Source organism: Rhineura floridana, chromosome 1, assembly GCF_030035675.1.
Source record: "Rhineura floridana isolate rRhiFlo1 chromosome 1, rRhiFlo1.hap2, whole genome shotgun sequence".
In the NCBI taxonomy this organism is placed as follows: domain Eukaryota; kingdom Metazoa; phylum Chordata; class Lepidosauria; order Squamata; family Rhineuridae; genus Rhineura; species Rhineura floridana.
Genome location: NC_084480.1, coordinates 221,893,690 through 222,182,047, shown reverse-complemented (window position 1 = coordinate 222,182,047; position 288,358 = coordinate 221,893,690). Strand labels below are relative to the sequence as shown.

Genomic DNA, 288,358 nt, shown 5'->3' with positions numbered 1-288,358 from the left:
TCTTTTACTCTAAACGTTAAATAACTCATTAAACCAAGTGAAATTAAATCCAATAAGCAAATATAAAAGGCTTCTGGAATGGATCTAAAATGTGACAGGAGATTTCAAATTTTTTCAGGTGATGGAGGAAATGATGTCAGTATGATCCAGGCAGCAGACTGTGGAATTGGAATTGAAGGAAAGGTACAATGATTACAGATTTTATTAAATGTGTACTTTATAATATGTTCAAATCCACTATTTTAAATAGTAAACATGTCTGATATATGTATATCTTATTCATGTTTTGTTATAATAGGATTTTATACTTTTTTGGTAACTCGTAACAGGAGGGAGATGATAGTAAAAGAGTATGCTGTGTAAAAAATACCCATTGCTCATATCTGGAGGCATGCATTGTTAAACATGTTAACAGACTGTATTTTTCCAAGATGGCGCTTATCATAATTTTTTTAATATGTGATTTTATTTTCAATTTAGGAGGGAAAACAAGCTTCCTTGGCTGCTGATTTTTCCATTACACAGTTTAAACACATTGGCAGGCTGCTAATGGTACATGGTCGAAATAGTTACAAAAGATCAGCAGCGCTTGGTCAGTTTGTCATGCACAGAGGCCTCATTATTTCAACTATGCAGGTATTTAATTCTTTTTGCTCTTGTGAGGAATAGTGTTTGGAATTTTTTGTTCTAATTATTTAAATTATTAAATAATGCAAATTCTGTATTATCTGTAATATTCCTTATATAAATACACTGTGTTCTTTCTCTAGGCTGTGTTTTCTTCAGTCTTCTATTTTGCATCTGTTCCTTTGTACCAGGGTTTCCTAATGGTAGGGTAAGTAGGAGATAAAATCCTTTGAAAACTTTATTTCAGAGGTGTTCTGGTTTTTTGTTTCAAAGATGATCATTATGATAATAGCCATTAGTCATAATGAACAGTAACGTTCACTAGATGGCCGCTAGAGTCTTTTTCTTGGTGCTTCTAGGGCAGTACTAATTCTAGACAGGAACCAGTGAATTGAAACACATGCTCCTAATGGGTGTTTCACACAAGTCAAATTTATTACACAAGTGAGGTCTGTGCAGAAAGTACATGAATTCTTTAGTTTATCTCATGCTCACTGGATCCACGTGATGCAGTAAGCCCCAATTTTCAGTGGGTTCCCAGAACTTCCCTCTAAGTAAACACGAGGTAAAGCAAATACAAAGCAAGGTCAACATAAACCTTAGCTTCCATGAACACCAAGATATTAGGGAAGGGAGAGACAGTTCATGTAAAGGATATGCTTTTAAATATTTTTCAAATACTTTCTCCCTAAGGTATGCAACCATATACACAATGTTTCCAGTCTTCTCCTTAGTGTTGGATCAGGATGTGAAACCAGAAATGGCACTGCTTTATCCAGAACTTTATAAAGACCTTACTAAGGTAAGAGTTTTCAAAACAGGTACATGTGGGTGACATTCTTTCTGTTGATGCAAACTACATAGGTGAAAGCAAGAAACATTCCTGAAAAGAGCACAATTCTTGGCATTTATCTGAACTTGTGTCCTATTTGAAATCAATGCAACAAATTAGTTATGGCTTGACTTAGTGTCCATTGAACTCAAATGTTCATGGATTCAACCCCATGCTACTTCTGGTGTGCCCAAGAGCTTGCTAGTACTAAGTAGAACTTTTTTTTTTTCATTTTAACAGCAGACTCCATGTTGCAAAGTACAACCTGTTTCTTAATTCCCCTTAGTTTTAAAAGCAGTTTGCTGTGGTGTGTGTTGTTTGATGGTTGGGTGTTTTACAATACAAGTTTAAAGCCACCGTGCCCGCTACAGTTTTATTTTATTCATTTATTTAAAAATCTATATCCCAGTTTTTACTGTTGAGGTCTCAGAATCGCTTACAATGATAAAAATATACAGTATACAAAATTTAAAACAAATTAAACCTCAAAAATTTAAAATCTCAGATTTAAAACATAAAACAAAAACAAACAAAACAAACAAAATTTAAAAATCAGAAAACATCATAGAAGCATTCATCATGCAAAGGCCTCCCAAAATAAATCAGTTTTAACTAAGTGTCTGAAGCTCAGCAGGACAGTTGCAGTCTAACTAAGAGGGAGTTTCATAGAGTTGGGCCCATAACACTAAAGGCACAACTCTTCATTGACATGAATCATGATTCAGCGCATGGGGGACCACTTACAGTGCTCCCCTAGGTGTTCTCATTGATTAACTTGAAATGTACAGGGTAAGGTGGTCCTTAAGGTATCCTGGGCCTAAGTTATTCAGGACTTTGTACACCAGTACAATAACCTTGAACCTGGCCTGGTAACAGATGGGAAGTCAGTGCAGGTCTCTTAAAACCGGTATTGTCCCTTGGTAGTAATCCATTCCCATCTCTCGTCCAACTGCAGCATTCTGCCCTAACTTAAGATTTCAAACGAGACCCGAGGGCAGCCCCACGTAAAGTGTGTTGCAGTAAACCAATCTTGACATGAACTACAGTTGTCAGATTATCCTTATCCAGGAACGACCATAGCTGACATACCAGCCAAAGCTGATAAAAAGCATTACTAGCCACTGAGATGACCTGTGCCTCAAGTGGCAACGATGGTTCAAGGAGTACTCCCAAACTACGTGCCAGCCCCTTCAGAGGGAGTGAGATGCCATCCAAGATAGACAATTGCCCTGTCTCCCAGATCTAAGAACCACTCCCCTGTAAAACCTCTGTCTTCCTAGGGTTCAAACTCAGCTTATTGGCCCTCATCCAGTCCTCCACTGCACCCAGGCACCGGTCCTGGTCTTTCACAGCCTCTCCTGAATTGGATGTAATGGGGAAATCATCAGCATACTGATGACACCTTGTTCCCAAACTCCTAATGACCTCTCCTAATGGCTTCATATAGCTGTTGAATCACACTGGAGACAAAATAGTGCAGTGCCCCTGATTCGCATCCCACAGAGCCCGTCCAGCAAGATACCATGGTCAATATTATCAAAAGCCACCAAGACATTAAGCCAGAGAAGCTGTGTTGTACTCCCCTCTTTCCTGATAAAAGTCATCAAGCAAGGCTGATTCAGTCCCAAACCAAGGCCTGAACTTAGACTGAAATGGATCTCCTCCAGAAACTCCTGTAGTTGTTCCACCATGACCCTCTCCATCACCTTATCCAAAAATGGAGTGTTCGCAATTGGTCAATAGTTGGTGCATTCCATTTGGGCATGGTTTGGCTTTTTAAGGAGTGGATGCACTCTTCTTTCAGGACAGTAAGCACCACCCCATCCCACAATGAAGTGTTTACCGTACCCTGAACCCAACTAGTCACACATCCCCAGCTGGCTTTCACCAGCAAAGGTGGGCAGTAATTAATTAATTATTTAAATTTTTATCCCGACCTTCCCAGAAGAAGTGTAGGATGGCAAACATGTGACGGAACACTTACAAACATCTCAAAAATAGATTAAAAATAAAACATCTTAAAAACATCTTTTTAAAAAAAAATCTTTAAGAAGCAATTCCAACACAGACAAAGACTGGGTTAAGGTCTCTACTTAAAAGGCTTGTTGAAAGAGGAAGGTCTGCAGTTGGCACATAAAAGATAACAGAGAAGGTACCTATCTAATATTTAAGGGGAGGAAATTCCAAAGGGTAGGTGCGACAACACTAAAGGCCTGCTTCTTATGTTGTGCAGAATGGACTTCCTGATAAGATGGTATCTGCAGGAGGCCCTCACCTGCAGGGCACAGTGATCAACTGGGTATATAAGGGGTAAGATGATCTTTCAGATACCCTGGTCCCAAGGTACCCTTTCGGGTACCCTTTGTACCCCAAAACCAGCACCTTGAACGTAGCCCAGTAGCTAATAGGCAGCCAGTGCAATTCTTTCAGCCGTGTGGTGACATGTTGGTGATACCCTTCCCCAGTGAGCAGTCTCGCCACCACATTTTGCACCAGCTGGAGCTTCCAGATCAAACTCAAAGACAGCTCCACATAAAGCGCATTACAGTAATCCAGCCTGGAGGTTACCATTGCATGGACAACAGTGGTCATGCTATCCTGGTCTAGAAACAGCTGCAGCTTGCTTACCAGCCAAAGCTGGTAAAAGGCACTTCTAGCAACTGAGGTCATCTGGGCCTCCAGCGACATAGATGTATCAGGAGCAGCCCCAGATTACAAACCTGCTCTTTCAGAGGGAGTACAATCCCATCCAATGCAGGCAACTGACCAATTATCCAGACTCGGGAACCGCCTACCCACAGCACCACTGTCTTGCTGGACTTCAGAGTCAATTTACTGGCCTGCATCCACCCCACCACTGAGTCCAGGCACTGGTCCAGGGCTTGCATGGTCTCTCCCAGTTCAGATGTTACAGAGAAATAGAGCTGGATTTCATCAGCGTACCTTGCCCCAAATCTCCTAATGATCACTCCCAGTGGCTTCATATAGATGTGAAACTGCACTGGGGACAAGATGGTGCCCTGTGGCACCCCAGAACATAACTGCCAGAGGGGGGAAAGACAATCACCAATGCTATTCTCTGAAACCAACCCCAGATAGGATCAAAAATGCTGTAAAACAGTGCTTCTGAAAGCTATCTCACCAAGTCAGCTCAGAAGGATACCATGGTCAGTGGTATCAAAAGCCTCTGAGAGATCAAGTAAGAATAACAGGGTCAAACTCATCCTTCCCCCGACAAAGGGCAACCAAGGCTGATTCAATCCCATATCTAGGCCTGAATCCAGATTGGAATGGGTCAAGATAATATGTTTCATCCAAGAGTATTTACAATTGCTGTGTTACAACCAACTCAATCACTTCCCCTAAAAAGGGGTATTTGTGACCAGACAGTAGTTGTCACAAACCAATGGGTCCAGGGTGGGCTTTCTCAGGAACAGTCTGATCACCACTTCTTTCAGGGCGGCTGGCACCACTTCCTCCTGCAAAGACACATTGATCACACCCTGGATCCAGTTGGACATACCCTCTTGGCAAGCTTTAATAAGCCAAGAAGGGCAAGGGTTGAAAGGACAAGTTGCTGACTACATCAATGCAAGCACCTTGTTTGTGTCATCAGTCTGCATAAGCTGAAACTGATCCCAAGAATTGCAGCAGATGTTGCCCTGGCCACCTCAATGGGGACTTTAGTATATGTAGATGGAGCATCAAGATTGCTATGGAGGCAAACAACTTTACCGTTGAAGTGTCCTACAAACAATTCATGTTGGGCTTCTGAAGGGTCTAAAACTCTGTTTCATGGAGTTGATGTTAACAGACCCTGGAAAATATGAAAAAGCTCCACTGGATGGCTACTTGAAGATATGATTGAGGCAGAGTAGTCCAGATCCAAAGGGCATGTAGTCAGATACAAAACCACGAGTATCCTGTCATCTGATCAGGCTGCATAAACCAAAAATGATCCCACATGTGCCTCAAGTGAGGAATTGGGCAACTCAACCAGAATTGCCATAGCTGAGGCGTTTTAAGTCACTACAGAGTCAAGCGACTTTATCCTCAAAGTGTTGAACAAATCGTTCACAGTTGGCCTCCATGCGCTCCAGAGACTCATTCTCCATGTTTGGATTGACAAGTCTCTGGACCACATTAAAAGCTCAGCTGGGTGACTTTGAGGATGCAGTGGAGGCAGCAAAGAACCTCTTCTACTAGATAGGCACAATTATATGCCCTAGCAAGTGCTCTATCAACTTCAGAACATGTCTTATGCCACTTATGCTCTCTCTTGACTTGTTTCATCACCCGCAACTCCTCAGTAAACAGAGGGGCTGCCTGGGCTCCACCGTGCCAAAGAGGAACACCAGAAGTGATTGTGTTGAAGGCCTTCCTCATCTCTCCATTCCACATCAAGACAAGAGCCTCAGCAGAATCACAGGCTCTGTCACTGGAAATTACCTCAGAGCATTCAGGGATCCTTCAGCTTCCTTTACTCTCTGGGGGCAAACCATCTTAACTGGTCCCACACCCCTGCAAGGCCAGGTTTGCTGCTACAAGTCAACACTTGTAGCCTGGAAGTAGTGCATTTGCAGGCCACCCCTCTTGGGGCAAAGACTAAATCAAAGGTATGCCCTGCTCTGTGTGTTGTGCCATTAACAATTTGAGACAGTGCCATGGTTGTCTTGGAGGCCATGAACTCCCAAGCCTGTCCCAAGGCATCTAAGGCATGGATATTGAAATCACCTAGAACTATCATCTTGGGATTCTCCAGCACCACACTGGAGACCAGTTCTCTGGATTTTAATCACGAGCCACAATTCAGAGCTCTGTGACACTTCAGGTATACACAAATATATTCCTTTTCACTTGGGGGAATGCTTTTCCTGTACTGTGAAAAGTCATGATCCATGGATACCATTCAGCATATTATAACTTCATGTGGTGATTTTAAGGGGGTAAGTGAAACTGTTTGTTAGAAGCCTGTATCAGTAATGAAAAACAAACACTCCTGTCAAGAAGATATAGCTGGGTTTTCTTCAGATGTGATTTTAACAATTGCACAATGAAACCACAGCATCAAACATTCAGTTGGAAAGTTGAATCTTTGCAAAAGTTTAAAATAAATATTTGAGGTTTCAGTTCCAAATGCAGTTGCTGGAATATACCCCGTATCCTCTTAAAAAACAGGGTAGTTGTAGTCTTGGAAATATTCATCCCAAAATATACTTCTTTTCTGGATAAATTCCAGTCCAATAGAGCTAGTCTCAAACATAGATTGTTCAGTAAACTACAGATAGTTCAGTGACAGCAGGTTTGTTGAACCTGTCTCATTTTCTGTGCTTAGGTACATATTTATAGGTTCACACTTTTACGATTAATTTCTAAATCCCAAAACCAACAAAAATCTTGCAGCAACAATGGATATGGATTTTGCTAATTTAATTAGTAGAATTATATACTTTGCCTTGTTAAAGTTGTTAGCAAATGTGTCTTCATTGCTTCTTCTAGGGAAGATCCTTGTCATTTAAGACTTTCCTCATCTGGGTTTTAATCAGTATTTATCAAGGTAAGAGAGCTGTCTAATTTTTTCTTGACTGCAGATTTTTTTGTCCTGTAACAAAACTTTTTCAGCTTCACTATTAAATTCCCAAAGCTTAACCTTTTTTTCACCTGGTTTTTTTCATTGCTGTATATTAACCTGAAATACAATATTCAAGTAGTGTGCAACATAATTTGTAGTTAAACATAGATTGTTACTTTTAATGCATGTCTCTATCCCAGCCCCTTTCCTGTCTTCCCCTCCATGCAATTCCTGAATGCATGAATTCATGTACAGATCATCAGTATTCGTATTATTGTACGCCCTTCACCAGTAAGTCCCTGGGTGGGTTACAAAAATTTAAAATACAGTATTAAAAACAATTAAAACACATTACATTCACAGGAATAGGGTGGGTCCTGAAAACATACATCACAAGTGCCAAAGGTCAGGGTAAAGAGGTGTGTCTTTAGCATTCACTGAAAACTGTACAGCACAGGTACCAAACGCACCTCTGCAGGGAAGGAATTCCACAACTTAGGGGCTCCCACCGAGAATGCCCTCTCCAAGACCACCATCCCTCAAACTTCTGAGGGTGGCAGAACTACCAATAAGGTCCCCTTTGCTGATCTTAACACCTGAGAGGGTCTGTAAAGAAGGAGACAGTCTTTCAGATATTGGGGGCCAAATAATTTAGGGTTTTAAACACTAATGCGAGCATCTTGAATTAGGCCTGGAAACAAATGGAGAAGTGCTCCGATGAGACATACATTAAGAAAATGAGCTATACAGTGAATCTGTTATTAAAGGTCTTGTATGTCTTTCTCAGGTGGCATTCTGATGTACGGAGCTCTTTTGCTTTTTGAATCTGAATTTGTCCATGTTGTTGCCATTTCTTTCACGGCACTAATCCTGACTGAGCTCTTGATGGTTGCACTTACTATACGAACATGGCACTGGTTAATGGTGGTGGCTGAAATCTTCAGTCTTTGCTGCTATGTGGCCTCTCTTGCATTTCTAAATGAGTATTTTGGTGAGTAGCTATCATTTGCATAATATATAGTCTCTATTCTGTTTTAAGATGTCATATGTTTACACGACTGAGGGCAAAATGACTATAGTTTTTGTCTAAAATCTATTCAGCTGTATTAATTTGGCCAAGATATGAGGACTGTTGCCATAGTTGACACCAAGCAAGTTATTGAGAAGAAATGTCTTTCGTTGCAAATAGAAATCTGACCTTTATCACAAGGGCTTTCATTAGGATTCCTCTCTCCCACAGCATCCAAATTAAAAATCCTATTGGAGGCACAGAGCTAGTGGCCTCTGCCTTTTATGTATTTAATGTAGATTTTAAAAACAGTGTTTACTTTTGGAATATACTCCAGAATGTATAATAGTTTAGTCTTTAGGAGAGCAATCTTCAGATATTACTAACCACTTTCACACCTTTCAGAGCTCTCTTAACACGTTCCTTTTTATTATATATTGGATCTTCTCTTATTTCCTTGATTTTCTATAAATCTGTCCTTTCTTCTTCTACCTTATCGGAGCAGGTATAGGCAGAGTGTCTTTTGGAGCTTTCTTAGGTAGGTATAATTGCTATTTTCTTAAAAATAAAGTGCCCCATAGAGTACTAGGACAAACTCACCAAAAAATAGTAAGCTTAATTTTTCTAGCAGTGAAAAACAAAGTGCTCTTTTCATGTTCTACAACTCTGTAAATGGTTGGGATCTTAATGGATTTGAATTTAAAAGGGCTGATTAAGTTATTGACTGTTTCACTGAGTATATTTTTAAATTTACATATTCAACTCTTAAAGTGTGCCTTTTTTGGACAAGCTTGAAAGAAAAGCAGGATAGCTGAAGTATGAGAGATTGCCATTTTATAAAGACGTTATCAGAAATTGTTCTTCATCAAATCTGGGAATCTAGGTTATCCTCTGTTACAATATGAAGTCACGGTGAAAATGCCTGTCAGTGCTGTGAAAAGTACATGTTTTGTGATTGAATAAAAGTATAGCTCTGATAAATGCATAGTAATGTAGTTGCTGCTATATGATGAGAATTTTGAATAATAGCTACAAATATTGCTATGTCTTCTCTGGCATTTTTACAATGAAAGGTGACAGATTTTAACAACTTGTCTTTGTTCTTGCCATGATTGCCTTTGAGCAATAACCTGGCATTTTCAAGCAATAGCCGGGTGTCATTCAGGCCATTTTCAGGAGATGCTGATTTTAAAAAGAAATTTTAGAAGAAACATAAGACATTGTACAACTGTGTCCTAAAATTAGCCAGATCCTAACATCTTACTATCTTTTTAAAATAACCTGTGACAATAGTTTGGTGATATTTATTGATCTTGGGCAATGGACATTCCCACCCCCATCCAATTTCCTGCTTTTATAACTTATTTTCCCTTTTTTATGTCTATAGATCTTGCCTTTATCACAACTGTGACCTTCCTGTGGAAAGTGTCAGCCATCACTGTAGTAAGCTGTCTTCCACTTTATATTCTGAAGTACTTAAAACGTAAATTTTCTCCTCCAAGTTACTCCAAACTTACCTCATAAAAGTGACTGCACACCTGTGTTTTTCCACCAATGTGACTATAGCTAGAAATTGCTTCAAGCATTCTCATTCTACTTCAGTATGTAATAGGTTAGAGAGGAAAAATAACAAGAACATGGAGCAAACACAAAAAAGTGGGAGCCTCTTTGAGATGTTACAGTGAACTTTATTAGCAAAACTGTTCAGAACAATAAATTTCCTTTTGTTCACAGCTTTTAAAATTAAATTTCTGAGTTAACAGAGCTTCTAGATTATTTAATTGCTACTGTAAAGGATTTATTCCTACTGCACTACTTTTCTGCACATGAAACTGAAAACATTTTTTCTGTAAGCTTATAATTTGCTGGTCATCACTTTCTTTCATAGGAATATTCATTCATTGCCACATAAATAAAGTGTAACAAGCCTAGAAACTGTAAATGCCATTGTCTGTATTTGCTGCTATATGTAACTGATATATGCACTACATGAATTACATACAGCTGCCTGCATAGCACAGTATTTGTTTGGGATCTGTGGTCCTCTTTTTTCCTGTACACTCCATTGCTAGCTGCATTAAGAAATCTGAGTATCTGAGTTGCTAACAGCAGCCTTTCAATTGCAAATGGAGGCTACTTTGAACAAATGTGATGAAAATAAATTTATGTACATAATTCCATTATGCCTACTGATCTGTACAGATTGAACTAGACTTTACTGTTAAGTAAATATTTTATAAATTCCTACCCACTTTGTATTTGTAAAACTGTATTCAAGAAGTGTCAGCACACTACTGGACACTTCATGTATAGAAATTAACCTTGAATGGAAAAAAATCCACCAACAGTCTTTTTGTGCAGCTTTCATCATTTTAGTGGGGATTCTGCTGAAGCCGCATTGAAATGGTTATGTAGCAGACATGTTTAATGTATCATGCCCAAACATGCAATCAGTGATCTGTTCTGGGTGCAGGGGTTCCAGTGCCCATGCACAAGTCTTGTGCCTGGAATGTTTTCCCCATTAATTTCAATAGAGGAAACTGATCCACACACATGTTCATCTTGTGGATTGACTCTCTCAGTTTAAATTAATGAGGTTCTGTGTACACACTTTCTGTGAGCATAGGCTGCACATGGAACTCTTGAGTCAGGCAAGTACATGCACATTGTAATCTGTTTTCTTAAGGTTACTCAGGTAAAAAGGATAAAATTGACATCTTAACAATAGCAGAAAATCCATCATCTTCCAAAACATAATTTCTGAGTTAATAACTACAAAGAAAAGAAGGTGACACACTGGTGAAATCTTGATGGATAGTTGTCTGAATCTTAAGTACTGTATTATTATGCAGGATATATATTTTCCACAGTGCTGTTTCCTTTTTCAAGAAATAGATGTACCAGGTTATTCAGCATAGCCAAGTACCGGCTGAAAGAATAGATAATTTAACCATGCTTCTTTACCTAAAAAAAAAAAAGAATTTATTTGTACACTTTAAGCAATTAGTAATTGTATTTTATATCACATTGTTTTGTTAGACAACTCCTTTTGTAGTTACTTAGAACTATCGTCTTCTGCCCTTGTTATTTTATAACAATGCTAATCTTGAACACTTCCAGAAAAAGACTGTTGCCAAACTATTTGAGCTACAATCCACTCCATTTGTTTTAAAGACGTTTAACAGCAGCTGATCCTTGCTTCTTCTTTAAAAAAAAAATTTCATTATAAAAGCAATAAAACCTCATTTCTACCAAATATTATTATTGAAGGTTTGTAAAATAAATATGTTTGATGGTTTTTCTTTTATGCATTGCTAATTAATTTGTTTTCTGTGACTTTATGGAACAATCAGTTAATCACAGTGCCCACTAGATGTCACCAGGGGGTGGGGATGATGTGTTGGCACACGGCTCTGCTCATGATGTGTGAAATCTGCTAAGCTTTTCTCTATGTTGTGCTGTAATTGTTGTAACTGAAAACAGAAAGCTAAAATACGTCCAGTTATTTTGGAATACTTATAAATAAACAATTACAAATAATCAGAAGCTAATGAACAGAGCAGTCAGCAATATTGTAGCCAATGTCCATTTTTATTGCGGTGATTTATCCATATGTTCCAAGTAGACAAAGCTCACAGTGTTTAAATTTGATACATGAACAAAAGCTTAAAGATGATTGGTCATCTTTTGATATAAAATAACTTTATTGTGAGCTAAATTAATAAGAAAAAAACAGACCTGGTTTAACAAATGCAAGTAGTTTTACCTGAGCATATCTGTGTACAAGAACTCCAATATATACATAAGTGTATTGTGTATCTCATGTATATAAATATGTACATATGTATATTAAAAACTGACTGACAATGACATGGTTAGTGTGAGAGCACTGTGTGAAAACAACACATTTAACCAATATTTGTGACTTGCAGTTCGTGGCTTACTGTGCCTAATCCAAATAGGAAAGAAAAGCATTACCATTTCACCTTTGCTGTACTGTCAATGTGAGTTTTTTGGTGGGAGTGAACATACGGCATCTGTCACAAAACCTTTCCGTTTCCAGCACTGATTCCCATGTGAGGGCACAAAGTATTAAGATGTGTCAACCTACTCTTCCTTTGTATAACAGAACATTCTAGAACAAGTGTAGATGGAGTGTAAATATCTAACACATTGTTGGCATGTCCTGCGTAAAAGCCAACAATCAAGCCTAACCCATGAAACAGGAAGACTGGGGAGAAGATAGAGCAGGTTAACACCTTTTCTCTTTGTTTATACTGGTGTCCTACTTTGTCAGAATGAGCTATGTTTTCATATTGCAGATTAACTCCAGATATATTTCATCTTGTAAGCATCTTGAATTGCATGTGTTTTTTCATAGATAAAATTATATGACATGCACATTTGCAATTCAGAGTACTGTCCAGTAGGTGGGCTGCAGGGGCCAGTTGTATGACATATAAAATCCTTGAACGCATCAAGGTATGGTAATCACAAGAGTAACTTTCCTGTCAGAATAAAACTAATTTATCTAGTTGTCCACAACCCAATTGATTGATTGCCTTATGTTTATGCATCACCCAATTATCTCTGGAGTGCTTGTGGACAAATTCAGAACCACTATTTGCCATGTAAAAGTGCTCTTCACACTTCATTAGCCATTCAAACCAAATATTGCAGATATTGAAGAAGAGTTGTATCTCAGTTCCTTAGGTGTGTGAAAATGTTAAGACTAAGAAGAATCCAGGTGGCTCTTGATTTCCTTTTAGTCATATTAGCTAAAACCAAAAATCATAGAGGTGGAGAGAACTTCCTGGGTCATAGGGTCTTACCATCTACAATAAGGATCTGTCAGAAGGAAGTGAAATACACTTCCTGAATTGATCCACTTCTAATTTTAAAGGCAAACTTTATTTTATTAGATTTATATCCCACCCTTCCTCCCAACAGGAGCCCAGGGCAACAAACTTTCACCCCGCCAATAATTAGAAACCACCTCTTTCAATGTCCATTTTGTTGTTATGTGCCTTCAAGTCAACTATGGCTTATGGCAACCCTATGAATCAGCAACCTCCAAGAGCATCTGTTGTGAACCACTCTGTTCAGATCTTGTAAGTTCAGGTCTGTGGCTTCCTTTATGGAATCAATCCATCGCTTGTTTGGCCTTCCTCTTTTTCTACTCCCTTTTGTTTTTCCCACCACTATTGTCTTTTCTAGTGAATCAGGTCTTCTCATGATGTGTCCAAAGTATGATAACCTCAGTTTCATCATTTTAGCTTCTACTGATAGTTCTGGTTTAATTTGTTCTAACACCCAATTATTTGTCTTTTTCTCAGTCCATGGTATGCACAAAGCTCTCCTCTAACACCACATTTCAAATGAGTTGATTTTTCTCTTACCTGCTTTTTTCACTGTCCAACTTTCACATCCATACATAGAGATCAGGAATGCCATGGTCTGAATGATCCTGACTTTAGTGTTCAGTGATACATCTTTGCATCTGAGGACCTTTTCTAGTTCTCTCACAGCTGCCCTTGCCAGTCCTAGCTTTCTTATGATTTCGTGACTATTGTCTCCATTTTGGTTAATGACTGTGCCAAGGTATGGATAATCTTTGACAAGTTCAATGTCCTCATTGTCAACTTTAAAGTTACATAAATCTCCTGTTGTCATTACTTTAGTCTTTTTGACGTTCAGCATAGTCTTGCTTTTGTGCTTTCCTCTTTAACTTTCATCAGCTTTTGTTTTAAATCATTACTGGTTTCTGCTAGTAGTGTGGTATCGTCTGCATATCTTAAATTATTGATATTTCTCCCTCCAATTTTCACAGCTCCTTCATCTTAATCCAGTCCTGCTTTCTGTATGATAAGTTCTGCATATAGATTAAATAAATAGGGTAACAAAATACACCGCAGTCTCACACCCTTTCCAATGGGGAACCAATCGGTTTCTCCATATTCTGTCCTTACAGTAGCCTCTTGTCCAGAGTATAGGCTGCGCATCAGGAGAATCAGATGCTGTAGCACCCCCATTTCTTTTAAAGCATTCCATAGTTTTTCATGATCTACACAGTCAAAGGCTTTGCTGTAATCTATAAAGCACAGGGTGATTTTCTTCTGAAATTCCTTGCTCCGTTCCATTATCCAACGTATGTTTGCGATATGATCTGGTACTGAGATTCAGTCTCAGTAGCTTGTAGCAACTCTATTGGTATGCCATCTGTTCCTGGTGATTTGTTTCTTCCAAGCATTTTAAGAGCAGCTTTCACCTCACATTCTAGAATTTCTGGTTCTTCATCATATGGTTCCTCCATGAATGAGTCTGTCATCCTGGCATCTCTTTTATAGAGTTCTTCAGTGTATTGCTTCCATCTTCCTTTTATTTCATCTCGGTCATTCCGTCTGTTCCCCTGTTGATTATTCAACATCCCTCCTCTTGGTTTAAATTTCCCTTTCATTTCTTTAATCTTTTAGAATAGGGCTTTAGTTCTTCCCTTTTTGTTGTCCTCTTCTATTTCTATACAGTAACTATTGTAATAGTTCTCTTTGTCCCTATGTATTAGTCGCTGTATTGTTGAGTTTAGGGTTCTGACCATATTTCTGTCTCCTTTTGCTGTTGCTTTCCTTCTCTCTGTAACCATTTTAAGAGTTTCTTCAGTCATCCATTGAGGTATTTCTTTCTTTTTAACTAGAGGTATTTTCTTTTTGCATTCTTCCCTGTCCATTTTACAACATATTATATATAGCATTGTAGGCTTTACACATTGTTCAGATGCTCAGTAGGGGGAGCTTTTTTGTATTATTGTAATGACAGCATACCCGCTACATGTATCTTATACAACAATTAACTGCACAGGAGAGATCTGCTCTGTACAAAATCGGGTAGTCCAGAGATGCCCTGTAAATAACACATAATGACTGCGTTGAATGTTTCAAAAAGCAAATCTGATCAGGTCTGAACAGTACTGCAACTAGTAACGTGCCAGTTCATTTTTGAGAGATCACTGAACCAGTTAACCAAGTGTGTGTTTCAAGGCTCTCAGTCATTGGGAGTGGTTGAGCATGCTGTGATTCCACTGGAGCACAGAATGTAGAATTCAACTTCTTAAATATTTCCATTTCAGCAGCCACAGAAATAGTTTTTTTTAGGCAGAGTACGTAAAGCCCTTACCGCTGCATGTACAAGATCACAGCTTAACTTAGAGGAACTTGCTATTGTCCTCCTTACTACCGGAATTCCTATTGTTTCTGCGAGACATTTTGCTTCCCACCCATTTCCTAAAATTGTCACTGCTTGTGCTAAGGCTGGAAATCATATCATGATTCTACCTGCAAGGCCTCATTTTGCTTTTCTCAAATGCCATAGTTGACGTTTCTCCCTACAGATGTTGGTGTAAGAAAAGCAAGAGAATCAGGCCCCAGCTCCCTGCAACGCACTTTGTTTTAACAGCACATTTGTACATTGAGGCTGGTATTATTATTAGTAGTATAACTCAGTTAAAATGAAAATAATAAAAAAGCCCTTCAATATGCTAGCCCCCCTGCAGGGAAGAAAATCAGCAGTAGGGAACAGACAACACAGTCCCCACATTATATGTAAACAAACAGGAGGTACAATATCTTTTAACGCTGTTGAAAAGCATAGGAATTTCTCTAGTAAACAAAACACAGTCAGAGCTATATGATTCCCAAGCAGTATTAACAACCCAACAGATGCCCTCAGCAGGATTCACAGCTGTTATTGTGTGAGAAGGATTTTGCTCAGCCAATTGCCGGTGAAAATCTTCTCTTTCTGATACGGAACTACAGTCAAAGGCCTATTTGCCACTCCATCAGCTGAAAGCCATAGTTTTGATGAGTGCATTCTGCAGCAGAGTCAGCACAGTCAGATGCCTGGAACAGAAAACTTTCATGAACTGTTTTGTAATCACATGTCTCTCCCTTCTGCTGTTACTTTTATTGCAAATTAGGGTTCAGACTAATATTCAGCAGCCTTCATTTGCTTATCAGACAGCCACAAGAGTGGCTGTATACTATAGCCAGCGGGGATTTTTCACATTCCACAATGTTAAATTGAAAATACCCCCATGCCATTCTGAGGCTTCCCATAAGCTCATTTCAAAACATACGGTCCTGAACTCAGAACCGCTTGCTTAACAACTCTGTCAATTTTCATGGTGATACACAAAACAGTCACAGAGAATAGACAGTTCAAAGTGTAAAAAGAGGGGGGGAAACCTCAGAGTCCTTTTGGACTTTTTTCTCTGAGAGTTCTCATAATCTGTTGAAATTCATTACAAATCAGCCATATTCACAGAGTACCTGTAATCCTAATACTGACCTTGCCACATACTCTGACCTTCATGTTCTGCAGTTTAAAAGTTAAAAAAATGCCTGGCTGATTTTTAATTAATAAATTTTGGCTGGAACCCAATGATAATGCTGAGCATGCTCAGTAAGAACCAACTGTCAGAGTTCTAAAAGCCTCACAGCTGCTGAGCTTAGCTAATCAACGGGCCACACCCACACCAGACTTTGATTTCACTTGAGACAGTCATGGCTTCCCTTAAAGAATCCTGGGAAGTGTAGTTTGTGAAGGGTGCTAAGAGACTCCTATTCCCCTGAGAGAATGGTTTTATAGTCAGCCACTCTGATTGAAGGTTTGTGAGGGGAACAGGGTATCTCCTAGCAACTCTCAGCACCCTTCACTAACTACACTTCCCAGGATTCTTTCAGAGAAGCCATGACTGTCCAAAGTGAAATAAAGGCCTGGTGTGGATGTGGCCAGGGAAAGCTTTGGCTTAAATTTGGTAGGAGGCTACATGTGTCTGCTGTAGAATAAAATGGTGGGGGAAAGCCTGAAAAAGAACGATTCTGTTTACAATGTTTTCCTTTTGGAAAGGAAAGGGGCTTCCCTTCTGCCAAGTGCCCGTCCACCCAATCTCCCCTCTCACTCCCTGCCCCTTCCCTGGGTCAGTGTTGGACTATGACAACAGAGACCAGGGTTCGAATCCCCACACAGCAGTGAAGCTGACTGGGTGACCTTGGGCCAGTCACTGCCTGTCAGCCTCAGAGGAAGGCAGTGGTGAAATCACCTCTGAATACCGTTTACCATGAAAACCCTATTCAAAGGGTCGTCATAGGTGGGGATTGGCTTGAAGGCAGTCCATTTCCATTTTCAAACATGATTGCATAGAAATAAATCCCACTGAACACAAAAAATATGCAAATGATCAAACCCACCCTCCCTTCTCCCTCCTATCCCCTCCTCTTGCCCCCTCCCTCCCCATCCTTTGTCCCTCCATCCCCTTCCAATCCCCTCTTTCCCCTTCCCCCTCCTCCCCATGATCAGTTTTACCTATCTTAAGCATGATTGCACGGAAGTAAATACCATTGAACTCTATAAGCATGCAAATGATCAAACCTGCCCTCCCCTCCACCTTCCTTTGCCCCCCTCCAATATGCTCCTTCCCACTCTCCCTCCTCCTCTCCCATGGTCAGTTTTTCCTATCCTAACCAAGACTGCATAGGAGTAAATCCCATTGAAAATAAGCACGCAAATGATCAGACCTGCTTTTCCCCTCTCTTCTGTCCCTTCCTCCTCCCCTGCCCACTCCAGTCCTCCCTCCCTCCCCCCCCCCGGTCAGTTTTACCTATCCTAAGCATGACTGCACGGGAGTAAATCGCACTGAATTTAATAAACATGCAAATGATCAAACCTGTCCTTCTCCCCTCCCCATCCTGCCTGCTCCCCTCCCAGTCCTCCCCTCTGCATCTCTTCCCCTTCCTCCTCCTCCTCCCCTCCCCATCCTCTGTGGTCAGTTTCACCTATCCTAAGCATGATTGCAGGGGAGTAAATCCCATTGAACTCAATAAGCATGCAAATGATCCATCCATTCTCAGCAAACTTGGAGAGGATCCCATTTCTTACCTCCCGGATTAAAAAGCAGAGAAATTCACTAACAGGCAAAGAACCTTGCGGTTTACCAACGTACCTATAGACCACAGCTATTCTATCAAACTTTTAAAAAGCAGGGAAATTGGGCAGCTATAGTGAATGCACCAGGGGAGCAGGAGACCTGAACTCCTCTCTGAGATATTGTACTGCCCTACAAATTAGTCAAAATGCAAACACCATTTGGGTTGGTCTTTCACAGTCCAATCCACTTCCTGTATAGCTTGGAAGAATTTGGTAAAATGTGCCTCTGAGCATATGGTGAGTGGTGGCAACACCTGCAATCAGCCCAAATAATAGAAAGAAGACATGTGCTGTGCTGATCTTGTTTTAGCAGGGAGGAAGCAACATTATTAAGACAGTTGATACAGTTCAGATGGTCACTTTGAATATGTCTGATTTCCTTTGCAATTTTAGTGAAGTTTCCTATAGGAAATCATTTTCTTTTGTTTCTATTTCTGTGAATATGTGAAGTACAGCAACTCTTTGCAAAATTTATACTAAAAAAACTCCAAACTTAATTGTGGAATAATGGCATTGACTTCTGCAGAATAGTCTCCAGTGGACCTCAGGAGTGTCTCAGTTTGCACAAGATAAAACAGTGGGAGGTGAAATATATTCTAGCAAAATGCTAGGTGTGCTCTATGTTTTTAATTGACTGTGTCCACCTTGCCTTAAATGAAGTGGTTTAAACGTAGCAGGCTGAAAACATGCATCCTCTTTTTTCCAACAGCTAGAGTCATTGCTGAAGTAGCAACATATTGGAATCAGTCTTTTTCATCAAACTGCGGGTCCAGATTCCACTGTTAATGCACCCAAAATAGAAATAGAACATAACCTCAATTTGAAACACATAAGGCTGTCTTCACCATCATGACACTGACCAATAAAAAGGTTTTGAAATTAATAAAAATAAATTAGACACAGATTTCTGGGATGAATAATGAGGGAAATAAAATTTTCTAGTGTAGATTCTCTGTTGAAACATTAATAACACAGGAAAGAAGCAAAGTAAGAAGAACACCAGCAAACATACAAAAATATAATTATCTTTGGAGATGGCAAGTGATGCCACTACTCACCATATGCTCAGAGGCTCATGTTACCAAATTCTTCCAAGCTACACAGGAAGTGGATTGGACTGTGAAAGACCAACTGAAATGGTGTTTGCATTTTGCCCAATTTGTAGGGCAGTCCAATATCTCAGACAGGAGTTCGGGTCTCCTGCTCCCCTGGTGTTATAGCAGGTAAATCAAGCGAGGTATCCAGAGCACAGCCTTGTCCAGATTTCTTGGATGAGTTTCAGTTGGTGCAGCTTGAGGACGTTGACAAGGTGCTTGGACAGGTTCGTGCAACCATTTCTGTGCTGGATCCTTGCCCTTCTTGGCTAATAAAAGCTAGCAGGGATGGAACAGCCGGCTGGGCCAGGGAGGTGATTAATGCCTCTCTGCGAGAGGGGGTGGTCCCTGGCTGCCTAAAAAAGGCAGTAGTGCAACTACTCCTGAAGAGACCCTCCCTGGACCCAGTAAATCTTAATAACTATAGGCCGGTAGCAAATGTTCCATTCCTGGGCAAGGTCCTGGAACGAGTGGTTGCAGGCCAGCTCCAGACACTCTTGGATGAGACCAATTATCTGGATCCATTTCAGTCGGGTTTCAGGCCTGGTTTTGGCATGGAAACAGCCTTGGTCGCCCCCAGTGGCGTCACTAGGGTTGGTGTCACCCAGTGCGGTAACTCATGGTGTCACCCCCATGGACCTCCTCCCGTACCAGACCATACAGAATCCTTAGTAATGTTTTTTGTACTAATGTTACTCGTAAATCGTAATTCCCATATATCACTGAATGTAGTAGCAATAGCAATACCTTATGCATGCAAAAGAAATACTACCACTGAACTACAGCTCTTCCCCATCATGCTTTTGTACTGTCTGTGATTATTCCATGTGGATTAAAGGTATCTGTAAAAACAAGATTGTAAATTTACTGCCATCCTTGGTAAGTATGATGACATGTGTGATCATGTCTATCAATTTCATGGGAATGTAGCCATCTGGTTTTTTTTGTATGTATATTTCTCTTATACGTATTCCATCACATACTCAGGAAGCCTCTGGTTTGAATCTTACCTTTGACATACATCTGGATGAAATAGAAATGGATTGCCTTTAAGTTGATCCCGACTTACGTGGTAAGCGGTATTCAGAGGGGGTTTACCATTGCCTCCCTCTGAGTTCTCCTCAGCTGGCTAGGGCCTGCTCAGCTTGCCACAGCTGCACAAGTCAGCCCCTTCCTTGTCCACAACTGCCAGCTGGGGGGCAACTGGGCTCCTTGGGACTATACAGCTTGCCCATGACTGCACAGGTGGCGGGCCACGTAACCCCTGAGCTACTCACTGTGGGGGTGATCTTTAGCTGGCCCTTGATACCCAGGAGACACGAGCAGGAATTTGAACTCACAGACTCTGGATTCTCAGCCAGGCTCTCCACCCCACTGTGCTATACCAGCACTACATCTGGATAATGTGTGTTAAATTTGAAAGTGCTATAAAGATGTTAACTACTACTACTCTTTGGTGTTGGTTTTCACTCTCGGTTCTTTCACATGCATGCACATCATCAGCTTGCAACATGCATAAATTATGCATTTACAAGACCACTAAACATAGATTAATCACCTGTCAGATTTAATGTATGGGTACAAAGATAGCTATTTTCTCCTCTTGGACCACATGGTTATGGATGAAGTTGGGATTGTAACACACACAACAAATTGCAGAGCTAACACATACTATACAGATTGTGACACAAGTTTCCATAAACTAGAGCCCACTCATCTTACCCACAAAAGCTCATGCCACAACCAGTTCTATAAACAATTATTGTATAACATTATTATTATTGCTTCGAAAGTTTGTATAGGACAAGAGAAGTTTCTAAATAAAAATAGGATTGTACACACATCTGCTTTTTAAAGGACCACAAGCCTCTTGTACATTTGTTGAGCCAGAACAGGGGTTATGACAGCAGAAACAGGGTCAAGTAATTCCTCACATTACTTAATATGTTGTATGAATTTAGGATTTTATACACCACAGCAGTTACCCATTCTCCCAGTCCCAGATCAGTCACACCCATACACTATTATTTTTAGCATTAACAGCATGTACACCTTTTTTAAAAAAGCAGTGTGTGTGTGTTATTCAGTAGGACTTACTTCCAAGTTGGCATGGTTAGAAGTCCTTGCACCTACGTGTCTAGGTTCACTTTCCAGAGAGTCAGTCATTTGAATTGTTGGAGTTAAAAGTGGTGGGATTTGGCTGGATTTCGAGTCCCCCCGCCGCTGCCACTGTATAATCCCAAAATTGGTGCTACCTGATGGTGTAAGGGTTTGGGGCTTCTCTCAAACTAAACTCAACAGAAGGCTGAGGACGCTACCCAGATGTTTGCAAAATCTTTGAAATGTTAAACGCATATAAGGATGTTTTTTTATTTAAAATTGCCATGGAAAGTGGCATACCTTAAAACAGGGGTTCTCAACCTGGGTCCAATGATCGGCTTCAGAGGTCAGTGAACATGGGTCAAAAATATCTCTTTTCTTTGATTTGCATGCAATGTTTTTTGAGTTTGGGCATTTACACATAAGGGGTCCATAACTTTCATCAGATTCTAGAAGGAAACCGTGAGCCAAAAGGTTTTACCACTGACTTAAAAGGTACCGGGCTTTGATCTGTTGTCCATCTAATTACCAATTGCATAGTAGCCTCATCCAAGGCACTTTACAGCTTTCTTTAGGCCAGCAAGGCAAAGATAATGTCTTCTTGAACTGAGTTGTTGGTGAACTATGGAATAATGTAAGCCTCTCTTTAAAAGGAAAAAAAAATATCCGTTTAAAATCTCTTATTGTGTGTTGTGTGCCAAAGCAGGGTATACAGAGTCACGGTGGTGCAGGGTAGGACTGTAGCTTTTCTGCAACGGTGGGGGGGCACTCCTGATTATTATTTTATTTTGGTGCGGCGCACATTCGTGGTTTACCTTCAGTTGTTACTCGTGTATTGCCTCAGTAGCGGCAGCGTCTCTCCTGCTGTGGCACAGTGTCTTTTCTCCTTGTTCAGAGAGACGTCGCAACCGGCCCCCTCCCCGGACTGGGCTGCCGCAGCAGCAGCCTCGGTTTCCCGCACGGACTGACTGCCAGGTGCCACCTCCCTCGTTTTCCCTCGTGCCCGGTTGCCATGGTTTCTCTTTGGCGTCACAAGGGTTCCCTCCTCATAAGAACATAAGAACATAAGAAGAGCCTGCTGGATCAGGCCAGTGGCCCATCTAGTCCAGCATCCTGTTCTCACAGTGGCCAACCAGGTGCCTGGGGGAAGCCCGCAAGCAGGACCCGAGTGCAAAAACACTCTCCCCTCCTGAGGCTTCTGGCAACTGGTTTTCAGAAGCATGCTGCCTCTGACTAGGGTGGCACAGCACAGCCATCATAGCTAGTAGCCATTGATAGCCCTGTCCTCCATGAATTTGTCTAATCTTCTTTTAAAGCCATCCAAGCTGGTGGCCATTACTGCATCTTGTGGGAGCAAATTCCATAGTTTAACTATGCGCTGAGTAAAGAAGTACTTCCTTTTGTCTGTCCTGAATCTTCCAACATTCAGCTTCTTTGAATGTCCACGAGTTCTAGTATTATGAGAGAGGGAGAAGAACTTTTCTCTATCCACTTTCTCAATGCCATGCATAATTTTATACACTTCTATCATGTCTCCTCTGACCCGCCTTTTCTCTAAACTAAAAAGCCCCAAATGCTGCAACCTTTCCTCGTAAGGGAGTCGCTCCATCCCCTTGATCATTCTGGTTGCCCTCTTCTGAACCTTTTCCAACTCTATAATATCCTTTTTGAGATGAGGCGACCAGAACAGTACACAGTATTCCAAATGCGGCCGCACCATAGATTTATACAACGGCATTATGATATCGGCTGTTTTATTTTCAATACCTTTCCTAATTATCGCTAGCATGGAATTTGCCTTTTTCACAGCTGCCGCACACTGTGTCGACATTTTCATTGTGCTGTCCACTACAACCCCGAGGTCTCTCTCCTGGTCGGTCACCGCCAGTTCAGACCCCATGAGTGTATATGTGAAATTAAGATTTTTTGCTCCAATATGCATAATTTTACACTTGTTTATATTGAATTGCATTTGCCATTTTTCCGCCCATTCACTCAGTTTGGAGAGGTCTTTTTGGAGCTCTTCGCAATCCCGTTTTGTTTTAAAAACCCTGAACAATTTAGTGTCGTCAGCAAACTTGGCCACTTCACTGCTCACTCCTAATTCTAGGTCATTTATGAACAAGTTGAAAAGTACAGGTCCCAATACCGATCTTTGAGGGACTCCACTTTCTACAGCCCTCCATTGGGAGAACTGTCTGTTTATTCCTACTCTCTGCTTTCTGCTTCTTAACCAATTTCTTATCCACAAAAGGACCTCTCCTCTTATTCCATGACTGCTAAGCTTCCTCAGAAGCCTTTGGTGAGGTACCTTGTCAAACGCTTTTTGAAAGTCTAAGTACACTATGTCCACTGGATCACCTCCATCTATATGCTTGTTGACACTCTCAAAGAATTCTAATAGGTTACTGAGACAGGACTTTCCCTTGCAGAAGCCATGCTGGCTCTGCTTCAGCAAGGAAGCGGCACAGCCTCGCCTTGGTCTTTCCCCCCTGTTCTGTGAATGCCTGTGTCTTGGCCGCTTGGGCGCTGTCTCCTAGCAACCGCGCCTGGCCCCGCCCACTCCCGAGATGGCACCCAAACGGCCTGGGAGCCTTAGCAGGAGGCGTGAAGAGGCGGTGCGGAGGCCAGGCAAGGCCGGGCCAGCTCCTCCTTAGCCCCGGACACCCCCCGGGCCCCCGGAGCTGGAACACATATTTTGCTTGGAAAGTAGGGACAGTAGTCAACTAACGCAGCCCATCAGCGCAAGGATTTACGCTTGTGCAACAAGACTCCACACACAAACACGCCTTGCACCCTCCTCAAATCTGCTCCAGAGGATTTGGAAAACCTCTGGAACGGATCTAGGGGGCATGGGGCGGAGGAGAGGGGGAGAACATTCTGTTGCGCAAGCAAAAATCCTTGCACTGATGCAACACTCATGTAGTGCTATCTTAGATACAACTCAGTGTCCCAGATTGGTAACAGGGACCAGACGGTCCGAACATATAAAACCAATTCTGGCCCGCTTGCATTGGCTGCCTGTATGTTTCCGAGCTCGATTCAAGGTGCTGGTTTTGACCTATAAAGCCTTACATGGCTTGGGACCACAATACCTGATGGAACGCCTCTCCTGATACGAACCCACCCGTACACTACAGTCAAGATCAAAGGCCCCTCTCCGGGTGCCTACTCCAAGGGAAGCTGGGAGGGTGGCAACAAGGGAGAGGGCCTTCTCAGTGGTGGCCCCCAAATTATGGAATGATCTTCCTGACGAGGTGCGCCTGACGCCAACACTGTTATCTTTTCAGCGCCAAGTCAAGACTTTCCTCTTCTCCCAAGCAGTTTAGCATGTGTTTTTAAATTGTTTTTATATTGTTTTAAATTTTAAAATTGTGTTTTAAATTGTTTTTAAAATATGTGTTTTAAATTGTATATTCTTTTAATGTTTTTGATTGCTGTAAACCGCCCAGAGAGCTTCGGCTATGGAGCGGTATACAAGTGCAATAAATAATTAAATAAATAAATAAAATAATGGGGGAAATGGGGAGTAATAAACCAAATCTTAAAAATGATTGTTTGCTAGACATCTCAGCATTAATTATGACCCCATATTATGTGCAAAGAAGGGCTTTGTGGTTGCTCAAATACATCTCCATGTGATCCTGTATAGTACTACCCCAGCTTCCACATCCTAAACCCATGCAGTTTAGGCACTGGAAGCCATAAAATAGCAAATCCAGATTGAGAGGAAGTGCAAGCCCTGAACGGATGGACAAGATGGGAAAGTACTTGATGGCTTTGGAGATAACTCAGCCAGACACAAATAAAAGATAGCACTCTGTAGATTTGCTAAAAAACAGTGTTGTACCTGGGGGGGGGGAGGAATTGCCACTAGAGGGGTTTCTGAAGAGCCATCTTTGCCTTAAGGTGAGTGGGAAAGAAGCAGATAATGGTGCTTCAGGACTTTTTTGTGTTTTCTGATTTATTGTATACTTTTTATTTATGCTTTAATAATTTTACATAAATTGTTTTGTGAGGTTCCACCTAAAAAAAATAGCAATAAGCAAATCCCTGACCAAATGTGTAAAACAAAGTGCCCCGCAATACAGCCTACCAGATAGCTGTACACAATCTTCTAAAGCACCACCTGTGAGATGTCCTCTGCAACATCTGTACTGCTTTGATATCAATGTTTTGGGAGGAAAATTTTGTTCTTAGCCTAGGGTCAGCAAGAGCTGTGGGCTGTTGGTGGTACAGTGCCCTTGGCTTCCTTGGGAGTGCTTCATCATGGAAAATCAAGCATCCTGTCCTTTCCTGAAAAGTGTGTTAATATGTGGAGGATGTGTGTTGTTGGTAGGATGGAGAGTGCAAACACAAGTAGGGAAGAATTTAGAAGTGAGGATACAATCCTGAACACATTTACTAATATAACCTTTCCCAACCTGATGCCCTCTAGATGTTTTTGTCTACAACTCCCATCAGCCCCTGCCAGCACAGCTATCTTGGGAGGTACAGAGGACCTGGTTACTCTTAGAAGGCAGTTGGCAGAATGCAAGGAAATATGCAGTTGTAGGGAAATCAGATTGTTAAGAGAATGTGGAGTAAATGGTAGATTTCCTGTATCTATGGGCTTGAATGGAACTCACGTCAAGGCGTCAACACATTGGAGAAGGAAAGTAAAGGAGTGTCCTGGTTTGTGAATACAGCAAAGCATTTCCATTAGTCACACCTGGAGGGAACAGGTTGATCTGCCAATCAGCTGAGAAATCCTTTGAAGCTGAATTTTTTAAAAAAGCACTCAAGTGGCTCCCACCAGGTTTTACCATAAAAAGGGGCAGGGTTTGACTAGCATTGTGTTGTGTGCCTCCGTTTTCAGAAGAGAGAGATGGAGACGCACTGGAACCAGCAGAAGCATGAGTGTGTTTCTATGCTTAGTTGAGAAGATACTGTACTAAAGAGAGAAAGTAGAAACATGAGTAGTATCCAAAGAAAGGAATATTTGAGGGAGAGGTAAAAATAGTGCTCCTGGGACATGAGTTGTGGTTGTAGGTAAAGATTACAGGATAAGAAAGAGGGTACCTAAGGAAGAAAATGGACTAGTGGGGAACTTCAGCAATAATTAGAGGAGGAAAGATGGATGGAAAGAGAAATTAGAAGAGTGGAGGCTGGTGGGGAAAATTCATCAGACTGAGAAAGACAGTTCTAAGATAAAATGAAAGGAAAGGGGTGGATGAAAAAAGACAACAGACACAATGAGCTAGTTAGAGAGTAAATTATTTTGGAGACAATTAGATGTCAGTACAGTTACCAACAGTACAAGCAATAAATTCATTGATTTTAGGTAATGCTACTCAAGATACAGGATGCACTATATGTGACGGAACTTCAGAGGGGACAGTCAGGGACAGAGCAGTGCTGGCAAGATGCTTTAGGAGGATCAGGATTTTTTTTTATTTCTTTGCTATTGCCACCTCTTTTTATATAATTGTGTATAATTTTGCAACCTTTGAGCCTTTGGATAGAGAAAGCTATAAATCAAAATTAATGACTAAAAGTTATTCTTTGGTTTGTTCCCATTTAAACAGATGAAGAATGGAGACTTATTATCCAGAATTTGTAGACACCTTTAGCTACACCAGCACACAAGTTGGCTTCCACGGCTCCGCATATTTTGCTTGGAAAGTAGGGGCAGTAGTCAACTAACGCAGCCCATCAGCGCAAGGATTTACGCTTGTGCAACAAGACTCCACACACAAACACGCCTTGCACCCTCCTCAGATCTGCTCCAGAGGATTTGGAAAACCTCTGGAACAGATCTAGGGGGCATGGGGGGGAAGAGAGGGGGAGAACATTCTGTTGCGCAAGCAAAAATCCTTGCACTGATGCAACACTCATGTAGTGCTATCTTAGATACAACTCAGTGTCCCAGCTTGTCCTGCTGTGCTCTCTGCCAGTTAAGACATCATAAAAGTCTGCCACCAGCGATCTAGCCAGTTCCATGGCAGTAGCCAAAATCCCTTTAGAATGCCATAGATGTGTGATGTCCCCCACAGCAATGCCCCATTTCGCATTGCCATGCAGGTACACTGATAATCTAGATCAGCCTTCTCCAGCTAGAAGCCCTCTACATGTTTTGGACTACAATGGCTGTGCTAGCTGGAGCTGATGGGAGCCATAGACCAAAACATCTGTAAGACACCAGGCTGGGGAAGTCAGACCTCAGTAACCCCACCATTAAGACATTGCGCCCAACACAGCTGACGTATATCACATTCCGAACACTTATTTGCCAAGACAGTCACTCTGCATTGCATTCATGGAGTACAGTTTACACAGAACTAATAAAGGATGCGTTTTCACAGAATGGTGACCCCTGCAAAGCAGTTTGATCATATGTCCTTCCGTGAGAACAGTGGCCATCTGGGATTATTTGCAGACTGCTTCCAGTGAAGGACTTGTCACTGGGGAAACATCCAGTGTAAAATGTCTGTGTTGAGATGAAGGGAGGGAGTAATCCCACAATGCTTTGCAAAGTACAGCTTTTTGGATCTCCTGCACCCAGAGAGGTAGGTGACGCCTTCATCCTAAACTGGCAAGCATTCTTGTGGTCATGACTAATCACTCACTAAAGCAAAGGTCACCAATATGGTGCCCACATACCCACAAAGGCCTGCCCTGGCATCCACAGGGTTCCCTCCTCCCCCTCCCCCATGCAGCTTGAAAGAAGCTTTCTCATGCCAGCTTTTCCCAACCGGTGTGCCTCCAGATGTTGTTGGACCACAACTCCCATCAGCCTCAGCCATTGGCAATGCTGGCTGAGGCTGATGGGAGTTGTGGTCCAACAACGTCTGGAGGCACACTGGTTGGGAAAGGCTGATGTAGCCACTAGTTGAGTGTGTGTAGTGCCCACAATAATTGATCCAGTTTGCCAATGAACCACCAAACATTAGTGACCCCTGGAATAAAGGAAAATCAGTGCATTAACTCTGATTCTGCAGTGATCTGGCAAGCGGGCAAATGGGAGGAAAGGTATTTGCAGCCAAGTCTCACCGATGCAGGCATCTCAGATGTAAGGAACATGAGCTCAAACTTTAGAAATACCAAGTCTACTGTCTCACAGTGAAGTGAATTCAGGTGCAGGGATTTTGCAGCCGAGAGAGTGAAATCTAGCTGCACTAGCTTGTAAGTGACTCTCTTTGTCAAGGAGTTTGGAAAAGGTAAACAGTCACCATGGCACCCTGTTCACCTGCCATCTGTCCAAAAGCAATTACTTCCAAATGGCAGAAGAGCCTGGAAAGAAGTTATACCTCGTCGGTAGCAGACTGCAAGCCCTGGTCACTGACCTACTGCTCAGTAGTACAAACGTCTCTCTTCTTGACACAAAGCTAACTCATTCTGCCATTAAGAGACATGAGCACAATCAGCTGTGGAGTTCTTTGGGGAAGGAAAGAAAGGAAGGTAGGGTTTTTTTTAAAAAAAAAAAACAGATTTTCTTGACAAGCAGCTGAGAGGTGTGCAGGCTTTTTTTTTAGCAGAATATTTGGGCACAGGCAAGGAAACTATAACCACTAGGGATTCCCATACATGGTGCTCCCTTACCCAGGCACAGGCACAATCAAAAAGCAGTACAAGAGCATTTGCGTGTTTGCTCAATAATCACGCCAAGAACTTCTGCAATGTTTCCACTGATCCTTGCCCTTGCTTCACTTTTCCCAAATGTTTTCAGAAGGTGTACAAACTTTTACACTTTGAAGATGATAGTTTTATAAATACACATTTTCACTGAGATGGGATTTCGCAGTTGTGGTTTCCAACCACCTCTATTGTTTATCTGGTTCACTGAATTGGCCTGGCCTCCAACAAGCTCATTTCTAACCTCACAATAACTTGGAGGCGGGTGGGGAGTTAGGGTAGAATTTGCCCCACTGCCATCCATTGAGCTTCATAGCTGAGCATGAATTTGAACTTGGGTTTCCTACAACTAAGCCCCATGCTCTAGCCTGCCCAGCTTTATCTTGAATTATGTGACCACTTCTGTAGTATCGCAAGATGGGCTCTTGGCTCATCATAGATATTCTGATAAATAATAGGGAGAAGGCAGTTCCTAAGGTACAGAGTTTATAAGTCATTCATCAGTTTATAGATGAAAATGAGTTATAGATGAAAACCTTGCATCATGGCCAGTGAATAGGGAAGAAAGAAGGGAGAGGGACACTAAGGGACTAAGCCATTGACCTTATACTTTATGTGGCTTTTAAAAAGCCTTCTTATAATTTTATTCATTTTCACAACAGTGCTGTGATAGTAATTTAGCCATGGCCACTCAGTAAGTCCATGGATGAGCGTCCAACTTAAGGCCTGGTCTTCCAGGAAGGGAAATGGAGATGGCTTTCACTCTACCGGAGCAGTCCCCACGCATTCCAGCGTAAATCAAGAGCAGGCAACAAAGGCCAGCTGCCTGTACAGCTTCTGCTAAGGGTTTATTCTCAGCCCACAGTTCAGCCATGTGGCAACTAGCCTGTGAGTGAATCAACTCAGGGAAGATGGTTTTCAAGGGGAAAGTGGGCCCACCAGCCTTAATTTCCCAATCCCAGACTCCATCCACAAACCTCACCTATCGTAAGGAAGCCATTTGAAAGCCTTTCTCCCCCCCCCCGCTTCCATTTTTTGAGGGAGGCTTTGCTTCTTTGTTGCCTTTAGAAACTTGGGTGGGGCAGGGGAGAAAGCCAGTACCTTGATGGGTTTTGGTATGTGGGAGCAAAGTGATGTCAGTACTGAGGGGCATCCCCCAAAATTGTACGCCCAAGACATTCCTTATAGTCTCTCAACATAGCTTTTCCCAACACATCACTATTTTCAATTAGTGCCCATGTTGGGGAAAGTGTATAAAATGTAACAGCTGAGTAAATATCAATTTTCCTCTGGATTATAGGTGGCAGAGAAATGCACAGAAACATGTTTCCTGAAAACATTTCTGTCTTTGCCTCTTCCAGTCCTGATGTAGTCTCTATTAGTTACCCCAGTTCAACTATTTTGGCTGAAAATCGCACCAACTTTTCCCACAGGATTCCCTTTCAAGTCAAAAACATTGGAAAAGGATAGAAGCTGACCTATGAGGAAGGGGCGCTGGTAGATGGAAGCTATGGAGCAGGGGGTTCACCACCACCACCTCTGGTGCTGTTTTCCTGATCTAAATTGCCACCTTGGGGGGGGGAGGAGCTACTGCTTGCCCTGTGGAAGAAAACATGCAGTTACCATTGGTCTTGTTTTCTTTTCAAAACCTATTCTGATCACTTCTCCTATGTCCACTAGATGGTGCTCTAACTCCCTAGATTAGGACAGCACACTTCACCAACTAAGAGCTCAAGTCTCATACTTCATGCAGAATTGTGAAAGAGGCACATGCTGCAAAATGGGAACCGTAGGACTTTTGAATATCTAAAGGGAGCAAAAGAACCATCACAGCGAATTGGAACAATAAAGCACCACTGCAAGGCATGCATGAACCAGCGCAGATCACGATGGGGAGTGGGAAATAGTTATGTTGTAAAAGGCTCCCTGACCCAAAGCAAGCATCCTCTTCCTCTTTCCTTTGCTTTTCTGGGCTACTATGAGTCAGCTGGCTGCCTGTTGTCTTTTTGGCAGAGTGGCCTGATGATCTTGTACACTGCTTGACTCAAGCCAAGTCTCAGCCTCAGGAGAATCAGCATCAGGGACTGTACCCTTTTCAAAAGGAGGAACAAGCAATTTCCATTAGAAGCAGAGTCACCAGGACATCATGTGGCAAGAGTGACTGAGCCACAACTGGTGGAGAGCAGCAAATAAATTCTCATCAGTGTCTTGGTCCCAGAGGAACGTTGCATCCTATGGTCTCTGGGAGGGCATCCCAGCAGCCATAGGATAGATCAGAACTTCCACTCTGTCATCAGAGGAAGAGACCCAATGTCAGAGCCTACCTTCCTGAACCACTGGCACTTCCAAAACCCTGGCCCAATCAACATTAGACTTCTAAAATTGGAAGAAGCAAAAAGGGGACATGCCAGGGGCTGTACTGGGAAGTGGCTAGGATCCAAATAATGCCTTCCTAGTCTCTTGCCACATCCCCAAATCTGGAGGGGGGATTTAGACATGTTTCTGAGTGTGCTTTAACCTCTCTCCCCCTTTTTGTTGTTAAAAAGACTTGCAGCCTAAAGAAAAGAGTTTTGGATAGCAGGGCAAATCCAGGAAAAGTGTCCTTTGAAAATTACGTAGCAAAAAGAATTGAAGCTAACGATCTGGTCCACCGATCCCTGTACATCTCTTGATTTCTCTGTCTTTGTTTCCCAAGCACTCTGTGACTGGTACCAATGGTGTGCAATGTCTCACTGCTTCACTATTGCCTGATGTGGGGAGGCAAATGAAAGCTCTGTCTACAGTACTAAAGCCGTGATGGTCCATGCACACGTGCAAGAGATCACCTGCTGTTGCAATCTTCGAGTGGTAAACGTGTGTGTGCCAGCTCAAAAATTTGCTTTCAGGTTTGGTGATAGTCTTCATCTAGATAGCTTCTATGGCTGTTTGGCATTTTCTGTTTCAACAATTGGGTTTAGGTTGGGAGCACTTTAAATGTTACCCTAGCCACTTCCCTGCAAGCAGCTTCCATGCAACCAGGTAATTTATGTGACCCAACCACTTGGGCAGGAGCTGATCCTGGGGGAGTCTTTACATCCTGCTGGGAGATGCCAGTTCCATGGGAAAGACCCACAGATAGGTTCCTGTCCATTTAGCTGTATCCTTTAGCCCAGCCTGGTGCCCTCCAGACATTTGGGGCTATAACCCCCATCAGCCTCAGCCACTATGGCCATGCTGGCCGGGGCTAATGGGAGTTGTAGTCCAACAACATCTGGAGTGCAACAGTTGGAGGGGGGCTGGGTTAACCATTTTCCTAGCTGCATGGGAGGTTGCCTGCAGGAAAGAGTTCCCCATATGTTGGCTAACACTTCAAGTGTCTCGTTATGAACAGTGTTTCATCAGCTAAGAGAGTGAGAAGACAGATGTAGCCCAAACTTGTTATGTCTCCGCTCATTTGCTCGGAGGGCAGATGAACAGGCAGCAACACAAGGAGCAGCAGCAATTGGGTCAGGGGGGATGCGGGGTTGGAAGTGGGTCCCTTGCTGGGGTTTGGACCTTGGCAGGTGCCTGATGGTACTGATACCTCATGCTGGCCAGCAGGGGAGGAATGGACAGAGAACAAAAGTATGCGTAGAAAAAGATGTATTCAGGTGCTTGGGCATGAACATTTCCACTGCCCCAAGAGTCTCTATCCTGTGTACAACACCCTCACCTTCCCAAGCTGAGTGGGACGTCCTGAAGTGTGCTAGGATCCCTTATAACATAGGGCTGCTGGATGCAGTTAAAAAATCCCTTTCAGATCTTTGTGTTCAATGTACAAAGCCCCCCTGTGAGGACAGGGGTGTTGGGGACATAGTCCCACTACTAACCTCTTCTCACATTCACTCTGCTGGACGAAGAGGTCTTCTGTGAGTTACTGCTCTGAGTAACTGTGTAGTGTGTGTGCGTGTGGGTGCACCTTGAGCAGTGTTCCTTCCTTCTCTCACACTTACAAAGCTCTCCAGCTGAGGAAAATTCCTCAAACTCTTGCTCCAGTACTGTTGAAAAATGGAAATGGACTGCCTTCAAGTCAATTCCGATTTATGGCGACCCTATGAATAGGGTTTTCATGGTAAGCGGTATTCAGAGGGGGTTTACCATTGCCTTCCTCTGAGGCTGAGAGGCAGTGACTGGCCCAAGGTCACCCAGTGAGCTTCATGGCTGTGTGGGGATTCAAACCTGGTTTTCTAGGTCGTAGTCCAATACCTTAACCACTACACCAAACTTCTCAGATTAGTTTTATATTGCCAGTACACTCTGGGCAGTCATCTCTATGGTAGTTTTGTAAACTCATAAATATACCTGAAACAAAAAGAGTTGCTCCTCCTCTATCAGTGCCAGGCCAGTCTGCAACAGTCTCTCATCTAAGGTAGACTATAATCTTGTCATGGGCCATTTCATTTAGCTCTGTGCCAAAGATTTCCTATGCATTTTCCCCAACCGTTCTCATCTTTTAATGGGAAAAGAAATGGCATTTTAAAATTATCAAAGGGAAGAGAAAAGTTAGGTGAAATTACCAGGGTTCAGGGGCTTTGTCATGCATACCTTACTTTTGAGGTGCTGAGGAGTTTGTCAGTGGCCTTTCTTTCATTCTACAGATCACCTCAGCAATGGCATGCATTCTGCAGCCTTTCTGAATGACTGTGTTTCAATTAAAGCCCAGGGGAAGACATAATGAGGTAACTCCCATAGGGATTTTTTCCAGTCAGGAAGTGTGGGCAGCTAGGGAGGCTGCAGAGTGCTTGCAAAATGTTTACTGTAAAGAAAAACACACGTACCACTCTTGACACCTTGCTATAAAGGTAAGCTTGAAACTCTGCATCCACAAACATTCTAAAGAATTTCTAAAGTGTCCTGAGAATGGAGCAGAAAAAAATTGAAGGCTCCTTTGCATGGAAAGAAAACTTTCAAGAGGACAGGTTTAGCATAACACTAATTTTACTAGTGTATTCTCCAAAAAGTATCCAAATAACTTAAATATATGGGTACTACTAATCATATAATAGGTATGTCTTTACAAACGTCTGTATGTGTTGGAGTCACAATGCAAACTTACATAGAATTCTCTGGCAAAATGGGGAAAAAGCACACCTAAACTTTGGAACTCTCTGACCATTGATATTAGGCAGGCACCTTCACTGTTTTCGGTGCCTGCTAGAAACTTTATTACTGGGTTTATTTTATATTTTAATTGTTTTATTTTTATTTATTTTTAATGTTTGTTTTTATTAGTACTATAAAATGAATACTTCAGTCTGTCTTGTAAATCACTTAGAGGTCTTTTATTCAAGAGGTATATAAATTTTGTTAAATAAAAAATAAATATACTAATCAGCTTCATATTAAAGATAACTACCATCTATTCAAGTTTACAGAAATTTTTGTATCTTTGCTTAAAACAGATGATTAAATTCATTGTGTGAAAGAATGTTTTGCAATGCAAAAGTTGATGTTGATTGGCAATATCTGATGTTGGTCAATAAAGATGTGGCCTTGCCTGCTTTTTATCTATTATATTGGACTAAAGGTTCACACACAGTAGGTTGCAAAAAAAAATGTAGCTGCATTTCTAGGCTTCTTCACAGTGTGTAACAATTAAAATGCAGGGAAAAGGCTGACTTCTTGGTAAGCATGTATCCTACTCACGATCAAAGTTGCCCCATAATTGAAGAGGGCATTGTATGCTCAGCCATGTTGCATCTTCCTGTGTGAAAATTCCACCGCTTTCATTTTGCTACAAGCATTTATTTATTTATTTGACTCTATTTATGAGTCGCTTTCCATAAATATCTCAAAGCAATTTCGCAGTAAAAACATCACCAATTTAAACCATTAAAGACAATTGTATGACGAAAAACAATTAACAGGTAAAAACCATTTCAGATTCAATACAGATACAGAGTGGGATAAATATCTCCACTGAAAAGACTTGTTGAAAAAGGAAAGTCTTCAACAGGCACAAAAAATTACACGTGGCTTCTAAAGCGGCCTGTGGAAACCAAACGGGTAAAAATGGAAAATTAGACATGTGATTTGTGATGCCCTTTACACAGCAATCCACACACACACTCATATATGTGAAGCAGCTCCTTAGCCTGCTTTGTATCTTCATTGTAGTCATAAGACATTATCCAAATTTTTCGATCATTTTTTCCCCTCTTTTTATCTACTGTACGCCAGAAGGGGGAGCTATATACTAATAAATAAATTGCAATAGACATTTTAAAAACGATCAGATACTGTACTCTTAAAGGTTTTGAAATTACACATATACCACCTTATAGGACTAATCGACTTAGGGTCTAATCTTACGCACATTTACCTGGAAGAAAGCCTTACTGAACACATTGGAACTTCTGCGTAAATGTGCATAGGATTACACTGAATCATGGAATGTTACTCACATTGTATGTCTGTAATTAGCTTTTACTTTAATAATTAAAAAATATGTCTGGGGATGAGTCTCACCAAAACAGTGGTCTGCAAATTGGAGCCAGTATCAGTTTTTTCTGTGTACGAGGAAGCATGTCCTGTTCATACAAATGGAGCTTTTGCAGGAGGTGGATCGTGACTGATAGTTATTTTTTTAAAAAATGATAGAGAAGTCAAATCTGTGTCATTTCAGCACAACCCTCTGACTGTCTTGTTGATCCTTACTCACCGCAGTGACCCTTTTGGCCATAGTGTCACACTGCCAAATCTTTTAGACTTTTGGAACAACTGGTGAAACAGCCTTCTGCCAGCTTCCCAATGGTCATGGATTCCTATTGGGATCATTCCTCTATCACCAAGATGATTTGAAATTGTGCATCTGCCAAGACAACTCAAGTATGAGTGCAGAATTTATACTATTGATCCACATAATGTAGTCGTGTGGGCTTGGTTTGCATAAGAATGATAAATTTGCAAGGTTTATTCTGTATCCAACAGTTGAATGGTAACCAGATCTTTTTATATAGGCAACTATCAGTTTCCTTCACCATGAGCAGCAGCCTAGGCTTTGGTTCTTACCCTGTCCTAGATGAGGAGGGGCCTGTCAGGTCTCTTGGGTCAGTGGCACTGGAGGCAGAGGTGCTGGAAACTGACCCAGGCCCCCAGCAACATGAACAGGCTTGAGGCAGAGTCCATTGTATCAGGGGCCCTTGAACCACCAGGTAGTCCTAAACTGCGGACCTCCAGAGTCCATACCCTGAGAGTCTAGCTCTCCCCCACCCCCCAAGAATTGGCCCCTCCATGTCAGGGGCCCACTTCCCCACGTCAGGTCATCGGTGCAGAAAACAAGCCTGGAGGAAACTATCTGAGAGGAGTGCAAGACTCCAAGTATGGGTCCTGCCCTTTTAAGGCCTTCTGCTGCTCCTCAAGGAAGAGGTGCAGGTTGGGAGGGGTGATCAGGCCCTGGAGGCACAAAAAGACTTCAGTACAGCCAGGGAGACAGACTAGGAATACTGTTGGTGTACCGTCCACCTTGCTGCCCAACAGCTTCCTTAGCTGAGCTGACGGAGATAGTCTCGGAGGTACTATTGAGATCCCCTAGACTTTTGGTACTGGGGGATTTCAATGTCCATGCCGAGGCTGTCTTATCTGGTGCAGCTCAGGACTTCATTGCCTCCATGACAACAATGGGGCTGTCTCAATTTTCTACTTTTTTCCCAACGCATGTGTCGGGACATACTCTTGATTTGATCTTCGCCACTGGTCACGGAGATGGTGATCTGGAGGTGGGATGTTTTCATCTACCCCATTGTCATGGACAGATCACTGCTTGTTGAGATTTAGGCTTACAGTAGCTCTTCCCCTCTGCAAAGGTGGAGGACCTATTAGGTTGGTCCGCTCCCGCAGTCTGATGGATCCTCTTGGTTTTCAGAGGGCTCTGGGAGATTTTCCGGCTGATAAGACTGGTGCTCCTGTGGAGGCCCTGGTCGCACTGTGGAATACGGAGATGACTCGGGCTGTTGACACGATCACTCCTGCGCGCCCCCTCCGATGTAGAGCTCATACAGCTCCGTGGTATACCCCGGAGCTGAGAGTGATGAAGCAAGAGAGGAGGAGGCTGGAGTGCAGATGGAGGCGAACTCCCAACGATTGTAACCATGCTTTGGTAAGTGCCACCAATAAGTTGTATATGAAAGCGGTAAGGACAGCGAAGAAACTTTACTTCGCTGCCTCTATTAGGTCATCTTTATGCCGCCCAGTGGAGCTTTTTAAAGTTGTGCGGGGGCTTTTACATTCTGGCCCACCTGATACTATAGAAACATCTGAAGCCCGCTGCAACTAAATTGCTGGGCACTGTCAAAGCAAGATTGCTTGCATTCGCAGGGACTTAGACTCTGATGTTGTGACAGATGAATCCAGTGAATTGTCCGGAGCACGGCCTTGTTCTTTATTATTGGATGAGTTTCAGTTGGTGCAGCTTGAGGAAGTGGACAAGGTGCTTGGAATGGTCCGGGCAACCACGTCTGTTCTGGACCCTTGCCCATCTTGGCTAGTGAAAGCTAGCAGGGCTGGAACCACCGGCTGGGCCAGGGAAGTGGTTAATGCCTCCTTGAGAGAGGGAGTAGTCCCAAGTAGCATCAAGGAGGCAATAGTGAGACCTCTATTAAAGAAACCTTCCCTGGACCTGGATAATTTGAACAACTACAGACCGGTGGCGAATGTCCCCTTTTTGGGCAAGGTTTTGGAGCGGGTGGTTGCTAGCCAACTCCAGGTGCTCTTGGATGAAACCGATTATCTGGATCCGTTTCAATCTGGTTTTAGGCCCGGTTTTGGCACTGAAACAGCCTTGGTCGCCCTGTATGATGACCTTTGTCGGGAGAGGGACAGGGGGAGTGTGACTTTGTTGATTCTCCTTGATCTCTCAGCGGCGTTTGATACCATCGACCATGGTATCCTTCTGGGGAGACTCGCAGAGTTGGGAGTTGGGGGTACTGCTTGGCAGTGGTTCCGCTCCTACTTTGCGGATCGTCGCCAGAAGGTACTGCTTGGGGAACATTACTCGACACCCTGGACTCTCCATTGTGGAGTCCCTCAGGGGTCGGTTTTGTCCCCCATGCTTTTTAACATTTACATGCAGCCTCTGGGTGCGGTCATCAGGAGTTTTGGAGTGCGTTGTCATCAGTATGCTGATGACACGCAACTCTATTTCTCCTTTTCATCTTCTTCAGGTGAGTCTGTTGATGTGCTGAACCGTTGCCTGACCGCGATAATGGACTGGATGAGAGCTAATAAACTGAGACTCAATCCAGACAAGACTGAGACACTGTTGGTGAACGCCTTCCCCGCTCAGATGGTGGATGTGCATCCTGTTCTGGATGGGGTTACACTCCCCCTGAAAGAACAGGTCCGTAGTCTGGGGGTTCTTTTTGACCCTTCCTTGTCTCTTGAGGCTCAAGTGGCCTCGGTGGCATGGAATGCGTTTTACCATCTCTGTTTGGTAGCCCAACTACGCCCCTATCTGGACGGCGATGACCTCGCCTCAGTTGTCCATGCTCTGGTAACTTCGAGATTGGATTACTGTAATGCACTCTACATTGGGCTGCCCTTGAAGACAGTTCGGAAGCTTCAGCTAGTGCAGAATGCGGCAGCTAGATTATTGACGAGGACCAGTCGGTCTTCGCATATAACTCCTGTTCTGGCTCGCCTGCACTGGCTACCTATTTGCTTCCGGGCGAGATTCAAGGTGTTGGTTATGACCTATAAAGCCTTACATGGCGTGGGACCGCAATACCGGGTGGAACGCCTTTCCCACTATGAACCTACCCGTTCGCTTCGTTCGTCATCGAAGGCCCTCCTCCAGGTACCAACTCATTGTGAAGCCCAGAGGGTGGTTACTAGATCTAGGGCCTTTTCCGTGGTGTCCCCCGAGTTGTGGAATAGCCTCCCCGAAGAGGTACGCCTGGCGCCTACACTATTATCTTTTCGGCGCCAGGTAAAGACCTTTTTATGCTCCCAGGCATTTTAATCACTCTAATCTTTTTAGCTTTTTAATCTTGTATACTAAGTCTTTATTTTTATTTTCTATTTAACTGTATTTGTTTTTATGTCATATATGTTTTTGTGATTTTATTATTGCCATGTATTTTACCCTATGCTGTTTACCGCCCTGAGAGCTATTTGCTAAGGGCGGTATATAAATGTAACCAAATAAATAAATAAATAAATAGACTGGATTAGAAAGCGTTGCTCGCTTGGAGATTTTTGTGATACACTATTTTGCCAAGGTTTGGACAACAGCAGCCAGAGGAAAGTTTGGAGTGAGAGGACACGCACCCCTGTCCAAATTCCCCATGACTCAGAGGTCTTGTATCCAGGACCTTGGAAAGATCAGCCTCTGGCAGTGGTGGGTCATAATCTCACGCAGTAGAAATGGATGCTTTTACGTGGTGCTGAAGTCTATGGGCAGCAAGAGGTCAAAGCCAGAGAGACAGGCAGTCCGTGAGTAACTAACAGGGCACAGCAGAGCAAGGTAGCCCAAGCTGAGAAGCAGCCCTGGAGCGAGGCAGGAAACCTAGACAGGCAGAGGAGAACGAGAGTCCTTCCCCGAGGCGATGAGTTGAGTTGCTCAGACTAAAAAACAGTAGCAGCTGTCTTGCCAGATTATTAATTTGGAATGCACCCAGCAGAGCGTCAAAATAGTCTGGTTTTGCTCAGAACTCCCAGATGAGATGGGGAGGGGAGGAAAAACTCCCTTCTTAACTCCTTCTTGCAACCCCACTCCTCCCCATACTTCCACAGCACCTTTAAGTCATGTTGCCTAGCACAAGCCCTTTCACAGAGCACATCTGCCGTATTCCACAATGATCCCCCCCCAACCTCCGGGAATGGTTGCCCTGGGTGTACCTGTTGTTTCTAACACCTAACCTACCTTAATGGGGTGTGTGCTTCTCCCCCCCCCACTATGATCTGCTCTCCTGCATGAAAAAAACCCTCACCCTTCCTGGCATAGCTCAAGAAAAAAAGGTCACAGTTCACCTAAAGTCACAAACTGGGATGGAAAGGAGCCTTCTTCACCGCCAGACTTTGCTGCTGTTTCTGCAGCCGCGGTTGCAGTGGCAAAGGATGCACAGCAAATCACCCCTGGCAGCCAGTTGCATCAGTCTGGGGCGGGGGAGAGAGTTTCCCCTTCCAGACATCTAGTCTACAGTTTCAAACACTCTTAGAGGGGCAATCAGAAAAGGTATCCATAATAGGTTGAGAAGCTGGCAGAGAGCAGATTCTGGCATGCCCCAGTTTATGCTTTTCCTTGAGATGCGTCGGCTACATTGGGAACTGCTCCCCTGCTGCTTGAGTTAGTACTGAATTCTCACACTAACTCAAATGGAATTAGCAATTATTAATTTAGCTTCTGGAGCTAATAGCAGTTTAAGGGAGGGATTTTTGGCAGGACCTGAAGGGGGGTGATTAAATCCCCCTCCCCATGAGCTGTACTTTCAATCTTGATCATGGATCTCTCAGCCGTTAAAGGGGTGGCAAACCCAGCCACATTAAATACATACACACAATGAGCGTAACGCCTGTTTTGGCCTGAGCAACCTTGAATTTTCATATCTTAACATACAGCAGCACAAAGGTATTGCATTGCAGACACACACCCACACCAAAGAGTCTTTGCATATCTGGCAATCTTGAATAGCAGCTCTAAAAGGTCTTACAAGGGGGAGTGGGAGATAGTTGGCTCCCTACGGTCACAGCCAGTAGTGGCAGGTGCCCATTGGGACTGGTAGGGTGGAAGGCAGAGGCCAACAGTAGGTGGAGCCAGAGCCAATGACAGGCAAAGCCAATTCATTCTAATTCGCCCCCCATCCGCCTCCCTGCTGACTTCTGCAAGGGCAACAGTGAGACTAAGGAACAGGAGGCTGACAGGAACTGCTGCCTCCTGGACTGGATGTAAGAAAGAAGGCAGGCAGGTGAGGGCTGGCGGAGAGCAGATTGAGGTTGGTGGGGCTGTGCCCCATTCACCCTAATGGACTAGCCTCCACTGGTGACAGGACTCTGACCAGATGTTTCTGCTGGCTGCCCCAAAGTGCTTCCAGTTCTCATTTCTGACCCTCTGTCTAGGTGGTGATGCATTGAGTAAGGACCTGGCCCTTAGGAATCTCAGTTCATAGTGTAGGGCTGTGGGGCACAAGTCCAGGGTCCCACTCGGCAGAATGAGCAGGAGAACCCCTGAGCAAAGCAGAGCTGGCTTCCCACATTTTGAAGTTTTGAAGAAAGACGCATTACGTACAGACTAACACAGTACGTAGCAGTTTCCTGTGTTCCTAACCATTCATGTATGTGGTCCATCAAGTCTTCTATGAAACCCCTGATATTGTTGTCTATTTGGACTACAAAAACAGTGGGGTTGTAAAGATCTTGATAAGCGACAGAACGTGTCTGGTGGGCCATTTTCAGCTTGGAGGGTCACAAGTTGTGTAGTCCTGCTGCAGTTCAAGGCCAAATATCAGGACCTGCAGAGCAGTGAAGAAGCAGTGATATCACTCATGGTGGCGGGGGAACATACCCACATATGGAGCTGATAAATTGAGAGCAGGTGGGGTGGGGAGAATCTCTCATGGCTGAATGCTGAGATTTGCTCTGTTTAAAGCTTATAATGTGAACTGCTGGTCCAGACACACCAATGGCATTATAATAGGATGGGGATGGTTGATAAATTTCAGGAATGCTCCAGACTGTGAAAGGATTTGGATACGCTCAGGAAATTGGCCAGTGTGCTGGAATTCACAGTTACACAATGGAAGGTTATGTATTAAAAGGAAACTGATAGCACATTTAAATGAAAAGTTAATGAAACTTATAGACTGATGGGGGAATAAGAGTGAGCAATAATTAAACAGAAGTGAAGTGATAGAAGGAGGAGCTAAAATGATATGCAACGGTATAAACAAAGAAGCCAATTCTTAAACAGGGAGAAGGCTGAGATTATGTGGAATCTATGCTAAACTATCGTTCAAAATAAGAGTAAATTGAAAGAGAGAGCAGCCTTTCAGAGAGCAATGAATCCAGCTGAAAAATTAGCGATATATTCCTGAGAGATTTTTCTGGAGATTACTAACCTCGGCCATTAATAGTAACTTAAAAAACAAGAGGACTAAAAAGCATAATTTAAGATGAAACATAAATGTTGGATTATTGTTACCCTGTGTCTGGCACTTGGGTGTAGCTGGGCCTCATTTTCAAGATTCCCCACAATTACAAGGGCTATGGGGACAGTATCAGGAAATACATGGCTCTTATAGCAGGGCTTTCAAGTGAAGTATCCAACAGATTCAAGAGCCTGCTCTTGGGCTAGCTGAGAAGGTAGAAATTTTGGCTGAGCAACTGTAGGGAAGGGCTCCTCTCTTCATGCCTTGCTTGTGAGCTTTCCCGATGTAGCTGGGAAGGTGTGAGGGCCTTTTAGGCACATCAGAAGCTGCCTTATATTGAGTCCAGACCATTGGTTTGTCATGCTCCGTAAAGTCTGCAATGCCTGGCAGTGGCTTGCCAGGATTTCAAACAGGGAGCCTATTCCAGAGCTACTGCGAAATGCCAGGGAACTGAACCTGGGATATTTGCATGCCAAGCAGATGCTCTGTCACTGAGCCACAGCCCTTCCCTGCAGCCCCTCACTGCTCCTGGGGAAACTCTCCTGGCACCTACCCAAATGCCTTTTAGGCAAAGTTCTTTTTATTTTTCCAGGCTTTTCACCATCTGTCAGATTTTTTCACCTGCCATGATAGTGTTTTTAAGCTTGCCTTTCTGGTTTTTTTAATTGTGTTTTTATTGGTAATTGTAAAGGCTCCCAGAAATGTTTAATTGAAGGGGGGGTATAAAAATGTTTTAAATATATCTTTTGAAAAGAAACAACATTACATATCTTCCAACATTTTATGGATAAAAACAGGAACATACTCGGAATATGTCCAGTCTAGGCATGTCAAAGATCCAGAGCTTGGAAGTAACTCGTTATTTTTAACGAGTTATTTGTAATTCATTACAATTTTAAATAACGAGTGGGTAATTCCATTACATTTGGCAAGTAACGGAACAACTAGTAATTTCCCTACTTTTCAGCTGCAACTTTAACGTTTCCACGTTAGGTTGCACATTACTTGGGGGCGGGAACAAGGGGAAGACAGCTCCTGGCTGTGATTGGTTAACGCAAGACATGTGCCTCACACTGATTGGACCTCTGCGCAGACTCTCTCTTCCCTCGTGATCTGTGTTAGGATGCACGAGGGAAGAGGTGAATAGGCAGGGCCTGCTAGCGTCTGAGAGGACAAAATGGACGCCGGAAGAAAAAGCCAGGGCAAGGACAATGGAGGAGAAGGCAGCAGCAGAATGGCGAAGAGCTGTGGAGGTGAGTGACGATGATTTGTGTGTGTGTGTGTGTGTGCCCCCCTGCGGCACCGTTCTGCCCCCCTGCCCCCCCGTGGCACCGTTCTGTCCCCCCCCACTGCCTCTCCTTGCCTCTGCCGCCCCCTCCATCAATCACAAGGCACTTCCGAAACTTCGGCCTACACTTCTCTTCCTTCCCCCCCTTTTTGAACTCTCCCCCTTGTTCCTATGCATACCTGTGTGCTGTATTTATCCAGACAGAGCACTCCTGCCTTTTAAAATGCCGGCTAGCTTTTTATTGTATATTTATTTGAGCTCCATCTTTCTTTTTATTTGTATTTTTGTCCTGTTTAATCACAAGACTGAATTGTATGTGGGACAAAAACTGTCTCAGTAATAATAATAATAAAAATAAAAAATCATTAGGCATATAATAAATGGCTTAAGGCTGATTTTTTTGTTCTTGGCAGAGATGAGGTGAGAAGTAGGGTCCTTGCAGCTCCTCCTCTCAGTCCCCCAACTCTCAAACTCATGTTCTGTGAGAAAGAGAGAGATTCCCAGTCCCAGAGAGAGATAGACTGTTGACAATCTCTGCTAATATCTATACAAATGTACATAACATGCATCACCTGAACTCACATGATCTAGAGTTACCTTAGATCTTGCAAGATTTGCAAATGAGAAGCAATAGGGTTTTATATTAGTTCTGATTGTCTATTGGGCTATCATAGGTTATATTTTTTTTCATTTTCTATGGCAAAAACTCCAACTTCAGTGGAATTTATGTGATGTGTTCTAATCATTTGAATTTGGCTAATGAATGCTTTATTCTTTCATCAGAACTTTAGCAGTAGTACTAAAATATTAATAAAAAAGAAAAGGGAAAGAAAAAATACTTTACATACATCATTCAGCTGTATTGCTAATTATAGATATAGATATAAAAGATAAACGGCATTTTGTCAAAAGTATTTTTGTCTACATTTTATACCTCATCCTTGGTTTTCCAAGCTTGGCATGGAATGCTTCTCATACAGAATTCATTTGAAATGCTGCATATTTATTATCATAATCATCATATTCAAAATAAAAAATATATGTACTGCCTTCAAGTTGATTCCAACTTATGGTGACCCTACGAATAGGGTTTTCATGAGGCTGAGAGGCAGTGACTGGCCCAAGGTCACCCAGTGAGCTTCATGGCTATGTGGGGATTTGAACCCTAGTCTCATTTTGTTCTCACAACAACCCTGTGAGATAGTAGGTTAGACTGGCCCAGGCAGGGTTATTCAGTGAGCAAAAATGATGCAAATAGGATCTCTTTTAATTGTGCTATCGACCTGCTTACTTCCACTCTGACTGGGGCATCTTGCAGCATGGGGAAGAGATGGCGGCACATCACAGCTGAAGTTCACCCATATAGGAGCATTATCTCTTGTTTATTACAGAGACGCCTGTTGCAGGTTTTGCTGCTGAGAGCAGCAGTCAGTTAGTGCGGCCACTTGAGTCACAGTTTGTTGATCCTGAGGAGGCAAAACTAGAAAGTGAGGTTCAGAAAGGAGGCCCTGTGCACGAGGAGGAGGAGGGCATGAAGCAGTGCCAGTTGCCCACAGCCACATCTGCAGAACAGCAAGTACCATGGTTTGGCTTTGAGAAAGCTTGTACATTTGTGAGCCAGAGTGGGAAAAATGTTGTTGTACGATGCAATTACTGCCTTCCAAGGATCAAAAATCTGAGATCAGCTGTTTCCTCCTCATCCAATGTGAAGAAACATTTTGAGGTAAGCCTTTGTCATGCTGGTCCTCAAAGAGTGTCCATTGTCTATTTATGTTTAAATTGTGAAGTTCCTCTTCCATTTTTTCTTGGATTCATGCTTTGTTCTTCTTCCTCAGAGGGCACACCCTGAGAAGCTGAGAGCAATTGAAGAAGCAATAAAGGCAAGGAGACGTGGCCTTCCTGAACCAATGCATGACACCCCTCCTCCCAAAATGCTGAAGCAGCAGCAGACAACCCTTGAGAGGTGGGGATCTGGCAGGGAGCCTGTCACCCAGAGCAATCTCGACAGGAGAATCATTGATTTCATTGTAGAGGAGACATTACCACTTCAGACTGTGGACAAACCATCATTCATTAATCTGGTTCGCATTGGACTCCCCAAAGATCTCACCATCATATGTGCCAAGACTCTGAGAGACAGAATTGAGAAGAGAGCATGCCACATGAGAGAAACTCTTGCAAACCGAATGGGTGCTGTGGCATATATAGCAACCACTGAAGATTGTTGGACCAATGGCAAGAAGAGTTACTTTGGGGTAACAGCCCACTGGATCAACCCAACTACCCTGAAACGTGAGGTCGGGGCCTTGGCTTGTAAGCGTCTGAAGGGGCGCCATACATACGATGTCCTTTCAAAAGCACTGCATGATGTACATGTGCAGTACAGGATCCACAACAAAGTTATGTGCACTACTACAGACAATGGCTCCAACTTTGTGAAAGCGTTCAGAGTTTTCATGGCCAAAGAACCAGTGGAAGCTGCAGGCACCAGTGACGATGATGGTGATAACCAGGAGGAGGAGGAGGCTGAGGTGGAGTTTGTGCCTATCTGTGAGATCCTGGACACAGGACCTGAGGCAGAGGAAGAAGCTGCAGACTCAGGAGAGGATTTTGTTTTACCACCACACCAGAGATGTGCTAGCCACACCCTCAACCTTGTGGCAACACAAGACATAGAGGCCATGCTTTCTGACTCCTCCAAAAGTAGTCTTCTTGGTCCTTTCAAGAAACAGTTTCGTTCCTTGATGGGAAAGTGCAGCAAGTTGTGGTCCAAGCAGAACCAGTCAGCACAGATTGCTGAGTATATCTATGCGCAATATGGTGTGTATCTGAAGGTACCGAATAAGACCAGGTGGAATTCCACCTTTGATGCGTTGAAGCAACTACATGAGCTCCTGTCAACTGTACCACTAAAAATCCATGCCATAATGGACCGCTGCTCCTTGTCCAGGATCACAGCTGCTGAGATTGAAGTGGTACAGGAATACACAGAGATTATGGAGCCACTAGCCCAGTCCCTAGATATCCTGCAACGGGAGAACGGCATGTTCATGGGGTATTTGCTACCAACGCTCTGCAATCTGGACCGCAAGTTAGAAGGACTGGAAAACAAACCTGAGAGGTACACATACTGTTTTCAGCTGCTGAGAGGTGTGCGTGAAGCCCTAAGAAAGCGGTTTGCAGCTATCTGGGAGGACAAGAGGCTTCTTCTGGCAGCCTGCCTACACCCTCGCTTCAAACTAGATTGGCTGGAATCGTGTCAGGCCGCCACCCATACCAACAAGTAAGAACATTAGGGAAGCCCTTTGGGTGGATTACTCCAAGGGAAATGTTGTCTCAAGGGAGGCATCAGAAGGCTTAAGGTGGTAGGCAGGGGCTGGGCCTTTTCTTCCTGGGGCTCCTCATCACAACCTTGGGTTGCTGCAGGTAATCCTTAAGGGTCTGCTGTGCTGCCCCATGAGTGTGGTGACTTGGTCATCTTCCTACCTTCCATGTCATCATCCACAGGCTCAGGCTGGACCCTGAACCAGGGGACATGACAAGCATCAGGAAATGAAGAGCAGATGATGGTTTCCTAACATATATGTGTTAACATATCCTCTCTCTTTCTTAAATACACAATGGAAGTCTTGTTGAAAGCTGAAATAAAGATGGGTGTACTTAATGAGGACAGTGATCAGTCTTCAGATAAAGACCAGGAAGGAGATGACTTAGAAGATGACTTCTTTAACTTTCTGCCCCAGGGCAAGAAGTCAGCAGTGGACACTGCTGAGGAGGAACTGGTGAGGTACCTGAGGTCTCCCAGCAGGGAAGTGTCATCACTCCATGGCTTCCACGTGTGCTGCGGTGTTTTTTGCAGCACAACACAGGCATGCCTTCAAGCGCTGCAGTAGAATGCCTGTTCAGTACTGGTGGCAACGTAATGACTGTAAAAAGACATTCCTTGTCTGACATGCTCTTTGAGCATCTTGTTCTTTTGAGACATAACAGAAACATATTATAAAAGCATTTCAAGTGTAAAATTTGATTTCAAGAGTTGGGGTATCTTCATTGCTTGGGGGGATGTGAGATTCTGTTATGCCATTATGTTAATCTTATGGATAAATTTTTTTATTCTACTACCCCCTGTGTGTGTGTGTTTATTTTTAATATTGTTTTAGGCTTCTTAGATGTGCAGCAGCCAAGGCCAGCACCTTGTAGGAGTTTTTTTAAAAAAAGTAACTGAAATGTAATTGTAGTGATTACTTCTGAGAAAAAGTAAAGTAATCAGTTACTTTCAGAGCAATTGTAATTGTAACGGTGATTACTACTTTTTTGGGCCAAGTAATTGTAACTGTAATTTATTACTTTTTAAAAGTAATCTTCCAAGCTCTGCAAAGATCACTCCTCACAGCTTACTGGCACAACTGTTACCCAATGCCAATTGTCCTCTTCTGCCTTCTGTATGCTGCATTCATTATACAGCCACGAGAGTGACTGTATACTATAGCCAACATGGTTTTTTCACATTCCGCAGTGTTAAATTGAAAATACTCCCATGCCATTCTGGTGCTTCCTATAAGCTCATTTCAAAACAAAACCTTATAAAACTTATAGTTCTGAACTCAGAAACGCTTGCTTAACAACCCTCTCAATTTTCATGGCAATACACAAAACAGTCAGAGAGAACAGAGAGTTCAAAGTCTTGAAAGAAAAGAAAAAAAACCCAGAGCCCTTTTGGTCTTTTTTCTCTCAGAGTTCTCATAATCTGTTGAAATTCATTAAAAATCAGCCATATTCACAGAGTAACTGTAACCCTAATACTGACCTTGCCCCATACTCTGACCTTCATCTTTTGCAGTTTAAGTTAAAAAAATGCCTGTCTGATTTATAATTAATGTAATAAATTTTGGCTGGCAGCCTATGATAACTTGGGGCATGCTCAGTAAGAACCAACTGTCAGAGTTCTAAAAGCCTCACAGCTGCTGGGCTTGCCTAATCAGGGGGCAACACCCACACCAGACTTTGATTTCACTTGAGACAGTCATGGCTCCCTCAGAGAATCCTGGGAAGTGTAGTTTGTGAAGAGTGCTGAGAGAAGACTCCTGTTCCACTGAGAGAGCTCCAGTGGCCAGACTGGTTTAACAGTCAGCCACTCTGATTGAAGGTCTGTGAGGGGAACAAGGCATCTCCTAGCAACTCTCAGCACCCTTCACTAACTACACTTCCCAGGATTCTTTGAGAGAAGCCATGACTGTCCAAAGTGAAATAAAGGCCTGGTGTGGATGTGGCCAGGGAAAGCTTTGGTTTAAATTTGGGTGGGAGGCTACATGTGCCGGCTATAGAATAAAAGGTGGGGGGAAGCCTGAAAAAGAATGATACTGTTCACAATGTTTTCCTTTTGGAAAGGAAAGGGGCTTCCCTTATGCCCAGTGCTCACCCGCCCAATCTCCTCCCCCTCCCCTCCCTGCCCCTTCCCTGGGTCAATACCATTGAACTCTATAAGCATGCAAATAATCAAACCTGCCCTCCCCTCCCCCTTCCTCCTCCCCCCTCCAATATGCTCCTTCCCCTTCCCACTCTCACTCCTCCTCCCCCATGGTCAGTTTTCCTATCCGAACCAAGATTGCATAGGAGTAAATTCCACTGAACTCAATAAGCATGCACATGATCAGACCTGCTTTCCCCCTCCTTCCCGTCTCCTCTCCCTTCCTCCTCCCCTCCCCTCCCCTCTTCCTTCTTCCTCCTCCCCTGCCCACTCCAGCCCTCCCTCCCCCCAGTCAGTTTTACCTATCCTAAGCATGATTGCAGGGGAGTAAATCCCATTGAACACAATAAGCATGCAAATGATCCATTCATTCTCAGCAAACTTGGACAGGATCCCATTTCTTACCTCCCGGATTAAAAAGTAGGGAAATTCACTAACAGGCAAAAAACACTGCTGTTTACGAACGTACCTATAGACCACAGCTATTCTATCAAACTTTTAAAAAGCAGGGAAATTGGGCAGCTATAGTGAATGCACCAGGGGAGCAGGAGACCTGAACTCCTCTCTGAGATATTGTACTGCCCTACAAATTGGTCAAAATGCAAACACCATTTGGGTTGGTCTTTCACAGTCCAATCCACTTCCTGTATAGCTTGGAAGAATTTGGTAAAATGTGCCTCTGAGCATATGGTGAGCGGTGGCAACACCTGCAATCAGCCCCAATAATAGAAAGAAGACATGTGCTGTGCTGATCTTGTTTTAGCAGGGAGGAAGCAACATTATTAAGACAGTTGATATAGTTCAGATGGTCACTTTGAATATGTCTGATTTCCTTTGCAATTTTAGTGAAGTTTCCTATAGGAAATCATTTTCTTTTGTTTCTATTTCTGTGAATATGTGAAGTACAGCAACTCTTTGCAAAATTTATACTAAAAAAACTCAAAACACAATTGTGGAATAATGGCACTGACTTCTGCAGAATAGTCTCCAGTGGGCCTCAGGAGTGTCTCAATTTGCACAAGATAAAACAGTGGGAGGTGAAATATATGCTAGCAAAATACTAGGTGTGCTCTATGTTTTTAATTGACTGTGCCCACCTTGCCTTAAATGAAGTGGTTTAAACATAGCAGGCTGAAAACATGCATCCTCTTTTTTCCAAAAGCTAGAGTCATTGCTGAAGTAGCAACATATTGGAATCAGTCTGATTGTACATCAAACTGCAGTTTCAGATTCCACTGTTAATGCACCCAAAATACAAATAGAACATAACCTCCAATTTGAAACCCAAAAAATGCTGTCTTCACCATCATGACACTGACCAATAAAAAGGCTCTGAAATTAATAAAAATAAATTTGACACAGATTTCTAGGATGAATAATGAGGGAAATAAACCTTTCTAGTTTAGATTCTCTGTAGAAATATTAGTAACACAGGAAAGAAGCAAAGTAAGAAGAACACCAACAAACATACAAAAATATAATTATCATTGGAGATGGCAGGTGTTGCCACCACTCACCATATGCTCAGAGGCACATGTTACCAAATTCTTCCAAGCTATACAGGAAGTGTATTGGACTGTGAAAGACCAACCCAAATGGTGTTTGCATTTTGACCAATTTGTAGGGCAGTACAATATCTCAGAGAGGAGTTCATGTCTCCTGCTCCCCTGGTGCATTCACTATAGCCAGTGGCATCACTAGCGGGGTGCGGGGAGTGCGGACTGCACCCGGGTGACACCATGAGGGGGGTGACACCCAGAGCCGCCCCATCGCGGGGCAGGGCACCCGTGCTGTTCCCGGCAAAGGAGCCAAGAAGCGCTCTGGGTTGGCATCGGAGCAGCCAACTCCTCCTTGGAGGCAGGCAGGCAGGCGGGCGAGACCAGGAGCAGCGTCGGCGGGGCGAGGGAGGCGCGCCAGCATTCCCAGGCCTGCTTCTCCGGCTGGGTGCCCCTCCGGCATGCGCCCTCCCAGGGCCATGGATGGCTGGCCTTGTGCGCGTGTGCGCGCTCAGCAGGACATTTGGGGGCTCGCCAAGGAGTTACCGCACTGGGTGACACCAACCCTAGTGATGCCACTGACTATAGCTGACCAATTTCCTGCTTTTTAAAGTTTTATAGAAATAGCTGTGGGCTACAGATACGTTCTTAAACCGCAAGGTTTTTGCCTATTAGTGAATTTATTCTGCAATCATCACCTGTCTCTCGCCAATCTAAAATCCAAGAGGATGTTTGTGCCAAAGCAGGGGTGGACAACCATTTGCTATAAAGAGCCACATTTTCTCTGGGGTAATCTGTCAAGGACCGCATGCCAACCGTGAACAGGATTTGAAACCAGCTATAAGTGGGGCGAGAGCCAAAAGCAGACAGGTCCACCTCTTCTCTCTCTTGCAGACAGCCCCTTGTCTGCCGAGGCATATTACTCTTGCCAAGGAACTCTGAACGGATTGCTTGCAGAGGACTTCTAGAATTAGCCCAAAGTCTGCTTTAAATCAGGCTTAAGGCAACATGCAGCTCAGGGGCCACAAACTGCTTACCCCACCATTAAAGCTATGCTAGAAAAATATATTTTTCCTCTGATGGGTTATCCGAAGTTCACAATATATCTCAACAGTTGCAGTATGTGAAATGGCAGGCTATGTACAGGTTTGGGCCTCATGTTCATGCACATACATGGGGCCGGTCCAAGGCATTTTGCTGCCCGAGGCAGACCAGAAAAAGGCATGCCCACCCAAGTCAAGGTACATCGTACCCAAGGCCAATCAAGTTATTTTGTCACCTGAAGCAAAAAATCCCCAAAGTGCCCCTCCCTGGCAGTCAAAATGCAACAATAATGCATTCTCAATAGCCTCTTGTGTACTCTTTCATGGCACCCAAAATGAGCTGTTGAGGCAACCACTTCCCTCTGCCTAATGGTAGGGCGAAGCCGGGTTGCATTTACACCGCACTCTTATTCAACATCCAGAAACCTTGAAGAATGACAAAGCTGGCAACCTACTCTAGCAAGGGAACCCCCAAAGGCAAAAAAAAGGGGACAAAATAAGGGCAGTGACAGAAACAGTACCAGAAACAGGTGTCAGAGAAAATACTTGCATCTGTGTTAGAATTGCTTGTTAATATGGGTTTTTTAATATGGTTGTTTTTAACCCTTTTTAAAAAGATGTTTTTAAAGCTTTTATTTTTAAATGTTTTTAACGTTGTTTTGTTTTAATGTATTTTAAGGTCTGTTTTTATGATGTTTTAAAGTGTTTTTAGTGCTTCTGTTTGCCGCCCTGGGCTTCTGCTGGGAGGAAGGGTGGGGTATAAATCAAATAATAAAATAAATAAATAAATAAAGATGAAATAAAATAAACCCTATGAGAGGCATGAACCTTATGAGAGACAGGAGCTTCTCCCAGATGGGAGCTTCTCTAGCAACCAACAGAGGAAGTTGAGTTAGGAAGTTCTTAAAAGGAGAGGCACTGCTGCCTAATCTGGGGATTTTGCCCTACAGTGGCTGTTTTGATGCTGTTGCTGTTCTGCTGGTGTTGCTGAAATTTCTAGTCTGTTTGACAGAGCTCAGCACAGGAATCTCTAGCTTAGGGGTGGAATACCTTTGTCCTTCCAGTTGTAGTAATACAACTCCCATCAGTCTTGACCATTGGCCATGTCTGAGGTTGATGAAAATTGTAGTTCAACAACTTCTGGTCCCTTTGTCCTCCTGTGGGTGTGGCTGTGTGTATAAAATGATCCCATATATTACTTCAATGCACTGCCATCTTTGTTTAAGGATTGGATTGCCTAATGTCTGTCTTCACTTTATGTGATTGTATGACTGAAAGGGTGATTATTGTTGCCCCCTTTACTCTTTAAAAAAAAAAGAGAGAGATGTTTTTAACGTATTTTTCTTCAGATTCTGGCTATGTTCCTAAATGTTCTGTTTCAAAGGTCCACTGAACTGAGCCAGGTAAATCAAGCAACTGTTCTGCATTGTAAAGAGAGTTGCTTTAAAATAAATTGCAACATTATTCCAGCATACCTAATTCCTCCTCTGGTATCAGTCTGCCCAAGCATAATGCACCTTAAAAGCCATGAAATGGCTCTTGGCAGCAGCTGAAGAAGGCTCTGAATATGAAGAGGGTACGGGGGGGATGTTGAGAGGCTGCTTGAATGACATTGAAGCTGATGTGTGAGCTGTATGTTGATGAACAACCTGTACTGATCAAAATCCTAGATCAGGGATGGGGAACTGTGCCCCACCCGCTGACACCAAATATTGTTTGACTATAGCTCCTGTTTAGGGGATGAAGAGGATGACTTGGAGCCAGAAAGGGAACTGCACACAAGACCAATCCCAGAAACACCCCCACATGATGTGCCTGTGGTGCCAGAGCCCCTCCAGCCCAAGGTTGTCAAATTGCCATCCTCTGACTTCTCCATCACAGAAGCCCCAGTGCAACTGAAGTCTCCATTGCTCTGTAAAAGTAAAATGGGCTTGGACCCTTTAACTGAAGAGGCACTTTTCAGTGAAGGCAGAGCTTGCGATTAGTACAGATTTGCCTCTGCGGGTGTCAACACTTGTAAAAGAACACTACCGTCCCTGACAATTGGTCACGCTAGCTGTGGATCATGGGACGTGGAATCCAACAACTTCTACACAGGTTCCCCAACCCTACCATAAATGTTAATTCCCCAACTGCAGAAAAGGATTAGGTTAGATGATAACAGGTTTAGATGTGAACTACTGGAAGATTGATCTAGTCATGATAACCTAAATGGAGCTTCCGTTTAGTGTACCTTTAGTTGTGGGATGATATGGGGGCATATGGTATTATGAAAAAAATGTATATATATGCAGAGATACTCAGCAGTATGAGCTGCATGTGTCAGTGTGTGTATTTACCTTAGAAGCAGGCTTTTACCCTGCATTTAGATCACTGAAACTTAAGACTTGGTAAAATAAGAAAAACTACTTTATTTATAGAAATACATAGTAGATAGGGAAGGCATACCTAGTACTAACTAACTAAGTTGGGGTGCAATGCCCAGACTTGCGTATCGCCCTCATGGCTCAGAGGAGAGAGCAAAGACAAAGATGTCTCCTCTCTCCTCAGACAGTTGAAGAAGACAAAGAAAGGAGGGACACGTCAGCTTCCCTGAGTCTATCAGTTTACAATGGAAGAAAGTTAGGTAGAGAACAGCACAGGTAAAAGTAGGCAAGCCTAGCCAGCTGGAGGACCCTAACTCTATCTTACTTCTGGACTACAAACAAAAGAACCCAAACAGGAGTTGCTCTCGCCCCCACTTCCAACATATGGTCTGACCCAGCAAAGAAATGTGTGTGTTTTTCTCATGCACCTTGAGTTTACAGTGAAACCTGTTATTTATTTATTTTTCAAAACAAGAGGCTAAAATATCCTCAAATGGAGAAATGGATATTAAGGGCCAAACTTGATGTGACATTAATTGTGTTAATGCAATTAACGTGTATTTTTATGTAAATAGCAGCCCCTGAGACATCTAAGCAGACATGAGACCATGGGGGGGCAGGGAAATATTAACTCTCTCTCTCCCTGCTTTGATCTCAGCAACTGCTTCTCTAAAGCTTCTATTTGCATTTCAAATGAAACTCCCATTTGCGCCAATAGAGGCTTCCCATGAAATGTGAATAGCAGCTGCAGGGAGATGATTTTAGTCGGAATAGTGGCAAAAAGTGAGAGCATTAAACTCTCCCCTCTCTACTCTGCTCAGGCTTCCCTGCTATTGCTATTTATATAACAAAATAGTGCACATTTATTACATTCATGCAATTAACAGCAGGTCTAATTTGATCCTGAGATATGGAAAAATGAATTTCACATGTTCTCCCAAACTTTGGCTTGTCAGATCTCCCCACCGCTACCTCATAAGGTTGAGCCCCCCTTTTTCAACTTCTTAAATTAAAAAGAAGACCCTTAGGGGGAGGTGACATTATTCTCTTGAATATACTCTCAACCAGATTAGTGATGCTGCCCTAAGGTTAAACAAGGTTGAACCACCACCAGTCACCTTTTTCTCACCCTTGTCTGCCCTCTGGAGGGAGACTTGCTTCATGTGCTTGGCCTCCAAGTAGAGGCTGTCAATGAGCTTGTAGAAACAAAATGGGATCACATAGAAATATTAAACTGGCAGGAAAGTTGGATCATATAAAAAGATTAAACCAGCAGGGAAGGAGTTGATATTTATATGCTAACAATAACACAACCCCCAAAGCCACGATGGGTGAATTAGTTAGACAACTAGGAACTTTAAAAAAAACATGTAAAAAGTGGATGTACTGCAGGCATATGAGAAACATGGTGAAACAGTGCAAATCAATGGGAGACACTGATGTCTGGCTAAACATTTTATAAAGGACAGAGTACGTCATACTACATGCAGTGTTACTCTAAATGTTGAAGAAAGCATAGAGCAGATTATATAAAAAATCCAAAGAATCACCACAGACAGAAATTTCAGGCGAAAAATACAATATGATCAAATAGAGACATACAGTACCTGCTCTCAATCGAAATTATGATGGCAATCCTACTATACAAAAAGCAATCAAGGTAAATCAGAAAACTCATTATTTGAGTTGGATCCAGACTTGCTTTTCTGCAAATGGAAGGGATCCTTCCATTTGTAAAATGGGCTGAAATTCTGGGGAGGCTTCCCTGGTTCTCCCTTCCATCTGTAGTTTCCTATGACAATTCTCACACTGCTTCAGAGGATCCCTCAACCCTCCAGATTTTCAGGAATCACAGGGGGTGCAGGTGGAAGAAGGAATCACCTTCCCACTTCCTTTGGTGGAAGTGCCCTGCGAGTGGACTTCCACTCATAGTAACTCTGAAACCAAGCCAATGTGTTATTTTAATTCCTTTTGAATGGTCTGGGTAAATAAATACAAGTGTGAGGTATTATAAAGAGATAACACTTTCATAAATGATTGCATCTTGAAACAGGGAGAACAAAAACCTATGCATGTTTACTGAGAAGAAAGTCCCCATATATTCAGTGGGGCTTACTTATAGGTAAATGTGCACACTATTGCACTGTTAAATCATGGAACTGACAAGAGCAGAGGTAATTATTGATTTAATTCTAAATAGTGTTCAGGATCAAGTAGAAGATTTTAAACATTTTAAATGTTTTGGAAACAGTGATCACAAAGACAAATATATGTGACTGGAAACTATTTTTATGTACAGCGCTTAGAGATGATAATGACTAAGTTGTACATAAATGTCTTATATAAATAAATAATTTGCCTAGAACATAGCCATCTTGAATTTGAAAAGGGGAAATTTATCAGAAATAAGATAATAATATAAAAGGAAGCAAAAAGGTTCAGTTAAGAGTGTCATATCCCTTCAGGAAACATGGAGGTTGTTTAAAACCACAATGAGAAAGACTCAGATAAATTGTACGTCTCATTCTTATATCTCATTCTGAAACAGATACCAACAAATGCAAGAGGATACCAGCATTGTTAAACAGCAAAGTCAAGGTGACCCTAAAAAGCAGAAATCTTATCCAAATTTAGAAAAAGAGCATATTTATATACCATCAGAAGCACCTAGAAAACTAGGAAGATTATTAGATGACCAAGATGTAAAATAAATTTTGAAAGACAGAGAAGCTTCATAGAAATTAACTCCCTTTAGTAAAAAAAAAAAGTGCACTTTTTAATAATCCAGATTTTAATTAGGCAGACTGGAAAGTGGTTACTTTGTTCCTATCCTTAAACTACATTGTGGCCTACTTTGTTCTGTCAACATGCTACCCAATGTAATAACCTCCAGAATGCTGTACATTCTATTTAAAGTTACACATTGGCTGGAACATGCTCTCCTGAATCACACTTGCACGCCTTTCATTCAAAACCATCTTTAGAATAGACAATGTCTCATTTCAACTTTAATATTGTATTCATTTATTTTTTCTCTTTGTATGCTGCTTTTCCACATAAATACAGTGGAAGCTCAATATAATGTGCTTCAGTGTACCACAGAATCAGATATGTGCATTTGACCATATCCCCCATGCAAAATATACAGTACAGCAGTTCACACATCTTTCAACTTACAAGATTGAAAAATGCAGTAGGATCCTATCCTTCCAATTTTCCTCACTTCAGTGCCTGTCTAGGAATCAGTACAGTTCTCGCTGGCTTTAACCCTTCAGGGTAAGCCTGAGCTGAAATGCAACCAGGGAAGGTTTCTTTCCAGTTTACTCTTACAGCAGCCTCACCTTCTGCTTTATTTTTTTTTCGTGGTGGTTCTACCCTGTTCTTCATCTTCAGTGTTCCTTTCCCTGGTGAGTCCTTCCGTTTGCTTCCATGGGTGTTTTTGAGCCATTTTTTCCTGTCATCATTCTTTTAATTTTTCTCCTGATGCCCCCTCCCTCGGTTCTTGCCATTTTCCCTTTCCTTCTAGGGGTATTTTATCACTCTCAAATCTTCTCCTTAGTTTTGGTTACTTCTCAAGCCCTTTCATTATTGTCTGTGGAGTTTAATTTGTTAAATTATTCTTCCCTCAGTGTCACCCTTCCCGCTGCTTTCCTTCCCATTCCATTTGTCTGCTGCAGTGGCGGTGGTTTTGCCTCTGCCTCAACCATGGTGACAGTCTTTTTCAGGCATGTTTTCCTCTCTTTTTTCCTCCACTGCCCTATATCTGTTACTGTTTTTATTCACTTTGGTTGCTTCTTCTGCTTCTGCCCTGATCCTCTCATCCATTTTCTTTAAAAAAAACATTCTAAGTGCAGTTTTCATTATAATGTGGAAGCCCAGGTGCATCTTTTGTCTCCTGACCCCCGTGGTATAACACGCTTCTGTTGTAATTATAATATCCAGCACTTATTTCATGTTGAATGTTCAAAGCACTACACATATGTAATCGTCAGAGCAATCCCGTAAACTAGGCTATCACTTAACTATGTATTTTTATTACTGTTGCATTATTGTTGTTAGCTGCCCTCAGCTTGGTAAAAGGAATAAAATTATTACTATTACCACCACATTGTAATTTCTATATTGTTATGTAATAATAATAATTCCTACATTGTAGTATCCATATGATTATTTTTATTTATTTATTTATTTATTATTTGATTTATATCCCACCCTTCCTCCCAGCAGGGATGATCATTCCCATATTGCAGATGGGGGACTGTGGGGTTGAAAGACTATGTTAGCTTTGGTCCATCTCCTTGAGATATTGCTGAGGAAAGATTTAAATTTTTTCCTGGCTCATTGTATGCTACACTTTTAGGTGACAGTAACACTAGGACCTTGCACACACATCCAGTGGAATTAGTTACTTTTTCCTCCTTTTTAATTCTCCTGATTTTCCAGGGCCCTTTATCATGCAGCAAAGTGAAGTGCTTTGGGGAAAATACATGTCCAAATTCCCACTGGACAAATAGAACTAAACCCTCAATTTCCTTAGATGCAGCCTACAATGCTGCCAACTCCTGGCTTGTGTTAGGTTCCCCATCCTTTGACAACTGTGTGACCAAGTGTAGTTCTCCCAATAGAGTGTCACAGAGAGATGCCATCTTTTCTCTCCTGTGCTTTAAGGCTCAGGATACACACACACCTACCTTCTCTGGGGTCAGGCATTGACAACCTTATTTGCATTGCCCTGTCTATTGCACACTCCTCTGGAATCCATTGGATGAAGGGTGGTGAATAGATGGTTTAAATCAATCAATCAATAACATACTTTGGAAGGTAAAGGACAAATCCTGGATGAATGCAAGGCATTAATTCCTGAAGGGGAGAAAGCTCCAGAATCAGGGCTTGGCTGTCCCAGTGTGAGAGGTCACAGAAAGTGCACCTGACACTCGGGTTGCCTTGGGCCTGTGTCCTGGAAACGCCAAATTAAATTAAAACCTATTGTCTCCGTAACAAAGATATGTGGGACTCTGCAGGTTGATTTAGGGAGGTTATTCATTTTTTAATGACTACATGCCTGCTGGTGCAAAACTTGGAACAAGCCTCTCTCTGTGTGTTGTTCTTTCGGTGCAGCTCGCAGCCAGAAGTAGCTGGCATCTGGAAGCAGCGTAGGGGTGAAATTGCTACAGTCCAGCCACTGGAACAACAGCCCGACTAAAAATAGGGTTGTTTTTCGGGACGAAAAGCTCCCTTGTAACTTTGTTAGTCATCACCAATCCCTAAAATAAAGTCAGGTTCGCAGTCTCTCCTGGTAGCGCCTGTAAACAAACTTCAGGAGAAGCGAGAAGGCGGGAAGGAGAGGGGGGGAGGTTCCTCAGCTTGGTGGCGGCTACCGCAGCAGCGGCGGCGCGGCGGCGGCGAGAGAAGCCAGAGCTGGGGGCCGCCGGGGCCCAGCGAGCAAGCAGGAACATCTGGCAGTGGGGCCAGCGGCGCGCCGCAGCCCAGGCGGCCAAGGTTAGCTGGCTGCACATGCCGCTGCTCCTGCCGCCCTCCTCCCTCGAAAACTCCCTCGGATTTGGAGGCAAGCCACGGTGGTCCAGGCAACGGCATTAAACAGGAGGCAACAGACTGGGGATTCCGTCATTTCAGCGCAGAAGGAGCGAGCGAGAGCGAGCGAGGGAGCAGGAGAGAGCGAAAGCACTGAAAGCAGACAGGAAAGGAGGCAGGCGGGAGACAGGGAGGGAGCCGCTTTCATCCTCACTCGGCAGCCTGCTCAGGCTCAAGCAAGGAGCCTTCCCGCCCCTCCAGCCCTCAATCACAGTCCTAACCTCAGAGCCAGCCCTGGGCTTTGGGGAGGCAGCGAGGAGGGAAGCGAGAAGGCGGAGACAGGGAGAGGGCTTGCGGTGGTTCTTTGGGATGGCCGCGCGGGTGGGGGGAGGTGATGGAATTGGGAGGGAGGCCGTTCGCCTGGCCCTACACGTTTGGCCGGCCTTCGGCTTCACCAGGAATACACTGCGGGGACTGCGTGGAACTCTGTTTCCTTGTACAGTTGCTGGCGATGTGTGTATGCTGCGGTTTGCGTGTGGCGGGGTGGGGGGAAGGAACATAAGTAGCTGCCTTATACTGAAACATACATCAGTCCATCTGGTTCAGGATCCTCCACACTGACTGGCAGCGGCTCTCCAGGGTTTCAGAGAGGGTCTTTCTTAGTCCTACCTCAAGATACCAGATATTGAACCTGGGATCTTTTGCGGGCAGTGTATGTGCTCCGCCGCTGAGCTATGGCCCCGCCCCCAAAAGATTTCCCCTCCCCTTAAAAAAGTGCGCTCCTGTTTCCGTTCAAACTGATGGCAGTTTTGGCACGGACTTCAGAAGGATGTGCCTAGCACCCAAGGGATAGTTAGTGGGAAGGGGGGGGAGGCGCGCGCGCGCCCGTCCGTCCGTCCACCTGCCCGCAGACGCTCGACTTCCCCTCAACGAAGACTTTGCACGGGACAATACACTTACCGTGTCGAGTGATCATTGTGTAATTGTGTCCCTGGACGCCCGAGTTCTTACCTTTGTGGACTGGCCGCTGAATGTGTGAACGTAGCCCCATGGAAATGGAAGTTCTGTTTGGGGTATTAGACGTGCGATGGCTCATTCACACATACAAATCAAATGCTTTGTTGCTGGGACAGTTAATGTCACGCGTGGATGCCTTTTCTGGCCAGTTATGGAGAAAAAGATAGGGAAATAAAATACACAAGCACCATCCTCGGACTCCCCTCAAATATAGCCTAAAAATGGGCTCCCATTGTCTTAAAAAACCGTAACTAAAGGATTTCCTCTGACCCCCATGTAATTCCAGCACGGTTTCCTGCCTAGGTAAAGTACAGTCAATTTTCGAGACCTGGAGTAAAACACTTCCGTAGACTGGGGATCTGCTTCAAAGTGTGCACACGATACTGTGAGAATGTGGTACACCCAGGCCCGCGGTGTAAAGGCTAGGGTACACACTGTTTACTACAAGCGCTTGTTGCATACGATGGACATGTACTTGGCTGAGATTTTGTATGCGCACGTGCCGTTTTGTCTGCGTAGAGAAGATGGAGGGCAACTATGTTTTTAAATGCTTTGCCTTTCTGGGTTTGAAGTTCGGCGCATTCCGCTGTGCTCGGACCCTCCTCACGTTTATTTGGACTAAATTTTTACGCTGGGCATGTGTGAATGTATTCCTTTGTGCTAGGAAGGGTCGCGGCTGCTAACTGGCAGGCACTGTCAACAAATCTTATTTTCTTGCCAAAGGATCTCCACCGCTCTGTCTTGACAAGTCCCCTGGTTACTAACTTGCGAGTTTAATGCCCAGAGGAGCGGAGTCATTGCAGAGGCAGGAGGTCAGATCCGTGCATGCACCTTGAGCGCACTTAACCCTAACCCTTCGCCCACCACCACCCTGTTCCCTATCTGGAGAAAATGGAAATGGACTGCCTTCAAGTCGATCCCGACTTATAGTAACCCTATGAATAGGGTTTTTATGGTAAGCGGTATTCAGAGGGGTTTTTCCATTGCCTTCCTCTGAGCTGAGAGGCGGTGACTGGCCCAAGGTCACCCAGTGAGCTTCATGGCTGTGTGGGGATTCGAATCCTGGTCTCCCAGGTCGTAGTCCAACACTCTAACCACTTAGCGCTGGATATTGCATCTGGAAAGGGAACTCCCCAAACAAACCCCAAACGCAAATGAAAACTAAAACTGAGGAAAGGGCCATTTAGCTCGGCGCTAGAGCACACGCTTTGCATGTAAAAGGTCCGCGGGTCAATCCCGGGCACCTCCAGAAAGGGCTGGGAAAGATTCTCTGCCTGAAATGCTGGAGAACCTCCGTCAGGCAGTGCTGGTCCAGATGGCATAAGGCAGCTTCCTCGCATGAATTATCTCCACGAGGTTTTTCTTAGTCCTTTCTCCCGCAGGTCCCCTCCTTCCCACAAGGGGAAAAACACTGGAAAATGCAAAGCCACCCCTGGCCGGTGATCACAAAAAGAGAACCGACAACCTAGTAAATGGAAAAACTTGAAATAGTAGTTGGGTAGTACGGATGTGCCCCTAGCAGAGCGAACCAGATCCCCTCTCCTTGCTCCGTCACCATCTGCTGAAAAGAATGCACCAGTGGGTTATTAACTGACATATTAACAGTATGAAAATTAGATGGGTTAATGGAGGTTCTGCTGGATGTTCATTTTAGGGATCCTCACATATTACTTGGGTTTCAAAGTAGCTGGTACTTGTTGCCCACTCAAGTATTAATTCAGGATGGAGTAGCAAAAACGAGATTAATCAGGAGGGCCTGTTGGGACGCTTCAACACTCAAAGGGCAACATACAGGACAATAAGAGAAGTCAATCTCATTAGCACTCCAAGACATGATAAAAGTGACATGATGAAAATCCTGTGCATATTGTTTAGGGAATAAACCTCATAGACTTCAGTGGGGGTTCCGCCTCCATAAATCTGAAGAAGCGCGTCGCGGTGAGTCTCTTACTTCACAATCCATTTTGGGGCCAATCAAGCCTCTCTACGCGCGCACTCCGCTCACGCGCTCGCCTTTCTTCTCCTTCCGGTCTTAACTCTGCAAGGAACTCCTGCGGGAACGTCAAACTGTGTGCGCTAGAAATGGGCCTCCGCGCACGTGGTCAGCTGTGGCCCATTCTTTTAGATGTCTCACGCTAACTCCGTCCGCTAGAAGAAAAGCCAGAATTTCACTGATGTTACGAATCTGCCCTATTCTCTTTAGAAGCCTCAGTCTTGTTTGGGGGAGGAAACCCAAAAAAGTTCGCTAAGTTTTGTCTGAAGTCAGTGCCAAATGTAACATGTTTTCAGCAGTGTCAGAATGCAACCAAATAACCGGCTTCTCCTTCATTGGATCAGCTTTAGATTCCTCTCCTCCAGACAAATGGGCGTTGTGAAGTGGATTTGATGGGTTGCTGTTATTATTTATTGTTATTATTAATCAAGGGCTGGAGATGTTAACCGCCCTGATCTTACTTTTGCCAACTCCGGCAAGAAACCATGCCACCCCCTCCCGAAAGTCGCGGGCAAACGAAGAGAATGAGCGGTGATGTGATGTAACGCACGCTCGGGAAAAATGATTGAATTAACAGAAGGCTTGAATGATTACCAAAGTCCAGCATGCTGTTTGGGGCCTTCCGAAAAAGTTATCGCAGCCTCTACTATCAAGTGCCACTGTGCATGATTGGGAGGGTGTGTGTGCCGCTTTGCAGAGGGAGGAGCTGTAATTTAAAACTCCTAATAAACTCGCTGGCTCCCTATTCCAGGCCAGGGCTGGTTTTGTCTCTTTAAAATAGCGTTTGCTGAGATATTTACGGAATAATAACCATTTCAATAAATCTCAGTTATCGCAACTAATTCTTCGGAGTCTGTTAGTAATTTAGCAGAATGGGATTTTCCTTTGTTACTTGCCAGTTGATGCTTTCTTCCAAATTTCCACAGCGGGGGAAGCCTGAGGTTTTTTTTTAAGCCTAATGATTTCAGCATGAGTCCCCCCCCATTCTGTCTTCTTCCCTCCCTCCTTTATTTGCTGCTCACATTTTAAAAACCAGGACCCCCATGCACACCACCAGCTGCCCCACTTCGGGACTAGAAGGAGTCGGCTGAGTGCTGTGGTTTGCTACGAGTCCCGCCGCTCGCTAAGATCTGCCTCTTCAGCAGAATCAGCGGGAGGGGGGCCCTCTTGGACTTCTCTTCCAGCTTGAGCGCTTCTCGCCGCTGGCTGGCTCCTCGGCAAGGCAGCTGAGAGTAGCTCGCAGGACCCGTGACATCACGGGGCTCTGGGCGGGGAGAGAGGCAGGGAGGGGAAAGGAGGGAGGGGGGGTGTTTTCCAGCTTTAAAAAGGCAGCAGTCACAGAGCAGCCGTGCGTCAGAGAGAGACTTAGAGACTCTTCAAACTTTCCTGATCAAAATAAACCCCGGCCCCGAATAAGACACCACGAGAAGGGAGGGAGAGCGCGTGTGAGTAACTTCCCAAGCGCCCGCTCTCTCCCTTCTCAGTTTGGAGCAGGATCTCTCGCGCCTGCCCCACAACCCCTCCCTCTCTTCTCCCTCCCCGCACCGGTCCCACTCAGCGCTCGTTTCAATGACGTCTCCCTGAGGACAACTGTTTAAGATCCAGCATTATTCTGTCAAAGCAAACAAAAACAACAACAGACAGCCCCGCGTCTGGCTCTCCACATTTCGTGGTGGGGGGAAACGTCAACTTCGACTCTGCGTTTTAATATATTTAGAGACACGCGGTGTGGTGCGGGAGCGGAGCGAGCGAGCGTGGACCTGCCTCCTTTCCTCTGCCTTCACCTCACTTTCTCGTTGCTGAGCGGATGCCAAGAGGCGATCCTCCTCGTCAAATCCTCTTTGCACCTCGAGATCCAGCCAAGTGGTGAAAGGGAAACTTTTGGTGCGATTCCAGCCATCGCCGCAGCATGAAATCAGCAGAGGAAGGTAAAGTAACCAGCTTGGCTATTCTCGCTGTCTCTTTCCCGTCCCCGTCCCCTCCCGCGGTTCCCCTTCCTCCGGTGCAGACTCCTTTGCTTTTGACATTTGCTTGCCCTGCTTCTGGAGAGCGCCTCGCCAGGGGAAGCCCGGGCAGACGCCGGGCTGTGCGTGCGTGCGCGCGCGCGTGGCTGTGTGTGTGCAACGGCGGGAGGGCCTGACTGGCCCGCTCTTGGCGCTGGCGGCTGTGATTGGGAGGAGGGAAGCGGTGTCCCCCTGGTGTTTCCCCAAAGCAGCCTTGAGGTTTTTTTGCCTGCTGCGACTTCTTGCCAATAGGTGTCTCCTCTTCCTCTCTGAACTTGGCCTTGGGCGCTTAGAGATCCTTGAGCTCAAGGCGGAGAGAGGCTTGGTTTTTACTCTTTTTTTTTAAAGGGACATCGGAGTCCCTTTGGGGTGGGCTAACTATCTGCTGTGCCGGCAGGCGCCTTGGTTACGTTGGATGTGCAACAGAGCAATGCTTATGGGAGCCGGTGAAAAGGGATCAGAGGGGTGGAGCAACCTCATTCTGAAACCAAAGGAATCCCAGGACACAGTGGAGTTCTCAGAGTGTGTGGCTGCCTCTGTGCATTGTACGTGTCAATGTTTTAGACTTAACAGTGTGCAGAACTAATCCAGCCCATCAAATTACTTTTAACCACTAAATGCTAACATTCAATAGCGTCGACTGAAGTATGATGAAATGGAGCTCTGACAGAGCACACCCTTCTATAATTAAAACCGCTTACTGTATACTTTTTTTTAAAGTTCTCAATTTTTAAAGGCAAGGAATAGTCTTAAACCTCAAAAAATAACTCTAGCCCGCCACAGCTTCTTTCAAAGATAGTCTGTTTGTTTTGTTGGTTAGGGCGGCTACCTTACTCTCCCACCACCGCCACTACCAGCGCTTTTGCAGTTCCATTTGTAAATCAAATGATTCTGTTGTGAGGATTTTAAAACGTTGATTTGGCCTCTGGATAATTGTGTTGCAGAACAGCAAAGCCTGGTTCCAGAGCAGTTTCACGGACTTCCTTAAGACGATTCTGAAGCAACTGGTTTCATGGGCTTCATAGGCTGCTGCTTTGTACCAAGCCAAGTACCAAGTATTGTCTAGTACTGGCAGACATTCTCTACAGTTGCAGGAAGGGCTTTTCCCAGTCCTACCTGGAGATGCCAGGAATTGAACCTGAGACCTTTTGCATGCAAAGCACATGGTCTAAGTACAGTCCTTCTCGGAGAGCAACAGTCTAATCCATGTACACACCAGTTAAACTAGAGTAGTTGGATTTCAGCAGATGGGCAGCCCAGTCCAATGCATATTCACTCAGACGTCAGTATCACTGTGGTCAGCAGTTCATAGGATTGTGGCCTTCAGTTGCACTCCACTTTTTATAACATTTTCATTGAAGTCATCAGGTAAGAAAGAGCTTGCTGCACTGTGGTCCTGAACAACTGGCACCCTGATGACCCTAAGTAATATGATTTACTTTAAAGGAAATTGCATTCATTTCAGTGGAATGTACTTTTGAAGAAAATATTGTAGTCTTACTTGCAAGTGATTCCTGATGATCTCAATAGAAATTAACTCCAAGTAAAGCTGCAAATCAAAGGGAAAGTTACCCGAAAGTCATTCCAGTTGATCTCATTACTTCTGAGCAAATATGTTTAGGACTGAGATCCTACTGAAATGGATGGAACTCACTTCATGGTTATGATTGGGAAATAAATTAGTTTACATTAAAGTGCTTCAATTTTTAACTAGTCTGTAGAATGACAATTTAGTGTACTGTTGCAGTGACAGTCAATTACAGCGACCTACTATTTTAAAAGGAGGGGGGAAAGGCCGCCTCTAAATTGCTTAAAACAATAGCAAATTGAGATGATTCTTTTCATACCATGACATTCAAAAATTCAGTATCATTTGATATAATAGTATGTAAACTATGTAATTAAAGCAATGCAAGTAAAGTATTATACGGTAATACATTGCATAGGTAGATGACTATGCATAGCATTAAATTGTATAGAAATGCATAGCATTACATTGTATAGAAATGGCTAGCACTGCTTTTTATTTTGAATGAGATCCTCCTTTGAGCTGCAACTTAGATCTTATTTTTATAATGTCTTCTCTTATCATTTAACAACACAATCCTATTCATATCTATTCAGGTCCCATTTAGTTCATTGGTACTCCTGCAAGTGTAGGATTGCAGCCTCAGTCTTTTTGGCAAATGAAGTGAACTTGTCAGCTTCTTGTATGGAACTTACATCTTTGTATTATTTCAAGATTTAATTTTTCAAATAATACTTTTGGTTTGAAAGAACCTTTGCTTGATAGTATAATAGTGTGTTTATTCAGAAATTAATGGTGTTATGACTCAAGACCAGTCTTCGACAACCTGGTACCCTCCAGGTGTATTGGACTACAACTCCTACCAGCCCTCTGTATTATTTCAAGATTTAATTTTTCAGATAATACTTCTGGTTTGAAAGAACCTTTGCTTGATAGTATAATAGTGTGTTTATTCAGAAATTAATGGTGTTATGACTCAAGACCAGTCTTCGACAACCTGGTACCCTCCAGGTGTATTGGACTACAACTCCTACCAGCCCTCTGTATTATTTCACGATTTAATTTTTCAGATAATACTTCTGGTTTGAAAGAACCTTTGCTTGATAGTATAATAGTGTGTTTATTCAGAAATTAATGGTGTTATGACTCAAGACCAGTCTTCGACAACCTGGTACCCTCCAGGTGTATTGGACTACAACTCCTACCAGCCCTCTGTATTATTTCACGGTTTAATTTTTCAGATAATACTTCTGGTTTGAAAGAACCTTTGCTTAATAGTATAATAGTGTGTTTATTCAGAAATTAATGGTGTTATGACTCAAGACCAGTCTTCGACAACCTGGTACCCTCCAGGTGTATTGGACTACAACTCCCACCAGCCCTTACCATTGGGAAATGCTGACTGGGGCTGATGGAAGTTGGAGTCCAAAACATCTCGAAGCTACTAGGTTGAGGAGGGCTGATTTACACAGTCATGTCATCTGTCCTTCATGATTTTAAATGGAGAATTAGTGTACTCGGAACATAACTGAGAACCAGACCGATGGTCAACTAACAGCACAATCCCATATATGTTTACTCAGAAGTAAATCCCATTAAGTTAAATGGGGCTTATTCCCAGGTAAGTAGGTATAGGCTGCAATCCTGAACAGACTTTCCTGAGAGTAAGCACCCTTTAATGTAATAGGTCTTACTTCTGAGCAAACATCTATAGGATTGCTCTGTAAGTCACCGTTCACTGAGAATGGTACTATCAGCAGCAGAGGCTGCTCCATTAGGGCCAATGGACACTACCACATCAATCCCAGTCTGCCCTCAAGTCAGCCCCCCCGGCCTGCCTTCTTACTTGCAACTAATCCAGGGGGGAAGGGCTGCATATCACCTTCCTCTTCCGTAGTCTCATTCCTGCCCTGGTAAAACTCAATAGGGAGTAGAATTAGTTGGCTCTGCCTGCTGTTGGCTCTGGCTCTACCTATTGTTAGTCTTCCTGCCTTCCACCCTACCATTCCCAGTGGGCACTAGCCACCACTGACTGTCAACCATATTGCTTCACAGAATCTCTGTTTCCTGCATAGATATTTTCATTATCTGGAATATTATATTCATCATTAGATGGGTTCATTCTATAGAACAAATCTCGGAAGAGCACAGTTGACTACATGTATTGTTTAGTGATTGGACTCTGAATCTGAAAACATTCCAATTTCTTATTTTCAGATTAAATTGTAACTCAGATTTCAACCTGATAGCAACTTTAATGGTTGTGTCTTTTTAATGCCTGAAGAAGAAGAAAAGCAAAATAATCTGACTTCAGCAGTTTCATCAACATTTGTAGGCAGCCCTTAAACAAATGGAAGGCTACCCCAAGTGAAGCACTCAAAAGAAGAAAAGTAGCTAAGGGAAGAGATTGGGGTGTGAGATGGGCCTCCTGGAAGAAGGGAAACATATGCCACAAGGCATCTGTGAGGTACGAAAGGGAAGAGCTCTTTTGAGCTGCCCTTCATCAGATGGAGAAGCAGGTCCCATAACCTTCACTTCTTGAAAACAATTGGGGAGACTGTATTACAACTTTTGATAACTGTTGACAGGAGTCTCCTGTTATCCATTATCAAAAGTTGTAATACAGATTTTTTTCTAACGCACTTTAAATCAGGTTTGGGGAATCTGTGCCCTCCAGATATTGCTGGACTATAACTCCCATAATCCATCAGCTCAGCTATGCTGGTGGAGGCTGATGGAAGTTAAGACTCCAGCACCATCTGGAGGACCTCAGGTTACCAACTCATGCTTTAAATCATTCTGTTGGCTCCTGTTGCTCTGCTCTTCTCCCTTTCTTCTTCACACACACGGGCACAGGAAGTGAAGTTTTAAAAAGAGTAAAGACTACATTATTAATATATCTCTGTTTTGTTTTGGTTACACTTACACCACTTCACACATGATCAAATACTACAAGCGGCTTCCATATAGAAATCCATCTTGTGTGAGAATCATGCAGACATTGTCATCCTGAGATGCCCTTTCTCAAGATGTCTGCTTTTGTAGGAGAGGCAGGCAGTGACCAAAGAGAGGGCCTTTTCTGTTGTAGTACCCTGACTTTGGAATGGTCTCCCCAGGGATGTTCACCTAGCTCCTGTTTTGAAGTATTTTTTGTGCCAAATGAAGAACTTTTAGTTTGCCCAGGCTTTTAAAGAAGTTTTCGTGTTTTTTGTTTTAGCCTAGCTATCACTGACATATTCTAAATGCTGCTGTGATTTTTAATTTTAGTTTGCTGTCGTTTCATTTTTTAATATTGATTTTATTGATAGCTCTTGGCTAAAAAGCAGTGTGTCTTCAGAAGCTTCTTTCAAAGCATTGCAAAAAAGGTTTGTTCTTGACTTACAACTCATGGTTTGTCTGGGGGACGCAAACCAAAAGCCTGGGTTCAGATGTAACACTTAGTCAAACCATGGCTTACCCCTGACCAGAAGAAGACTGCAGCGGCCACAATCTTCTCTTCAGGAACCTGTACATTTGCTCCTTCATGCTACGCCATGGTTTGGCTTAGCATTATGTGTGAACCAGGCCATTGTGTCCTGCCAACAAATAATTCCTTCAGTGTTGTGTTGGTGCTAAGCCACACATTCATATTTGCATCTGAAATGGCAATTGTACTTAAATTTTTAAAGGAATTTTGTAGGCTCTCTTCAGAGTTCATCAGCAGTAACAGCAGAAAAACTTCTAGTGAAAATAAGTCGCAATCAGGTCTCCTGAACTTCTATTATAATTAAAAACAGAGAAGGCAGACAAAAAGATTAGTTCACTGAAAAATTTAGTTTATTTGTATTTTACTTGAATAATAAAGTAGAAGATCAAATTAATCCATATCTTTTATTTGGAGACATATAGATGCAGTGGCGTCACTAGCGGGAGTGCGGGGGGGGTGCGGACCTCCGGTGCGCGCCCTCCCAGGGGCATGGATGAGGTGGCTGGGCTTGCGTGCGCTTGAGGCCAGCCACCCCATCCATGCCCCTGGGAGGGCGCCCGCTGGAGGGGCACCCAGCCGGAGAAGGCCTGGGAACGGGCCTCCCTCGCCCCACCGATGCTGCTCCCGCGCTCGCCCGCCAGCCTGCCAGCCCGCCTCCGAGGAGTTGGAGCAGCCTTGCCAGGCAATGGCACAGGGTGGGGTGGCTCTGGGTGTCACCCCCCTCATGGTGACACCCGGGTGCGGGCCACACCCTCCGCACCCCGGTAGTGACGCCCCTGTATAGATGATGCAGCTACAGTAGGACAGAGCAATTCAAACTTACCACTGCTGTAGCTCTGCAGAGCAAGAGAGGCACTGCCACATCTGCAGCCTGGCCACTCACAGTGTCAGAAGTGGGGAGGCAGATCAGGCCCAATCCCTGCACCAGCTCCAGGGTGGTGCAGCAATCAGGCCCAGATCAGGCCCCATGCTGGCCTGCACCATCTATAAGGGTGGCTCGGCATCCAGTGGGTCCGCTTAGCCCTGCACTTGAAATGCCCTGTTTCTAGGCCTTTCACTGGGCCCCGCTTGTTGGAATACTGCCAGCAGGCCTTCTGTTCACCTGCACATTTGGCAGATGGTAGGGACATGGTCTGTACCACTTGCGGCTGATGGGAGGCTAGCTGGGCTGGCAGAATTGGCAGAGGGATGCCTCCACTCACAAGCCAGGGTTATAAGAAGGTATTTAACCCATATTCATCACATGCAGTGCTGTTTCCATTCTACTGCAGTTCGACTTCTGACAAAAACTAAGTTATTCATCTTGCTGTTGGCTGTAGTGAAATTTCACATAATTATGTAATTTATTTCGATGCGCTATTTATTTTAATGCAAAGGCAATTCATTTCAGTGCAAAGGAAAAACAATGCAAATAGGGAAGAAATATCAATTACAGATCATCTGAGGACTGAAAACAACAACAGTGAATACTGATTATATTCACTGGATTCTGGCCATAATAAGCATACATCAGCAATATCCATTTCTGCCAGAATTCTCCGACATCTCTAATTCAACCTCTCTCCCATATCCAGGCATGGGGGGGTGGTGGATTGCAACTAAACATATATAATATGATAAAAATACTATTGTAAAATCTTTCTATAAAGTTTTAGTGATTGAAATATAAATATAATTATTTTTTCCTGAGTCAGTTTGTAGTGACAAGAGTAGAACAATCAAAGTATTCTATATAAATTAACATGAACTATTAGACTGTTCTAATAGATTGTTAGATTGTTGTTGTATGTGGTTTTGTAAGTATATATGATTATCTGTTATATATTTGTGTTTATAATAAGATTTATCATATGTCTGTTACAATATTTTGTGCTAATAATAATAATAATTGAAAAGCTGTGAGTTGCAGATCTTTGCTTGAAATGATTTCTGGATCACAATTAATGTTATTTAAATTGTTTGCAGGTAACAGGCAACACATTTCCAATTGCTTTCTGGAGTTCCCCACTGGTTATTTTCTTAAGTTATAAATGCATGCAATGAAACATCAACAGAAGCAAACCCATGTGAACCAAATGCAGTTCTGAACTTTTTATTATCTATCTACCCCAGTCAAATGTCATTAGAGTAATAGACATTTGGGTGGTGTAAATGGACTGAAGGTTCCGGCTGTTGACAAAAGTTCTGAAGCAATTTGCTGTGGGAAGGCCACTTTTGTTTATTTCTTTATTGAATTTCATTAGATTCTGTGGCCCAATGCAGGTATGACGCTGCTCAGGCTCTCTTCCTCTCATATGCAAGTTCTCCCCTACCTTCATTTTTCGAGCCCATTATGGTATGGCATTAAGTTTGCACTGGCATTTCCCCAAAATGTGGTTAGTGTCAAAGAATAATTTGCAGCTAAGGCTAACATTGTTTTTCAAATTGTGGTTCAAGCTAACCATGGTTGTCATTAGCTTTGGAGCAGGAATAACACTGTTATGGAAATGGTGGAGGGAATTATGTGGGGGTGAGGAGGAAGTGTGCTCACATGTGAACATGCTGGATGCGTACGATTTGGTAACCATGATTTAAATAACAGGCAGCATTACATCTACACCATCATTACCATAGCATTTTACAGTTCATAGAGGAAAGGTCCAAATACATAACAAATAGCTTTTTTGTATCTCTGGACTATGTTCTGCCCTGTGTACAGTTAATTCCATTTGGTGACTTCCCAGACCACGTTTAGCTAGTCTTCACATACTAAGGTCATTTTTCACTGTCCAGTTTTGACAGCAACCAATATAACCACACTCATAAAATAATTGCATATTAACTGAGGAAGTTGCAGAACCATAGAGTGCCTTAGTGGAGTGTTTTGCCTATTCATAAATGATGCTCTGGGATGACATCAGATAAAACAGGAGGCAGGGAAAGGATTGGTCTCTTCAGTGCAAATGCTTATTCTCCATAACCAGTTGATAAAGACTTGCCACTATCCACAGATTTAAAAACTTCAGGGTAGAAATGGACAACTGTTTTCCAAATGGAACTTATCACATTCAAACATTTAGATGGGTGGATGGTTGAGGACTGTTTTTTGGTAGTGTTTGTCTGTGCGGTAAGAATAATTTTGTCACCACCCCTACATCCTCAGGTTTCTGATCTAGTGCAGATTTGTGGTAAAATCTACATCATCGTGTGTATGGGTAATATGGGTGACCAGTGCCAGAGCTTGGAAAAGTTACATTTTTGAACTACAACTCCCATCAGTCCAATCCAGTGGCCATACCAGTTACCCTTATGGCTGTATAGTCTCTGTTGTAAATTACTACTTGGTGTATGGACATCTGTATTCTCCTTCAGAAGGCCTGTACAATTTTGAATGTAACCATCTAACCATGTTGGTCCACCAGGAGCTCAATACACGTCCTGTGTTGTTCCTGTATGCCTAGGACTGCAAATCTGGGGTGGGTGAGTGCTGGGGATGTAAGGATCTGTCAATTTTGGTTCTCTCAGTTTCTAATTTTTCCAAACTTAAATTCAGTTCTCCAAATTTCTGCAGCAATTTGCAGTTTTTTAAAATCCTCATGAAAATTCTTCACAATATTAGCGCAAATTTCTCTATTAGTTTTGACTAATATACCCATTTTGGAAGCAATTTCTCTAAATATAATTTTTTGTATGTTATTTTCACTAATATATTCATTTTATGCAAATTTTCCCCTAATATATGCAGTTTTGTAAACATTGGTTGGGTGTGCGAACTGCATCACAAAGTTTGAATAAGTGCAAATTTGAAGGATGGCTGTGTTTTGGTTCTCATATTGTTTTGGAAAGTACAGATTTGGCCTTAAATGCTGACTGAATCAAATTTCTCCCCATCATCCCTAGTACGTGCTGCTGTAAAGTACTTCTTAGTTTGACAGCCTGGCTGGTAGACTGTCTGTGGTTTGGCTGGTCACAAGTTGTACAGGCCTCTCCTTCAGAAGGAGCCATTAAATCCAGCAAAATGTGACAACTGATCCGTATATTTGCATGTTGGCTGACAGAGGTTCAAAGGCTACCATGGACTTGTTAGGAAAGAACAAAGACAATGGCTTTTAGGGCAGTCAAAAAGGCTGGGCACAAACTAGATAGAAAGATAAACATAAAATATTATGCAAATGAGTCTATTTGCATCACATGCTGAGCACGTAATTTCTGCTTGGGATGTAGCTCTTAAAGGCAAAAGCTCCTTGCTGGAGACAGAACTATGTGATGCCTAGTTCTTGGGTATACAATAATTTTGACCCACTGACTTCAACTGTTTCAAGGCCCTGGTGCTCCTGGATCCATCTTTGTCGCTAGAAGCCCATCTCAGTGGCTAGTAGTGCCTCTCACCAGCTTCGGCTGGTAAGACAGCTGTGGCCATTTCTGGACTGGAATAGCCTGACCACTGTTGTCCACGCACTGGTAACCTCCAGGCAGGATTACTGTAATGTACTCTATGTGGGGCTGCCCTTGGGGTTGGTCTGGAAGTTGCAGCTGGTGCAAAATGTGGTGGTGAGACTGCTCACTAGGGTATCGTCAACATGTCACCCCACTGCTGAAAGAATTGCACTGGCTGTCCATTTGCTACCGGGCCAAGTTCAAGGTTCTAGTTTTGGTGTACAAACCCCTATACAGCTTGGGACCAGGATACCTGAAAGACCGTCTTATCTCTTATACTCGACTCACCCAGTCAATCACTGCGCTCTGCAGATACCATCTTATCAGGAGGTCCTTTCTGCACAACATAGGAAACAGACCTTTAGTGTGGCGGCATCTACCCTTTGAAAATCCCTCCCCTTAAATATTAGACAGGCGCCATCTCTGTTATCTTTTCGGCACCTATTGAAGACCTTCCTCTTTCAATAAGCCTTTTAAGTTGAGATCTATCCCAAACTGTATCTGTGTTGGAATTGCTTTTTAATATGTTCTTAAAGCTTCTTTTAAAAAATGTTTTTAATCTTAGATGATGTTTTGAAAGCTTTTTTTTTAAGATGTAAGGATGTTTTGTTTTAATGTGTTTTAAAGTTTGTTTTTATGATGTTTTAAAGTTTTTAGTGCTTTTGTTTGCTGCCCTCCTGCTGAGAGGAAGGGCGGGATATAAATCAAATAATAAATAAATAAGACCCACTGCAATATTTCAAGTAATATTTGCTGAAGTAAACCTTGTAAAGCGACACTACAGTTGTCTGGAATGGCACTACAAACCTAATCCTATGCCCCATGTTCCAGTTCTTTGCTAGCATTCTCCGGAATGTTTTGCTTCGTGCACCCACTCACTGAACAACTCTGGTTTCTACTGTCATTTCTCTCTTTTTAACACAACAGCACCATAATCCAGCCCTTCCCAATGTTTGAGTCTCTAGATGTTGTTGGACTACAACTCTCGTCAGCCCCAGCCAGCATGGCCAATGGTCAGGAATGATGGGAATTGTAGTCCAGCAACATCTGGGGAACCAAAGCTTGGGGAAAGGCTGCATGAATCTAATAAGAAATCCAGTAGTGTTTTCTGTAATCACTTTGGTTCTTGATGAAGCAATATTATTGTATAATATTATTTGAGGCACATCTATCCCATTCTTTATTACATTAAATAATAAACATAATAAAACCACATTATATATAAAACTAATATAACTTTAAAACGAGAACAAATCAGCAGGTCTAGCAGGGCCTATCTCCGACAATAACAATTTAGCCAAAGGCCTAGGTGAATAAAAATCATTTCAACTGGCATCCAAAACCTATCAGGGTTGATACCAGTCAAACCTGGAGGGAACAGCATTTTACAATTAGGTGCCAGTATTAAGAACACCCTCTCATGCATTGCTCCACAGCAGCTGATCGGCACATACGGCACAGTTAGGACTGCACCCTTCCACTTAACATAATTCTCTTCCTTGTTCCATATGTGTGCTGGATATGTGTGGGGTTATTGGGGGAGAGAGTGTGGCTCAGTAGCAGAGTGCATGCTTTGTTGCAACAGTCGCACAGAAAGAGGATTTTAATGCTGTATTTTCTGTTGTGATTTACAATTGTCCATATTTATTTATTAATGTAGTATATTTATTTTATTTATTTATTTATTACATTTATATACTGCCCCATAGCCAAAACTCTCTGGGCAGTTTACAGCAATTAAAAACATTAAAAACAAATATACAAATTTTAAAACACAAAAAAACAATTTAAAAATACAATTTAAAATTTAAAAATAAATAAAAAACATATGCTAAAATGCCTGGGAGAAGAGGAAAGTCTTGACCTGGTGCTGAAAAGATAACAGTGTTGGCGCCAGACACACCTCGTCAAGGAGATCATTCCATAATTTGGGGACCACCACTGAGAAGGCCCTCTTCCTTGTTGCCAGCCTCCAAGCTTCCCTCAGAATAGGCACCTGGAGGAGGACCTTGGATAGGGTTGCCATATTGCCCAGTTAGCTGGGTTTTACCTGGATTCTTTGCATGCCACCCGGTGCCCGGTTAGCCTCTTAGGTGGCCCGGATTCTCAGATTTAATTAAAAAAAATTAAGTTTCTAGGTGGTCCAGTTCTTGAGATATACATAAAAACATCAGCCGCCCCCCCGAATGTTAAATCTTTCTTTAAACAGTACTGTGTAGCACTTCGTAGCTTTAACCCCACCCGTTCATGATTGCAGCCAATCAGTGAAGCCAGGGTTGTGTTTCAGTTTGAGGCAGTGTCTAGGAAACCTCATTGCAATGCCAGAAAATGGTGGTCCCCCCCCCCATTTATCTGAAAATCTCATAAATTGGGTGAGTATATACATTTCAGGGTTTTTTCCTCTTGTGTGCCGGAGTCAGATCCTAGGCAGTGTTTTGAAAATCTTCCCAATACTTGCTTTTGTAACAGCAATGCCAATCAGCCTCACAAAACCTTCTCTCGGTCCCACCAGTCAAAACAGCTAGGCTGGTGCGGACCAGAGAGAGGGCATATTCGATTGTGGCCCCCACCCTCTGGAATTCACTTCCTTTTGACCTTTGACATGCCTCCTCCCTAATGGGTTTTCGCCGAGCCTTAAAGACCTGGCTTTTCAGGCAGGCCTATAGGATTTCTGGGGTAGATTAGTTTTTTTTGTGTTTTTTTTTTTTATGTATTAATGGAAGAATGGTTTTAGCTTAATTGCTGATTGTGGCCTTGATTTGTATATTGTATTTTATATTGTTGTATGTTGCCTAGAGTGTCCGTTAGTTCGGACAGATAGGCAACTAACAAATAAAATTTTATTATTTTATTATTATTATTTAAAATCCAATAACCATAAAAACAAGTATAAACAGTTGCAAAACAGCATAAAGTGGTATGATTCGGAATTTTGGGTTGTGTGAATGAAGTTGCTTATCACTTGAGGTTGCATTTCTGTCCCTGTTTGAGTAAGACCCACTGAATACACTGGGACTTGCTTCTGAATAAATAAACCTAGGATTACACTATAAATATCTTTACAGTTTGTGTAAATAATAAATATATTTGATAGTCATGCTTATATAAATATTTCTTCATTTATCATATTTTTGGTTTTTGGTTAGGAATCCTGACTGGTTGTGAAATGCTTAGTTTTCTGCCTTACTCATAGGAATCTAGTTGTAGTTGGTATGGTATTGCATTTAAGGAATCATGGTACGAAATGGCCTGAATCAGTATAAGGCAGATTCCTTGGTTCCTAAAAGTGGGAAGAGACTCAAGGGCCACAGTGACTCCAACATTTATTTGTTTTTATTTACAACATTTATATACCACTTTATTGTAAAAAATCTCAAAGTGGTTTACAGAAATAATTAAAACAATAAAATTATTGGCAAAATTGTTAAGGACAGATACTTAAAAACATTCAAAATAATAAAACCAACAATGAGTTAAAAACAGATTTTAAAACACAATAGCTTCCACATGCCTGGAGAGGCTTGCCTCAAGAAAACTGATTTTAGCAGGTGCTGAAAAGAGGCATCTGCCTAATGTCAATAGGCAAGGAGTTCCAAAGCGTAGGTGCTGCCACTTTACAGGACTGATTTCTTACAAGAGCAGAACAAGTACTATGTGGCACCCATAACATGGAAAGCACAGCTTGAACTTGGCCTGGTAGCAAATCAGCAACCAATGCAGATTTCAGAGCAGAGGTGTAATGTGCTGATAGGATCTCACTCATGTTAGCAATTGTGCTGCAGCATTCTGCATTAACTGCAGTCCCCAGGTCAGGTTGTGCTGCATGGGGATTTCTGTGACCTTGGCTGACTGGCTGCTAGGATTTTTGTAGTTTGGGTTTTTGGTTATGAATCCTGATTGGTTGTGGGATGCTGAGTTTTCTGCCTTACTCATAGGAATCTTGTTGTGGTTGGTATGGTATTACATTTAGGAAAGTGTTACTGCCTTTTGTGTTTTTTTTTCCTATTTGCATTTCACTTATCTTTAACCTCACTCCGTTACAGCCATAGAAGCAACAGCAGCATATGCAAGATGATTAACTCCCATTAGTGATAAGAGCAAGAATTTATAATTATTATTTTAATTAAAACAAGAGGCTTATGAGTACTTTGAAGAGGACCAGATATTTATTTTCTTTCTGAGCCCAGGACTGGGTCTTTCATGATGCCCGGGGGGGGGGAGCAGGAGAGTAGTTGATAAGACAGACATCCTGGCATTGGTAATCTAATTAGCAAGGTATGTGCGGGGTTGTTGCACACTTCCAGGGCCAGTTTCATTTTGAGTATGGAGGTGGAACCTGTGTAGATGTGGTTGATCAAAGGGAGAAGAAATTTTGAGTTAAGCAAAGCTCTGCTTTTATAAAACCTAAGAAACATACAGATACTTTGAATGTCTGAGTGCCTGCACCAGTGGAATACTTGAGGAACTTGTAAAACTTGCTGCAACAGTATTTAGAACTGAGCATGTGGTGTGAAAGACTCCTTTTCCTAACATTTTAGCTCCATTTTTTTCTCCACCCACCACGTTTTTCTCCACCCACCACATCTCTGAAATGTATTGTGTATGTAACGGTTAACCGTACTGCTGCCCTGGCTTACTTTATGTTTGTTGCTATTTTGTGTTTTTATTATGTTTTTATATTGATTGTGTATTTTTATTGTTTTTATTATATTTGTAAGCTGTGCTGAGCTCTGTTTTTAACAGCAGAAGGGCAGGATATAAATCCTCTTAATCAATCAATCAATATTCCATAGTGTTGGAAACTAGAGTCTAGGCATTTAAGGCTGAAAATGTTGCTTTTTAAAAAAAGATTTCTCACATCTTTCCCCAGTTTTTGGTGGTAATTCCTAGGCACAAAAGCAAAACAACTGGAAATAATATGCAAATAATTTGCATAATATGTAAACAATTTGCATAACATGCAAATTAGCCTGCCCGGATTTGTGGAACTGGAATATGGCAACCCTAACCTTGGATGTTGAGCATAGTGTACAGGTGGGTTCATGTCGGGAGAGGCGTTCCATCAGATATTGTAGTCGTAAGCCATGTAAGGCTTTATAGGTTAAAACCAGCACCTTGAATCTAGCTCAGAAACATACAGGCAGCCAATGCAAGTGGGCCAGAATCGGTTTTATATGTTCAAACCGTCTGGTCCCTGTTAGCAATCTGGCCGCTTCCGAACTGTCTTCAAGGGCAGCTCCACGTAGAGTGCATTGCAGTAATCTTCTTTATAGCCCCTGATGAAGGCCCAGTATACTAGAGGTTGAAACGTGTTAGGCTTTCCCAAGAAATATATTTTCTCTCAACATTTTGGGAATTTTTTTCTCTTTCTTTGTGGTGTTTTGGATGCTGACCATTTCTTGTTTCCAGTTCTTTGTTGCAAAGGGTGTCAGGCCCCTCCCTGGGAAAGACTGCTGACTGAAATCCTGGAGAGGTAGTGTAGACAACACAAGCTAGATTGACCAATGACTCCTTATAAGACAGTTTCCTATGTTCCCTGAGTAGACATCAGCCATTATTATTAACTGTTTTCCTGTTCTACACAACTGCTACTTGTTGCTGATATTTCTATAGTGTTACTGGGCATACTTGGATTCTAAGATGTACTTTATGAAAATAAATTGCTTCCAATAATTTGTGGTCTGTTTCTACAGTTGCTTCCTTCCCTAGATGAATTGGTGGAATCTTGTTCGTCTGCACACTGTTGCTAATATTTCTTTTTTTATCTGAGCACACTTATGTTGGGTCCTTGCCAGTGCTTTGAAAGCATATGTCACAGGAGAAGATTTCTCTAACAAAACAGCAGCACCTGATCCTGTAAAACAGGCCTCTAGTGACAGAGTTACTGGTTCTTTCACATTGGTGGCAGGCACATATGAATGTTAGCCATGGTTTGTTTTAGACATTGTTTGTTCAACAAGCCACAAGTTGTCTCACGGTTGAGTAAGCAAGCAAGCCACAGCTTGTTTCTCCAAATCTTGGTTTGTTTTCCAACTGCTTGCTTCCATCATGCCACTGTAACTTAGTGAGCATCTGGGGTGGGGTGGTTAAACAAACCATGGCTAAGCTAGATGGTTTTGTTCAGAGATAACACCAAATCATAGTTACAACAAGCTATGGGTTGTGAAACCATTACTTATTTTTTAGCTTACATAATGATTTGTTGCTGGAAAGCTGGCTTTTATCTTAAAGTATTTTTGCACTGTAGGACATCTATTCGTTTTCCTATCACCCACAGCCCTATCAACTGATTTGTAGGCACTTCCCCTATGCATAAAACTACTACACACTCCAGGGTTGAATCTGTAATCTGGCCACACGCTATGCAATCTTTAATAAGAGATCATTCTGCACAACTTCATAAATGAAAGACCACCTCCTTCCCTACAGACTCTCTTGGGTGTTAAGATCAGCAGGAGGAGCCCTCTTGGTAATTCCATTTTTCTCAGAAGCTCAAGGGATTGTGACCTGGGACTGGGCATTCTCTGTGGCAGCCCCTAAGCTGTGGAATCCCTCCCCACAGAGGTGTGTCCAGCACTTTCATTATACAGCTTTTGTTCCATACTGAAGATACACCTCTTTACCCTTTGACACTTGAGAGATATATTTTTAGGGCCTATTCTAGTTATGAATTGTTTTAAACTGTTTGTGATATTGTATTTTATGTTGTGACCTGCCCTGGGACCTTGTGGTGATGGACAGGTAATAAATGTAATGATAAAAATGTACAAGTTTGTGCTGTCAGCTTTAAACTAGTCACATAACAGCTGTATGCTTTCTCTGGCACTCTGAAATCTGGGTTTGTACCTTTTAGATCTAGATCTAATTTCTCCTGGTGCTCAGTATGCTTCAAATTTATTAATCAAAACTTTATTTTTTTTCTTATCTGCATTGTCATCAAATTGAAAAATATTAAATACTTTTCTTGTTGTGTCTTCACCTACCACATGAAGAAATATTGCTTGCTGTAGTGTAGTTCAGGGGTGGGGAACTTGTGACCCTCCAGATGTTGCTGAACTACAACTCCCATCAACCCTAGCCAGCATGGCCAATGGCCAAGACGAACTATAGTTCAATAACATCTGGAGGGCCAAATGTTTCCCACCCCTGCTAATAGTTTCTCATCTTTCTTTTCTGCTGTAATGCCAACTCTTGCCAGCTTCTCCAGTTCTCAATACCATGTCTTCAGGCACCAGGTTTCTTTGAGGTCTTCGGCTGTTTTACTTTCAGTTTCTCTTCTGAAACCATTTAATATGGGGATTCCCAAACTGTGGTCCATGGACCAGCAGTGGTCCTTGAGCTTTATTCAGGTGGTCTGCAGTATACAATTAAAAATCATATAGCTTCTAACACAGTGCACTACAATTGCTTCAACGGGCAGAAAAATCATTATGTGGTCTGCCAAGGCCTTTTGCAGTTTTCAGGTGGTCCATGGGAAAAAAGGGTTGGAGACACTGATCTAACATTTTTCTGCTGTTTAAAATGCCACAGAAGAATAAAGTATAGAATAAGTAAGCTTTACTTAACATTGTGGAACACCTACCATAGCTGATCTCAAAAATGGCTGATAAAGGCTGCTGCCCTGGGTTTCAAGCTGTCTGCCTACTATACCATCGCCCTCATTGTGCCCCCACCTGGCATTGTCATCGGGCTTCCTACCATGATGCTGCTGCCACTCTCTCCTCCCAGATGTGCTTTCCTGGCAGGTGGCAGTGGCACTTTACATCAGAGCTAAGCTACTTAGCTCCAGTCTTTGATGGGCAATTGCCATCTTAGATCCCCCAGAATGCAATACCTGATGTGGCAGGTACATGGGACATTGCATGGGAGATCTAAAAGTGCTGCCTGCTGAGTAATCATATTTGGGGATGAGGTGAGAGACTGGGGGAAGTGGGGATAGGAAAAGTCCAATGGCAGCAAGGGTAGCAGTAAGGCTGGGTAGGGTTCCATGTTGGCATTGGGGGGTGGCATCAATGGCATCATGCGGAGGGTTCACTAAAGCCTGGCACTAGATATAACTTCCTCTCACTTTGGCTCCTACAATCCTTACATTTCAGTTTAAGCAGTTTGTGGATCAGGCTGCACCTGTGCTCAAGGCTGCATGTGTCAAGAAACATCCTCTGGAATAGTCCAGTTGATATAAATAAGGCTTTAAATAAGTTGCCTGTTTCTCTAGTTGTGGGGATTTTCCCATAATGCTAAAGGTAACTGTTTGAAAACAAGAGACCACACTCACAATCCAAGACACAATTAGATCTATTTAAGCCCATTGATTTGGATTCTTCTTCGATTGTGGACTGTGCTTTAGATTTCAGGTATAGGTGCACAGATTGTTGAGAGGCTTCTCCAGTTAAAGGGAGCCATTAGCAATTTTCTATTAGTTATTGTGGTGTGCCCTAGCTCACCCAAAAGACAAGAAATTCATTTAAATAAAAATAAAACAAAACAAGAAAATGGGGACAAAGATAAGCTTGCCATGGGACAAAGGCATTTTATTCCCGCACCATTTATGTATTTATTTACTTTAGTTCCTCTCCTACCCCCTCAAATTCCTGTTAAAAAATTACCCATGATGATTCTGCTGTTCAGGATGATGGTTTTAAAGTTGATGCCAAAGACTTTTCTTTTTTCTTTTTACATGTCCTGGTGATTCAGCCGTGCAAACAGCTGGGAGCAAAGAAGTAATTGAAAGCCAGCAAAGGAAGGCAGGGATGGCTGGTACATTTCACAATGTAACCGTAGTTTGTCTTGCCAGTCGACTGGGCAGATGTGCCTCTTGAATCAATAACAACAACCTCTTTCACTCAAAGCCAGTTTTCTCTCTTGCCTGTGCATGCTCTTTCTCTCCATCTCCCACACACACACACACACCCTTGGCCAACATCAGAGCATCCAGCTAGTTCCTTGTCAAGAAGCCTGGGTAGCATCTCTGTTAGGAACCTTTGAAGCAGCGGTGTTAAGGGGCTGGCCAGTGATTGCCACCAGTTCAGTATCTGATTCTGTAAATTGCCTGAAGGGAAATCAAGAGCAGATGTTTGCCAGAGCAGTGTAAACTATAATAGAAAATGTGTAAGGCAATATAGCACTTTGTTATGGAAAGTAGGGGGAGGGGAAGAAGCATAATGGATCTCACAGAAAAAAATGTTTTTTTTCCTGGCACTCTTTGATGGACTTTTCAACCATCAGCCTGGAAAATGGGATTCCCAGATTCTATAGAGGAATACCATTTCCATAACTGCTTTTAAAAACTATTCCTTTGAAATATACACTTGAAGATCCGGGAGCTCCACAGTCCTGGCTTCTGGGATGGTGAGGTCATTTGCATTTTGCTGACTTTAAAACCATCTTGGCTAATGTGAAAGTACTGTATTTTCAAGCAGACAATTAAAGCCTTGTTTATAACCAACACCTTTTTTTTTTAATGATAATCAAAACAATGCAGAGAACTGCTTGTTGTTAAGTGGAAAAAAGCAACCACTTTAGATTGTAGTTCTAAAGCCACTTACTGTGGGGCAGTCCCACTAAACTACTGGATAATTCTGGAATTACTCCGGGCTAAGTGTAAGTACTGTTTGTGAGTGCCAGGAACTAAAATTATTGATGGCAAGGCATATTGCTCCAGTATACTTAGTTGGAGTATATGGTCATCAGGTCAATCCTAGTCCTTTTGTTTAATTATTCTGGACATTATACAGCCACAAGAGTGGCTGTATACTATAGCCAGCATGGATTTTTCACTTCTGCACTGTTAAATTGAAAATACCCCCATGCCATTCTGATGCTTACCATAAGCTCATTTCAAAACAAATCCTTACAAAACATACAGTCCTGAACTCAGAAACACTTGCTTAACAACCCTCTAAATTTTCATGGCGATATACAAAATAGTCAGAGAGAACAGAGAGTTCAAAGTATAAAAAGAGAGAAAAAAACTCCAAAGCCCTTTTGGACTTTTTTCTGTCAGAGTTCTCATAATCTGTTGAAATTCATTAAAAATCAGCCATGTTCACAGAGTACCGGTATTCCTATTACTGACCTTCCCCCATGCTCTGACCATCATCTTCTGCAGCTTAAAAGTTGAAAAGATGCCTGGCTGATTTTTAATTAATTTAAGAAATTTTGGCTTGAACTCAACAATAGTGCCGGACATGCTCAGTAAGAACCAGCTATCAGTGTTCTAAAAGCCAGACTCACAGCTGCTGGACTTGGCTAATCAGGGGGCCACACCCACACCAGACCTTTTTTTTCACTTGAGACAGTCATGGCTTCCCCCAAAGAATCCTGGGAAGTGTAGTTTGTGAAGGGTGCTGAGAGGAGAATCCTATTCCACTGACAGAGCTCCAGTGGCCAGAGTGGTTTAACAATCAGCCACTCTGATTGAAGGTCTGTGAGGGGAACAGGGCATCTCCTAACAACTCTCAGCACCCTTCACTAACTACACTTCTGTTCTAGATTAGATTCTCTGTAGAAACATTAGTAACACAGGAATGAAGCAAAGTAAGAACACCAACAAACATACAAAAATGTAATTCTCCATCTTTGGAGATGGCAGGTTTGCCACCACTCACCATATGCTCAGAGGCACATGTTACCGTTTTCTTCCAAGCTACACAGCAAGTGAATTGGACTGTGAAAGACCAACCTAAATGGTGTTTGCATTTTGAGAAATTTGTAGGGCAGTACGATATCTGGGAGAAGAATTCAGGTCTCCTGCTCCCCTGGTGCATTCACTATAGCCGCCCAATTTCCCTGCTTTTTAAAGTTTGATAGAAATATCTGTGGGCTATAGGTACATCCTTAAACCGCAAGGTTTTTTGGCTATTAGTGAATTAATTAAAGATAGCACATTCTGTAATATGAAGAAGACAGCATTTTGGGACATATGTTTTAATTAGTGCATAGCACATATATTTGTTATTATTAAAATTCTCTTTTCTCATGTGATTTTTTTAACATTTGGCACTAGTGGGTGCTGCAGCTAAATAATATGTGGTAATACCAGTTAAGTGCTAATGCTGCTCACCCTCCCTCCCAGAAGACTGGTAGTCCTTAGGGAGTGGGGGTAGTTCAAAGTAGCTATAAGTTTAGCTTGAACAACAAATCAATTCAAGTACTTAGACTGAATGAAGTCAATAGCTTCAGTTTAACTGTTTTGTGGATTGTAACCTAGAAGCCCATTCCTAAAACTTGCTGTGCTGTTATATTGATAATTCCAATGCCATTGTGCAATGCCAGGTTGCACAGTGCCACAAAAGCAAATACACCATTACACATTGTAAGGACTGAGACTAAATACGTTGCACTTGTGGAGCTTAAAATATTTAGCAGTTGGGGAGCTGAAATCTATGTTCAGTTGACCTTGTTTGTAACATAGCACACTTGCTGTTATTTCATAACATATGAAAGCAACACTTCTCTGCAAATAATTCCCCTCCCTTTCACATACGATCTTGTCGGTTGAAATCATTTGTGGATCAGTTGCAGGCAACATGATTAGTACCATATAATGTATAATACATGTGTATATATTATGTAAATATATACATATCATATCATACACACTTATAGAATGATCTATTTTTTTGTACCGTCTGGGTTAGCAGTTCTCAAAATTGCCAGCCCACATAGATGGGCATTCTCCATTGATTCCGAAGGCTTCATCATGTGTCAGTCAGCCAAGAAGATACAAGTGTTTCTTAATCAGCGTGCTCTGGGAAACTGGAAACCTTTAGCAATTAGAACGTTGTCTGCCAGTGGACTGAAATACAAACCTTATCATTAGCCAGGTTTCCTGGTGGCTGTATCATGCTCTTCAGCTGAACCCCCCTTTCCTCATGCCTCTCAAAAGGATGTGTTGATTATGGCATAAAATCTATCGTTTTTCACTTTGTAGGAGATTAGGCTCCTCCACTGCAGAAGTGGTGGGGAAATGTAAAGAAAAAAAATGTGAGAGATACAAGTATTCCCCAAAACAGTGTGTGTGTGTATGCATGTGAAACCACAGTAAGATTAAGATGCCATCTATAACTGGAACAGCCCTAATTCTTTGGAACACCAAGCCCTACCAAGGAACTATTCACACCACTTTTTGTAAAACAAGAGGTCGAGTTTTTAGTAAATTTGTTGTGTTGAATTTGTGAACACCCCAGAATAAAGAGAAGACAAAACTGATAGATGCGAGACATTTTTTTTACAAGCTGGTTCCTAATTTTCTCTGGTGCATTTCAAACAGAAATGTTCTCCAGTGAAAGCTTTTCAAAATATATTGATAAAATTAAGTCGTGTTCTGCCTGCTCCAGACAGAATTCTTCTGTCCAGACAGAATTCTTTGGTTCATGCTCATAGAAAAGTTGTTCTCTACACATTGTGGGTGCCTGTTGATGGCATTTGTACATATGGTTGAATGTGACAAAAATACTACAAAGTTCAACCCAGGCTGACTTCAAAGCATTAAAAACTGGTCATGTGGTGGACCTTGAGGCCAAAGGTGTTCACACCAAAAGAAACAAAAGCATACAATAAGTACTCAAATGTCTAGGTCTGGTGGTTTATCACAAGGTTGTTTGGAGCAATGACCAATTACTGAGCAAGAATAAAAGGGGTATTTGCATTAGCTTTTTACTATACTTAAAATACTTAAGGGCTGTTTCTCATGTCATGAGTTTCATACCCAAGAATGCTTCTGCAAGAGATTACCACAACAGAATTCATCGCATGGGAGAAACACAGAATAGCAATCTAGGTGCCTATGCATAGGCCGTACATAGATATGCCAGAGTTCCTGGATTCTCTCTATATTCATATCAAAGTGGCAAGTGAACATGCTCCAAAAATGACAATACACTAACCCCACCCACCCCTGAGAAGGCACTGGCACATCAAAGCTCCTGGAGCAGATTTGGAGTCCACAGAACTCTCTGAGTTAGAACATGTATTACAATTCTGAAACATTGCCTTTAGACACAGGCATGGTTCACAAATGTATACTCATCTCTTAAGGTCATTTCATATGGACCAGTTGTTGGATCCCTATAACAGGGCTTCCCAAAACAGTGTAAATCATCTTTCAAAACACATAGGAAGGTATTCAACACAATAATTGCGCTGGCCCAAGGATTAGCACTAGTGCAAGGGGATTTCCCCCCCTTCTTCTGTCCATGCACACCCCATGCCATCCCCAAATCTGCTCCAGAGGGTTGGGGAAAACCCAGAACAGATTTAGGGGGCATACTGGGAAGGGGGGAGGAGAGGGGTTGTGCAAGGAAAAATCCTTGTCTTGATGAAACATTCACCTTAGTGCTATGTTGAAAACATTCCATACTTGTTCCTCTCGCAATTTAGTTTTAACTTGTGCATTGTATGTACATAACTTGTAAAGCAACCCTAATTACATGTGCAGATATAATGTTGGAAGACAGGTCTGACCTTCACAATGCAGGTTGCTTCAGGTGGGGGCATTTGATGTGTAAGTGGTGCACTGAAACATTTTGAACTATTGGCTCTAGCATGCTGTGGGAAGGCACTTTTTGGTGCTTCACTTCAGTCGGCAAAATGTCTCAGGCCGGTACTTTCAAAAGTTAAAAAGCCCTGTTTAACTTTGCATTCTCATGATCAGTTTTAGGGAAATTTGCAGAATGTTCATCTTTCCTGAGACAGAAGACAGACACACACATATTCCTTCTCTCCCTCCCTGATTCTGGTCACAACAGAAGCAACACTCAGGCAATTTACATGATCAGGCTGAGACTGTAGTTGAATGGATCCATTTGGATCCAAAGTATGAATTTGCAATTTGGTTGATATTACCACCATCACAAAGGCCTGTGAAGTTAAATGGTGGCACTAACACAGTACATGTGGGTTTAGATAAATGGTGTACTCCCAGGACTGCCATTGCTAGAGATACAGAGTTGTGGTAGGGACTACCCTACCATTAGACAGGATGATGTGGTCTGCTTCAGGCAGCAGATTTTGAGATTTAATATATTTTTACCACCAGATCTTGAGGTAGCCATTTGGATGTTTTTTGCCCCAGACACCAACAAGATTGCCAAGCAATGAGGCGGAAAAAGAGGTTTTACTCATTTTTGTTTTACTTTCAACCTAGTTGCTAGAAAAGCATAGGGGTAAGACTATTCTACTCCTCAGTTGTTGTTTTATTTATATGTTTTGAGTGCCTGGTTATCTGTAACAGCTTTAGTTCCACCCCTTGCCTTGCCTAAGAGGGCTGGATGCTGCCCCTAGCTCTAACCCCACCTCTACCTTCTCTGGCCCTGGGCACCAGATACCAGTCCTTTTTGTTTTAAGAGTTGGTAACTTCTGGCACCAGCATGTCTTATGGCTCATCCAGACGACTGTAAAATGTGTGACATGATCGCTTTGTGTTTTCATTATTTTTCGGTCGTCTATATGATGCCGCGCGCTTTTGCACATTTTCGCGTGGTTAAATCCGCTCCTGCAATACTGCAAATCATACGATTTGCTTTTTTAAACCGGGAATCATCCGCTGTACCTTCAGGCGCTCAGATGCAATACTGCGGACTTTACAGCTGTGGGCGTTTGATGGGCGGTTCTTGGGTGGTTCCCCATATCCCTTCCCTCATTCTCAGCCAATCACGTATTTCCACTGTTGCACATGTGTGCGAAAGTCTGGGGAAAGCCCGGGGAAAAAGAAACCTATCAGAGCAAACTGGGCAGCCGCTCAGGGTGAGATCTGCAATTGTGGTTGTTTCTAAACTTTTTCAAGGGAGAAAATATTTATCTTTGCCTGACCTCCACCTCCCACCCCTCACCCCCGCATCAAATGTCCTTCTTGAAGTATTGGTCTTTGCTTCCAGGCATCCAGAGTCGAGGGAGGGTGGGGGAGAAGAGAAATAGCTGCTTTTCTCTTGGATTACAGACACTCAGGCACCTTTAGTCAATTTCGCTTTCCTGCCTGCAAGGCTACTCTCTTTGAATGTTGTCAATTTCAACCACAGCCTGCAGGTTCCCCCTAGCCCAGCTGAGCTAAAAAACATACCCTGCTTTTGCAAAATATCACAAATACAAGCAAAAAACCCACAGGAATTATTGGCATATAAGTGGTTTGCTAGAGTGTCTCAGCCACCCGCAACCATAGAGACTGGTAGTCTACTTTCCAAGACATGACACATGGTTACTTGCTGTTCTGTTGAAATAAGTGGAATTGCAATCATGAGTATCTCCAGAAACGTTAAAGGTAGAAAAGCATACAGTCAGTTTTGCGAAATATCGCAAATACAAACAAACAAAAATACAGGAATTATAGGCATATAAGTGGTTTGCATGTTTCTTTTATCAGAGGGAACACTGCAAAGCCTGTGCTGGTTGCTTCAGCGCAGATTGACACAGCAGCACGCGGGGCTGTTTGCCCGCATTCCCTGCCCAAGCCAAGAGCGGCTACCCGTGGGGGGGGCTGTTTGCTTCCCACAGGGGCATCATTCCTGCCGCCAAGCTGCATAACGGTCCGGGGCTGAACCCTGCAGTGAATGAGCCCAAGGGTTACGGGGGGATTCGCCCGGCGATTACAAGCTCTGATCCCTTGCACTGCCCACAGTACCCCTGGATGGTCAGGGGCACCTGGAGACACCCCCCCGGCCGGCGCTGCTCCATAGTGGTGAGCGACAAGGAACTCCATTACCATCAGGAAATTCAAACTTTCGTGCTCGTACGTTCAAGCGCATGCGCCTTGTTGTGCTTCGTTGCAAAGGGGGAGAGGAGCATACGTCATATTTTTGCAGACCAATTAGCTGATAGGGGGAGTCTTATGGTCGGAGCTGGGAAAAAGCATGAAGAAGTACGGGTCCTCTCGCTGCGTGTGTGGGCGCAAAAAAAGCGGGTTTTTTTAATTGGGAAAGAGCGAACAAACAGGCAAAGTGAGGACTGTCAGATGACGAACCAGATATGGAAAACGTGGATTATCCCGCTCCGTTTGGATGAGCCCTTATAGAGACTGTTGACTGGTGTCTCAGGGCTATGACTGATCCTTTTTTCCTTGGAATAACTTGTATTTTTGTATTTTGTATTTTTGTATTGTATGTTTTGTTCTGAAAGAATATTCTCTCTCTTTTGGACAAGTTGTGATCTGGGTTGCAGAGGTGGTCGGATGATCCTACTCTTCTGGGGCTTTGATTAGATGTACTCTGTCACCTTGTATCTTTGTGATATATTCTTCATGGATCCACTTCATACTTTAGGTTGCTGCCATGCTTGCTGCAGCTAAATGGTGTTGCACCAATGTTTCTTCAATGAACTCGAAGAACAAAGGCACGGGCCCCAGAAAAGAGAGGCAGAGGAAGAAAGGGCATTTGGAGGGGCCTGTAGTCAACATTAAAGTATAAAGAAGAGGGAGAATGTAGGTCTGTGTCCCAGGACCCAACATCTGACACTCATTGTCTTGCTAGCTGTGGAAAGAACTACAGTGGGTGGGGAAAGACTGAACTCTGCAGAGTGAGCTTCTAGTTCAGGGCAAGCCAACGTGCCTTCAAGCTATTGTTGGACTCTGATTCCCATCAGCCTCAGCTGGCATGGCCAGTGTTGGCTAGGTATGAGGGGAGTTGTAGTCCAACAACATGCGGATGAAACACATTGGCTACCCCTGTTCTAGTTCTTCTACCATTCTAGAATGATCATGAACCTTTCAGTACAATTGGTTCCCTTTTGAATTTATGTTTTGATTTCATACTGAACCATCTTGAGCACTTCCCCACTTAAAAGCACTTCTGGGGCCCCAGCAACGACAGATTCTTAACACAGGGGAACATGCTGGGGCCCATGGTCAGTCACCAGGTATTTCCAGTGTGTACTGCCTTCAAGTTGATTCTGACTTATGGTGACCCTATGAATACGGTTTTCATGGTAAGCGGTATTCAGAAGTGGTTTACCAAGCCCTCCTCTGAGGCTGAGAGGCAGTGACTGGCCCAAGGTCACCCAGTGAGCTTCATGGCTGTGTGGGGATTGGAACCCTGGTCTCCCAGGTCGCAGTCCAACACCTTAACCACTACACCAGTGTATGTACTCATTTTTTGGGGGGGGGATCTGTCTTTTAGTAGCTCATAATTGCTTAAATGTGAGGCAGCTTTCCAATCACATCAGCAGTGCCATTGGGTTGTGGAAAAGAAATAATCACCAAGACACATGTACACAATGAAGGGGTGAGAAGCGGAAGTAAATATTTCCGTTTTACTTCTGCGAGCAACTTTAATGGGAAACAGAGAAGGTAGACCACGTTCCAGTCTGGACTCTCTCCCCCCCCCCCAGCATATACAGGAGCCTCACAGGGACAGGTGGTCACGCCAGGGGAGAAGAGAGGACAGTGTCACTCAAATACATACAACCCCTTGGGCTGTAACTTGAGCTGAGAGGGTTTATTTTAAAATGAGGAACCAGAGAGAGAGAGGCAGGCAGAGCAACTAGATTGTTGATGTTTCCGGGTGTAGATAAACAAAGGGAGGGGGAGGATCTCACAGACAGGCAGCGATAGAGAGATAAGGGAGCGAGCGGTGTTCACCAAAGGGTCACATTACACCAACCCTGGAGGGGCTGGGTAGTTGGCTCGGCGTCCTGGGACCTGTAGCGAGCGGCGCGCCCCGGTCGCTTGCCTAAGGAGAAGGTCAGCACGACCCCAGACTCTGTAGGGTGCAGCTCGGTTGCTCAGCTAGCTGCCGATCGCCTGCAGCAGCAGCAGCAGCAGCAGCAGGTGCCTCGGGACTACATAGAACTGCTGCAACTTTCCTAGCCTCGCTGAAGAGGTAGCTGCTGTTCCTGCTCCCCCGGCTCCCTATAAAGCCATGACCGGCCTGGAGGAAGATCCAGAGTTTGACTTCGATTTCCTCTTCGAGTTTAACCAGAGCGATGAGGGTGCCAGCAGCAAAGGTTGGTGACGAGGCAACGTCATTCATCCTCCTGAGACGGGACTGGAAGGGGGGGGGAGGAGAGGTTAGTTAGGAGCGTTTATTCGCAGCGCGTTAAATATAGCGGTTCTTCTGGGACAGGAGAAGAGCGGTCTCCACAATAGGCTGAGCCGAGGGAGCAGAGGGAGGGAGCATGAAGCGCCGCCTGTTACTGGGATTAAGGCGTCTCTCTCCCATTAGCCTCCTTCGCTTCCCCCCCCCCCCGGGACGGGTCAATTCAGATCAAGCCAAGAAAGTATCCTGTAGGAGAGCTCTTAAAGCACGTTGGGGGTGCCAGATCAAAATGGCTCATAAGGCAAGAGCCGTCGTCTCATCTAATATTTGATCGCTGTCTCTCAGTCTAATACTGGTTTGACATGTGGCCGTTTCGCCCATTTCCCGCCCGTGTAACTTTTTTTAAAGTATAATTCAGCTGCTTGGGCTCGACAATACCTTTTTTCCACGTTCTGACTCGCGTTGATAAGCGTTTACACATGAGCGCGTCTAGAGCGAGAAAAGCTCAAAGGCAGGGCGAGGGTCTTTTTGTAAAAATGCCACCTCTCAGGGTATGTAGCTGGCTGAGATCAGTGGGATTAATCTGACTGTATCACACTGCCCACTAGCTGTGTTCTGTACTGGAGAGTCAGCGGGCTTGACAGATAGGAGGGCCAAATGGGCAGAAGAAAAGGGGAATTGAAATGGAGGGCCCAAGCAGTCTGTGGTATTAGGACTGGGTTTAGACCAGAAGAAAACTGGATTTTATATATATGATTAGAAGTAATATTTTTGTCTCCTTGTCACTCGTTTTTCAAACCACAGTGTCACAGAAGGTTTTGGGGCATAACAGTTAAACAAATGTCGTGTGGTTTGTAGACACTTACCTGTGTATTCATTTGTGCACTTTGAGCATGCTCAGTAGGAACCTTTGCCCAAGAGTTCAGTGGAGAAGAATGGGTAATTGTGGAAAATAAAAGACTTGGGTGCGGGGCAACATAAATACCACAGCTCTGGGGAACTTGAGGTGGTCCTTGCATCAGGCCAGGAGCAGAAGAGTCCTTAAAGACAGTTCCTGATTAAAGGTTCCTGGCAATACCACTTCCAACCTAGCATGTGCAGGAAACCTCTGGAGCAACCTTCTTCCTGATTCTTCAGCTTGAGAAGCTGGGGAGGGGGAGGTCGGCTGCTTTCCCATGCTACTTGAAGGGAAAGTTAGCCATCATTTTTCTATGTAAATTTGTGGATATGTAGTACAGTTCTTAGACTTAAGAGGTGTCTGGGTTCCACTCCAGAGGCCCCATCTGAACTTTACATTTAAAGCTGTATTATACCACTTAGAACAGTCATGGCTTTTTCAACAATTTCCTGGGAAGAGGGATTCATTGTTAAACCACTCTGCAATTGTAGCTATATGAGGGAATCGGGGTCTTCTAACAACTCTCAGCACCCTTAACAAACTATGGTTCCCAGGATTCTTCAGGGAAGCCATGACTGCTTAAAGTGGTAAATCTGCTCTAAATGTATAGTGCAGATGGGCTTTACAGTACAGCCATTTTCAGTGCAAACATGTATGTACCCAGAAAAAAAATGCAATTTATGGTTATGAGGAGGTCTGAGAGCAGCCTGTTAAAATTAGTTTTCTTTCTCTTTTATTAGATAATAGCTGCTCCTGGTGGCTAGAAAGTGCTGCTGCTGTATACATGGGAAATGGGGCTATAAATGCCCCTGGGAGTTACAGGATGTGACGATACTCTGTTCCTCCCAGGGACACGATACAGAAAAAAATACGGTTGCCAACATGGGTCCATGGGGGCAGACTTCCTTCTTTCATTACAACATCCCTGGGAGCTTCCCAGGAGCATTGTATAGAACAGCCTCCCCCCCCCCATAAAATGCCTCCAGGAGGGACGGGACATCACTCATGGCCCTATTTTTCAACGTGTTTGTCAGGAGCAGTCATGTTTGGTGACTGCTTGGAGCAGCTATTACCTGTTGTTGTTTTAAAAAGAGAGAAGGCACTATTCACAATTTTTAGTAATTTAGAGACAGTCCATGCAAATATTATGTGCATGCACCAGTATGTTGTTTTTTCCAATGCAGATTACATCATGCATATGGAGAATATGTTGAATTGTTTGTCATGAATATAGAATTTGCATGTCACTGTGCAACTGATATCATGAAGGATTGCAATTGTATAGCAAGTAGCAGTATGCCATCGACATGATTCCGGCAACTCATTCAGTATAGTTTTTCTGGATGATAGTTATGCCTGGATGATAGTTATGCATTTATATACTTTGGAGTGCTTGAGTTTTAGAGTTTGGTTTCTGCTCACTGTGAATAAGTTTGTGGGAATTGGTGGATATGAGTTTTTATTTACAATCCTTTCAAATTAAGCTAACCCAGTAATGCAGGGTTTATTCCTTGCTAGAGTTTTGTTTCCTCATAGGGCTTATCCAAACGGAGCGGGATAATCCACACTTTCCATATTCGGTTTGTCATCTGATAGTCCTCACTTTGCCTTTTAGTTCGCTCTTTCCCAATTAAAAAAAATGCTTTTTTGCACCCGCACACACAGCAGTAAGACCCCTACATTCTTTTCACTTTTTCCAAGCTCCGCCTCTAAAACCTCCCCCTATCAACGAATTGGTCAGCAAAAAAATTACGTATGCTCCTCTCCCCCTTTGCAACGAAGCACAATATGGCTGTAAAGGAGTTCTCGCCTCAGAAGGCAAGGCTGCTGGGCGGTTTCACGCTTGCCTTGTTTGTATTTGCGATATTATGCTTAAATGAATGTATGCTTTTCTGCCTTTATTGATATTTAAGGAGATACACACGCTGGCAGTTGCACTTATTTCTCCAAAAAAGCAAGAAACATGTCACACACACCCCTCCTTCTCCCTTTCCTTCCCACTGGGAATGAAATTGACAAAGCTTTCTGGAGCAGGCTTGAAACCTAACACAAGCCCTTTTCTAAGTTTGTATTTGCGATATTACACTTAAAGGAATGTATGCGTTTATGATTTGAAGCAAAAATCCCAGCAAGTACAATAAAATTGACAAAGCTTTCCAGAGGCAGGCTGAAACCGACCCCCCCCCCTTTCTCACCTGCTGTGCATAGTAGTTCTCACCCAGAGCGGCCACCCAGTTTGCAGGCTGGCAAAAAATAAAATGCATCTGCGCAGTAGTTGGAGACCCCCCCCAAACACCCCACCATTGCAATGATTGGTTCAATTTTCCCGGGCTTATTCTCGCACATGCGCAAAAGTGCAGATACGTGATTGGCTGGAATAAGGAGAAGGGGCAAGGGGAAACGCCCAAGACCTTCCCATCAGCTGTAAAGTCTGTGGTATTGCATCCTAACTCCTGAAGGCACAACAGATGATTCCTGATTTTAAACAGCAAATTGCATTTTTGCCGGTATTGCAAGGAGTGGATTTAACCCGTGAAAATGTGTAACAGCACGAGATGTCATTTGGACGACCAAAAAATAATGAACACACATAGCGGGCGTATCACACATTTTGCAGTCGTGTGGATGAGCCCATATTCTGTCTGGCTGTGGATGGCATTGGCCCAGTACATAAACAACAAATCATGCCTTTATCATAGATTTATGTTCTCAGAGCAGACAGGATATAATATTAAATATACTAAAAAGATAGCACATGCAAAAACTAAAACAATACGGTAGTCCATTTAGATAACTATAAAACAAAACTACCCAAAAGTTTAAAAGCACTATCATTATTAAATAATGTTAAAGCATGGGAAACTAAACTCATTTAGTCTGGTGCCTACATGATAGTAAAAGTAGGTGCCAGGTGGACCTCCCTTGGGAGGACACTCAAAAGATGAGGAGCCACCACTGAAAAGGCTCTCTCTGGTTGCCACCTGCCATACTTCGATCAGGGCTAGTGCCAAAGAAGGGCCCCTCTTTAGGGTGGGAGAGTAGTACTCCCATTCTGCGATCTACTGCAGGGTCCCTGCTTTGGATTGCAGGGATGGAGCTTCCAGGCTGCCCGCCTGTTCACTCTCTCCACCTACCTCTCTCCTGTGTTCCGCTGCTGTGCACGCAGGGATGCCATCAACCAAGATGGCGGTGGAAGCTTCTTTAAGGGGCTGATGCCCCTACCACCATATTAGTTGATGGCAGTGTGTGTGCATGTAGAGTACTGCGCATATGTGCCATCAACTAAGATGGCGGCAGGGGCATCAGCCCCTTACAGAAGCCTACACTGCCATCTTGGCTGATGGCAGTTCTGTGCACGCAGCGGCAGAACACAGGAGAGAGGTAGGTGGAACAGGTAGAAACCACATGCCCAGGACGGGCTGGCGCCCAAGGGCCCAGTCATGCCTGGCGTCGGCCCTGCTTCAGATGGTGGGAGTACCTGGAGAAAGGCCTCAGATGATAATCTCAGTGACAAGTGGTTTGACCCCAAAGAAGGTACCATGATCTGAGAGAAGGTACTCAGATCTGAAGAAGTATCTGGTTCCTAAACAGAGTAGGACCCAGTTCAAAACACAACTTTGAATTGAGCTTAAAACAGTGGTATCACCATTATCTCTCTGAGAGAAGACTGACAGATACATGTGGTAGAGGCCTTAAAGGAGAGGTTGAACCATGCAGGCACCCTACACATTATTTTTTATTTTTTTATTGGATTTATATCCCATCCTTTATCCCAGGGTGGCATTCCAGATCCAAGTAACCACAGAAATACTATGTCTGACTCTGAACTGAGCCATTGTACCTCTTTTGGGGGAATAAATATTTACCCCAGGTGCTCCCAAACTATGGTCCATGGGTCACCAGTGGTCACTGAATTTCATTCAAGTGGACTGTAGCATGTCTGCATTAACTATTCTTATTAATTTTCACTGTATTTTATTGCTTCTTTTATTTCTTATATTGCACTTTATTGTATTACAATCTGAATTCCATGGAATGCAAATTGTAATACAATAAAATACAACATAAAAAATAAAAGAAGCAATAAATATACAGTTAAAAGCCACACAGCATCTAGCATGGTGCATTGCAATTGCTACAACAGGTAGAAAAATCATTAAGTGGTCCACCAAGAACCTCAGCAATTTTCAAGTGGTCCATGGGGAAAAAGTTTGAGAACCACTGGTTTACACCATGTGGCTAGCTATTCCAATCCATAATTTTTCCTTATGCATGTTCATTTGAGATCTTAAATGTTCATTCATGTAATTAATGCTCTTGGAGCATCTTTTGAATTGTTTTTGGTAAACTAGTATTCTGTATTTTCAGACCCAGACTGCAACATGGAACCCTCTTAAATTTTCTAGTGTATTATGTGTCTGTTGGTCTATTCCCAGAGAGATTGAGGTGATGCTGCTGGTTTTATCTATGTTAGATTGGGAACAATTTTTTTAAAACTGTATACAACATGACCCAGTAAAATTGTTTTCCTTGGATGTTTATTAGTCTGACTGTCATCTCCGTGATTGTGGCTTCTGGAAAAAAGTGTAGCTGCAATCTCTGAGATAGCTCCTAGCCTTCTACATGCACAGACCAGTTCATAGTAACCATTTCTTCAGGCAGTTGCATACCCACACACACTATTGGGTAGAGAAATTCACCAGTGTGAATCGGCCCAGAGGCATACAGCAAGACATTTATATGGCTCAAGTTCCACAGGAAATGCCAGTCCTTCCCATGTCTGCTGTGCATATGACAGGGGGTTGGGGACAGGTGTATACTCGGCCTGTTGATCCAGTTAAGGAACAGAGAAACACAAATGGCAAAGGAGAAGTGCATGCCTTTCCTAAAGCCTGTTCTGATGCTCTTCCTTTCCTCTTGTCAGTATTCTTCCTGGAAGAGACCAGGAGTGCTTCTCCAGTTTGAGTACTCTTTTCCCCTCCTCACATCTTCTTAGTACAGGGAGATGTGAACAAGCAGACTAAGAAATCTCATTACTGTTATTTGAACCTGAAATTTCCTCTGATTCTGGAAGATTAAATGCTAGGAGAGATCCTGCATTCAATACTTTTTTTAAAAAACTGATTTGTATATTGTATTTTTATAATGTTGTAACTTGCCCTAGGACTTTATGGTGAAGTGCAGAAAAGAAATCCAATAAATAATAACAATTCAAATAGTCATGGGATTCCACATTGATGGGAGCAGAGGAAATGTGGCCCGTGGTGGGCATGTATGTGAGCTCAAGGTTCTCACCTGGTCTGTTCCTGGAGACAATCTCAGAGGACACAAGGGTGTGGACAGGGGGAGGCAAGGACTGATGTTAACACCCTATTTTAAGAACCTGATTCTGTTTATTCTTGTCAAGACTGGTGTACAGCATTTTCAGTGGATTGAGCATAGTTGATGACTTGTTGCTATTTTACTTTCATATCATGTGGAAAACTGGGGAAATTTGTCCAGCCCAAGGGCTGCACTACCTTCTGGACAACCATCCAGGGGCTATATGCCAGTGGTGGGCGGAGTCAGAAGCAATGAGCTTGGAAAAGTTACTTTTTTGAACTACAACTCCCATCAGCCCCAGCCAGCATGGCCACTGGATTGGGCTGATGGGAGTTGTAGTTCAAAAAAGTAACTTTTCCAAGCAACAAATGTAGGCTAATTTCTACACAGAGTTTTACACACCAGACAAGCAAAAGTCATTCTTGGAGTTCAGGGACACGTTCCGGACAGGCAGAAACACTTGAGGAGGGTGCAAAGCTCAAGCAGGAGTGTGGCGTGAGGAGAGTTCCAAGGTCTAAACAGAGAAGCTTGGAGTGATGCATTTGCCCCTTGGGCCTGAGGTTCTATTGTATAGTTTGTATGATATAAATGTCACTTACCTGAATTGTTATTGCCTATTGTTATTGTTATAGGATGAGAGAGACATAGCCTTGTTTTATTTCTGCTGCTCAACCCTGAAATTTGATGAACATCTGTTGTTAGAACGCCAAGATTTCCTTAGGCATCTGGTAGAAAGATTTGCATAGGTGTTGAACATATTAATGGTGCCAGACATGATATATTTCAGCCTAATATATCTCTGAGCTGCTTATGGAGCAACTGGGAGGGGGTGTTGTGTGTCCTTTGTCAATATGGTCGCACTTTGAATCGTTAATCAAATCTGAATCCTTGGTGGCACTGAGTATATTCGTAGTAAACAGAACAAAATAAGCAGCAACTGTGCAGAAGCAACAAGCTCAGGGTTTCCTCTTTACATGCAATGCTAGAGGGGATTGAGCTGTGTTGGGAATAGAGCCACGAACAGAGCTCTTCCGGATCTCAGTGTGTAAACAGGGAAGAGTCTTTGCCTGGGGCATTTGTCTCCTGGGAAGGAAGGAAACAAACATTGTATGTGGAGGAAGTGAGGAAGCCTTGACATGTTTGTTTCAATCATTCAGGAATACAGAATTCTTAAAGAGAACCTGAAGCTTAAAAAGACGTGTGAAAAACTATGAGTCACTTCAATACAGAAACATAGATATGGCAGGCAGAATAATCTGAATGGTAAAAAATATAATTTTCTTTTGTACTGGGGTCAAAGCTGCTAGTTGTTGTAAGTGTAAGGGATTTTAATGCCACTGAGTCAAGTTGAATGCCATTATTTTTAAAAAAGCAAAACAACAACAACAACTTTTAGTTCTTATGATGAGGAGGACTAGGTAGAAAATATGACTTCACTAGAATCTCAAAAATGCAAACCCTTTAGGTCAAAAAACTAGCCAGCAAATGAAGTGGCCAGGAGAAATTCACTATTCTCAAAAGACTCTGCTGCTGCTCAGAGTGTGAATGTAAGGTAAGGAGCTCTTCAGCAGATTCTTCTACCTCTTCAGATCAAAAATGGAAAACTGCTTGTGCATGATAAAGGGTGAGTTTATGGCTCAGAGCAGCACCATGTCATGTCAAGTCCTCTTCCTGCTGTAATGTTTAGGGACACTTACCTATGGCGTAGTGTTAATTTCTCCACCAGCAGCAGGCAGAGATATGGAGCAGTAGTGGGGAAACTCACTACATGAATACATTTGCCTAGATGTTATGGGAATAGGGGTGGGGAGAGAACTTGACATGAAGTTGCCTTTTGGGGTAGAATTAAATGATTCCCTGGATTAAGCATATCATGTAGTTCCGCTCTGAGTGAAAGGGTAGCAAGACTGGTGAGATCTGGCGGATATAGGAAGCTCAACTGATAGACCACCTTATAAATATTTGTAAGCAACCCACATTTCTATTTTTGTAAATTGGAAGTGCTGCTTCATGGTTAATAGCACATAAGCACGACTGGATTTGTTTTCAGTGTTTGCTTTAGGAAAAGGACTAACTTGTACTGATCAGAAGTTGGAGAGTGTTTTAGAGCTGATATTGCCGTTTTGCTCAAAGTTGAATATCAAAAGGAGGAAAACAAGGAAGGGTTGCTTGTGCGCTGTGGCTGGCCAGCTGTGGTGGTTTGTGTGGAAGAGGAAGCTCTTTTTTCTTTTGTGCAACATGTGTCCGTGTATCTAGTACAGTTTCATATGTTTACTGTGCATAAGTGCACTCTCCCTTTATCTCAAAACATTTGTGATAAATATCAACAATATGACACAAATTACGTATTCTTTTAAATCTGTACCAGTTGTAGCTGGAAACTGATTTTATGAAATCAACTGTGACAGAGAGAGCAAATGAAAGCTTGTATTCCAGTGCTGTTTCACTCCAGAGGATCAATAACCCCAGAAAATAGAGTTGCCCAATAGGTACTCCGTCCTCTAGTTGGTAACAAGATCAAAATAAAAGTTTTTTCCACTGCGAATTTCTGCTTCCGTAAGAGATTATGGTTGAACATATTTTCCAGATAACATTTTTCTCCATATTAGTTTTGTGTGTGTGTGTGTGTTTTGTCCTCAGCCATTTATTTTTGTTCATTCACTTTCTTTTCTGTGGAGTCAGTGTTAAAATCACCAGTATAGGCCTTTGCCCCTCATTGATTTCCTCTAAAGTGCAGTTTAGGAAGAGATAATCAGGACAGCGCCCAGATTTGAAGGGGCTTTCTGCAAAGTGTCTCCTGGTGGTCCCCCTTCTATGTGGATGAGCGTTGGCAGGCTTATATGGTTGTAGTGGCAGGCAGCAAGAGTATTTAGATCAACACTGGACAGCAGAGAACTGCCTTTTAAATTTCCCACAGTGCCCTGATGCAATGCTGCATGGGGGTCACTGTGGGAAATTAAAATATTGGCTTTGGGAGTCAGCTGCCCAGTTTTTGTTTTTGTTTTAAGTTTTAAAGATATCCCCAGGATAGGTGGGCTGTGGGCTCTGACAGAGGGCTGGGCCTGGAAATAATATTCAGCAAATCTACTAGGAAGGCTAGAATTTTCATTTCCCCATAGCAGTGTTCTCAAGCATTGAAACATGGCATTTTCAAAATCACCATTCATGGTCAGAAGCTACACTGAAATAAAGTCCTTATACAGTGCATTGCATAATTCCTAATGCACATTATGCAAATTACATGTGTGGCCAACCTACAGGTGCCACAATTCTCACAGGTAGCAGGCATGTCTGGACAGAAGCATAGGGACTCATGGGCCCAGTTATGTCATAGAGTCAGGCCTGCGCTCCTGCCTTCCTCTCCTGTGCTGCACTGTTCTGCTCTCAGGCTCTGTAGATTAGGAGCAGAACCACACCAGGGCGCAGCAGGGTACATATTTGTATGCCACAGTGGCACTACGTCATATTTTGTTTCACCCCCTCTGACACAGAATGGCCACTAATGCTCCATACATACCACATAATGGTAGTGAAGTTTTAAGGCAGCTTTACATATGTATGAGAAGTACTGAGAGAGGATTATTGAGTGACTTCCATTCTCTTCATGTGATTCCAGTGTAATGCCCAGAGCAGCAGCAACTCCATACTCCTGTGAGGAGATGTTGGAGTTCAAGATGCACATCAAATTCTTGCATCTTGCTGATGGGGAGCTTTGTGAGTATCTGCATTGTCCATAACACCAGGAATGGACAAGAAAAAAGAAAAAATGCACAGATTGCTAACATTTTGTTTCTTGGTAGCCCCAGCAGCATCCAAAGATGCCTCCAGTGTGCAATCCATTGTTCATTCACTCTCAGAAACATTCCGTAAAGTGGGGGTGTGGGGCGGAACCCATGGCCCTCCAGATGTTGCTGGATTACAACGCCCATCATCCCTAATTGTTGGTCATGCTGGCTGGGACTATAGGAATTGTGACCCTCCAGATTTTGCAGGACAACAAGTTCTTGCTATAAAGGCTATCATTAAAATCCCTGCTTCACAACATGGTGACAAAGAGCAAATGCCTGCTCATAGAATAAACAGCTGAAACAGGTTCTGAACCCAGGGGAAACTCCCAACATATCCACTGGATCACATTTGGGATGTAGTTTGCTAATGAATTAGTTTGTGTGTGCCACATCTCATGTCATTCTTTTTGTTTTTGTTCTATCTTTTTTTTTTTTACAGAACATTATAACTATGCATCTTCAAATATAAATTCAAGCTTGCCTCTAAGCGTGGCACATTCTTCATTGTCAGCTCCATGTCATGGCCTTCAGACATCTAATCCAGTCATTTCGATTGTCCCATCAACTAATCATCCTTCAGGATATGGAGGGCATACTGACAGTGGCACCGCTGGATATTATCTGTCTCCAAATGTCAGACCTAATGGAGTGCCTACATTAGAAAGCCCTAGAATTGAAATAACCTCTTATTTGGGACTGCATCATAACAACAGTCAGTTTTTCCATGATGCCGAGGTTGAGGAGCCCATCCCAAATGCAAAGAGATCACCTACGACTGCAACGTTGAACTTACCAAATATTGAGGCTTATAGAGACCCATCTTGCCTGAGTCCAGCAAGTAGCCTGTCTTCTAGAAGTTGCAATTCAGAAGCATCTTCCTATGAATCTAATTACTCTTATCCTTATACTTCACCTCAGACATCTCCTTGGCAATCTCCATGTGTATCACCTAAGACCACTGACACTGAGGAAGCGTATCAGCGAAGCATGGTAGCCTGCACATTATTGAATTCCCCTAGACATTCTCCTTCAGCATCTCCCAGAACAAGTATTACTGAGGAAAACTGGCTGAGTACTCGCAGCTCTAGGCCATCTTCTCCCTGTAACAAGAGAAAATACAGCTTGAATGGCAGGCAGACATCCTACTCGCCACACCACTCTCCAACACCCTCTCCCCAGAATTCTCCAAGGGTAAGCGTGACTGATGAGACGTGGCTGGGAAACACTAACCAATACACCAGTTCAGCCATTGTCGCAGCTATCAACGCCCTCACCACTGACAGCACAATAGACATGAATGATGGGATCCCTATCAAGTCTAGGAAAACTGCAATAGATCACACCCCATCCATGACGCTCAAAACTGAACCGAGCGGTGAGGATCATGGGACCATATCACCAACAGCCGACTTATCACCAGAAGAGTTTCCTGGGTTTCAGCACATCAGGAAAGGAAACTTCTGTGATCAGTACCTTTCGGTGCCACAGCATCCTTATCAGTGGGCCAAATCTACGCCATTGTCACCATCGTCATACATGAGGTACAATTTTGTGGAATATATATTTAGCTGATATGTATGTATATATTACTTTTCCTAATTCCTTGGTCCTCTTCCTGCTCACTCCTCTGTTTTGCTATTTCACATGGTTAAAGAATCAAAGACAAAATTTCTGGGCACTCCTACTAAAACCAATGCGTCATTTTTCTTTTGTGGTGTACCCTGATTAATTTCATATTCATCAATAAAAACGCAATGTCAAGTCATTGTGTGTAGGTTATAGGACTGCTGTATGTCTGTTTCTGGGTTGCTTTTAAAAAAAATGTTTTTGCAGCCTTGAAAATACAGAATTAATGCATTAATTCTGCAGCACTTATTTTATTAAGTACCAGAACAGTAGTGTTGTATAACAATAGTATAATTATACAGATGTAATAGAACAACAAAAGAATTAAAAAAAACAGTGGGGAAACAGTAAAGTTCCATGCCCTGATCTTACACTGTATTTTATGGCTTTTGACTGGTTTGAGACAAAACAAAGTGAAGGGCATTCAAAAGCTCGCAAAAAAAGGGGGGAAAAACCCCAAAATGCCACACAAGATCAGGGAGATAATTTTTTTTTTCAAAATGGTTTTTATTGTATAAATCTGTATTGGAACTTGCCCAATGCGTTTCAGCCCAACCAGGGCTTTCATCAGGGGATGTTTGTAAATCTAAAGAAATTATTTAGCCTATGGTACTTTTGAGAAAAGCTGTAGTTACTTTGCTTTTACACAAAGAAATTTCTTTAGATTTACAAACATCCCCTGATGAAAGCCCTGGTTGGGCTGAAACGTGTTGGGCAAGTTCCAATACAGATTTATACAATAAAAACCATTTTGAAAAATTCTTTTTATCTCCCTGATCTTGTGTGGCATTTTGGGGTTTTGACTGGTTTGGCCTTTTGACTGGTTTGACTGGTTTTTAATGTCCAGGTCCTTTTTATATATATTAATGGCCTATTTATATAGGGCACAGGTTGGCCGTCTGCAGTCCAGGAGCTGCATACAACTGCAACCTCATTTTATGTGGCCTGTGATGCTTTCTGTAGCAACCTTATTCTTCTGTCCTATCAGAGTTCCTCCTTTCCTGATCATTTCCTCCTTGTTTTACCTTGATTTTAAAAATGTTCCATTCCCTATTTATGTGTAGCTTCAGAACAATTGGTAGGAACAGTATTTTTATTTGATAAAAATGAATTGATTTTTTTTTTTTTAAATGCTGATTGTATGGCTTAGGAGGAAAATATGTCTGTATAACACACTAAAATCAGAAAGAAATTTCTTTTACGTCCTTTCCAGAATGCTAGTTATATTGGTCTGTTGTGCTAAAAAAAGTCCTGTTTATTTGAGAATAACCGCAGCATCAGTGGGGTTTACATCTGAGTAGATTGACATAGGACTAGAAAGTCTAATCTGAAGTAGCCATGATGAAATTGAAGCAGGACAGTCTTTACTCCACATTAGTTCATTGAGAACAATTTGTCTTTGGATCTGCTTGTTGTCAGCTCTGCATACTGCCAGCATGTTTTCCCTGATAGACTACCAGAAAGACAGGAAAAAGGTTCCCCACTTTTACCATAGGGACACACATACACATGCACACACACAGAGGCTGGTGACTTCTGTAGGCTGTCTTGCTCAGTTAATCTCTCATCTAAAATCTGTCATAAGAGGCAGCTTTGTCCTTCTGGTTTTGATACAGGAATACCCCGCATTAACGTAGGCAATGGGTCCAGAGCGAGTACGTAAACCGAAAATGTACTTAAAGCGAAGCACTACCTTTTTTCACTTATCGATGGATATACTGCACTGCAATCGTCATATACGGGCATAACTGATGTAAATAACGCATTTATAACTAAAATAAACACAGTAGGCCTTATTTTAAGAAAACGTTTGTAGTTGGAAACTGATCGGGCGTCATGCCGTTAAGTGTCTGTTCTTGCGAAGCGAACATACGTAAATGGGAATGGCGCTACTGTAAATATGTCTGTACTCGCGAGTGTCCGTAAAGTGAAGGTCCGTATAGCAGGGTATTCCTGTATTGGAGAGGCTAGTAGTGTCCTAAACGTCTCCACTGGTAGAAATATGGCTGGCCCCTACTTTGTCATATGAGAAGTTTCACTTTCCACATGGAAGTGTCCCCAGATGGAATCTTATTAGGCAGCTGGGATTCTGTTTTGCAGCCCAGCTTAACTGGGGTGCATAGGCCTAACTACACATTGTGGGAGTAAGCTGCCTTATACTAAATCAGACCATTGGTCTGTCTAGTATTGTCTACAGTGACTGGGAACATCTCTCCAGGATTTCAGCCAGGGACATTCCCAGCCCTGTCTGGAGATGCCAGTGATTGAATCTGGGATCTTCAGCATGCAAAGCAGATACTCAGCCACTGAGCTGCTCCCCCCTTATGTAAAATGTGGGCAGTGCAGCATTATCAGTGAGATTAAAAAAATGATAATGCTGAATATTGGGGCCCCTGATTTGCTTGAAGACTACAGAGCACAAGGAAAGGAGATTTAACTCTATCGCCCCCCCCCCGGCCAGATTTAATTCCTATGAAAATTGCTCTGTGCATGACAATTATCCTTGGGAGGAAAAACGCTCCCATTGGCTTCAATAGAAGGTTTTTTTCTTAAGGGCAATTGCCACATGGCAAGGTTAACCTTTCCCTCTGTGTGTGCTATGGTTTGATGAAAATGGGTCCTCTGCGCTCAGTATTTAAAAAAAACAAAAAACTGCTGATGATCACATGCTGTCCATTAACATGTAGTTAGGTCTTTTAACGTGATGTTTAAGCCAACTCATTTAGTCCTTCTGGTACCAGCAAATGAAAAGATGTTAGCTCCTATGTGCCCTGGGCAACAACAGTAGGTTAGTAAAACTACTTTTTCTCGGGGTGGTGGTGGTGGTGAAGCAGCTGTGCCATGTGTGTGTAAGGTTTTCAGCCAAAAGACTGCACAACAAGGAAGAAAAAGAAGCCTCTATTCTCATGCTTTTTCTGATTCAAATTTTAACTCAGCGGCTGCTTTATATTAAAAAAAAAAAAGCAAAAAAGTACCAGTGTCACAGCTGGCACCTTCTGTTCTGAAAACTTTCCTATGTCGCCAGGCTTATACAGGCAGTTGAAAACATACAGTATCTATCTTTCTGCAATATTTAGTTAATGATTTCTGATTTTAATTTTGATATGGTTTTATTGTGTGTTTATATATGTTGTAAGCTGCTTTGGTTTATTTTATGAATAGTGGTATATAAATATTTCTATAAATAAAAAAAATAAAAAATATATAGTACAGCCAAAAGACATCTGCCTCTCTCCTTCCTCTGATTGTGTGACACCCTTAATCCCTACATTGGCTTTCTGTCCACTCCCAGATCCAAAACAAGCTCCTTGGTCTTACCTTCAAGGCCCTCCATGGCGTTCCCGCCCCACCCTTATCTTTCTGCCTTTATATCCCAGTATGTCGCTGCCCATGATATTCATTCCTCTAGCTCCACCACGCGCTGCTGTCTGGTCTCCACTTCCTTCAGATGATTCCATCTCTTTTCCCTTGCTGCCCTGTATGCCTAAAATTGCCTCCCAAAAGTTCTTGTGATGCCACCTCTTGCTCCCTTCAAAGGGAGCACACTGCAAACTGCTTCCTGTTTATACCTGCCTCGTCCTAGTCTCCTGGTTATCCTGTGTTTAATTTTAGATTGTAAGCTGCTCAGAGAAGGGACCTGTCTGCTTGTACTCTGTAAAGTGCCATGCACGATAATGGCTCTATATAAATAAATTATTGTTGGGTCGTGCTTTGTGCTTGGCACATAACTTTATAGCTGTATTCATGTAGCAGATACAGCTGAGCTGTCTCTTGCTCAGCTTCTGAGCAAGTTTGTGTAAGTAAAAGAAGCATAGTCCCAAATTTCTCTTAAATAGGAATGCATGTGCCTTCTTTGAGGGTGTGGGTGCACACATTCAGACTATTCAATTCCTGCATACCTCACAGCACCCATGCATAGCCATGCCCAATCCTCTGGGACTCTTTAGGTTCAAGTGGATGGCATATGGAGAAAATGTAAGCCAGGGGTGGTTCATGGGTGGCCCTTCAGATATTGTTGGGACTTCAGTTCCCATCTGCCCCCTCCAGTAGTCAGGGATAGTGGAAGTTGGAGTCCAGCAACATCTGGAGGGCCACAGATTTCTCACCTCTAATGTAAACCCCCATATAACATGGGGCCTTCTCACAGTGAGGTGAGGAGGTATGATGCCAGCACCCAGGGTTGGGGGTTGTTAACCCCTTACTTTTTTGAGAGCAGGGTCCCAATGAGGTCCATATATATGAGGGGCGTATGTTAGCCACTAGGAAGAGTCCTTGTCCTTTTGTGCTGATTGGAGCCAATCAGAGTAAAAGGAGGTGAGTCAGCCACTGAGAAGACTCTTTTCAGTAGCTAACTCACAGCTTCTCCTTTCATGCTTATTGGCTCCTAGGGATGTCTGTTATAGTGGAGTGTGGACTTGGAGATTACATGGAAAGCAAGGGAGATGAGGGAAAGTGGAAAAGGGGTGTGTGGCTATGAGGGGGTGTGGTGTGACTATCATGAAGGGACCCTGCACTTCTGAATTTGCCACTACTGTTTGCCACACCAGGAAGGAAGAAAATGTGTACCAGTTATCTACAACTTCTGTTTGGGAATTAACGTTCTAAACTGCATGCATGGAAAACTCATAGGCAGATGTAGACACCTGCTAGCCACTAAACTGGTTTAGGAGAGTGGGTTGTGTTAGTGAAATCCAGAATGGCAACATAATTTTCAAGGAGAAAACCAATCTTGCATTAAAAAAAGTATCTTGCGTTATTTCCCCAAAAGTTTACATTAGCTGAGAAAACTGTAGTTAGACTAATACCCTGCATATGTGTGTTTAACATCAAGAAAAAATCATGTGGGATTAGACCACCATAATCGTCATCATTCAGTAGCTTACAGAGGTTTTGTTTTTTAAAAAGGGGAAGGGAAACATTTTATCACTTGCAGTTAAAATGAACACAGCATTCCCTAGTGTGTTAATGAAAGTGAAATGCATTCCAGAATTATGTGTATAATATTTTTCCACTGTTTTGCTTTTGTGTAAAAAAAAGTTTCCTGGTTTTCAATTTGTTTCCATGTGATCTCATTAACTTGTGCTCCAGGACAGCTAGAACGTACTGTAAAATTGAGATTTAAGTTATTTTACCAATCAAATGCCCTGACTGAACTTCCTTTAACCCATAAATACTTTTCATTTTATATGTATGAAATAGTCCTGAACAACTGAACACAAATACAGTCATGGGACTACACAATTAAAATTGTTATTTAGCTCTTATGCGACTACCCCTCCCATCTACTGCTCATTGGTGGTGATTTTAATGCCAGAATGGGCACTAGTTATCCCTGCATAGAAAACCATCAGGGGGCCCTCTCGAGCGGCATGGCCACTCTACCACGGGCGTCCCGGGATAAGACCGTTAACAAAAATGGGCACGCTCTTTTCCATTGGATTGTTAGATTCCAATTAATTTGTTTTAATGGATCGTATTTGGACATCTCTAATGGTTACTACACCTCCATCACAGGAAAGGGAGTAAGTGTAGTGGATTATATCCTGGGGTCGCCTTCATTAGTGGACTATGCCAAGGAATTTTCCGTTGAAACCAGGCCAGACAGCGATCACCTTCCTTTAAGACTAACCTTCTGCGCCCTCCCCCGTGTCTTTCAGTCTTTCATATCTGCCCCATGGCTGGATAGTGTACAAGGGTCAAGGCGCCTGAAATGGTTCATAGTCATCGGGTCTGCAATAAACCGACTACTAGAGTCAAGTACCTGACAGAGCTTCGCCAGGCGGCCTCAGATACCCTGGAGGACATCCTTAGGGTATATGAGGACACTATTAAGGCTCTTAAACCGCTAGTGTCTTCAACAGCACCATGTAGGAGCTCAAATGGCCCCCCATCATGGTTTGACAGGGACTGTAGAACCAAGAAAAGAGAACTATGCACCCAAATCAGAACCACCAGGCGAGATAATACTGGCGAAGCTATCTCCCAACTTCTCTTATTAAAAAAGGCATATAAAAGATTACTCAAAGAGAAAAAACAGGCATTTTACTCTAATAATTGGCAGGCCCTGGGCCTAGCGGTATGCCACGGAAACTATTCTGAATTCTGGAAGTTAATTCAGGGGGGGCTCACACAAAATTACTTTGTGCCGGTCCCCCCCATCCTCCCAGAAACATGGGTTGCATATTATCGTGCTACCTTCGGGAGCACGGTATCTGTGTGGCTGTCCCCTCTTGATGACCTGGCCTCACTCCCAGCATGGCTTCCCATTACCAGTGCGGACATCAGGGACCTAATCATCACCCTCCGTGCCGGCAAAGCCCCGGGGGAAGACATGCTCCCTCCAGAATTATTCCTCACTGAAATCACCTGGTGGGGTCCTCTCTTAGCAATACTCTTCACATACATTAATTCCACGGGCTCCATCCCCACAGGTTGGCGCACCAGCATACTGGTGCCCATATTTAAGAAAGGTGACCCCTCGGACCCCCGCAACTACAGACCCATACGTTTGTTAGACGTGACATATAAAATGTATGGACGTTACTTGCTAAACAAACTGCTTGATTGGGACTCTAAATATAACATCATTCACCAAGAACAGGCTGGTTTCAGGAAAGACAGGAGCACAATAGACCAGGCCTTTGTTATCCATCATTTAATAAAAAAGTCCATATCTGGGCCCAGCAGGTCTCTATACGTGGCATTCGTGGATTTTGGCTCCGGTTTTGACTCAATTGATAGAGACCTGCTATGGCACAAATTAAGCCAATCGAATATCGATAAAATATTATTATGGCTTATACGGTCTCTCCACCAGGCAAATCTTGTACGGGTCCGACTGAGGAGAAATGGAACCCTTTCGCGACCAATTCCAGTTGAGAGAGGTGTCAAACAAGGGTGCATACTGGCACCTTTCCTTTTCAATTTTTTCATAAATGATATCATTACAGCACTGGCTTCTCCGTCTTTTTTTCCTCCAGCGGTAGGGCCCAGGAAAATATCATCTTTACTATATGCGGACGACCTGGCCTTGCTTTCCTTAAATAAAATCGGTTTAAAAAGAATGCTGGCCCGCCTAGAGGAATATTGCAAAGCCCACTGGTTGCAAGTCAATCATTCCAAAACTAAAATAATGATTTGCGGGAAGCATAAGAAAGCAAAATCAACCTGGACCCTAAATGGGCAACCACTAGACCAGGTCCACACCTTTAAATATTTAGTTATACATTTCAGTGACCAACTCTCATGGAGACCACAGTTGGAGGCTACCAAAGTATTGGGCGCCAGAGTGACTGGCCAAATAAGGAGGTTTTTTCATACCCATGGGGGCCAGCTGATTGACCTGATGTTGAAAATCTATAGGGCCAAAGCCCTACCAAAAATCCTGTATGGGTCAGAGCTTTGGGGTAGTTCACTTAAATCCAGGCTTGAGTCACTACAAAATGTATTCATGAAACAGATTTTGGGGCTCCCTCGAGGTACACCTGCTGCCCACTTAAGAGCCGAACTAGGCCTCCCCTCATTGTCAGCCAAAATTGATCTGGCCCATTTAAGGTATTGGAGGAAAATCTCTATCATGGAGGACACCTCCCTCACAAAGCTGTGCTGGCAAGAGCAACTTCGGATTGGGGGCTGGGCTCAAGAGGTCAGGCAATACTGGAAACCTATGACCTCCCCCAAAAGAAACTCATGGGCTTCAACTTATCTGAGCTCCGTAACTGGGTGTTCGATTATGATGCGAACCAAGATAAGGCAATGATAGCTGTGGCCCGTTTCTCATCCTGGTTCCCTTGCTTTAAACCCAACCACTCTAAATCACGGTACTTCGACACCCTGACATGCCCCTCTCTACGAAGAGCATTCATGGAACTCAGATTCCAAACAATGCCCACGGCCTATTTGGAAGGCAGGTATCTGGGGACCCCGATCGAGGAGCGCTACTGTGTCTTTGGTTGTAATGTGCCGGAAGACTTAGTGCATTATATGTTTACCTGTCCCTTATATTCAAACCCCAGACACAAATTCTTAGCGCCTCTGATTAGCCCCAGAGTAAGGACACCTGGCGACCTGGTGGCTGAGCTCCTGGCTGACAACCATATACAGGTCACTATGGCGGTGGCAAACTTTGCTCTAGCCGCAAAAAAGCTAAGAGCAAACTACGTACAAGCCCAGCGAGCATAAATTTGACATGAGCGTGTGTTTGAAGTTGTTTTAAGCTGTATGGTTTTAATTGTTTGTTTTACACTGTGCAATGGCCTATGGCTAAAAGCAAATAAAGTGATTTGACAAATTGTTATTTTAAAAACCTCCTTTTTAAAAAAAATGGTTAGGATTGATCTGGATTTCCTACCCTATGTTATTTTACAAATCTGCTCTGTTTCAAAGTCCAGGTTAGGTTCCAGCAAATTACAGTTTGCAAGATCCATCCTGTTGTATAGTTTGTGTGCCAAAACTATTGTGTTACCTTCTGTAATAAGAGGGAAAAAATTCTAAAACAAAAGGGTGATTGGAAAATTCCTAAATGAATAGCTGTTTTTCACATAGCTGTGATAATATGGATGGCCACATCTGCCTCTGTTTGTCAACAAGGGCCCTTCATCCTAAAAGAAAGTTCTTATTTGGACATAACGATTTGCATCCTTTTAATTTTAAATTTGCTATAACATTTTTATAGCACTTTAAAATGTATATACAACAACCTTGTATTTTTATTTTCATTTTACAGTTGGGGATGTGAAATGGTGAGATGGGGAAAAGCTTAGAGCCATCCACTATGTATATGAGTGCTGAGTTTTCCAAGATAAAATGATGTTCAAATTTCACACAAACTCTCAGTGGTGTTTCAAGTAGCCCACGTGATTAATCTGAACAATGAAATGTTTTTTAGATACTAATTCCAACCCCTGATTTGAAAACACTCTGGGGTTTGAGAGATGAGGAGAGGACAACCTGATATGAAAGTGGCTTCAATATTATGACCATAGATTTCAATGGGAAGAATACTTGTCATGGCCAATCAATCCAAGAATTGCGGAAGTCGCTGGCATTTAATTCTTTAGACCCATAATAATCTGTGGATCCTCATTGCATGCTTCACATTGAGATTCTGGTTCTGGATTAATCCCAAACATCTGGGTGCCATTTTTGCACAAAGGCTCACATTGAGAGCGTTGTGTGTAGATGTATTTGTGTGCATTGTAAGGTTCTGCTCTGTTTGCAATCAGGTAGCCTTTAATCTAGTATGCCAAGTTATAGCATGTAGAAAATGTTTACAACAGAACCAGGAGTTCATAAGGGAAGTATTGATACAAGCAGATTAATAGACTTGTGAATCATACTGCTTCCAGCAAAATGGAATAACTTATCTAAACTTCTCCATCTATGATGGAAATACTCTTGAGGCAAATGATTACAGTTTAGTGAAGCTGAAATAGTTCAATAATCCCTTCTTAGCTTTTGTTTAAGTGTCTTTGACATGGTATTGTTTAGCAATGTAATAGAAAAGGTATACTGTGGTTTTAAACACTTTACTGTTCAGTGTTAAAGATACAATATATAAGTATAGTTACAATCTTGAAACAATTTTACTTGTGAGAAAGGGTCACCATAGAATACAAAAGGGCTGATACTGCTCTATGGCTGGGCTGAGGACACTTGTGAGCATCCCCTCATTCTAAGAGGAGACCAGAGCCTCAGCAGGACTGCTGGTTCAACCTACAGAAAAAGTCCCCAACAACCTAAGAAAACAATTCAGGTTCATCAGTCTCTGGAGGCTGACCATCACATTCAGTCCTCCACCCCTGTAGAAGTTGCAAACAGTTTGTAGGTCAATCTTGACCAGGTAATAATAATGACAAAGGAGTCAAACATTGCTCCTCCACCTAAAGATAATTTTATCCTGGACTACGACCTGGGAGACCAGGGTTCAAATCCCCACATAGCCGTGAAGCTCACTGGGTGACCTTGGGCCAGTCACTAACTCTCAGCCTCATGAAACCCTATTCATAGGGTCGCCATAAGTCAGAATTGACTTGAAGGCAGTACATTTACGTTTAGTACAGAACACTAGATCCAAGTGCAGTCTTGCCACATTTTTTGGACCAGATATAATTTGAGACAGGCCTGTGATTGTCATGGAAGCATGAAATCCTCAGCCATCCCTGATAAGGTAGACCTGGCATGAATGTTGAAGATCCCTAGGCTGATGCATCTTGGGAGACTTTAACACCATACTTGAAACTACATCCATCAGCTCCGGGCAGGAAGGCTTTTGTGCAGTTGAATGAGCGCTACGCCAACAGAATCCTTATCCTGTCTTGGAGCCCCAACATCAGGTACAGACACTCAAAGCTGGTTGACTGCTCGACAGAGTACCTGACTGTGGAGATGGAATCCCTAAATATCAAAGGTACTCTCTCCCCTCAAAAAGAGCTTGGGACAAGTTAACACCACTGTCTTCATCAAACTAGGTTTGAGTGACACAGGCCAGGTATTAATAGATACTCCTCTGTCAGTATATTACTATGAGATTAGATGACCAAGTATATGATATCCATATTACCATGCCAGAAAGAACTGCGCCATTATGTCTTTTACAAAAGTCTTCTAATATGTTACAGCTCTTTCTTTTCTAATTATAGAAAGCCAAATGTTTTATTTATAAAACAATTATACTCCTCAATACAGTATAATAAACAGATTTAAGCAGTTTACTTACATTTAATACATTTCCTAAAAACTATATAAAATTAAATAAAAACTGTATAAAAATTAGATAAAAACCTAAGTGCAGCTGTATATCACAAGTAAAACTGAGCAATATACAAAAGATTAAAATTATTTAAAATGTTGGATATTCTACCTAAAATATATATAATGGCATGTACCCTCTGAAATTAATGTTGGGTTATTACAGTATACTGATGCTTAATCAACATACTATTTCTAGAATGTACTGTACAGGCTTTTTGTGATGCAATATATTGGGGTTTCCTGGGTCACGTCTTCTATTTCTTCCCTGTTTTCAGTGCATGGAAGAGTACACAATTAGGGCTTCAGTCTTAAGGACAACACAGATAGCCGCTGCCAAAGCACCTTGGCTCAAAATCAGGAGACAGTAGATGTATTATTCTGTCATATTTCCATATAGGAAATTCCATATACCTTTTATAGATGACTTAGAAACTTTAATTGATCAAGAATGCAGCAACCCATATGCTTATAGGGTCCAAGCAGATCATACAACCACTTACCAGTTGCATTGGCTGCCTATTTTCTTCTGGGCCCAATTTAAAGTGCTGGTGTTGATTAATTTAATTAACTCAAAATAATTTGCCACCAGGTTTGCCTGCCCAGGCCTTAGGATCAACCTTAGAAACCTGCTCATAGGCCCATCCATCAAGATTTGCATGCTTGGAAAATTGGATTTCTGTTTATTCTGATACATTTACTTGATCTGTGCCTATTTTATCAGAATGTAATTATCCTCTGAATTTTACACTTCTCTGAATTTTGCAATGCAGTTCTTGGCTCAAAAAATGTACCAAAATGTGTGTTTTAGGATAAAATATGTTAAAATATTTATATTGAAAAAATACTATTTAAATGCATGTTTGGTTCTTAAAATCTGCACAAAAGCATATATATAAATAAGTTTTAGGTGCGGATTTTAAAAAACCCAAAATACACAGATTAATCAGAAGATGGGATGGAACAGACTTATGAATGAACAAATGCAAAACTGACATAGACCCAAAATAGAGTGATCCCTCCATCCTTCCATCAAGGCCTTTTAGATTGGCAGGAACTGGAGACAGGGACTTTTGGGTGGTGGCCTGTATTTGCGGAACTCCTTCCCGAGGGAGATACATGTGGCCTTCTCTGTATCAGTTTCTAACTGGACCTTAAAGGCATGCCTGTTTCAATCTGTTTTTAACTGGAAACTTGCTGTAAGTTGAATTTTACATAATTTAACCTGCTTCTGTTTTTAATATTCAAAGTATTTTAATTTTATTGGAATAATGTATGTGTGTACATATAAACATACACATATTGTGTTTTAATTGTTTATGTGAGCCACCTTAGGCATTGCCCTAAAAGGCAGCATATAAATAGGATGGAATGAATGATCAGCAGAGCTGTCTGATTCCACAGGACACAATATATGCCTCATCTGCCAAGAAGGTTGTAGCAGTGAGAACAACAACTTTGTGCCTGAAATAACCACAGCTATGTGCATTTTACTGCTTGACACTGCATCTGAGGAATCATTAGTAGCTTTCATATTTCCATGTTTTATATATATACCATCTAGTTAATGTTTATTGTTCTGCTATTATTGTGTTATTGTTCCTTTTGGCTGCTGTAGCAGATTTTATTCTGCTTTTCTTTCATTTGTTTTTTTTAAAATTGTAATATTGTGTGTGTGTCTCCCCGCCCCAGTTTACATAACCAGAAAAAGTGGAACAGGTTTGCTTTAAAATGCTTGCAGTGAGATAATCAATGGAGTATTACCAATCTGCTCTATGTCAAAGACCAGGTTGAGGGTACGCCCAGCAACGTACGTTGGGCCATTGATGTGCTGAGGCAGCCCCATGGTTTTTGTGGAGGCCATGAAGTCCTGAGCTGGCCAGTTTGTGGCAGAATCAGTGTGGATATTGAAGTCCCCCAGCACCACCATGAAAGGGCTCTCCAACACCACATCTGAGATTACCTCTGCCAGCTTGGTTAGGGAGGGCGTAGCGCAGCGAGGTGGACCTTGCACTAACAACATCCCTATTCTGTCTCTCTGGCCAAACACCACAAACAATCCCTTGAACCCAAACACAGTATGGATTGGTCTCCTGGTGAGGGAGATGAATTTTTTATGGATGATTGCAACTCCACCTCCCCATCCCTCTGACCTGCAATGGTGCTGGACCAAGAACCCAGGCAGGCACAGCTGGGTTAGCACTGGGCCACTGAGCTCATCTGCTGAGGTCTCAGTTGTACATGGCAAGTCTGCTGCTTCAACCATGATCAAATTATAGATTACTGACGTTTGATTTTGGGCAGACCTAGCTTTTAACACCACCACAAAGTCAGGGGGGGTCAGCTGACCAGCATCCCCAAATTCTGTACAAAGCAGGTAAAGCAGAGAGGGCAAAGGCTTTGATGTAATTAGCCCTCCTTCTCCCCCACTGTATACTTTTGCCCAACACCATATCTCCCCCTACATACCATCACAGGGATGGCAGTCGAACTCTCATCCCTTCTCTGTTCCTGACTCGCCTGTAGTAAAACAAAGGATTACAGCAGAGGTTAGTGGCAGGGAACATCAAACTAGGAGACAGTCAAACACAGAAAACTATTGGATGCGACTCACATTCCAGCTCTCATGTGAGATAGCAACTCTCCATTCCCCCCCCCCGTCTCCCATTCAGGAAGGGCTCAGTTTTAGATAGACACAAAACAGCTATATAGGAGCTTTTGTCCTCATTAAATGTCTGTCCATGTATTTTTTCATATATTCTTCATTGATGATATTCCATTTGTGGTGTGGTTGGACTCTTTTTGGTTCCTTTGTCCCACAAAATAACTTTTAAAATCTAAATATATGCTTGATATCTCTTCCTTTTAAGTATGTTGTGCTGCAGGAAATTAAGTGCAAAAGATAACCTATAATAGGAAATTGCATTAGTAAACCACAACCCATGAAATTGGCATCATGCCTTTTCCTTTATCAGGAAAACTATATTTAATTCTCAATATTATTATTATTATTATTGTCAGCATTTATAATGGGATTTTAATTATGGGGCATATAATTACATGGCTGCCTTATAATGGAATCAGCTGCTGTCTTCAATTGGTATTTCAGGTGCCACTCTGAGATCTTAAACAGAGAAAAGAAAGTTGGGTGTGTTTTTAATTGAGCCAGCTTTCTATTGCTTTTTTCTATTCCCCTTTAAAAGTTAGAGATCTGAATTTTGTGATTGATAGATAGATGCTTTTAAGAAAGACATACCCTGAAAATGTCATAGTCTTATAGATATTTTGTTCTCAAGGGGAAAAAGAGAGAGGGAGAAATTCATCATATAAACTGGCTTAAAAACAGAAGCATCTGTTCTATAATGTGCAGCAATCATCAGCAGGAGGTTATGCAGATGCTCTATATTATATAAATTATTATTGCAGTCAAGCAGAGTCTCTTCAGATAATTATCCAAGAACGTTTTTAAAAGATAGCATATATAGACACCATACATGAAACAGGATGAGCCTTATGAACTTGCCCACTGAACTTGAGCAAAAACTTTATGCCAATCATCTCAGGTTGCTGAATACAGTGTAGCATGGTAACCCTGAAATCATAACAACCTTAACTTTCACTTTAAAAGTTTCTGTCTCTTATAGTTGTAGATAAGGATTTGATCATTGATTGTACCCTAGGCTCCATTCACACTAGCCATTTAGTCTAGAATGCACTTCTTTTGGGAGGAAGGGCAGGATATAAATTTAATAATAACAATTCACTCCTATTTGAGTTTCAGTGGCATAGATAACAGGAGTTTGTGCTTCCCCCCCCCCACATATACTCTAAACATATGCAGCTCGTCTGAGCCAATTCTCCCTCACAGGGTTGTTGAAAAGAGTCCATATGCACACACTGGAGATATAAAAATGCATACACTCCACGTAATAGGTTTTTATTATTTATTTAAAATATTTCTGTCCTGCCCTTCTGTCCTGCAATAGGGCACTCAGGGCGGCTACAATAAAATCGCACACATATATGATAAAATACATAATAAAAACACAAAACATTACAGTAAATTAAAATGCATAAAATACAATTAAAATACATAAAATGCATTATGCATACACACACACACACACAAACATACATACATGTATATATGTGCATACACATATAAGAAAGTGAGAATAAAAGAACTTAAAAGACAAAAATCTTTAAACAGGCTGACTTGTCAGTCCCAACCAAAGGCTCTCATCAGGGAGGGAGCAAAGCGGGCTTCTTGGGGCAGGGAATTCCAAAGTCTGGGAGCCACAATTGAAAAGGCTCTCTCCCACATGCCTGTCAATCTAACTTCTTTCATTCCAGGCACGCAAAGGAGGCCAGAAGTAGATGATCTTAAATCCAGGCTAGGAACATATGGACGTAAGCGGTCCCTTAAGTACACTGGTCCAAGGCCATTTAGGGCTTTAAAGGTCAAAACCAGCACTTTGAATTGGGCTCGGAAACAAACTGGGAGCCAGTGGAGTTGATAAAGCACAGGGGTGATATGGTTCCTGTGCCATGCTCCCATTAACATTCTGGCTGCTGCATTTTGGACCAACTGTAGTTTCCGAATCGTTTTCAAAGGCAGCCCCACGTAGAGTGTGTTACAGTAATCAAGCCTTGATGTCCCCAATGCATGTGTCACTGTGGCCAAGTCAGCTGCTTCCAGGAATGGACGCAGATGGTAGACCATTTTGAGATGGCCAAAAGCACCCCTGGCTACCGCAGCCACCTGATATTCCAGCAGCAGGGCAGGATCCAGAAGAACTCCCAAACTGCAGAGCTGCTCTTTCAAGGGGAGTTCAGTCACATCCAGAACAGGTTGCAACCCTATGGGCAGTTTCCCCCTTGGCCAGCAACACTTCCATCTTGTCTGGATTAAGTTTCAGTTTGTTAGCACATATCCAGCCCTTCACAGCCTCCAGGCAACAGTTTAGGACGAGCACTCCCACCCTGCCATCAGATGGAAGGGAGAGATAGAACTGAGTGTCATCAGCATATTGATGACATTGCACTCCAGATCTCCAGATGACCTCTCCCAGCAGTTTCATATAAATGTTAAAGAGCATGGGAGACAGAATGGAACCCTGCGGTACCCCATAGGCCAACCAGTTGGTCATTGCCAAATATTTTTTAAAAAATCAGTATTAGTTTCTTACCAAATAACAGCAGCGACATCAAAGTAAGCCCTGCCTAATTACCTTAAAAATAGGATTGGGGCAGGGGAAGGGAGAGAGAGAGAGAGGTGGGAGTAGGATTGCAGCTTTGCTCCTAGACGGGCTAGTATAGGATTAAAGTCTCAGTTTGTGAAGGTTTTCAAAACAGGCTATAAATTAAACAAATAAATTACCCTGTTCAGCAGCCCTAGAAAATTTAAACTTGTATGGGTCCTTATCTTTAGAAAACTATAACACATTGTATGGCATCATAAACTTGCATGTACAGTTTTTTATTTCTGTTAAAATTATTTGATAGATAAAATGTATAATGTGCTATTTTTTGCAAGTAATTTAAACAAACGCTGCATGTATATTCTTATTATCACACTGAATTGTTTGCTGTGCATGCCTACCAAGATTTTGTTGTCTATGTGTACTTTTTTGATCTTCTGGACCTCCTGTTAGATGTGCACAGAGAGAAAAAAGTGGTCAGGCAGGCACATGTGCTGGTGCTGAAAGCTATAAACTTACTCAACTCATGTGATGTGCACATGTAGACCATTAACCAATATGCAGAAACAAACAGGAAAAGGCAGCTATTTGGAGGACTTGCAAGGGTTTCTAGCTATTGCCTAGTGTTCAACAAATCCCTTGTCAATCACAGCTGTGTCTTTACTCATTGGCTAAACACCTGAAAAGAAGGGGATCGGAGCAGCCAGCTAACTCATTTCACAGATGCATCTCGAGGGGGTAGCATGCATGTTGTTGTCTAACTTTTGTACCGAGGCACTTAAAAACTTATTTTTTAAAATAAACGAAAGCTAACAGTCTGGGCTCCCTGTTGGTCCTGAGCCTAGTAAGAATGGACCCTTTCTACTCATCTGTTGGAGGCCTTGTGAAGGGGGCCAGAGGGACCAATCCACATACAGTGCACTGGGCCCAGAAAATCTTGCTGGTGCACCAGGCCACAGGATCTCCACTTCTGTTAGTAAAACAGAGGGAGAGGGGTATTGCTATACATCTGAAATTATCTCTAGGTCAACTTGATGTGTAGCTGCTGCAAGCCCATTTTCTGCTCTGTAGTTCTGCCAGCCATATAACAAGAGTGTGTCTGGAGCAGATGTTTCTTCATGAGAGCTTTCTGTACTCTCATTTTAACACTTCAGTGGGGTGTGCGTAAAAAAGAAAGAAAAGTCTCTGGAAGGCAGGTAGAGTATCAGCTGGGAGATCCTATTCCGGCATCTGTCTTGCCATCCATGGACATGGACTCTCCACAATAACAGTATAGGAAGGCAGGGAATCATTGCTAGCTGAAGCCAGTCCACCATGCAGCTTGCCTGTGCTGAACAGAGCAAAGGCACATCCTTACTGAAAAGGAGCTTTGCTTGATCAATTTATAGCTGAAGTCAACTGAAGAATTTTCATTGCTCCTAGTAATGTAATCAGATAGAAAATTGAATGAATGTAAATGGAGTTCTGAAGCCCCCCCTCCACCCAGAGTACAACTGAAAATAGTTTCCCATTCCCCAGCCCTATCTTACTTACCTACATTTGTCAATTTTGATTAATGGCTGATGCATTAAGTATGTTTTTAAAACCAAACTTAAAATGTTTTCCATTTTGTTTAAGCATCTGATTGCATCTGGCCTATCATATATGTGTCATCCATAAATCTTCATAAAATAACCATTACCTTTTAAATTACTTATGTCATACCATTATCTCTATTGATGAAATTTTAAGTGTAAGATGGTGAAGGATGAACTGCTAAACGTGGTCTCTAAAGTAATAGAGCCAGATTCTTGTGGTTTATGATAGCAGACTTGATGTTAATATTTAATCCCTGTTGTTTTCCATTACAGCCCATCCTTGCCTGCTCTGGACTGGCAGTTGCCATCTCACTCAGGACCTTATGAACTTCGGATTGAAGTGCAGCCTAAGTCCCATCACAGAGCCCATTATGAGACTGAAGGGAGTCGAGGGGCTGTCAAGGCATCTGCTGGGGGACATCCAGTGGTGCAGGTAATAGCATTTCTTCCTGCAGCTAAGATTGTTTGTTTTGGCAGGAACATATATGCATATCTTTTGTAAATCCAAAAATGTTTTGATGACATGGTTAGTATGCACCCTCCATATGGTAAAGTCTTTCCTTTGTTGAGGCAGTAATCTAGTATTGCATGTAAGTACTCTCTTGCACTGGGCTCAACAATAACAGGCCTCAAAAGTCTGATTGTGTGCCCTATGGGCTGCTTGATACATTACCACAGTAATGTGGTTACTATCAAAATGCTTCTGTTTGCTGCTGGTAAGTATGTAGGTGGCTTACCACTTGGAATACCACCAAGGCTGCAATCCTATGCAGAGTTATGTGTGCTTAAAACCATTGATTTCAGTGGGCGTAGATTAGGCTACCTCTGTATATGAGTGTACATGAACACTTCTAGCTCCAAATAAGGCTCAGAACCAGCATAGAGACTTTTCATGCTGATCTATATGGTCATCCCCATGCATTACGTACAGCAACATGAATAAACATTTTCAGCAACAGCCGTATACCACTGTTGTAATATGTACTCAGAAAATGTACATAAGAAGACAAAGATGGTAGGTGAGTAATAACAATTGCACTACAATACCCAGAGCAACTTCCCTGTCTCCTTAATGCTGCACTTATTCAGAATATGCAACAATGTATCTCACGGTATTGGCTCCACACTCCTGTGTCCAAAATTAAAGTCTCAGTGTAATATAATATATTTCTCAGTGTATTTCTGGGTTGTTACATCTATGATATTTTCATTGAAGTTGATGCATGCATAAGATTGTAATAAGACTTCATGAGAAAAAAGCAATGAGCTTTCTCTTACTGTATAATCATATTGCATTGCAATTGTCTGTTAGGTGGAATGGGTTTTCTTTCATAAATATTTTCAGAGGATGTTGCATTTTGTTTCAATCAATGAAAATAAGCTTTTCCAGTCTGAAAAATGCAGAATTGGCAAGCAAGCTCTCTTTGTCTACTCTTTGTCTACTGTTGTACCCATAAAGCTACAGATCTAACTGTATGCGGTCAAATCTCTGCAGCTGAAATATGATTCTATCTACTGTATAATGGAACACATTTAAAAGAGGCAACACCTTGATTTCCTTCCTTATGTAAGAAATTTCATTGAAGTCTATGGCAAGTTTGCATTTGTATACCATGAGATCCTCCTAGTTTGGACTTGTAGGTGATGACTATCTCCTGATCCTTTGCAGAGTTAGACATACCCAAGCCCATTGAATTCAGTGAGCTTAGGGGCATTTAATGGTGCTTTATACAAGAGCTGTGTAGTGTCATCATAAGCCATTGCATCCTGCTGTTTTTAGTCAGTATGTATAGTGTACATGAAGTGTATTCTGTTTCCTGTGTTAATTTTAATTTTAATGGGCATATTCAGGGATTGATATAACTATAAAGGCCAACTTTAGCACTAAATGGCTTTGTATTGCCATGCTGAGGAACCTGCATTGCACATCGGAAAGCCTGACCAAAACTTCCCCATTCGTTGAGATCATCTTTGATCTAGAAGTTTGACAGATGCTGTCTGTTGTGATAGTCCATTTATAGAATTTCCTTCCTAGAAATATCCATCTGTCACTGACTTTGTATCCTTTTAAGTGTCATTAAAATTATTTGTTCTCCCAGGCTTTTAATGGTTGAAGGTTGCTGTTTTTTTCACTACTGTTGTTTGAAACTGGATTTTATATTTTTGTTTTTGTAGTTGTTGCAAGCCTCCTTGAACATAAATCAAGGAAATTGCATTGGGTCTGACAACTTGCATTCAGAGATAATGATGATTCCCTTACCATCCAATCCTCCTTCAACCACGTTCTTGGAGACTTTCCTTGTAAAAGCTGTTCTATAGGAAAGAGGAGGGAGGGGTGTCTGTGAATGCTTGTCAATTGCTTTATGCCGTGGACAGCTTCAGTTCATTTGCTAGATTTTTTTGTAAATGTCTCCCCTCTGCAGAGCAAAAGGAGGAGACATTGGAAGCTGCCTTAGCCCAAGTCAGGGTGTTGGTCTATCTAGCTCAGTCTAATCCTGACTAGCAGGGGCTGTCCACGGTTTCAGGCAGGAGTCTTTTCTCAACTAGAGGTTCTAGGATTTGTCCTGGGCCCTTCTGCATGGGAAGCATGTGCTCTACCACTGAGCTACAGCCCCTCCGCAAGCAGGCAAGAGAGTCAGTATACACCCGTGTAAAGAATAGGGCTAGCTGGTGGGTTAGACAGTTGGAAGAGTGGAAGCTCATAAAAGATTTGCTTTGATGGGTCCCAGAATTTCTCTCATGCAGCCTGCACTTATTTAATAGTTTTTTTTGGGGGGGGGTCTTACTTGAAGTTTGCTCTTCTTTGAAAAAAACTGATGAAAGCTTGAAGCGGTTTTCAGCTGGGAATAATTTTAAGTTTTGGATTCCAGAGAGAAAGCTAAATAGAAGATGAACCAAATCATACACAGTTGAGGTTTCAATTTTTTACTAAAAATTGTTGTTATTGTTTAGCTTCTTTAGCACATTTCACTGTGCAAATTTCACAGTTCCTATCTTATTATTCATGTATTTAAAATAAAATAAAAAAGTCATGTTTAAGATAAAAAATTGTAGTGATACACTTGTTCATTATTATGTACTCTACATTTCCTTGCACTAGGCAGTTAGCAGACAGGAGGCATCAATTCACAGTGGCCACTTTGACATTTAAAATTACCATTAAACAGACTACAGCACAAACATTTAATTGGGCTAAATGTGTCCAGGCACTCCCCTGCAATCTCTTGCTGTAGTGTGTGGAAATAAATTGAAGCATCCTGTATGTCTTTGCATAGACAAGGTGGCAGAAAAGGGGGGGGAGCAGTTAAAAAGTAGAAAGGAAAAGAGGAAAGCCCAGTGTCAGATCAGTGAGGGTAATGAAGGAGATAATCTAGCTTCTAGTTTGTGTGATAAATTGAGTTTTCTTTGCTCTCCTGCCTCAAAAAAGATAGGATAGGAAAGATAGGATTTTGAGGGGATGGGGGTTCCCCAAGTATTTTTGTTTTATTCCTAGCGGCCAACAGTCTCCATTGAGTTTTTATTTTTTTATTTAACAAGATTTACCTCTTAATTTTTTCAAAAACCTCTGTGTGGTTTATATGAAATTACTGATAGTTCATAATAATAAATAATAATTTAATTTTGTGTCGCCTATCTGGCGAAGGCCACTCTAGGCGACGTACACAATTAAATTCCAGTAAAATACAATTTAAAATACGATTTAAAATACATAGTAATACAATACAGTCGACAATAAAGGATTAAATTACAGCATAAAACAGTATGTAAACAACGGGCGTTCAGTAATAGTGATAAAAGCTTAGCCCACCCCGGAGGTCCCGAAGGCCTGTCCAAAGAGCCAGGTTTTTCATGCTCGGCGGAATGCATCCAGGGAAGGGGCATGTCGAAGATTGAACAGGAGGGAGTTCCAGAGAGTGGGGGCCGCCACTGAAAATGCCCTCTCTCTTGTCCCCGCCAACCTAGCTGTTTTCATTGGTGGTACTGAGAGAAGGCCCTGCGTGGCTGATCTAGTCAGGCGGCTAAGTTGGTGGTACTGGAGGTGCTCCTTCAGGTAAACTGGGCCGAGACCGTATAGGGCTTTAAAGGTTAATACCAACACCTTGAATTGGGCCCAGAAAGCAACTGGAAGCCAGTGTAGATGAACTAACACCGGCGTAATGTGATCACGGCGGCGGCTATTTGTAAGTAAACGGGCCGCCGCATTTTGTACCAGCTGTAGTTTCCGGGTCGTTTTCAAGGGTAGCCCCATGTAGAGCGCATTGCAGTAGTCCAGTCGAGAGGTGACCAGTGCATGCACTACCAGTGGGAGCTGATGAGCAGGGAGGTAGGGTTGCAGCCTCCGTATCAGGTGTAACTGATACCAAGCTGCCCGGCTCACTGCCGAAATCTGAGCCTCCATGGACAGCTTGGAGTCAAGAATAACCCCGAGGCTGCGGACCTGATCCTTCAGGGGCAATCTTACCCCATTGAGTTCCAGGTCAACAATACCCAACTTTCCCCTGTCACCCACAAGCAGTACCTCGGTTTTATCAGGATTGAGCTTCAGCCTGTTTCTTCCCATCCATCCACTCATGGATTCCAGGCACTTGGACAAGGTCTCTACAGCCAACTCCGGTGAAGATTTAAACGAGAGATAGAGCTGCGTGTCATCAGCATATTGGTGACACCGCAGCCCAAATCTCCTGATGATACCACCCAGCGGTTTTAAATAGATGTTAAATAGCATGGGAGAGAGAATAGAACCCTGTGGCACTCCACAAGTGAGAGGCCAAGGGTCTGAAATCTCATCCCCCAATGCTACCTGTTGATGCCTGTCAGAGAGAAAGGAACGGAACCACTGTAAAACAGTGCCTCCTATTCCCAACCCTCCCAGGCGATCTAACAGGATACCGTGGTCAATGGTATCAAAAGCCGCTGAGAGATCCAGGAGGACAAGGAAGGTGAATTCTCCCCTATCCATAGCCCTCCTCATATCATCAACCAAAGCGACCAAGACTGTTTCAGTACCATGTCCAGTCCTGAAACCCGATTGGTATGGATCCAAATAATCCGCTTCCTCCAAGTGTGCTGACAGCTGATTTGCCACCACTTGCTCAATGATCTTGCCCAAGAATGGTAAATTCGAAATAGGGCGAAAGTTGTTCAAAACTTGGCGATCCAAGGAGGACTTTTTCAAGATAGGTCTTACAATTTCCTCCTTGAGGGCCGGTGGCATTACACCCTCCTTCAAGGATGCATTTACCACCGCCCTAATCCCTTCGCCCAATCTTTCTTTACAGTTCACGAGGAACCATGATGGGCCAGGATCAGTCAGACAGGTGGTAGGCTTTACAGTTGAAAGTACCTTGTCCACATCCTCAGAAGGAAGAGGCTGAAACAGATCCCATGAAACCGGATTGCAGCTGGCCAACTCAGGATCATCTACCGCATCCACGGCGTACGGAATCGAGTTCTTTAGATGTTCGACTTTATCCGCAAAGTGCTTTGCCAATTTGTCACAGGAAGAACGTTCCAGGGGTTCCTGAGCGACTGGACCGACCAGGCTTCGGACCACCTGGAACAGCTTCCTGGGACAGCACTCTGCGGATGCAATAGAGGCAGCAAAGAAATCCTTCTTTGTTGCCTTTATTGCCACCTGGTAGGCAGCTATTGCTGCTCTAACCTGTGTTCGGACATCTTCAGAACGGGATTTCCGCCACCGGCATTCTAGTCGTCTCACCTCCTGTCTCAGACTACGCAACCGGGGTGTGTACCACGGTGCTGTCTGAGTTCTATTCAGGGGGAGAGGACGTTTCGGAGCCACCTGGTCTAATGCACTGGTGATTCCCTCATTCCATTCCGTCACCAGTGTTTCGACCAGGCGACCTTCAGCAGGTTCCCATTCCCCAAGGGCAGTCAGGAATCCATCAGGATCCATCAGGCGCCTGGGGCGGACCATTTTAATAGGTCCTTTGCCCCTGCGGAGGGTGTGTGGCATTGAGAGAACAAAGTTCACCAGATAGTGGTCTGACCATGACATGGGGGTCGAAGAAATAGCCCCCAACTTCAGACCACTCCCCTCCACTCCCAGGACAAATACAAGGTCGAGAGCATGACCGGCTACATGTGTGGGCTCAGTATTACTAAGGCACAGTTCCCAAGAAGCCATGGTTTCTAGGAAATCCCGAGGGGCTCCAATGAGAGTGGTCTCGGCATGCACGTTGAAGTCTCCCAATACTAACAATTCTGGGGACAGCGTTCGTACATCCGAGACCACCTCAAGCACCTCGGTCAGGGAGTCTGCCGTGCAGCCGGCGGGCGGTACACAAGCAGGCTCCCTAAACTGCCCTTCGGGCCCAACCTCCAGTACATGCAGTCAACAAACTTGGTCCTTGGGAGCGGAGGCCTGGTGAAGACCAGTAGATGACTGCCACACCCCCTCCCCGCCTTCCGACCCTCGGTTGCTGCGCATAATGGAAACCTGGTGGACACATGGCTCCAAGAATGGGTGCTGAGGCCTCGTCCAACCAGGTTTCCGTAATACACACCAGGTCTGCACACTCATCTAGAATCATATCATGGATGATAGATGTTTTTTGCGTTACAGACCTGGCATTACACAGCAGCAGTCGAAGGTCGGTAGGAATCCTGCGTCTCCCAGTTGACTTCTGGGTTTGGGCAGACCCGGAACAGGGGATGGATATTACGCATCTATCCCTTGTTCCTCTAACCTGACGTGGTCTGACCCTAGCATCAATCCAGTGCCTGCCGCCCAACCTTGGTATGACTTTGTCCCCATCCTTCTCTGACACCTCCCCCCTTGGTTTACACACGCCCCTATCCCTGTTGCCTGGAGGACAGGCCTACCCTACTAATAACAGAAAACAAAATCCACCCCAACCCCCCGGAGACTGCTCGCTGCTCTATTAAGAATGCAGCACTAAAAATTCAAATCCCAAAATTCTCCACATCCATACATTCCAGTATTTAAATGTGAATCAAAATTATTCATATCTGAGCATTTACATATTCCAAAGATGTGAATGTCAGGAGCTACACTACTCCTGCTCACAGTCTCCTAGAAGTTCCATGGCCCAGTTGGCCCAGTCATAAGTTTTCAATTGCAAAGCTGAGTTAGAATGGATGCCAACATGCAGGCATCCTGACTCATGCCAACCCAAAATCTAAACTGTGCCCCTGCCCACGAGAGAAGGCAGAATCTATCAGATGTCAAAGTGCTGGGCATGGGAGGGGCAGGTAGCACAATGGCAGAAGCCTGAGTAGACACCAGGAGCATAGCCCAGCTATCCAAAAGTTTGCTTGTTTCTTTAGAATATTTATATCCTGTGTTATAGCCTGAAAGGCTCTCAAAGTGGCTTACAAAAGATTCTCATGATAAAAACCACATTTAAGTCTGGTATCGGGAATAGAAATATCATGGCATCCCTATGGTGCCCAGACTATTCAGGTGACATTTCATTCCCTCTGCCTTTGGTCTTTCCTGCTGTTGCTCTTTGGCCTCCGTCTACACTGATGTCCTCTAAGGCAAGGAGTGGGGCTGAGCAGCTGGAACGTGATGGAGGCAAGTCTTCCCTTGCTGTTAATTGCCAGTTCCTACTGATATCCTCTGTCTTCAGGAAAGACCCCGCTATGGTCCATAAGGCCTGCTGAGTAGGCAGACTGGGCAAAGAGGCAAAGGGCACAGTGGCAGTAATGATGTGAGCCTATCCACATCTGGGCTTTAGGCAGAAGGGATTCTGATACCTAGCCGTGGAAACCAGGCTGGGACTGTGCCACCTGAGATGTGAGCCCTCACAGTGAGTCTGTGGTCATTTCTCTGTGTTGGTTTTAAGAATGTGGGAAGGAAGAAGTATAACTGGAAGTGTTTTATATCCAGTTATTGTAGAGGTGATAAATGCCATCCCTGCTGATATTCCTTCTTGAACACAACTATAAAAAGTACAGGTGCTGCGTCCTACAGCAGTCTCTGTTTGATGTAGTATTTTGTTTTCATTTCTGTGTTGGTTCAGCATATTTTGAGCCATGCATTATTTTGCTTCCCACTTCTTTTTAGTCGATTACAATTTTCAGCATGCCAAAACAAAGCAACAGTCATATGCATACGTTGTCTTTGCAATTGATACAGCTGGGTTGTCCATTACATCATACAGCATTGCATGAACATTACATTTAGTTCAATTGAGCTTAATTCCTTGTTTTCCTCACTTAATTCCTTGTTTAGCCATATCTCTCTTTCCCAGCATTATTAAACCAAGCTAGATAACTAGTGAGGAGATGGATGTCACCTGTTTATAGGGAGGTACCTTAGCCTCATGCCCTCAGCATTTTATTCTTGTTTGCTGTCTTCGGAGTGAATATGCTTAAAACTCACCTGTACACTTAATCTAACTTCTCACTCCTACATGTTTGCTCTTTACTTGTTTGACTGTTTGGCTACCATGGCAGCCCCAAGTTATCATAAGGATTTCTAAATGCTTGAAGAGTGAGATGAGCTGACACACCTAGAAAGAGCTAAAAATATTTTGAGAACACTGGCTAATCAAAGGTGCTGGTTAATTGGCCATGGTGAGGTAATACTTGGCAAAGTGTTCTATGCCCTGTCTCATAAAACTGTGTTGCTAATCATAATCCCCCTCAGATATTTAGTCCTTTACAAAGGAAGAAAAAGAGTCTTCTATTTTGAGAGCTGAAGATTTTTGATTTCAAATCCTGCCCTTCTACCACTGTCCTGTGTGGGCTTAGGAACTAATTTCATTTCTCCAATGGTGTGTCCATACCCCATAGCACTTGAGCATGAAAATATGCTGTATGTTAGCGCTGGAGCATTGAGTCTCTGTGCACAGGAAACAGAAGAGGAAGTAAAGGGTAATCGAGGGTTAGAGCTGACAGTCCCTCCATTTGGTAGTGAGTGGAGAAGAGTGTTTTGGACTTGCCTTTTACTTCACGTTTTATCTTTCAGTGTTTTTCAGTTCTTTGTCCTTTTCTTGGTGTGCCTGTCCAGAAAAAAATTAGGAAGCAGCATGGCTTTGTTTGTGTCCTGGTTTGTTCCAAAGCCATTAACCATAGCTTCCCAGTTAGGACAAAACTGGAACCTATAGTTTATGGAAGACTTCCTGAGTTGTTTGCTCACTTGTCCAAAGGGAGGAGTGGGGAGGAGATAGTGGGGGCAGCTGCTGTGTAGACATGTCCTGAGGCACTCATTTCAGTTAATTCCATTCAGTTTCTTGGTCCCACCTTTAACACTGGGGAAGTATGAGCATTACCACAGGCTTTAACAATAAAGATAAGACATCTAAATTTTAACTCTGAAGCACGTTTTGTCTGCTTTTGACAGTGTTTTCACAATGAAACACTGTGGAAGAGATAAAAATCTATATACTGAAGAATGTTTAAAGCCTTTACCAACACTGACAAAAGAATAAATAGAGTATTAGAACATTTAATAAAGCTGACAAGGCCCGAGAGAGAAATCAGATTCATGGGTCAGGAGGGCTTCTTCTTGCAGGGTGTTTCCTAAGTGGTTAAATCCAGCCCCTTCATGCATTGAAAGAATGCATGACAGGGTGCATGGTTCTGCTGTGTTCCACTGTTCCCTTGTCACTACTTATGCCAGCCTTGCCCCCTGTCAGATGTGCATTCAGTTTTTGAAGGGACACTAGAGATATACAATCAGAATCCTCTCCTCACATCGAGTTGTACACATGTACATTTATATATATTTAGGGCCCCTTCACATAGCTGGTGAACTTTCAACAGGTGGGGCATGACTGGCACACACATTGTAGTTGTGGCCATTCAGTATGAACTCCCAACCGCTTCATGCATTTTCCAGTGTCCTGTAGGGATTCAAGAGGACACCCCTGTGATAATGGCATTTCTTTGTCACACAAATAAGAAAACAGCTCAGCAAATTTTAAGGAAGCTTGATAGTCCATCCTAGCCAGTGGTGCTGCTGGCTCTTTTGGGATTTGGGCTGAAGCTGCTTTTTTTTTGAGAACCTGGTTCCATGCACATTTACTCAGAAGCAAGTCCTACTTCACTCAATGGGGGTCTTTCTTTATACGTATCAGGCATTTGCTATTTGATGAATTAAGCTGCTGCTCATTAAAATCACAATCTTCTAGAGGTTTTAAATTATATGGACTCTTTTTATTATGCTTTTAATCATTTTTGTGAACCACTTTGAGTTGAAAAAAAGTTTTTAGGACAATAGGTTGCAAATATTAATCTAATTGGGGCCTCATTACACATAGTATAAGAATTTTAAAACAATAGCACATGTGCCTTTAGATGCCCCTTCAAAATCAGCAAAAAAAGAGCTGAAATTGGCAGTTTGTGTGAACGTACCATTAGAAATGTGGCTTGTTTTGCCTGTCATGTCAAAGCATCACCCAACAAATCACAGTGACCCTGTAGGCAATCCTGTGATGTTCAAAGAAACTATTCTGCTCAGTTACTGATAATCAGTTGCTTTGCTGAAGTGAGGTGCAACCTGCTTTTAGATGTGCAAACCCAAGTGACAGTCTAAAAAAAGTATTAAGTGAAGTGCAGCTAGACAGACTTATTGGTACACAGTGATCCAATTTCTCTTAGCACAGCAGGCTTCCCTCATATGCTTTTTGTAACTGGCACTTGAAAGAAAATGTTACCTTTTCAACCAGAGGGAAATGTAATCCTTCCTCATGTTGAGAATATACAGAAATTGGCAAGCACCTGTTAGCCAGGTTGAAATTAATAGTGTGCAGCCACAGAACTGTACTACAGTCCAGACAGGGAGCCTAAGTTTATAGTTATGGTTTTAGACAGACGGTACTTCTTAAGAATAAATCTAAGCTGAATGGCTTTCACACATCTTGCCTCTGCATAGTTAAAGCTAACCACAAAGTAGCAGACAGATAATCAAAATTGAAAAGGAGAATAGCCTGGCAGATGTTTCATGAATATTATTGCTGCCATAAATCTAACAAATGGGAGTGGGGGGGTGTATCATTAGTGAATTATATGGGGTGGGGAAAGTTGATTAGCTCTAATACAGCCAGCTTCATGGGATTACTATATAGCCAAAGCTGCCTAAGGTTAGCTATCTATGCTTCCCAAAAATTCTTTCTTCAAAAAGTAGAAATGCTGAGGATTACCATCATGAAGCCTGTTGAGACTTGAGAGATGGTATGTTGTGTTGGTCTCTCAGAATGACAGACGTTTACATAGGTAAAACACTATTTTTAGATAACCAGTTGGATCACATCAAGACCAATAAATGATTGTTCCAAGCTCTAGAACTACATAAGAGACTGTGTCAAGGCTGAATGAAGCATTTCAGAGTGAAAATAAAATAGACTGAAACAGGGTGAGCTAGTGCCCCAGTGTATCTCCTGGTCACTTTATTGCTGGGACATGTTAGACTGAACCAGATGGCTAGTTGGGGATTGTGTACACCGTAAAACAACAACGGGAGATTTCTTCTGTTTTCGGAATAATGCAATAATGATTTAGGCCAGAAGTTCTCAAACTTTCTATCCCAAGGCCAACTTGAGAGTATTGAACATTACTGAAGCCCACCAATCATAAAATGGTGGTGCAGGCACAGAGCCAGTCAGAAAGCAGCAGGAGATGGAGTTTAACATAATAAGTGGTGGCATCATACCGACAGCAATTTCTTTGTGGCAGGGCGTTCCATAGTTCAGATTTCCTCAAGTTAAGTACAGACACTGGCTCTGGAGGCATCATCACTGAATCTCCCCATTTTAGGCAGAACCTCTTGATCCAGAGACTGTAAGCAGAGATAACTTTTTATTTCTTATTTCTGCCTCTCAAACTGTTTTTACTGATCCTCTGTTATTTCTTCTTTTCTTCCATACTTAATTTATACCCAACACAAATGGCCAGTTTTTTTCATCCCTGCTCTTTTTACATTCACTTCTTTCTCCTATAGCAGCTTCCCCTCTTTTTTACCCCCTTCTAAAAATACAGATCTATTTTTCTCTTTCTCGTTTCTTTCAACATACCCTCTGGCCCTTGTCCCTCAGGAGGGATATCCTTCCTTCTTTTTCCCCATCCCACAGCTGCCGTTATTCATTTCTACCTTATCTTCCCATTTCCCTTTGCATGGGTATACACACACCTTGACTGTTCAGGTTCCACACCGCTGCCTGAATTCTTGGTTGTTTTTCTTCTTCCTCAGAGGTTGTGATGGTGGCTGTCACCTTGGAGTCTTGGGTGAGGATGGAAAGATCGGTCAATTTTGGTTTCTCTCAGTTTCTCATCTTTCCAATCTTCAATTCAGTTTTCCACATTTCTGCAGCAATTTGCAATTTTAAAAAAATCATGAAAATTCTCCAGCATTTTAGTGCAAATTTCTCCTAATAAGCATATTTTTGTGGGCAGTGTTGATTAATGTACACATTTTTGCAAACAATTTCTCATCATATAATGCATTTTTGTATGTTCTTTTCACTCATATTCATTCATATGCACACTTTTTCCTAACATATGCATTTCTGCAGTGCAAAAATTGGTTGGCGAACTGCATTGCAAAATTCAAATAAGTGTGAATTACAAAAGTCGTCTGTGTTTTGGTTCTCATATTGTTTCAGAAGCAAATTTGATAGATTTGGCTTGAAATGTGCACCAAATCAAATTTCTCACCTATTCCTAGTCTTAGAAAAGGCTTTCTGACTCAACGAGAGACCAAGTGGGAAGGAAGGAGGATTGGGTTAGTCTTTACCGTTCCCTCTCCCCATTGTTTCTCCTCATTCTCTTGCCTTTGCCCAGTCACTCTGCCCCTTTGTTTCCTCCCTTTCTTTCCTCCCTTCTACCTGCACGCAACAGCCTCTAACCAGTTCCTGCTTCCACACATGCCTATGTGCTGCACAGATGCCGGGAACGGCTGCTGACACAGTCAGAGGCAGGGCAGGCTGCTGTGTATTGCAACCTACTGGATAGGGAGCTAAGGCCCAGTCCGCTGATAGTCCCGTGCCCACAGCTTGAGAAACACTAATTTTTGATAACATCATCACCACGTAAATGTGAATTGAGCCTAGTTAAGAGCTAAAATGGCTGACAAGTCCCACCAGAGCAGCACTGCCTGCCAGACATCACAGAACAGCCCCCCCCCACACACATTTGAAGTGTGTAACTGTTAACTGCAGGCTTGAAAATACAATTCTGTGGTGTGTATCCTCCCTGGATTAAAGCATTTCCCACCCCACTCTTGAAGTTTCATCTACAGTAGTTGTTCTGCTGTGGTCTCTTTACAAAAGTGACTCATCTGTTGTAAAATATTGCTGCATTGTACTATATTGGTGTTATTTTCCTCTCCTCAGGGTAACTTTAGTTGCTACGGGCCCGGAAAGCTCTGAAGGAGAAGCAGGATTAGTCGGGTGGTTGTGTGTAGATGGGATAGGTTTAGGCTTGCCAGTATTTTTGGTGATCCTACACCTGTGCATTTAAAAATAATGCTTGCATGCAGGAATTTAGCAGGTGAACCTTTTCTTGGTGTGCAATGGGAAAAGTTTCACCTTTTTCTGTATGAAGTATTATTAAAGGCACAGGAGCAGGCCTAGTAAAAAAAAGTTGGCAACTTTAGAAAGGGTGAGCATTTGTCTTTACGGCAGCCAACATTAGGATGGAGAGGGAGGTTTGGGCATGTTTTAGAACCATTTTTAATGATACAGGAACTGATAATACTAGGTAGGGTTGGGCTGATGGGGGAGGGCTGAAATGACTGATAGAAATGGAAAGCTTATGTTATTACGCATTGTTAATTATAGATATCAGTGAAATCTAGATGGCATAATTAGGGTGGGGCAGTTTGGGCAGAAAGTGCCATGGGAATAGGTAGGAGGCTATGGATCAGGTTCATGATTCCCTGTACTCCTCCCCACCCCACCCCCTAGTCAGTATAGCATTTAGAGATATTCAGAGCTGTTTTCCTTGCTGATCTTTGCACCCTTAGAAAGTGATGCTAATAGCAACGTTACACAGGTTATGTGGTGCATACTAGCTGCTTGGAATATAGCTGATATTGGTGTGTTTTTTTGGAGAGGTAGCATATAGGACATGGTCTTGTTAGGAAAAAAATTGACTCATGAATCAAAGTTGTCAAGAAATGTGACTAAATTCTGATTGTAGCCAACAGTTTATGGAAGGCTCTTTAATCCAGCAGAGGCTTCTGTGACTGGGATGAGAGAAACGACTTTGGCATATTCCCCCTTTCTCTTGGCCTCATGCTGTTCTGTAGGGCTTCTCAACAACCTGATGGAAGGCCTTTTATCTTGCAAGTAATATAGCGTGAATGCATTTATATCCAACACGTGGCAAAAATTGCTCGCGTAAAACAACAACAGGATGGACTTGTCTATGATACACACTTAACAAAATAAAAAATATTTCATATGTTGTAATGTTCAGATTGCTGTGCTTGGAGGAAAAAGAAAACCGAGATGCTGTGTGCCCATTAGTAGTATACAAGTGGGACCTGCAACAAAATGTTGCAGTGTGCATTGCTCCTGGTCATGGCTCACATTGTACATTGATGGTGCTATTTTGACTAATAAGGCTGCAACTCTGCCTCCTTCATGTTACTCCATTACATTTCCCTCCCCCTGTTCGTTCTCTCTCTCTCTCTCTCTCTCTCTCTCTCTCTCTCTCTCTCTCCTCTAACAGTCAGGCAGCATTCTGTTGCCCCTGGATGTGCTCAGATCACATTGAGCTGATTTTGGGAGGTTCTTCCCCTCTGATTTTTTTGTACTTCTGCAAACCTTGGGTTCCCCAAGCCTGCTGATGCCTTATAGATTGATGGTGCTGTTTTGACTAACAAGGACCAGCACTAGAAAGTATAGGATTATGAATTTATTTTTTCCTTTAGGAAACAGTGTGCTTCTAAACAGCCCTTTATCTTTCTGTAGAGAGACCATTGGAATGAGATAGATGAGCACTTGAATTAACTAAGACCACAGGAATAAGTCAAAGAGTGCACCATTTGCACTGTTTGCTTCTGTTTTCCAAACTGACTAGATTTAAAAATGGCAAAATGCCTGTTTTTAGCTTCCTCTTTCTTACTCCTCATTGTTTCCTTTTTGACTGGTGATTAAACTTGTGGGGTTTCAATGCAGAATACCACCAAATTCATCATGCTGCATGAGTGAGCTCGTGGCTGATCTTTGTTAGCCATAGATGAGAGACAATGTATTGCCAACATTACTTTTATATTTTATATGGTTAGTGAATACTTCCCATGATAACTGAACTGTCTAGGGACTTCCGGGAAGGGTGACTTCACTTGTGCCTGCTTTTGAGACGGGCTCCCGCCTCAAAAGAAGCTTATTCAGATATAAATCAGTCAGAACATTTTTTTTTGACTGATGAAATTTCTCCCAGGCAGGGAGAAACGTAGAGATCAGCCTCAAAAGCCTGTTTTTGTTGGGAGGACTGGATTTCATTAATTTATGAGAAAAGGTCCAGCCAGCAATGCTGGACGGACTTCCGAACAAGCTCTATCTGATTAATGCGATACGTTTATCTTTTCTTCAAAGATAATTGAACTGTCTGAGAAGCATTTTTATCCCTGTGTGTCCCTAGATAAATCTGGATATAGATAGATAGATAGATAGATAGATAGATAGATAGATAGATAGATAGATAGATAGATAGATAGATAGATAGATAGATAGATAGATAGATAGATAGATAGATAGATAGATTTGATCACTTGTTATATGTGTATAACCATATCGTTGTCAGACTCTTTGGGGTAGGAGGGAACAAGAGATAGAGCAACCTTTTCCTCTGTTATGGAATTTCACGCTGCAGCATTTCAGCTGCAGTCTTGGAAGCATGGAACATTTTTGGGACTATGTGGAATGATGATTTATTAGCATTTTATGAGCACAGCCTATAATGTCTCTGCTCAGCCTGGAAAGCCAGCAGTCTTAAGGGGCCATTAAATAGCAGTTTGTTGCTCTTGCCCTCACATTACCTTTTAGCCATCTGCTCATCATTGTGAGATAATTCTGTCTCTGCTCACAGTGTCTGATTATGGACCAATATCCATCTGTGCCTTGAACAGTGCTTATTCTTGCCAACAGCTTAGGCAACAATTGGGTGATAAGGACCCACATTATTGGGCCTCCTCACATGTTAGCTGGTCTTTAAACGTTACACCAGTATCATAAAATGAACACACAGTACAATTGCTCCCACAATATTGATGTAATGTTTAAGACTACCTTGAAGTGTTGATCAGCTCTCATTTCAACTTCCATGATTTTAGGGCTTTGTCATGCCTGCTCATACTATTGGTTTAGGTTGCAACTCTTTGCACTAAGTAAGCAAGTCTCACTTCCCATACATATGATTGATTAATGGGTTAGATCAGCCTTCCACAAACTGGTGGCCTCCATAGTTTTTTTACACTCAAGTTCTCATCAGCCCCAGCCATGCTGGCCAAGGGTCAGGGATGAAGGGAGTTATGGTGCAAAGCAGCTGGTGGGCACCAGGTTGGGGCTATCAAAGCTAATTATCTTCTCTGTAATAATGCCAGTGACCTAAAAGTTAGTCTTTGAGTGCTGCAATTTGGTTGTGCAGTGCATTCACACAAAATATCAATTCTTGTCCAGAAAACGTTAGTTGTTCTCGAGTACTGCTGAAATTAACAGGATTTGCAACTCATTTTGACATCAGTGGCATTTACTTCCATTGTATACTAACACTTTCCAGGCAAATCTTGTAACATCAGTGGTATTTACTTCCAAACTAATAGGATTAAGATTGCTACCTTAGCTCAGTTGTGAGTCAGCTATCTTAATTTGTTTTATTCCTAGCACTTCTGCCCCACCATTTTATGAAATAGTAAAGATATCCACAAAACTAAATCACAACTAATTTTTTTCTGGATTGGTGTTATTTTTTGAAGAATGAATTCAGCTCTGTCATTAATTCTAGGTGAAGGCAGCTAACATGCTGTCGTTATTTACTTTTTTCCATTCGTTACGAGATTAGAAGGCTATGAAGCTCATAACAATATATCTATTAATACACCATGTGTAACAACAATGCATGTTTCCATTTTAGTGACTCATAGTCCCCACCCATAAAGGTGAGAATGCAGTATGGAGTTGCTTCTAGACAGAAACTATGTTGATTTTCGCTAAGAGTACGGGCTCATCATCTGTCTTCCCTTGAAGCAGAGAGTGAGATCTTGGTGATAAGAGAGATAATCTGTTACGACATCTACTATGCAAATAAATATGTCACACTTCTTACATACTTTCACCCATTCCAGCCTGCCAAGTGTTTAAGGCAGCAAGATTTTTTAGTTTTTTTAGACTAGTCATAGGTGGATAGTGACCAGTTCCTTGTGATAAAAAGATATAGTCTGAATTAAACTAATCCACAGGCCTTTGCTGTTTTAAAAGTTCTTAATCAATGCATTTTCTGATGCCATGACAAGACTTTGGGTTGTATTCACCTAAGTTCTACTCAGAATAAAATGTAAATGTACTGCCTTCAAGTCGATTCTGACTTATGGCGACCTATGAATAGGGTTTTCATGGGGCTGAGAGGCAGTGACTGGCCCAAGGTCACCCAGTGAGCTTCATGGCTATGTGGGGATTCGAACCCTGGTCTCCCAAGTCATAGTCCAACACCTTAACCACTACACTACACTGGCTCTCCTACTCAGAATAGATCCATTGAAATTCATGAACCTAAGTTAGTCATGTGTACTAACTTCAATGGGCCTACTCTGAGTGGGGCAAGCATTGAATATCAGCCTCTGCCCTTTTATTTCTGTACCAGCACAAGAATGCTGTGAGTTGCATCAATCCAATATATATATTTGAAACAGATCCCTATTCAGAGTAGAAAGCAGTTTTTTCAAGGCACTAGTGCCAATGCATTTTTTGAAACTGTCACAGTTTCAGTTCCAGATTCTTAGAAAATGGTGTGATAAAAGTTCTGATAGCAGGCTTCTCTTTACAGTGATACCTACAACTGACCTTGTTAATGACAAGCCTGTGTCTTTTTGAATGACACAGTAGTAATTTACATGGTGTTTTTCTAAGGACTTGAAGCTATTGACATACCTCGTGGTAGGGCCAGTTTAAACAATACAGCACTTTCTGCTGTTGGCATTCTGCATGACAGCTCCCATCTTTATATGGCTCTGGCAGCATGCTCCAGACTGTGCCAGCGCCATATGGCCAGATGGCTTTTACAGTGGTGTGCAGAAACTGCGTCCTTGTGGGGTGGGAACCTTTTGAACATTATGACTGCTATATAAAATGAAATGCCAGCGTGGCTAAATGTGGGTTTTGGCAACCTATACATGGAGCCTGTTACATTTACATATTTTTAACCGGCATGTCAGGCAGGCTAGAAATATCCACATATTACAGGGAGGTGGAGAACTGTGAGACAGTAGTTGAATAGACCATTGGGCTCATGAATGAAGAAACATTTTAATGGATGATTTCTAGGTCGCTGATCATGCTCTTAACCATTATACCAGATCATCACTCATTATTGTGAGAGGGGCCTGTGTTCAATCCATGCCATCTCCTTTATTGAGCCAGACCTCTGGTTCATCTGACTGGGTATTGTCTATACAGACTGGGTGTAACTGCCCAGGGTTTCAGGCAGGACTCGTTGCCAGGCCTACTTGGCATCCATCTCCAGGTAAACAATACCAAGCTAGAAGGACTAATAGTTTGATTGAGTAGAAGGCAGTTTCTTATATTCATATGTTCACTGGCTTCAACACAGCGACAAGATAGGATACATTCTGATGTTTCATACAAAAATAATCTCCTGTTGTAGTTTACAAGAAATAAAGGCCATAAACAAAGGTTGCCTAGAGGCGCAGATGTTTGTATCATGAATTGGCTTGAATCCTATTGGACAGGGAGCATTTCCACTGGCCATGTAAAAGCTTAGAATGGGGCATGATGTCTACAGTAGCCACATAGCACTAGCATGGCAGGCAGATACATCACTATCCAAAGGATTAGAATTGGGAGAGGGATTAGGTGAATTGCCTCCATGTTTACAGACTGAAAATGTAATGCCTCCTATTGATCAATTTTAAAAAATCACTGCATTGCTCTTGTACGCCATGTACTTCTTCATTCTAATCCATTCCACAGAACTATGCGGAGGAAAGATTGGGAGACAATGAAGGGGTTGAGGAGAAATGCAGCTATTGCTGTGCAAACAATGAAACAAATATTTTATCTAACACAAATCATATGTACAATTATCCCTCTCCCGCAAGCCTTCATTTTTGCATGGAAACTGTAGACATTGCAAATGCAGTAATAATGTGAAATATAGTAAAATCACAAAATAACATCCATTTAAAACATATACCATTTTATTAATTGCATAATGGAGTCCTCCTTGTTCTACTAAGCATATTTCAAGGCTCCCATTGTGAGGTAAATTATGCCCTTCCCAAAAAGTTTCTAAGAATGCCTTGCTTTGAATTTTAGGATGCCAAATATCTAAATGATGGACCAACATAACAGTTTAATGCACGCTGAGTGCCATTGCATGCTTCACCTAATTCTGTGCCACCCAAAAAGTCACTGTGTGTGCGCACACACGAGCTGTGTATTGAGCTGTATAGAGAGAGCAATCTAGCCATTGACAACAATGGGAATTTTGCCATTGATTTCAGTGGACAGTTGATTAAGAATATGAGTGTTGCAAGGTAGCAAGCATTCTGTTCATAGTAGCCAACCAGATCTCTATGGGATGCCCACAAACAGGACATGAGTATGATAGCAGACTCCCACTTGCGTTCCCCAACAACTGGTATTCAGAGACATGCTACCTCTGAAACTGGAGATAGTACACAGTAACCATGGCTAGTTGTTATTGACAGCCTTATCCTCCATGAATTTGTCTAACCACCCCCAAGCCATCCATAAGTTGCACCTATATTTGCTTATTTAGGCATGTAAAATAAAACTTATCACAAGCCATTTTTCATGAAAGCAGTTTCAGACATCCAGACAGATATTGCATCACAAGATGTCACAAGAAAAATGTAAATGAATTTGACTTTTAAGTCTTTATTCTACATTTGCCTACAACAGAACACTTACTTGGCACATAACCAGTAGTGGACAGCATGGTGGGGCAGTGGCACTCCCCTGACCTCTGGTTGCTTGTGTCACTGCTGCTTTCCAGGAGGGGTGAGGTGGCGGTGAGTTTGCCAAGGTGCAAACACATTGGTGGCAGCCCTATATTGTTTTTGCCAGTGTGTTTGAACTGTGTTGACCTTGACATTGCCTTGCCCATCTACCCCTAAGTAGGCCACTTTGTCTCAGAACCGCAATTTAAAAAATGTAGTTTGTCTGATTTTCTTCCCCCTTCATTTTCAGGCATCCAAGAAAGTAACTCCATTGCAAAATGTTAGGGTTATGATTCAGTATTTCCCAGTACTTACCCTTCTCCAAATATTTACAGAAATGAAGCTTTTAAATGGAGCTCCTTAGTCTATTCTCGTCAAACAACACCCTTCTTTAAATAAGCCAAGCTTCCTCTTGGCAGGAAGAAATTTGAATGTTTTAGAGTATGTATAAAATTAATTTTCTATATTAAAAATAGCAACAATTGACCAAATGCTATCTCATCATGGTTATGGATGGTTTGTTTATATCAGAGCTGTTATGTATCCCCCACCCCACCCACAGAGTCGGACGTGGGATGATTCCCCCACATGTCTCCTTTGGCTACACATATAGGTATGTGTATGAATTAGTAGCACCCTCTTGTGCATAAAGTAGTAGCACCCGCAACTAGTTCTCAAAGATGAACTGCCATCTGGATTCTAAAATATTCACAGGTCATACAGCACATGTATGCAGGAAGAGTAATGGCGCATGCAAGTCAAACTGCAAGCAGCCCAGAGAAGCTTCAGAATTGTGGCTGTAATCCACATCAAATTGAAGCCAATGGCAAACACCCATTGATTTTAATGGTTGTGAAGTGCACTGTATGTTCTTATAACTTCTTGTGTATAATAAAAATACACATTATTTCCAGACTCTGTGAAGCTTACAGCATAGGGCAGGGGGAGGTGTTGGGGCACTTTTTTGTCATTTTGTAGGATCTGGGCCTAGAACACATTCCTTAACCAGCTGGTGCTGCTGCCTTCATTTAAGCATTTGCTGAATATTAAAATATGAGGTATATTTATACATGCACAAAGCCAAAGTTCCAGCTTTGATGAAATATCCTTTCCTCCAAATTATTTCTGTGTGTGGTAAGTAGTTCAGTTCACACACCCAGGAAACCAGCCTCTGCTGTTCCAGTCTAGTTCTACAGAACTCCAATAAATTACCCACCAGCCTTTATCATCACCTTCTTAATCTGGAATCATAAAAGTATGCACATAATTCCCCTCTTGTGTCTAGTGCAAAACTTTTCCAGTTCAAAATGAGAGTTCTGACTGAAATCCAGATGTTTTTGCAATATCTATATGTGGCAATGAAAGTATTTGTTGACATCATTTTGGCTGTGTCTTTTATCCCTCCCCCTGTTGTATCTCTCCCCTTCCTTTTCTCAACACATTTGTCAATATATTGATTGCTTACTAATGTTCAGAGAGCCCCTCATGATCATATTGTAAGATGGGCATCTATTTTTACTTCCCAAATGTAAGGATATTCTGTGAGAAGGGAGCCCCTTTGTCAGGAATAGGGAACCTGTGGCCCTTCAGATCTTATAGGACTACAACTTCCATTATCCTTGCTGTTGGCCCACAGAGACTAGGGCTGAGGAAAGTTGTAGTTGAACAGCAACTCGGGGGAGGGACAGGTATTTCATCCCTACTGTAAGGATTTCCGGTGTCTGAGACTGGTCACAGCTTCCAAATTCCAATTCTTCGCTAAGATCAGGAAAGAATTCTCAGACTGACTTGTTTGAACTGTCTAGGCAGTGCCGCTTCACAACGTTGCTGGCAGGGAGATTCAGGTGAGCTTTTCAGTTTTTCAAAAAAAAAGAAAGGCCACAGCTAAACCATATTAACCACTTTGTATAGTAAGGATTTAGTGCATCTTGTTGACATCTAAGAAGCAGAATGAGCTTCATATTAATGTGATCTAGTAATAATGGAGTGAATTTAATGAGGTGCAATGGGGTGAAAATTAAAACTGAAACAGGGAAGGGATGGGAAGTAATAATGGAATGTATTAAATGAGGTGCAGTGGGAGAAAGTGGGGAAAATAGTTTTTTTATTTTAGTTTTTACCTTTCCTTCTGCCACCACCCATTTGGCCCTCAGAAGTTGCTATGCATCTGACCCTTGGGCTGAAAAAGTTTCCCCACCCTTGAAGTAGAGGGTCTCTAGAGGGAGATCGTAGCACATCTGCTCTGCCCTCCTCACTTCCTAAGGAAAACCCACACTTGCAAAGTGGCTGCTGGTTTCCTGCCCACATGACTACTTACTTATAGTTCAGCTTTTCCTCTGTGCCTGATAGGTCTAAAGTCGCCAGATGTTTCAGCCTAATTAGCTTGTTCTCATCCTCTCACTTGATCCAGCGACTAGTGTGTTTACAGCTAATATCTTAAACATGCCACAAGAATATTTCTTTTTGCTGCCACAGAGTATCATGACTACCCCACTTGAAGTACTCATTTTTATTGGGTTGGATCTAACCACACAAGCCTTTCAAAAGCACATTATCTTGTAATCTCTCCTTTTGGCCAGTTGCATGTGTGAGATGGGTCCCTTCTGTCCTTAGAGGATCGTCACCTTGTGGTGAGTGGGCTTGCGTGTTCCAACGTTTAAGACATTGGCTGTAAACACACTAGTTGCTGGATCAAAGTTTTTCCATTAGCCACACCCGGCGGGGGGATGGGTTTATCTGCCAAGAGACTGTGAAATCTCTTAGAAGATTTAGGCATATAAATCAAATAAATAAATAAATAAATAAAAACTTTTTTTAAAAAAGCTCTCACCAGCTTTTATAGGAAAAAGTAGCAGGGTTTGAGTACCATCATGTGCCCCCATTTTCAGAAGAGAGAGGTAGAGACATACTGGAACCAGCAGAACAGTGAGTGTGTTTCTAGTCTAACAAATTATTATGACATCCCACAGGGATCTGGTTGGCCACTGAATAAGATGCTTGCTACCTTGGCCTGATCTTTCCCCAACCTGGTGCTCTACAGATGTTTAAGAGTACAACTATCATCCCTGACCATTTGGCATGCTGGCTGAGGCTGATGTAGTCTCAAACATCTGGAAGGCTCCAGGATGGAGAAGGCTGCTATAATAAATGTGCTAGCTTTGATGGTGTTGCAAGACTCTTGTTAAAAGTGAATGCAGGTCTTCTGGGATAAGCAAGTATCTGAAGGTCACTTGTAGTAGGATATGCAAACCATCCAGGAGAGAAGTTCCCCACCATCCATTAACCATTTGCAGTCCATTCCCTTACCCTCTGCTTGCATCTGTGGACTTATTTGTAGAGAGAATAAGCTTGAATAGGTCCCCTTGACCCATGTATGTATTAATCCTTCTGTTCTTTATTTCTTCTCCCTCGTACCCTGCACTCATGACAAAGAAAGTACAGCATATGGAGTTTTTGTAATGTAGTGTCCCCTGCCACCAGAAAGTCTTGACTTAACTATGGAATCTTTTGCCTGTAATTCCCTGTCCTTTTTCCCTCATGTGTTGTGCATCTTACATTGTTAGCCTAAGAGCAGTTATTTAACTTTTGTAAATTGTATTTTGCAAATTGTATTATTTTATTGATATATTTTATATTGTATTTTTATATTTGTGTTTTTTGTAAGCCGCCTTGAGGGCCTTTGGCCGGAAGGTGGGGTATTATTATTATTATTATTAATAATAATAATAATAATAATAATAATAATAATAATAATAATAATAATAATTCAGAAGCCAGTTTAACTGAAGCACTTCAGTCAAACTGGATCAAGCTGCCAATCAATTGATTAAGCTCTTGAAATTCTTCCCATACAGCAAGCTTATTCAGGTTGGCGGGGGTGAGGACTGCATCTCCTCCAACTATAAAAGATCTCTTTCCTCCTAAGGGACTGACTGAAGAAAAAATGAGAATAGAAATCCTAAAATAGTGGGGAAATACTGTGTTGGGAAAAGGAGGCTTCTACACTCTGAAACATCCTTAGTCTTGTTCAAGGAAAACACTTCCACAGATGACTTAACAAACACAGAGTGTCATTTCAGGAATCAGCCTGAGAGAGAGAGATTGAGAGAGGGTGGGAGAGATTTGGGGTGGCTTCATGCTTCTGACTTGTAGGGAGAAAAGAACCTTTTAGAACTATGGACATTTCTGCTACAGTGTATTCCTAAAGATAGAGGATATTGTGCAAGACAGTGGCTGTAAATAGCATTTTATTCTGGATAGGTGCCCAAATATCTAGTAAGCAAGTCAGTAAGTGCAAAACATCTCTGTTACTATAAGATTACAGCATAGTTACATCAAGGAGAAGAATATTCTCGTACATATCTCCAGCTGTATCATGATAGTATCATAATATATGAATATATATTCATATATGATATATGAAAACACATTCATGCACATGTTGTTTGTGTGAGAGCATGTATGCACATTAGGGATGGGTGAGAAATTCAGTTTGCATTTCAATCCAAATCTATCAAATTTGCATTTTCCAAAACAATATGAGAAGCAAAACACAGCCATCCTTCAAAATTTGCAGTTATTTTAATTTTGCAATGCAGTTCACCAACCAAACAATGTTTACAAAAATGTGTATGTTAGGGGACAGCGTGCATAAAAATGAATATATGAGTGAAAATACAAAAAAACCTGCATTATATGATGAGGAAATGCTTGCAAAAATGTGTACATTAGTCAAAACCACCTATAAAATGTGTTTATTAGGAGAAATTTGCACTACAGTGGAAGAGAGTTTTCATGAGGATTCTTTTTTTTAAAAAAAATTGCAAATAGCTACAGAAATGGAGAGAACTGAATTTAAGACTGGAAAAATGAGAAACTGAGAGAACTGAAACTGACAGATCTTTTCATCCATTATGCACATACATGTATACAGCCTGGTTTTTTCTTTCCCATACTATAGAGAGAACTTTATTAAATAATCCAGATTTTATTTGTGGGCTAACCCAAGCTAGGCTGTTTGGGGGAAAATGCACATTTGCTTTATAACATTGCTGTAAGGAAGTGAATACTAGATATAAACCTTGCTAATAATATATTTATACAGCTGGTATAGCACAGTGGGGAGAAGAGCCTGAGTCTGTGAGTTCAAATCCCCGCTCGTGTCTCCTGGGTGTAAAGATCACCCCCATAGTGAGTGGCTCAGGGGTTACGTGCCGGCCACCTGTGCAGCCGTGGGCAAGCTGCATAGTCCCAAGGAGCCCAGTTGCCCCCCAGCTGGCAGTTGCGGACAAGGAAGGGGCTGGTTTGTGCAGCTGTGACAAGCTGAGCAGGCCCTAGCCAGCTGGGGAGGACTAGCCTCAGAGGGAGGCAATGGTAAACCCCCTCTGAATACTGCTTACCATGAAAACCCTATGCATAGGATAGCCACAAGTCAGGATCAACTTGAAGGCAGTCCATTTCCATTTCAATAATATATTTTTAAAAATCCATGCAATCTTTCCTTTTTACTTAAATGTACAAACAAACCATGAGAAACAGCATAAACTAAGATGGCTAGCATTCACTTCTTGGATAGTTTAGTGGTGCGAGAATCCAATCATCCTAATTCTAGTGCCTTCCCCAATTAACATTTTTTATTTCAATATTGGTATCTGAAGTTTTGTTGTTGTTCAGACCTGTACTTTTAGGAAAGCAGATTGTCTTTGGTGCTTGCATTTTTTAATTAATTAGGTTCTTCCAAAATGTGTCATACTTCTTGTTCCATTGCACTGTGCTCCAGTATAGTTAGGCCACTAGAGTGAATAGGACACTCCCCAACCAACTTCAGTTTGCTCTCAGCCAGTCCCCATCTGCCTGCCTTCTTACTTCTAACCAAACCAGGGGATGGAACTGCATATTAGCTTTCCATCCGTAGTCTCAGTGTTGCCTTGTAGAACTCAGCAGGGAGGAGGGTGGGGACAAAACTAGAACTGACTCTGTTGGCTCTGGCTCCACCTACTGTTGACTCCTCCCCCTGCCCTCCACCCTACCATTCCCAATGGGCACCAGCCACCACTGCAGTGCTCCCTCCATTTATAATGAAGAAAGCTGGACATGGGGTAGTAGTTCAGGAAATGCTCTTCCTCAGATGTTTATTTGAATCCTCCACATTGTTCGTAGACAAAATGAGCACAAACCAGTGGCAATGTCTCCTGTACAGACTCCACTGGAGTTGTAACACTCCTATTAATTTCAAGGGAGGTTGTACAATGCCGGTTCCTCTGGCCTGGAGCTCAACGTCCAACTTAATTTCAGGCTCAAGAAGATACATGGAGTGAGGCTTTTTTTATTTTGGTATGTATGAGTTCTTTTCAAAATCACAGCTTAGCCAGGTTTACTCTCAATTGAAGAATGATTTTGCATGCCTTTGTCCCAGGCAGGATGTATCTAAGAGTAGGAAGGGGAGCAATTGAAGACATTGTACAGTAAGTGTCATATCCAAAGCCCTGCCAGGCTGTCACTTTCACTGGCAGAACAGAAGTGAGGTCAAAGATGAGGCTCGGGTAATGTCTAATTTGACTTATGGAAGGGCATCTCTTATCTATTGAATGTCATACTCTGCTTTTTCTTGGAAATCCGCAGATAGCACAATAAAATGAATTTCCAAGTAGGCCTGAATCTAACTCTTCCATTTACTGGATTAAATTCTTCCCATTGGAGTTTTAAGGTATTTTTGGACTATGCAGAGTTTGGCCTGTGGCTTGACAATATTGTGAGAGAGGATATATTTCAGAAAGACTTAAAATCTTCCATATTAGAAATTTTGCCATGCAAGTAGTTTGTGTCATATTTTTGTCTCTCTTTCTAACGGAGACAAGACATTTTGCTGCCTGAGGTGAAGGACAATATGACACACACACCATTTTCAAGTGCAGAAGCTAACCAGACTTGTAGGTTAATTTTCCATCAACATTGATGATGGGACAATATCCTTCACTGTATCTGAGGGCAGCAGGCTAACTAGGGCCGCAGGACAGGCTATCTGACACACACAGTTCTATCCAACATTTTTCTGTGCCCCCAGCATCTGCTGCGTGAGGTGACTGCTTTATTTTGTCTAACGGTAAGTCCACCCCGAGTGTATATACAATGTGATCCTTTCCTTGGGAGCTATGGCCACCTGCAGCTCCCAACACTTGTACGTGTAACAGTATACATATCTGTTTATAATGTGTGACAGTATATAGGTGAGTAAAGTGTTTTCTTTCTTTTGGAGTTTTAACCCATTTTTTTATAAAAGGAAACAAAACACAGATTTTTTAAAAAAATAAAATCTTAAAGACAAAAACATCTTCAAAGACAATCCTAAATCATAGAAATCACAGCATAGAAATACCCATAATAAAATAATATATAAACTACAGAAAAAATAAAATAATACATCAAGATTAAAAGTTCAGTTTTAAACACAGTTTAAAACAAAATATTTAAACTAGCAGTATAAAAAATCCAAGGAGTTATGTTTGGAAGAGCCCATGTTTTTAGTGCCTCCCAAAAGAAGGGATGTGATGGAGCCTGGTAGATCTCCTTCAGGAAGGCATTCCACAAAGGTTCAATGTGTAAAGCAACTCTTGGAGTGACATTGATGTAGTTAAGAAGTTTGCTAGACATTGTAGCATGTGTTGTGTACAAGTTTTCAGTTTGTGGCTATTATGGAACCGGAATTCTAATCACAATCAACAATGTTTCTACTGACACTGGAATTTTCTCTTTGAAGTTGTCACGAGACGAGTGTTGGACTCAGCATCACTATTATTGGCCTTGAAAGGTGGCAACAGAACTTGAGACCTAGTTATATCCAAGATTCACAAACTGACCATAGCCAGGTTTGGGTGCTTCCAGACGACCTCTTTATTGAGCTTTCACCCTGATTTGTTTTCAAGGAGATTAGATGACATTGGCTATTTTAATGAGTATTCACTCCAATTAGTTTGTGGGGAGGCTAGACAATGTTGGCTATGTAATGAGTATTCACTCTGATTTGTTAGCAAGGAAGCTAGACAATGTTGTATCAAAGCAAGTGTTATTCCACACGTTCCACTGCATTTTCCTGTCTCTTTCCATGCCACAAAAGTCTGGTCTTTTGGGGAAGCGGGTTTGTTGCATAAGAGCTCCAAATCCACTTTAATTGTGCAACCTGAATTTGCCAGTTTGTGATTCAGTCCCACCCAAAAATACTGTCTGGAAGCACACTTTGTCTGTCTGTCTGTCTGTCCCTCTAAAAAAAGAAGAAGCTTTTGTGTGTTTCATTAGGCTTTCTTAAAACATTATTTCAATAGAACTAGATGCACAAAATACTTGCTTTTCTTGAATAAGCTGTTGTGAATGAAGAAAAAACAAATACTGTTTTAGGTTTGGTTTTGGTTTCCTGTAATGTTTATTAGCGCAGATTTAATAGGGCCATGTATTATTAAACGATGTAGTGCAACTTTTATGTTATCTATTTTTTTACCTGCCTGTGTCTATTTGGTGGGGAGCAGCCATTCTGTTTTCTTGGTCCTATCTCTGATCTATATCCACTTTACAAAATAGAACAGGAAAACTACTTCAAATATTTAGGAAGTTACAAACTGTTTTGTAATGACGGTCCTTGCAGAGCAAAAGTGAACTCATTCTAATGTGACTCCCTTCTGCCTACTTTTTAAAAACCAGTACAACTGCATCTGTCACATAGCTAATGAACATAGGTAATTAGGCAAGCAAAAACTGAGAAAAGACCATTTTAGTTTAGCGACATCTGCATTTTGTATAAAAGCTAGACCCTATGATTTTTCCCAGGCTAGCCCCAGCACAGTGAATGTTAAAAGTGGATAACTGGTTCACACTTCAGTAAGAATTGTCCATCACAAAGACAGACAAAAATGTTTTGGGTGTGCAGTTTTATTCAAATTATTCATTTTCCTTTCTTCTGGACCTGTCATCAGTGGGTGAATAAGTATGTAACGCATTTGTCAGCAAACATCTGGCTTGAATAAGCAGCCAAAAGAATTGCAAGATCTGTTTTCAAATTCAAAATGAGCAGAATGAGAGGGAGTGTGGCAACAAATGTCTTGAGAAATATGGACCCATAAATTGCTGCAGGTTTCTTAGCCTAAAACTTAGGTAACAGCCCAGCATTCTGCTCTGCTGCACAAAAGCAGTGGACACACAGGAACGGGCAACTTCCAACACTGATACAAAATGTCTCCTCATACCTGTAACAGTTGCAGTTATCAGTGTGAGGAACCTTTAGCCCTCCAGGTGTTGCTGAACTACAATTCCTACCAGCTCCAGCAAGCATGGCCAATGGCCAGGGATGATCGGAATTACAGTTCACCAACATCTGCTGTATTGGTAGGTAAAGCCCTATGTGGGGATGGAAGGAATAAAGTCTCTTGCATTATCAAGCATAGTACCCTAAGGGTCCTGAAACAGATTCTGTCCCTTCATGCTGTCTCAACATTGTGCTGATGAAGAACTGTTAGGAGGTGACTGCAGTAGAATCAGACAGATGTGCCCCACTTGCCTTACATAAATTGCTGATCTAGCTGTTCGCATCACAGATGTTAAAGTCAGGGATAGGATCAGGCTGCCCATCTTTGGCAGGAGGAAGGAGTGGGGGAAACAGTATAATCTTGGAACTGAGTCCTGCCATATGGTCCTCAGATTTGTCTGTTTTCTATGTCCCTATATTTTGTGTGATTGTGTAGGCTGACTACCAGTAGCAAGTGACATAAGGACAAGGTAATGGTGTTGTGCAAATTACTTTGAATTCCACCATAAACTGCAAAACGAAGTGAAGCAAGGGGATGATGAGACTTCCAAGTGTGCCTCAGAGTGTAAACCTTTTTTACCTGTGCCTGACTGAGTGCTATAAATCTTTTCTAGAAAGTGTAACTTTGCATCCTAGAAGTATTGATCGTAAATCCTCCAGGCAGAAAATTAAAAGAAAGGTGTTAATGTACAGTGCAGTGAAGTTTGAAGTGCAGTTTTTTTGTCCTCCTAGTAGCTTTTGGAAAATTGAATAGAGTTATAATAAATAATAATAATAAAATTTTATTTGTTAGTCGCCTATCTGTCCGACTGAACGGACACTCTAGGCGACTTACATAGAATAAAATATACAGTATACAATATACAATCAACACATTCATCAGATTAATCTAACATCAAAAACAGTAATTAAAAGATCAAGAAAAACTAATCCACCCCAACGTTCTTATAAGCCTGCCTGAATAACCAGGTCTTTAAAGCTCGCCGGAAACTCATCAGGGAGGAGGCATGTCGGAGATCGTAAGGGAGAGAATTCCAGAGGGTGGGGGCCACAACTGAGAACGCTCTGTCTCTGGTCTGCACCAGCCTAGCTGTTTTGACTGGTAGGACTGAGAGGAGGTCCTGTGTGGCTGATCTTGTAAGGCGGCCTAATTGGTGATATTGGAGGCAGTCCTTCAGATAAACTGGGCCGAAACCATATAGGGTTTTAAAGGTCAACACCAACACCTTGAATTGGGCCCGGTAAACCACTGGTAACCAGTGTAGATCTACCAACACCAGGGTGATGTGATCCCGGCAGCGGCTATGCTTAATCAAGCGTGCCACCGCATTCTGTACCAGCTGCAGTTTCCGGACCATTTTCAAGGGTAACCCCACACAGACCACATTACAATAGTCTAAGCGAGAGGAGACCAGGGCATGTATCACTTGTGGGAGCAGAAGTACAGGAAGGTAGGGTCGCAGCCTTTGTATCAGATGTAATTGATACCAAGCTGCCCGGCTCACTGCCGAAACCTGAGCCTCCATTGACAGCTGGGAGTCAAGAATGACCCCTAGGCTGCGGACCTGGCCCTTTAGGGGTAATCTCACCCCATTAAGTACCAAGTCGATATCTCCCAACCTTCTCTTGTCACCCACGAGCAACACCTCGGTCTTATCGGGGTTCAGCTTCAGCCTATTTTCGCCCATACATCCACTTACGGACTCCAGGCACTTGGACCTGGTCTTCACAGCCAACTCTGGTGAAGATTTAAATGAGAGATAGAGCTGAGTGTCATCCGCATATTGGTGACACTGCAGCCCAAAACTCCTGATGATGGCTCCCAGCGGCTTCACATAGATGTTAAATAGCATGGGGGAGAGGATAGAACCCTGTGGTACTCCACAATTCAGAGACCAAGGGTCTGAAACCTCATCCCCCAATGCCACCCGTTGGTACCTGCCTGAGAGATAGGAATGGAACCACCGTAAAACAGTGCCCCCTATTCCCTTTTTTTTATCATTAATTTTTATTCAAATTTTCAAAGACAAGAAACAAAACAAAACAAAAACAACCAAACAATAAAATAAAATGTTGACTTCCAATTTGTCGCAGATCAGTTATAGGTCTACAATATATAACAATCCTATCTCTAAAATTATATTATAAAATCACTTTCCTCCAGTAGTTATCTTAATTAATCATCAAATCTCATAAACATTATTTTATTCTTTCCACAAAAAGTCCAAGAGAGGTTTCAATTCCTTGAGAGATATATCAATTTTTCTCCAAATAAACTTATCGCTTAATCCATCTAATTCAAATCTGTTAGGCCCAATAATTTCAATAGCCATTTTTCCATTATCTATATTAATTCCATCTTCCATCTTCAATAATCCTGTTAAGTCCAGTAATTTCAGTAGCCATTCTTCCGTTATCAGTATCCCATAATAATCTTGTTGTCATTGCCATAGTCCAAGTAAACATATCAATTAATCCATCTCGTCAAATCTGTTAAGTCCAATAATTTCCATAACCATTCTTCCATTATCAATATTAATTCCATCTTCCATCTTCAATAGTCCTGTTAAATCCAGTGGTTTCAGTATCCATTCATCCATTATCAGTATCCCATGATGATCTTGCTGTCATAGCCATAGTCATATAACAAGAGTCTGATGGGAATTTCCCCCATCACAAATATGTCCTTGCCATCAATTCTGAATATGTTGTTGAAATATTGTTGTAAAGTCACATCTCTGCTCTGGGTGCATCTCTGCTCTGTCACATATTTGTAGTTAATTCCATAACTTTTTTCTATGTCAAGCCCCATCACATCATTCCAGTCAAGAATTCTGAATATGTTGCTGAAATATTGCTGCAAAGTCATATCTCTGTTCTTCTTTTTTACAAAATACACTGGCTCATTTCTTTTTTTTTTTTACAATAATTTTTATTCAAATTTTCATAAAACATACAAAACAAAATCATAAAACATTCAAAGACAAAAAACAAAACAAAACAAAAATGATTAAACAAAAAAATAAAATGTTGACTTCCCATTTGTCGCAGATCAAATCAGTTGTAGGTCTACAATATATAACAATCCTGTCTCTTAAATTATATTATAAAATCACTTTCCTCCAGTAGTTATCTTAATTAATCATCAAATCTCATAAACATTACTTTATTCTTTCCACAAAAAGTCAAAGAGAGGTTTCAATTCTTTAAGAAATATATCTATCAATTTTTCTCCAAATAAACATGTCGATTAATCCATCTTGTTAATAATAATAATAATCTTATTGTCATAACCATAGTCCAAATAAACATATCAATTAATCCATCTCATCAAAATCTGTTAGGTCCAATAATTTCAATAGCCATTATTCCATTATCCATATTAATTCCATCTTCCATCTTCAATAGTCCTGTTAAGTCCAGTAATTTCAGTGTCCAATCTTCCATTATCAGTATTCCATAATAATCTTGCTGTCATAGCCATAGTCATATAATAAGAGTCTGATGGGAATTTCCTCTATCCCAAATATTTTCTTGCCATCAATTCTGAATAAGTTGCTGAAATATTGTTGTAAAGTCATATCTGTGTTCTTTTTTACAAAATGCACTGGCTCATCTCTTGAGAGTTTTTCCATTGTCACATGGCTGCAGTTAATTCCATAGATTTTCTCTATATCAAGCTCCATCACGTCATTCCAGTCCAGAAGATTATCCAAGCCATTGATAACTTTATCTCTAATATCTTCATTAATTTCTTCAGAGATAACGTTAAATTCCAAACAGTAGATTTTATTTCTAATATCCATAAACTCCAGATCTTTTTCCAATTCCACATTTGTTCCAATCTCCAGGGCTTGTATCTTCCCTTTATTTTTTCTTTTCTCATCTCTGATCTCATTCTCCTCTCTCACAGAATCCCCTATTTCTTTAAGCTCCTGCGTCATTTTGCTCAGTTCAATTTTCAGCTCCTTACTGCCCTGTCGCAGGGTTTGTTTCGTTATCTCAATCTCATCCATTATTTTCTGAAACATAATTACTTCCAGATTCTCATCCACTTTCTTGATTGCCATTTTTAAAACCACGAAAACAAAACAAAACAAAAATAAAGAAGAACCACTTCTTATTTCAGCAACAATTGGGTTAATATTCCAGGCTTGATGACATCACAGTATAAACAGAGCAGCCTGCCTTATCTCTCTATGTTCAAGAACACAAAACAAATTTAGTTCCCAGCATCAAAACAGTTAGTGGCGTCGTGAAGAAGCAGATTTGTCAAAATAAAATAGACCAAAAAGAGAATAGTCCCAGACAATATAATGTTCCTCGGAATAGAAATCCCTCTTCTGTTTATATCTTTAGAATGCACTTCCAGGACAGCTTTTTGCAATAGAAACAGAGATAAGCTGTTAATTTCGTGAATAACAGAGAAGAGTTATAGCTCACCCAGAAGTTCTTTAAAGCTGATTCATTTGACAAATCTCTTTTTGCTGCAACAATTTAAACCAAGTAAAAAAAATAATAGAAAGAAGGGTGCTTGCCTGTTAGTCCGTTTTCTCTTTGAAGAAAAGATAAACGTATCGCATTAATCAGATAGAGCTTGTTCGGAAGTCCGTCCGGCATTGCTGGCTGGACCTTTTCTCATAAATTAATGAAATCCAGTCCTCCCAACAAAAACAGGCTTTTGAGGTTGATCTCTACGTTTCTCCCTGCCCGGGAGAAATTTCATCAGTCAAAAAAAAAATGTTCTGACTGATTTATATCTGAATAAGCTTCTTTTGAGGCGGGAGCCCGTCTCAAAAGCAGGCACAAGCGAAGTCACCCTTCCCGGAAGTCCAGTCACCCTTCCCGGAAGTCCGCTCATTTCTTAAGAGTTTCTCCACTGTCACATATCTGTAGCCAACTCCATAGATTTTTTCTATGTCAAGCTCCATCACATCATTCCAGTCCAGAAAATTATCCAAGACATTGATAACTTTACAACCAAAATCTTCATTAATTTCTTCAGAGACAACGTTGAATTCCAAACAGTAAACTTTATTTCTAACATCCATAAACTCCAAATCTCTTTCCAATTTCACATTTGTTCCAATCTCCAGGGCTTGTAGCTTCACTATCCCATCAAACTCCTCTCTCACAAAATCCATTGTTTCTTTAAGCTCCTGCGTCATTTTGTTAAATTCAATTTTCATCTCCTGTCTACCCTGTCTCAGGGTTTGTTTCGTTATCTCAATCTCACCCATTATTTTCTGAAACATAATTTCTTCCATGGTCTCAATCACTTTCCTGGTTGTCTTTCTTAAAACCACAGAAACAAAAATTATTTCAGCCACAATTGGGTTAATGTTCCAGGCTTGCTTATATCAGTGTAGACAATACAGCCTGCCTTATCTCTATGTATTCAGGAATACAAAAACAAACTTAGTTCCCAACATCAAAACAATTAGTGGCGTCGTGAATAAGCAGATTCGTCAAAATGAAATAGACCAAAAAAAAAAGTTTTTGTTTCCCCCTCCTCGAAATAGAAATCCCTCTTCCGTTGGTATCTTTAGAATGCACCTCCAGGACAGCTTTTTGCGATAAAAACAAAGATAAGCTTTTTCGATTTCTTTCCTCCTTAATTTCGTTAGTGAAAGAGAAAAGCCATAAACTCACCTAGACGTTTTTCACAGCTGATTCATTGACAAATCTCTTTTTTGCTACACCAATTTAAACCAAGTCAAAAAAGAAAATAGAAAGAAGGATGCTTATCTGCTTGTTGAAGTCCGTTTTTCTTTAAAGAAAAGATAAACGTGTTGCTGTAATCAGCAAGAGCTTGATGAAAGTCCATCCGGCATTGCAGTTTGAACCTTCTCTCATAAATAAATGAAATCCAGTCCTCCCCACAAAAACAGGCTTTGTGGTTGATCTCTACGTTTCTCCCTGACCGGGAGAAAATCTTTATCAGTCAAAAAGAGCGTTGTGACTGATTTTGAAGCTGAAAAAGCTTCTTCTGAGACAAGAGCTCGTCTCAGAGGCAGCACAGGCAAAGCAACCCTTCCCGGAAGTGCCCCCTATTCCCAATCCCTCAAGGCGATTTAACAAGATACCGTGGTCAACGGTATCAAAAGCCGCTGAGAGATCCAGAAGGACGAGGAAGGTATATTCACCCCTATCCAACGTTAGTGTATATAGACCATGACATTTGTCTGGGGTGAGTCTTTGATGAGATCTCCTGACTCCTTTTATCCTTTAACGGTGTTATGATTGGCTAGATACCATCTTCTAGGAGCTTCGCAGGAGTTAATTAAAATGTTTTCAGTCTTTCCCATAATAAGTTAATGTCTGCATCCAGATAGAATACAGAACATTTAATCGTTGATATGCAAATCATTTCAAGTGGAACAAAGCTAGTAAGTCCCACCTAGTAGTAGAATGAAGCTAAATGAAAAATCAGACAAACAAAACAATCTACTCATAGCATCCTCATATATACAATAATGTAAATAACCTATATATAAAAAAAAGACCGGGTCAAGCTGCACACCCATTGTGAGACTTTCTATGTATGCCATTTGAGCTTTCTGTTGGCTTCGCAATAGCTCCAGCCCTATCATTAGCAGAATATGGTAGCTACCTCAGGAAGCGAGTGCTGTGAGGGATGGTGGCAAAGTGTTAAGGACAGAACTGTGTGTGTCACATAAGCCCTGCACCTCCAAACTAGCCTGCTGCCTTGGGAGTAGTGGAAGACACCGTTGCTAGTATTGGAGTCAGATTCATCTGCCAGAGTGGTTGGCTTTTGCAGGTGGAATGGAGGTGCCATCTTGTGCTTTGCCTCAGGCAGCAAAATGTCGTGGGCTGGACCTGCTTCCCGACAATTCTTCTTGTATTTGACAGAATAATTGAATATAATGCTAATATAACTGAATGCCATTTTTCTCTCCTATTTCCTTTCCGTCTTTCTTCTTCTGGCCCTTAATAGAATCTTTTTTCCTTGAGTCGTCTCACACAAAAAGAAATTGCCACATCACATCAACTCTTTACTGCCATGTTTTGGTTATTGTTTCCAATACAGGAGGAGAGCTGAACTAATTAACAATATTGCAATCCCCGTCCATATTAATGGAGTGTACGAAACACATTTGGTTTGCATTACTTCTGAGGTATAGGCGAAGGTGCCTGTCTTATAAAAAGTATCCCATGTGCGATGATCCCCTTGGAGTACTCTGATTCAGACCAGGAGTGGAAAGCACTTGAGGAAGTGGGGGGATGAGTGCTTTTGACCAAAAAACCCCAACAATAACCTTCTGCCTCCGGATGTGACTCCATCTGCTGATGAGGTGGGAGACCCAGAGGCTGCCTCTTCCTTGCCTGCAGAGAAGAGGGAGGTGTTACAGACTGTGGAGGCTGTTTCCCCGCTGGACGAGGAGGAGGCAGGTCCAGCAAAGTCTCTCAGGAAGAGGCAGTGCATAAAGAGAAAAGAGGAGACTTGTCTCCCTAGGCAGAGCACCCGCCTTCATGCCACAAATTCCCATAGGGACAGGGATTCTCGTGAGTACCTGGGCCTTCTCTGCCTCTGCCTAAAAGCCTGGCAGGTAGGCAGGAAGCTCATTGGAAAATTTCACAGCTCCTGTGCCATTTTGAAACCCTTGTTACTGATCTTGGACACCTGAACCTTGGCCTTGATTCTGAAGCAGACTCACTGCCCCTTTGCCTTGTATGAACCCCTGGACTATATTCTGCTCTTTCCACAACACTGAGCTGGAACTCTTAGTCTGCAGTAATAAACATCCACTTCTTTACTTACAACAAAGTGCACCCATTGTCATTTTTTGGGTGAGAGCCAGGACACAATGAATTATGTTGTTCAGAAATCTCCCTACACCATCCCTATCAGTCAGACAACCACCCTGGTTCAAAAACACTCCTTTTCGGCAGCAAAAAAGGCCAGCAGCTCACTCAGAGGGCTTCTGTTTGGTGTTCCTTTTGCCATGTATGTCATCTCCATGCAGTGTTATTTTTAATACTTCATCTGTGACTAAATACCTCTTGGAACAGTTTAGCATTGTGATCCTTGGCCTTGCGCAGGCTTCAGAAGGTAAAGGCCTAGCTAGCCCTTTCTAAATAAAGTCCAGAAAGTGCAAGAGGGAGAAGCTAATATAGTACACCCATGCCTGTGATACTTGTCTTTCTTGTATGCTTCAGACACATTATTGTATTGATTTGTTTTTTAGCATCATCAGCCCTCTCTTATGCACCAGTTATTTTGATTTGGCTAACAAGGACAATATGGTTGGCTCTATGCCCACAGTGGGGCTTCTGAGGCCCTTCCCCCAAAAGCAGCCTCTGTGCTTCCCAAGAAGTCACTTCCAGATACCACTTTTACCTCCATGTACCAAACTGTATTCACACTGAAGGCTAGCTTAAAGTTTATCAGGGTTTTTTGTTTTTTTTAAAAAAGCCTTCCCTCTTTAACATTTGTTTAGCTTTAAGAGCACATTTCTGATTTTTATTTTATTTTATTTTTGCTAGCTAAGACATTTCACAAACGCAAATGGAAGGAATGCCAATTGTGCCAGATATATAATGGGTCTTTGCGTGCAGCTGAAGCCTCTCTTTGGCAGAGTTTTAGTGGTGTGCACATCAGAAGTTCTGCCTGTTGTGCAGCTTGCCAAGAGGTAGCCAGACACTAGCACAGATTGAACTACTTAACTGAGGTTTCCCCCTTTCCTGCCTCTTCCAGTCTGATGTTGTGAGTAGTTATATTTAAGCATCTTGTATATTGCCTCTATGCAAACTACATTCTGAGCCCTTTTTCTCGCAGATGAATCTGGTGAACCAGAGCAGCAGGAGCTGAACTAAAAAAAATTCTTTTAACATCAGTCTATATATGCTATGTGCTTATAGAATCTGTATGATAGGCTTCAGCCTAGGCATGTTCTAAAATATCATTCTAAAAATATGCTCAATTATCATGAAGGGAGGCCTCAATACTAGGGGCTGGAAAGATATAGATATATATATATACAGCAAAAGTGATGAAACTCTGTTCTCCTAGTTTTCACAATCCCAGTGGCTTTGATTTTCTAGAAGAACATAGACTCTGATTGTTGCTAACCTGTTTTCCATAGAAAACTATAATAGAAAAAGGCTGAATGTATGAAACAGTGCTGTTCAATGTCTAACTGAAGTGCCTTCGGCCATCTACAATAATGAAACATTCTCAGAGTGCACCTTTTTATTGTTACTATATTATGTTACCAAAAAAGTGTCTGGGGGTGGGGAAGCTTAACATTTAGCCCTTGTCACAAGTTTTCTCCTTAAATTAGACTCCCTTGCATATAAAATTTTAATAGATTCCTTGTAGTTTTTGTGTACAGTGCTTACTAGGTGTTTTTCTGTTCTCTTGCCAGCTACATGGTTACTTAGAAAGTGAACCGCTCACATTACAGCTGTTCATTGGGACTGCAGACGACCGCCTGCTGCGACCCCATGCCTTCTACCAGGTTCACCGGATCACTGGGAAGACCGTTTCCACAACCAGCCATGAAACAATACTTTCCAACACCAAAGTTTTGGAAATTCCACTTCTTCCTGAAAACAACATGAGAGCAATGTAAGGCCCACATTCTCCTGGTGCTTAGGAGCTTTGTATTTTCCTCTCTCTCTCTCTCTCTCTTTTCCTGAGTGGCAGTTTTATACATCCCACCAGTACAGAATCCTGTACAATATATTTCTCAGTCTTTTATAGACTAGTTTGGTCAGTGTCATTTTAATGCCCCAGTAAAATTTCAAAAAAAATGTATTTGGGATTACTGTTTTTCCTCTAGAGTTTCAGCCAATGTGCTTCTTTTCCATTTAAAATCAGAATATCAGTTAACGGTGCTGTAAAAATCTCCAATCTCAGCTTCTGCTTTTAGGTTCTAAACCCGACACCACCTTATTCCTGCAGGCTGTTCTGCAAGAAACACCTTATTAGAATTTTACCCAAGAAAAGAGAGTAGGGGTGTGTGTGTTTGTGTATATTTAAGGAAAAATTGGTCCAGGTCCTTTCTGAGGTTGCAGCTAAATGAGACACAAGGTTGGGTGTATGTTTCTCTCAACTTTTTTTATTTTTATTTAAACAAAAACAGTCACAGGAGCCTTCAAACAGCAGCAGAGAACTGGTGGCAGAATGGAGGTTAGGGATAGGAGCAAAACATGGATTAGCCAATTCACAGTTCCTGAAATGATATGTAAACCTAATTGCAGCTGTCCTTCGAAATTCTCACTTCTCCAAATTTTGCAGTGCAGCTCTCCAACCAAAAACATGTACAAAATGCGTACATTAGGAAAAAGTTTACTTCAAAATGCATGTATTAATGAAAGTAGCATCCACAAATATATCATGTTAGGTATAATTGCTTGCAAGTTGTATTAGGCAAAACTGCATACAAAAAAAGTTAGGGCCAACATGCATTAAAATGCTGACAAATTTTTGTGAGGTTTTTTAAAAAAAATCATTGCAAACTGATCCAAAAATATGGCAAACTGAATTTAAGACTAGAAAAACGAAAAATGGTGAGTCACTGAAATGGACAGATTCATGCATCCCTAGGGGAGCTTGGGAGCTGGCTAACTCCTTTTTTTCTAGCCACTTTTCTGCTCAAAATCAACACATACACCCCAGCTGCTTTTCTTTCTACATGGGGATATATGGTATGGGAAAAATGAATAGCAGAGACAATTATTTTAGTGCAAAAAAGGGTAGGAGGGCAAAGAATTATGCCTCCTGCCAGTCCTTCATTGAAGATTGTAGCCTTTGCAGTTGTTGGGTTTCTTTTTAAAAATTGCAGAAAATATGCACACAACTTCATACCAGAGTAATTTTCAATCTGATGTACTTAGACCAGGGGTAGCCAATGTAGTGTTTTCCAGATGTGGCCTACAGCACCCATAAGCCCCAGCCACCAGGGATGATTACCCTGATTTAGATAGTAGATAAAAAGAACAGGTTCTACTTCTGTTGTAAAGAATTATTGTTTTGTCCCAAAGAAATGTGTGTTAGTAAAACCAACTGAAAACAGATCTGTGAGGCCAAGATTAATCAAATGTTTTCTGTATCTGCCAAGCCATGTGGATCAATAAGGCTATGCTACACATGTATTTATTGTAACATCTTTCTCAGAAATTAGATTCAACCCATCAAGACCTCAAAAGAGAGAATTAACTGTGAATTTTTATGACTGGAGAATTTAATTTACTCAGTTTTGCCTTTATTACCCTGTTCCCCACTGTTATGTTTAAATGGACGATTTCATGGATCTGTGGCACTGAACATCTAAATTCTATCAGGGACACCAATAGCTGAGTAGCAGTAGCAAATATTATTGGGCAACACCATTGGGCTTAGGAGTAGCAAATTCTGTTGGAGAAATTGGTGTTTACTCTGCTGTTTGTAATTTGCAATCATACTAGAAAATGTTATTGCAATATATCAGAGATACAGGATTGTTCTGATGGACTTTAGGCTGATATATATCTCCTGTCCCAGTCATTTTTGTGCTCCGTAATGGTTTTGTCAGTACTGTACTGCGTCCAGGAAAAGAGGACTATTGCCAGCTCACTTGCATGGTCTTGGGCCTTGTAACATCCTGGGTTCAATTGCAACACAGGCACAACATTAGGAATTACGATGTCTGGCCTTGTGTCTGATTTGACATACGTGCTTGCCACCACAGCAGCTCATCGGATAGAGCTTTTTTATGGAAACCAAGACAGAGACAGCTCTGACTGTTCTTGATATTTTATAGCAGAAGAGTTGTGCCAAATTCTAGTTGAAAGTGCATGTGGAAACTGGCTTTACTCCACTAAAGTCAATGGCATGCAATCAGTTTATATAAATGGAGCATATGGCTAGCCATCTTCCCAGCTACTGAAGTAAAGTTACTATTTTCTTGTCTTTGGCAGGCATATTAGTCCCCTATAACTTTCATCAAAATGACAAATTTACTGGCAGTTTGGTATGCGGATTAGAGTGCATCTTTTCTTGGTGCAGAAATGCAACAAAAGGGAAAGGTTCACCTGTTAAATGTCTCTGTGTTTTGCAGTTGTAAAGTCATAGGCATCCTGCTAGAAAAGGGTAGCTGCTCAATATGAAGAGCTGGCTGAAATATAATGCCAAGCCATTGGTTTGCATAATGAGAACAAGCCTTCAGAGAGCCTTTGGGCTCACACACTCCCGCTTCATCTTCTGGAGAGCCAAGCAATTCCCTCCTTTCTTTCCTTGAGGCAAACCATAGTTGGTCACTTCATCTGAACCAGCAAATTATGGTTTGCACAAGCCCTCCTAACCAGGGCTGGAAGCTATATTGAAAGGCAAGCATCCCCAAATCTTGAAAGGGGGAAGGAAGTTGCTATACTCAAGGAGAAGTAAGAAGTGTGCAAGCTTGAGGCATCTTGAAGGCTCGTTTTCATAGCATCTAATCTTACTTTGTCTGAATCTTCCCAAAACCCCAGAGATTGAAAGATAACGGAAGAGGTGAAGTTGCTCTAATTTTATAAACTTACTTTACATCTTCTATTATAATAAGGCTGATTGAGTGGATCTCTGAGCCAGAGCCTGTAAACTTTAATGAAGATACTATATCCATGGTTATAATAAATTTTAATCAAACATTCTACTGAGATTTCACATTTATAAGTCTTGCTATGTCTGTGGGCTTAGTGCCTCACACTTAAATTAGGCTTCCAATGGAATCAGGGCTGAAGAAAAGCTGTTCTCATTATTATACTTTGCATTTAATTCCTGATTCTGCATGTACTAATGAAAGTAGCATCCAAAGCATGTTTACAGTAAGTAAGAACAAATAATGCATGTGTCTAACTCAGGAATACAAGTTTAGAGCAGTAAGTTGAATTCATTTCTCTTGGGACATTTAGCTGAAGAGAATACTCTGGAGTAAAATGGGCTTGCAAATTGCAAGGTTAATTTTCCCCTGCTTTGTTCTTCACTGATGCCTATAAAAAGGAGAAGAGTATGTTTCAAGTCACACTTTTGAATGCCCTTGTGTGCACTGGTTTATGTGCAAAGCAAAACTCAAGTTAGTGCAATGCAGAGCTTGGAAGATTACTTTTAAAAAGTAATAAATTACAGTTACAATTACTTGGCCCAAAAAGTAGTAATTACCGTCACAACTACAATTGCTCTGAAAGTAACTGATTACTTTACTTTTTCTCAAAAGTAATCACTACAATTACATTTCAGTTACTTTAAAAAAAAAACTCCTACAAGGTGCTGGCCTTGGCTGCTGCACATCTAAGAAGCCTAAAACAATATTAAAAATAAACACACACACACAGGGGGTAGTAGAATAAAAAAATTTATCCATAAGATTAACATAATGGCATAACAGAATCTCACATCCCCCCAAGCAATGAAGATACCCCAACTCTTGAAATCAAATTTTACACTTGAAATGCTTTTATAATATGTTTCTGTTATGTCTCAAAAGAACAAGATGCTCAAAGAGCATGTCAGACAAGGAATGTCTTTTTACAGTCATTACGTTGCCACCAGTACTGAACAGGCGTTCTACTGCGGCGCTTGAAGGCATGCCTGTGTTGTGCTGCAAAAAACACCGCAGCACACGTGGAAAGCCATGGAGTGATGACACTTCCCTGCTGGGAGACCTCAGGTACTTCACCAGTTCCTCCTCAGCAGTGTCCACTGCTGACTTCTTGCCCTGGGGCAGAAAGTTAAAGAAGTCATCTTCTAAGTCATCTCCTTCCTGGTCTTTATCTGAAGACTGATCACTGTCCTCATTAAGTACACCCATCTTTATTTCAGCTTTCAACAAGGCTTCCATTGTGTATCTAAGAAAGAGAGAGGATATGTTAACACATATATGTTAGGAAACCATCATCTGCTCTTCATTTCCTGATGCTTGTCATGTCCCCTGGTTCAGGGTCCAGCCTGAGCCTGTGGATGATGACATGGAAGGTAGGAAGGTGACCAAGTCACCACACTCATGGGGCAGCACAGCAGACCCTTAAGGATTACCTGCAGCAACCCAAGGTTGTGATGAGGAGCCCCAGGAAGAAAAGGACCAGCCCCTGCCTACCACCTTAAGCCTTCTGATGCCTCCCTTGAGACAACATTTCCCTTGGAGTAATCCACCCAAAGGGCTTCCCTAATGTTCTTACTTGTTGGTATGGGTGGCGGCCTGACACGATTCCAGCCAATCTAGTTTGAAGCGAGGGTGTAGGCAGGCTGCCAGAAGAAGCCTCTTGTCCTCCCAGATAGCTGCAAACCGCTTTCTTAGGGCTTCACGCACACCTCTCAGCAGCTGAAAACAGTATGTGTACCTCTCAGGTTTGTTTTCCAGTCCTTCTAACTTGCGGTCCAGATTGCAGAGCGTTGGTAGCAAATACCCCATGAACATGCCGTTCTCCCGTTGCAGGATATCTAGGGACTGGGCTAGTGGCTCCATAATCTCTGTGTATTCCTGTACCACTTCAATCTCAGCAGCTGTGATCCTGGACAAGGAGCAGCGGTCCATTATGGCATGCATTTTTAGTGGCACAGTTGACAGGAGCTCATATAGTTGCTTCAACGCATCAAAGGTGGAATTCCACCTGGTCTTATTTGGTACCTTCAGATACACACCACATTGCGCACGGATATACTCAGCAATCTGTGCTGACTGGTTCTGCTTGGACCACAACTTGCTGCACTTTCTCATCAAGGAACGAAACTGTTTCTTGAAAGGACCAAGAAGACTACTTTTGGAGGAGTCAGAAAGCATGGCCTCTATGTCTTGTGTTGCCACAAGGTTGAGGGTGTGGCTAGCACATCTCTGGTGTGGTGGTAAAACAAAATCCTCTCCTGAGTCTGCAGCTTCTTCCTCTGCCTCAGGTCCTGTGTCCAGGATCTCACAGATAGGCACAAACTCCACCTCAGCCTCCTCCTCCTCCTGGTTATCACCATCATCGTCACTGGTGCCTGCAGCTTCCACTGGTTCTTTGGCCATGAAAACTCTGAACGCTTTCACAAAGTTGGAGCCATTGTCTGTAGTAGTGCACATAACTTTGTTGTGGATCCTGTACTGCACATGTACATCATGCAGTGCTTTTGAAAGGACATCGTATGTATGGCGCCCCTTCAGACGCTTACAAGCCAAGGCCCCGACCTCACGTTTCAGGGTAGTTGGGTTGATCCAGTGGGCTGTTACCCCAAAGTAACTCTTCTTGCCATTGGTCCAACAATCTGCAGTGGTTGCTATATATGCCACAGCACCCATTCGGTTTGCAAGAGTTTCTCTCATGTGGCATGCTCTCTTCTCAGTTCTGTCTCTCAGAGTCTTGGCACATATGATGGTGAGATCTTTGGGGAGTCCAATGCGAACCAGATTAATGAATGATGGTTTGTCCACAGTCTGAAGTGGTAATGTCTCCTCTACAATGAAATCAATGATTCTCCTGTCGAGATTGCTCTGGGTGACAGGCTCCCTGCCAGATCCCCACCTCTCAAGGGTTGTCTGCTGCTGCTTCAGCATTTTGGGAGGAGGGGTGTCATGCATTGGTTCAGGAAGGCCACGTCTCCTTGCCTTTATTGCTTCTTCAATTGCTCTCAGCTTCTCAGGGTGTGCCCTCTGAGGAAGAAGAACAAAGCATGAATCCAAGAAAAAATGGAAGAGGAACTTCACAATTTAAACATAAATAGACAATGGACACTCTTTGAGGACCAGCATGACAAAGGCTTACCTCAAAATGTTTCTTCACATTGGATGAGGAGGAAACAGCTGATCTCAGATTTTTGATCCTTGGAAGGCAGTAATTGCATTGTACAACAACATTTTTCCCACTCTGGCTCACAAATGTACAAGCTTTCTCAAAGCCAAACCATGGTACTTGCTGTTCTGCAGATGTGGCTGTGGGCAACTGGCACTGCTTCATGCCCTCCTCCTCCTCGTGCACAGGGCCTCCTTTCTGACCCTCACTTTCTAGTTTTGCCTCCTCAGGATCAACAAGCTGTGACTCAAGTGGCCGCACTAACTGACTGCTGCTCTCAACAGCAAAACCTGCAACAGGCGTCTCTGTAATAAACAAGAGATAATGTAATAAGAGATATATGGGTGAACTTCAGCTGTGATGTGCCCCCATCTCTTCCCCATGCTGCAAGATGCCCCAGTCAGAGTGGAAGTAAGCAGGTTGATAGCACAATTAAAAGAGATCCTATTTGCATCATTATTGCTCACTGAATAACCCTGCCTGGGCCAGTCTAACCTACTATCTCACAGGGTTGTTGTGAGAACAAAATGAGACTAGGGTTCAAATCCCCACATAGCCATGAAGCTCACTGGGTGACCTTGGGCCAGTCACTGCCTCTCAGCCTCATGAAAACCCTATTCATAGGGTCACCATAAGTTGGACTCAACTTGAAGGCGGTACATATATTTTTTATTTTGAATATGATGATTATGATAATAAATATGCAGCATTTCAAATGAATTCTGTATGAGAAGCATTCCATGCCAAGCTTGGAAAACCAAGGATGAGGTATAAAATGTAGACAAAAATACTTTTGACAAAATGCCGTTTATCTTTTATATCTATATCTATAATTAGCAATACAGCTGAATGATGTATGTAAAGTATTTTTTCTTTCCCTTTTCTTTTTTATTAATATTTTAGTACTACTGCTAAAGTTCTGATGAAAGAATAAAGCATTCATTAGCCAAATTCAAATGATTAGAACACATCACATAAATTCCACTGAAGTTGGAGTTTTTGCCATAGAAAATGAAAAAAACATATAACCTATGATAGCCCAATAGACAATCAGAACTAATATAAAACCCTATTGCTTCTCATTTGCAAATCTTGCAAGATCTAAGGTAACTCTAGATCATGTGAGTTCAGGTGATGCATGTTATGTACATTTGTATAGATATTAGCAGAGATTGTCAACAGTCTATCTCTCTCTGGGACTGGGAATCTCTCTCTTTCTCACAGAACATGAGTTTGAGAGCTGGGGGACTGAGAGGAGGAACTGCAAGGACCCTACTTCTCACCTCATCTCTGCCAAGAACAAAAAAATCAGCCTTAAGCCATTTATTATATGCCTAATGATTTTTTATTTTTATTATTATTATTACTGAGACAGTTTTTGTCCCACATACAATTCAGTCTTGTGATTAAACAGGACAAAAATACAAATAAAAAGAAAGATGGAGCTCAAATAAATATACAATAAAAAGCTAGCCGGCATTTTAAAAGGCAGGAGTGCTCTGTCTGGATAAATACAGCACACAGGTATGCATAGGAACAAGGGGGAGAGTTCAAAAAGGGGGGGAAGGAAGAGAAGTAGGCCAGAACTTGGAAAAGTTACTTTTTTGAACTACAGCTCCCATCAGCCTAATCCAGTAGCCATGTTGCCTAGGGCTGATGGGAGTTGTAGTTCAAAAAAGTAACTTTTCCAAGCTCTGAGTAGGCCGAAGTTTCAGAAGTGCCTTGTGATTGATGGGGGGGCGGCAGCAAGGCAAGGAGAGGCAGTGGGAGGGGCAGAAGGGGCCGTGGGGGGGGCAAAAATGCCACAGGGGGCGGAAGGGGCTGTGGGGGGGCACACACATACACACACAAATCATCGTCACTCACCTCCACAGCTCTTCGCCATTCTGCTGCTGCCTTCTCCGTTGTCCTTGCCCTGGCTTTTTCCTCTGGCATCCATTTTTTCCTCTCAGACGCTAGCAGGCCCTGCCTATTCACCTCTTCCCTCGTGCCTCCTAACACAGATCACGAGGGAAGAGAGAGTCTGCGCAGAGGTCCAATCAGTGTGAGGCACATGTCTTGTGTTATCAATCACAGCCAGGAGCTGACTTCCCCTTGTTCCCGCCCCAAGTAACGTCCAACCTAACGTGGAAACGTTAAAGTTGCAGCTGAAAAGTAGGGAAATTACTAGTCGTTCCGTTACTTGCCAAATGTAATGGAATTACCCACTCGTTATTTAAAATTGTAACTAATTACAAGTAACTCGTTAAAAATAACGAGTTACTTCCAAGCTCTGGTGCAATGGAATGCATATTGACATTTTACCAAAATGTATACCATACCATACGGGAATGGTATATGCATACAAAGAGTAGTCTCATTGAAAACATTACAACGATCCAACAACGCCCCCACCACTTCCATATCTTTAAGGTTTTCCCCCAAACAAAATTGCTGCCAGCTGATTCTTTAAAAATTTAATAAATTTACTCAGCAAAGGGTCTATTAGCATTATGTGATGCAAGTGTTGTTGAATCTCCTTTCTGATGTTCCCACTCTCTGCTCTTTGTCCTCTCCTTTCTTCACTCTTGCTGTTTTCCTTCTCTGCTTGTATCCTATTGGCTGATCTGCTGTTATGTCATAGAGTGGGACTTTAAAAGTAATGTGATCATGATCCCTGTGATTTAAATTGGAAGTTGTCCTGACATACAAGAGCCTAGGCAGCCTAGGACGGCATTGGATTTACAAGGTCAATAAGTAAATTGTGTCTTCGGATCTTGAATGTTATGGCTTTTGAAATTATACCTTGTTGGAAGCTAGTGCTTCCTCAGAGCTGGAGATGGGGCAAGTGGGCATTCTGGAGAGCCCAGCAAGAGCTGGGAGGGTGATGGTGGCCAGGGCAAGCAAGTGGAGGTGCCAAGACAAATGAGGGGGGCTTTGGGATGCTAATTCACTACTCTGACCTCCACCACCTGATGCAATTGCCTCAGTTTGCCTACTGGAACAGCTGGCCCTGCTTGTTAGTAAATATCAATTTAGTGGTTTCTGGGCCTTTCAGTCAAAACATAACAACTATATTGGCTGGTTATTGAAACATTTTTCTAAACAATACTTTTTTTAAAAAATGACATTTGGTTTAAACTTTATCCATAAATCTTCATCTTCAAGCTGATTTTTATCCAATTGCTCAAAATTCCCCTATCCCTTAAACAATTTTTAAAGTACTGATGCTGATTCCATTCAGTAATAAAGAAGTTCCAAAACATCTCAGGGCAATTGTGATGGATTCTTAACTGCAGTGCTAGTGACAATATGTTCCAGTTTGTCAAAGAAGTGCCAGAAAGATTAATGGCATGTGTCAGACTAGGGACAGAAGGATCTGTTAATTTTGGTTCTCTAGTTTCTCATTTTTCCAATCTTAAAATTCAGTTCTCCAAACTTTTGCAGCAATTTGCATTTTTTTTAAAAAAAATCCTCATGAAAATTCTTCAGCATTTTAGTGTGAATTATCTCCTAAAACATATTTTTTGCAGTTTTGACTAATGTACACATTTTCGCAAGCAATTTCTCCTAATATAATGCATTTTATGTTATTTTCTCTAATATATGCATTTTTATGCACACTTTCTCCTAATATATACATTTTTGTTAACATTATTTGGTTGGAGAATTGCATCACAAAATTCTGATACATGTGAATTTGGAAGGATGCCTGTGTTTCAATTCTTATATGGTTTCAGAAAGTTCAGATTTTGTAGATTAGGCTTTCAGTGCAAACTGAATTGAATCTTCCCCACCATCCCTAGGTCCAACCCTGTTAACATCTGTCATAGGATTTTTGTTTGTCCTAGGAGTTGGAGACAAAAGGCTTCCAGAGGGTGAAGTGGAGTGGGGGGAGCTCTTTGATCCTTTCTATTGTATCCAAATGTCTCATAAATGGGAAGGCAGATTTTGGAGTAGTTGCCTAGCAACTCTATAGGCTTAACGCTGCCATTGGCATTTTAGCAATCAGTGCTAAAATAAGAGGGAGGCAAATGACTGAGCTCCTAATAGTTTGGATAACTGATTTCTGGATCAAAGCCTGTTGATCCGATAATGGAATAAACAATGGGGGAAGGACTTCCTCAGGGATTTAGTTCTGTGAATGGATACTATGTGGGTATTCTAATGTACTCCTTCCTCAGTTAGCCTATAATTTCCCCCCTAAAAGTGACATAGGTTGTGCCATTCTGGAAGCTTGTAAAAATAAGGTTAAGGTTTATTTCTTTTTTTATTATCATTATTGGATAGCATTGACTGTGCTGGAATACTGAAACTTCGAAATTCAGATATTGAGCTGAGGAAAGGAGAAACCGACATTGGAAGGAAGAATACACGGGTTCGACTGGTCTTCCGTGTTCATATCCCCCAACCTAATGGGAGAACTCTTTCTCTGCAAGTAGCATCCAACCCTATTGAGTGCTGTAAGTATCATTTCCCTCTGTGTGTTCAGCATCAATGTGTTCTGAATTCTACAAGATATGCATTTTGTAATTGTAATATTGAACAATTCTTGGGGTTGCTCTATGATAGCAGGGCTGAAGACAAAAATAAATGTGTTGCATTATTATCCTAAATACCTTTCTTAAAATTTAACAAATTCAGCAGTTATATCCTTCAAGCAAAAATTAAAATTATTTCCAGCAAAAATTGGAATACTTTAATTTGAGTAGGCTTGATAGAAAGATCATGGTTTGAGTATCAAGATGAAATATCTCAGCCCCATATACGGTGTATGTGCCCACAATATTTTATTTTGTACTGATGACAATGCTTTTCTTTTTAATCTCATCAGCTCAAAGATCTGCTCAGGAACTGCCCTTGGTAGAGAAACAAAGTGTTGATAGCTATCATGTGATGGGCGGAAAGAAAATGATACTGAATGGACACAACTTTCTTCAAGACTCCAAAGTCATATTTGTGGAGAAAGCTCCAGGTATTTTTAAAAAATAGATTAGTGCAGATCTGTGTTCGTGTATTGCCAGTTTAATGTCATGGGCAGTGAAGGTGCACTGGAACAAAGGTCATTATGCCCTATCCTAAACATTTATTTTCTGGTACAACAATCTTTAGAACAAGGGTACAAAACATCCTTTGGATGTTGTTGGGCTCCAGCTCCCATCAGCCCCAGCCAACATGGCAATGATCAGGGATAATGGCAATTCTAGTCCAACAACATATAGAGGGCCACAGGTTTCCCACTACTGTTGCAGAAGCTTTCATAAGTGACACTAACAGCCTGAACCTAAAACATGTTTATATGAAAGTAGATCCCACTGGGTTTGACAAGAAAGCCTAACAATGTTTTCCTTTCTTAAATGTATTTTTTAAAAAAAGTGAAATGAAGCTGCTGTATAGAAGCAAGCATATGTTTGTTACTTATGTGCATATGCTAGGGAACGTTGGCCATCAGCCCTCATAGTATGGGTCCCTACAGACACATCTGCATCTGTAACTTTTGCTCTATCTGTAAGTTACATATTTAGGTATATACATAAAACACTCCTATGTAACAGCTTGAATCCAGAGGAGCACTGGCAGCAGTGAGTGGGCCATTTCCTTCCCCACAGTTGGCTTATGGAAGATTCCTCTACTTGATTTTTAGAAATTCTTCCCTTCTACCGTAGCCTGCCTCGTTCTTGAGATGCCTCAACTCTCAGGAGAGGCTTTCCAGGGGGCTGCCAGGGAAGGAGGGGACAGGAAAGTCATCACCCACCCAGCCCCTTCTGCCGGAATTTCTCTGAATCCAAGCCATTGTGTGAATTCCAGGGTTTTAGCTGCACAAGTCTGTTGGAAATAAAAACAATGGAGTCTTCTGGCACTTAAAAGATAAAGACAATTCTAACCCCACGTACCATGGAGTAAGCCCCACTGCATTCAGTACAACTAAGATATGATTAGGATAGCACCATAAGGCTGTAATCCCAGGCACATAGGAATGAGGAACAAATTTGATTCACATTGCATTTGAAGACGAACCTACCTATTTTGCACTTTCCAAAACAATTCACGAATGGAAACACGGCCATCCTTTAAAAGTCACACTTCTCTGAATTTAGCAATACAGTTCTCTGGGCAACTACACTAGGGTAAAGTGTGCGCATAAGTGTATATATTAGTGAAAATAAAATGCCAGAACGCATTATATTAGGAAAAATTACTATGCCAAAATGTGTGTGCTAGGCAACATTGCACATAAAAATGTATGTTAGGAGAAATTCCCACTGAAATGCTGATATTTTCCTGCAAACTTTTAAAAAATGTAAACTGAAGTAGAAATGTGGAGAACTCAATTTAAGACCAAAGAAATGAGAGAGAAACTGAAATAGGGTGGTAATCTAGACTAAGTCATACTCAGACTAAATCTGTTGAAAACAATGGGCTTTACTTACTGATTCATTGATTTTTGTGGGTTTACTCTGAGTATGATTTATGTGGGTATCACCCAAAGTCTGTAAACTGTGGTAACAGTAGGTCTATTACATTTCTGTGTCGAGCCAAATGTGTACAAGATAATAACAGAGCGACCTAGTCACAATGGCAGTCACTGGTGATAATACTATCTGTCGTGCTGTGCTGATTTTACATCTAAAGAGGAACGGTTTCCATGGTAAAGAAGATAACCCTACTCTCTGTAGAAGCCAAATATAATATAATCAAATTGGCTAATGTATTCTAGTTCAGAGGTTTTACATTGCAGCCTTCATTTGAAATATTTTTTTATTGAAATCTGGTGACTTAAAAATCAGCAACTGAGTGTCCTGAGAAATTGATACGTTCACCTACAGATTTTGCACGTTGCCATTTTTGGTGTCAGGTTTTTATTCATTTATTCTCTTGTGTAAAGACTTAAGTAGGCCTTAGTGTGATGTTACTGTACAGATGCAGGAAATGAAAAACCAACTTGTATATCTCTTTATGAAACCAGGCTTAGGGCCAAACTTCATATGACACGGGAGATAGGTGACCGGATCTCTCTTTTTTTTCTTCTTAAAAGCAGCCATGGGAGCTATGAATTAAATTGGAACAGTGGTGCTGGTGCAGGGAGTGTTTAGCCCAGTGTTTCCCAACCTTTTTATATATTTTTGTTGCTGGACTACAGTTCCCATAATTCCTGACCATTGGCTGGGGCTGATGGGAGTTGTAGTCCAGCAACAAAAAAATAAAAAGAGGTTGGGAAACACTGGAGCCCCTGCATTGTTTTCTGATCTGTATCAATTGCCGTTGCTCCAATCCCACCTCCCCAAAACAAACTGCATTATGGGAAAAATTCAGGTGCTACTCATTGATCTTCCTCACTATATGCACTTTGGCCCTTCGTCTATATTGTTTAAAAAAATTCTTCTACTGGTGAAATGTTTCTCACTCATGGGTGCCAGTGCAAAAGATGTAATTGCATATAGTGTTTATAATATCATTAGAGAGAGTTTTACAAATGATCTGTAAATGAGCCCCTGATGGTGCATGGCTTATCTTACTATGTCCTAGTTAGAAGGTTATAGTTTCTATCACAGGTGCTGTAGACACTTTCTTTCAGTTCTGTTTTTAAAACTGAGGAATTGAATTTCTTGCTTGCTGATCCTTTATATTTTTTGTTTCATTTCTTCTTAATTATTTTAATAGTTAGTTGGCAAAACACACTATTGACAGTAAGCAAGCACTGAAAAACTTCTCTTGTGGTGCAGTAGCAATGTAAATTCTCATTGCTGTGGTAAAGGTAAAGAGTGTGTAGCTTTGTTGATTTATTAGGTGCTCATTTAGGAAGACTAACACTGATCAAAATGTATATGAGAATGGCGCAAAGATCAAGAGCAAAATAAAACATATTACCATTGAAGAAGCAGTTTTATTGTCTGCCCTTTTATAACCTGAAACTCCTTTTCCTCTTCTGAGATGCGACAGATTCCATATTAAGCTGCAAGAAGCTGAGGAGATGTGAAAACGCTTTGTAGGATCAGGCATGTTTGCCATGTTAGTATCAAACTATTAGAAGGACTGGGAGTTAAATAAATACGATTCAAAGAAAGTTCGAAATCAGAAGTGAGGCTATAATAGAGAGGTGAGTGTAAAAGGCAGGGTCAGTGAAGGCAAGAACCAAGGAAGAGGAGCCTTTTTTTAAGCCTTCTTGTTTTGGAAAAGGTTTCCGTGGTGCTGGAACAAACCAGACATTCCACAGCTGCTTGCTGAAACCCCCTGAACTTTAAGCTGTCTCCTGAAATTCTCAAGCACTTAACTTCTCTTAGCCATTCAAATGAAGGCTTTGATAATCATGACCATTTAACTCTCAACATTCACTGAGTTCCATAGAGATTACTCTTCCACTCTGCAGTCTGTGACACTCCCTAACAGTACAATACGTTAGAGACACATGGGCTTTTGCTGAGTAAGGCAGTCTCTGTCGGCTGTCAAATCCAACTGCAGTGCCGTTTCAGAGATGCGAAGTGACTGGCCCAGTCAAATGCCCTCTCATAGCCTCTCTTACTTTCTTCAACACAATCAAAGCTGGAGTGAATGAATAAATAAATAAATCAAGTGAGTGTTCTTCAACCTGTGAAGCCAGCAGAGTGGGTTGTATGGAAAAGAGATTTAGGTGTGACTTGTATTAGAACTGGCTGCTACCTTCTGAATTCTGTGATTTCTTTAAATGCATGTAATGTGCTTCAGGGAGAATATACTCACCATTTATTTGAGCTTGTTCAATACATATTATACAGCCACAAGAGTAGGAGTATACTATAGCCAGCATGGATTTTTCACTTCCCGCCATGTTAAATTGAAAATACCCCCATGCCATTCTGCTGCTTCCTATAAACACATTTCAAAATAAAAGCTTGCAAAACGTATAGTCCTGAACTCAGAAACGCTTGCTTAACAACTCTCTAAGTTTTCATGGTGAAACACAAAACATTCAGAGAGAGTCCAGAGTTCAAAGTCTAAAACAAGAGTAAAACAATCCAGACCCCTGTTGGATGTTTTTCTGTCAGTCTCATAATTTGTTGAAATTAATTAAAAATCAGCCATGTTCACAGAGTACATGTAATCCTGTTACTGACCTTACCCCCAAACTCTTGACCTTCATCTTCTGCAGTTTAAAAGTTAATTTTTTAAAAATTAATTTAAGAAAATTAGTATTAGAATCTATGATAAGCGCAGGCATGCTCAGTAAGAACCAACTGTCAGTGTTCTAAAAGCCAGACTGTTTGGCTTGGCTAATCAGGGTCAGCTCTGGTTTATATTTGGGTGGGAGACTACATGTGTCTGCTGTAGAATAAAAAGGTGGAGGAAACCTCGAAAAAGAATTATACTGTTAACAATGTTTTCCTTTTGGAAAGGAAAGGGGCTTTCCCACTGCCCAGTGACCACCAACCCAATCTCATCCTCTTCCTCCTTCCCTCTCCCCTTCCTTCCCCTTCCCCCTCCTCCCTGCCCCTCCCTCAGGTCAGTTTCACCTGTCCTAAGCAAATGTTTTGTTTCTGTTTTTTGGGCTGATTGCAGGTGTTGCCACCACTCAGCATATGCTCAGAGGCATATGACCAAATTCTTCCAAGCTATGGAGGAAGTGGATTGGACTGTGAAACACCAACCCAAATGGTGTTTGCATTTTTACAAATTTGTAGGGCAGTACAATATCTGAGAGAGGAGGTCAGGTCTCCTGCTCCCCTAGTGCATTCACTATAGCTGCCCAATTTCCCTGCTTTTTAAAGTTTGATAGAAATATCTGTTGGCTATAGGTACATTCTTAAACTGCAAGGTTTTTTGCCTATTAGTGAATATATATCTTGGCCATCATAAACTTTTAATATGTTAATGTCTTTCTGAAGATCTATCCTAAAAATAATCCTATTGTTGCTCTTGAAACTCTCCCTGTTGAATGCTGTGAAACAGATCTTCCAAAATAAAATAGTGAGAAACATTGAAAAACAGTGCAAAACTACACTTTCTGTGCACATAGGAATTTGCAACAGTCAAAGTGACTACTGAACTCAGTGTTAAATTCATTTTGAATTTAAGATTACATCTTTAAAATATAGCTGACATCCTCTCTTTTATGGGTCTGTGATTGAGTGTGTTGGATACACTTTAATGTTGACTTTTCATGACTAAAAATATAGCTGGTTATGCAGGTAATAAACTATTGACCAAAACCCCTTGGAAGAAGCCTGGGAGAAAAGAATTCAAGCAATGCTTTGAAATAACATGTTACAATAAAAAACACCATGATCTGAAGTACGCATAGATGAGATGCTTCCCATCCTGACCAGGAGCACAAGAACTTGCTGTCAGACAATGCATTGGTTGGTTATAATTTTCCTACTAGTGCAATTGAATACATGTCTGCTCAGAAGTACATCCAACTGAGTTCAGTAGGACTTACTCCCTCGTCAGTGTGTATAGTATTGCAATCTAAAGGAAGCATGCATGCCTTTCAGCAGTGTAAATGGTTGACAACTGTATGCGTAGTGAAGAATTTATGCTTTTACCAATGTAGCTGATAGTATGGCTATTGCTTTTAAAAAGAGACCTTAACCCAGTCTGCGTCTGTGTTGGAATTGCCTTTTAATATGTTTTTAAACCGTCTTTAAAAATAGATGTTTTTAAAGCTTTTTTAAAATGTTTTTAAAGATGTTTTGTTTTAATATGTTTTTAATGTTTGTTTTGTTGTAATATATTTTGAAGTTTTTATGATGTGTTAAAGTGTTTTTAGTGCTTTTGTTTGCCACCCTGGGCTCCTACTGGGAGAAAGGGCGGGATATAAATCTAATAAATAATAATACTAATGACAATTTTATATAAAAAAAAACATATGTATGTTATTTAAGCATGCTTCATTGAGCTTCAAAAGTTGTGGTCCATCCTTTGCATATTGTAATTAACTGAATGTTCTGCCTGCCTTTAAGGGCTAGCTTTCAGTTGCTAGGCTCTCTAGAGGAATAGCATTATCCTTGCATGGGAAAGTGGGGGGAGGGCGTGATGGGCCTGTCTTAACAATGATTCATGTGAAAGGGAATCCCTATAGAATGATCAAGTCCATTCTTGAACTTGAAGCCGGAAGCAGAGCTGCACTCTCAGCTTAACTCCCTCATCACTGCTTTTCAGCACAGAAGTTTGAGAAGATGTCTGAGATGTTAACATCACTGAGTGATCTGTGTCTCTTACATTGAATGGAATAGCTAGGCGAAAGGATTAGTTGCTTAAAATTCTAAAGGCTGCCTAAAAAGAAAGGATGTTAGGGTGAAAAGCATTGTTCATAAACTTCTTCTAGAAGCAGGATTATATATAGTATCGAGAGCACTGGGTGGGTGGGGCGGGGGTGTGTGTTACTGTCCTTTCAAGAAGCATAACATGCTTCTGAGCATACTTTAATTTCTTCAGATGTTTTATAGGGCCATTTTTAAAAATCAAGTGTTGAAGTAAGCCCTCATTTAAAGGTGTTTTTTTTAATAAACAGTTTATTGCTTGCACATCCAGTTATATTTTCTAGTAGTGAAAATCAATATTAAATGTGTATCCAAGACAATCTGTCACAGAATTAAAAAAAAGAGAAGATGCCAGCTATATTTTAAAGGTTAACCATTCTTAAATTCAAAATTTCCTTGTAGCGGTGAGTCCAGTACTTTGTCTGTCACAAACTCCTGTTTGCACAGAAAGGATTTTTTTTTGGTACTGTCTTTCAATTTACTTTGCTTTTTAAATTTGGAGTAGATCTAATTCACAGCATTCAGCAAAAAGAACTTGCAATACTAAGATTCTTCCAAAATATGTTTACATCTTGAATGTTAACATTAACTGCATTGGCGAAGATATATATAGATATATGGAGAGAGAGAGAGAGAGAGCACAAGCTCAAAGAAATGCTGCATACATTCTCCTGGAAACATGCAACCTGTGTTGAAAGCAACTACAGAATTCAGAATTTAGTGACCAGTTCTAAAATAATTTGGTAAAATGTTGTGTCAAATTTATAAACTGTTGTTTGCTCATAGGTAACCCCATAGATCCAATTTACAGAACCATAGTGGAGAAAATTAACAGGAATTGTTTCAAAAGATCTCATGGATACTGAACATTAAATGAAAATCATTGCATCAGCAAGCCTCTGAAAATGGTTTTGGCTTATACTGAGATCACCAGTGTGGTGGCCATGAGCGCACATTTGCACACAGAGGCCTTCTCTGACACTCCAAAAGTCATCTTTCCACTGAAATTAGGCATGAAAGAAGCATTCCGTAGTAACCAGTAGACAGGCTGCAGTATGCAGCTGGTTGTGAGTGGGTGAGTATGATGCCCACGGCAGTTTATCCTACTTGCAAATGTGTCCATGAACCCCAAAAGGTTGGAGACCCCTGGCTTATAATGTCCCAGTATAAGGACTTACATGCTTGCTAAGGGTATTCTCATAATGAGTTCACACAATCAGTTTGAACAATATCAAGCATGTGATAAGCTTAGGCACTGTCAGAGTTACCTTCTGTTGCCAGTAACATCTCAATGTGATGAGTAAAGGATGGTTCATCATAGCAGTAGAACACATTGCAATATACAAGTAACATCTAAAATCATATGTAAGACCCTCAGGATCAAGTCATAAGTTGCTGACAAACAGAGGTTTTGTTAATAATGTGTTTTTAAACACAAGCGCCAGTTTCTTTTGTTCCTTACTCATTTATGAGAGTTTTCTCTGATAGAATATGCCTAAATTTTGTTAATTTTTTAATTTCTTTTTGGAAAGGAATGCTGCTGGGAGAAACATATACAGTTTCTTGTGAATCAGATTTCTGGTGCAGCTTGTCAGAGAAAAAATGTTTTAACATTTGCTTTTAGCAATCAACATAGTATTCTCTATATTTTCTGGAACCATTTGTATTTGTTTTCATAGAAAATCAAGGTAGTAAGGCAGGGGCAGAGAACCTTTTTGGCTCCATGGGCCAGATCCATAGCAGGATCTGCCTCACAGGCCAAATTTGAAAGGTGGGTGAGGACAACCACCTGTCAAAATCTCTTAAGTCCCATTTCAGCAAACGGGAGCACAGGAACTGCTTTAAAGCCTATGCAAAAACCTCTTTGAAGTAGCTTGTGTGCACGTGTGCAAGTTGCTTCAAAGGGCGTTTTTGAGCAGCGCTATGATCCCCACCCAGCTGATGAGCAGGAATTAAATCCTGCTGCCTTGGCTGCATGATCTTGTTCCCTGCTAGAAAAAGAATTGCTCATCCAATGCAAGATTAAACCCTGCCCTCCCACCCATCAGGTGTTGTCACTAGTGACGTCAGCTGATTGGGCAGGTGGGCATGATTTGGGGGAAATTGTCTTTGGGGGCCAAATGGGGGCCCCTGAAGGGTGATGATTGGCTAAGAGACTGGAGGTTCCCCACACCATAATAAGGTGTGGAGATGATACCACTCTCTTACATTTATACGATATGGAAGGATTTAATGTATCTTTTACTATAGGGAATAAGAGTTTCATTGAGTGTCATTGAGTTTGAGCAGTTAAAATATTCACATAGTACTTGACTGAATGTAGTTAATATATGCCTGAGTTTTACAAGAATTATCTGGGGAGGAGGAAAACCTTCACTAAAAAGATTGAGTAGGTGGTGGGGAGAGGGGGAGAGAGCATGATCTTGAAACTAACATGGCCCTCAGACACTTGGATACAGGTTCTGCCACTGTAGCCATTTCATTTTGTGCCACAGTATTTGAAAGCTCAGAGTTGGCATCTGTTTCGATGAGATGAGATGTGGGGACTAGTGAGCAGACTTTTGGCTGAGCTTCATTTGGTAAAAGATCTTACATTCTCAGAGATCTTTCCATTGGTCTTTCCACTGCCAGTAGCAGCCACAGTTTGAGGGGCAACTGGCCAAAAAAGGGTCAAGTTTCAGACTGGTAGTCAAGCTGTAGTTCACGTAATAAACTAAGTGGTAGAATATCCCTTGATCATATGCCTTATGCATAATGTTGTTTTCTGTCTGCCTCTCTGTCAGAGTCCACCACACCCATTTCACTTGCTGCTATGTCAATTTCTGTGGTAACTCATTTGCAAGAGGCCTGCAAGCTTTAGCCAACAAGAGGGGCTAGAAACCTGAGAATTGTACAGTTCAGAGCACAAGAGTTAATGTAAAGGTCACTTGTTCCTATTTATCGAAGTAGTAGTGCTGGTGTATAAATGGGTCTCTGGCCACTTACCAGAAATAGATATCTTTAGCAGGGAGTTTAATCAGATGATGGAATCATTGCTGTGTGGAATCCTTTCACAAGCATACAGTAGTTGTGACGTTGGAAATACATTTCAGATTTTCCTAACTTTGCAGCACAGGAAAAGGTAAAGATAGTATGGGATGCATTCCATACACGTAAGAAGGTATCGTCATTACTGAGTCTTGTCATGCGGTATTTCTAATAGGGCTTTTAAGGTCAGTAGTTCCCTTAGATACTTCTGTACAATTTCAAATGGTTTACCCCAAATAAACATGTTTAGAATTACAACCTTGCAGCATAACCTTATGTATGGTTACTCAGAAATAAATCCCACTAAATTTAAGGGATCTTACTCCCAAGTGTGTTTATGATTCCGGCCTTAGTTGGCAAAATAAATGTTTTCTTTTATTATTACATTTATATATCGCCTTTCCTCCAAAGAGCCTGCATTATATTAGCCTTACAATGACCCAGCAAGAGTGAAGTCAGATGGTTCCAGTGCCTTCTGGAATCCCTGTTGAACTGGGTTGCTTGAAGGAGTCCAATATGTTAAGCAGGAGATAGGGATAGATTATCATTTCCCCAAAGGAATAAACTTCACTTCCTGGTAATAGAAACACACACACACACACATACACACACTGATCTGAGAGTAACAGCAGGCAGCTCACAGACAGAAAACATTTCCACACATGGACTTTTCTTTAAAAAACAGCTCCTGACATGAATATAAATCATGTGTTGACAACTACATAGTTCAGTTTATCTTCTAAATTCTGTCCCATGTTAACTGTGTTTATACATGACACAAAAACTCAAGAGAGTAGCTCAAATGTACTTTTGGGGATTGTGTATGAAACCAGGGATGCTTAATATATTGGACTCCAGAATGTGAAGTGCTGCTTTATTGGATATGTTTACTGGTGGATAGCTTTTGGAGAGCATGGTTCTTCGAAATGTGCCTTTTTATTAAAATTGCTGACACCCAGGATTTTAGAAAAAGGTTTTGAAAGTATTAAAAATATTTTCTTTAAGGAAATGGATCAGGTTTTACCTTTTTATTACTGCGTGAGGTACACACACATAATCCATTATTGGCAATTCAAAATTCAGAGTTCCTACCAGAAGACAAGCAGAGTGGACTCCAAAGGAATGGCGGAACAATAACGGAGTGCATCTGGGAAAATGCTCTCAACAAAAATGCCTAGTCTCTCTTTCACTTACACTCCTACACTCCCTGCAGATGTTTAGAGCCTAATTCTGCTTATAGCAGGGGTCACCAACATGGTGCCCTCCAGATGATGTTGGACTCTAACTCCCATCAACCCCAGCCAGCATGGACAATGGTCAGGGATAATGAGAGGTGTAGTCAACATCTGGAGGGCACCATGTTGGCTGCACCTTTGCTATAAGAATGATGTTGGCCAAGTACATGGAGGAGACATTAATTCTGTTTTATCTTTCCACTAAACTTCCAGTTTGAAATGAGAAGTCATAGTCAGTGAAAGTGTGTGTTTGTCTTCCCCTTCTTGTTGTTTTGCTATTCTACTTTTGTGGAAGGAATAAGGCAGGCCCTGTTGGTGAGTTAGGTGCTATCTGGCAACCAAAAAATGATCAGGGTCTTCCTATATATTACAATAAATTCTTGAGTATAACGGATGGAGCATTTGTAGCCCTCCAAATGTTGCTGGACTACAACTCCCATCATCCCTGACCATTGTCTATGCTGCCTGGGGCTAATGGGAGTTAGGGTTCAACAACATCTGGAGGGCCACCAGCTCCTCTCCCTTGTATATCATGACAACTGGTTTTATCTGCTGATTCTGCCATTTTTATCCTCGTAGTTTTATTGTTTTGTTGTTATTGTTCCTGTTTGCCTTTTTTGTCTATAATTGTTTTTATTGATTGCTGTAAGCCACCTTGAGGATATTCTTATCAAAAAGTCGGCTATATATCACATAAATAATTAACTGTGGATTTGGTGATACTGGACAATAGTCATTGAGATGTCCTTCAACCACACATGAGCTCAACATTTGTACTCTCAAGAGCAGAATTCTCATGACCTTATTAATTATCCAAACCAATTCTGCTTAATAACTTCCCTGAAAGTATTTGATCAGCAGAGAAGTTGTGATCATAAACTAAGAATATCACACATTTTAAAGATTATGTAACACCAGATTAGAAATGTAAACATAAAATTAGACCATTAGCTGTGAAAAAGTGTAGGATCTCCTGGCATGATAATCAAACAAGTCCTCTTTCTTTGATGTGATCACGAGGGAATTTTTGTCTTGTAAATATTCTCCCAGAAGTGCCTACGTCCCCTTGGATAAATCATCATTAAAATGTGGAATAGATTAAAGAGTATTGCCCTCTGCACACATTATCCACGTGGAGTATACTCCCACAAAGTATGAGAAGCAAGGCTGTGTTGCTAGTTCCACTCCTCACATCTGTACTCACTCTGTACTGCTCCTATACATCCAAAGGCCTGGTGATGCCAGGGAACTACAAGATTAACAAGCAACACCTCTCTTTAATTTAACAGCAGAAGTATTTCCTAGCAATTGAGATCTTTTTAAATCTCACATGTACAAATTGGTTTGGAGCCTATTGATAGAATAAGGCAAACACTACTTGCTGCTTGTGGTATGTGTCGAGGGCATTTCAACAGCATAGCCTGACATCATTTATGTTGCCAGCACTATCTCCTGCTTCCGCTACTGCCTCTGCAAAAATCTCTCATTCAAATACACAGCTGATCTATCCTCTTTATCTCCTGAGAACTGATGATATCTCGGAGCATAGCAATATGAGCACTGTTGTCATGAGTTTATGATTGCTTTCCAATTTTAATGTCAGCTCACTTGAGAACCCTTCCTTTAGGATTTAACCACGAGGCTTCATCTCATAAGGAAGTAAGAGTTGAAGAATTAAAAGGGGTCATTGCAACAAGAGACCAAGACCCTTGGAAGGGAGCTGTTTCATAACAAGCAAATGCACAAAAGGCTGTATGCACATATAGCTGTGATCTATCCATGCTGCTTAAAACACACCAGGTTCAATCCAGGACCAGCCCTGTGGCCTGGATGGGGCAAATGGATGCACCTCCCCACTAGAGCAGTGCTTTACACCCCAATCCAGATTTTTTTAAATTTGTGATGTGACAGTGACAGCATTACATCCAAATCTTAGACTGTGCTTTAACACAGTTTAACTATGGTTTGTTGAAATAAACAACTTCATAATCCATGTTTGATGATGACTTGTTTCAGGCAAACCATAGTTAAGATTTACCACAGTTTGCCAGGTCTGGAAACATGACAAGCCACAGCTAATCAAAAGCAGAAGTAAAAACATTCTTGTGGCTGCACTGGGGGAGGGGAGGGGGAGTGCATAAGCCCAAGGCTCCACTAAACTCATTTCTGTCGCAATAAACCATAGTTTATATCAAGACACCTGAAGAGCTCTTTGCTGCAGTTTCCCATCCATATATATAATAACGACCTAATGTGATTATACTGAGGATGGGACAAGCATTGTGATAAAGCACTATGCACACGAAATATATTCATGTTAGTTGAAGCATAACCCATGATACTCATTTATATTAAATGTATTAATTCATATTAATTGAAATGTAATTGGTGATATTCACTCATTAGGTATTTAGCCTATTTCTTGTGAAACTTCTTTTCCTATAGGCTGTAATCAATATGAAGAAAAATATTGAACACAAAAAACAATAATAATGCGGTAGGAATAACCAAGATGGTGAGATATATAAAATGTCTTTTTTGCTTTTGCAGCTACTGCTGTGTTAGAACAAGCCCACAATGGCTTTTTTATGTGGAAATCTTCTAGATGGGTGTGGTGGGGAAGCCGTTTCTGTGACTCATGCTGCAGGGAATTCCCTAATGATTTTAGAATATTTTTACTTTTCAACTTTTGCAGAGTTTCCTTTTTAACTCTGCAGAGAACAGTTGATACAGAGTGATTACAAAGGGCCATTCAGTGCTGAGCCATTTCATTTCAGTACCGTGCTTATATTTTTAGGAATTCAAAACCTGCCTATATAGTAATGAGGTAGGTGTGCAGAATTGGCCATCACTGTTATCAGTCTCCAAATATCAGAGTTTCTGACAGAACCTCTTGCTTTTATGTGAAAAAGATAGACTTTTACCCCTTGAAATATAACTAATTCACCTCTTTCTTTCTGTAGAAACGTTCCTATCTGTTCTGCAGCAAGGAAAAGCAACTGGGGTTTGTTGGGTGTTTTTTTTTTTTTAAAATGTAAATTTATTTATTTATTTATTTATTCGATTTATTAGTCGCTCATCTGGCTGGTTACCCAGCCTCTCTGAGTGACGTACAAAGCAAAAACATATAAAACATCAAGGACATCAAAAAACTAAGCAAAAGAGCTAAACAATAACATAGAAACTAACAGTAAACAGTTCTCATTGTTAGGATTTGTTCACACATTCTCGTTATGTGCAAAAAGGCATGTTTCTTTGTATCAGTGTGGTGTTCTTCACAGCACACACAAGTGCATATTTGACGGAGTTAATTGTGGTTATTTCTGGTATCGCACCAACACAAAAGCAGCCACAGAAATGTTATAGAAAAACAAGTCCTGTTAACCCCTTCACACATACATACAAAAGCATACATACCTATATGCAAAAACATGGAACCTGTGAACCCATCCTTAATGATTGTTGTTTTCTTTAGTGCATTTTACTGAGAGTCCATTAAAGTGAATGTTGAAGCTTCAAATTATCTCTCTGGGATTCCCCCTTCTCTGCTCCCCCTTCAGCTGTATAAACAGGAAAGCTCTACTGCTGTTTAGTGAATCTGTTTCTCTTAAGTAAAAGAGGCTAATGATTTGCTTCACAGTGTCAGCAATGATCCTATGATAGATGTAATCTTAGAACTGATCCTCCTGTCCACAAGCAATTCAAGAATTTTGCATTAGTTTGTGTACTTAGAGGCAATCAGTGAGCTATTTTAGCAACATGTTTTATTTTCTTAACATACTTCTTTAAAATTTGGTTTTGAAAATGCTGTTTCAGACTTTAGGCAAAATCTTAAACTAAAAAAATTAAAAGGTCTATGTTAGCTTTTGAATGGGTCAAATATTAGATTAGTTTCTCGAGTACAGAAGGTAACAACACCTCACTGAAGACACATTATGTATTCAAAGTAAATTATTTCTGACGGGAGGGGAAGAGATGGGTGGCTTGCTAGTTCCCCCCCCTTTTTTTCATTTTACATATATGTAATAAAGAACAACACAACCCATTTGGAGATAATCACTTGAGTGAGTTAAACTTTAAAGGGAATGCCTGAAATGTGTCTGTTTCAGCTTTATGTTATGTCTGTAATTTGAATTATTTGCATTTTGGAAAGGTATAAATTGCTCTGGTGTACTTTTGTTGGACTTTAGCCAGGTAGGGAGTTGCCTTCGGCTGTGAGTCAGCCAGGCTGATGCAGATGTGGCAGCCTTACAATGGAAACTTTTGTGGTGTATCACTCCTCACTCCTCACTCCTCCGGCACATTCTGACTAGAGACGGCATCTTGCATATTTGGGTAGGATACTTGGCAAATGTTGTACTGACATAAGACCTTTTTCTCCAGTATAAGCAAGTCTTTTAGCATTTTGAGACCCCTAAAATTATTCCACCCTTTTCTGTCTTTTTTAAAAAAACAAAAACAAAAAACAAAATTAGCTGATCCATATAAACCTACAAAACATGTTTACTGTAAGAAGTTGACGTAGTGGTCTAAGGTTTCTCTTCTGGAGTTGATCCCAGTCCATGGGAGTAGAGATTTCCCTCTTGGTTCACCAGACGTAACATGAGGAATTGTCTGCTTTTTTCCCCTCTGCATTTTGGTCTCTGCTTCATAACAGTTTCTCCTGCTTATGTTTTTGTTAAATGAAATGTCACCAACTCTTATTGAGTCATCTGTTCCCCTCTCCTTTTCTGTAGCAGTGAAAGTCTGGGCATTCTCAAGAGAATTTTGTACTGGAGCAATAGTAACTCTTTCTACTTTTCAGATAACTAAGGACTCAGTGTGATCCCTTCCTTTGGATTTTTTTTTAAGTATAATGTAACACCTAAAAAACTTTCATGGACCCATACACATTTGTAATGAACCTAAACACTGGGAAAGTTTTAAAAAGGCAAAAGAAAATACAGCAGTAGCACTGAAAAAATTAATTGAAAATTAGATGACTTTAAAAATAAAATTGGCAGGAACTGAAAAACAGAATCCCAGTTCAAGTAATAAATCTTCCAGAATGGGTAAAATATAGAAAAAGCTTGATGTTCTGGTAATTCATTTACAAAATGACAGGAAGAATCCAGTTGGTGCCTTTGCCCTTCATGGAGTATTCTTTCTTTCTTTCTTTCTTTCTTTCTTTCTTTCTTTCTTTCTTTCTTTCTTTCTTTCTTTCTTTCTTTCTTTCTTTCTTTCTTTCTTTCTTTCTTTCTTTCTCTCTTTCTCTCTCTCTTTCTCTCTCTCTCTCTCTCTCTCTCCCTCCCTCCCTCCCTCCCTCCCTCCCTCCCTCCCTCCTTTCTTTCTTTCTTTCTCTTCTTTCTTTCTTTCTTTCTTTCTTTCTTTCTTTCTTTCTTTCTTTCTTTCTTTCTTTCTTTCTTTCTTTCTTTCTTTCTTTCTTTCTTTCTTTCTTTCTTTCTTTCCTATCTCACAACAGTTCTGGGATATAGGTTAATTGGAGAGATAATCAGTACTGACCCACTGTTACCTAGAAAGCTTTATTGGCTAGATAAGAATTTGAACTGAGTCTCCTGAATTTGTCCACAACTAGCCCAAGGATGGGGAACCTATGGCACACTAGATACTGTTGGACTTTAGCTCCCATCAGCACCAGCCAGCATGGCCAACAACATCTGGTGGGCCACATGTTTGCCATTCCTGCTGCTGTAGTCATTACATTATTTTAGATCTCTGCAATATTCTTTGTTTTCCTGGGCAAAAAAAGTCCCATCCTGTGGGTCAGGATCATATTTTCCCATTCCCTCTCTGAGGTTGTGGTGAGGGAGAACTGGAATAGAAATACACTTTATACATCAATTATGCAATTATCACCAATGCTATTGAAATAAATTAATTCTTGAAGCCCTGATAGACACTATTGGGGTGAGCTACACTGATACGGGTGATGTTTCTCTGCAAGCACTTTGAATTGGCTCAGCAGAAGCTGAGGTAATTTCTCCCAAAATGGAAAATTGCTAAGATTTTTCTGAGTTCAATTTATATCAGATCCTGCAGTGCCAGTCAGGGATACAACAGGGTCCAAACCTCCACAACCCCTCCACCTTGGCAGACTCCAGCGTCCCCCCATCTAACAGTCAGCCCATCTATGAGCCTCCACAACCCGGTACACTCATTTATCTTGCTACTGCTGCTCTGATAGCAAGAAGAAGCCCTCTTTCCTCTTACCTGGCAGTACTACGGCAATGAAACAAGCACCAGGAATACTCAGAAACATAGTTTACTCGGTGTTCCTGATATCTGTGCTGGTGGGAGAAACTTTCCTCCTTGTCCCCTGGAGATGGAGGCAACAGCGGCAAGGTAAGTGGGCAAAAGGGAAGGAAGCTGGCAGCAAGTAACTCAGGCTGACTTTCATGCCTGAGAAGAACTTGGGAGGTCATGTAATGCTTGCTTTGTGTTTGAGATGAGCATTACAAGCCAAAATTGGGCACAACAGGTACAAAAAAAGAAGAAAGAATCCAAGTTTACATTGATGCATGATGGCATCTAAATTGAACGTGACGATCTAGAAAAGATACTTGATGGTTCATAAATGGAAAGCTTAGCAAAAACGTCTGCTCAGAATGTGTTGACAATGGGGGGGGAGGCAAATGTTCAGAGTAAAGAATGATTATAAAATAAAATGGCCAATATCATAATATTACTTATAAATCTGTATTGCAGCCACATTAAATTGCTTTTTAGAAATATGGAGGCAGTATTGCTGAGCTGTTATTGACCACTCATGTAACACTGTACTCTGTCTTTAACCATGCCCAGAAGACAGGTGCTTGAGAAGCTTCCAAACAGGGTGGGCTGGAGATACCTGTCCCCTGTTGCCTGCCACCAGCATCTCACAGTCAGAGGTATATAGGTAGCTCTGTCTTCTGATGTAGCAAAAAGTCAAGTAATGAGCATAGGTTTCAATTCTCTGATGAGTAAGGGCCCTCCTGCTGACATTTCATTTGGGTCATAAGGGAGCCACTCCAGCATGTTTCCCTTTGAGGCCATTCTTGTGGCATCAGAAGTTAGAGATCATATAGGAGGAGCTGGCTAGTCAATTCCTTCATACATAGCATCTCCCTTCTTAAATTGGTCCTTGCTGGCAGGGGAAAGGAACCATGTTGTGGGCTCCTCTCACATGGCCTGGAGCTTCCAAAATTACTGAAGCAGGAGAGGGAGGGTGCACATAGCATCAGTTCTGTGTCACTAAAATAATGTCAGGAAGAGCTCTTCACTGGGCACTATACCACCTCCCCTCTATTCTGTAAAGTGGTTCCTAGCCCCATCGTGTTCTCTGTGGAAACAGACCCAGTATGGTAGGAGTCCCACTTCATGATGCATATCATGACAGCAGAACACCGTCATGCCTTCCATGCAGTTGCAATGAAAGATGAAAGGGGAGAAGATGACAACATTGGACAAACATCTGTATTATAGATGTTTTTAAAAGATGCAAATAAGCATTTAAAAAAAACTAAAAACAATCAGGAGGGGATTATCCCACAATATTGTGTTTGCATGGAGATAGATTGGTTTCCACAAGGAAAAAAATGTATATAGATATTTGTCGTAAATCAGACTGTTCTAAATGTGTCACTGTTATCCTGAAAATGGAAGTAGAGAAACAATACAAAAACCATTCATTGATGCTTTGAAGAGAGGCTTAAATTGCAAACATTGATGTGGAAAGAGATTTAAAATTAGTATTATTTACTTTTGTGCATCACAGTGCTGTAATAAATATACACAAATGAGGTAACATCGGGTTTCCTCCTGCCGATGTCTTTGCTATAAAACCAGACCAGTGATGTGTTGGTCTCCATGATTGTCTGGAAAAACATACATGGAGCTAACTAATATAAAGACCTCTGAGAGAGGAAGCAGCACTGACAGATGGGTCCAGCCTTCCCCCCCCAAAAAATTCCAACATTTGAACCCTTTGCATTTCCTTTAGAATTGCAGTTTTACTGTCCTGTGTATCCTGTGAAGTAGTGAATAGATTCATCTTGGAAGGCTGATTGCAATGGAGAAGGAAGGAATCAATAAGTGTGAAAGAAGAAAAGAATCCTTTTCAGCTTCATATCCTGTGTGTGTCAGGGATGGAAGGATCTGTCAGTTTCGGTTCTCTCAGTTTCTCATTTTTCTAATCTTAAATTTGGTTCCCCACATTTCTGCAGCAACTTGCAATTTTTTTAAAAAAAAAATCCTTATGAATGTTATTCAGCATTGTCGTGTAAATTTCTCCGAATACATTTTTTGTATGCAGTTTTGACTGACGTACAAATTTTTGCAAGCAATTTGTCTTAATATAAAGCATTTTTATGTTATTTTCACCAATATATTCATTTTGTGCACACTTTCCTGTATAATATGCATTTTTGCAAACATTGCTTGGTTGGAAAATTGCATCACAACATTTGGATAAGTGTTTTGGTTCTCATATTGTTCTGGAAAGTGCCAATTTCATAAATTCAGGTTTAAATGTGAACTGAATCAAATTTCTCTCCCATCCCTTGTGTGTGTTATATTAAAGGAGGGATGTCACAAAAATGGACCCCCTTTTCATTTTTGGCATCTGTAAAGAAATAATGTGAAGGTGTATAATTGCTGCCCTGGGCTCCTGCTGGAAGGGCAGGATATAAATCAAATAATAAATAATAAATTAATTAATAAATATTTTCTTTTCTTCTTGTTGTTTTTAGATGGTCATCATGTGTGGGAAATGGAAGCCAAAACTGATAAAGAGTTATGTAAGCCAGTAAGTATCCCCCCCGAAAACACTGTAATTTTCCTGTGTGTGTATTCATATATGCATATTTATCGCTCAGTTAGTGTAATATCAAATACAGCATATACCCTGTATAGTTGGGTATGAGTGTGAGAGAGAGACAGTGACTGAGTGTGTATGCCTGAGAGAGAGACATGGCCACACCCACTTTGGCCATGCTCTCCACTAGCATGTGGCCCTCAGAGAGTTGATCAAGCAAGAATGTGGCCCTCAGGCCCAAAAAAGGTCTCTCACCCCGGTACATGTGAAAAAGCTAGAGCACACATAGCTTCTCTCATATCAGTTGACACCCTTTAAAAATGTTTCTAGTGAAAGTGGTTCTATCGTTTTGCTCATGTCATTTGTCTCACAGCACAGCTGTATATAAGGCTTTGCACTAAACAAAACTGCCCCAAACATTTTAAGTTCTCTTCCCTTTTTACTGAGGCCAGTTCATTAAGTTGAGAGTCACTGAGTGATTAGACACTGAGAAATTGTACCTTGTACATGATTGTGAGAATGGACACAGTCACCTTGGAGTGCTAGGCTACTCTGTAGCTAATAGTAAAATATCCTGGAAGACTTTTTGTATTTTTTAAACAAGAGAGGAGACTTTCATAAAAATATTTGGAAAAATAAAATTGTGTTAATATATTGCCAAGAAACTTACCTGCAATTTTACCTTACAAAGCAATCAAGTTTTTTTTTAAAAAATTCTGCTCCATTTTGTGTGGGGAAGAAATGGGGAGTTACCATTTGGGTTTGACCCTGGTAGTATGGACTCTTCATTTTTATCCCAATGAAGAGGGGCTCTGCATGAATTGTGGGGAAACAGCCGTTGTAAGAGTACATTCATACTCTTGCTTTCCATCACATGGTTTTCAATAGGTGATTCACAAGTTTCGCTTCTTGGGAGTAACAATGTGGCATCAAAAACTGAACCATGAGTAAGCTTGTGCTGCTTTTGGTTGCAACTTGTAATGTGTGAAATTACTCCGAATGCGTGGGGCAGTGATACTGGCAGAGTTTGCAGACATTTGCTGAATGACTGTATGGAGAGACAGAACCTATGCAAGAGTAAAGGGAGTGGGGTTCCTCCTGGGGTTGAATCTTGTCAGTAGTCTTCAGTCCAATGACAGCTTCAAGCCTGTTCAAGGCCAGAGGCAAAAGGAAGGGTATGCAATAGCAGAGCTTGGAAAAGTTACTTTTTTGAACTACAACTCCCATCAGCCCAATCCAGTGGCCATGCTGGCTGGGGCTGATGGGAGTTGTAGTTCAAAAAAGTAACTTTTCCAAGCTCTGGCAATATGTTACACCTTCCACAGGAAACCTCTGCTCTAACTTCAGCACTAATTTGAATAGTGACAAGACTGTGTGGAGGAGCACAAGAGACTTCTAGGGTAGGAGTGGGGAACCTTGTTTGTCTTGAGGGTGGCATGTTGTAGAGGGCAACCTTCTGGGAGCAACATGCCACAGGCGAAAGTGAGCTGAGGCAGAAAAGTAAGAAATGTGACTCCTACATATCCAGACACACATCCCTCCAGCCTTCATCCAAACAAACAAGGCATTATCACAGGTCAGTTCCAGCGAGGGGTGTGGCCTGGGGACAGTCTCAAGGGCTAGAAAGAGAGACCTGGAGGGCCACATTCAGCCCTGGGGACCTGAGGTTTCCCAACCCTCGTCTAGGGCCTGAAATGCCTCTCAGAATGTTTGCGGAACTTATCTGTAGGCACTTCAAACTCAGGCTGTTTCATATAAGTTTCTTTTTTCTTTTTTAAAGCTGGTATAATATCTGAGAACAAAATACACCCAAATTATATCTGGTAAAAGGTTTGGAGAAGTCTTCCTCTCTTTAAAATACATGTGAGCAGTGACTGGTAATTGGGAAAGGTTCAGGATAGAAGTGCATGTTATAAGGAAAACAAGGTCCATACTACCGCTTTTCTCATAAGGCACTATAGGGACTAGAGGGGGATGATTGGCAGGGAGATCTGGTAGGTGAGAGGGGCACAACCCTTCGTCTGTCTCCCTTTAAAATGCCACCAGCACAGAGTCATTTTTAAACCTTTTTTCTCCCTCTGTAGTGGTGAATCTGAGCAACTCAGTGACAGTTGTTTTTTGTAGTCATGCACCTGAGTACAAAACAACAACTTCTATGGAGGTGCTCAGATTAGCCACTCCATGGGCCACTGCAGGAAAACTCAAGCATGTAGAAATTTTCTTGCCAAGCTGTGGAGGTGTATTCCTCTTGTTTAGGCATGAATGTGATGAGCTTTATGGACCATCTGTTTAAGACATTGTTTCATCGAGTGATTCACATATGTTTTTATAAAAATCACTATTTTAAACACTTTCTTTTAGACTTCATTGGTGATTGAAATTCCACCATTCCGCAATCAGAGAATTACAAGTCCCGTCCAAGTTAATTTCTATGTCTGCAATGGAAAGAGAAAGAGAAGCCAGTACCAGCTTTTCACCTATCTTCCTGCTAATGGTAACAACATATTTCTAGCTTCAAGCTGCAGAAAATAAATATTGTATTATTTGAAAAAATTACACAAGACAAAAAAAATCACTATAATAACTGTGCAGAACTCTTTTAGGTCTTAAACCAATGATACCATGTTAAACTGTGAAATAACTTGGGGTGGGGGTGGGGCAGAACGGACAGGGAAATAACTTGTTCCAAATAAAATGTCTGTTGTTTCTTCAGTAGACCTCTCTGATTGCCTTACTTTTGGTACAAAATAATACCAGGAGCACAACAAAAGTCCCTCCATCTCACTGAGAGAGATGCCATGCTTCTCACACTCCGCTACTACCTTGGTGAACTCCTTGAATAACACCAGAGCCTAGAGAATGGATGTCACTCATAGAACCTGGAGATAAAAAGGAGATAGCTAAGACTGATAAGCTACCTCTGGACTCATTTCCCTGCTCACAAGGCCTGAGTGGAAATTGAGAGATGTCACCCTAGGCAAAAAAAAAAAAGCCCATCTATGTTTGTGATTGCATCCCTGAATATAACAAAATTATGCACGTGCTTGTAGCTGCCTGTGCTTTTGCTTGGGTGCTTTAGCTTGCAAGCAGACGTTTGCAAAGCAGCGATGTCCGTGTCAGGAGGGCAGGTCCATGGCTCTGCCCCATCACACCAGCTGCTACTGTTGCAAAGTGTTCCCATAAAAGGCAATCTGAGACAAGCACACCAGACCAACCTGATAGTACTGATAGTATTGAAGCTTGCCCTGCTTCAATAATTGCCTTGATTTCAGCCCTGAGGCCCCTATTTAGTTCTGCAATATGTCAAGTAGGGATAGTGCAGTTCATCATCCTTGACCATTGACCATGCTGGTTGGAGCTGATGGGAGTTAGAGGCCAAAAACATATGGAGGGATACAGGTTCCCCAGCCCAGATGTAAAGTGATAAAAACATGGGGAACCAGTGCAGAGTGTGTTTCCATTCCCACTGAGGATGCCAACTCCCACACATTTGCCATTAGGGAAGTTGAGCTTCTGGGTCAGAGAGCATAATTTCCAGGCAAAGTTGACCCTTGACACTTCTCTCTCAGAAATTATCCACTAGCATTTCACTGGCAGATAAACTCTTTAACAATAACGATCTACAGGGAATTAGAACAAGTTGACGCTGCAGTGCAAGTACTGAAGCATGTGCTTCAGTCAGGTGTATAGCCATCAAGGGTTGTGGTGGGTCAGAGACCCGGTACTTCTTTTTGCAAGCAGGGTCCCAGTCAGGTCCTTGTGTATGAGCCTGTCATCATGAAAAGGGAGCATGTTAGCCACTGAGAAGAGTCCTTGTCCTTTTGTGCTGATTGGAGCCAATCAGATGAAAGGAGATGAGTCAGTCACTGAGGAGACTCTTCTCAGTTGCTAAACACAGCTTTCCCTTTCACGCTGACTGGCTCCTAGGAATGACTGTTGTAGTGGAGTGTGAACACGCAAGATGACAGGGAGAGCAAGAGAGATGAGGGAAAGTGGAACAGGGCATGGCTGTGAGGGGGTGTGGCGTGACTATCATGGAGGGACCCTGTACTTCCGAATTTGCCACTACACTACTGGCTTCAATACTGTATACATGTGTCCAGTCACAAAAATGAGCCATGTGCCTATGCACTTTAAAGAAAGGAAGACTCTGAATTGCCACCCAGTAAATAAAATTCTAGCATACACACTCACACGTCAAGATATGCAGCAATCGTATTCTTTATCCTAGATAAAGATTGTAACAGTGCCCCAGAGCTTACAATGTGAGTTCTCTTTACCATTCTGTCTTTGTGAAGTTGGAGATGATCTAAGACTTCAGTGCAGTCCTTCTAACGATCTAGAGAGAGTTTATAAAATTCAATGCTCCCAAGTTTTGAAAACTTTGAACTGGTTGTTTTGAAGAGCTCGCTCAAAACCATTGTCCCACAAACCAAATTCCAGCTGAAAATGTATGGTGATGCATCTGGACTTTAATGTTTTGGGGGCTTGGAAATGGTATGGTTTTGTGGCTCTAACAGGTATACCATTAATAAGCTGGTATAGCACGGTGGGGAGGAGAACCAGGCTGGGAGTCCAGAGTCTGTGAGTTCAAATCCCCGCGCGTGTCTCCTGGGTGTCAAGGGCCAGCTAAAAATCACTCCCACAATGAGTGGCTCAGGGGTTATGTGCCCTGCCACCTGTGCAGCTGTGGGCAAGCTGCATAGTCCCAAGAAGCCCAGTTGCCCCCCAGCTGGCAGTTGCAGACAAGGAAGGGGCTGGTTTATGCAGCTTTGGCAAGCTGAGCAGGCCCTCACCAGCTGGGGAGGACTAGCCTCAGAGGGAGGCAATACCCCCTCTAAATACTGCTTACCATGAAAACCCTATTCATAGGGTAGTCATAAGTCAGGATCGACTAGAAGGCAGTCCATTTCCATTTCAACAGGTATACCATCAAAAATTTCTGTTGCATTCTAGGTATATCAGGTTTTCCTGATTCTTACAAGGCTACAACTTGTATCTTCAAACCGCCAATACCACTGCTGAAGACCATTTTATAGCACATTGCATTATGCCGTGGATCCTGGTTGCACCAGTAGATCACTGTTGTGTGAACAATTATTAGTCCCAACCAACTCCTCCTCCGTGGACCCCTGGATCATCCATTCCTTCCTGAACAACATATGGAGACATTTTAAAACACTAGTACCAAATTCTAAAATTTTGAATTGTGGGCCTATACATACAAATGCTGAACAGAATGATAGAATATGTGGAATGGTATTAATGTGTACTTCCTTGGGTAGAAAGGAGAGCCAGTGGGGGAGGGGAGAAAGAGATTTCATAAAAGACCCTTACTAATATTTTTGACCCATTCTTTGCCATCTGTTTATGGTACTGGGAGGAGGAGGAGAGGAGTAAGGAGCAAGGGAAGAGAGGAGAAGAGGGAGGGAGGGGAGGAGATTTGGTGTGTGGGCACTGGACAGAGGAAAAGCCCCTTCCCTTTCCAAAAGGAAAACATTGTGAGCAGTATCTTTCTTTTTCAGGGTTTTCCCCACCTTTTTATTCTACAGCGGGCACATGTAGTCTCCCACCCAAATTTAAACTAAAGCTGTCCCTGGCCACATCCACACCAGACATTCCCCTCACAGAGCTACAATCACCAGAATTCTTTGGGAAGAGGTACTGACTGTTAAACCACTCTGACCACTGGAACTCGTGTCAGGGGAATAGGAGTCTCCTAACAACTCTCAGCACCCTTCACAAACTACACTTCCCAGGATTCTTTCGGGGAAACCATGACTGTTTAAAGTGGAATAAATGTCTGGCTTGGGTGTGGCCCCTTGATTAGCCAAGCCAAAAGCTGTTAGTCTGGCTTTTAGAACACTGACAGTTGGTTCTTACAGAGCAAGCCTGTGCTTACCATAGACTCCAATGTTAATTTAAATTAATTAAAAATCAGCCATGCATTTTTTAAACGTTTAAACTGAAGAAGATGAAAGTCAGAGTATGGAGCAAGGTCAGTAACAAGATTACATGTACTGTGTGGACATGGCTGATTTTCAAGAAATTATGAGACCACTGAGAAAAAAGTCCAATGGGGTCTGGATTATTTTACTCTTCTTTTAAACTTTGAACTCTGCATTCTCTCTGAGTGTTTTGTGTAACATCATGAAAACTTAGAGGATTGCTAAGCAAGTGTTTCTGAGTTCAAGACTACAAGCTTTGTAAGATTTTGTTTTGAAATGAGTTTATGGGAAGTAGCAGAATGGCACGGGGGTATTTTCAATTTAACATGGCGGAATGTGAGAAATCTATGCTGGCTAAAGTATACAACCACTCTCATGGCTCTTTGTGTGTGTGTGCGTGCATGCGTGCGTGCGTGCGTGCGTGCGTGTGTGTGTGTGTGTGTGTGTGTGTGTGTGTGTGTGTGAGAGAGAGAGAGGGAGAGAGAGAGAGAAGTAATTACAGATAACAGTGTGCTCCATTAGTGCTGCTATACTAGCCCAGGTTTTAAGGGAGGCATTTGCTTATTTTCAGTCAAGCTATAGAGCATAAAATAGGGAGTTTGGGCCAATGCAAAAATCTACATGATTAAACAGTCAGCAGATGATGGTGGTAATGATAATTAATAAATAGTGTTTATAAAGCAGTTTTTGAAAGCTCTGACATTTCACATGTATCATGTCACTAAATCCTTAAATAACCATGTAAGGCAAGTTGTTGTTGTTCCTCTATTGTAGATCTATCTTTACCAACCCTGTGCCCTCCAGATGTTTTGGACTATAGCTCCCATCATCCCTGAACATTGGCTGTGTTGGATGGGGTTAATGGGAATTGTACTGTAAAACATCTGGAAGGCATCGTGTTGGGGTGTTGGAAGTGGGGCAAGAGCAACTCCTGTTTTGTTCTTTTGTTTAAGCTCCAGAAGGAAGATAGAGCTAGGGTCCTTCAGGTGGACAGGCTTGTTTACCTTTTACCTGTGATGCTCTGACTGCCCTTCTTCTGTCGCTAGACTGTGAGGTCTTTCGGGAAGCTTACCTGCCCCTCCTCCTCCTGCCCTTTCTGTTCCTTTGTTCTCCAGCTGTCCAGGAGAGAGGAGACATCCCTTTGTCTCTGCTCTCTCCTAGCATGGGGCTAACTCCCGCACCTGGGCGTTACGGCTCCAACTTAGCTAGTTAGTTAGAACTAGGTATGCTTTTCTATCTACTATGTATTTCTATAAATAAAGTAGCTTTTCTTATTTTACTAAGTCTCAAGTCTCAGTGATGCTGATGCAGGGTAAAAGCCTGTTTTCTTAGGCAAACGCATGCACACGCTGGCACACTCGCATTTCAACATCTGCTGTTACTCTGCTGCTGTGGTACTGATTTTAAACGAAATTAAGCAACACAATTACACACAGCGCAACATAGGGAAGGCTGTTGTACCTACTTATTTATTTAATCAATTTAAAGTAAAAGCATTTATATACCACAACATTCAAAATTTCTAAGTGATGCAGAAAATAAAACAGAATCATAAAAACAATAATCTCGTTATGACTTGCCAAAGGGCACATACCTGATAGTTTCCCTTAGGATTTCAGGGGGAGGGGAGATAAGATGCTATGTGTCACAGTCACCAACTGCAAAACCTGAAATTCTTTAAACTAAATTGCATGCAGTTTTTCGTTACATATGATTCTACTTCAATTGGAGCCCTGGTTTTGTCATGACATCAAAAGGAACAGCCTCCTGTGCCTTTCCCTGGTATAAGAGGAATACTATGATAAATATGGTAAATCCTTATTTCAGAAAAAAGGCTATAATCCTTAAACACACACACACAATTCCTGAGAGTAAGATATTCCCACAGAAGTCATTGGGGCTGCTCCAGAGGAAGTGGCTTGAGGGTTGTAGCCAAAATATACTCAGGGAAAAGAGAATGTGAAATTAGCAACCTTAATCATATACAGCAGTACCCTGCTAACTCTAGGACACCTTTGTGATGGCTGAACTGCACCCAAATATTATTTGATATGTATATATATGTCTGTGAAGACTGTACATCATGATGTTGAAAATGAAAAGGGTATTTAACTGTGGTTGATTTAGGCAGCAAATTTCTAGTGATCTGTTAGAACCATGCTGAGAGGTAATATGAGGTCCAATACATACAGTGGACCATGTGCCTACAGGATAGAAGTTCATGTCCCACCTCAGCCTTTGGATCATTGATGATGTTGGGCAAGTTCCTGTTTCTCAGCCTCATTTTTCTGAATGTAAAATAGGAAAAGCAACTTATCAAGCAAGCATTGTTTTGAGGGGATAAGCAGAGTGTAAAGTCTATGATCCAGCCCATTTACAATAAAGGGCTGTTTCTCACCCCCCCAACCAACCACCAACCCACCCCCAAGGTCTAGTTTGTCCCAGGTATCTGAGACCTAATGCTGATAGAATGGAAAAGGGAGAGAAGAGAGGTTTTTCTTCACCATCTGCCCATATCATGCAGGCAACTCCTTCATGCTGTGTAACCCATGATCTATGCTATTGCCATAATGCAAATTTCAGGGTACTACAGGGCCCATTCTATGAGTCTTCTCTTGCTTGTTTCACTGTGGCAGCAGTGACTTCAGTTTAGGGCTGTGTGGTGTAAACATGGCAGATGCTTTTATCTCACCATCATTCTGTCAGTATCAGTCCTTGTTTTCTAGGCCTGGATGAAGGGCTGTACAGTAGGGAGGTGTGAGCTTTCCATTACCTCACAATCCTCCATCCAAGCTGTTACCATAATTGCCACATTGTGAGCAAAATGTTCTCCGAACCCAGATTTGCACTTGAGTTATTGTGATACCAGGTGACAACCATTCCTTAAATGGACACATCTGACAGCCACTGGAAGCAATGTTCAAACAGAAGGATGCTAGTTCTGGCAATACTCAATAGGGTTGCCAGACTCAGGGCCTGAAACTGATCCTGTATCTTTAGGAGAAGAGAAAGTCAGCCAAGTGCAGGTATTCTTGCAACACTGTAATGAGAAGAACCACAAGGTGGAATTCTCCCTTCCCCCTGCACAACTTTTAAAGGTACAGAAGACCTCTTGGAGGCTGGGCCTGGCAACCAAGAGGTCTTCTGTATCTTTAAAAGTTGTGCAGGGGGAAGGGAGAATTCCACCTTGTGGTTTTTCTCATTACAGTGTTGCAAGAATACCTGCACTTGGCTGACTTTCTTTTCTCCCAAAGATACAGGATCAGTCTCAGGCCCTGAGTCTGGCAACCCTAATACTCAATGCTGCTCAGAGTAGAGAGTGCCTAATAGGCCTCTGGGCACATTCTGGGAACGAAAATTTGATGTGCTGGTGAATTTGGTTACACATCGGCCTAGCCCTTCTCTTATGCACTGGGGATTTGCCCAGAGGATGCAAAAGTTCATTCTGGGAATATTCTGACTTTGTGTTGGATCAAATGGACCTACAGAGCCATGGGCCCAACATGATCAAGATGGAGCCCAGTCATTCTAGGCTGAGCTGAGTGAAGGCAAGTGAGCTCTAGCACCATGTACTGGAAAAGCAAAGCAAACAAAATTACCCCCTAATGCTTGACATGTGCCACCCATCATATTGACGGGAACTTTACTACTGCTAGTAGTAATGGGTAATTCTAGATAATTCACTCTTAACATTTCACCAGCGTGAAACTGAATTAGTTCCTGATTTTTATAGTACCTTCAGTAACCAACATCTGTTTTACAACTTAAGTTTAAGGCCAAGTGAAACCATTCACTCTGTTTTAAAACCTATGCCAATGGTATGAGTGTCAGTCAGAATACTGGCAAATATATTTTTCCAGATAACAATACTTCTTTCTTTTTTAGTTCAGTTGCTTGTAATCCCTTCTGGCAGTGTCCATTTTTATTAAATATTGAGGGTCTAGCTCATCTGCATAACACCACTCACTAATTTTCTATCATTGCCCCCTCAATGATGGTTTTATGGCTTAAAACTTTTATGACAGGAAGCAAAGACAAATGACCAAAAACACAAAAAGTTTGTAAAAATGTTCTATTGAAGAAATAAAGTTAGCATTTTTAGACCTGAAAAATCACCAAAAATGTCCAAATTTGGTGGCCAACTGCCCATCAACTAAGCAGGAAGCTGCCAATTTGAAAGTTGCAACAGGTCTACTTAAGGCTGGATCTAGTGATGCCTTTTTTTCCTATTAGCAAGCAATCTCAATCACCCTCAGCCACAAACTCACGAGGAGAATCATAACACAATAACAAGAAAGGAACGAATACGGCATCTGGAAAACCAACTCCACATGTTGTATTTCTGGACTTCTCAGTGCAGGCTTAACTTTTCTAAATGTGATCCCAGCTGTGCATAATGCTGAGAATGAGTAAAGGGGCATGCTGTTGACATGGTGACAAAAAGCCCCTTTCAAACGAAATAATGACACTCCGTATTATTTACTAACGGCTCAGTACTCCTTATCACTACCCTATACAGTGGCTACAGGGATGGGATTGGGGCTGAACTAAGAGAGAGTGACTTGTCAAAGGCAACCTTTTGTGAGTTCACAGCTTCAGCAAGAGACTAACTTGTCCTTTTAACCACTGCATATCTCAGAAGAGCTGGTGTATGTATGCAGACCACATAGCTGTCTCTGTCACGACATTATCTGGGTCTGCACTGACCTGATTCATGCTGGGTGCAGTTCAAACGTACGTCAAAACTGCTTCAGATTAAGTGTTTTGCAGTACAAATAATCTCGTTTCCTGCTGAGATTTCTATGTTACCTGAAAAGATAAGTTATTTGAACCTTAGTGGGCTACATGCATCTCCAAAATCTATATTCTACATATTTTCAAGAGTTTTCATCCTTTGTGAAGTTTATGGTCAAAGCCTCAAATGCATTTAGCATGTGTGGGTGTGCAACATGGGAATACTGGATCCTGTTTTCAGGGTTGAGCCTGATGTTTTAATTTTTAGATTCACCTTGCTGATTACATGACTGATGTACTGCAGAATGAAAGTAATGATGTTTCTGAGCTTTCTTCTGAAAATTGTGGGCAGTGACCACTTCTGTCAGCATTGGGCTGTACTTCCAGTTCAGAGTCTATAATTATCGTTGGACAATATACAATGATAATTTTTTAAGCCATGCTGCTTTTTTGCATCCTTTCCCCCACCCACTGTTAGTTCACTATCTAAACTAAAATAAGAACATAAGAACATAAGAAGAGCCTGCTGGATCAGGCCAGTGGCCCATCTAGTCCAGCATCCTGTTCTCACAGTGGCCAACCAGGTGCCTGGGGGAAGCCCGCAAGCAGGACCCGAGTGCAAGAACACTCTCCCCTCCTGAGGCTTCCGGCAACTGGTTTTCAGAAGCATGCTGCCTCTGACTAGGGTGGCAGAGCACAGCCATCATGGCTAGTAGCCATTGATAGCCCTGTCCTCCATGAATTTGTCTAATCTTCTTTTAAAGCCGTCCAAGCTGGTGCCATTACTGCATCTTGTGGGAGCAAATTCCATAGTTTAACTATGCGCTGAGTAAAGAAGTACTTCCTTTTGTCTGTCCTGAATCTTCCAACATTCAGCTTCTTGGAATGTCCACGAGTTCTAGTATTATGAGAGAGGGAGAAGAACTTTTCTCTATCCACTTTCTCAATGCCATGCATAATTTTATACACTTTTATCATGTCTCCTCTGACCCGCCTTTTCTCTAAACTAAAAAGCCCCAAATGCTGCAACTTTTCCTTGTAAGGGAGTCGCTCCATCCCCTTGATCATTCTGGTTGCCCTCTTCTGAACCTTTTCCAACTCTATAATATCCTTTTTGAGATGAGGCGACCAGAACTGTACACAGTATTCCAAATGCGGCCGCACCATAGATTTATACAACGGCATTATGATATCGGCTGTTTTATTTTCAATACCTTTCCTAATTATCGCTAGCATGGAATTTGCCTTTTTCACAGCTGCCGCACACTGGGTCGACATTTTCATCGTGCTGTCCACTACAACCCCGAGGTCTCTCTCCTGGTCGGTCACCGCCAGTTCAGACCCCATGAGCGTATATGTGAAATTCAGATTTTTTGCTCCAATATGCATAATTTTACACTTGTTTATATTGAATTGCATTTGCCTTTTTTCCGCCCATTCACTCAGTTTGGAGAGATCTTTTTGGAGCTCTTCACAATCCCTTTTTGTTTTAACAACCCTGAACAATTTAGTGTCGTCAGCAAACTTGGCCACTTCACTGCTCACTCCTAATTCTAGGTCATTAATGAACAAGTTGAAAAGTACAGGTCCCAATACCGATCCTTGAGGGACTCCACTTTCTACAGCCCTCCATTGGGAGAACTGTCCGTTTATTCCTACTCTCTGCTTTCTGCTTCTTAACCAATTCCTTATCCACAAGAGGACCTCTCCTCTTATTCCATGACTGCTAAGCTTCCTCAGAAGTCTTTGGTGAGGTACCTTGTCAAACGCTTTTTGAAAGTCTAAGTACACTATGTCCACTGGATCACCTCTATCTATATGCTTGTTGACACTCTCAAAGAATTCTAATAGGTTACTGAGACAGGACTTTCCCTTGCAGAAGCCATGCTGGCTCTGCTTCAGCAAGGCTTGTTCTTCTATGTGCTTAGTTAATCTAGCTTTAATAATACTTTCTACCAGTTTTCCAGGGACTGAAGTTAAGCTAACTGGCCTGTAATTTCTGGGATCCCCTCTGGATCCCTTTTTGAAGATTGGCGTTACATTTGCCACTTTCCAGTCCTCAGGCACGGAGGAGGACCCGAGGGACAAGTTACATATTTTAGTTAGCAGATCAGCAATTTCACATTTGAGTTCTTTGAGAACTCTCGGGTGGATGCCATCCGGGCCTGGTGATTTGTCAGTTTTTATATTGTCCATTAAGCTTAGAACTTCCTCTCTCGTTACCACTATTTGTCTCAGTTCCTCAGAATCCCTTCCTGCAAATGTTAGTTCAGGTTCAGGGATCTGCCCTATATCTTCCACTGTGAAGACAAATGCAAAGAATTCATTTAGCTTCTCTGCAATCTCCTTATCATTCTTTAGTACACCTTTGACTCCCTTATCATCCAAGGGTCCAATCGCCTCCCTAGATGGTCTCCTGCTTTGAATGTATTTATAGAATTTTTTGTTGTTGGTTTTTATGTTCTTAGCAATGTGCTCCTCAAATTCTTTTTTAGCATCCCTTATTGTCTTCTTGCATTTCTTTTGCCAGAGTTTGTGTTCTTTTTTATTTTCTTCATTCGGACAAGACTTCCATTTTCTGAAGGAAGACTTTTTGCCTCTAAGAGCTTCCTTGACTTTGCTCGTTAACCATGCTGGCATCTTCTTGGCCCTGGCGGTACCTTTTCTGATCTGCGGTATGCACTCCAGTTGAGCTTCTAATATAGTGTTTTTAAACAACTTCCAAGCATTTTCGAGTGATGTGACCCTCTGGACTTTGTTTTTCAGCTTTCTTTTTACCAATCCCCTCATTTTTGTGAAGTTTCCTCTTTTGAAGTCAAATGTGACCGTGTTGGATTTTCTTGGCAATTGGCCATTTACATGTATGTTTAATTTAATAGCACTGTGGTCACTGCTCCCAATCGGTTCAACAACACTTACATCTCGCACCAGGTCCCGGTCCCCACTGAGGATTAAGTCCAGGGTTGCCGTCCCTCTGGTCGGTTCCATGACCAACTGGTCTAGGGAATAGTCATTTAGAATATCTAGAAACTTTGCTTCTTTGTCATGACTGGAACACATATGCGGCCAGTCTATGTCCGGGTAGTTGAAGTCACCCATTACTACCACATTTCCTAGTTTGGATGCTTCCTCAATTTCATATCTCATCTCAAGGTCTCCCTGAGCATTTTGATCAGGGGGACGATAGATCGTTCCCAGTATTAAGTCCCTCCTGGGGCATGGTATCACCACCCACAACGATTCTGTGGAGGAGTCTGCCTCTTTTGGGGTTTCGAGCTTGCTGGATTCAATGCCTTCTTTCACGTATAGAGCGACTCCGCCACCAATACGTCCTTCCCTGTCCTTCCGATATAGTTTATATCCAGGGATAGCCATATCCCACTGGTTTTCTCCATTCCACCAGGTCTCCGTTATGCTCACTATATCAATGCTCTCCTCTAAGACCAAGCACTCCAGTTCTCCCATCTTGGTTCGGAGGCTCCTAGCATTAGCGTACATTATGCCAGTCTTACTTAGGGGAAAGTAGTAAAACTAAGATGCAATATATTTTTATTTATTTATTTTATTTAGTTTAATTTATATACCGCCCTAAGCCCGAAGGCTCTCTGGGCGGTGTACAAAAAGATAAAAACAAGCACAATATATAAATACAATAATAATAATAAAAAAACCAATAACGAACCAAACAAAATATTACAGCTTCCTTTATTGTGACACAGATCTCTGCTTTTTTTGCTACTCTTCTGAGATGTTACTGCTATACACTTTCATGCTCAGTTTAGCAATTTTTTTGACGTCGCTGGGTTAGTAGAGTTGTCAAATGGCAAAGGGGAAAAGTGTCCTAAGTCTTGCAAAAGTCATAAAAGTCACCAAGAATATGTTGACACAGTAGTAGAGGATGCCTACTCTAGGATGATTTTGCAATGTAGGGGGACAAAAGTATTTAATATTGAATAATAGATTCTGTGCAGGTGGTTTCACAGCCATGGAAGTATTATAGGACCCTCCTTACTGAGACCATTTGAAAAGCTGTGAAAGACCCAACAATTTTGACAGAGAGGCAAACAGAAGCAAAAAATGAAAAGTAGTTGGAAGGTAGAAAATTGGAGCGCAAGGCAAACAATCTGTTCATCCTCATCCCCAGGAGTTTCACTGAAAAGATAAGTTGCAACTATTTTATACCATACACATATTATGGGCTTAGGAAACATAGGAAGCTGCTTTAGGCAAAATCATACTATTTCTCGCTCCAGCCCAAGGATGGGAAACCTGTGGCCCTCCAGATTTTGCTGACCTCCAACTCCTATTAGCCACAGCCAGCATGGCCAATGGCAAGGGTTGATGGGAGTTGTGGCTCTCCAGAAGTTGTTGGACTACATGTTCCCCAGCCCTGAACCTAGCCTGTTACTGTATACTGTATTACAGTGGCCATCAAGGGTCTTTCCCATCACCTGCTATCTCATCTATTTTTTAACTGAAGATGCCAGGGATTGAACCTGGAACCGTCTTCTTGCAATGCATGTATTGTCCCACTGAGCCATAGTCCCTCCCCTGCAATAATTAATGTGAATATCTTACAGCAGAGGGTTGGGCTAGATCTTGACCTACAGCAAACCACTTAGCAGACCAGATTCAGCCCCTGAGCCACCAATCTGCCTCCCTTGGGCTTGATGATTTTACTGTGATAGGATCATAATATTCTTAAACCTCTCTTATGGGTACTGCATGCACTTTTCTTCTCTGTTTTGCATCACATTGCAATCATAATGATTTATAAAGTATTCAGAGGCATGGTTTAATATATGGAGGAGCTCATCTTATGTTAGAGTTTAGATTAGAACCATGAATTCAATGCTAAACAGGAAATGAGGGGGTACCTTTAAGACTTCTGACAAGTGACATCTGAATGGCCTGGTGCCAACATATGCTTATGGTAGAGGAAGAAAGTACCAGATTGTGGATTAAAAAGTGTCTGCTTTGTTTTGCATGAACCTAAAGTAGTATTTGTCAGTAACTCTATTAGAGGGCTGCAGAAAGAATGTGCTGAAAGGCAGCTCAGCATTCTGCCTTGAACTTTGTCTACAGCTTGCTCTTCTGCTTTTCTAGATGCTGCCTCTACCGCCTGATCTCATGTGGCTCAGGGCCTTGTCTGACCTCTTCCCAGCTCAGCTTTGGGTCACCTCCTTCTTTGCCCACTTTCATGTCACCCTTTACCCTGCCTTGTCTCTCCTGTTCCACAAACTTGGACAGGTGACTCAATTTTGATATAGTGAAGCAAGCGCAAAGATGGTTTTATGTTGTTTTAATTTATTTTTGCTATAATGAACTGGTCCTGTGAACACCTCAACCTATATTAATATAATAAGTGATTGCTTTCCGGAAAATCTTTGCAATATGGATTGAACCATAATCTCAGCATTAGGTTCGAGCATTCACAAGACTGGACACTAGCCCAGCAAAATGGTAATTCATGGTGGCTTTGTCACATGATCACAATGGTTGTACACTGTAAAAATGGTTGGACATTATTGGCTCGTGAAGTCATTAATCTGGCTCATGAAGAGATTGCTCACCCAGAAACCCTAAGGCCACATTTGGATGATCAAATCCTGGCTTAATAAACCAGGATATACATGACCTGCATGCAGCCCCTTTGCTTCTGTTTTGCTCCTCCCTTTGTGTGTGGCAAAACAAACCAGGAAGCCATAGTCCACCATAGATTCCTGATAGATTTGAACCAGGAATTTTGGTTAATGGGTTCTGAACAAACCATTAATCATAGTTCCCAGTTTGATATCACAGGAAGCTGTGGTTCGCTGTGGCATACTGGTTTGTTTTGCAGTCCGACAGTACACACTATAATGGCATTTGTAACTTTTATAAAATTGTAGCAATTAACAAGGTTTTAATTTGCATATCAGGGCAATGTATATGCATTGCAGTCAATCAAAATGAAAATGGCTAGTAGGTATTTTCAGTCAAGTCCACTGTCATCAGGCAACAAATAACCAAGAGAAAACAAAAAGATTACTGCTGAACTAATATTTATTCATAAAGATGATTAAAATATATCCACATGTTATTTCATTAATATTGGTCAAACACAATCTGTACACTCACAATTGTTACAGAAAATAGTTTAAATCTATTAGGAACACTTTTGCTTTTTAACTGTGAGGATGCTGGTACATATTCTGGATTCAACTATACAAGTTGGAGATAGAGAGAAATTATATAAAGACTTTAAATAATATAAGTTGCATAAATTTAAAACAGGTGATGTTATGAAAATAATAATGGAAGTGCAGCTAGAAGCCTAGGAAGTCTGTTAGAGATTCCAGATTTTGTTAGATTCGAAGATGCTGTTCATGGATCCTCTTGTAAGGGATCTCCAAAGAGTGGCAAATGTTTAGAAGCTAGAACAAGAGCATTCTACTCTTGAAGCATTTGTATTATGTTAAGGATTCTGCCTTTTAAACATAAAACCTTAACCTAGCGTACATCCTGAATCATATAAATCCTGGAACAAACCATTGCTACAAACAATAGTGTTAACTCTGCTCTTATCATGACACCAAACAACGTGAACCACACAATTAAGGGTTCATTCACTTGCACATCTTCTAACATGATATATGTTTACATAGGTCAAGCAGATCAGTGTCTATGAAATGAATAAACTGGCACAAATCTGACTTTAAAAGAACTTAAAGTGGCTAGTCTATTATTTATTTATTATTTATTACATTTATACCCTGCCTTTCTTTTCATGATAGAAACCCAAGGCGGCTTACATATGGGTTCCCAGATGGTCTCCCATCCAGGCACTGACCACACCTGATCCTGCTTAGCTTCAGCAGGGTGCTGGTCTCATGTGCCTTCAGACCATAGCCTGGCACTATGAGTCTCAGCATTTGGGCAACATGATTAAGGAGGCCCTATCCATAGCCAACCACCACCACCTGCCTCACATTAGAAAGCAAAGGGACAATTAATTTTTATTCAAATTTTCAAAACCAAAACAATACAAAAAGTGTTTTTTCTTTTTGTATTGTTTTGGTTTTGAAAATTTGAATAAAAATTAATTGAAAAAAAAAAGAAAGCAAAGGGACACAAAATAGGACTGCCAGTGATGACTGCAGTGTGGACAGGTTCATATGGGAGAAGGATATCTGCAAATACCCCATTTAGGGTTTTAAAGGTAAGCACCAATATTTCATATTGTGCCTAGAAACCAGCTGGAAGTCAGTGCAAATCTTTGTACACAGATGCAGTATGATCACAGACACAAGCCTGGGTTAATAACCTATCTGCCACATTCTAGACTAGCTACAGTTTCCAAAAATGTTTCAGAGGCAGCCCCATATAAAGCACATTATAACTTGGAAAGTATGAGGCATGGATTACAGCAACAAGATCTTTCCCCAGGCTGCAAGTGGCATGTAAACTCAAGCAGATTAAAAGCACTCCTGGCAATAGGTGCCGCCTGAACATCCAAGAGCAGAGCTGGACCAGTAACAATCCAAAAAAGGCAAACCCAAGCCTTCAGGAGGAATGCAATCCTATCCAGAACAGGATGAATACCAAACTCTGACTGCATTTACCTTCTAGTGACATTATCACATAGCCAAACTTATTCGTTATGTGATAGGTAGTTGTTAAATTGACTGCATGATTCCTGATTGGCTAGGATCATGTGGCAAACCCTTTCAACTTTTTTTAAAGGTGCTAATGCGGCAGAAAATTGGGAAAACAATTGCTATGAACAGGTGTGGAAAAATGTATGAAAAAAGTTAAAAAATGTTTAATGAACGCTGCCTCCTATTGCAACTTTCACATTAAAAATCAAACACTCAAAAATGAATGTAACACTAGTCACCATATAGCTGTTGTTAATTAAACCAGATTGTACCACTAGTTTTTTAAAAGCAGCAGAAGCTTGTTGACAAACTACAGCGGTGAGAATGGAATAGCTCTTTAGTCAGTATATATTGTTGGTGATCCTGTACACTTTATTGCATATTTTTAGTTATGTAGTTAATCCACAATGGTGGAAAAATAAATGGATCACTGGCATGGATCATTCATTAAAGACGTTTAAGAATTGTCAAGTATTTGGGGTCATATCCATCTAAGTCATTCTCTCAATAAACCCATTGAAATCAATTGACTTATGTTAGTCATTGGTCTACTCTGAGTGTGACTTCATTGGATACCACCCTATGTTTGTAATTGGGATTTTGTTGCAGATGGAGAGTGCATGTCTTTTCCCCTGATTTTAGGATGCATCATGCTGAAGAATCTTGAATGTTCCACATTGTAGTTTTATGACTAAAATTGCTTAGTTGAAATGGGGGTAGTCAGGCATTCCTGTTGACTCAAGATTCTAGCTACATGGACCAAATCTTCCTAATAGACTTATGTTACTATATCTAACAATGGTGGATTTATAGACTGTTTGATAGCATTCCAGAGACTGCATATCTCACATCACTTCACATAATACTCTGTGACTGCATTTGAATCCTCTTTAATAACATTATGGATTAATTTAGCAGTAGTTGTCTCTTCTGGTATTCATATACTTTTTACATTTATTTTTTATTGTTGATTGTTAGTATATGCACACCTGTATACATACACCCATGTTCATGGTAATCTTTTGTTTCTTGTTTGGCCAACATTTGTATGTCAGGGAACAAATAGTATGCTGGATGACAGGAGACCATGCAATAAATTCTAATTATATTATGTGAATATGAGCCAACAGTGCGATGTCGCTGCAAAAAAAGCCAAATGCTATTTTAGGCTGCTTTAACAGAAGTATAGTTCTGTGAAGTACTAGTTCCCCTCAACTTGGCGCTGGCTGGGCCTCATCTTGAGTACTGCATCCAGTTATGGACACCGCACTTTAAGAAGGAGGCAGACAAACTGGAACAAGTTCAGAGGAGAGCAACAAGGAGATTCAGGGAACTGGAAAGAAAGCCTTATGAGGAGAGACTGAAAGAACTGAACATGTTTAGCCATCTCTTCTCTATAATCCCAGAGTGCAGGTTATGAAGCAGCGGCGTCACTAGCGGGAGTGCGGGGGGATGTGGACCTCCGGTGCGCGCCCTCCCAGGGGCATGGACAGGGGTGGTTGGTCGCACGCACGCACGCTTGCCATGCTCCACGCTGACGGTGGAAGGCCCGTCCAGGCTTCACCACCAGCGAGCAGGCACCTGCTTTCGGCGCCCACCGGACCGGGTGCCGGGGGACAGCGGCGTCACTAGCGGGAGTGCAGGGGGTGCGGCTCTGGGTGTCACCCCTCTCATGGTGTCACCCGGGTGCGATCTGCACCCCCCACACCCCGGTAGTGATGCCCCTGTTATGAAGTAAGGGCACAACTTACAGGAAGCCAGATTTCACCTGAGCATCAAGTAAAACTTCTTAACTGTTAGAGTGGCACAGACATGGAACCAATCGCCTAGGGAAGTGGTGGGCTCTCCAACACTGGAGGCATTCAAGAGGCAGCTGGACAGCTGGGGAAGGGTGACTTAGCCTGTGCCTGCTTTTGAGACGGGCTCCTGCCTCAAAAGAAGCTTATTCAGATATATCAGTCAGATTTTTTTTTTTTTGACTGATTAAACTTCTCCCGGGTAGGGAGAAACGAAGAGATTAACCTCAAAGCCTATTTTTGTTGGGACGACCAGATCTCATTAATTTATGGGACGAGGTCCAGCCGACGAAGGTGGGACGGATTTTCAACAACAAGCTCTATCTGATAAAGCGAACGTTCATCTTATCTTCTAAGAGAGAACGCACTAACAGGCAAGCACCCTTCTTTCTATATTTTTCTTTTACTTGACTTAAATTGTTGCTGTTTAAAAGAGATTTGCCAGATTGATCGGTTTTTGACATCTCACTGGGGAGCCATAACTTCTCTCTGCTACTCACTAATTAATAGCTTATCTCTGTTTTTGTTGCAAAAAGCTGTCCTGGATTTGCATTCTAAAGATATACACAGAAGAGGGATTTCTATTCCAGATTTTTATTTTGAAGAATATTATATTGTCTGAGACTACTCTCTTTTTGGTCTATTTTATTTTGACGAATCTGTTTCCTGACGACCGCCATTAATTGTTTCGATCCTGGGAACTGCATTTTGTTTACTTAAGCATGGAGAGATAAGGCTGTCTGCTCTGTTTATACTGTGATGTCACCAAGTTTGGAGTATTAACCCAACTGTTGCTGAAATAAGAAGTGGTTTTCCTATATTTTTCTTTTAAAATGGCAATTAAGAAAGTGGCTGAGAAGCTGGAAATAACTATGTTTCAGAAAATAATGGATGAGATTGAGATAACGAAACAAAACCTGCGACAGGGTTGTAAGGAGCTGAAAATTGAATTGAGTAAAATGAAGCAGGAGATTAAAGATATAGGGGTCCCTGTGAGAGAGGTGACCCTGGAAGGGGTCCCTGTGAGAGAGGAGACCCCGGAGATTGGAACAAACGTGGAACAGGAAAAAGATTTGGAGTCTATGGACTTTAGAAACAAAATCTATTGTTTGGAGACACAGGAGATTAAAGACATAGGGGTCCTTGTGAGAGAGGAGACCCTGGAGACTGGAACAGGGGTCCCTGTGAGAGAGGAGACCCTGGAGACTGGAACAGGGGTCCCTGTGAGAGAGGAGATCCCGGAGATTGGAACAAACGTGGAACAGGAACAAGATTTGGAGTCTATGGACTTTAGAAATAAAATCTATTGTTTGGAACTCAATGTTATCTCTGAAGAAATTAATGAAGATTCTAGAGATAAAGTTATCAATGGCATGGATAATCTTCTGGACTGGAATGATGTGATGGAGCCCAATATAGAGAAAATCTATGGAATTAACTGCAGCCATGTGACAATGGAAAAACTTTCAAGAGATGACCCAGTGTATTTTGAAAAAAAGAACAGAGATATGATTTTACAGCAGTATTTCAGCAACCTATTCAGAATGGATGGCAAGAAAATATTTGGGATAGAGGTAATTCCCATCAGACTCTTACTATATGACTATGGCTTTGACAGCAAGATTATTATGGAATACTGATAATGGAAGATTGGATACTGAAATTACTGGACTTAACAAGACTACTGAAGATGGAAGATGGAAAATGGAACTAATAGGGATAATAGAACAATGGCTACTGAAATTACTGAACCTAACAGATTCTGATGTGATGGATTAATTGAAATGTTTATTTTGACTATGGTTATGACAATAAGATTATCATAATTAGTAATGAGATGGATTAATCGATATGCTTATCTGGAAAAAAAAATTGATAGATATATTTCTTAAAGAATTGAAACCTCTCTTTGACTTTTTGTGGAAAGAATAAAGTAATGTTTATGAGATTTGATGATTAAGTAAGATAACTACTGGAGGAAAGTGATTTTATAATATGACTTAAGAGACAGGATTGTTATATATTATAGACTTATAACTGATTTGATCTTTGACAAATGGGAAGTCAATATTTTACTCTTTATTTTTTATTTTTGTTTTTTTTTTCTTTTTTTCTTTTTGTTTAACTATTTTTGATTTTGTTTTTTGTCTTTGAATGTTTTATGATTTTGTCTTGTATGTTTTATGAAAATCTGAATAAAAATTATTGAAAAAAAAAAAAAAGAGGCAGCTGGACAGCCACCTGTAAGTTATGCTTTAAGTTGGATTCTTGCATTGAGCAGGGTTGGACTTGATGGCCTCTTCCAATTCTAATATTCTATGATCCTATGATATGAATCAATTAGTCTTTAACATGAGTCTTTCAGCGGTTGTATGGCAAGCATGAATTTAGTAGGCAAAGAATTTTCTGGCATAATGAGAAAAGCTTCACCTGCTGAAGCCCTGTTTATCATGCAGCATTTAAAGGCACATGAGCACCCTCCCCCCCAAAAAAGCTAGCTAGCAACCGTAAGTGGAACCTCCTTGGTTTCTGACTCTTAATCAGATATATCTCTTCAATTTCCAGTTTCTTCTTTTTAACTGTAAGAGCTTGAGAGTTATTCAGTTGAAAGTTGATACTGGGTTTCCTAAAGTAAGTGTGCAGTTGTCCCTCTGTGCTTCATTGTTTATTCATCTCTGGTTCCATTCATGCCACCCCAGTGTTCTCAAACCAAGAAAACGTGCATGTGGGAAACCACGAGAAACTGGTCAAAGTAATACTTTGTGGTTTTCTTGTTAGTGGGGGGGAGTAGCTCATTTGTTGCATCCTAAAATCTTCTTTAGAAGAAAAAGAAATTTGGACTCAATTTATCCCTTTCAGAGTTGCATGATTAATATCTTATGATAGAAAATGAATAATTTCTTCTAAGATCTATGAACAATCTAATCTATTTTGGCTTCATTATTTCCACATAACCAAATCAGTTGCTCCAGGGTTTTACTCCAGAAGACCTTCAGTGTCCATGGATTGACAGTGTCCTGTCCTTTTTGGTATTTGTTGAACAGCCAAACATTTTGATGGCAAAGAAAAGGGAATTGTACCATCACTGAATAATTTGAATTACTTGGAAAGATAATTATGCTTTGTTAAGATTTTAGTAGAAGATAACCCAGACAAGATAATACTTTGTGTAGATAGTAGACATAGAAGTATATACATCAGAGCCAATAAAGTATCATTATTCATGATACTTTATAGGAAGACAAAATCTGCTGTGACACCTTACATCTCAGTTACTGCAGCATGCACAACTGATGAAATAGGCTGTTGCCTAAGAAAGCTCTTGTTGCAATAATCTAACAAGGTTTAATACCACACTGAACTTTTAGTTGCCTTTTAACAGCAGTCACAATTAATAAGATTGGCAGCTGAATGACTTTTATCTTGAAATATGTGACTTATTTCTTTCTTATTCTAATAGCCGCAAGCCAAAATAGATAAATTATAGAACTGTCAAACTCTGGATTTCTAATATGTCACAGCAAACTGGCTTTAGCAAACTCATTTAAAAAAAAAAATCATACCTGTCCTACCTCAGCAAATGTGATTATTTTTGTCACGTTATGATGTGTTAACATTTTACTTATTCAGAGCCTTCTTTTCAGCTTATATAACTTAAATGACCCTCCCCACACTTGCATTCACATAGAGCCTTATTGTCTTTATCCAATTGTTATGATGTCATCATATGGACTGAGTAAGAGGCATCACTGCTTTATAGCTAGGATTGCAGCAAAAATGAAGTTCTAATGTAAGATTGGCTGATGTTGTGACTAGGGATGGATGAATCTATCAGTTTCTGTTTTTCTCATTTTCCCAATCTTATTCTTGCCACATTTGTCCATGTTTTTTTTAACGTCCTCACAAACTTCATCAGCATCTTGGTGCACATTTTTACAAGACATTCCCCCTAATTTAATGTATTTTTGTATGTTTCTTTAATATGCATACTTGCCCCTAATATTTGCATTTTTGTACACATTTTTAGTTGGAGAGCTGCATGGCAAAATTCAAGTGTGAATTTCAAAGGATAGCTCCATTGCAGTTCACATTTTTTTTCAGGAAGTGCAAATTAGACAGGTTCACACTAAAATGCAAACTGACCTGATTTTCTTTCCATATCAGTTGTGACACATATGTCAGCCAAAGTCAGTAATTAGCCCAGTTCACATATCATGATAAACAAGTTAATGATTCCAATTTCATCTGCTTTGCTTCTCCCTGATAGGATATGGGAGAACAAACCATAACCCCTGGTTTAGCACAGCGGCGTCACTAGCAGGAGTGCGGGGGGGTGCGGACCTCCGGTGCGTGCCCTCCCAGGGGCATGAACGAGATGGTTGGGCTTGCATGTGCGTGTGCGCGCACTCAAGGCCAGCCACCCCGTGCATGCCCCTGGGAGGGTGTGCGCCAGAGGGGCACCCAGCCGGAGAAGGCCTGGGAATGCCGGCGCACCTCCCTCGCCCCACCGACGCTGCTCCTGGTCTCGCCCACCCGCCCACCTCTGAGGAGGAGTTGGAGCAGCCTTGCCGGGCAATGGCCCAGGGCGGGGCGGCTCTGGGTGTCACCCCCCTCATGGTGACACCCGGGTGCGGGCTGCACCCTCCGCACCCCGGTAGTGATGCCCCTGGTTTAGCATTATGTTGAAACCTTGGCATGTTGACTGTAGTTTGCTTGAGCAGGAGAGATTGGCACATTCATGGCAGACCATTAACTATGGTTTACTGTGATGTGCAGAGGATGTCTTTGTTAGCTGGTACTAAATCTGAGTTAATTTAGATGTCAGATATTATTCTGCATTAATTGAATTGGGAGCACTGGTCATACTAACAACTAGAGAATTTTGGTATACTACAGGAATGGTTGCTTATGGCCATACTACCCTGAACACACCCGATCTCATCTGATCTCAGAAGCTAAGCAGGGTCAGGTCTGGTTAGGTGCCGCAGGCTTAGAAGAAGGTAATGGTAAACTACCTCTGAATACCATGAAAACCCTATGAATATATCCAAAACAAATTCATAGGGTTGCCATAAGTCGTAATCGACTTGAAGGCATATAACAACCACCACACCAGGAATGGTCAAAGTTCTGAGCAAAAGCTTCCTCCCCCAACCCCAACCCCTCTAGTTTAAAGATTGAAGCAAACGGGAATTCTCAACAAAATTTCATTGATCCGTGCTCTTGATGAAAAATGTTGTGGACCACATTACTCTATTAACCATTTTCAGTGTATAAAATATTTCAAATTTATATTTATATCTATAGCTATCTCTTATTCTTTCATCCCAGCAGTTCTATTAGGTAGCTTCGGCTGAGACAGAGTGAGTTTCCAAGCTATCCAATCCAGTTAGGTTTGCTTCATATTTTATTTTATTATTTTATTTTATTTTATTTTATTTACAAAGGTATGAAAGCAGATTATCATATGTCTATTTAAAATACACACTTATAGCAATCAGAGAGGATTGTGCCCCTCTTTGCCTATGGAGCATATCCCCCCTCCCTTTGCACCCCACAAGGGAACTTTCAGTATTGATTTGGATTGTATCCAGCAATGCACAAGCAAAAGACAGCTTGCACAATGGATCATTCCCTTCCCCTCCTCCTTGCTCCAACCCCCTGTACTTCCCCCAAAAGGGTTCGGCTTGGAGCAACCTGTATATCTTCTGATTTCAAGCTACTTTAAATATAGTTTTCCCAGCAAACAATTATTAGTTACATTGTAGGAGTTTGGAGAGCTTCATTCTTTGTATAATGCTGTGATTCCTGTGATAATTTTTTACATAGTAGATAGGACCATGTCTACTCATGAACCAAACATGTCTGGTCCTTTGATGGGGCAGGATATAAATGTATTAAAATGATAAAACCAGTAAGCCTGATAATCCACAAGCAGTGTGCAGCAGGCCCAGAGAATGAAAGGCACTGGATTAGAGTTCTATCTTGGAAGCGCAACAATCATGAGCCATACTGGGATGGATGACTGCCCAAGAATAGTCTCGAGTCCCTAGGAGGAATGAGCACTCTGATTTTGTAGGAGGAATGGCAGGATATTAGTTTAATAATTAATTCATTCTGGAAATTTTTTTTAGTATTTGGACCTATGCAAAATGTACATACAGTAGATTACTGCTTTACGATTGATCTGTTGCTGGCAACCATTTTTGTCATAGATTGATTCAGTGATATATCAGATAAATATTCTTTACCATTTTCAAACACGCTTCCCCACCGCAGCACAGTGCTAATACGATCAGAATGTAACAGTTGTTTACCTTGTTGAAGGCTCATGTAGTGAAAACTTGTAAACTCACTTGTATTTCCCAAGCAGTACAAATTTCTGTGAAAACCAATACGAATAGGCCTTCTGCCTATATAGTAGATGGAAAATGTTTCTAAAGAACATAAACATTTACATGAGTCTAAAGTTGTCATTCTTTGATTTAGCATGTGATGAACAACCTAATGCACGATCTAGATACATCAAAGAACTTGGAAATAATTTCATCCTAATAGCACATTAACAGTTTGTGTGCTGAAACTAACCAATAACCATTACTGGTTCATAGTGAATCTGCAGTAAAGTCCTTCACTGTGTACCTAGGGCCACATTCACACCATACCATTATTCCAATATTATTATTATTATTATTATACAGCCACAAGAGTGGCTGTATACTATAGCCAGTGTGGATTTTTCGCATTCCTTAATGTTAAATTGAAAATACCCCAATGTCATTCTGATGCTTTCCATAAGCTCATTTCAAAACAAAACCTTACAAAACTTATAGTCCTGAACTCAGAAATGCTTGCTTAACAACCCTCTAAATGTTCATGGCGATACACAAAACAGTCAGAGAGAATCTAGAGTTCAAAGTGTAAAAAGAAAGAGAGAAAAACCAGACTCCTTTTGGACTTTTTTCTGTAAGAGTTCTCATATTTTATTGAAATTAACTAAAAATCAGCCATGTTCACAGAGTACATGTTATCATATTACTGACCTTGCTCCATACTCTGACCTTCATCTTTTGCAGTTTAAAAGTTTAAAAAATGCCTAGCTGATTTTTAATTAATTTAAGAAATTTAGCATTGAACTTAATGATAAGCCGGGACATACTCAGTAAGAACCAACTCTCAGTGTTCTAAAAGCCAGACTCTGAGCTGCTTGGCTTGGCTAATCAACGGGCCACACCCACACCAGACTTTGATTTCACATGAGACAGTCATGGCTTCCTCCAGAGAATCCTGGGAAGTGTAGTTTGTGAAGGGTGCTGAGAGGAGACTCCTATTCCCCTGACAGAGCTCCAGTGGCCAGACTGGTTTAATAGTCAGCCGCTATGACTGAAGTTCTGTGAGGGGAACAGGGCATCTTCTAGCAACTCTCAGCACCCTTCACTAATTACTCTTCCCAGGATTCTTTGGGGGAAGCCATGACTGTCTAAAGTGGAATAAAGATCTGGTGTGGATGTGGCCAGGGACAGCTTTGGTTTAAATTTGGGTGGGAGACTACATGTGCCTGCTGTAGAATAAAAAGATGGGGGGAATGCTGAAAAAGAATGATACTGTTGACAATGTTTTCCTTTTGGAAAGGAAAGGGGCTTCCCCTCTGCCCAGTGCCCAAGCTGCACAGGAAGTGGATTGGACTGTGAAAGACCAACCCAAATTGTGTTTGCACTTTTACAAATTTGTAGAGCAGTATATCTCAGAGAGGAGGTCAGGTTTCCTGCTGTCCTGGTGCATTCACTATAGCTGCCTAATTTCCCCGCTTTTTAAAGTTTGATAGAAATATCTGTTGGCTATAGGTACATTCTTAAACCGCAAGGTTTTTGCCTGTTAGTGAATTTATTTGTTTATTTATAATATATATGTATACTGCTATTTTGTTTAAAACCATCAACGCAGTTTACAACAAGTAAAAACAAACTAAAACAAAGAAAGGACAGTAAAAACAATTAAAAATACAGTAAAAACAAACTTCAGTTATTGCAAAAAGACATCTTAATTGCCTGCATAAGCCTGGTGGAACATAAAGGCTTTCAGAAGGTGTTTAAAAATTAAAGCAGAAGGTGCCTGCTTTATTCCACTTTAAACACTCATGGCTTCTCCCAAAGAATCCTGCAAGCTGTAGTTTGTGAAGGGTGCTGAAAGTTCTTAGGAGATCCCTATTCCCCTCACAGAGCTATAGTTCCCTGAATGGTTTAACTGTCAGTCCCTTTCCCCAGAGAATGCTGGGAACTGCAGCTTTGTGAGGAGGTCTCCTAACAACACTCAGCACCCTTCACCAACTGCACTTCCCGGGATTCTTTTGGGAGGCCATGATTGTTTAAAGTGGAGTAATAGTGGAATAAATGTAGGGTGTGAAAGTGGCCTACATCGGAGCTAATCATCATGCAAACCTTTCAAACTTTGCAGCATGATGAACTTTAGTTTGAGTTTGTGGGAAAACAACCAGAAAACCACTTCATTATGGATTTCACACTCACCATTTACTCCAGTAACTCACATTTTCGTATGGTAAAATGGTCTTGGGGATCAATTGTCAAGCTCACTGCTTTGAGCAAATTCACAACCACTTACCCTGAAGTATTGGATTTAAGCCAGTACCTTTCTGTTTGACTAAGGCCTCAATCCTCTGAATACTTCCAAGGACTTATTCCCACTGAACATAATCAGTTTAAGTGTCTTCTGAGTAAACATACATACACACTGAACATTAGTTTAACAGTGAAATCTGTTCAAATTTATTCAGAAATAAGTATTCACAAGATTGCAGCCTAAATCCAGTTATTCTGTTATGGATAATACTGCTGAACATAAGTGCTAACCGAAGCTTCTATCACAGACTAGTCATCCTCATTGGAAGTAAACATGGTTGAAGAATGAGTGGCGGTCTTCCTGTGCTTGAATTTGTGCAGAATAATGTGGAAGGACATAAATTCCATCTGTATTGCTGCTCAATGTATGCTTGAAACTTTTGTCATTTTCATAAGCTCTTCTGCCTTCTCTCCCTGACATTTTTAGAGACTGTGACTTCTACCTGATTAGCAGGTACAGTCACAAGACGTGGTGGTGGGCAGAACAGTTGCATCACTGGACAAGTAGAAGGTAACCCATTCTTGTATGCTAGAACATAGGCAAAGGTTTGAAAGGATTGTTTCTGACATTCTGAATCGAGCAAGCTGTGATCTGGATGCTCCTTCTTGATTGTGTTTCTTGCATGCTCTAGTGTGGGTTATAAAAATATGTAGACACTGTTCCAGTGTATTTGCTTTAAAAAAGAAAAGTTAAGATTCTAGCTTGTTCAAGAAAAAGCTTTATGATGAAATGCATCATTTTTCATAAGCTTGCCATTCGCCCTGAAGTTTTGTTTTGGTGAACTCTGAAAGCCCCTTTTTTTAAATCCCCATGCTTGAATTTACCCATTGTGCAGACATCTATCAAATGGGCCATCAGTAGCAGTAGACATGTGGTAGTACATCCAAGTTAAAAAAATTCCTTTGATTACTACAAATCCATAGAGCCCTTGGGTCCAGAGCTTCTACTGCAGTGCAGCTATTTGCAAATAGATTTTTATAGCACATTAGATTCTGGAGGCGAGTCCAAAGAAAATAGTCTTTTTCAATATTAGAACCAGCTGTGACTTTCTTGTGCGGATGACTCATTCATATTTTGTATGGGGTGGGAGAACCAGGCAAAGGACACACAGAGTCTTATTCAAGACGTTGTTTGTTTTTGCAAAGGGTATCCTAGCCACAAGCCAACTTGATCATACCACTGTGCAACTCCATGTTTATTTAAAGCACTTTCTTTTTCTTTCAACAGTTCCAGTTATAAAAACAGAACCCACTGATGACTATGAGCCTGCTCAAACCTGTGGACCAAGGAACCAAGGATTAAGCCCTCTCTCCAAATCATACTACAGCCAACAGATCATGATGCCTCCTGATCCTGGCTCATGCCTTGTGGCTGGCTTCACTTCCTGTCAGCAGAGAAACACTGTGATGTCATCGTCTCCCAGCTCAAGTCCTAAGCTGCATGTTCTTTCCTCTCCTGCTTACAAGTGCATCACCAACCCAGGCCACAGCCACCTAGGACTTCAGCAGACGGTTGGAGGTGTCCCCACCATACAGGAAGTGCCAAGGTCTATAGTTGTGCACCCAAGCTCTCCAGATCAGTCATCTCACATCATGCTGCAGCCGCAGGTGAGTCAACATCTGAGCAGTAGCTGTTCCCTTGGTTACCAACAAACACTCTATCCCAACAGTCCCTCCTCTCCAGTTCCATCTGTAACCCAAGAGCCAACCTATTTGCAGTCCTGCAGTCCAACTCACTCATCCATAATGGGTCAGCAGCAACTGCCGAATGTTCAAAGAAATGAATCTCCAGCAAATCAGCCACTGTCGTTGCCCGAGTTGCATGAGGACAATAATCATAATTTGGCCCCTATTCCTGTAACGATCAAGCGAGAGCCTGAGGAATTGGACCAGTTATACCTGGACGATGGTAAGTCTTCTGAGGATGTAGAGGTTTGTGTTCAGCCATTTTGATGTGCCATTGAGTTCTGAACCTCCTTAAGCATTCTGATGGGGAAAGCTGCCAATTAACAGCCTGGTGGAATGGTGCTGAATTTTGCTGGAGTGACATCTGTATGGGAAAGATTTCTTTAATGTCATCACCTATAATGAAAGTGTATAATCTAAAAGTTAAAATACTGTTAGTCATTGCTGAAGTATCCGCATGTCCATTAGCTACATTGCAATAATCTTAACCATATGGTCTTGGCTTATATCTATGCCAGTGGCTTGCAGAATGGCACTGAAAGCTGATTTGGAATTGATCCACTGTCTGTCATGTCCTGCATTTTGAAGTGTGCAAGCCTCCTAATTGGAATTAAATGTCAAAGCTGCTCTATTTCAGTTAAGTCCAAATTATAAACCAAATCGTGTCTTTAACTCTCTGACATCTGAAGTTACGGTGACTTCCCCCCCTTACATTTCCAGCTTCCTTACTTTCTACAGGAAATGTGTAGCTGTCTTTTTATTAAAAGTATGTGTGTATCGCACAGCTTTGTTTGCATGCACCACTGCACTGTTAAAATGCTACAGTGAATTTGTCAAACTCCAAGAGATTTATTCCTTCAGCACAATAAAGGGCAAAATTTGGAATTTTATTACCTCACTGAATTGTGATGTGGTGTTTACAGCCCTGGTAGTTCTTATGAACATTTGCCTTATTTAGTTAATGAGGTCCCTTTCAATGACACAAAACCTTATATGAATGCACTATGGTACATGATAAAGAAAGACCTTTGAACAGATATTGTTTTCAAAGTCATTGTTCTATTGAAACTATGGCTATGTTAGTCTTGTGGGAGAAAGCAATCACAAAAGGCAATTTACTGTAATTTTTATTTTTAAAAAGCTTGTATTAGTTCCATTTTAAGCAGTATGACCCCTCCTAAATTCTGATTAAAAGTTAGAATTTTAAAGCTTGAATAGCAATATTATAAGGAATTGACTCAATAAAAAATGTTTTGTGACTAATACCAAAGCTCTCTACAACTGGTATTAATATGGTACTCATATATACAATGTAAATTTTTGCATTAATAAAAATTAATTGCATGCAAACAATTAATTTAACCCCAAAGGAAAAACTGAAGAAAACTATTTGCATATTCTTATATCAAAGTATCTGAGGATTTCTTTAGAATTTTTAATTCATTCCATCTCTCAAAAAGAATACTCTCCATTGCTTAGTTTCCTTTTTACATGATATACAGATTTGGAAGTTAAAGCAGAAAAAATGGTACTCTTTCTAGAATCTTCCACCTAAAGCTTGCGTTTTTTTATATGGACTTTCATCAAATTACACCAAAGTGGGCTACTCCTACATATGTGAAGATTATGCATATCTTGTGCATATCAACACAGACACGACCTGTCTTCTGTAAAATATTTCTAAAATGGCTAAGAGTTTGGAGGGCTTTTCTTAACAGATAGGATATTCTCTGTGGTTGGCTAACAACCACACTTGTTCTTGAAGCTGCAGGATCTTTGGCTACTGTTCAAGTGTCAACTTTTTAAAATTTCTTCTCTGTGCTACACAAAGTATGCGCAAACTCTCTAACATTCCTATTTTGCAAAGTCAAATTGGTCATTTCAGTATCAAAGGGAGGTCATTTAGGTTATCAATCTTATTAATGTTCCTTCTGTGTATTTTGATTCCTGCAGCACAATGCCATTCTATTGTGAAGTTATTTCCTACCATTAAAAACATCAAAGAATTTAATGAGGTTATCTCTGTAAGTGACACGTCAGCACCAACAGGAAGAGACTCCTGGAAAGTAACTGATGATCCAACTTTTCTACACAGAAAGATATTAGTCAGTGTTGCATTGAACAGGTTGATAAATAATTTTTAAAGAAAAACACAGCAACAAAATAATGATAGCTCTTAAAAGCAGGGACATTTAACATTCTAAACTTATAAAACCATCTTGACTTTTGACTGGCAGTCTAATATTGCTTTCAGTCACCTGAACATAGGTGATCATATGAGAGGTTTCCCTAAAAGGCAGCCTACAAATCACTCCTCCTGTTGTGTGAGCTGCGATTGAATCAGGAAGCCTTGAATAAACCATAGATTCCCATTTTGTCCAAACTAGGAGTTGAATCCAACAAAGCAATTGCACGAGCAGAACTTCAGCTTGTGCAACAGAACTTCTCTTCCCTCTCCTTTCCCACCACTATTTGCCCCCTGCACACACCCACACCCAGATCTGCTCCAGAGGGTTGGAGGGACTCCCAGAGCATATTTGGAGGTATGGGGCATGTGGGGGGAAGGGGGAGGAGAGGTTCTGTTTCATGAGCAGAAATTGTTCTGCTCATGCAATCACTTCATTGGATACAACCCCTAGAAACTATGGTTATATCTTTGGAACAAGCCAGGATATTAAACAACAGTTTGAGTTGGTTTAATATCCTGGCTTGTTTGGAAGCTGGTAACCATACTTTCTCAGTTTGGACAAAATGGGATTCTATGGTTTATTCCTACTTTAATTATGACTCACAGCAGAGTAAGAATTAAAGGGCTGCATGTGCATGCAAAAAGACTTGGCTTAATTAAACTGTATGGTTGTTTGAATGCTACCTCTGATTCTTAACAGACTATAGTATTCCTAAACTACAAACAAAATCATTTAAAAGGTTATCCAAAATACACATATTTGAAGTAAGATCCATGAAACTATAGAAGTTAGTTCCAAGTATGTGTGCTGAAGATCATTGCTTTAAGTACTAGTTTAGACAATGAAAGTCTCCTTACAATATGTTTTAACATTCCTGGTAATGCCTTTGTATGGGGAACATTAATTTAATTTAATTATTTAAGGGATTTATAATTGGCTTTTTGAGGAAGGCCTCCACAAAGCAGCCTACAACATGTTTAAGATACAAACCCAACTCATAAAGCACATCTAAAATATACAATCAATAATAATAAAGTCAAAACCAGCAAAGAGAGAACAATAAAACTTGGCCACAACTCAATAAGCACCCACTATTTATGACCCTACATTAAAGGTTATAGAGGAGAAATGTGTCTTCAAGCCCTGTTAAAAGGGATAGGAGCTGCCTGATACCTGTAGTAAATGAATTCCTTAATTGCATGGCCACTGCTAAGAAGGTCCTGTTACAAGTGCCCTCTAGCCTGATTGTTTTCAATAGTGGATAATGAAGCAGACCTCTCAGGATCTCGTTAGGATAATATGGGTGCAGGTGGTCCTTTAGGTAATCTGGTCCCAAACTGTTCAGGGCTTTAAAAGTAATAACCAGTTCTTTGAATTGGGCCCAGAAATGCACTGGCGACCAGCACAACTGATACAAAATCTGTGTAATATGACCTTACCACCTGACATCCACCAGTAACTGGACAGCTACCTTTTACACCAGTTGAAGTTTCTAAACGCAGCCTCAATATAGAGCACATAACAGTCCAATCTAGATGTGATGTGAATAATTGATGCAACATCTAGCATCTGTAGATAGGCACACAGTTGCTGTACCAGCTGAAGGTTTAGAAGGTCCACGGCTGCCCTGGATGAGCAGATGGAAAGGAGTACCATCCACCTTCTGATGACAATTCAGCCCAAACCTCTGTATGATTTCTCATGGGTCTCATATAGATATTATATAGCATGGTGGACAGAATGGAAGTTGAAGTACCCCATAGATCAATGGTCATGTGGTGGAACAAAAGTCCCCCAGTGCTAATCTCTGAGTCAACCCTCCAGGAGGGTCTGGTACTACAGTATCACCATGCCTCCATAGCCCAACCCAGAGAGTTGATCCAGGAGATACCATTGGCTGATGATATCAAAAGCCACTCAGGAAAACCAACAGAGTTCTCTCCTGTCCATTCCCTGGCATAAGTCATTCACCAGGGTCACCAAGGCCCAAAACCATCCCCAAAACCAATGTGTAACTTTAACTGTCCTTAGATACTGTCACAGCTACTTGGAAGCCCAAATCACACATTCTGCACATTCTCCACTTTCCTACTCAGGCAAGGCATATTGTATCGGGAAAAGTTCATATGCTAGGGCCATATATAACTAAAATGTATGTTTTGGTAATGCTGCTGTTGCTGTTTTGTTCTTTTCTTATGTAGTAATGGTGATGAGAAGAAAATGTAGTTTTTACTTTCACAGAAATTTCAAAACCAGTATAACATTCACTGTCCCAGGTCTACTCAGAAATAAGTCCAAATTAGTTTAATGGTTTTTACTGCTAGGTAAATGTATTTAGGATTGCATCTTAAATTGCCAGTGGATTGCTAAATCATAAGAACTACTCTAATGTAACTAAAATACATACTCTAGGATAGTTACCCTCAAAAACTTTTGTCCCAATAGGGTTAGTCTTGTCTATAGCCATAATCTAACATGGACATGCTTAATACCATTGAGTTGAATGGAGAGGAAGGCCAAACAACAGATGGACTGATTCCATAAAGGAAGCCACAGACCTGAACTTACAACATCTGAACAGGGTGGTTCATGACAGATGCTATTGGAGGTCACTGATTCATAGGGTCGCCATAAGTCGTAATTGACTTGAAGGCACATAACAACAAATTCTTTGAACCGTTTTTGAATATTGGAGTATAAATGTCATTCGCTTTCAGTGAAATTACCATGTCTGAGGTAAGAGGTTCCAGTAGCAGAAGACCAAAATTACTTGCCTGCTTGCTGCAACTCAAGAGCAGTCCTGTTCAGTTTAACAGGACTGCTCTGAAGTTGTGGATTGTGCCTATAGTTACCTAACTCCATAATATTTCAGTACAAACAGTGTCACCATTTGTCTCAGAAAATCAAGCCAGTTGTTGGAAACAACTTCGGAAAATGGAATTTAGGAACTAAAATGTGGGGTTTTTTATTGCACTATGCATTTATTTCCTTCCCTTTCTTTATAATTAAGGGCTTGATTTGATAGCCTTATCTAAAAGAGCTATGGGAAACCCACGGCCCTCAAGTGTGGTTGGACTCCACCTCCCATGAGCCCCAGCCAGAAAGGCCAGTAGTCAGGGATAATGGGAGTTTTCATCCAGCAACATCTGGAGGGCCACAGATTCCCCAATCATTTTCAATTTTGTGTGTGAGTGTGTGTGTGCGCACGCGCATGCGCACCCCTTGTAGTTGTCTCTGTGCAGCTGTATTTTATAGCAGTTTGCCCATGAATGCATACATTTCAACTGCTTTCGTTAAAAAAGGTAAATTGGGAGTATTAAACTCTTACATGAGTATGTAAAAAAGATAAAACTGCAGGCACAGTGTTATTGAAAGCTGCAGGTTAACCTCCCTTTTAAAAGGTGTCTGTTAAAAATAACTTTTGCAGTAAAACTCTAAGTTATGGAGATATGAGCTATTGCTAATGTCCTTTCCATGAATTGCTTACTCAGTCGAACTGTTAGATGTCTGACATGCCCATATTTCTCCTATACAGCATATAGTAATTTCTGTTGCCTCTACTTACCATATGTTTGGGAAGGGTGGGGGTGTTATATGTATTTCAAATTTCTGTATGAATTTGAAATGCACATGATTTGGTCATATAGTTTATTTGAACAGGAACTATACCAGACAGAATTATTCTTGCGTTGAAATGTATCCTTTTTCATGCGCCTCAGCTTTGTGATTAAAGTGATTGGCTCTTGAGGCATTAAGTTTAGTCTGCTGCTGCCACAATTATGCCTTTTAAAAACTTCTGAGTGTGCTCACTGATTTCCAGTAGTCCAGATGTCATTAGAACAACATGCAGGTACTCTACAAAGCCCAGTAATACTGTCAGCACACTGGACTGGATTTCAAGCTCTCCATAATGCCCCCCTCTTACCCTTACCCTCCCTCTCTTCCTCTCTTTTGGCTTAGTCTAGCAGCTCCAGAGGAAAACAAAAGGCTTTCCTCATGGAAAGTTTTAGTAAAACTGGCTGAGTGCCCAGGTTGAGGGCCCTTCCTCATTTATAATGATGATTGAAAGCGTACATACTACTGTGGTGAAACATGCTGGGTCGCTAACATTGGGGATGAAGGTTAGATCTGATGGATAGGAGAGAAAATATAGAACTCAAATAATTCATTAGGGTCAAACCTTTAATGGACCTAAATGTCTACATTTGAGTGGTAGACCATTAAATGAAACCCCACTGGGTCAGGTCACAATATTAAGATTTCCCTTTTTGCTGCAGCTACCAGCTTTGTGAAGCTACTTCCCCTGAGAAGCCTCTCAAAGAGCTACTTTTGGGGGAGGCAAAGATGTTGCAAGGTGCAGCAATTACTTCCAGTCTCCCATATCGTCCTGGCCTTCATTTTATTTTGGCAGCGGGGGGCGGTATCAATGGTATTGGAATTTTCATCAAATGTTATGGCCATATGTTATAATGTGTTTTGTATATTCATTTGGTTTAGCTAGTCAGAATACAATTTGCCCATCCCCATCCCATTCCTTCCTCATTCTCTCTGTACCCTGTTGCAGTGTGGAAGGCAAAAGGAAATAAAGGAAAATAAGAAAGGATGAAGGAAAATGAGACAGACAATCTCCAGTTCCTTTTTTTTTTCAATAATTTTTATTCAGATTTTCATAAAACATACAAGACGAAATCATAAAACATTCAAAGACAAAAAACAAAATCAAAAATAGTTAACAAAAAAAAAAAAAAGAAAAAAAGAAACAAAAATAAAAAATAAAGAGTAAAATATTGACTTCCCATTTGTCAAAGATCAAATCAGTTATAAGTCTATAATATATAACAATCCTGTCTCTTAAGTCATATTATAAAATCACTTTCCTCCAGTAGTTATCTTACTTAATCATCAAATCTCATAAACATTACTTTATTCTTTCCACAAAAAGTCAAAGAGAGGTTTCAATTCTTTAAGAAATATATCTATCAATTTTTTTTTCCAGATAAGCATATCGATTAATCCATCTCATTACTAATTATGATAATCTTATTGTCATAACCATAGTCAAAATAAACATTTCAATTAATCCATCACATCAGAATCTGTTAGGTTCAGTAATTTCAGTAGCCATTGTTCTATTATCCCTATTAGTTCCATTTTCCATCTTCCAACTTCAGTAGTCTTGTTAAGTCCAGTAATTTCAGTATCCAATCTTCCATTATCAGTATTCCATAATAATCTTGCTGTCAAAGCCATAGTCATATAGTAAGAGTCTGATGGGAATTACCTCTATCCCAAATATTTTCTTGCCATCCATTCTGAATAGGTTGCTGAAATACTGCTGTAAAATCATATCTCTGTTCTTTTTTTCAAAATACACTGGGTCATCTCTTGAAAGTTTTTCCATTGTCACATGGCTGCAGTTAATTCCATAGATTTTCTCTATATTGGGCTCCATCACATCATTCCAGTCCAGAAGATTATCCATGCCATTGATAACTTTATCTCTAGAATCTTCATTAATTTCTTCAGAGATAACATTGAGTTCCAAACAATAGATTTTATTTCTAAAGTCCATAGACTCCAAATCTTGTTCCTGTTCCACGTTTGTTCCAATCTCCGGGATCTCCTCTCTCACAGGGACCCCTGTTCCAGTCTCCAGGGTCTCCTCTCTCACAGGGACCCCTGTTCCAGTCTCCAGGGTCTCCTCTCTCACAAGGACCCCTATGTCTTTAATCTCCTGTGTCTCCAAACAATAGATTTTGTTTCTAAAGTCCATAGACTCCAAATCTTTTTCCTGTTCCACGTTTGTTCCAATCTCCGGGGTCTCCTCTCTCACAGGGACCCCTTCCAGGGTCACCTCTCTCACAGGGACCCCTATATCTTTAATCTCCTGCTTCATTTTACTCAATTCAATTTTCAGCTCCTTACAACCCTGTCGCAGGTTTTGTTTCGTTATCTCAATCTCATCCATTATTTTCTGAAACATAGTTATTTCCAGATTCTCAGCCACTTTCTTAATTGCCATTTTAAAAGAAAAATATAGGAAAACCACTTCTTATTTCAGCAACAATTGGGTTAATACTCCAAACTTGGTGACATCACAGTATAAACAGAGCAGACAGCCTTATCTCTCCATGCTTAAGTAAACAAAATGCAGTTCCCAGGATCGAAACAATTAATGGCGGTCGTCAGGAAACAGATTCGTCAAAATAAAATAGACCAAAAAGAGAGTAGTCTCAGACAATATAATATTCTTCAAAATAAAAATCTGGAATAGAAATCCCTCTTCTGTGTATATCTTTAGAATGCAAATCCAGGACAGCTTTTTGCAACAAAAACAGAGATAAGCTATTAATTAGTGAGTAGCAGAGAGAAGTTATGGCTCCCCAGTGAGATGTCAAAAACCGATCAATCTGGCAAATCTCTTTTAAACAGCAACAATTTAAGTCAAGTAAAAGAAAAATATAGAAAGAAGGGTGCTTGCCTGTTAGTGCGTTCTCTCTTAGAAGATAAGATGAACGTTCGCTTTATCAGATAGAGCTTGTTGTTGAAAATCCGTCCCACCTTCGTCGGCTGGACCTCGTCCCATAAATTAATGAGATCTGGTCGTCCCAACAAAAATAGGCTTGAGGTTAATCTCTTCGTTTCTCCCTACCCGGGAGAAGTTTAATCAGTCAAAAAAAAAAAAAAATCTGACTGATATATCTGAATAAGCTTCTTTTGAGGCAGGAGCCCGTCTCAAAAGCAAGCACAGGCTAAGTCACCCTTCCCGGAAGTCCCCAATCTCCAGTTCCTGATGATGCAGATGATTCTAAGATGGAGGCCCGTTTAGCCTCATGGCATTCTGTTGTATTTCATTCCCTGTAGACCCATTTTACATAAGAATCAAGGTCACTTGTGTGAAGCTGTCCAAGTCTTGGCACACTCATTGTATCCTGCAATTTAGTAACAATTTAGTTACAGCCCCTGTGACAATTGACAAAGGGGTACCACAGTTTAAATAAGGACCACGTATACTTGATAGTATGTTAGGATAATGGGGGAAGACCAAGCGAGGGATTTATTAAAGAACACCCCCCCCAAAAAAGTGAACACATATATAAGCAAAGAAGGTTCCAGTTGTCAAGGGAGGTGGGCTGGGAGAGAGATGAATCAGAGTTTTAACTGAAGAGACAGAGATGAAGGAACAGCTTTTCACAATGTTGTATAGAGAGATGTTACATAAATTGACGACAGGTTCAATATGGGGATCAAAGGAGAATCTAAGATAATGCTAAGGCTTTGTGCCTGGTCAACAGGCTGGATAGTGATGATGTCAATGGATACAGTGACCAACTGCAAAGAGGAAGGCTTAGGAATAAAGGTGAGCTGAGTTTGATATGGTGACAAGATATCCAAACAGAGATATCAGATAGGCATTTGGAGATGCAGGACTTCCTTTAAGATTAACTCTAATACTAAGAATTTCAAACTATGGTCTGCAAACCAGGAATTCCACAATGAGAAGACTAGTGATGGTGAAGGAGTTTATCCTAAACGTTGCTTGCCTGTCATTACTAATTGTCTCTTGCTACGTGTAACTTCAGAACAATGTTGGGGCAAATATTCTCACAGAAGGAGGGCTAAGTCTGGCTCACCACACTTGGCACGTGCAGATAGCCCACCCTAGAACACCCCTCAGAATTATATGTAATGGTCAGGGGAGTGCACAGCAGTGTTGCAAGTTGCTGTGGTTTTGTGCAAAGAGGTTGGGATCCTTTGTGCTGATGATGTTCAAGGCTTTGGTGGGTGGGTAACAAGCAAAGCTAAGTAGAAAAAGAAAGGAACAAGTGCACTGTAACTTGCGGCCCTGTAGAATTGATGAAACAGGATGCACACAATATATTCCTTCTTCATTAAACATTTTAGTTAAGCAAATTACTGAACTTTGTGAAGTTAATTGCCAGCTTAGTTATTTAGCCCAAATTTCTTTTGTGCAAGTGAATGGAAAGTGAGGCCAGTGAGAGTCACTTCCACATTTCAAGTCAAGTCTCTTCCTTCCATAATACCGTTCTAAATAGGAAGGGTTTTTTAAATAACTGTAATTTTGCTTGGTGGATAAGGCCCTGCTGTGTATAAGTTTTAGTAACATTTGTTTGCTTATAAGCCTGGGCCACTGCCAAAGAAAATTTACATTGTGCAGAAACAGAGCCTTCTGTCCCGAGAAAGCATTGTTCACATGCTTGCATTCATCACTGGAATATGATATTAGTTTGAAATATTTCTGGGGAGTGTCACCAGAGAGCTGTGCAGTATTGGCAGATCAGTCCACAGCCACTGTGGGAGCTGCTTAAACTCTCGTTACTCTAATGACCTGGCCTGTCTTGACAAAAAATGCTTCTGGATAAATTATTTTTCAAAAGTAGGTCTGTAGCCAAGGTGGGGCCAGTTGAGAGAGGCCTTGTCTCTTTCATCAAGATTTTGGCCATTCCTGATTATTACGCAAGTTTTGCAAATGTAGTGAGGAGCTGCACTAATAGCGGCATACAGTTTTATGAAGAGCAGATCATTACATCATGAGTGGCACTGCGCTTAGTGGGAGGAAATATAGGGATTATGGCCAGATACACATTTACAGTGTCATGGGGTAGTTGAAGTATTTGTCTTTGGCCATTCTGAAATTTGTGGACTAGAGGATCAGTTTCTTCTGCATTGGGGCTGGTAATCTGTTTCGGATTAATGCCCAGTGCTAACAATCACTAGGAAACAGGCAAACGTAAAGAGATGCATTGGCGGTGGCTAAATCCAGGAAGGTAGGCTGTGAAACAGTAAGGAGCTGCAGCGTATATGGGAGAGAAGGTCAGAGGAACCCAGACAGGAGAAGACAATTAGGAAGACAGACAAAAGACTGAGAAATAGCCAAATTGAAGCTGAGAAGTACAAGGAATCTGGGCAGGAAAAGCAAGGAACCAGAAAGACAGGTAGCAGAAATGGAATGCCTTGCTGAAAAGTAACTTCTCATGGTCTTTGCTGCATATGCGGATTTCTTCTAATATTCTCAGTTTTGTATGCTATTTTGCCTAATACACACATTTTTGCAAAGCAATTTCCCCCAATGTAATTGATATCCCACAAGCCTGAAGTCTGCCTACAGCAGGTCTGCAGCATAGCCGCTTTAATTTCTTAACATATTTTTGCCAGTTAATGTTAATTTGGCAGGGAAGGGACTTGCACCTTTTTAAATTATTCCTAGCATGTTTATGTACTGCTGAGAATCTTTCTTCCTCATTACTACAAAGAAAATGTGTGATAATGCTAGTGTATGTCTGTAAAATACATAACTGATCTTTCTGAATATTTTCCAGATATTTGTGTAAAATTTCTGAGAAAGATGAGATCATACAAAGAAAGGTTTCTAAAGCAGTGTTCTTGGGAAGCAGCTCCAAAATCTAGCTTCAGAATGTTCAAGAGCATTCAGCAGAGCGTCTGAGCCATTTCCCCATCTATCCATCTTTTCTATTTCAAAATGGAAAATATAATGTGAATGTTAATTTCTCTACCATTAATGTTTGAAAATATGAATTTAATCTTAGCCATTCCAAAACCTAATCTTAGACTAAGCTACATGCTTGACATCACTCTCGCCTTACACTGTCTGGACTATCTATTAAGAACTGTTTTGGGCCATAACTCTTCATAACCTTGAAAACCTGTTGCAGCCAACAGTGTATATTAATGTAAAATGTGTTTATTTCACCTAAAAGGGGCTTGTATCACATTTTAAAATATAATGCATATTAATCACTTTAGCTGTATGAAGATTAATTTTAATAACTATATCACAAGTAGTATTTACAACAAAATGTATTCCTGGAGATGATTAATATTCATTACAACACAATAATCCTCTTTATTTGCATGTCATTTTTAGGTTTCTCGGGCATATCAAAATAACATTGTCTGCTGAGGCTGCATAGAAAGCTGTCTTTATTCCAGGACAGACCCTTGGTCCACACTAGGGACGGGGGAGAAATTCCATCCATTTAAAGGCAAACATATCTAGTTCAGACTTTCTGAAACAATTTGTGGACTGAAACACAGCCATCCTTCAAAAGTCACATTTCATTGAATTTTGCAGTGCAGTTCTTCAGCCAAGTATTATGTACAAAGAATGCATGTACTGAGGTAAAGTGTGCATAATAATGAATAGATTTGTGAAACTAGCATACAAAAATGCAGCATATTAGGGGAAATAGCTTGCAAACATGTATATATTAGGAAAAATTCACACTAAAATGCTGATGAATTTTCATGAGGACTTTTTTTCCAAAACAAAAATCATAATCTGATGTGGAAATGTGGAGAACTGAAGATTGGAAATAAGAGAAATGGAGAGAAACCAAAACTGACAGATTTGCCCATCCTTAGTCCATCCCATATTGTGTCCTCTGTTTTGAAGCAGCTTATTATTGGATCCTTTTATAACTTCAGATGCCAGGGATTGAATTTGGGACCTTCAGCATGCAAATCATGTGTTCTACCACTGAGCTATGATTCCTCCCGTAGCTTTCAGTAGATTAACTCAATATTGCAAGATGCCTGGGGGAGGAATGGGATGGGAAGGAGATTCAGCCTGAACTTCAGCACCATCCTGCTCCACCTCTATTTTTATGATTGCCAGTAAAATTGCCAATATCATAATGCTGTTATACAAATCTAGGGTGTGACCAAACTCGGAATACTGTGTAGGGTTCCAGTCACTACCCCTCAAAATGTATATCATGGAAACAATTCAGAATAGGGCAGCCAAAATGATCAAGAGGCTGGAGCAACCCCCCCCGTCAGGAAAGGTTGCAATATTTTTCATTTGGGGGGGACAAAGAGAGACACCATAGAGATGTAAAAAATTATGCAGCGTGTGAAGGATATGGATAGATGTTTTTCCCTCTTCCAATGAAACTAAATGTTGGGAGATTCAAGATGGACAAAAGGAAGAACTTCTTCACATAGTGCATAGCTAAACTATGTTATTTGCTACCATAAGATCTAGTGATAGTCACCAACTTGAATGGCTTTACACGGAGTCAGACAAATTCATGGAGGATAAGGCTTTCAGTGACTACTAGTGTCCGAAGCAGGATACCTCTGCATACCAGTTGTTGGGAATCACAACAGGCAGAGTGTTATTGCAGTCATGTTTTTCTTGCGCGGCTTTGTCTAGGTATCTAGTTGGCCACTGTGAGGCTGGAGAACTAGATAGGCCTTTGGTCTGATGCAGCAAGGCTCTTTTTATATTCTTAAGAGGTCACCAGCAATATGTCTTGAGAGCCTTCCCTTCCCCAAATCTCTTAAACTTCAGATTAATGCAGTGGCTGCTAGAAAGCAGGGCTTGTGCTGCTCACACAGTGATTGTTGCAGCACATTAAAACGTTTACCTAAAAATAGGTATGTTTAGGCTACATGCTTGTCTCATCCAAAAAACAGAAGAGCTCGATTGCTTGTAAGACAGCCGCCTCCCACCCCTCAAGATTACATCAGTTGAGGTTCATGTCTGAGCACTCCAGAAATATATAGAGATCACAGGGGAAAGAATTGCAAAGGATTTTAAAGCATTACATGTAATTCAGGAAAGCTTACAAATGTTTTCATAATAGAAGTGAGGTTTGGGAATAGCATCAGAGGGTTCAGGCTTATAAGAAGAATAATAATACCAGTAGGTTTTGCAACTGGATCTCAATGCAAAGTCAAAATATTACATAGTCATCTTTCACAGAATGGATAAGTCTGTGGGGATATAGTGGCATGTGTAACTGTTGCCACATTTATTTAATCATAAGACTGGTTACAAATTCAACCACTGAACAGATTGTCAGCTTATTATGAGAAATGGATACAAGGAGCCACAGTCGGCATGCTATATTTCTAAGTCTGTGTCTCCAGTTTCCCCAATTGTTCACAGGCTTTTTTGTAGGTTTAATATTTGAATTTATGCTTAGCTTGACTATTTTGCTTACAAATGTAGAGAAGAAAAATAGCATTTAAAAAGACTGAGAGACAGTGTAGTATAGTGGTTAGAGCGAAAGGCTAGGGCCAGGGAGAACCAGGTTCAATTTTTTGCCCAGTCACGATGCTTACTAGGGAACCTTGGGGTAGTCATTACTCTTGGGGTAGTCACCCTAACAGGGTTGTTGTAAGCATGAAAAGAGGGCACCTTGAGCTCCATAGAGGAGAAGCAGGATACTTGCATAACTCTCTTCCTAAAGTATACCCAGGCTCTGCTGTCCCTGGGTCTTAGCTGATATTTTTTCACTCTCCTTTGCTCCTCCTTCCCTTAGGCTACAGCCCCCTAATGCCAGGCGGTGGGGGATTTAGATTGAGTGGAAGTGTCCATCTGCTCACCTCTTCCAGCTCAGCCAGCCTCCCAGCGGCAAAAACCTCCCCCTTCTGCCCGCCAAACGTCCGGGTGGATGGAAGGCCTGCCAGTGGTATCCCCGCCAGCAGAGCCCAGCAGAAAGCCCCGAAACGAATGGCAGAGCAGCAGTTTTTCATGGAACTACAAGGGTAAAATGCATGAGCTCAAATGCTATTCAGCATAAGCAAAGCATCTAAGCTATGTACCCTGTTTTTTAAAAATAAAATCCCACTGATCAGCTGTTTGACTAGGGCTGGGGAAGTAGCAGAAGGGACTGACTCTAGCCTCTTGCTCCCTCTTCTGAGTAGAGGAACTCGGCCTACGCTTCTCCAGATGTTTAACTGGGAAGGGAAATTTGCATATTTCATCCAGCTAGAGTGCACCGAGTCTGCTTCGGTACTTATATACCTTTGCTGGATCAGGGTGACAGCTTGGGAGAAGAGCGCTTGAGAATATTATTTATCTGAAAGGATTCTTGCCAGTCAGGCAGCCACAGTATTGTCTCTACTAACTGGCAACAGGGTTGCAGGTCTTTCCCAGTCCTACCTGGAGATGCCAGGGATTGAACCTGGGACTTTTGGCAAGTAACTCAAGTGCTCTGTCACTGCGGCGTGGTCCTTACGTATAGTATTAGCATCCTGTATCAAGAATAGAGATAACATTTGTTGAAATTCACAAAGGGACCCATTTCCTTTGCTCATCCATATTCCATTTGTTATTTCTTCATTCCCAAATTTGTGACAGCCACACCTTGCTTCCATCCTGTGGATACAGAGAGCATAATATTATCCCCTCATAAAAGCACCTAATTGTACAGTCCCATTTCTCTGTGGCTTCTCAACCTAAGTGGGGTAAGAGAAAAGGCAATCATCGTCATCAGTGTAATAAAGTGAGCAAAAATGTTTGAAGAGAAAAACAAATTTTCTTTACTAGGAATAATGGGTTTATAAAGAATGGGTTTATAAAGAATAAAATACATATAAGGAACAAAACAAAGGATTGGATTCAGGCTTAGACATGCATAGGGGGGTTATGACAAGTATTTATGGCTAAGTCTGAATACGACCCAAAATATTTTATTAGAATCAGTTCTGTGTAGGAAAGTCCATATATACAAAATGAGTCAGATTCATAAGCCCCGTCTGCATTATACATTTAAATCAGTATCACACCACTTTAAAAAGCCATGGCTTTCCTGGGGATTGTAATTTGTGAAGGGTGCTGAGAGTTGTGAGGAGACCCTTATTCCCCTCACAGAGCTACAATTCTCAGAGTGGTTTAACAGACAATCCATCTTCCCAGGGAGCTCTTGAAACTGTAGCTCTGTGAGGGGAATAGGGGTCTCCTAACAACTCTCAGCTCTTAAACTGAAGTTCCGAGGATTCTTTGGGGGAAGCCCATGAGTTTTTTAAAATGGTATCTTGCTTTAAATGTATCATGCAGATGGGAACAGCGTTGGCTTTAAAACTGGTTAATGGCAATTTAAGAAATACTAATAAACTGCTGTCCAACCTATGGGCTAGATCTAAGAAGTTGCTCACATGAGACTTGTGGCTTGCTCAGTCAATTGCTGGAAAAGAGTGCTGGAGAAGATGCTTAAGGAAAATGCAAGTTAATGAATATGTCTCAAAATACTGGCGCAATTAATGTTTTGCTACATTTTGTATATTACTATTTGGGGCATGCATCTAACACTCTCAGATTCATAATGGGGGGAAACCTGTGCTAGTACAACAGAAACTGAAAGCAGAGAACATAACCACCCACACAAGTTTTAATGCTATGTTTAACATTTATTTGGGGAAACACCTGCACCAAGAAGTTTTGAGACAGAATATTAAGTCCCTCTAGACCAAAATCATCCTAGTATTGCATTTCAAACTTTTAAAAATATTTAAAATGAAAGCTGCTTGTCTTAACCATTCACTTTAGTGGTAAATGTAAGATAAATGTGCATATAAGATAAAGAAGTATCAAAAACATTCTGAGGTCTACAGATCTACTGTTTAAGTATGAGTTAAGAATTAGGAAATACCCTTTTGCGTGCTGTTCCGGCAAAAGATGTCTCAAACACAGAAATCGAATTAATATGATGAACTTTTAAGTAGAAATGCTAAACAGAGTTTTAACTAGAGTTGGTTTTCTTTCATTTCCTGCCTCTGTATATTAAAGCTACAGAAATGCAACTTTTCTAGGCTCAGAACTGCATCCAACAGCGTGCAGTTGGGTTCCCCCCACCCACAATGTGCATAAATCCAGTTGAGATTAAACTTTGGTCAGAAATAAAAGCGGAAACATACCATCCTGTTTCCTGCTCCAACTAGTGAAGTACAACTGCCAACTTCTTTTGCCATTACCTGAAGCCTTGTTTAAACTTTGTTAGTGAATCTTATACAATGAGCAAGGATATTTCAGTGATATCTCAATTATATACTATGATACAACACTACAAATATATATGACTGGTACCAAAACCTACTTTAATAATCTTCTCAGTGCACCATTTTTTCTTCTCAAAGTCAAATTCTGTCCCAAGCCATTCTTCCCACTGGGTCTTTGGACTAGTTAATTGTTTTGGATCCTATTGATAAGAGTTCATTGTGTTTAGGATCATGGTTTTCAGAGGATAAAGCCAGCCCCCAAAAGAGAATAGAGAATTAACCAGTTATGGCTCCTCTTACAAGCAGGATCTGAGTACGTTAGCACTCTCACCTCTTATGATTCCCAGCGACTGGCATACTTCCTCTGACTGTGGAGGTAGGACATAGCCACTGATAGTGTTATCCTCCATGAATTTATCTAATCCTCTTTTAAAACCATCTACGTTGGTGGCCATCTCTATTATCTTATGGGAGCGAATTCTACAGTTTCCCTCAATAAGCTCATATCTTTCTCACTGCTGTTGCTGTCAACTGCTGCTGTTCCCTGCCCTCCCCATTGCTCATCCACTTCAGGAAGAGAGGGGAGGTTATCAAATTGATGCTAGAGGCAAGGAAGAGAAGCAGCAACAGGTCCAGGGGGATGTCAGCAATGGCCCATGCTGGTGCCAAATTATGCCAATCCCTGCTGGCTTCTACCACAGTGGTTATTCAGAGGAGCTCACAGATCAAAAGTGAGGGAAGGGTAGCAAAGTTGTGACAATATGAACCCAGCTCCTTGATTGATTGAAGCATTCCTTACGTTGAGGTGGTTGACCTTTATCAGACTAGGTGCCCAAGCCAGGAGCCACTGTTAAAATATGCTCTGAAGTGTATTACTTTAAAACTATATTTTCAAATGAAACTCTTCTTGATTGCTGAAATGTACTTGAAATTTCAAAATGGGAATGCATTTTCAGAATCATATTTTGGCTCCTGCACAATCACTTGCTTAGTAATAGCATCTGTTTGACCCAGGCATGGCTGACTGTAGAGGATTTGTATTGCCTCTCCCTCTGGCTTGAGACCTGCTCTGGGAGATTTCCTTGGAGGCTGCCTGTTTCTCCACTGCAGAATGTATGGCTTGTGAGGCAGGTGGGGAGGAGTATGAAAGCTTCCTGGACAATTTGTGGCTTTTGTCTTTGGTCTTCAAAATCTGCAACTTTCTCTTGCCTCCAAACTAAAACTCCAAGCAGCACATGCTCGAAACCTCGCAGCCAATTTAGAAATCTTTGCAGGGAAATGTGGTATATTTTTCAGGCAATTGATGATGATGAACTTAGTAACAGTATTCTTGGATCACACTAGAGGCTCATTCAGGCCCATGTACTGTTTCTGACAGTGACCAGTCAGAAATTTCTGGGAAGCCTACAAACAGAATATGTCCCATTGTCGCTTCCCAGCAATTGGTACTCGTGTTGATATCTAAGGTCACATCTACACCATACATATAAAATATACAACTTTAACAGTCATGGCTTTCCATAAAGAATCCTGGGAACTGTAGTTGGTTAAGGGTGCTGGGAATTATAGCTCAGGGGTTCCTAACAACTCTCAGCACCTTTAATAAACTATAATACCCAGGATTCTTTGGGTGAAACTATAATGGTTAAAGTGGTATAACAGTGCTTTAAATGTGTGGTGTGGATATTGTGACCAGGACCTGGAGTTTGCTAGTAGCCACTGATAGACTTACTCTCTGAGTTTATCTAGTGTTAGTCCCTTTTCAAAAGCCATATAAGCTCCTGGCAATTGCCACCTCTTCTGGTAGCTAATCCATAAATTAGTTATGCGTTGTAACTTTTATGTGTTCAGAATCTCCTGCCAGTCAGTTTCTTTGGATAACTATATAACTTTGGATATTATTATTATTATTATTATTATTATTATTATTATTATTATTATTATTATTATTAGATTTATATCCCACCCTTCCTCCCAGCAGGAGCCCAGGGCGGCAAACAAAAGCGCTAAAAACACTTTAAAACATCATAAAAACAGACTTACAGACTATAACATAAAAACAGACTTTAAGACTATAAACAGAGTTATAGTATGAATCTTCTGTTGGTCCACTTTCTCCACACCATGCATGATTTTTTAAAAACCTCTACCAAGTCCTCCTTAGTCGCTCTTTTTCTAAACTAAAACATCTCAGACATTACAGTGTTTCCTTGTAGGGAAGCATTTGGTTGCCCTTTTCTGTACCTTTTTCCAGATCCTTGGTATCCTTTTTAAAATATGGAGACCAGAACTGCACATAGGATTCCAAATGTGGCCACGCCATGAATTGGTATAAAGGCATTACCATTTGAGTTACTTTGTATCACCATCAGCAGCATAGCAAGCTCATCATCAGAATGACAACTCAACCTCCAGGTTCTTGACAACAGCTTTGGGTGGATGCCTCGTCCCCACAATCTGGAAATCAGTGGCCTAGAAAATGTTGACAATAATATTGTTCAAAATCTTGATTTTTTCCATTAATGCTCATGCTATTTATTTGGAATCTTTCTGAGTTCTGTAATGTTTCTCACAGACAGCCATGCCTTTTCTTATTGGAAACATACAAACCTTTTTTTCTAACTAGCCACAGTCATGGTAAAGAAAGGGCATGAAAACCTTAGAGTCTGAGTCACTTATCCTTCCTTATCTGTTTTTTGGAGACATTAGCTAATCAGAGTTTGATATTCAGTACAATAGGACAAGTGCACTGTGGCTCTCTCTGTTATCCTAGCCAGCATGGAAACTTACTATTCCCATGGTCACAGCAGAGGGTTTGGTTTGCTTCTAACTTCATTGCCCTTAGCCTAGAGGGCTATCTTCGGCAACAACAGATCTGATGCTGTATGTATGCCTGTTATCAGCTCCCTGGATAAATGTCTTCTTTCTTTTTTTCTTTCCCACCCGATTTGTGAAAATTTGTGCCCTGGGATGCATCTCTATCAGGCCCATGCAGCTGCTGTTGCTTTAGATATGGCAGGAAGTAGGTACCGGAAAACACTCAACATTCAAAGCTCTCAGAAAAATTGAGAAATCCCTCTAATTTACTGGAGGCTCTGGCTCCAATCAAAGCCAGTGACCAAAGAAAGAAAGAAAGAAAGAAAGAAAGAAAGAAAGAAAGAAAGAAAGAAAGAAAGAAAGAAAGAAAGAAAGAAAGAAAGAAAGAAAGAAAGAAAGAAAGAAAGAAAGAAAGAAAGAAAGAAAGAAAGAAAGGGGGGAAAGGCCCTCAATCAGACAACTGTGTCTGGATTGCAAATGTCACAACTGAGGTTTTAGCCATCACCTTCTTGCAGGATACTCCAGAGATATTTGATATGGCTGTGTAAATCATGAAGTACTTGGCTCTGAGAGAAAAGTTCCACTTCAGTTAACATTGCAGAAGTCGGACCGACACGTGTGCAGTCAGCACAAACAAAGATGTCTGCTTGCACAGTTTTCAGCCATCTGAGGAACCCCCTCTTTAAATTTCCTTGGGGACAAGAACTTCTATAAAGCCCCTCCATTTATGCTATCGCTTTCTCATGCCAGGTATACGCATAAAGTCCATCACTTTCCAAAGTTTGTTTGCTGCATCTCTATAAATGCTTTTAACAGCACCTGAAGGGAAAAAAAGAAAGAAAGAAAAGAAGCTAGCCAAGAAGACTGATAGAAAATAGATCGTGAATACAGTCAAACTTATTTTATTTGTTGGAAGTCAGAACAGGATGCTACTTAATTTGTTTTCTGCAGGAATGTTGAGGAGGGCTGAAGCCTGTAAAGCATATAGGAAGATGTAGACGTTGGCTGTAATTTTTAAGCCAGCCAAGTTTTTTAAAAATACATACATTATACATACATACATCAACTGCAGTTTCCCTTCCCCTCACATATAGGAAATAGTTGCTTCTTTCAAAGTAAGGTCCTAGAAGCCTCCACAAAGTTGATAAGGAGGAAGTCAACCCACAGCCATGAGCAGTAAAGAACACAATTCACACACAAACACACAAACTTTGCTTGCCTAAGCTTGCCTGAATTAATGGGAGTTGTGTGACAGAGCACTTCTACTTTGTGGATTGCCTCCTAGTTAACATCTGTAAATGTTTTTGGGTAAGAAATTATATATTAAGACATTTCTTTTTTAATTACACTCTTCAGATGAGATTGGCTAAGAGCAGAGAAATATATCCCGTAGCGACTGATGTCAATAAATGAGCAGTCCCTAAAGCTCGCCAAGACTGGGAAAGCTATGCTAGTGGCTGCTTTTGGCTCTGCTCCCTGCCTTATAATGTCAGACGTAGAACTGCCTTTATGTGCACTTTCTTTTCTTTTTTTCCTCACAGTAGCATTTGCCAGCAAGCTGTAATCTACTGTATATTACTTAGATTTAAGAACCTAAACTTTAAAACAAATTAAAAACTTGTTGACATTGTAATAAAAATCAGAACCGAACTGAACAGCTCAGTAAAACTACTCTGCAATTATTTTATGGATTTAAGATTGTTTTCTAGGATTCCCAGACTCCCTGTGCAGGAAAGTTATTTCCTCTTGGCAGATAATTTGGAGAAGTCATTGAATGGATCAAATTCTGTGGCAAACAGGAGGTTAAAGTCTTGGGGGAGAACGTGCCTATCTTCTCTCCCCTGCTCTAGAACTACAGTTTGCCCAGTCTTCAGAGACAAAACTCCTATCCGTTAAGTTTAAGAAAAAGTCATGTCTTTTAAAAGAATGATTTAAAACACCCGTCTGCCCAAATCTGGCTGTTAAAAATATTTACATGGTTGGAAAAGAAAAAGACAAGTAAATGTTTGCCCTAGCTTCCACCCAAACACAGGTAACTGCCTAAGGTTTTCCTCTCCCTTGGCTCTTCTTGTCTTCCATCTCCATACTTAGCTGTAACATTTGATTTCTTTTTATAACGTTTCTCCCTTTCTTAGTGAAGTGGAATCTACTTCTTCCCTGTTGAGTTAAATGCCAGTTTTCCATTCTTCTTAAAACCTCCTTCCAAAACAGATTGGAATGAAAGTATTTCAGAAATGCATGTAGACAGAAGCTACCCTAGATATGGGCTACTGCTGGGAGGAAGGGCAGGATATAAATCAAATAATAAATAAATAAATAAAATGATCGGGACCAAGCAAAAATCAGTATGCACAATGTTTAATTAAAACTTTAAAAAAAACTTTTTAACTGTTTTTAGACAAGCCCAGATTGATATAAATGGGTAACTTGTCCAGGACCCCTATCATTTTAAAACACTTTTACCTGTCTTTCTTTTTTTAAAGCCTATAATCCTATAAAGCTATGCATGTGAGGACTAGAGAGAGGGCTATTTCAATTGTGGCCCCCACCCTGTGGAACTACCTCCCAAATGATCTCCACCATGCCCCTTCTATGATGAGTTTCCGCCGGGCCTTGAAGACCTGGCTCTTCAGGCAGGCTTTTGGGGTGGGCTAGATTTTATCTTCATTGTTTTTAGATTTTCAATGTCTAGGTATTATATGCCTATGTTGTACGTTGCCCAGAGTGGCTGGACAGCCAGCCAGATGGGCGACTAATAAATTCTATAAATAAATATAAATAAATAAATGTGTGCAAGGGAGAAACACACATGCAGCTAGAGAGGTCTCTGAAATTTGTGCTGCAACTTGAACTACTGAGAAGTCATATTTTTTAAATTTGAAATTGGATTGTGTGTTTGGTTAAGTGTAGTAGAAACTTCAGTGATGCCTTGAACTGTACATGTAGTTCTCTGTCCACATGCACATAGAGAGCTGTGAAGGGTTGCAACATAGCCTTCATGGTTATGGAAAAACCTTGAAAATGTGTGGATGATGTGTGCTGAAGAATCGGTCAGTAGGGATGTAGGAGAATATTTGCTGAATCATATTCGATAATCTGAATTGTTTTTGGACCAGCACTGAATTCTTGTGGCGGGTCGCTGCTGTCATTTCGTATGTTTTTTTTTAAAAAAAAAAATCTCCAAATTTTACATTACTATCTTCATAATCAGCTTTCCTGTAGCCTGATACATTCTTAACTCCTGTGTAGGAGATAACCATTAACAATCAAAAGTACTGCAAAACAAGAATAGCAAAATGGGGTGGGAGAAACGGTCCTTGTTAAGCAGCATAGCAGTTAGCCTGAGGCAGGCGACAGAATTAATGGGCAATTAGCTGCCTGACTGATGTTTAAAGAGAGAAACAATGGTAGAAGAAGTGCCTACAGCATAAGCAGGTTCATTAGCATTTTTGTTAGCAATTATGTTATTCTTTTTCCTGGAAAAAAACTACGAATTGGCAATTGGGAACAAAAAAATGGTGGATCAGTACTGAAAGCCGGACTGTCAGAATTCAAATGGATAAGAACCAGGTACCAAACTCCATCCCTGTCAGAAACTCAAGGAAATTAACATGCGCACACACACGCACCAACATCTCTCAGACAAAAACTTGACACTTTTTGTGTTCAAAACTATTTAGGCTGTAATCCATAGCCCACTTAACTCCAGAAAAGTTCCAGTGAATTTTAATTGAAGCCAGTAAAATCCAAGACTATTCGAGTTGAACCTTCTACTCTCTCAGAAAGTTTGATTGGTCTTGAATATATCTCTTTGCAAATAAAAGCACGGATGCATACATACACAGTTATGGGTTTTTGTACTCCACATTTCAACTTTATTCTAATGCACATATGGATAGAAAACACCAGTTCACTGCTTCCCCACAATAATTTTACATAGGGAATATTGCTGAATAAACTTAAGGCTGCAGCCCCACGTCCATTTATCTGGAAGGAGGGAGTAAGCCCCATTGAACTTCTGAGTAGACATGTCCAGGGTTACGCTGTAAATTGCTATTATTCTTTATGTACAATCAGATTAATTGTGAAATTAAGTATTCATTCTATTTATTTATTTTAAATTTATATTCTATGCTTCCTACCAAAGGAGCCCAGGGCACCAAACAACAAGCAATAAAACTACAAAAACATCTCAAAACAGTTCCAATACAGACGCAGACTGGGTTAAAGGTCTCTACTTAAAAGGCTTGTTGAAAGAGGAAGGTCTTCAGTAGGCGCCGAAAAGACAACAGAGACAACACCTGTAAGGGAAGGGAATTCCAAAGGGCAGGTGCCACAACAGTAAAGGCCCAATTCTTAAATCGTGTGGAATGGAGCTCCTGATAAGATTGTATCTGCAGGAGGTCCTCACCTGCAGCGTGCAGTGATGGACTGAGTATATAGTGGGTGAGATGATAGTTCAGGTATTATAACCAAAAGCAGCACCTTGAGCTTTGCCCAGTAGCTAATTGGCAGCCATTCTAAGGAGAACCTTTAGCCTTGTTCAGTGGGGTGCATGTATCTGTGCATGCTCAGGCAATCAGTTATTTTTGGTATCAGTTTAGAGTGGCATAAGGACCCAAGAATATCTCTGTTTATATTGTTCACTTAGAGAGCCCAGACACAAACAATAAAAAAGTCCTTGTATAAGTGGTTTTTGCTTTCAAGTACCAAAAGAAACCAGCATTTGTTCTAATACCGGCAGCTAATGTTGTCCATTACGGGTCTTGTGTGTAAATGTTGCCCTTGAATGTCCAGTGTTATTACAGTTCTTTTATTACCTTAATTGCCTTGTGGTTGACCAAATTGTAATGCTAAATTTCAGAGACAACGTTTATGTACTGCAGAATCACAACCTTAGCCAGAATGACACATCGTAACTTTCCAAATACCAGTATGGTGATGTGTTTTCTCAGGATGTTTAAGAGAAAACAGAAAATGATCGTATGGGCAGATTGCTAGTGATTGCTTTGAAAGTACAATGTAGAATGCTCTGAGTCATTCCAGTCGGCTTAAAAAAAATGAATATTCTTTCTTTCCCATACTGAAAACTCAGAAAAATTGAATTAGTTCACCTCCCAAGAAAGAGAAGACAGGGACAATCTTGATTGGATCCTATTGGTTGGGCCATATTAACCAATACCCTTAGATTCATCCTACTGCTAGCCATGGAATAGCTTCCCATTTGCTCTCTTTTGAGAGAAGAAGCAAATAGTGTATGCAAAGTGTTTGGGTAGTTCCAACATTTTAAGTGTGCATGAAAAATGAATGTTCTGCAGTGCTCACTTTCAAAGTATTCTGCCTAGTCTTCTTCAGCAGATCACACTGAGAGCCTGGACTTGAATACTCCTCATATGGCTCTCAAACAGGGAAGCTGTGAAGCTAATGTATAAACCCCAAACCCTTTGAGCCAAATATGGCTTCTCTCCAATAAACAGGTATGTACACTGCAAAATTCAGAGAGGGGAGGTGCCTTCCATGTGCCTGTAAAGAAGGGCTATATAGCAGAGCTGGGTTTTGCTATTCCATTTCCCATCCCACATTAACTTTTCCTCAGACAAGTAGCAGTGAACTCATGAGAAACTGACTTTACTGCTCTACTGTCACTAACTCCTTCATTTAAAGTTCACAGTATAGGGTAGATTCAGGCATCTGGGTGCCAGTTGTCACTCCTGGCCTAATTTAGGCGGTTCAACTAGCTAGTCAGTTTATTTCTTGGTGAGAGATTGTGATTCAGGGCTAGTTGTGTGAGATATTTGAAAAGTTATTTATAGCCAAAGTGTTTCTGATTTTTGTTATTTAAACACTATATGCATCTATCCCTCCAGATTGCATGGAAATGTTTTATTGATATATTTGCATTTAACAGTTCCTGGGTAATTGATGAGCCCAGGTATCTGCAACCATCAGTTACCTGGAAACAAAGACCTTGAGCGCACAGAGATGGAATATTTCATTATGTTCTTTAGAATCACATTTCTTTCTCCTGGCTGTGTATGTGTGCATGCATGCATTTATATGCATACAAAATGCAATTCGCTTTACAAATTTTAGAACCAGAGAATACAAGAGACACTGGGAATATATAAAAAATAATGCAAATACCCAACTTTGTTAAATGTCTATTGCGAATATGGGTGGTGGTGGTAAATAAGACTCAATGTTGGTATTGATTACAAAATTATTAATCATTATAGAATTTTTCAACATCGTACATAATGAGCAATTCATTAAATAATATTAGATTTCATGGTAGTTTCATTCAATACAAAGAGGTCATTAGGTTTCTTATAATTGCACTTTACAGGAGTATTAGTTACTACTAAATCAAATCAACAGACCAGACATGTATGCTCTCTAATTGATTTTATGTAATAACAAGTATGAGCACCAGTAATTCTAAGGGCCAGAATAATCTGAAATCTGCAACCATAAGTACCAGCTTTAAAGGGTGATTTGAATAAGTGTAAAGGCCATAAGAAAACCATAGGAGCAGCCATTAACATGAAATAAATCAAAGTTTAATGCGTTTTAAAGGCAGATATTTTGCAAACTATTCATTATGAAGCATTCAAGGGAGTTTACACACAGATGAAACCATCTGGTTTTATTTCAACCACAATGTGTCAATTACTTTGTGGCATTCTAAGCAAATTTTATTATTTAAATTCTGCTCTCACAACAGTTTTATAAAAGGATGAGAGTGCCTGCTGGCATCTTTTTCATAAATCAATTAGAAGCAAGCAAGAAAAGAGGTCATGTAGGCCATATCCACACAGGGTCATCCCATTCTCCCAGGCTAACTATAGATATTACCTTACACTCATCTTTTATTCTTTCTTTGTTTGGAGTAGGGATGGTGAAGAAATTCTATTCAGTTCACGTTTAAAACCAAATTTATCAAATTTACACATTCCAAAACAATATGAGAACTGAAACACAGCCATCCTTCAAAATTCACACTTATCCAAATTTTGCAATGCAGTTCATCGAACAAGCAATATTTACAAAAATGCATATATTAGGGGAAAGTGTGCACAAAATGAATATAAAGGTGAAAATAACATACAAAAATGCATTATATTAAGATAACTTACTTGCAAAATGTGTACATTAGTCAAAACTACATACAAAAATGTATTAGGAGAAATTCACACTAAAATGCTGAATTTTCATTTTTTTAAAAATTGCAAATTGCTGCAGAAATCTGGAGAACTCAGTTTAAGATCAAAAAATGAGAAACTGAGGAGGCCCAAAATTGACAGATCAGATGGAGTATGCAGTTCTACCACTGTAGGCCTATTCTCTTGGATGAAACTGTCCGTGATTTCAGTGGAAACGCTTATAAGTAAGAGTGCATATGAGGAGGAAAAATACTTGGATTTACGGATTAGGAGAGGAAATGCTTTTAGGTAGTCACTGAGGCTAGATCAACATATTCTGTAGGCAACTGATATAGAAGAACCTTGGCTGTGCCATTGTGCCTGAGATGGCGAACACATGCCTAGAACTCCTGAAAGGGGAACGTGTCTGAGACAAGTTTCAAGGAGAAACTGGCAGGTGGAAGAAAGCTTACATATCCTTCCTTTCACTTATTATTTCTCTCCTGCAAATCTCCCCCTCCCAGTGCTGATTTGCAGAGGAGAAATGGGGGTGCCATTTCCAAACGTGAGTAGGATGATAAAATAACTTAGCTAAGGAAATAATGGACCAGGAAAATATTTATACAACATTTATGCTGCAATCCTATGCAAGTTTACAATGCAATCCTATTCTTGATTACTCACAAGTAAGTCCTACTGTATTCAGTGATGCTTACTTCCTAGTAAGTGCATTTGGGATTGCAGCCTTAATTGAGTAAGATCCCATTGAACTTGATGGGATTGGACTGCATGTTGCAGTCACTAACTCTTGGGAATATGTCATTTCTTCCTAGTAAAATCAATAAACACTGTATGTTTGTGCTGGTGGGTACAAAATGCCTGCTGACAAGTGATATGTCTGTAAGTGTCATGTGACAAGATTTGGTGTGAACCTATAATTGATTCCACATGTCTGCAGTAAGATGACGTGTCCTTGACCATAATTTCAGCTACACTTAATTCCATCTGGTTTTATTTTTACCACTGCATGTCAATTATTTTAAATCCTGCAGTTCTAAGAAACCTATATTATTTAAATTCTGCTCTCACAAAAGTTCTGTATCAGAAGCAGGGGGCCTGCTGGCATAACCTTCATCATTCAGTTAGAACCAAGAAAAGAGAGAGATGGCTCAGGCCATGTCTACACTGGTGCGTTCCATTTTCCCAGTTCAGCTCAAACCCAGAAAGCACCTGCACCAAAATATACTTTAAGTTTTACAGCAATAGTAAAGTGTGTTTTAAAGTGCTGCAAAGTGGCAATGGCACAAGCACTCTTTGTGCAACCATGCCCGCAATGCCTCGTTCCAAGGAAGTACACCTTTCTCAGAGTGAAGCAGGGAGTATCCATGTTGCCACTGCTTTGTCAACAGAGAGTGAGCAGGTGAGCAAGCGTTAGGGAGGACTGGCAGCAGGTGGGCAGGAGAGAGTTGCTAGCTGGTGAATTGCAGTGGGAAACTTGTGAGCAGCAGACAGGCAGGTGCATAATCTGCCACATAGCTCCACATGGCTCATGATAAGGCCAGTCTTTTCTGGATGACAAAAAGTTCCCCACCTCTGCAAGAAGGGTTTTATAGTTATGGAGCACATGTACTGAAGTTTAATTGGGGCATTGCATACAAAACCTAAAGAGAGGTGCAACTTTTTTCTTCACCCATACAGCAAATATTGGCAAAATCCAAATTTAGAAATTTGTGTTGTTGTTGTTACTGAGACAAGACTAGGAAATAAAATAGAAGGTAGCACTGATTTGTGAATTCACTTTATCCCTCTTTTCCCAGCCCTTACCAGTTCAGGTCCCTGATTTAAGCATCAACAGTTTTATTTGACATATGGTCACAATGTTTTTTGTCTGTTTGTGGTATGGAAATTCTGTGTAAAACTTGAATACATGCCTAGCTTTTGCTTCACTTACTTGTACTATTGGGAATGTAAATACATAATTTTGGTTAAAATATGGCTTTCGCTCCCTTATTCCTCCTTCTGTATGAGTGTGTGTGTGTGTGTGTGTGTGTGTGAGAGAGAGAGAGAGAGAGAGAGAGAGAGAGAGAGAGGGAGGGAGGACAGGTGCAACTTGCATTACGCTAAGCAGCAGTTTCTATACCTTTTGTTTAATTAAAACTCCCACGAAGTAAAGTACCTGTCTCTAAGAAAGAACAGCAAAAGCAATATTGTATGTGTATGTGCGTGTTTTAATGTTATCATTCTTCTATCATATATTTGCAGGCCAAATCAATATAACAATTTAGATAACATATTGGTCAAGAGAAACAGACTTTCAGCAGCAAAAAATCTGACCCTGTTCTGCAAAACAAATCCAGATTTTTGAAGCGTTACGTGTGTGCTTGTCAGAAAATCTAAAACTATTGAGATTTGCCTGATATGAACTGATGAATCTAGGATTGACACTGATTTCAGATGGGAATCCAGTCAAGAGTTCTAGTCAAGTGGCTACTACACACAGCTGTCACCTCAGAGCACTGGTGAATCTCTGCCTGGTCAACCTGCCAAAGTACTTCCATGGTAGAATTTTTGTAGCCTTAGTGATTTATGTAATCTCTTCAAATAATTATATTATACCTCATCCACAGTGTTCAAGATGCCTTCCAACAAAATAAAACCAGACAGCAAAATCTCACATATTTGGAACATACTGTTATAGTAAGTAGCAGTAGCAGCCTGTGTGTTGAGGTGGACCCACCCTTCTGACACCAGCATTACTGAAGCTTATCAGGACAGGGCATGGTAGCAAAGTCAGGGCTGCATGGGCATGCTAGTGAGAAGATTGAATTGGCTCCACTTGCATGCCCATGCAGCTCTGACCTCGCTACCAGTCTGCCCACGCCAGGTAAGCTGTAGCAATGCCGGTGTCAGGGAGATGGCTTCACGCCTGCACCTCATTACACAGGCCAGTACTGGTAATGTAAAAACCACTAGCAGTGCAGCTGGTGCCTCTAATAATTTGTACACCAAAAGCCCATTGAAAAAAGAAAGGCTTTGCATTTCACCTGGAACACCAGCCACAAGATACATTTCCAAACCTTCACCATTTTGCAGTTGTAATTTGGATTTATCAAGCTAACAACCAAAAATAAAAGACAATCTCACATAGGAAAATTAATCCATATCAATGGCTGTCAAACATCACTGCCAAAATCCAATTCACGTATGGTAGGATCGTGTTTTGTTAAAACCTGCTACTTGTTGTCACTCACTTGTTTCACTGGCTTATTCTCTTGTTCCAAAAATAGTATGCCCTGTGGTAGTGGCTTATTGTGATTAAAGAGATAAAAATAAGTTATGGTTTAGACACATCCAGAATACCTGAGGTAATATAAGATCCGGTTCCTTCATGGAATGTATGGTTATATTTTCCACTGCTGTTGTCGGTTAATTGTTTTACCTTTTTTTTTTTTAATTCTGTGGCTTAATCTGTAGTTTGTGCCTCAGAGAAATATTGTCAGTTTCTGAAATGACATTCCATCCATGACAGAGTTCCTAACAAGACCATTCATGATATTTATTTATTGACTGTATATCCCGCTTTGCCTTCCAAAGGAACCCAGGGTGGCAAACATAAACAAAACAATTTCCCCAAAAAAGATTAACAATTTAACAGAAAAAATAAACAATCCTTTGCAGTTATGTAATATTCCTATTCTCACCTTATTTGCATGAAAGAAGATTGCTGTGTTTTAACTGGTAATGAGTGGACATCCTGGCAATGTAAATCCTTATTGTAATCAGTTTAGGGATTTTGTTGCATTGGTTGTAAGGAAGCCTCTGGTAGCGAATGGCCAAACTAGATGAGTCACTGAGGCTCTGAAATCAGGATCTGCCGTCTCTTTACATTTTTATAAAAAGCAGCCACCAGAGGTGGGGGTGGAGATGAGTTGCATCAGCACCATGGCAATGGGGGAGGGGGTTGACCCTTTCCCCAGCCACCATCACTACCACCACTGAAACTACCGTTCACCCCATTAGTGGAAACTTAAATAGAAGGTAGAAGAGGAGCGGTGATTTTCTTTGGGAAATGGCACAGGGAAAGGGAGCTGAACTGCCTTCACAGCAGCATGATATTCTTGATTTGAATGGAGGCAGACTTCCTTTTTAAAAACAACAACAACAACACCGTTAAGGGGATGGGAGACACACTCACAGATCTCCGTCATCTCTTCTAATTTATCCTGAGTTACCTTAATGTCCCTGAGGGTGTGTCTGCTATTGGCTGGCCTGCTCAAATTTTTGTGAGGGCAAGGCAAGCAAAGGGGTCTGAAAAGGTATGGCAGAAGCAGGAAGAGTGCGGGGAATCTGAGAAAGCTTCAGGCCAAGGGAAGGAGCAGTGGTGTAGGCAGGCATGTTCTCAGGGAGACTGCTCTAAAAAGAGATAATGGCAAAAAGGAAAGGCAGAGAGAAACATCTGAAAGAGAAAATATAAACTGGGGAAAAGAATGGGCAGAAAGACAGATTTTTGACTGCAGGACTCTAGCATGTTATAATATTATTATTACTGCTATTATAATAATTATTAGATTTGTTAGCGCTTTGTTACCCAAAGGTCTCCAAGCAACTTACAACACTGTTAAAAACAAAACTAAATATATAATACCATAAATACAAAACAATAAAACAACATATAATACAATATAATATTAATGATATAATACAAATTTAATATGATTTATCTTAGAAACGTTAGGACTTTACTGGTTGACCACTGGAGAAAAGTCCATATACTGTACACTTGCATATATTTGTCTAAATTTAAATGCAAATTTAATGTGTTCCTCCTCCCGATCCTCCTCCTGTTTGACAACCATTTATTGGGGGCCAAGGAAAAATTGGAACAACATATAGCCAGCTGCATTGAAACTCTTTTTAACTATAAATGTAATTAACTCAAACCTTCTGCTGTGTAACAGATCAGTGTGCTCTTGTACCCGTCTTTTTGAATAGAATCTGTCTGCGTTACTTGTTAAGAGTTATAGCTCTCCCTAAAGTAAGGATCTGAGCAACAAAGGATTATTTCACCCTCACACCATCCATGTGGAGAAGTCAGTATAATTCAAGTTTTATTAGGGAGGACCTGGGAACTCTGTGTCTAAATTAATCGTCAGAAGGAGCTTTTATTTGTTTTGTTCCCATGTTATTCTATAGGCCTTGACAAAGCTAACAAGGTAAAGGGGGTGCTGTGTTTTGCAGAACAGGTGTGTGTTGCAGGCAAGATGCGCCGGGACTTCGTCCTGTTACTTTTTCTGCAGCCAGCTCCCTGCCAGCCCCCTCCAATCCACCACACACACATACACCAGGACAAAGGAGGAGGCAGGAGGGGAGGGGGCTCTCCAGCCGAACCATACAGCAGAGGCTTCTGCAAAGCTTCTCCAAGCAGATGGAGGAGGAAAAGGAAGAGGAGGTGCAATACCGTGGGGCCAGAGACAGGCTACTGGCAGAAACGGGTGAAAAATCTGCTTAATTCCAGGGGTGTGTGTGTCAGAATTAAGCAGATATTTGCCCACCGCAGCCTACAGCTTGTCTCTTGCCCCGCAGTGTGGCTCTTCCACTTCCTCCTCTCTGGGCTGGCATTCCTGGGGAGGATGTTGCTGTGGCCTCCGCTGCATGGATATGCCCAGGGGGGACTCCTGCCTCCTTCTCCATGGTAGGGGGGGGGAGATCTGTAGTGGCACAGTGTGAGTGTGTGTGGCTTGAAGGGACCCTGCATGCCAAAGAAGTTTACATGGAAGAACGGTGGCGAGGATGACGGAGGGTGAGAGAAGGAGTTTACGGGGAGGTGGTGGAAAGCAGTTATGACCCCAGAAATGACTATTTTGGCTTCATATCACCCAGCCTAGGAAGGAACTGGATGTTGTGCTTGCTTCTTGGTTTTTTTTACATCCTCCCAGAGGTGATGGATCCTTTCAGGTTTTAGACGAGGAGGAGGGGCACAGCATTCACAAGGAATGAAGAATTGTGCCCTTTCTCTCTCTCTTAAAGAAGAGGCGTTAGAAGTTTGTGAGATCTTTCTGTCTTCTCCCCCCTCCAATTCCTTCCCACCCATGCATCTGAAAGTATTCCTGATGCAAAGCATTATAACTTGCAAACGCAGAAGGAAAATGGGTGCTTCTTGCCTCAGTTTGTTATATGAGCAACAGATTATTCAAAGCAACGTCTTCCCTTCTCTGTCAAACTCTGCCCAGACAAAATTCTCTTCTCTCTCTCATTAACAAATTTAGGCTGCAACGGAGCTTACTTCTGAGTAGACACGTATTGGATTGCAGCCTTAATCTGCTCCCTGTGGGGAATGGATGCTGCTGCTGTGGGAGAAGTGAATAAGGAAGCAATTTTCTCAGCTAGGAAGGGAGCAACACCGACATGTTAAAGCTAACTTGGTTTACTTGGGAGTAAGTGTCATTGATCACAGTGGGGCTTGCTTATGAGTAAGCATGCAAATGATTGGGTTGCATGGTACTATAGCAAATTTATCTTGATAAAATTGTTAATTTCTTTCTTTGGCTGGATTGTATGACAAGATTAGAGATAAGAAGAGGGATAGTTAAAGAATAATAGTTAAAGAATTCATGTGAGTTAAGGTCATTTTATTATTTTAGGTGCCTAACCTTGGGGTAGAGAAGGCATGGAAGGATCTTTCAACAAATGAGCTTTTTAGAACAATATGCTTTTTAGAAAATTCCTTGATGAAAATAGGCTTTAATTGGAAAGGGCCGTAGCTCAGTGGCAGAGCATCTCCTTTCCATGCAGAAGATCTGAGGTTGAATTCCTGGCATCTCCAGGTAGGGCTGGAAGAGACTCTTGCCTGAAACCCTGGATTGCTGCTGCCAGTCAGTGTAGACAATACTGAGCAAGACTGACTCAGTATAAGGCAGTTTCCTGTCTTCCTATATACCTTCCTAGAGTTGCTTAACTTCTTCCTTTAATATACTGAGAAAGAGTTGTCTCCAAAAAATAAAAATAAAAGTTGCCTGTAGTAGTCTCATCTGACAAAGGCCGGCCGGCCTATGAAATCTGTGACCAAAAAAGCGCTGATCAGCCATGCAGGGTGGTTTATCAGAGACTTGACAAAACTCCTATTTGCTGTCTATATGAAATTACAAATATGCAGGTTGTGAAGTACTTGCAGACCACAGTACTTGGCTGGTGAGTGTTGTTTGAGGGGGGGGGGGAGATGATGATGTTGTGGCAGGCCGATGGGTAATTTTGGGGCTAAGGGAGTGTGCAAGCGGGGGGTTAATCTATATGTGCTAGTGAATCAAATGAGGACTGAGATGAGAGGGTAAGCTTCCATATAACATCATGGTTTTTTTTTCTTTATTGCTGTAGCTTTACAAGTCAATTATGCAGTCCCCCATGAGTGTCAGTGGTATAACTATAGAAGGGGTAGCAGTGGGAGGCGTGGCATGACTCACAAAGGGACCCTGCACTTCTCAATTTGCCACTACATTACTGTTGCAGAATGTCACTCACACAACACAAAGTCACTTAGGAGGAGTTCAAAGTTGCATGTCCCTTACTCACTGGCTGCAACATCAAAAGATGATTTGCCTATTTAAAATGGCCTTCATAAATCAAACACATCAGGCGTACACAGAGCTTGCATCTTGTATCACCTCAACCACAAGTCTTTTTCACTAGAGACAGCTCAAACCTTCAGCAGTAAGCCAACAAGTTACAAGATACCTCATGATGTAAATGCAAGCGTGAATCAGCTTTCAGAAGGATGATGACTTCTCACACATCGTTAATGATGCATTCTCCACATAGAGCAGTAGCATAGGAAATAACAGCGTCTTGTAACAAAGAACCTGAATAAGGCTACTTAAAGTCTGTTGGGTTGTATTTTGTTAGGTTTTCTTAAAAAATGATTTACTGATGTTGCTGTCATTATGACCCTCTTTTCTGCCTTGTTTCGCAGCATTACACCTCTATAAGAATGCAATCTAAGCCCCTAATTTTACAACATTATCATTTAATTCATGTCATGTATTTTTCTTTTTTTCTTTGTAAGACTAGGCCCAGTTCTGCAGGATCTTAAAGGGAAGGAGAAAACTATAATCAGACATTATAAATGACCTAAGCAACTTGTAATTTAAATAAAAATATAGCCCACTGGACTAAATTCTTTAGTGTTATTGGCAAAAATGTTCATCTGCTCCATGGCTGCCATTTTTATGATTTGTTTGAGAGTTGGTCATGTATTCAATGTTGTAAAAAGCAAAGGACATTTTATCTCTCTGGAGGGGATTTAAAATGTATTATGAATTCAATTGAAACTAAGGACATTTAGCTCTGAGCAGGATCCCATAGTGTAGTACACATTTATGCACATTTAGTAAAGCATTGTAATGACTTACTTCCATACATTCACTGTTAAGAGATATAGCTAAAGAATTTATTTTTCATGAAATACATTCAAGGATGAATAGTTTATCTTCCACCCCAGGATTCACAGAAATTAAATATTTTCTTGTAAGTTATTTCCTCCTGAAATGGAACCTGCATTTTCGAAATGTAAAGCACAGGACATTATCCAGTGAAAGCCAATGCAGTATTTTAAATGTTTCTGGAGCACCAGGTCCCACAAAATTACGAGCAACATTTGAAAATGATAGCAGCTAAGCATGCTACGTTTCTGTCACCTCTAAATTCATGGAAGGATGGGGAGTTCTGACTACCACAATTATCTATATCAGAGATGACCCATGTGGTGCCCTCCAGAGGTTGTTGGACTCCAGCTCCCATCATCCTTGACCACTGACCATTAGCTATTCCTGATCTTAACAGGGGAGAAGAGTCCTGTTCCAGAGGCTTATAGAGACCTGTATCCCTTCGTTGTCCTTCATTGCCACTATTAGCAATATTTGGGAGTGACTGCCAATAGCCAAAATGGCATCACCCATGCATAAGAGGGAGGCATCAGCAGGCTCAGGAACATTACAAGATTGGCAGCAATACAACAAAACTTGACCGGGCTACGGGTGCAATCTCTCCCTCCAGAATAACAGCACGGGGCAATTTTAATTGGGATCATGGCTCGCCTTCCCAGTGCATTATGGTCCTAATGCTAAGTCCCCCATCTGCACTTTTTAAAAAACCCTATGATAGTTGCTAATGATGTATTTAGCATCACATCTAATTTGACCCTGATACACAGAAATCTTGTGAAGTGTTTCACATTATTTATCTCCATGCCATAAAAGCTTCACCTGATCAGGTATCTTTTGAAGGCACAAGATCAGGGCCAATGAAATTGTACAACCCTGCTCAAGTATAAGAGTTTTGACCATCCTTTTTTCAAGGAACATAAGAAGTTACTTTATTGTAAATCAGTCCATTGGTCCATCTACCTTTGTATTGTCTACACTGACTGGCAGCAGCTTTTTGGAATTTCAGGCATTTTATGGAGAACAGCCACCATATTGTGAGTATCTCTGTTTATATTATTCACAAACACTAGAAGGGGCAGATATATACACAATTTAATAGCTGCTGTCCCTCCTTGTAAGAGCTCCAAAATGTTACGGGGGGTGAGAGGGTGAGAGGGGCATTTGACATGGGGATGTTCTTTTTAGCACAGCTCCATTGCAACTACACAGTCTGCTTACATTCTGACTCCGTGATGGGTAACTTAATGTTTGCAAATCTTCCTGGCATGCACCACTAACATTGGGGATTCACTGAGTTTTGGAACTGGACACATATTTGAATACTCTTCTGTGGTGCCCCTTGAGCAATCAGGCTATTATGGTCACATTTCACTGAACTTGCAGTTCATTTACAAGCAGAAAGTTGCAGGCTCTTAAGGTTGCAATCCTATAAATCCTGAGCTCATTGGGACTTACTTCTTAGTAGGAATGTGCTAGAATTCCATCCAATTCGGATTTGGTACCAAATTTTCCATTAATTCACTTATATCATTGCGGACTGGATTTTTAATCTAGCAATTTTTCACAGCTATTTTTGAAATGTGATTTTAAAATATAATAATCTGCCTCTAAAATATTGATATTAAGAACAATAATTTTATCAAGATTTCCTTTCATTTATTGATGTTTTCTTTCAAAATATTGATATTTCCTTTAAAATTGTCGGTATTTCCTTTCAAAATAATGATATAAGTATCAATTTTTTTGTGAGGGAAGAAACTGATGGGTAAAAGCAGTGGATAGCGGACAAAGAACAAACTCAAATTGATACTGGCCTGTTAGGTCGATGGAATGCTTTCAAATGGGCACTAGTCAACGGATCCCATCCCTACTTCTGAGAAGACATGTAGAGGATTCCATTGTAAATCTAGTATCTGAATCAACTCTGTAATTCCCAGTAATATTCTTATGTGGAGGCCCTGAAGAGGATATAGCACAATATCTCATTAATTTAGACTTTGCTTTATTTTTAAAAAGCAGACACAAAAACCTAGGGAGCACTTTTCAGTAAGAACATTAACCTTGGGTCATAAAATTGCAGATTCAGCATCCTGGAGCCCATGTTTTATACTCTTAGCTCCTCTGCTGTGTTGCAGTCTCTGGTCTTTAACTTACATTAACAAATGATGTGTAACATTGTAAAGTCATAGCAGATCTGAACTTGCATTCTTCTGTGCACCGTTCACACTAAGGATGGAAAGATCTGTCTATTTTGGTTCTCTCAGTTTCTCATTTTTCCAATGTTAAATTCAGTTCTCTATATTTCTACAGCGATATGTGAATTTTTTTTAAAAAAATCATGAAAATTCTCCGCCATTTTAATGCAAATTTCTCCAAATAAGCACATTTTTGTAGGCAGTTTTGACAAAGATACACATTTGCAAACCATTTCTCAACATTCCATGCCTTTTTGCATGTTATTTTCACTCGTATTCATTTTTATGCACACTTTCCCCTAATATATGCATTTTTGTAAATGTGTAGTTGGCGAACTGCATCCCAAAATTCTAATAAATGCGAATTTTGAAGAATGGCTATGTTTTGGTTCTCATATTTTGGAAATTGCAAAATTCTTACCCATCCCTAATTCACACTGTAGTCTGTTATATTGTATCATCACATTAGTATGATATGACACATTTTGGGTAGTATTCAGTACTAAGTACTTAGTTGAATACAACTCTTCAGGATTTTTAAAATGTTTAAAATTAAAATCGTATTGTATGAACATTTTGTGTTTGCAATGCAGCCCTATGCTCCTTAGGGAAGGACAGAATATAAATTTTAATAATTAATTAGCATTCCTTTCTTTTCTCTTTTGCCAGGTATCTCCTGTTTCTTTCAATTGAACTTGACTGGCATAAATGTTAGTAAAAGTTTCATCTCTGAATAAAAAGGCTGTACTTTGGCTACATTTAAAATTAACAGAAGTTTCCCTATTAGTTTTGATAGGACTAGGATTTCATCTATAAACCTTTGTTTTATAGCAAGTGGCATGTTGCTTCTCAATTCCAAGAGCAGCTAATTTAATATTGGGAAGGGGAGGATAGAGGGAGTTCAGAAAAATTTGTCTTTTAGATTTTATTAGCACAGATATTTAAACTTTGTATGTTAATTTGGTGAAACATATCTGCTTATAACCATGCCTCCACCTTTAAAATAAATAAACAAAATGATTGTAGCATTGATGTTCTTTTATTTACTAAAAAAATTCATGGCAAGGTCAAGTTAAAGTTAAATATAAGAAGAAAAACTTCTTATAAAACCACAGGCTTGCCACATCCTGTTGCAGTGGCATCTGATGTGTTTAGCAACAGAAAAGTTTTTCAGGTCTCTAACAGGTAGTGTAGTCGCATGACAACATGCTTTTCTTACCTCTTTTGGATTTTTTTTTAACGTGCATGAGCGGAAAAGTGATCATGAGGGTGGAAACTATCATTCTGACAATTTTTAAAAGTGGAGAGTATGTTGGGAAACTGTGGGTGTAATTGAGAAGTTCACCAGAACAGATTTTTTAAATGGAATGTGAACAGTTAGTATAGGAAGGATTTTGCTCAACTGCGGGAATATCCTAATCTTAAATTGAAGATTCAGGCTTCCATTGCAGTTTGACCACAGACTGACTGTGTGATTTTTAGTATGCCAGCTATCGGCTTTAGTATGCCAGCTATGTTGTTAGGTTACCCCACGTATAAAAGGAGTGTTAGATGAAGAACCCATTCTCAAAGAGATGTAACTACCAGATTGATGTTTATAAACACCACTAATGTAAGGCTTCTGTAACGGGTTTGTGCAAGTGGAAATAGGTGTTTGTTAAATATTTTTAAAAGATGAGTGGATCCTTACATCCACTGGCATTGGAACCCATTGTCCAAGCTTTCTTTCAGAAATGAAAATAAAAAATAAAATGTTAGTTACTTTGCTTTTTGCTTCTACATATATTGAATCTGCCCTAATTTTGACAAAAAATTGTCAACAAATATGGAAAACTAAACAATGACCCACAGACTGGAAGTGTTCAATATACATCCCAATTCCAAAGAAAGGGGATCCCTGGAAATGCAGTAATTGTCAAACTGTTGCCTTAATATCACATGCAAGTAAAGTAATGCTCAAGAGTCTACAACAAAGGCTCTTACCATATATGGAGCGAGAAATGCCAGATATCCAAGCTGGATTGATAAAGGGAAGAGGTACCAGAGATCATATCGCAAACATACGTTGGATAATGGAATGGACCAAGGAAATTCAGAAGGAAATCACCCTGTGCTTTATACATTATAGCAAATGATTGTGTAGATCATGAAAAACTATGGAATGCCTTAAAAGAAATGGGGGTGCCACAGCATCTGATTCTCCTGATGCACAACCTATACTCTGGACAAGAGGCTACTGTAGGGAAAGAATATGGAGAAACCGATTGGTTCTCCATCGGAAAGGGTATGAGACAGGGGTGAATTTTATCACCCTACTTGTTTAATCTATATGCAGATCATACGGAAAGTGGGATTGGACCAAGATGGTGTGAAAATTGGAGGGAGAAATATCAATAATTTAAGATATGCAGATGATACGATACTCTTAGCAAAAACCAGTAATTATTTGAAAAGAATGCTGATGAAAGTTAAAGAGAAAAGCACAAAAGCAGGACTACAGCTGAATGTCAAGAAGACTAAAGTAATGACAACAGAAGATTTATGTAACTTTAAAGTGTACAATGAGGACATTGAACTTGTCAAGGATTATCAATACCTTGGCACCGTCAATAACCAAAATGGAGACAATGGTCAAGAAATCGGAAGAAGGCTAGGATTGGGGAGGGCAGCTATGAGAGAACTAGAAAAAGTCCTCAAATGCAAAGATGTATCACTGAGCACTAAAGTCAGGATCATTCAGACCATGGTATTCCTGATATCTATGTATAGATGTGAAAGTTGGACAGTGGAAAAAGCAGATAAGAGAAAAATCAAGTCATTTGAAATGTGGTGTTGGAGGAGAGCATTGCTACCATGGACTGCAAGAAAGACAAATAATTGGGTGTTAGAACAAATTAAACCAGAACTATCACTAGATGCTAAAATGATGAAACTAAGGTTATCATACTTTGGACACATAATGAGAAGATATGATTCACTAGAAAAGACAATAATGCTGGGGAAAACAGAAGGTAGAAAAAGAGGAAGGCCAAACAAGAGATGGATTGATTCCATAGAGGAAGCCACAGACCTGAACTTACAAGATCTGGACAGGGTGGTTCACAACAGATGCTATTGGAGGTCTCTGATTCATAGGGTCACCATAAGTCGTAATCAGCTTGAAGGCACATAACATCAACAATAAATATATATTATTTTTAGACACCACTTAGTGTCTGAACCGCATTTACACTCCAGAAATACAATAGTTCATAAAAGAAAGCATTACACATTAAACTGTCTAAAATGTGTTTGTTATTACAACAGCAGAAAAATTGGGGTTGGGGTGAGAACACAGTCAATTGGGTTACATTTTTGTTTCATTTTAAAAATTGACTACATTTTCAGGCAGTTGCTGGGGAGTAACTCCAAAATTTAGGATTGTGCTTTCTGTTTGGACAAAAGCATATCTTTTCATGCTAAGGAGTGTCCCCATCTCTGTTTTGAATTGCATACTGATGCAAAATCATGGATTTTATTTACTTTTAAAAAAGTATTAGTACAGTATGCCAAGGCAAACATAAAATAGCAGAGCAGTAAATGCCATGGAGCCAACGGAAGGGGTTCTGGTGGAGGAGGAGCCAGCAGAAAGCTCTGCAGGATCCTCCTCCTGCTTGGGAGCTGCTGGCCTTGCTGAATGCCAGCTCTGTCTGGAAGCGCCACTGTTCAGCCGCCTGCGGAGAAAGGACTCCCTGTAGAGGCCGTTACAATTTTAGTTTCCAAGTGGAGCAGGACCTGGGGAGGGTTCTGAACATGAGGAGAATCTCGCATAAGTCCCCACCACTGCTCCACCCATCACGCCCTGGAACACCCCTTTTGGGGGGCTTCCAATGGCCCTCTGTCCACCTGGCTGGCCATCCTTGGCAGATCCCCAGCAGCACCGGCAGGCTCCTGGTGGCGCCACAGCTCAGCCGCAGTGGAGGGCTGCTGCTGGCAGAGCCTGGCAGAGCCCAGCACAGTTGGGAGCCTGCTGGCGCTGCTGGGGAACGGCAGTGTCCAACTCACCCTACTCCGGCAGAAAGGTGAGTTGGATTGTGCCCTAGAGCATTTAGCTGTAGACCCTGATTAAAGAAACAAACTGGGTTATTAATTTTTTTCTGATCCTTATCTGGCTTTGGAGGGCTTGTCTTCATCATCAAGTGTACTCATGGTCAATAAGACATGTGCTTTGTGTTTTCAAACAGGTATTGGTGGATTCTAGAAGTGTATTTAAAGTAGCAGCAGTATTTTTGTCTTTTGCTTTTGATCATTTTTTGTCAGAGTTAGACATTTTTCTTTCTTTTGAACCAGTTTGTGGTATAAGGAGAGAAAAAGCAAGAATATGCAGGGTGGGGGTATATAATTTCAAACAAAGATACGGTCAGCCAGATAGCAGCTGTTTCTGCTGACACACATGAAATATTCCCAGTGACAGCCACTCAGGATGGCCCCTTAAGATCCAGAAGTCAGGCTTCTGAGAGGGAATAATCAGGTATTGACTTACAATTAACAGCTTCTTCTCATGTTACATTCTGAGCATGGAAACACTTGCTCCATGTGGGAGGAAGCCATGCTGCCCTAGTTTCTGGGAATTGCAACATCAGTGTGTGGTGGAATAGAGTGTAGACTCCTCCCACATGCCATGGTACTTCTGAGATTGCTTTAGGAGCAGTGACAGAAAGGGGCTGTTTCCTACCGCAGTGATGTAAGAAACTGCTGTGTCAATAGGTTTCAAAACCAGTCCAAAACCAAAGGTTCTGTCAGAATGCCAAAGATGCACAGGGCCAAATATTAGCTGATGGTCAGTCATGCTTACCCCCAAGGGAGCTCTTCAGAATTGTCCAGGGGCTATTACACGCTGGCTCTAAGGACGTGGTAGAACCATATGAGGCCCGCTGTAATGAATTTGCTAGGCACTTCCAGGATAAAATCTTTAGCATCCACCAGGACTTAGACTCCAGTGTTATAGCAGGTGAATCAAGTGGGGTATCCAGAGCACAGCCTTGTCCCAATTTCTTGGATGAGTTTCAGTTGGTACAGCTTGAGGATGTTGACAAGGTTCTTGGACATGTTCGTGCAACCACTTCTGTGCTGGATCCTTGCCCTTCTTGGCTAATAAAAGCTAGCAGGGATGGAACAGCCGGCTGGGCCAGGGAAGTGATTAATGCCTCTCTGCGAGAGGGGGTGGTCCCTGGCTGCCTAAAAAAGGTGATAGTGAGACCACTCCTGAAGAGACCCTCCCTGGACCCAGAAAATCTTAATAACTATAAGCCAGTAGCAAATGTTCCATTCCTGAGCAAGGTCCTTGAATGAGTGGTGGCAGGCCAGCTCCAGACACTCTTGGATGAGACCGATTATCTGGATCCATTTCAGTTGAGTTTCAGGCCTGGTTTTGGCATGGAAACAGCCTTGGTTGCCCTGTATGATGACCTCTGTCATGAGAGAAATGGGGGAGTGTGCCTCTGTTGATTCTCCTTGATCTCTCAGCGGCTTTCAATACCATCAACCATGGTATCCTTCTGGGAAGACTGGCTGAGTTGGGAGTGGGAGGGACTGCATGGCGGTGGTTCCGCTCCTACTTGGAGGGTCATCTCCAGATGGTGGTGCTTGGGGAACATTGCTCAGCACCCTGGACTCTCCAGTATGGGGTTCCGCAGGGGTCAGTTCTGTCCCCCATGCTGTTCAACATCTACATGAAACCGTTGGGTCCAGAGCTTTGGAGTGAGCACAGCTCTATTTCTCCTTTTCATCTTCTTCAGGTGAGGCTGTCAATGTGCTGAACAATGTCCTGGCTGCGACAATGGACTGGATGAGGGCTAATAAACTGAAGCTCAATCCAGAAAAGACTGAGATGCTGCTAGTGGTTGGTTCTTCTGACCAGATGTCCAACCTGTCCTGGATGGGGTTGTACTCCCCTTGAAGGAGCAGGTTCATAGCTTGGGGATTCTTCTAGAACCATCTCTGTCAGTTGAGGTTTAGGTAGCTCGGTGGCACGGAGTGCCTTCTACCAACTTCGGTTGGTGGCGCAGCTATGCCCTTATCTGGACAGGGATAACCTGGCTTCAGTTGTCCATGCTCTGGTAACCTCCAAGTTAGATTACTGCAATGCACTCTATATGGTGCTGCCTTTGAAGATGGTTCGGAAACTGCAGCTTCTGCAAAATGCAGTGGCCAGATTGGTAAGGGACCAGACGGTTCAAACATATAAAACCGATTCTGGTCCGCTTGCATTGGCTGCCTGTATGTTTCCAAGCTCGATTCAAAGTGCTGGTTTTAACTTATAAAGCCTTACATGGCTTAGGACCACAATACCTGATGGAACGCCTCTCCCGACATGAACCCACCCGTACACTACGCTCAACATGCCTCCTCCAAGGGAAGCTGGGAGTCTGTCAACAAGGGAGAGGGCCTTCTCAGTGGTGGCCCCCAAATTATGGAATTATCTCCTTGATGAGGTGTGCCTGGTGCCAACACTGTTATCTTTTCAGTGCCAGGTCAAGACTTTTCTCCCAGGCATTTTAGCATCTGTTTTTAAATTGCTTTTTAAAAATGTGTTTTTAAATTTGTATATTTGTTTTTAATGTTTTTAATTGTTGTAAACCGCCCAGAGAGCTTTGGCTATGGAGCGGTATAGAAATGCAATAAATAAATAAATAAGGTGGTATTGAATGTGGGTCAAGGATCTCTTTCTTCTCAGAAGATTTAATGGCAGGAAACAGTCACATTGAAGTAGTGGAGCCTGCTGTGTAATATACCACATATCTTTACTTTCTGTGGTGGTTCAACAAAGTATTCCTTTTGATATGAATAAGTAAATGGATTAGGCAAGGCAAGTAGTTTGGCTACTCAAAGCGGCAGGTGGATCAGACTGAGAATGGAAACCTAGAGCAAAAGTCATATAGAGCCAATCAGTCCCCTCATACGTTCCTGAGATCACTTGACCCACCCTGGATGACAAGCTGTAGCACATTCTTTAGCCATTACATACATGGCGGTGGACCATGGGAAAGATTGGTCCAGTAAGCCTCTCAACCTTTGAGCTACCTTGGTGGTATAGGTAATAAAGTAGCTGGGCTCTGATGCTCGAGTTCCCCAGTACCTTACATAGCTTTTCATAAGTAAAAGTGGCATTTTGATGATATATCATGAACTCAATGCCAACTTTCTCTTATGCCAGTCTGGGCTCTCGTGATTTAAGTTGCCTTCTTTCTAAAAATGTGCCACAGATCTTAAACATTTTTTTAAAAAAACAACCAACAGCACACATTTACAGGAAATTTGTTTTTGATCAGCATGTTTTTTTTTTCTTGTACAAACAAATGGAATTATCCAAGTAGGAATGATCAACAGCCCACAAGCAAAGGGAAATGTGGGCTTTTCCAGGCTAATTCCATGACGTGAGCGTGTGTTTCCCCTTCCCTGTGATGTTAGGAAAGCTCCAAAGTGGTGACAGCCTTACTGATGACATTTTGTCTATCTTAATGTAAATCAAGCAGTGGCAGGGACCACAGGGAGGCAGGGTGGAAATAAAAGGGATGTTGTGCAGCTCACTGTTGATATGCTTTGCCAGGTTCAGTCATTTCCTGTCCATCTGCCAAAAATCACAAGCGATAAATGGACATAACCAGAGTGTGGGAAACTACACAGCCCAAAAGTCTAGTGGTGGGGGAGGAGAATGAAAAAAGAATCACGGGTAACAAAAATTATACTATTAACCACACAGGTTAATGCTTATAGACATTGTTTACTCCTTTCTTTAAATGCCTGGTATGGAAATTTGAACTTGCTGCCTTATCTTCAGAAGGTGTCTAATGGGGAACGAGTTTTTTACATTTGTGTGCTTTTGACTGTTGAGGAAGACATGTGGATTTATCTGTTTCACTGCTACCAGCTGCGAGCAAGCAAAACCATTGATTTAGCTCCCTTCCTTCTTTCATCAACTCTCTCTCCCACTGCGGAAACATCAGCATACGGAACCCCTGTCCAACCGAGTCATAGCCATTGTCAAGCATTCAGGTCAGCGTCCTGCTGTTTTGTGTGTTATGCTTGCAAACTCAGGTCAGTTTATGTGCAGTGGATCAGCTCTTCTATAGACTTCCTCTTGTTTGTCCCCTTTGCCTTCAAAGACAACCCAAATATTTTTTGTATGTAGCTAAATTACAGAGATGGAATATTAGTGATGCAATACAGCAAGGTCCAAAGTGATCCTTTCTATTGGGACCCTTGAACTCTCACATGAGTTAGCATGCTGTTTTCTTTGGAATAATGCTATTGTTTTGCACTTGGGGCCTGGCCTGATCTGCTACTCACTGCATTTTATGCTTAGAACCCATGACCAAAGAGAAACTGGCAACACTAATTCAAGTGTCTTTAAATGTCATTGTCAACAGAAGAGGGTGTGGTAAGAGTACAGTGAAATAACCTTTCCCTTTCTGTTTTCTTATTTGCAGTAAACGAAATAATAAGGAATGACCTCTCCAGCACCAATGTCCATTCATAGCTGGCCATCATGAAGCTTAGCTGAGACATCAGCTTCAGATAAATGGAAGATCATCCCTCGTATCACACTGCTCTATTCCTTCCTTGAATGTTTGGAACAGACAATTACCTCTTTTCTGTATTTCTATACATAAACCTAATTGGCTGACTTCAATCAAGAAAACATCTTTGAAGAAAATCATCTCAAGGAAAATGGAGGAAATAAACTATAAAATGGTGTGTTTCATGGATTGAAATAGAAAATATGACACAACAGGTGACTGGCTAAAAACTGGTTTTATTTTCCTTTGGGCTCTACTGGACTACAACCCTGGAAGTGCCTTATTTTGTTAGACTGTAGCATCAGGACATTTTACTGACAGCTTTGAATATGCTGCCATCCAAAGTATTTCTAGGCATAGAAGCTATCAAGCATATATTGGAACTTAATGTGTCTTTTTTTTTTAAAAAAAAGTGTGCTGGTATGGGTAGGTTGCATCTGCTAAGAGTAAGCCCACTGAAATCAATGGACAACATTTCACTGGGTTTACTCTGAATGACTTAATTGGATACAATCCATAGAAAATAAAATATATGTCTGAATTCCTGGATTTCTTCCTTTGAACTGTATTTTACAACTTGTTGCCTTATTCCTGGTGCATTTTTAAAAACCCAGATTGTCATCTCAGTTCTATATTTTTCAGCCTGTTGCAGGTCTTTGCTCATAAATCATACTGCATGTTCATACATTGAAGTAAATCATTTTTTAGACATAGCACAAGACAGTTGAACAGCACAAAACATTAAGGTTGATGGACAGAAACACTGATATCTATATTTTCCTCAACTGATTTATGTGTATGCTTGTACATATAAACTAGCATATATGCATATGCGTGTGTGTGTGTGTATATATATATATATATATATACATGTGTGTGTGTATATATATATATATATCCAATATAACTAATTGCCTTGTGGAGGCTCTGAATTCAGCAATAATTTCTGCTTCTGAGAATGCAGTCCAGATCCCATGCAAATGCTCTTGCCATTGTGGTTTTGTTATGTTTAAGACAATTGTGCATTTTCTTTCCTCATGCTGATAAGTAAGCACTTTAGACAGTCAAGCAGGATGCATATGAAATTTGTATGAATTACCAAATGACAAAGGATGAGTTACAGCAGTTGTAAATACCGTTATCAAAGAATGTAAAATATTTGTTCAATTACAAGATTATTATTCCACTGAAGCCTTATAACTCTCTGCTATGTATACAACAAGTATTACCAAAACCAAATATTTTAATATGCAATGCTGTATAGTCTGTTGTCAGAGTAGCTTCATGTTTATAAAGTACATATAAAATTTAAGCATGTAATGTAGTCTTGTATTTCGTACAACCAATAATGTTGTTACCATATAGCTAGCAACAGCATATTTCACATAAACAAAAAGAAAGCATGGCTTCATTTTTAAAGCATTTAATATTAATATTGTGCCTTAGAGAATATGTGTGAACTATGCTACAGTTACTAAAGTGGTAACTGAGTACAGTGTACAGTTAATGCTAACTCAACAGGTTTCACAAAAAGGTGAAACAGTCCTAACCATTTAGAAATATTACTCTGCACAATTATGTCTTACTTTTTTAAAAAATGAAAAGCCATATTTGTAACATTTGCACATTACTGTGAAAACGTAAGAATATAATATGGCTGTATGTAAATAATATTATGTTACTGGTCCTTCTAATTGGCTGATTTCCCATCTGTTTAGCAAGAGATATTTATCCTGTGCTTAGAAGCTGCATGCATTTCTTCTAGATTGCCATATTATACAGTATATACATATAAAAAAATGACAGTTTTCGCTGATCTTGTAGCTAGAAAATACATAAAATAAAGCACAACTTTCTGCAGAAAGCTAGATTGGTTCAATTGTTTTTGACTCTTGGGGGGAAATTTTCATGAAATGATAAAACTTTTTATGTGATATGTTAATATCTATACTATGTATATTGCAGGCACTTCCATTTCAAGTTGCTTTCAGTCTTCTAACATAATAATTTTACCATCCACCAACAACTGCTTCTGTACATCCTCCATTCATTGCAACAGGAACTTGTGCTGGAGCAGCACGCGGTGGATTATACCATATTTTTGTAAGTATCTTGCCAAAAATTGCTCTTTTTCATGTATTCTACATTTAAAAGATGTGGTTTCCAAGAAAGAAATTGAGATCCAGTGTAATTCTTAGATGTTCAGTGCTCTCCCTTTTCCTGAAATGTCAATAGAGTGCAAGTGGAACAGCCTCCAGGTATGTAAGGATTTTTGACTCAGATACAGAAATGTCTTGGGTGAGGCTCTGACCACACAAGCACCACAATGTTTGCATTTCTGCAATTACTTTAGCAAGATAATCATGTGCATTGTTCTCAGTATGTCACACCTCCTTCTTTGTTACTGTTTGTTTTTATTTTCTTTGAGATGTTTTGGAAATTTGTTACATTCAACCATATCTCTAATAAACTATGCATCATCTCTTGTATATGTATTCATGAATAAAAAAACTGGTATCAGAAACCCATCTCTGATAAGAAATTTACATTGATGGTTTGTTTTTCATTTATTTGTTGATAGAAATGCTGTTGATTTAGGCTGGCTAAACATATGCAACAGAACTGGGTGAAAGACAATCTTGCTTATAGAATTGACTACACCAGAGCAGGCAAGAGAACACATTTTTGAATGCCCCCATAGGTGAAAAAGGAAGGAAGGAAGGGACTCCCTTCAAGAAGAAAACTGGCAGAGCACAGAGCAGGCTGATATCTCCCAGATCTGTTAGTTTTCTTCGATCCAGTTGTGGTTTTTTTACAAGGAGAGAAGCACCAAAAAATTGTATTCCTGAATCTGCCTTCTGAACTAGTATGATTCACTCTACCATGTAATTCTGCTACATGCATATGATAGACCAGGTCTCAGTAATTCTTTCCTTGCAGGAAAACAGCATGTTGTTTCAACTTCCCAACTTACGTACTCTTGGCTCTCATCCCTCAGAGATCTTCAGTTTAAGAGCCTCTGTGGACTTGCTTCCTGACAAAATTTATCTGCACAAGTATAACAGTGCACCAGCTGTTTCTACATGCCCCAAATATTTCCCATGCAAAGACAGGCAAACTTATCATACAGTCACTGCTTACCAGGGCTTCAGCCAGACAGTATTCTGTGGATCATACAGTGGCTTTTTGTACCACTACAAGGTCAGTTACAGATAGCTCCACCTGGGGCATTTGTACCACAGCCTATAATCATCCTGTCTTGGGAAGTCAGATGACACAAGAAGGATGCTAGAATCCTGGCCCTCAGTCTGCCTGACTTTAAGCTTCCAGGTAGCCTGTCTATCATAGGAATACACACCCTCAGACATGAATGCCTGATATTATGTCCCATTTCATCTATGGTTTCTTGGGACTGGTATTTATGGGGGCAGTTTTTACCAGGGAAATTAGTCCCAGCTTTTAAGTCATGAATGGTTCCTAGTTTAATGTCTGTAGTGAGGAAGTTGTGTGTACAGTTGTAAGAGCAACGTTTTCCTCATTGCATATGTTTGCATTGTTTATGCAGACATTAGGAGGTGGGGCAAGCAAGCATACATGATATCAGAGATGAGGCTAGTCTATGCAACTCTGCTCACGCATTGGGTTGTATCCAACAAAGTAATCCCATTCGGGCAAGGACTTCCACTTGTGCAAGCCTTTCCCCTTGTGTGCCGCCCTCCCCAAATCTGTTTTGAGATTTCGCCCAACCTGGAGCAAATCTGTACAGATGGGGGGTGTAGTGGGAGGAGAGGGAGGGGAAGTTCCATTGCCCGAGTGAAAGTCCTTGTGCAAACAGGACAACTTTGTTGGATGCAACCCATTTATTCAGTGCATGAGCTTTTCTTACGAAAAAGGATTTCAGGCACAGTGGATTAGCTACACTGCTTTCATATAACTTGAAGACAACCCAGACTCCAGACTCCCCATTGCCCTTGGCCTACAAGAAATCCTGCTGCAGCCCTGCATTTTGAAGCTATACCATAGAGCTATATAAAATCCTGCTAACAAACCAGTTAATGTCACTGTATGCGGATCCAGAATCTAATGGTCAAGGTTCAACAAACAACACATTAACCACTGTTGGGGGAAGCAGTGTGGAAGTGGAAAGGCAATTGTTCAGTACCCAAGCACATTCTTTGAATGCAGAAGATCTCAGGTTCAATCCCCAGCATCTCAAGAAAATTTTTGGAATGAGATCTAGCTCAGAGATAGAATACATACTTTTCATGCATAAGGGTGTGGTTTCAAACTCCAGAATCTCCAGTTGAAAGATCTCTGTTTACAGGGTTGGAAAAGAGCTCTGCCTGAGCCATTGGAGAACTACCACAGCACCAGCAGATAGCACCAGGCTAAATGGCTAATTCATATTTAGTCATATAATTGCAGTTAGTTTAATTTTTGTATTATATTTCAGTTGTTGCTGTATAAAGCAATAAAGTCAGGGTTATGCAATATAAATGGTAAATCTGGCAGAAAGGTTAGTATATATAGTTCACATACAGAATCCTTAATATATGCCTATTAATTGCATTTTTTAAAGAAAGAAGACACATATATGAAAAATGATGTGAATGTCCAAACAAAATCCAAAATAATGGCAATACTGTGTTGTCTTGAGTGCCATCTTTAGAACTATATTTACAGTAGAGCTTGGAAGTAATTCATTACTTTTTTGAGGAACGAGTGGGTAATTCCTTTACATTTTGATTGTAATAGAACTAGGAGTAATTTTATTACTTTTGTGGAGTAATTGTAATGTTTCCAGCATTACTTTTGGGCATTACTTGGGAGGGGGGAGCAGGTGAAGTCTTCTGCTCCTCTGATTTGTGGATGAAAATCATGTGCCTTAAACTGGACTTCTGTGCAGCGTCACTCTTCCCTCATGCTCTGTGAGTGGGTAGGAGGTGGAGAGTGAGATGGGGCGGAGTGGAGAAAACAATTATTTTAAAAAATGGATGGTGGTGGTGAAGAATGGAGTGGAGGGAAAAAGCAGCCAGAGGGCAAGAACATGGATAAAGGAGGAGAAGGAGGCAGCAGCAGAATGGAGATAAAGAACTGTGGAGGTGAAAGATGACAACGTGTGTGTGTGTTTGCATTTGGCACACAAAGTGGCCTCCACCACCCTCTCTGGCTACTGTGCTGCATTTGCAGTATTTTAACTTTTTTGCATCTCAGGGAAAATGTTTGCTTGAGTGAGTGTCCCTTAGTTGGCGGCAGGGCAGTGTCCAGGGGGTGGTTAAGTGAGAGAGATTATGCTTGCTGGCTGAGGAAAGGGGGAGTTGCACTTCGTTTGATGTGCAAAGATCTGAGTAGTGGCCTCTACCTCCCTTCCCACCTCCCTTCCTAATGGAGGGACCACCAGTGCTACCTTATGGATAAAAAGAATTATTCTACTACCTCTGTATGTGTTAATGTTGCTTTAGGGTACAGATGTGCAGCAGCCAAGGCCAGCACCTTGTAGGTGTTTTTTTTAAAAAGCAACTGAAATGTAATTGTAGTGATTATTTTTGAGGAAAAGTAAAGTAATCCGTTCTTTCAGAGTAATTGTAATTGTAAAGGTATTTACTACTTTTTTGGGCCATGTAATTGTAACTGTAATTTATTACTTTTTAAAAATAATCTTCCAAGCTCTGATTTACAGTTATTTAGCAAGCCAGTGATAGAAAAAGAAAAAGAGGAGCACCTCAGAGCAGATGTAGGGAACCTGTGACCCTTCAGATGTTGCTGAACTACAATTCCCATCATCCCTGTCCATTGGCCATGCTTGCTGTGGCTGATGGGAGTTTGGGAGAGCCAAAGGTTTGCCACACCTGCTTTAGAAGTAGACTAGAGCTTGGAATTCTAGGGGTTTTCTGAAAGAATGCAGTTAATGGAGGATTTTAGCCTTTACAAAGCCATACAGATCACAGATCACAAACAAATCTGAATAGCTCAAAACCCAGAACAAGGAGCAAAGACAACTTGGAAATGACTTCTACTCTAAAAAATACTTGAAGCGGAAGCAGCCATTTTGAAAAGGGCAGATTAACTCCTCGAGTCTCTGCAAAAACAGCACAAAATGAAACCTAGAAAAAAACAGTCCAACCTCCTTCAAAGTCAGCCATTATAAAAGCACTCTGCAGCAAAAAGACTCGCCCTTTCAGACAACATATGCAAGATATGGAAAAGTTCACATCAGAGATGTTTGTCTAGCAGTGCAGTAAGTGTTCAAGAACAGGCCATGTGTTGCCAAGATGGGTTGCCAGGTAAGAAGCATCCCAAACCTTGAGATTTCAGGGACGGGCCCTAGTAATGTCACAGGGTGGGCCCAAGTGATGTCATAGGGTGGGCCTGAGTGCTGTCACAGGGGCAGGCCCAAGTGATATCATTCAGCACAATACATTAAGCATCAACCACAGTTGCTTGGCGTATACAATTCAAACAAAAAAATTTCTCTGATGGAAATTAAGATAAAAATCTTAGCTAAAAGATGGAGCCTGGGTAGGGAACATTTAATCTAGCCTACTTGTTTCTGGCAAGAAGGGTTTACGTGCTTTCAGGCCAGGCCAGGCCAGTCACCAGAAGGCTATTGTAGGTAGAAAGGAGCCTAGTGTTGTGGAGATGTTAGATGGGAGCACTCAGATGGATAGCCCTGAAGGCTGCAATTCTAAACACACTTACTAAGGAACTAAGTGCCATAGAACTCAATAAGACTGAGTAGATATTGTTTGGATTGTGCTGTTGGTAAATCTTGATTAGGGATCCTCTGCAAAGATATCCATATCCAAGCAGGGTTGGCAACCCCCTGCCTGGAACACCCTGCCCCTACCTTTTAATGTGGCTGCTCCAAATTTCTTTATGGATTTGACCCTTCACTTCAGAAAGAGGTCTGAGAAATTAGTAAGAGGAAGAAGATTCTCTACCCTTTTCTATCTATCCTGTGGGCTTCTATAAACTCACTTTCACAGCCAACCCAATTCCAGTGAATAATAATTGACAACGAGAAAACACACATGGTTTGGTCTATCTTCAGAGGCAGCAGCTTGGGAACAACAATTGAAGCCACACTTCCCAGTACGTAAAATCTCTTCTACCACTTTTGGGCAAGAAACCATCATGCAACCAACAAAGTGTATCATCAGTGGGTTTAAGGGAGTTGAACTGAGCACATGGAACCACTGTTGTTGCTTCTATGGATGTGAAGTTAAAGGTAAATGAAATGCAAATAGAAAAAGAAAATCAAAACACAGTAATGATTTCCTAAATGCAATACCTTGCCAACCACAAGATTCCTATGAGTAAGGCAGAAAATTCAGCATCCCACAACCAGTCAGGATTCTTAACCAAAAACCAAAATAAAAAAATCCTGGGAGCTAGTCAGCCAAGGTAACAGAATTTCCCATGCAGCACAAGCTGACCTAGGACCTGCAGTTAGTGCAGAATGCTGCAGCACAATTGCTGACAACAGCAAGACCCTATCAGCCCATAATACCTCTGCTCTGAAATCTTCACTGCTTGCTTATTTGCTACCAGGCCAAGTTCAAGGTGTGCTTTCCATGTTAGGGGTGCCACATTGTACTTGTTCTGCTCTCGTAAGAAATCATTCCTTTAGCAGGTGTCTTCATTGTACTCTTTTCAGCACTCTTTTCAGCATGTAGAAGCTATGGTGTTTTTTGTCTGTTTATTACTAATTGTTGGTTTTAATATTTTGAATGTTCTTAAATACTTGTCTTTAACTGGTTTTGCCAATAATTTTATTGTTTTAATTCCTTCTGTAAAGCACTTTGAGGATTTTTACAATAAAGCAGTATATAAATGTTGTAAATAAAATACATAAATAAATTTTGGAGTCACTGTAGCTCTTGGGTCTTTTTCCTCTTTTAAGCACAGAGGAATTTGCCTTATTGCTGTAAACTGCCCAGAGAGCTTTGGCTATGGGGCGGTATACAAGTGCAATCAATCAATCAATAAAACCAAGTCAGGCCATTTGGTACCATCTAGCTCAGTACTGATGACATGGACTAGCATTGGCTCTCCAGGATTCCAGGCAGTGGTCTTTTCCAGAAATTAAATTTTGGACCATTGCATGCAAAGCATATGCCCTACCACTGAGCTACAATCCTTTCCCTGTTTAAAAAAGTATCTTTTAAAATTGTTCTTTTCAATTCACTAATGAATGCACAGCATATCTAGGACAGATCCACACCATTCATTTAAAGTACATTCAACACACATTTGAAGCACATGAATCCCACCACAGAATCATGGAAACTGTAGTTTGTTAAGGGTGGTGGGAACTATAACTGTGAGAGGGAAACTACACTTCCCAGGATTCTTTAGGGGAAGTCATGTTCTTTAAATGTGAGTTTGATGTGCTTTAAATGTGTTGTGTGGATCTACTTAATAAACTTTCCCTGCATGTAAATCATTTTAATTAATTTTTTAAAATGGAAATGAGCCATAAAGTGTACTGGGTGACCATGGGCTACTCACCATCTTCAGCCTAATCTGCCCCTCAGGATGAAAACAACATAGGGAACCATGACCACCCCAAGGAAGAACACACTTAAAATGTAGAAGAAATAATAATGTACAACCATAGTGTGAAATCAGATATCGGGACATATTATGAAGACATATTTATATAAGCATGACTGTCAGATGTTTATTATTTACACAACCTGTAAAGATATTTATAGTGCAATCCTATGTTTGTTTACTCAGAAGAAAGTCCTAATGTATTCAACGGGGCTTACTCAAACAGGGAAGCGTGCACAGAACTGCAACCTCAAAGGATAAGGAATTTCACTCACGCAACCCAAAATTCAGAATCATGCCACTTTAAGCTGTTTTGCAACTATTTAAACTTTTTTTAAATGATTATTGGATTTTAAAGGGATTTATTTCTTATTGTGAGCTGCCTTGGTTTCTAGTCGGCAACCCTACCTCACAGCATTGTTAGAAAGACTCCATATATACACACACACTGGAGATGTAAAAATACATACATCCCATATAATAGTTTATTGTCAAAACCAGTTAGTCATGGAAGAACATTTTTTAAAAAATCAGTATTAGTTTGCTATATAATAAAAGCAGTGATACCCAAGTAAGCCCTGCATAATTGCTTTAAAAAATAGGATTGGAGGTGGAGAGAAAGATTTACAACACAAACACTATTCTTTGCTGTGTTCACTCAAAAGTCCCATTAATTTACAGCATAATCTTAACCATGTCTACTCAAAAGTAAGTCCTATTGTTCAATGAGGTTTACTCTGGGTATGTGGGATTAGCATTGCAGCCTTACTCCCAGAAAACCGTGTATAGGATTAAAGCTTCATATTGGGAAGGTTTTCAAAACACTGCCCTTTTCAACAGCCCAGGAAAATTTAAACTTGTTTGAGTCCTGCACACTAGAGAGAAAAAGTCTGAAATCTATATACTTAATTTATGAGATTTTCAGATAAGCAGGAAAAAAGAACAGTTTTCTGGTCTTGCAGTGGGGTCTAGCTACTGCCTTGTCAATCACAATCCTGACTTCACTTATTGGCTACAAACCTGAAAGGGAGGGGTTGGAGCAGCCAGCTACCAGTTCATTTAACAGAAGTTGCAGGGGAGCCACTGACATTTTGTTGTATATCTCTTGAACCAGACCACCTAGAAACTTAATTTTTTAAAATGAAAGCTGAGAGTCCAGAAATTAAGGTGACTCACCTGGAGCCTGGAGAGAACCCCAAAAATCTGGAGTCTCCAGCTAAAAACCGGATATCTGGAAACCCTACATGTGTTGTATCCAGATTGTGCAAGAAATGACAATAGCATTGGACAGCCAGTTTTTCTTAGGCTCCATATTTGGTAAAGACACCAACCTTCCACAGAGAACAAACTCAAAGCCATAGGCCACCACAATTAAACAAATATAAGAAAATACAGAATACATATTTAAAAACAGATCATATTAAAATAAAACAGAATTCTTCAGCATAAAATGGAAGAGCAGCAGTTTAAATAGTTATGGCTTCCCCCAAAGAATTCTGGGAACTGTAGTTTGTTAAGAGTTGTTAGGAGACCCTTATTCCCCTCACAGATCCACAATTTCCAGAGTGGTTTAATAATCAATAATCTTTAACTGACTGTTTTTACTTTAAATATATGATGCGGATGTGGTCCTAAACATGATTGCAGAATTCTGCATAATTTTACATAGTCCAGGGGTACCACACTGTCTAGAAAACTTTACCATACAAGCTATTTTTAAAATGTTTCTGTTCACAGTAATACGAGGTCATAACCTTGATAATCTTCCTAGTCATAGAGCAGCTTCCAAAATGGAACTATAGAAAACAGTGGGAGAAACAAGTGTTTGCAGACACTGGTCTACCAACAGGAGCTTCTTTGGACATGGACCTGATGCCAAACCATACAGTGTGCAAATACCCTGCCGAATCCCTTAAAAGTATTGAGGTCAAATAATAGATTTAGAGAGAGAAAATGGGAACCATTTTTCATAGCTACTGAAAGTAGGGCAGGTAGTCATGGGTTTTAATAACAGGAAGGCAGAATTAGAGTAAATGCTGAGATAGGCATACTAACTGTAAAAGCAATTCCAACAGTGGGACATGCTCCCTGGAAAGAATATTCTTTCTTGAAGTTGTCAAGAAGAATCTCAGCAAGCACCTGTGAACTGCTAAGTACAGAATAACCAACCTCAGAGCAAAGGGTTAGCATAGCTCATTCACAAGATCCATTCCCCTTCAACTATTGGAAGTCTAAACTGTTTAATTACAATAGGCTGGCACTGCAGAATAATTACATATACAGATCAGATAAATACTTAGAGCCTAATCTGGGATACTGACATCGGAGGCTATGACTGCTGCATCAATTTATGGATAACATTTATGATTTATAATCTGCAAAAGTACTTTGCAAAGTTTATTATTTTGTAGGGCACTTAGTGCTCCTATTTTACCAAGGGGGAAACTGTCATAATCTTTCCCAAAGCATACATTTATGTATAACTATTTAGCAGCTAGACCACAGTACTTCATTTTAAAATAACACCGCCTATCTCTGATCATTATTCAAGGATTTGGACTGGATTTTGTAGAAACAATTTGAGTGTTGATGAAGGTTTCTGTGAGCGCAGTACCCTCTGGTTTGGGGATAGAACATTTACTCACAGGTACTTAAGTTTTATTTCAGAAGTGTAGTTTCTATGAGCCAAGGTGAGTGAAACAAGCAGCTCCCCCATCATGTGGCCCAAAATTGCATCACTGTGGCAAGCATGAGCTCTCCTGGTCCTCCCATTTCAGTAATCTCTGCAATGCCTACAATTTATTCTTCCTTCTTTCATGGTCTAGCCAAATCAATAATGTTAGGAGGAGTGGAATATTTCTAGGCTACAGGGTTTCAGTTGCATATTAAGGTCTATTAATTTGATGTTTTAAATGATTGAAAAATATACAAGGCAGGGTGTAGCATTTAAAGGGTACAAACTTCTGATTTTGAACAAAGGGTTCATCTGTCAACATGGCTACCTATAGGCCTGGTAATTGACCTAAAACCCTAACATTTCCCTTTCCCTTCCCCACACCCAGCATCATGAGATTTAGAAATAATAAACATTCCATCCATTTTCAATTGACGCACTTAAACACAGGAATCAGATTACAGCATAACCCTGCAAAATATAATGTTCATCACTCCAGTAGGGTGACAGAGAACACAGAGGAGTTATTATTTACCATGTAGGCCTGATCTTTATCTCTCTAATGTCGCTCAACTATTTGGATCAAAATGAAAGCCACCAAATGAACCCAAACTTGACTTTTAGCAGCTTTTTCTGCCTCTATTTTGTGTCCAGGTGGAAGCTGGGGATTCCTGTTCAACACCAGATTTCTGGCTGACCTCCCTGTACCTGTGCATGAGACCCTACAGACAGATGCTTGATCATTATTTTTTCATATACAGTGAAATGAACTCAAGGGATACAACAACCCTCATACATTGCAATCATGATCCATGTTTTTCATACTTAGTACTACACTTAAGCTGCAGTCCTGTAACTACCTACCTGAACTCAATGGGATTTTCATCTTAGCAGACAGGTATAGGATTGTGCTTTACACTACCTTCTGTCTAGGCATTTATTTATTTATTTAATTTATTAGTCGCCCATCTGGCTGGTTATCCAGCCACTCTGGGTGACGTACAAAATAAAACATACAAATATATTAAACATCAAATTTAGTAATATGAAATGGCCCTTGTTCTCAGGATTGCTAATACAGATTCAGATCTAAAGTAATACAGAATCAAATCACCATAGTATTATTTAACATGCATTTTCAAAGTCATATAATAAAGAATCTAGCCCATACCGCTCAATTGTCCCAAATTATCAAGGGTACCTCTGATTTCTATCTAGTTTTTAAATCATCCCTGATCCTTATTCTTGCGAGTCCCTCTTTCTTCCTATTCCTCATAGGAATTTAACTCTGTTAATCTGAAATTCTTCCATATTTACCTATAATAGTACCAAGGCAGCAACTGACAAAGAAGAGCATTGTAATGCCTGCCAAACTAATAGTGGAGGGGGTCTTTGCTAAGCTGCTTTCTCCATACCTCAGCAAGGAGAGCAACATTAAGAGAAATAGCTGCAGCCAACAAAAAAGATGGCTGTTGTTTTCTGTTACTGAAGAACAAGGCACATCACAAAGTGAGTGCCAAATAAGGAGTTTGTCATCTGTCTGCACTCCATGTTAGGCTCTAACTTTATGATGAAGCCTTCTACCTACTGTAGTACCACTGATACTGATTTAATTCTTCAAAAAGATCCTCATGTCTCATGTACCAACAGCTACAAGTTCCAAGCACTTCAGACTATCCAGACCAGGATATGCAAAATTAGGAAATGTATTTTATAAATGTTTGTGTGTGGTATATATGCATCTGCGCACACAGTGGCCCAAGATAACTGGCATTCCAAGGTTTTAATCCTATCTGTACTTACCTGAGAATAAGCCCCATTGACCAAAGTGAGACTTACCTCCTAGTTAACATGCGTCAGATTGCCTTGTAACTCTTGCAGATCCCAAGTTCTTTGCCTTTTGGATGGAAGTAAACCCATTAAGTCCAAGGGGACTTGCTGTAACGTAGGGATGAGGGAGAAATTTGATTCAGTTTGCATTTAAAGGTGAACCTATCTAATTCTCATTTTCTGAAATAATATGTGAACCAGAACAGCCATCCTTCAAAATTTGCACTTCTCCAAATTTTGCAATGCCGTTCTCCAGCCAAATAATGTGTACAAAAATGCACATAAAAGGTGAGAGTGTATAAAATGCTATATTAGTGAAAATAACATACAAAAATGAGCTGGCGGAAGTGGTCTTGGATATATTGTTGAGGTCCCCCAGACTAATAGTACTGGGGGATTTCAACATTCATGCCGAGACCACTTTGTCTGGCGCGGCTCAGGACTTCATGGCTTCCATGACAGCCATGGGGCTATCTCAATATGTTAGTGGTCCAACACATGTATCGGGGCACACTCTAGACCTTGTTTTTGCTACTGAGCATGGGGAAAGTGATCTGGATGTGGGGAGTTTTACAACACTCCCTTTGTCATGGACAGACCACTGCTTGCTGAAGTTTAGACTTTCAGTAACCTCTTCCCTCTGCAAGGGTGGGGGACCTATTAAAATGGTCCGCCCCCGGAGACTAATGGATCCTGAAGGTTTTCAAAGGGCTCTGGGGGATTTTCCGGCTGATAGGACTGGCGCTCCTGCTGAAGCCCTGGTCGCTCTGTGGAATACGGAGATGACCCGGGCTGTAAACACGATCGCTCCTGCACGCCATCTCCTGTGTAGAGCTCATACAGCTCCATGGTATACTCCGGAGCTGAGAGCGATGAAGCAAGATAGGAGGCGGCTTGAGCGGAAATGGAGATGAACTCCCGATGGATACAATTATGCGCTGGTTAGTGCTTCGACTAAGCTCTATGTAGGAGCAGTGAAGGCAGCTAAAAAACATCATTTTGCTGCCACTATTAAATCATCTCTTTGCCGCCCAGCGGAGCTCTTTCGAGTTGTCCGGGAGCTTCTCCATTCAAACCCTCCGGACACGGTGGAATCATCGGAGGCCCGCTGTAATCAGTTTGCCGATCACTTCCAGAATAAGATCTCATGTATCCGCCAGGACCTAGACTCTCAAGTTATAGCAGTAGATCCTAGTGAGATGTCCGGAGCACAGTCTTGTCCTGTTTTGTTGGATGAGCTTCAGTTGGTTCAACTCGAGGATGTGGACAAGGTGCTTGGACAGGTACATGCAACCACTTCGGTACTGGATCCTTGCCCCTCCTGGCTGATAAAAACTAGCAGGAATGGAACAGGTAGCTGGGCCAAGGAAGTGATAAATGCCTCTTTACGAGAGGGAGTGGTCCCGGGCTGTCTGAAAGAGGCAGTGGTGAGACCACTCCTGAAAAAGCCTTCCTTGGACCCAGACAATTTTAACAGCTACAGGCCAGTGGCGAATGTTCCATTCCTGGGCAAGGTCTTGGAACGGGTGGTTGCTGGCCAGCTCCAGGCGCTATTGGATGAAACTGATTATCTAGATCCATTTCAATCGGGTTTTAGGTCCGGTTTTGGCACTGAGACAGCCTTGGTCACCCTGTACGATGACCTATGTCGGGAAAGAGGCAGAGGGAGTGTAACTCTGTTGATTCTCCTTGATCTCTCAGCGGCTTTTGATACCATCGACCATGGTATCCTTCTGGAGAGGCTCGCGGAGTTGGGAGTTGGAGGTACTGCTTGGCAGTGGTTCCGCTCCTACTTAGCGGGTCGTCTCCAGAAGGTAGTGCTTGGGGAACATTGCTCGACACCGCGGGCTCTCCAATATGGGGTCCCGCAGGGGTCAGTTTTGTCCCCCCTGCTTTTTAATATCTACATGAAGCCGTTGGGAGGGGTCATCAGGAGTTTTGGAGTGCGTTGTCATCAGTATGCTGATGACACGCAGCTCTACTTCTCCTTTTCATCTTCTTCAGGTGAGGCTGTCGATTTGCTGAACCGTTGCCTGGCCGCGACAATGGACTGGATGAGAGTTAACAAACTGAAGCTCAATCCAGACAAGACTGAGATGCTGTTGGTGGACGGGTTCTCTGATCGGATGGTGGATATATACCCTGTCCTGGACAGGGTTACACTCCCCCTAAAGGACCGGGTTCGTAGTCTGGGAGTCTTTTTAGACTCTTCCCTCTCACTTGAGGCTCAAGTAGCCTCGGTGGTTAGGAATGCATTTTACCAACTTCGGTTGGTAGCCCAGCTACGTCCCTATTTGAGTAAAGAGGACCTTACATCAGTGGTACATGCTCTGGTAACCTCACGTTTGGATTACTGTAATGCACTTTACGTAGGGCTACCTTTGAAGACAGTTCGGAAGCTACAACTAGTGCAAAATGCGGCGGCCAGATTGCTGACAAGGACCAAGCGGTCCGAGCATATAACACCTGTTCTGGCCAGCTTGCACTGGTTGCCAATATGTTTCTGGGCTAGATTCAAAGTGTTGGTATTAACCTATAAAGCCTTATACGGTGCGGGACCACGATACCTTGCGGAACGCCTCTTCTGATATGAACCGGCCCGTGCACTACGTTCTGCTACGAAGGCCATCCTCCGGGTTCCAACTCACAGGGAGGCCCGGAGGGTGATGACAAGATCTAGGGCCTTCTCAGTGGTGGCCCCCAAACTATGGAACAGTCTCCCCAAGGAAGTACGCCTGGCGCCGACTCTGCTCTTCTTCCGGCGCCAGGTCAAAACCTTCCTATTCTCTGAAGCATTTTAAGTTACACTGATTTCCTTTTTAAAATGTTTTATTGGATTGATGATTGTATTTTAGTATTATTTTGTTATTCATTGTATTTTTATGCTATTTTATGTTCACCGCCCAGAGAGCTATTGCTAGTCGGGCAGTATATAAATTTAATAAATAAATAAATAAATAAATAATATTAGGGAAAATTGATTTGCAAAAATGTGTATAATAAGCAAAGTTGCATACAAGCATGTGTATAACAAACAATCTGCACAAAAATGCAGGATCTTTTTTTAAACAAATTGCAAACCAATGTGGAAATGGGGAGAACTGAATTTATTATAGGAAATAGGATAAAACTGAGAGAAAGCAAAACTAAAAGATTTGCCCATCCCCACAGTTGAGTTAGCATGCACAAGCTTATAGCTATCATGGTCACTTTCCATGCAATAAAATATAACAAGACAACACTTCCTGGTTGATCAAAGGCTGCAATTCTGTGCATGCTTTCTTCTGTGTAAATGTGCAAATGATCAGGTTACAGGCATGCATTGTATTATAAATATGCTTAAAGTTTTAATAAAATTGTTACTGTGATTTTACCCTGCTTCTGAAGCCAGTGCACGACAGTTATTGCAGAATAAATGAATGCAGGGAATACAGTAAGTAGAGAAGAGCCTGCAGCAACACATAATGAGGCAAGCAGTTTTGAGAATTCATCCCTATCACTACCAAAAGGATCGTGTAAGTATGCAGATGTCCCTGTTTTAATCTGCAAAACAGTGGAATGTATGCAAGTCGGATATATTTAATAAGATTTCTTACAGTCATTAACCAAAAGGAAGACAATAGTCAAGAAATCAGAAGATGGCTAGGACTGGGGAGGGCCGCTATGAGAGAACTATAAAAGGTCCTCAAATGCAAAGATGTATCACTGAACACAGCGGTATCACTAGTGGGAGTGCGGGGGGGTGCAGACCTCCGGCGCGCATCCTCCCAGGGGCATGGACAGGGGTGGCTGGCCTTGCGCACAGGCATGCGCGCACCAAACACTCCAGGCTGACGGTGAAAGGCCCGTCCAGGCTTCACCGCCAGGGAACGGGCACCTGCTTTTGGCGCGCACCGGACCGGGTGCCGGGGGGCAGTGGCATCACTAGCAGGAGTGCGGGGAGGTGCGGCTCTGGGTGTCACCCCCCTCATGGTGTCACCCGGGTGTGAGCCGCACCCCCTGCACCCCGGTAGTGACGCCCCTGACTGAACACTACAGTCAGGATCATTCAGACCATGGTATTCCCGATCTCTGTGTATGGATGTGAAAGTTGGACAGTGAAAAAGTGGATAAGAGAAAAATCAACTCATTTGAAATATGGTGTTGGAGGAGAGCTTTGCGCATACCATGGACTGCGAAAAAGAGAAATAATTGGGTGTTAGAACAAATTAAACCAGAACTATCACTAGAAGTGAGAGCCAGCGTGGTGTAGTGGTTAAGGTGTTGGACTATGACCTGGGAGACCAGGGTTCAAATCCCCACACAGCCATAAAGCTCACTTGGTGACCTTGGGCCAGTCACTGCCTCTCAGCCCCAGAGGGAGGCAATGGTATACCCCCTCTGAATCCCGCTTACCATGAAAACCCTATTCATAGGGTCGCCCATAAGTCATAATCGACTTGAAGGCAGTCCATTTCATTTTTCATCACTGGAAACTAAAATGATGAAACTGAGGTTATCATACATTGGACACATCATGAGAAGACATGATTCACTAGAAAAGACAATAATGCTGGGGAGAACAGAAGGGAGTAGAAGAAGACAAAACAAGAGATGGATTGATTCCATAAAGGAAGCCACAAACCTGAACTTACAAGATCTGAACAGGGTGGTATATAACAGATGCTATTGGAGGTCACTGATTCATAGGTTAGCCATAAATTGTAATTGACTTGAAAGAATATAACAACAAAAATTAAGATTTATGATTTTTGTTAGTCTCTAGTGTGGTGTAGTGGTTAAGGTGTTGGACTACAACCTGGGAGACCAGGGTTCAAATCCCCACATAGCCATGAAGCTCACTGGGTGACCTTGGGCCAGTCACTGCCTCTCAGCCTCATGAAAACCCTGTTCATAGGGTCGCCATAAGTTGGAATCAACTTGAAGGCAGTACATTTACATTTAGTTGCTTTTATGAATGAATGAGTTTCTGTCCCTGACAGAAGCTGCCAGAGGTGGAGTGGAGCTATGGAGCTGCCCTCCTGACACCTGTGTCACTGCAGGTTACTTGGATGGGACTGCCATGGCTCTACCACACCACACCGACTGCTACTGGTCCCCGATTTTAGAACCCAGCTTGAAAGTATGAATCCTATTGGTGGTAAAACATACTGAAAGAATTCAGACATCACAGGAATGAGCCACAGCAGGCCTTGGACTTGCATGCTACCCTCTCCCCTCCCTTCTTCCAATGTAGCCACAATAAAGAGATTGGAAGCTTCCCTTCCCATTTTTGATACTTTTATCTTGTTGTTTTGTCTGAAGTCAACAAACTGGTTAATTTTATCTGTGGCTTGGTTTAAACAAAACAACTTCTAAGCATGAGTTACGAAATTCGTTGTTTCAGTCAAGCACAGTAAAGATTAACCATAGTTTAGAGTTCAGACATGCTAAACTGTGGTTAATTTAAAAATGGAAATGAATGCTTGTGATCTTCTCGCAGCTATGCCAGAGTAGGAAAGGTGGGGGGACACAAACCTAAGGTTTGGTGCCGTTCATTTCTGTTATGCTAAACCATGATTTACCTTTATGTCTGTACTGGTTCACTATTTGTCCTATAACTTAGCAAGTTGTCAAATGATGTCAGACTACAAAGTAAATTTATTTAACTCCATTATATGAAGAAATGAAGAAAATTGAGTCATGGCATGTATTCCTTGGTTGCATATAGCATACTCTGCCAAATTGCTATATCTGAGGTTTTGAGGTTAGCCTTCTCTTGATTCTATTTGCTTTTCTTCCAAGAACATGAGCCATTTTTAACTTATCTGGTCAGGTTTTTGTATTACTTGACCGGTTTTATATGAAGAACTGTTGCTGTGTTGGACTCATGGAATAACTGATACAAAATAGGTAAGATGATATCCTTCATTGGATAGTCACCAAATGTAACTAAAAATATCTGTGTTGGGAGTAACTTTGCTCTCTAGATGACAATTAACTGTCTGTTTTGCTTGAGTTCTGTATTTCTTGAGAGCTTGTTTATTCTTTACAAAAACAAGGGTTAATTCAAATAAAAGGGATCACTTTACCTATTTTGTATCCACTGAGGCCAGGAGAGCTTTCAGCTCCTATGCTACACTTGGTAAACCATTACTTTTATGAAACACTAGGATTTGAATTATGTAAAGAAGAGCAAGTAAGGAAGAAAAAACTAAGCTGCTTCCTCTAGTGCAAAATATGGGCTATATTCCATCAAAAATGGTAGTGGTGGCACCAAAGAAGTATTTCTTGTCCAATATGATTATGAATGCAGAATACCTATCAGCAAAGGTTTTCCTGGTGATAAAACAACTGAGTAGCATGACCACCCAAAATAGGATTCAGGTTCTTTCATGAAGAAAATCACTTACATATATGATTCAGCATGGTATCACAAGTTGCGAGTGAAGGGGTGAAATAAGACAAGGACACATGAGCTTGGGTTGAACAAGGGCCACTTTATTAAACTATACAAAAACACCTTTTAAAGTGACCTGCAGAGGGAAACCTAGGTGCGGAACTATCTATAAGCAAGCATCTTGCCATACAGCTCATGGGCCACCAGCCCCTGCTTGGGACAAGGGCAAGCCCCATCTGCTTACCCCTTCTGCCAGCCACACCCAGTAGGTGAGTAGGGGGGCCTTCTCAGGTCACCACCCCCCGGGGCCGCACAAACCTCGGGTGGATGAGTTAAGTTGGCCCCAAAAGCAGCCCATATCCTGCCCTCAAGCCACAAAGCTCTGACAGACAGGCCTCTGGAACCCCCAATCACCTCCAAAGGTGCCTAAGGGGGCCACCGAGCTGTCCTTACCTATTTCCCTTTCCGCACCTTCCCGCCACAAAAAGGGGACAAATCTCTATTTAGTCCCCTTTTACCCACTGCCGAGAAGCACCTCTCGCAGACACCTCTGCAGGTCTGCCAAAAAGACGTTACCTGCATCAGACAGGTGAACGCCATTGGCCCTGTACAGTTCACCCATCCAATGCTGAATGCAGGGTGTGAAATAGCCAACCCCCCCTGCCTCAGAATAGCCAACCGAATTTGCCAGTTGACCTTCTTTCGCACTTGGTCCATCCCTATCGGGCTCCAGACACCACACCAAACCCTTCGCGGGAGTATGTCTGACCAAAGCAGACGTAACCAAGGCCGACGTTGCCTTATTAACTGCATGCCATGCATGCCTGCCAAACTGAGGGCCATGCCCTTTCGTTGCAACTGAGGGCCATGCCCTTAAGTAACTGAGGCCATCGTTGCCTCCTGAACTGCATGTCCACACATGCCTGCCAAACTGAGGGCCATGCCCTTCCGTTGCCTCCTGAACTGCATGTCCGCACATGCCTGCCAAACTGAGGGCCATGCCCTTCCGTTGCCTCGCCAAGTGCATGTCCGCACATGCCTGCCAAACTGAGGGCCATGCCCTTCTTGTGCCTTGCCAAGTGCATGTCCGTGCATGCCTGCAACTGAGGGCCATGCCCTTAGGTAACCGAGGCCATCGTTGCGTCCCGAACTGCATGTCTGCACATGCCCACTACCTGAGGGCCTTGCCTCAAATACTGAGGTCATTCCCAACTCGGGGAATGACCACCACATGCGGAGATGTCCGCACTGAACCAAGCTGGAACAAAGTGGGTAGGAGCCCGTCCCAAAGTATTCCTCGCCAGCCAAGCCACCACACTGCAGCCCATTGACTGAGGCCTAACTGTAAGCCCAGGATAGGGTGCACAACTGCTCCATCCATGTCCAGCAACATTTCCGGTCCATCAATGTTATACAGGTACAACTCCCTTCCATGGAGACATCTGATTGCTGGAGGGCCCCTCGAGACAAATCTCCCTTGGATCCAGCCACCACCTCACCTATCCTAAAAGCTCCAAAAACCAGCGTAAGGGCTGCCACCTGGAATAGTCTGGCTTCATAGCTTGAGGTGCATACTGTTTTTCACTGGCCCACCATACTCAATAAAATGTCCCATGAGAAAGGGCAACGGGGATCGAGGGTGGCAGGGTGTTCTCTAGCCCACCTAGCTAACATACGGCAGACTCTAAAGTCCCTGGAATAGGTGGGAAATTCATCAGCCTTTACCTCGAAGTGCTTGGACTGAGAGTCCCAGTCTCCGGCCATTCACTAGGTAATCCCAGCAGGTGACCCACCGAATAGGCCACTCTGGCGCATAGCCCTTGTCGGCCCAGAAGTCCTGGGAAAAACCCCTCCTGCATTCTGATAGCTGTTGAGCATGCTGGGGCAACAGACCGGCTTATGGCCATCTTTGACTCTGCTCCCCAATCTCCCAATGTGTGGTTGCACAGCACAGCTGAATCACTCCACCTGAGTCCATGACAGCACCTCAATAAAACAATGTCAATACTCTACCTTACCATGCCCCAAAAGAAAACATTAAAATCTGGGCACTAGAGAACAAAGGAACAGACAAGGGCCATAGCCCTACTGTTCCGAAATAGAAGGAAGTCACAGACCTGTCCCATGACCATGTTATCCCACTAAAATGGATGGGAGAGTTCCCAAGCCTCACTGTCTATAAGTCCAAGCCTGCAGCCAGCACAAAAACCCCAATGCATCCATGGACTTCCAGCTCTACCTCCCAGCCCTACCTAGAGATGCTATGG

General features: G+C 41.5%; 2 protein-coding genes across 8 annotated transcripts in view; both read left to right on the top strand.

Moving 5' to 3' along the window:
• Positions 1-11,899, top strand: part of ATP9B (ATPase phospholipid transporting 9B (putative)) — a 298,695-nt gene extending 286,796 nt beyond the window's left edge. For 4 of the 5 annotated variants that reach the window (XM_061594081.1, XM_061594072.1, XM_061594100.1 and 1 more), the window contains 7 exons: positions 119-183; positions 481-636; positions 771-835; positions 1,321-1,429; positions 6,959-7,016; positions 7,819-8,022; positions 9,428-11,899. In XM_061594081.1, coding sequence (XP_061450065.1) covers positions 119-183; positions 481-636; positions 771-835; positions 1,321-1,429; positions 6,959-7,016; positions 7,819-8,022; positions 9,428-9,564 — 794 coding nt within the window. In that variant the 3' untranslated portion in view covers positions 9,565-11,899. Of the gene's footprint in view, positions 1-118; positions 184-480; positions 637-770; positions 836-1,320; positions 1,430-3,692; positions 3,770-6,958; positions 7,017-7,818; positions 8,023-9,427 lie in introns of those variants that run through there. The other variant, XM_061594090.1, reaches the window with a different exon arrangement.
• Positions 11,900-63,432: 51,533 nt separating this feature from the next.
• On the top strand, positions 63,433-269,159 carry NFATC1 (nuclear factor of activated T cells 1). 3 transcript variants are annotated; one of them, XM_061594032.1, is made up of 10 exons: positions 63,433-64,056; positions 101,952-103,053; positions 120,939-121,098; positions 159,481-159,683; positions 170,108-170,280; positions 170,652-170,792; positions 190,043-190,098; positions 192,469-192,601; positions 220,090-220,770; positions 266,563-269,159. In XM_061594032.1, exons 1-10 carry the CDS (start codon positions 64,038-64,040, stop codon positions 266,610-266,612), a joined length of 2,718 nt encoding a protein of 905 aa, XP_061450016.1. In that variant the 5' UTR covers positions 63,433-64,037; the 3' UTR covers positions 266,613-269,159. The 3 variants fall into 3 exon arrangements, with proteins under 3 accessions (XP_061450016.1, XP_061450005.1, XP_061450022.1); XM_061594021.1 differs by lacking the exon at positions 63,433-64,056 and adding an exon at positions 91,038-91,472; XM_061594038.1 differs by lacking the exon at positions 63,433-64,056 and adding an exon at positions 91,041-91,472 and having other exon boundaries at positions 220,090-220,469.
• The last annotated feature ends 19,199 nt before the right edge of the window (positions 269,160-288,358 follow it).

What these genes read in the sequence shown, in the direction of transcription:
- NFATC1 (XM_061594021.1), top strand. Translation starts at nt 91,388, where the DNA reads ATGACCGGCCTGGAGGAAGATCCAGAGTTTGACTTCGATTTCCTCTTC. An exon ending in TGAGGGTGCCAGCAGCAAAG is followed by an intron (nt 91,473 to 101,951) that starts GTTGGTGACGAG and finishes TTTTTTTTACAG; the next exon opens with AACATTATAACTATGCATCT. An exon ending in GGGGACATCCAGTGGTGCAG is followed by an intron (nt 121,099 to 159,480) that starts GTAATAGCATTT and finishes TTCTCTTGCCAG; the next exon opens with CTACATGGTTACTTAGAAAG.